At 47.2% G+C, this 239210-nt stretch overlaps 2 protein-coding genes and 1 pseudogene across 2 annotated transcripts; 2 read left to right on the top strand and 1 right to left on the bottom strand.

Moving 5' to 3' along the window:
- Window positions 1-1564: 1564 nt before the first annotated feature.
- cct4 (chaperonin containing TCP1, subunit 4 (delta)) lies at window positions 1565-28655 on the bottom strand. Its single transcript, XM_038807912.1, has 14 exons — window positions 28374-28655; window positions 27749-27801; window positions 27558-27647; window positions 26489-26597; window positions 18578-18720; window positions 16601-16722; window positions 10977-11109; window positions 5858-5997; window positions 4685-4781; window positions 4459-4569; window positions 4095-4225; window positions 3532-3766; window positions 3315-3428; window positions 1565-1761 (listed from the first exon to the last, which is right to left on the bottom strand). The coding sequence occupies exons 1-14, from the start codon at window positions 28480-28482 to the stop codon at window positions 1747-1749; spliced, it is 1602 nt and encodes a 533-aa protein (XP_038663840.1). The 5' UTR covers window positions 28483-28655; the 3' UTR covers window positions 1565-1746.
- A 19174-nt stretch (window positions 28656-47829) lies between these two features.
- On the top strand, window positions 47830-192648 carry commd1 (copper metabolism (Murr1) domain containing 1). Its single transcript, XM_038807898.1, has 3 exons — window positions 47830-48058; window positions 95041-95322; window positions 191723-192648. Exons 1-3 carry the CDS (start codon window positions 47888-47890, stop codon window positions 191828-191830), a joined length of 561 nt encoding a protein of 186 aa, XP_038663826.1. The 5' UTR covers window positions 47830-47887; the 3' UTR covers window positions 191831-192648.
- Window positions 192649-212485: 19837 nt separating this feature from the next.
- Window positions 212486-237032, top strand: LOC119963500 (annotated as a pseudogene).
- Window positions 237033-239210: the final 2178 nt, after the last annotated feature.

The following is a 239210-nucleotide window of genomic DNA, read 5'->3' as shown; positions in this document are numbered from 1 at the left end:
TCAAACCGGTGTTTTAGAAATGCAAAATATGATCAGCAAGAGCTAATTAACCTGCAGTGTTAATATACAGGATAAAAATATTTGCTTATGAACATTAACAAACTGTTTTAAATTGAAACTCTATTTCTGTTAATGGGCATGATTCAAAGAAGCAATATTCTTTTCCAAAAGAATGGTTTGAGATCAGTAAGATTACATCACTGAATACAAACACAACAGTACCAATACAATAAACTCTTTCTGAAACCATAATCCAAGGGCGTTTTGGTAAATTTGTTCTTTAAAAGTATCATCCAGAATGTAGATGAGAAGAAAATTAGGAAAGATCTCTGCTAATGGGGTGGCACAGTGGTTAGCACTGCAGCCTCAGGACAAGGACCCAAGTTCGATTCCGACCCCGGGTCACTGTCCATGTGTAGATTGCACATTCCTTTCCTGTCTGTGTGGGTATCGCCCTCACAACACAAAGATGTGGAGGGTAGGTGGATTGGCCACGCTAAATTGCCCCTTAATTGGAAAAAAATAATTGGGTATTCTAAATAACGAGCCAAAATATTTAAAGCAATATTTTGCAATTACAGAACTTAAGAATTAATGAAGTTAAAAAAGCAGCTCATTCTTTTTAAATGTATACACAAATAATTATTTGTTAGTGCTCATACTTTCAATATTAAGCATTAATTATTTAGTGGACTACTGCTGATTCCTTCAAATGTCTCAGAAATCTAATCATTGGATAGCACACAGACATAGGTAGAATGGAAAATATTTACAAATGAAGATCAATGTGAGCTGGCATATCTTGGTCGAAAGAACAGGGAGATCACTGATTAATCAGAAGTGCAAGTCTAGGTGGGGTAGAACAAGATGATCACAGGAGTACAAATACACCAAGAGTTGAGTCACAGGTTAGCAGGGCCATAAAAAAGCAAACCAACCACTAGGTTTTATTTCTGGAGATTGGAATTGAAAAATAATATTAAATGTATACTAAGCCTATATCAACTTTTATGAGAACAAAGTTCTGGTCATATTTAAGGAAGGATATAAATGCACTGGAGGGTACAGAGAGGGGCGATTCCACAAATATATAGGTATACCCATCATGAAGGACAGACAGGCTGGGTTTCTTTCCTCTTGAAAAAAGCTGACGGGTAACCTAATAGAGATGTTCAAAGTTATCAAACATATTGATGAGTGCTTACACATTGTTTCTTCTCATGGGAACAGCATAAATAGTGGTCATCAATATAAGATAGTAACCAGAAAATCCAGCAGGAAATTGAGAAGAAACAAGGTTATCCAGAAAGTAGTAACTACCAAAGGGTGTGGTTGAAGCAATTAGTACAGATGCATTTAAATGGAAGTCAGACAAGCACTTGAGGAGACGGAAATAGAGGGTTATGATGGTAGATTTAAATGACGGAAGATGAGAGGAGACTGGAGTGCAATGCAAATACCCAAGGACTGGATGAGCTGAATGGATACATGACAGAAATATGCAAATATATCCTATGGTATACAACAACATAAATGCTCAAAAGGAAAATGCGAATCAAACAAATTTGAACTTCAAACTTCCAACATTTTATTAAGTTAAAGCATGCTACAGTTAGGAAACACAGATGTGGAGACTGCAGTGATAATATTCTGGAACATTAGAACGGCTGTGCTCAATCACGGGTTAGCACAGAAGACGAGTGCATGTGTAATCAAGACATCTCACTCACTTTCATTGAACACAACTTATCGTGCATTAACCTGGGGAGAAAAAAAGTTACCCAAATTACGAAATATGTCATGCGAAGCCAGAAATAAATTTAAGATTAAATATATTTTGGTCTTACAACAAAACATACATCAAACCTTGAACAGTATTAGTAACTTCCATCATCTAAATCTACCATCATAACTAGTGTATGAAATTAATGAAAATGCCACAATAAATATTTTATTTTGACATCATCAATTTAGATGATTAATGCAGGTAGGGCAGTGGATGTTGTCTATATGGACTGCAGTAAGGCCTTTGACAAGGTCCCTCATGGTGGACTGGTACAAAAGGTGAAGTCACACGGGATCAGGGGTGAGCTGGCACGGTGGATACAGAACTGGCTAGGTCATAGAAGGCAGAGAATAGCAATGGAAGGGTGCTTTTCTAATTGGAGGGCTGCGATTAGTGGTGTTCCGCAGGGATCAATGCTGGGACCTTTGCTGTTCGTAGTATATATAAATGATTTGGAGGAAAATGTAACTGGTCTGATTAGTAAGTTTGCAGACGACACAAAGGTAGGTGGGATTGCGGATAGCGATGAGGACTGTCAGAGGATACAGCAGGATTTAGATCATTGGAGACTTGGGCGGAGAGATGGCAGACGGAGTTTAATCCGGACAAATGTGAGGTAATGCATTTTGGAAGGTCTAATGCAGGTAGGGAATATACAGTGAATGTTACAACCCTCAAGAGTATTGAAAGTCAGAGAGATCTGGTGTACAGGTCCACAGGTCACTGAAAGGGGCAACACAGGTGCATAAGGTAGTCAAGAAGGCATACGGCATACTTGCCTATGTATGTCGGGGAATTGAGTATAAAAACTGCCAAGTTATGCTGCAGCTGTACAGAACCTTAGTTTGGCCACACTTGGGAGTATAGTGCTAAATTCTGGTCGCCACACTACCAGAAGGATGTGGAGGCTTTAGAGAGGGTGCAGAAGAGATTAACCAGGATGTTGCCTGGTATAGAGGGCATTAGCTATCGGGTTGAATAAACTCTGTTTGTTCTCACTGGAACGATGGAGCTCGAGGGGCGACCTGATAGAGGTCTACAAAATTATGAGGGGCATAGACAGAGTGGATAGTCAGAGGCTTTTCCCCAGGGTAAAGGGGTCAATTACCAGGGGGCATAGGTTTAAGGTGCAAGGGGCAAGTTTTAGAGGAGATGTACGAGGCAAGTTTATTTTACACCGAGGGTAGTGGGTGCCTGGAACTCGCTGCCGGAGGAGGTGGTGGAAGCAGGGATGATAGTGACATTTAAGGGGCATCTTCACAAATAATGAATATGATGAGAATAGAGGGATACGGACCCAGGAAGTGTAGTAGATTTTAGTTTAGACAGGGAGCATGGTCGGCACGGGCTTGGAGGGCCGAAGGGCCTGTTCCTATGCTGTACGTTTCTTTGCTCGTATCATCAATATTAGTTCATTTGCCTGTCATTTTATCTTCAAGAAAAGTTTGCTTTCAGGAGCACTACAACAGAGCACAAGGTCCTCTCTCAATACTCCCACCCACCCCGATACATAATTTAACCAAATTACCACATCATCGATTTTCAAGATACTACGAACTGTTTCTGTAGCTAGTGTCAGGGCACTGAGGGAGACCAGCAATGGCTGCACAACCAGCTCCTCCAGAATGTTAGAAATACCACCCTGGAAAAAAACAAAAAACAATGCAGAGTCAGCTGGCAAACATTTTTCTTCAATGTGGACAAGCAATAATTACTAATAAAAAAACTAGGAATGCAAATCTCACCTTTCTGACATTAATCCCTGCAGTTTTTTCCCCTTGTGCATGTCTATTTCTCAGCTCTGTGACAGTGGAAATGGGATTAAGACCTGCATTTTCAGCCAAAGTAGATGGGATAACTTCTAGCGCATCAGCATACGCACGTATACAGTATGCCTCCATGCCACTAAGAGTACGGGAATATTCAGTTAAACGTAGTGCCAGCTCAATCTCAGGAGCTCCACCTCCAGCAATCAAAGCCCTGTTAAAAGATATTCATTGACTGGATTATAGAATTATTTTATTTTAGAAAGTCTTGATCCTAGCATTATTCTCCTTTAATAATGTTGAATAAAATCAATACTAAATGCCTGAGATAATTGGCTTCAATGAGCCAGACAGCTTTTTCTTAATTCATACTATTAAAAAAAACACTATGTAGTACCAATTCAGAATTCTCAGGATTTCATTGTGTGATTTCCCATGAATATGAAAATCTCCGCAAAATCAAAATGAATGTATTCCGTGAGTTGAAGGTAAAAATCCCAATTAATCTTCACTGGACTAAAGAGTAATGTGGAAAAAATTACCTTTTCTTTACCAAGCAACGAATGACACAGAGGGCATCATGAATAGAACGCTCAGCCTCTGCCATTACCAATTTATTGGACCCACGTACAATAATGGATACTGTTTTTCCTGGATTTGCACAGCCAGTAATCTGCAATAGAAAATGATAATTTGAATATAATTAAGTGATTCCAATTATATCCAATATTAAATCTTCAGAGCAGCTTATATACTGCAAAGGAACCTGAATTATATCTGCTGCTTACTACCAAATGCATTGTTCATTATTACATATGACATAGTGCATAAGGAGGCCATACGGCCCATCGACCCACTTAAGCCCTCACTTCCACCCTATCCCTTAACCCAATAACCCCTCCTTACCTTGATCAGTTTCCCAGAACCATTCAAACGGATTTCTTCTGCCAGCTCTGCAGTGCCCAACATATCTGGCACAAACTGATCAACATGGGCAACTGGTTTTATGCCAAGAGTCTAGAAATAAAATTAATATTTAATAGCTTTCAAATCATGAGACTAGAAATGCAAACTGATAGCACGTCAATTTTTCAAAATTTCATCACATAGCTATCTCAAAAGCATCTTGTACCTTACAGATGAACTCAATATCTTCCCTCTCAATATCTTTGATCACCATAATCTTCATCTTATTGAGGAAGTGCAGGGCCAGGTCACTAAGTGCATCCCTGTAACAAGCATTAATAGTGTTAATCCTGACTGGGATGGTCCAAACTGAAGGAAGAAAACATCTCAAAGCTTTGTAAATAAATGGTTAGAGGATTAGAAATGATACAAAAAGTTACATGACATTTGGTGCCTTTTTATACTCTCAAAAATCTTGCTTAAGAACAGAGCACGGATGTTTTTGACACCCAGCATCATTATTTTTTTAAATAAATGTAGAGTACACAATTCATTTTTTCCAATTCAGGGGCAAATTAGCGTGGCCAATTCACCGACCCTACACATCTTTGGGTTGTGGGGGCGAAACCCATGCAAACACGGGGAGAATGTGCAAAGTCCACATGGACAGTGACCCAGAGCCAGGATTGAACCTGGGACCTCGGCGCCGTGAGGCAACAGGGCCCCCAGCATCACTATTAACCACTGCCATGCAAATACAGACTGCTTCCAGCATACATTTCTTTACACCAGAAACCCTTATGATCTTTGTGAAATACTCAAATCTAAGAATAGCTTGCACTTCAAACTTGCTTCAACTGGGAGCTCGGTTGAAACTGAATAAAATTATTCTGCTGACATTTAAGACATGGATCTTCCATGCTGATCTTAAAATTCTCATCAAACAGCGTGAGAAGTCATTTTGCTAATTAACTGCCCAACTTAGGCTCTAATTAACGTTCAATTTGAAAAGCAACTTGCCAAACTCCAATTTCAAATATGCCAAACTGCATTTTACTCTACTTGCACATTCTCCAAGACATCCATAAATGGTGTCTATGTGATCCGAACAATCTACTATTGTGTTTTAATTTGTATGAAAAAGTAGTGTGGCCACTTGTGTAAATATGTAATGCACCACAAATGTCCTACTACCAAAAAAATAGTTAGCCAAAAAGATAAGGTACAGCATGAGTACATACTATGTTCTTCCATAGCAAAATACCATTCGAGACCAGCACATCACATCATGGCATGGACAAGATGGGCCAAATGGCTTCCTTCTGTGCTCTTAACTTTTATACAATCATCAGACAATCATTTGCACAGCATAAGTTCATGCCTGACTCAAAAGAATTACCTTAGAATTGATTTTTGAATAAGCAGAACATTGCATCCAGATTTTTTGATCTGTTTCACCATGTTCAAAATGTAGGCTCTCTCTTCACGCAATACACGGTCCATCTGAGCATAGTCAGAAACTACAACCTGACTTTCCATCTATGAAATAAAGTAAAAATTACAAGAAGCTCCTGCTCTCATACAGTGACTGTTGCCCAAGTCGGACTGTACTAGTTAAAATATTTACTAAGCAGCAGTAAAGCTTATTGGGCATAGTACGATTTATTATAAATTAAAGAAAAATAATAAATTAACCCAATACATTTGACAGGACTGGTGATGTGTTTCAACTGCAGAATGAGGGAGATGCTTGGCATGAGAGATCCAGGGTAAACAACTTTGCATTAAGTGTCTGCGGCTTAAGGAACTTCAGCTCAACCATTAAGCCGGATGCCGAGCTGAGGACACTACGCCGCATCAGGGAAGTGGAAAGCTACCTGGACACTTTATTCTAAAAGGCAGTCACACTTTTTTTTAAAAAATAATTTTGTTTTATTCTCCTCCTTTTTCACATTTTCTCCAAAATTTACACCCAACAATAAACAATAATCAGTAACGAATGTAATGTCAAGCCCCATATCAATAACAACGGTCTCATCCTCCCACCAAACCCCCAAACACTAGCCCGCATGTTAACATAAACACATGACAAAAAGGAATCAGATATCACCCATAGAACATACAGTGCAGGAGGCCATTTGGCCCAACGAGTCTGCACAGACCCACCTAAGCGCTCACTTTCACCCTGTCCCCGTAACCCAATAGCCCCTCCTAACCTTTTTGGTCACTAAGGGTAATTTATCATGGCCAATCCACCTAACCTGCACGTCTTTGGACTGTGGGAGGAAACCGGAGCACCCGGAGGAAATGCAGACACGAGGAAATGCACCCATGCAGACACGAGGAAAATGTGCAGACCCCGCACAGACAGTGACCCAGCAGGGAATCAAACCTGGGACCCTGGCGCTGTGAAGCCACAGTGCTATCCACTTGTGCAACCATGCTTCCCTTAGTCATAGAATTTACAGTGCAGAAGGAGGCCACTCGGCCCATGGAGTCTGCACCGGCTCTTGGAAAGAGCACCCTACCAGAGCGACACACACACACACACACACACACAGAGCGACACACACACACACACACACACACACAGAGCGACACACACACACATACACACACACACACACACACAGAGCGACACACACACACACACACACAGAGCGACACACACACACACAGAGCGACACACACACACACAGAGCGACACACACACACACAGAGCGACACACACACACACAGAGCGACACACACACACAGAGCGACACACACACACAGAGCGACACACACACACAGAGCGACACACACACACAGAGCGACACACACACACAGAGCGACACACACACACAGAGCGACACACACACACAGAGCGACACACACACACAGACAGAGCGACACACACACACAGACAGAGCGACACACACACACAGACAGAGCGACACACACACACACAGAGCGACACACACACACACAGAGCGACACACACACACACAGAGCGACACACACACACACAGAGCGACACACACACACAGAGCGACACACACACACAGAGCGACACACACACACACAGAGCGACACACACACACACAGCGACACACACACACACAGCGACACACACACACACAGCGACACACACACACACACAGCGACACACACACACAGCGACACACACACACAGCGACACACACACACAGAGCGACACACACACACAGAGCGACACACACACACACAGCGACACACACACACAGCGACACACACACACACAGCGACACACACACACAGAGCGACACACACACACAGAGCGACACACACACACAGAGCGACACACACACACAGAGCGACACACACACACAGAGCGACACACACACACAGAGCGACACACACACACAGAGCGACACACACACACAGAGCGACACACACACACAGAGCGACACACACACACAGAGCGACACACACACACAGCGACACACACACACAGCGACACACACACACAGAGCGACACACACACACAGCGACACACACACACACAGCGACACACACACACAGAGCGACACACACACAGAGCGACACGCACACAGAGCGACACGCACACAGAGCGACACGCACACAGAGCGACACACACACACACAGAGCGACACACACACACAGAGCGACACGCACACACAGAGCGACACACACACACAGAGCGACACACACACACAGAGCGACACGCACACAGAGCGACACGCACACAGAGCGACACACACACACACAGAGCGACACACACACACAGAGCGACACACACACACAGAGCGACACACACACACAGAGCGACACACACACACAGAGCGACACACACACACAGAGCGACACACACACACAGAGCGACACACACACACAGAGCGACACACACACACAGAGCGACACACACACACAGAGCGACACACACACACAGAGCGACACACACACACACACACACACACACACAGAGCGACACACACACACAGAGCGACACACACACACAGAGCGACACACACACACAGAGCGACACACACACACAGAGCGACACACACACACAGAGCGACACACACACACAGCGACACACACACACACAGCGACACACACACACACAGCGACACACACACACAGAGCGACACACACACACAGAGCGACACACACATACACACACACAGAGCGACACACACACATACACACACAGAGCGACACACACACACACACACACAGAGCGCTACACACACATTTAGAAATCTCTGTGCATTCAGGCAGAGTCAACACGATTTTGAGAAAGGGAATCTGTTTTGACTAATTTGAGTGCTTTGAAGAACTAACTGGAAACGTGGACAAAAGGGAGCCTGTAGATGTGGTGTACTTAGATTTCCAGAAGGTATTTGACAAGGTGCCACATCAAAGGTTACTACAAAAAGAGCTCATGGTGTATGGAGTATTGGTAGAGGACTGGTCATCTAACAGGAAATAAAAGTAAGCATAAATGGGTCATTTTTGGGTTGACAAGTTATAACAAGTAGAGTGCCACAGAGATCGGTGCTGGGGTTTCAACTATTTCCAATCTATAGCAATGATTTGAATTAAGGGACCAAATGTGTAGTTGCTAAATTTGCCGATTACACATAGATATGTAAGAAAGTACGGTGTGAAGAGGACATACGGGGTCTGTAAAGGTCCATAGATGAGCAAATATTTGGCAAATGGAGTTGAATGTGGGAAAAATGTGAACTCGTCCACTGTGGCAGAGGAACAGAAAAAACGGCACATTATCTAAATGGAGATATTTCAGAATTCTGCAGTACAAAAGGAACCGAGTGCCCCACACACTCGTCACAAAAAGTTGAAATGCAGGTAAAGCAAGTCATTAGGAAAGCAAATGGAATGCTGTAGTTTAGTGCAGGGGAATGGAACATGAAATTAGAAATATTTTGTTTGTTATGCAGGGTATTGGTGAGACCACGTCTGGAGTAGTGTGTACATTTTGGTCTCTTTATGCAACAAAGCACATAACTGCATTAGCAGTTTAGACAAGGTTTACTCCACTGATTCCTGGGATGATGGGATTATTTTATGACGAAAGGTTGGGCAGGATGGGCCTGTATCCATTGGAGTTCAAATTAACAGGAGATCTTATTGAAAGATGCAAGATTCTGAGAGGGCTCAAGAGTGTGGATGCTAAATGATGTTTCTCCTTATGGGAGAGACTAGAACTAGGGTACATAGTTTAAAAATAAGCCCGTCTTCCACTTAAGATGGAAGCAAAGATAACTTGCTTCTCTTTTTAAAAAATAAATTTAAGAGTACCCAATTTATTTTTTCCAATTAAGGGGCAATTTAGCGTTGCCAATCCACCTAGTTTGCAATTTTTTTTGGTTGTGGGGGCGAAACCCGCCCAAACACGGGGAGAATGTGCAAACTCCACACGGACAGTGCCCCAGAGCCGGAATCGAACCTGGGACCTCGGCGCCGTGAGGCAGCAGGGCTAACCCACTGTGCCACCATGCTGCCCTAACTTGCTTCTCTTGAGGGTTTGTGTGTCTATGGAACTCGCTTCCCCAAATAGTGATAGATGCAGGGTCTTGAACATTTTTATGGCGGGGTAAGTAGATTCTTAACAAGAATATCAAAGAATATTTGGGGTAGGTAAGATAGAAACATGGAGACCACAATCAGATCAGCTACAATCTTAGTGAGTAGAAGAGCAGGTTTCAGGGCCTACACTTGTTCCTAATTTATGCATTAGTTTGTATGGTTCAAATCCCACTTCAAAAACCTGAACACAAAATATCAACTGACACCCCAGAGCAGTACTACGAAACATGTTTCAATAAAATGCATCTGCCACATACCAAATTTAATACTTAATAGGTGCTTACTGGATAAAACCTTAACCGAGTATACCAACTATTTTATTGTCAGAAGTTTTGGCAGTATCAATTCTTTTTTTTAAATTTTCAGAGTATCCAATTATTTTTTCCAATTAAGGGGCAATTTAGCAATCTATGTGCCTTGATGTGAAATTGTGTTCCAGGACGTTCCTGTGCATCACCCTTGGATACGGTTCGAGACTCTTATAAGTTGTACGGCAGGGAGTACTGGAGAGAAAGGCAATCAGAAGTTGTAGTTCAAGGAGCTTGCAGGGAGTGTTGTATTAGTATTTAAAGCTGCAGACAACAATCAGTTCATAAAGGACAAAACCAGTTCACATTCATGAGTTATAATTAATATATGTAACTGCAGCTGCATGTAAGGAAACTCTTAAGTGCAGCTGCAGTTTCAAATATATCAAGTGCATAGCAGAAATATGCAAGAAGTAGGTTTGGTGTCTTTCCATCAAAGGCACATTTCTTGTGGAAGCCGAAAAAGGTTTTTTGCGAGAGCCATGGTACGGTGCAAAGCGTGAACCCATGGCAATGCCTTGACCAGAGTCTACTTGCCTGGTTTGATTAACCGTATAATATCTGACAATGCAGCTGCATGTAAGAGTTTCCCTGCATGCAACAAGAAGTACTTACATCAGTCTTTGGAGCAGACAAACAGAACTGGATGAGTCCAATCTTAACCTTTTCCACTCGGCTTACACCTGCATTAACCACTTTCTGAGTCAGAACCAGACCATTCACTAATTCACAGTCATCAATGGTTCCACTGCAAAACAGATTTAGATTACTTACATTAAAATTCATTTTTTATAAAAAGTTATGAAAATATCTTACAAGACTGATATATCACACAAGACTGATATCCTGTTAATTGTTGTCTGCTGACTAATGCAAATCCATACTCACCAGAGTTTTAATGTACAACTTTCTGATTGCAGGTCAAAAAACAATCTTTGGGATCAAGGTGATTCCCGCAACATATTCAATGACAAAATCCAAAACAAGTAAACCACTATGGCAATTCAGTAATCACTAATGAAGCTAGACTGGACTAGTGTTCAAAGGAACTGTTGTTCATTGACTAGCTGATGAAAAATGCCTCGCGGTTTCAGCTGGCTAATCTCTAGTACTCCAATGGGTGGCTTGAAGCATGAACGTTCCAATCACACAGTCCATAGACAATTGAAACATCTGTTATAGAAAGATGGGGAGGGGGGGTTTAAACTTCAAAAACACTTGATTTTTCCTCTCACCACCTGTCTGTAAACAGAAAAGTGTTGCAATTAGTTTCCCTCTTTGTAAGCAATATTGTAATTCCCAACCCCTCATTTTAGGTGCAACGGAATTTGCCATCAATAATCCCACAGCAAATTTGAGATAGGATGAACTCAAAGGGTTCGTTTGTTTGCACAATCATGAAAATAGAGTTTGTAATGCCCCCTTGCATGGATAATAAAGAATGAGAAAAGATTTACAGCAGACCACAGAGAAAAGGAATATTGTTTCACATGGGTTCCAGAGTTCAGAATCAAGTCCTATGAGGTATTCCTTCATGGAGGTTGGTGGGTTGAAGAACAATGCTAGATAATTCACTTTTCCTGTGGTGTTGGCATCATACGATGAGCGATTACATGCAGAGATGAATCAGCCTTGTACATAAAGAAGAATTTTCAGCAGAAACAGTGTAGATTGGGCCAGATGTCAACCTGGGCTGAACTCACCTGTGAAGCTACGAGTTTGATGATAAACAGCAGATTGAGCTGTACAGTTTGGCACGGCAATATTGCTTGTTCCACAAGCCAGGGAGGCCTGAGTCACACGATTTCAACCACTATACCTCGTCTTCGGCAAAGGATGTGTAACCATGGTCTGCATTCCAAAGACTGTTAAATGTCTCGGCCATTAGGATTTGAAACGGTGATAAGATCTTTCTTCAGTTTTTATATTTTAGAAATTGCGATGAGCTTATCTGTAGAGATGTCACAAAAGTATACAGTGTGGGATTTTAGTCCCTCACTGTCCTCGGAGAAAAAGTTACTTATTTTTTTTTAAATCCATGTCTTCTCATGAAGACAGGAATTAAGAAAGTATGCATTTATTCTCTCATTTACACTGCCATGTCAAACACAAAACTAGCAAAGGCAATGGCAGCACCCTGCTGCAATTTGTGGGTTGAAATCAGAGTTAGTGCATCAGCAAGGATCTTGTCCTGCCTGGAATGGGGAACGAATAGGTGGCAAGAGTTCTGAATTTTCCTCTGCTGCAGATCAGGCATAAGCAAAGCCAGTGGTTTTAGAACACTGCCTGCCCAACTCTTGATTATGTGTACTCTAAAGGGTCTGGGGTTTTGATAGTGTGCTTAGCACACAAGGACGAGTAATGGCCCTGCTGCCCAGGCTATCTGTAGGGAATGCCAATTATCTCACAGCGAGCATCTGGTCTTTTGATCTTGGGGCTAAGTGGCTCTGATTCAGCAGAGTTCCTCCCTGTCCACCTTGGTAATCTGGGGTTCAAATGTTCAAACTCAGGGACTGTGGTTAGGCTGAATGTCAGAAAATTGGGGTGTTTTAATAGGACATGGCCTGTGTCAGGGATTCTGGTTTAGTGTCTGGCTCGGGCACGAGCATCACCGGGATTCTCCAGTTACTGTTACTGGCTGCGATGGATTTGCATAACAACAGGCAGGCAATCTACTCTGAACCTGCACCAACTTTTCCAGGACCGGCTGATAGGAAGACTGATTTCTGTAAGGGGCTCCACCTGCATTCAGACTGGGTAGGGCTACAATTCTGTTGCCAAGAACAGATTTGTCAAATTGTGAGTTGCAACCCATGGTGTTATGGGGTGGTCAGTCCCAGCGTTCCAGGTTACAGGAGAAGCGCCAACAGCCGCGACCAGCGTTCAAGTCAAAATCCCAGCTGCGACTGGGTTTTAAATGTGAATAACGCAATAGTCCTGCCAGAAGCGGTAGCAGAGAGCAGTGTCATGCTCCCGGCACATATATTGATGTCACGCGCCCTGTAAGTCCATGCTTCTGGTGCAAAATCACAGGGGAGAGATAGATGGATCATTTTGTTATAAGGAAGAGTGGACTAGAGACACAAACAGCATGGACTTACAGGGCGCGTGACATCAATATATGTGCCGGGAGCATGACCTGCTCTCTGCTGCCACTTCTGGCAGGACGATTGCGTTATTCACATTTAAAACCCAGTTGCAGCTGAGATTTTGACTTGAACGCTGGTCGCAGCTGTTGGCGCTTATCCTGTGATCTGGAACGCTGGGACTGACCGCCCCTCAACACAGCATCTCACAACTGAATAAGGAGAGCTGCACAGGAGAGTCATTAGCAGGACAAAGAAGTGCTAGAGTGAGCTATGTACATAACTCCAGGCCTCTGGTGAACAAACTACCAAGAAAGTGAAATCGGGAACAAAGTAGTATAAAGATGATTCCTTCAGTATGGCTTTGTTAATTATGCCAATGGAAATCAGGATGCAACTCCCTTCTGTGTTGTATGTGGTGAAGTACTGACAAATGAGAGCTGGATGCTAACTATTACCTTCCAAACATCTTTGCAATTCTAAACAAACTGAAGCTTAAATTGCAAGGGAAGGATGATGATTGCTTTCGGCACTTTGAAGAATAGATGCTTTCCAAAAGTCATTGAAAGTTTGGCAAGTGTGAGTATCAAACTACAACTACTACATGCTCTCCACACTGCTACGACACATTGAAAACAGTGTTACTAAGTCTCAATAGACAGGCAAGCCTTATTCAGTCGCATCTGGCTGCGCTGATCAACAGCTTTTGTTGCTATTTTTCAGAGAAGTTTCAGACTTAAAAAAAATAAATTTAGAGTACACAATTTTTTTCCTACAATTAAGAGGCAATTTACCGTGTCCAATTCACCTACCAGGCACAACTTTGGGTCATGGGGGTGAGACCGACGCAGACACGGGGAGAATGTGCAAACCCCACATGGACAGTGACCCAGGGCTGCAATTGAACCCAGGTTCTCGCCACTGTGAGGCAGCAGTGCTAACTGCTGTGCTGCCCTCAACTTTCAGATTTTGAGTGAAAAATCCCTTTGAGTCAATTATTAACATACAGCTGACTACAAATGAAAAGACTTAATTTCTGCGCCTCACTTGTGACACCACATTAGAAACACACAAGTCCATGAGGCTGTCAGCATTCTGGAGTAGCGTCTCAGGGGAGTGCCAGCGCTGAGTAAAACAAGCATTTTTTTGCTATTGCTCTTCACAACCTACATGTGCGAGGTTGGATTTTCAGTCCTCATAAAGATGAAGACAGCATGAAGAAACCGGCTGAACTCTGCACTTGATATGCGCATTGTCCTTTCTGCCTGTGAACCTGATTGGAGTGAGACTGTGAGGACAAAGCAGGCTCACCTGTCACATTAAAGGTATGCAAAAAGGTCAGACGGCGTGGGTTACCAAGGAGAACACTGACCTAGTGGGTTGTTATAAATCATTTAAAATATCGTGAGCAGCTCAGTCTGGTTACCATGCGATTCTACACTAAAGTGGGAGAGTACGTGATCCAGTTTGGTTGGAATTTCTCTGCTGGTCAGTTAAATTGTAGGTACCTTGTCTTTCACAACACAATTGCCCTCTAGTGGCCAGTGAGCTCTCACTACACCACCCTGTGGCGTTTCAAGTAACTAAGGCATCACCCCCATTCTTTCTGGGCCAATTTGGGAACATTCCTGGTCCCTACTTAAACGTGCCATAAGCTTTCCAGCGAGACCAATCAATTGCTTCTTAGCCAGTGCGTTTATCTCCCTGTCCCCTGGAACACCGCTGCCCTCAAGTGGAGATACAGCTTCAGTTCCACTTCTTTGTGGCATTTCATCTCACTCGCTATCTCACAGTTTGGGGGTCACCCTTGATCAACATTTAAATTTGGAAAGGCTTCTGCCAGCCATATGCCAGTCAATTCCTTAACCTTGTTTAATAACTTGGCTTCCTTCAGGCATTTCAACTTAATTGGGGCATCTCCCTTACTCTTTCCCTGCTCTGGTATATCTTGAGTTTATTTTAAACTATATTGTTCCTTCCTGGACCTCTTGACCTAATTTTGGAATTCACCCATCTATTGCTCAATGGTTATAGACTTTATTTCACCCTTTTGGGCCTCGAAACATTCCCCAGTCTTCTGCACTGCAGATTTTGCTGGCTGACATTGGCTTCATTTTGGTTGCTGCCGATCACTTTGCTGCCAGTCAAATCTTTTGGGGAGGAAACAGATTCCTGCTATTGCTAGTTCAGGGACAATTCTTACCATGACTGGGCCTGAAATAAGGTCACACTCTAGGTGGACACTGTGGAGGGGTGAAAACACGGATCCACCTCCCACTCTACTGATCAGGAAGTACTAGAGGGGTTGGTTTAGGTTTTCCTCCAACATTAAGGACTGAGTGGCCCACGTACCAGAGCAGTACAACAGACTTGCTCACATTTTGGGACAAATAGGGAGTCACGGTTCCCAAAAGGAGAAAACTCTGGAAGCTCTCTGGACATCTGTCCAGCTCAGACACACACTCAGAAAGGGTAGGTTTCTGTCGCACCATTCTATGCCTGCTCTGCCTTTGGGGCACCCTTCGGGAGGCTACTCATATGGAGCCCTATTAGACCTACAGGCTTTCCCCAATTTCCTGCAGACAGGTCTGGAACGACCTATTTTGTTACAATGGGAATACATTGGTGCGCAGGAGTTCTTCTTTTGGCTGCAGGAGGACTTCTCGCATCCTCCATTCTGCCTGCTTTTCTGGGCGGGTGAACCTTTTCTATCTACAGACGTTCCAAAGTTCATGGGAATGGTTTGGAATGCATCCATTCCCCAGGTTTCAATGTATAAATGAACAATACTTCGAATTTAACCCAAAAGAGAGTTCGCTGTGAGTCACTTTTAAAAATTGATCTCACAGAACAGAGGGCTTGGGGAAACATGCCTCAGCCTATTTCAAAATTAAAACACCTCTGCTAATGGACAGACGGTGAGAAAAATAAAGTAGTTCGGTCCCCCCCACCCCCCCACCGGTCGGTAACAGTATCCATTCTCAAACAAACTGGATGGAGTCAATCAAAATCACAACAATCAATGAAGCTGCTCAATGAAATCATGATTGAAAACAGATTTCCTTATTATGTACACCAAATACATGCGATAATTTTAAAGTTATGAGAATCAAGATATGAATTATTAACACATCCATGGATATTCATTCTTACCCTAGTTTCTTGACAATTTTGATATCTCGGAGATCCACACTAGTGGCAGTTGCAGGATCAATTACATTCATGACTGCATTAACACTCATTGGAGCAAGGAGACTGGCATACTGAGAAACAACCTACAAAATAAAAGCACAGATTAATTTTGAGTCAGTGCTTTGTGATAGCAGTATTTGTCTAGAGTAGAAAAGACTGATCAAGTTTATCAGTGCTGGAAAATAGGGATAGCATTTTATTAACATTGATGTTTTCCCTCAGTACTTTCACATGCCTGGGAATCCTATCCTTTATAGCTTCCTTTTTGGAAACATGCGTATTACGTGTTATTTTTTTAATTTCCCTCTCTATCTGTCTAACTTTGTCGCTGAACTATAACCTGGCTCTCTAGTCTGTCTCTCCTTTATCACACACCTGAAATCTTCACTGTCGGATTGAAAAATATCTTAAATTCAGACACACGTCTCAGCAACAAAGCATTGTAGCAAAGCAATACTTACATACCTCTAGTCCAGTCAAGCTCTGCCAAATGCTCTTCTCTAACATTTAATCATTGGTTCCCAGGTTCTTTTAGGAATGTCCTCAAGACTGGTCAAACAACAGCTTGACAAATAGGAGATTCTTCAGTATGGCTATTAATATTCCATATTCACCGTTACCAACCTTGGGTGTACTCTCCACCAGCAGTGGGACAGACCCACCAGAGATGGGCACACTGATATACAATCAGATGGGGCCTACTCTCGGAACCCTCAACTGCAAAGTCTCACAGTATAATAAACAATCCCAAGGAAACCTTCTACTGATCACTATTTACTTTGCCAACTGTCAGAGATCAGCAAACTTCCATGTTAAGGAATAAACCTGGAGAGAAGCAGGGATGTAAAAGATATTCTGAATGGAGGGAATAAGATTCCACAGTGGCCCAGGAGGTTCACCACAAATGAATGTGGCGCTCTTTGGCAGCACCTCTGCCATTCTCGCCAGCCAGGTACTCCACGAGCCCAGCGGTAGCGTGGCCCGGAGGTTGTGGGGACAATGACGGCAGCATCTGAGATTGAAGGGTGCCTTGGTCTGGACACCGATTTGTGGGAATCATAGATTTGCTTCCGGGGGTGGGGCACTGAAAACAGGGGTAGGCGAAGGTAAGGTGTCGGAGAGCTATATGGAGTTAATGGATTGGGAGGGAGCCCCGATAGAAGAGGGAGAAGCAGCTGGGGAGGGAAATGGAGGCTGGGGTGTGGGAGGAGGTTCTGACGAGAGTGAATGCATTCTCCTCGTGTGCTAGGCTTAGCCTTATTCAATTCAAAGTAGTCCATTGGGCGCATATGACGGTGGCCAGAATGAGCAAGTTCATTGAGGGGGAGGACGACAAGTGTGGACAGTGCACGGGGGCGAACTATGTTTTGGGCTTGTCCGAAGCAGAGGGGGTTCTGGCGGGGGTGCACAGATGTAATGTCCAAGGTGCTGACGGCGAAGGTGGTCTCAAATCCAGAAGTTGCGCTTTTCGGAGTGCCAGAAGACCCGAGTGTCCATGGGGCAAAAGAGGCCAATGTTTTGGCCCCCCTGGTAGCCATCATGTCGGTCTCCGATTGTGAATTGCCGTTGCAACTGTTGACGCCCAGACGCCGGGGCCTCAAACCAGCTACAAATATTTAGGAGCCCAATGGCTCATTTGAATACGATTCTCTGGATCATGCCCAGCAAGGGCGTGATCCTGATCACGCCAGTTGCTGCAGGTCAGGTGACTCGACGCGAAACCCATTTTGGCCCTCTCCTGTGATGCTCTCAGCACAGCAGGATTGGTGTCAGACACAAAGCGATGGAAAAAATCGCTCCCATGCTTTAAGTGCAACGAAACGTTACGGAAATGGTGTAATGGCCTGTGATATATACAATATTATTATACTATATAGCTACACCCATTAATAATGTAGAAGTGAACAATATGAATTACACAATTGAAAGAACCCTTACTTTGGAGCTGAGAGCAGTGGTAGCACTATTCAGGAGAGATTCCCGGTCACTTAGTTCCACAGGCTGGGCAATGCCAGTCAAAACCTCAATTCCCTTTTCTACTGCCTTTTGGAAAGACTCAGATATGATTGTGGGATGGATTCCTTTAACAAATAATTGATCGATTAATATTGCAAAAATGAAACAACAATTCATTAAAACTTCTTGCAGAACAATTGTTTTTTAAATGTAATTAATCAATATCAACAATGATATACAGAAAACGCAGGAAATAAACAGGGCAGCATTTCAAACTAGAAATGCAAAGTAATCCAGAGACCCAGGGTAATGCTCCAGACAGAGCACAGGTTTGAAACCCACCACAAAAAAAATAGGGGAATGGGGAATTTGATTTGAATTTTTTAAAAATCTGGAATTAAAAGCCAATGGTGACAATGAAGCTAATGTCGATTTACGTAAAAAACCCATCTGGTTCGCCAATGTCCTTTGGGGAAGAAAACCACTGTGCCTGTTAGCGCTGCTGCCTCAGTGTCAGGGACCCAGGTTAAATTCAGGCCCTGGGTGACTGTGTGGCGTTTGCACTTTCTCTCCGTGTCTGCGTGGGTTTCCTCCGGGCGCTCCCACAATCCAAAGATGTGCAGGTTAGGTGGATTGGCCATGATAATGTTGCCCCTTAATGTCCAGGGATGTCAGGTTAGGTGGGGTTACGGGGATAGGGTGGGGAGTGGCAGTACTCTTTCAGAGGGTCAGTGCAGATTCCTTCTGCACTGTTGGGATTCTAAAAAAATCTGCCACCCTTACCTGGTTTGGCATACATGTGACTCCAGCCCCACTGGAAAGGGGCTGGCTCTTGCATCTCCTCTGAAATAGTCTAGGGATGAGCAACAAATGCTGGCCTTGCCAGCGACGCCCACATCCCATGAAGGAAGAAAAGTATTCTCTTAAAACATGAAAACTAAAGGGCACGCAACATTTAATAGTGAAAGAAACAAAAAGGATGTGGAGGTAGCAGATACTCTTTTCACAGAGAAAGAAATATTTGCTGGACTACCCATGAGCTGCTAAATAAAATATTGTTGTGGCTATATAAAGGGTCGACAATGCGGTGGAGACACTAGAGAACGTGCAAAAAGGCCCACATAGACAGAGTCAGAAAACAGAGTCTGGTTTTATTATTTTGGACAAAAGGTAGAAACAGTCTTGTTAAGTTAGGGAAGAAGGGACAGCAGGGTGGCGCAGTGGTTAATACTGCTGCTTCATGGCGCCGAGGACCCGGATTCAATACCAGCCCTGGGTCACTGTCTGTGTGGCATGGCATAAGAGTTCAGTAACATGTTGAGTTTGCACAGGGTTTATTCCCGCATTGATTTCTTTGTTTTGAGTAGCGGACTGGTCCCGAGGGTGGAGGAGGTCGAGTATTCGGCTATTGCGATTTTGGACCATGCTCCGCATTGGGTGGATCTGGAGATGGGGGAGGTGCGGGACCAGCGCCCGCTTTGGCATCTGGTCGTGGGGTTGTTGGCTGAGGAGAAGGTGTGTAGGAGGGTTCGGGGATGCATCGAGAGGTACCTCGAGGTCAATGATACTGGGGAGGTCCAGGTGGGGATGGTGTGGGAGGCTCTGAAGGCAGTGATTAGGGGGGAGCTGATCTCCATTCGAGCCCATAGGGAGAGGGGGGAGAGGAGGGAGAGACTGGTGGGGGAGCTGTTGAGTGTGGATAGGAGGTACGCGGAGGCCCCGGAGGAGGGATTGCTGGGGGAGCGGCGTAGCTTGCAGGCCAAGTTTGATTTATTGACCACCAGAAAGGCGGAGACACAGTGGAGGAAGGCGCAGGGAGCAGTCTATGAGTATGGAGAGAAGGCGAGCAGGATGCTGGCGCATCAGCTTCGTAAGCGGGATGCGGCTAGGGAGATTGGTGGAGTGAAGGATAGGGGTGGGAATGTGGTGCAGCAGGGGGCAGAGGTCAATGAGGTCTTTAGGGACTTTTACAGGGAACTGTACCGGTCGGAGCCGCCGGCGGTGGGAGGGGGAATGGAGAGTTTTTTCAAGAGCGATTTCCAAGGGTGCAGGAGGAGCAGGTGGAGGGACTGGGGGCGCCGATCGAGCTGGAGGAGCTGGTCAGTGGGATTGGCCACATGCAGTCGGGGAAGGCGTCGGGACCGGATGGGTTCCCGGATGAATTTTATAAGAAATACGCGGACCTGTTGGGCCCCCTGTTGGTTAGGACCTTCAACGAGGCATGGGAGGGGGGTGTTTTGCCCCCGACGATGTCTCGGGAGCTAATTTCCCTGATCCTAAAGCGTGATAAGGACCCCTTGCAGTGCGGATCATACAGGCCGATTTCACTGCTGAATGTAGACACCAAGTTACTGGCGAAGATCTTGGCCACTAGAATAGAGGACTGGGTGCCGGGGGGTGGTACATGAAGATCAGGCGGGTTTTGTGAAGGGGAGGCAGCTGAACACTAACGTGCGAAGGCTGCTAAATGTGATAATGATGCCGGCAGCAGAAGGAGAGGCGGAGATTGTGGTGGCATTGGATGCGGAGAAGACCGTTGACAGGGTTGAGTGGGGGTACTTGTGGGAGGTGTTGGAGAGGTCCGGGTTTGGGGTGGGGTTTATTAAATGGGCGAGGTTGCTGTACGAGGCCCCGATGGCGAGTGTAGCGACAAATGGGAGGAGGTCCAAGTACTTCAGGCTCCACCGTGGGACGAGGCAGGGGTGCCCCCTGCCCCCCTTGCTTTTTGCGTTGGCAATTGAGCCTCTTGCCATGGCTCTCAGGGAGTCGGGGAGGTGGAGGGGTTTGGTGCGAGGTGGGGAGGAGCACCGAGTGTCGCTGTATGCGGACGACTTGCTGCTGCATATAGCAGACCCGGTGGGGGGAATGCCGGAGGTGATGGAGATTCTTGCTGAGTTTGGGAGTTTCTCGGGCTATTAATTGAACCTGGGCAAGAGTGACCTGTTTGTTGTACACCCGGGAGATCAGGAGGAGGGGATTGGTAGGCTCCCGCTAAAGAGGGCAGTGAGGAGTTTTAGGTACCTGGGGGTTCAGGTGGCTAGGAGCTGGGGGACTCTGCACAAGCTCAAGTTTACTAGGTTGGTGGAGCAGATGGAGGAGGAATTTAAACGGTGGGACATGCTGCCGTTGTCGTTCTTGTTTTTGTTTCAGTGCCTCCCCATTTTCATTCCGAGGGCCTTTTTTAGGAGGGTGAACATTCTGGGATTTGTTTGGGCGAACGGGACTCCGAGGGTAAGGTAAGGAGTGTCTTTTTGGAGCGGGGCAGGGATAGAGGGGGGTTGGTGCTGCCCAACCTCTCTGGGTACTATTGGGCGGCTAACGTCTCGATGGTACGTAAGTGGGTAATGGATGGGGAGGGGGCAGCATGGAAACGGATGGAGATGGCGTCCTGTGGAGGCACGAGCCTGAAGGCACTGGTAACGGCGCCGCTGCCGCTCCCTCCAACAAGGTACACTACGAGCCCGGTGGTGGCAGCTACCCTCAAAATTTAGGGGCAGTGGAGGCGACACGGGGGGGGGAAGTGGGGGGCTCGGTGGAGGCCCCGCTGTGGGGGAACGACTGGTTTGTCCCAGGGAACATGGATGGCGGGTTCCTGGGGTGGCACAGGGCGGGCATTAGGAAGTTGGGGGACCTGTTCATTGACAGGAGGTTTGCGAGCCTTGGTGAACTGGAGAAGTTTGAGCTCCCCCGGGAATATGTTCAGGTACCTTCAGGTCAAGGCGTTTGCTAGGCGGCAGGTGGAGGGATTCCCTTTGCTGCCCCTGCGGGGGGTAAGGGATAGGGTACTTTCGGGGGTATGGGTCGGGGATGGGAAGGTGTCTGACATCTACCAGGTGATGCAGGAGGTGGAGGAGGCGTCGGTAGAGGAGCTGAAGGCTAAGTGGGAGGTGGAGCTGGGGGAGCAGATTGAGGAGGGGACATGGGCGAACTCCTCCTCTTCATGTGCGAGGCTTAGCCTTATCCAGTTTAAGGTGCTGCACCGGGCCCACATGTCCGGGTCTAGGATGAGTAGGTTCTTTGGAGGCGAAGACAGGTGTGTCAGGTGTTCGGGGAGTCCAGCGAACCATGCCCATATGTTCTGGGCATGCACGGCACTGGAGGAGTTCTGGAAGGGGGTGGCGAGGACGGTGTCGAGGGTGGTAGGATCCAGGGTCAAGCCAGGCTGGGGACCCTCGATATTTGGGGTTGGGGTGGAGTCGGGAGTGCAGGAGGCAAAAGAGGCCGATGTTTTGGCCTTTGCGTCCCTAGTAGCCCGGCGGAGGATCTTGCTGCAGTGGAAAGATGCGAGACCTCAGAGTGTGGAGACCTGGATTAATGACATGGTGGGATTCATTAAGCTGGAGAGGGTCAAGTTCGCCCTGCGGGGGTCGATACAAGGGTTCTTTAGGAGGTGGCAGCCTCTCCTCGACTTTCTGCCTCAACAATAAGGAACTAGGTCAGCAGCAGCAGCAACCCGGGGGGGGGGGGGGGGGGGGGGGGGGGGAAGGGTTTTAGGGGGATAGTGTTTAAGTTAATTTGGCTATTGTTAATTTATTTTGTTGTCTATTGGGCTTGGGGGGGGGGGGGGGGGGGGGGGGGGGGGGGGGGTTGTTATATGCATTGTTACGTGTGCCGGGGAGTGTTTATTATTGTTATTGCTATTATTGTTCTGTTGATATTCATTTTTCAAAAATTCCAATAAAAATTATTTACAAAAAAAAAAACATGTTGAGTTTGGAACACACCATGGTTGGGCTAAGGAGGGAATGAGACCAAGGCTTTGCTGGTAAAGAAGCACAGCTAGGATTGATCAGTCAGTTGAAAGAACACTTCCCTGGACCAGTAAAGCCAGGATAAAGACTGAGTCAATGCTGTTAGGGAGAGGCTGTGAACATGCAAGAAGTCCAAGTGGATCCAAAGGTGGAAGAGTAAAATTTAATCCAGATAGAGTGAAGTTGATCTCAAGGCAAGTGCTCAGAAAAGATATGGCTGTAAAACCAGATCTTGCCTCAATAAGAATAGCAATGACTACAGAAGTCTCAATCTTTCTCTATAAAAAGGATCATGAATGTTAAACCTGCCTCAATTGTTAGTTGGACCAAACCGAGTGCTCCGTGGAGCTCTGGTTACCATTTTATAAAAGAAATGCAGGAGGCATACATATCAGGATAGGGTTTACAGGCAGGGTCTCTTGTAACTCAAAAAAAAGGAAGCTAAGAGGCAACATAAGACGTCTTCAAAATCCCAACTCCAGGTCACTGTGTGGAGTTTGCACATTCTCCCAACAAAAAGGAAGGACGGAAGAAAGAGGGAAAATCGACCGTGGATATCTAAGGAAATAAGGGAGAGTATCAAATTGAAGGAAAAAGCATATAAAGTGGCAAAGATTGCTGGGAGATTAGAGGACTGGGAAATCTTTAGGGGGCAACAGAAAGCTACTAAAAAAGCTATAAAGAAGAGTAAGATAGAGTATGAGAGTAAACTTGCTCAGAATATAAAAACAGACAGTAAAAGTTTTTACAAATATATAAGACAAAAAAGAGTGGCTAAGGTAAATATTGGTCCTTTAGAGGATGAGAAGGGAGTTTTAATAATGGGAAATGAGGAAATGGCTGAGGAACTGAACAGGTTTTTTGGGTCGGTCTTCACAGTGGAAGACACAAATAACATGCCAATGACTGTTAGAAATGAGGCTATGACAGGTGAGGACCTTGAGACGATTGTTATCACTAAGGAGGGAGTGATGGGCAAGCTAATGGGGCTAAAGGTAGACAAGTCTCCTGGCCCTGATGGAATGCATCCCAGAGTGCTAAAAGAGATGGCTAGGGAAATTGCAGATGCACTAGTGATAATTTACCGAAATTCACTAGACTCTGGGGTGGTCCCGGTGGATTGGAAATTAGCAAACGTGACGCCACTGTTTAAAAAAGGAGGTAGGCAGAAAGCAGGAAATTATAGGCCAGTGAGTTTAACTTCGGTAATAGGGAAGATGCTGGAATCTATCATCAAGGAAGAAATTGCGAGGCATCTGGATAGAAATTGTCCCATTGGGCAGACGCAGCATGGGTTCGTAAAAGGCAGGTCGTGCCTAACTAATTTAGTGGAATTTTTTGAGGACATTACCAGTGCAGTAGATAACGGGGAGCCGATGGATGTGGTATATCTGGATTTCCAGAAAGCCTTTGACAAGGTGCCACACAAAAGGTTGCTGCATAAGATAAAGATGCATGGCATTAAGGGTAAAGTAGTAGCATGGATAGAGGATTGGTTAATTAATAGAAAGCAAAGAGTTGGGATAAATGGGTGTTTCTCTGGTTGGCAATCAGTAGCTAGTGGTGTCCCTCAGGGATCCGTGTTGGGCCCACAATTGTTCACAATTTACATTGATGATTTGGAGTTGGGGACCAAGGGCAATGTGTCCAAGTTTGCAGATGACACTAAGATGAGTGGTAAAGCAAAAAGTGCAGAGGATACTGGAAGTCTGCAGAGGGATTTGGATAGGTTAAGTGAATGGGCTCGGGTCTGGCAGATGGAATACAATGTTGACAAATGTGAGGTTATCCATTTTGGTAGGAATAACAGCAAACGGGATTATTATTTAAACGATAAAATATTAAAGCATGCCGCTGTTCAGAGAGACTTGGGTGTGCTAGTGCATGAGTCACAGAAGGTTGGTTTACAAGTGCAACAGGTGATTAAGAAGGCAAATGGAATTTTGTCCTTCATTGCTAGAGGGATGGAGTTTAAGACTAGGGAGGTTATGTTGCAATTGTATAAGGTGTTAGTGCGGCCACACCTGGAGTATTGTGTTCAGTTTTGGTCTCCTTACTTGAGAAAGGACGTACTGGCGCTGGAGGGTGTGCAGAGGAGATTCACTAGGTTAATCCCAGAGCTGAAGGGGTTGGATTATGAGGAGAGGTTGAGTAGACTGGGACTGTACTCATTGGAATTTAGAAGGATGAGGGGGGATCTTATAGAAACATTTAAAATTATGAAGGGAATAGATAGGATAGATGCGGGCAGGTTGTTTCCACTGGCGGGTGACAGCAGAACTAGGGGGCATAGCCTCAAAATAAGGGGAAGTAGATTTAGAACTGAGTTTAGGAGGAACTTCTTCACCCAAAGGGTTGTGAATCTATGGAATTCCTTGCCCAGTGAAGCAGTTGAGGCTCCTTCATTACATGTTTTTAAGGTAAAGATAGATAGTTTTTTGAAGAATAAAGGGATTAAGGGTTATGGTGTTCGGGCCGGAAAGTGGAGCTGAGTCCACAAAAGATCAGCCATGATCTCATTGAATGGCGGAGCAGGCTCGAGGGGCCAGATGGCCTACTCCTGCTCCTAGTTCTTATGTTCTTATGTTCCCCGTGTCTGCGTGGGTCTCACCCCCAAAACCCAAAGATGTGCAGGTTAGGTGGATTTCCACGCTAAATTGCCCCTTAATTGGAAAAAAAAATAATTGGTTACTCTAAATTTTTATAAAGCAGTCTTCAAAATTGTAAAAGATTTTGAAAAGAGGATAGAGAGAGAATATTTTTATTTCCTCTTGTGCTCTTGTTGGAGCATAATAAATCAATTCAAGATAGTCACCACCAACGGAAATTCAGAAGAAACTTCTTTATCCAAAAAGTGGCAAGTGCATGGAACGAGATACCGAAGAATGGTTCAAGCAAATATTACAGATGCATTTAAGGGGGCACTAGACAAAGGAGAAGAGAAGAGGATTAAGATGGTAGGATTTAGAAGCGGAAAGATGGGAGGAGATACAAGTGGACCATAAACACCATTATGAACTGGTTGCGTCAATGGCCTGTTCTTGTGCCATATAGCCCATGCGTTAAATCTAAGTGAACACTTCACCTCAACATTTAAGTCCATATTAAAAGTCAGTTCTGATGTATTAATTGTAGTACAAACCTTTTTGAAGCAGTTTAGCACAGTTGTCGAGCAAAGCTCCTGCAATTACCACAACAGAAGTGGTCCCATCACCAGCTTCCACGTCCTGAGCCTTTGACAACTCCACCAACTTAAGTCAAATAAAAGAAATTGCCTTTAGATTACAAGCATGGAATTGCCACAAGTTTGGAATGGCAACTATTTATTGAAGGCGAGGCAAATTCATATTTAAGATCAAATTGATGAAAAATCAAACATTGGAGCTGCTATTGGATTATAAAAATGCTTTCCAGTTAAATTTTTTTTTTTATAAATGTTTTTATTCAGTTTTCGTATTTTATATTGAACAAATTACAAATTGTTAGGAGAGAGAAACAAAAAAAAAACAAACAAAAACAAACACGCAAAAATTAACATACATATTTACAGGTAAGCATCTTCGTAGTAGTAACTGCGCCCCCCCCCCCCCCCCAACATGTTTATTTAGCTTGGTTTTGGGCCTTAGCTAGCCATCGAACCCCCGTAACGAACCTGTAGCCCCCCCCCCCCCTCCCGCTACCTTCCCCCGACTATTCTTCCTCTTGTACATTGGCCACAAATAGGTCCCGGAACAGTTGCATGAATGGCTCCCACGTTCTGTGGAAGCCGTCGTCCGACCCTCGGATGGCAAATTTGATTTTCTCCATTTGGAGAGATTCCGAGAGGTCGGACAGCCAGTCCGCAGCTCTGGGCGGTGCTGCTGACCGCCAGCCAAACAGGATTCTACGGCGGGCGATCAGGGAGGCAAAGGCAAGGGCGTCCGCCCTCCTCCCCAGGAATAGATCTGGCTGGTCTGAAACCCCGAAGACCGCCACTATCGGGCATGGCTCCACCCTCACCCCCACCACTTTGGACATAGCCTCGAAGAAGGCTGTCCAGTACTCCACAAGTCTGGGGCAAGACCAGAACATGTGGGCGTGGTTGGCCGGGCCTCTTTGGCACCGCTCACATCTGTCTTCCACCTCCGGGAGCTTTCCAGTTAATTGATCCAATTTACAAAAATCGAGTAAATCTTATACTGTAACATAGTAAGTAGCTTAACAACATTTACCATTTTTGCTGCTGGGTGCAAAACCTGCATTTGCTTCAAAATAGTTGCTCCATCATTGGTAATCGTCACATCACCTTTTCCATCCTGGATCTATGGGGGAAAAGTGTGCTTTGTGTCAGTTAATTTTAAGTGAAAATGGCATAGTGTATGACAACGTACAAGTTTCAATTATAAATACACCAAAACTGTACCATTTTATCCATGCCCTTTGGGCCAAGACTTGTCCTTATGGCATCTGCAACAGCTGAAAAAGAAACATGTTTCGTAAAACTTAATAGCTTATCCCTCTTGACAATATTCAACCCCACCCCCAACATTCCCACCGTTACCACCCCACCCCCAACATTCCCACCGTTACCACCCGACCCCCCCCAACATTCCCACCCCCCCCAACATTCCCACCCGACCCCCCCCAAACATTCCCACCCGATCCCCCCCCCCAACATTCCCACCCGATCCCCCCCCCAACATTCCCACCCGATCCCCCCCCCCCAACATTCCCACCCGACCCCCCCCCCAACATTCCCACCCGACCCCCCCCCCCAACATTCCCACCCGACCCCCCCCCCAACATTCCCACCCGACCCCCCCCCCAACATTCCCACCCGACCCCCCCCCCCCCAACATTCCCACCCGATCCCCCCCCCCAACATTCCCACCCGACCCCCCCCAACATTCCCACCCGACCCCCCCCAACATTCCCACCGTTACCACCCCACCCCCAACATTCCCACCGTTACCACCCCACCCCCAACGTTACCACCCCACCCCCAACATTCCTACCCCACCCCCAACATTCCTACCCCACCCCCATACCTTTAGCGGCCGAGATGTTACTGAAGCGAATCTGAGCCGGTTTGTCCCGGTCCTGGTAAACGCCCTTGCCCCCGGTATTCGGGCCTTTACTGGAGCCTTTCTCGGGCATCGCGCCGGAACGGTGGGCTGGGAGGATGGCGGATGAGAGTGTGGAAGGTTAGGGAGGGCCGATGGCGGTGGATCGCGGGCCGATGGCGGTGGATCTCCCCCTGGGCCTCGGAACCGGTGCTTCTGAGGCGCAGAAGCTTCCAGAAAGCGTCAGGACCCGGCCTGCCCCTGTGACGTCAGCGGCTGTCCAAACAGAAGCCGGCGGGAATTCTCAAAGATTATTTTGATTAATTTTGAATCCAAACTAATAGTTCAGAAACTAAAGCGAAAGGAAAATGATGTGAATCCGAAATAAAAATCAGGAAAACTCGGCAGGTCTTGCATCAGCTATGGAGAGAGAAACAGAGTTGCAGTTAATAGTGTCTCATTCAGAGTTGAAGAGGTAGAAATGGGATGTGTTGGATTCTTGTTGAAAAGGGGGAGGCTCAGGTGGAGCAAAAGGCAAACCCGCTGCCAAGAGGGGTGCTGTTATCTGGTGCTCTGAGCCTAATTTTCAAACACTTCTTGTCCCCTGAACAAGGACTGTCACTAATATTGTTTCAAACCACTCGCTTTCAGAACACAGTTCCTTCATCGGGTGTTGTAAGACTTCTTACTGTGCCCACCCTAGTAAACCGGCATCGCCACATCATGACTAATATAGTTATAACCCCCCACCCCTACAGAAGACCACAGGCGGTACCATTCGTTTCCACCTCCAATAAATACTAACTCCCCTGGTAATGGGGCGGGGCTTCCCCTTTAACAAAGGGAAACCTCACAGAGAAAAACCAGACCGGAGATTCTTGGTGGGAGGTGATTTGTGTATTATAATAAATGAGTATAGGTTTGCAGCCCACTTAGGGGAGGTGCGTATTCACTTGGTGTGAAAAGTACACTGGTGACGAGGGTAAAGTGGAGGTGCCATCGGCACCGAGTGCTGCGAAGCCAGACCACCTCATTTAGGCCTCCAACCCGCCTGCAGCAATGCCCCACATTGGGATGCTTGAACCATTCGAGGCTGGTACGGTTAACAGAACAGTACATTGAATGGATGCAATACTTTTTTCGGACGAACGTGATCATATGGGACGAACGACAGCCAGTGGTCTTGCTCACGGCTTGTGACGGTCTGACATTTGGCACAATTAAGAGTCTGACTCACCCAGATGCGCCTGATACCTGGTCTTTTGACAGCTTGGTAGCCTTCATGGGGAATCATTTCCACCTGAAACCCCTGCTCATCGTTCGCCATTTTCACTTCCATGCTGCCACCCAAGCTCAGGGCTAGTCAGTCAGCGATTTCCTGGCCCGCTTGCGGAAACTGGCAGGAATCTGCAAGTTCAGCGCCATCTTGAACGAGACTCTGTGAGACGATTTTGGCTGCGGCCTTCGGGACCCGGTGACCAAGCGCAACCACTTGGTAGAGATTCACTGGACCTACACTGAGTGATTGAAATCGCCATCTCACGTGGGAGCACTGAGCATGGCGTCCAGGAACTACAGAGCCTGGCTATGATGAATTTTGGTTGCCTATCTGACCGCCATTGTGGTGGCCCAAGGCTGGAAGAAATGACCCCCTGACGGTGGGGCCGATCCTATAGGGAAGCTGCCCACTGGCAAAGAGGCCCTGACAGTTGCCATGAGTTCTCCCCAGAGACTTGTAATTATATGTACATTGACCAGGATGTAAAGAGTGAACAAGTTAAAGATAATGCTTCTTACGGGTAGAGATCGAGAGATTTGGGGATCTCTTTATTGATGAGGGTTTCCCGGGCCTGGAGGAGCTGTAGGAGGAGTTTGAGTTGCCAGGGGGGAATGGGTACCAGTATCTGCAGGTGAGGGATTTTGTGCGGAGGCAGGTTTCGATTTTCCAGCACTTGCTGCCCTGGGGCTACAGGATATGGTAGTGTTGAGAACAAGGGTAGGAGAGGGGAAGGTCTCAGAGATCTATAAGGAGCTGATGGAGTGGGAGGGTGCCCCGATATGGGAGGTGATGAGAAAGTGGGAAGAAGAGTTGGGTGGGGAGTTACATAGATTAACATAGAATTTACAGTGCAGAAGGAGGCCATTCGGCCCATCGAGTCTGCACCGGCTCTTGGAAAGAGCACCCTAACCAAGGTCAACACCTCCACCCTAACCCCATAACCCAGTAACCCCACTTAACACTAAGGGCAATTTTGGACACTAAGGGCAATTTATCATGGCCAATGCACCTAACCTACACATCTTTGGACTGTGGGAGGAAACCGGAGCACCCGGAGGAAACCCACGCACACACGGGGTGGATGTGCAGACTCCGCACAGACAGTGACCCAAGCCGGAATCGAACCTGGGACCCTGGAGCTGTGAAGCAATTATGCTATCCACAATGCTACCGTGCTGCCTAACCCAGTTGGAGGCTGGGTTATGGGAGGAGGCCCTGAGGAGAGTTAATGCATCCTCGTTGTGTGCCAGGCTCAGCCTGATGCAGTTTAAGGTGGTCCACAGGGCACACATGACTGTGGCCCAGATGAGCAGGTTCTTTGAGGGGGTGGAGGATAGGTGCGGGCGCTATGCGGGGGGCCCTGTGAACCATGTCCATATGTTTTGGGCATGTCCAAGGCTGAGAGGTTTCTGGCAGGGATTTACTGACGCCATGACAGAGGTTTTAAAAGTGACGGTGGTGCCAAGTCCAGAGGTGCTGATCTTTGGTGTGTCGGAAGAGCCCAGGAGGTGTGAGAGGCCGATGTCCTGGCCTTTGCCTCCCTGGTGGCCCGGAGACCGACCCTACTAGGTTGGAGGGACTCGGAACCCCCGAAGTCGGGGGTGTGAGTTAGCGACATGGTTGGGTTTCTCAGACTCAAAAAAATTAAATTCACCTTGAGAGGTTCGTTGGAGATGCTCGCATTTTAAGCATTGTCTGGCATCTTTGAATCTTTGAATTTGTCTATATATATGTTTCTGGAACATACCTCTTCATTCACCTGAGGAAGGAGCAGTGCTCCGAAAGCTAGTATTTGAAACAAACATGTTGGACTTTAACCTGGTGTTGTAGGACTTCTTACTGTGCTCACCCTAATCCAACGCCGGCATCTCCACATCATGGCTGGAACTACAATCTGAGTCGGAGTCCGACATTTCAGTGTACAGCATGCCAGTCAGGGCCTGTTTCTTATACTCTGCGTGCACAGAGCCAGGAATCCAACTGGCACATGGAACACCTCTGCGATCGTGCCCATGCCGTGCCAAATCAACTCAAGGTAAAAAAAATCAAATCCAAAAGGCAAAGAAAGGGGGGATAAGATAGGGGGGAAAAGTGTGTGGGAGGAAGTATATATAAATAAAGACAAGAAAGAGGTAAAAGACAGTTAAAATGAAATGGAATGAAAACAAGGGGGTCGAGGTGGGGTAGAGCTAATCATCTGAAGTTGTTGAATTTGATGTTGAGACCGGAAGGCTGTAGCGTGCCTAACCGGAAGATGAGATGCTGTTCCTCCAGTTTATAGAACAGTACAGCACAGAACAGGCTCTTCGGCCCTCGATGTTGTGCCGAGCAATGATCACCCTACTCAAACCCACAAATCCACCCTATACCCCCCCCCCCCCCCCCCTTAACCTTACTTTTAGGACACTACGGGCAATTTATCATGGCCAATCCACCTAACCCGCACATCTTTGGACTGTGGGAGGAAACCGGAGCACCCGGAGGAAACCCACGCACACACGGGGATGACGTGTAGACTCCGCACGTGTGTTGAGCTTCACTGGAACATTGCAGCAGGCTAAGGACAGACATGTGGGCATAAGGCCTTACTTTCCTTACCTTTTCCCCCCTATGCTTCCCCCTTACCCCCCCCTTTTTCTCATTTTACTTTTCTCCACCCATGTCCTGTTCTCCCCCCCCCACCCCCACCCCCACCCCCCCCCCACACACACACACACACACACACATATACATCTCTCACAGCTTACCCTCTGATTTTAGTTTCTGTGGCTATGACTCATCTTTAATTTCCTCACCCCACAGTATAAATATCTCCCACTTTCTATGCCTTTTAGCTTTGACAAAGGGTCATCTGGACTTGAAACATTAGCTCTTTTCTCTCCTTACAGATGCTGCCAGACAGACTGAGATTTTTCAGCATTTTCTCTTTTGGTTTCAGATTCCAACATCCGCAGTAATTTGCTTTTAACGAGGATCCATAAACTTGCTGCCACCCAGAAAAAGTTGACCCAGCAACAGGCATATCGTCACCAGGCCATTCACAGGCTGATAGCTGGAACAAAGATAGCCAATGCAAAAATTGGGGTAGAACTGGCCACGCACTGGAGTAAAACTGTTTCTCTAGCGAAGACCATTCAAGGAAAAACACAGAACACTTCTAAAAGAAGAAACAACATAAATTCAATTAAGAAAATTTACAATGTGGAAGAAAATAAGAATAAAAACAATGAAAATACAGCAGATGGTTTTGATGAGGAACCAAAGTTGAATGTACTATCTGGACAAGCTGAATCACATCGGTTCTGGGTAATTCCAACCTGTAAAAATGGAGGTCAATACGGGAGCTGCTGCCTCCTTAATTCGTGAAACCAAGTATTTTTATTCCAAAAAAATTTCAAATTACAAAACAATCCAATAGAATACAAATAATTTGTTATTTATTGTAAAATAATAACAATAACCGTAAACTTGCCCCCACCCCTCCTAACCAACCCTCCTCCCCAGTTGTTGGCCAGGAACAAGCCCTTAAAGAAGGTGACGAACGGCTTCCACCTGGAATTGAACCCTTCCTCCGACATTCTAATGACAAACGTAATCTTTTCCAGTCTCAGAAATTTAAAAAAAACATTTAGAGTACACAATTTTTTTCCAATTTAGGGGCAATTTAGCGTGGCCTACCCTGCACATCTCTTTTTTGGGGGTTGTGGAGGTGAAACCCACACAAACACGGGGAAAATGTGCAGAGCCGAGATCAAACCTGGGACCTCGGTGCTGTGAGGCCGCAGTGCTAACCACTGCGCCGCCGTTCTGCCCTCTCAGGAACTCTAACAAGTCCCCAACCACACCGAGACCTAGCCGGTGCCAACGATCTCCACCCAAGTAGGACTCGTCTCTGTGCTTTCAGAGAGGCAAAGGCCAGGACATCAGCCTTCTTTCCTACCAGGAGCGCCGGCGAGTCCGACACCTCAAAGATCGCCACCGATGGACACAGCTCCAGCCTGACCTCCACAATCTCCGGGATAGTCTCAAAAAAGGAGACCAAAACTCAAACAACTTAGGGCACGGCCAGAACATGTGTGAATGGTTCACCAACCCCCTCAGGCAACGTTCACACCTGTCGTCTATTCCAGGGAAGAGCCCACTCTAGCCAAGTGCGCTCTGTGAAATCCTTTAAATTGTATCAGGCTCAGCCTGGCACATGACAAGGTGGAATTCACCCTGTACACCCCTCACTCCATACCCCTTCATTCAGCCCCAGGCCCAGTTCGTCCTCCCATTTCCCCTTTACTTCCTCCAACGGTGCTCTCCTTGTCTCCAACAACCATCCATTTATATTGGATATCTTCCCTTCCCCATCTCGAGACAGCATCCTGTCCATAAATGTATCTCCGGTGACTGAGGGAATGAAGACAGTTCCTTATGAACAACGTTTTGCACCTACATATACCTAAACAAACTCCCCCTCAGGAGTTGAAATTTTTCCACTACCTTCTCCAATCCGCAAAACTGCACTCCACAAACAAATCTCGCATCCTCTTGACCCCCTCCCTCCTCCAAATCCACATTGCATTCATCTCGGGCAGCTCAAACCTACGGTTTCCACAGATTGGTGCCAATAGTGACATTGCTCCAAATTTAAAATGCTGCCTAAATTGGTTCCAAATTCTTAAAGACGCCACCGCTACCGGGCACATAGAGAACCTAGCCAGAGAGAACAGAAGAGATGCCGTAACCAACACCCTTAGACACAAACCTACACAGGAAGCCTCTTCCATCCACCCCCATCTCGGACCCAGCTCCTTCATCCACCCTTGCACTTTCTCGATGTTCGCCACCCAGTAATAGTACATTAAATTTGGTGGCACCAGCCCTTCAGATTGCCACTCAATCAGCAGGAAAGCTCTTTGAGTCCTGGGAGTGTTGCCTGCGCAGATAAAGGCAGAGATTAATTTATCAACACTAATGAGAAATGATTTGGGGAAGAAGATCGAGAGACACTGGAACACAAATAAGAACCTCGGTAGAATGTTCATTTTGACCCTCTGCACTCTCCTCGTCAAGGACAAGACAGCGGACATCCTTGCCTTGTGTCCTTGTAAAACCGGAAACACCCTGAACTCACCATTTTGGTATGGCACTGGGGGCACTGTACAGGAGTCTCACCCAGGAGATAAAAATTGTCCCAAACCCAAACCGCCTCAAAGTCTCAAAAAACCTCTACTCCACCCGATCAAATGCCTTCTCCACGTCCATGGAGATGACTACCTCCGAAACACTGCCCAAGGAGGGCAACAGGACCACATTTAAATGTCTCCTGATGTTGGCCAACAACTGTTGGCCCTTAACAAATCCTGTCTGGTCCTCAGAGATGAACCTAGGCAAGCACCCCCCCCAGGCGCGTCACCACCACCTTTGGATCGGTATTCAACAGTGAAAAAGGCTTGTAAGACCCACACACCACAGGATCCTTGACCTTCTTCAGGATCAAAGAGATTGATGCATTCGCCAGAGTGGCCGGCAGAGACCTAGACAAAGTCATTAAACATCCTCAATAAGTATGATGCCAACAAGGCCGCAACTGTTTATAAAACCGGGAAATCATCTGGCCCTATGCCTTCCCTGAATGCATGGAATAAATACAATCCATAATCTTCTCCAATCCCTGCCTCTTCTCCTCTTTCACTACCGGGATGTCCAACCCATCCAAGAACTGCTCCATCCCCAAGTCATCCTCCGGAGGCTCAGGGGCGGCATGGTAGCACAGTGGTTAGCACTGTTGCTTCACAGCACCAGGGTCCCAGGTTCAATTCCTGGCTTGGGTCACTGTCTGCGCAGAGTCTGCACGTTCTCTCTGAGCCTGCGTGGGTTTCCTCCAGGTGCTCCAGTTTCCTCCCACAAGTTCCGAAAGATGTGCTGTCAAGTGAAGTGGACATTCTGAACTACCCTCCATGTATCCGAACAGGCGTTGGAATGTGGCGACTATGGGCTTCTCACAGTAACTTCATTGCAGTGTTAATGTAAGCCCTACTTGTGACAATAAAGATTATTATTATTATATTATACAGCCCCCAGTAGAAAGCCTCAAGTGCCCCATTAATCTATGTAAAACAGTAGCCAACCTTCTTCCCTCGTCCTTAACCTGGGCTATCTGCCGCATGGCCTGCCACCTCAGCTGGTAAGCCAATAAACAGCTGGCCTTCCCACCATGCTCATAAAACACCCCAAGCAAACGGCAAAGCTGGCTCACCACCTTACCCGCTGATTGAAGCTCGAGCTCCACATGTAGCCTTTTCTCTCCGCTAACAACTCCACAATCAGAGCCATGAAGTATTGTCGGTCCACTTCCAGAATGGAGTCAACCAATCTCTGCTTTTCCACCCTTCCAACCTTATCCCTGTGAGCCTTATAAAAAATGATCTCACCAGACCCCTGCCTTCAGTACCTCCCAGAGCATGGAGGGTGAGACCTCCCCATTCTTGTTAAAACTCACATAGTTCCCAATGGCAGAAGCCACCTTTTCACAAACTCTTCATCTGCAAGGAGCGTGTCCCACGTCCACGGGGGGCACTGTGCTCTGTTGGTCTCCAACCGCATATCCACACAATGTGGAGTGTGGTCCGATATTACAATCGTAGAGTACCCAGCCGCCACAATCCCGGGGAGTAACAATTTCCCTACCACAAAGAATTCTATTTGCGAGTAGTGTTATGGGCCAGGGCTTAGAAACTCCAAAGTGTATTGTGGAGTTCACGTGACTTACAACCTTTATGTTGAAATGAAAGGGAAAATGCTGGAAAATCTCAGCAAGTCTGGCAGCATCTGTAGGGAGAGAAAAGAGCTAACGTTTCGAGTCCGATGACTCTTTGTCAAAGCAGTGACAAAGCTGAGTTATCGGACTCGAAACGTAGCTCTTTTCTCTCCCTACAGATGCTGCCAGACTTGCTGAGATTTTCCAGCATTTTCCCTTTCGTTTCAGATTCCAGTATCCGCAATAATTTGCTTTTAAACCTTTATGTTGAATTTGGTTAGGATGAGTACAAGAGCCTTCCCTTCAGGTGCAATTCATCAGTCTTCCCAGACACTTTAATCAAAACAAGGTTTATTCCTGGAAATTAGTCAGCATTTATACAAACACACAGCAAGAATTTTTATCAGTTACAAACATAAAGACACCACCCAGTAACAGCAATCTATGTATAACACTTAATGAATTCTCCCTTAACTGTTCCAATTCAAAACCAAAATCCACTAAACCAAAAACCCCTATTCAAGGCCATTCTCATTTGAATGAGACTGGCTTTCCCTGAATATCTCTTATAAGTTACCAAAGCCGGTCGCCACAACCTATTTACTTCTGGAACATGAAAATAGAGAGAGAGACAGACCAAAACACTTATTTCTCCTTTCTGTATCCACAACAGTCAAAACCTGAAAGCAAAACTAAAAACCTCACACAGCCACAGCCCAACTCCACCCACAAAATGACATCACTGAAGCTATGTGATAAGATAAAAACCTTTCTAAAAGGGACACTTCCATGACAGCAGTCCCAGTGCACCTCCATGGATCCCCCCCCCCCCCCCATCTGCTCTATGAACTGCCAGCTCCTTTGCTATCCCCGAAGTTACAAAAGACTTAGGACTCGACCTATCCATCCATGGGTCATATACACAATTGAAATCTCCCCCCATGATCAATTGTCCCAACGTCCATACCTTCCTTAGCCTCATCTGATCCCTCATCCTCAAATGCGTGTCCTGCGAGAAGACTACATCTGTCTTCAAATGGGCCAACACCCAGGATCTTTTAACTGGACTGTTTAACCCACTCACATTCCACGTAACCATCCTACTAGAATCAGCCATACTCCACCCATGAGGAAATCCAGTAGGGCCCAAACCTACTCCAAATCCAGGCCCACCAAAATGGCCGCTGTCACTACCCTCACGCAAACCCATAAACAAATAAACCTTCATCACCAGCACTCTACCCTCCCTCCCACCCCACACCCCCTCGACATCCTATCCAAGAACCCTCCTCCGTCCCCACCCCTCCCTCTCCCCTTCAAATATTCATCTAACCAACCCACCCAGCTCCAAAAAGCATCCCTCTCCACCCTCTCTCGGTTTAACCTTACAACCCTGTTAGTTACGCATGCAAAAACACACTTCCGAATTATGACTATTGATTTGAACTCCTTGAACACTTGTGGTTTTTCCTTTGCCCAATTGGATTTCCAATTCAAATTTCTGGGTTCTCTCGGAGTGGGGGGGGCCACTTCTAATCGAGTCCCGGCGGAGTCTGCCACTAAATGTTGGTCGTTCTGGGTGAGCGTGCTTAACACTCAATTTGGCTCTGTTTCTTTACTTAGCTCTGGAGTCGCCAGGTGTCGTTAAGACACCGCCACAAGGTCAAGGTGAAGTTCAAAGCAATAAAATCATACACCAATTAGTAAGTCCAAACAACTGAGTTTAGTATAATACAATTATAATAACTACCCATGCACACGCTAAAAGGATTAAACTTATTCCTACCGCTAAATAAACTAATACTTATCTCGAAGGAACTGCTGGGTCAGGGAACAAGGCCTCTTGCTCTGCTCTGGTCTGCAGACTTCAGGTTGGTATAAGTTAAAAGGGGTCAGGAGTGCCTATCTCTGGTAGCGATCGTTGTGAGGCACTTACTTGTTGGCGGCTGCTGTCCGAACCCTCTCCTCTCTCTTGTTCAAGATCTTCTTGGCAAAAGCTGGTTGATGTGCTGGTCCACGGAGGAGTGTTGGTCAAAGAGAGAGAAGGGCTGGAGGGCTGGATCAGAAGACTGAACCATGTGTGAGACCTGTCTTTTATAGGTCCCAGGGGATCTGCGCCCCTTTGGGCGGACTCCCTTACCTGCTTGCAATCGATTGGGTCTCTTCCCCCAATAATGGGGCAGTTTCTCGGTCACTGGGGCGGTTCTTGGGACTTATTGTTTTGGGCTTCTCTGGCGCCGAAAGGTCTGGCCTTCCATTCAATGTACCGATCTGTGTTTAACTTGTTTCCATTGTATCTGGGGATCGCCCGGTATCGCCTCATTAGTATGTTAACTGGTTTCTTTTCACAGTGCTGTCTGGTTCCTGCAGCAGTCAAAACTGGTTCCTGCAGCAGTCCAAATATACAAGCGCTTTGCAAGCTGCTTGCTTTACAGCATGTCCATTTTCCCTGCATTCCTTGCAATCTTCCATTTTGTGTTGGGCAGTGGCCACCCCAGGTGGCTACACTCCCTCCTTGTGATCCTCATGAGAAATCATGAAGGATCACCTAAGTACGGTGTCTTTGTGTTCCCTGACCTCAGCGAGTTCCATGGCTTCTATTCTTTCCTCAACTATGGCAAAAAAATTTAACTACCAGTTTCTGATTGGCACTATAGTCAAAGGGGCATGCATTACCAATTCGAATCGGGAACCTCTAACTATCTCAATAAACTATTCTCATCTCACATTTAAAACATCCTATAACATTCTAAACCCTTACTCATTCATACAACAGTATCTTTACATATCGTTTTCTGGCTCGGCAGTCGAGCGCAGAACATTATAATACATCCGCAATAATCTTTATTTACAGATCGTATCAAATCTAATTAAATCCTTTATTACACATCAAGGGATTGGGGGGATTGGTGGAATCCGAAAATAGGGGATTGTACTCTATAAATGGTTGAGGCGCAAGAGCGGGAGGCTCTCCTTCTCCATTTTCTTAACCGGAGGGTCTGCACTATGATGCAGAGAACTGCAATCACCAAAAGTGATTCAATGACGTACGAAAGTGAGTACCAGTTCATGAATTTTGTGCACCAGGTCTGGTCCTTGCTGTTCATTACTGGGCTTTGAGAAGTCGGTGTGTGGGAAACATTAACGGCGGGGGTCATAGAGGAAAAATAGTTTGCGTCCGCGCGCAAAAATACAAAAACAGTAACTAAAAGCATGTAGTTCTTCATCGTGGTCTTCTTCCTTCTCTTCCTTCTGTCCTTTTGTATTGCTGATCTTGCTCTGATCCTTCCTTCGAACGTTCGAAAGCTATGGGATCAAGCACAGTATCTGTCAATAATTCGTTTAATACCTGTAATGTTAGTGTATCTGTCCTCTCATTCCAATTGTCCCTTAAATGAATGGCCAAGTCACACCCTGTGACTCCCCTCATTTTTTTTTCAAAAGCGAATTTAGGACCAGACATACACCTAACAACTGTGCCACTGCGAGCCGTCTCGCAGGTTTTGCGATTTACCATCCGAATGTTCCTGGATGTAAATAGCATATAGAATGGCAGCCGAAGGGCTACCTTAAACAAAAATGAAACCAAAGTTTAGAAACGAAAAGGTCGAATGAGTTGCGTATGGGCCGCGACGGGTAAGAGTTGTATGGGATCCCCGGGTAGGGCGTGCTGTGCTGTACCCGAGCTTAGCTGACCAAAGGGGGGTCCTCAGACAGGGCGGATCCTCAATGCCGTTTCTCCACTGTCTGAGCAACCTGAAGTGAACGGGCAGGAATGTAGTCATATGGAATTGAAGCCTCTATTCCCAGAATAGAGGGGCACCTTAAAAAAAGGGGAGGAGCCAAGATGCTCCTTGTGAAAAGTTGAGCTGGGCTCCAGACATTTCAGATGTGTCAAGTTCTCATAAATATCTGCAGATAAACTAACATGCATGTGAGTTGGTCACAAGTTTTCCGGCTGAAAAGCAAGTGGCCGATCTCCAAATCAAACATTTAACATACAAACAAACATACATACGTGCAGGTTCCATCAGTGGTGGCATGGGGCTGTGAAAAGTTGTTTAAATGTAAACACTGAACATTTAACAAACACATACAAACAAACATGCAACAAATATCGTACAGGTTCCATCAGAACGAAGGATACTGTAAATCACATTTGGCTGGGGGTGTAACTAGCATATGGAGTCAGTGCAGTGTAACCGAAGAAGAGGGGAAGGAGAGAAACAAAAATTAATTGGCATTGCTGAGGTACTCCTGCCATGAGAAGTGGTGGGCAAGCGCTGATAGTTTGCATGGGGCAGCTGGGACCTTGTAGCTGCTGTGGGTGGTGTTCTCTTTCATATCTGGGGGCGGGTCTAGCTGGTGCTGGGGATCTCCTGCAATCTCGGATGAAGTGTCCTGGCTGCCTACAGTTGTAACATGACCCCTGAGGCACATAAGGTGGAACAGGCACTCTGGTGCATTGTTCCCTTGGGTATTGTTCCCTGAGTGGGGGGGTCGAGGCTGTTGGTTTCGTTGCTGTTTCGGGGGGCATTGGTGGGCTGATTCTGTTGCTGTTTCGGGGGGGGGGCTTGACATTCTCGAGCGTAATGTCCTAACTGTCCACAGTTAAAACATTCCTGTGACTTGGTCTGTTGTGGGCTGTTCCTTCCCTCATTTACACATGTGGGGTTTTGATGTGTTTTAACTGGATGCATGTCTGCATCTGCCTGCTCTTCCTCGGGATTTATAAATGCTGTTTTATTGTGGACGGATTGCTGCCAAGCGCGGGACAATCTTTTCAAGACCCATTTTTCATTATGGGCCTCTTCTGAGGGGTCATAATTGCTGCAGACATTCTGTCCTGCATCTGTGGCATGGGAGATTATGGTGCGGGTCCATTTAACCATATTATCTCGGGTTAAATGTGCGCGGTCTAAATCACCAAAAACGGCAGTGAAATGAATCCACAGCATTCCTGCGAATGCTGTGGGATGCTCTATCCTTTTCTGCCTACACTTATTTAGGCCTTCGACTGGGTCTCCTCTATTGTACCCTATCACGTCTAAAATAGATGTATGCATCTCCTCTAGTGTGCCTTCTCCAACGTTCTGTGGGTCGGGGAGGGCTGCTACAACCGATGAGTCTAAACTCAAAACTGTGAGCTTCACTTGCTCTCGCTCATCCAGGCCGTGCATGGTCGCCTGCTGTTTTACTTTTGAGAAAAATTGGTGGGGGTCTGCAGTGGGGAGGAACGGGGTGATTTTCTCACACGCGTCCCTTAGTTGTGTTACAGTTAAGGGGGTGGTGTAGGTGATGTCGGGTGCGCCTTCTGTGGTTGCCTTTCTTTGGGTTCATAGGTGCGGGTGCTATCTGATCTGTGGGGGGTTGGGGTGCTTTCCTTTTCTGTTGCGCTGCTGGTGCACATGTTCCCTGAACATAGCGCTGCGCTGTCTCGCTCAATTCTTGCCAATCTGGGGCATTTTCCTCATCTAACTGTGTTCCAAAGGTGCTTTGGAACCCATGCTGTACAGAAAGCAGAGATTGCAGCTGCGCAATCTGCTTCCTACACTTTGCGTGATCCACTGTGCTTTGCCTTTGCTCAGTGGTGGCAGCATGGAGTGCTCTTAAAGCTGCCTTTAGGTCAGAGCATTGCCTTTGCAGTGTCTCTACCTGCTTCTCTGAATGTTCCCTTATCAGAACTGCGCCCTGCACATCCTGATAGGCTTTCTCATACTGGGATTGGGAACTGCTCAGATGGGCTAGACAAGACTGATGTGCCCTCTTGGCATCATCCACCTCTCTATCCTTCTCTGCCAGCTTCCTTCTTAACTCTAGGTTTTCCTTTTCGATGTCCCTGACATCCACTTTGCTCATCCTATTCCTTTCCTCTAATTCTTTGCGGAGCGTCCGAATGACCTCCTCTGTGCCTCGCAATTGTGCCAAGCAGGACACAATTGCCATCGGCTTGCGTGCTTTTCCTAAACTTTTCTTGTGAATTTGAGAAAGGTTCTCCCACCAAGTATGTCCCATACTCCCGGGACCTGTCTCCTCATTCAAACAAAACTCACTCCAAAGGGACTATTCTTTCCCTTTGGGATATTTCCTGAGTTCCAGCTCCCACACGGGACACTGACCTACTCTGCTACTGTTGGTCGCTGCGACCACGAACTGCTCTGGGTTCATGAGGCGTTCCATTGCCTGCATGGCCATTTCCTCTTTCTCTCTTTAATTTGGAACAAGGGATGATAAGGTAATGCTTTTAAAATACGGGTACGGCTTTCGCTATGTACCGATTATAAAACTCCCGACAGTTTGACGCAACAAAATTCTCTCGGTTTAACCTTACAACCCTGTTAGTTACGCATGCAAAAACACACTTCCGAATTATGATTATTGATTTGAACTCCTTGAACACTTGTGGTTTTTCCTTTGCCCAATTGGATTTCCAATTCAAATTTCTGGGTTCTCTCGGAGTGGGGGGGCCACTTCTAATCGAGTCCCGGCGGAGTCTGCCACTAAATGTTGGTCGTTCTGGGTGAGCGTGCTTAACACTCAATTTGGCTCTGTTTCTTTACTTAGCTCTGGAGTCGCCAGGTGTCGTTAAGACACCGCCACAAGGTCAAGGTGAAGTTCAAAGCAATAAAATCATACACCAATTAGTAAGTCCAAACAACTGAGTTTAGTATAATACAATTATAATAACTACCCATGCACACGCTAAAAGGATTAAACTTATTCCTACCGCTAAATAAACTAATACTTATCTCGAAGGAACTGCTGGGTCAGGGAACAAGGCCTCTTGCTCTGCTCTGGTCTGCAGACTTCAGGTTGGTATAAGTTAAAAGGGGTCAGGAGTGCCTATCTCTGGTAGCGATCGTTGTGAGGCACTTACTTGTTGGCGGCTGCTGTCCGAACCCTCTCCTCTCTCTTGTTCAAGATCTTCTTGGCAAAAGCTGGTCGATGTGCTGGTCCACGGAGGAGTGTTGGTCAAAGAGAGAGAAGGGCTGGAGGGCTGGATCAGAAGACTGAACCATGTGTGGGACCTGTCTTTTATAGGTCCCAGGGGATCCGCGCCCCTTTGGGCGGACTCCCTTACCTGCTTGGAATCGATTGGGTCTCTTCCCAATCGATTATGTTTGAATCCCCCAATAATGGGGCAGTTCCTCGGTCACTGGGGCGGTTCTTGGGACTTATTGTTTTGGGCTTCTCTGGCGCCGAAAGGTCTGGCCTTCCATTCAAAGTATTGATCTGTGTTTAACGTGTTTCCATTGTATCTGGGGATCGCCCGGTATCGCCTCATTAGTATTTTAACTGGTTTCTTTTCACAGTGCTGTCTGGTTTCTGCAGCAGTCAAAACTGGTTCCTGCAGCAGTCCAAATATACAAGCGCTTTGCAAGCTGCTTGCTTTACAACATGTCCATTTTCCCTGCATTCCTTGCAATCTTCCATTTTGTGTTGGGCAGTGGCCACCCCAGGTGGCTACACCCCATAACTCCACCTAACTTGCACAACCTTGGACACCAAGGGGAAATTTAGGATGGCCAATCCATCTAACCTGCACATCTTTGGACTGTGGGAGGAAACCGGAGCACCCGGAGGAAACCCACACAGACATGGGGAGAACATGCAAACTCCACACAGTCACCCAAGGTCAAAATTGAACCCAGGTCCGTAGCTTTGTGAGGCAGCACTGCTAACTACTGTCTCACCATTCCACACCTACCATTGAAGCCAGCAAATGTCATGCTGAGGACCTACACTGAGGAAATAGTGCCTCTATGAGGATGCATCACAGCCAAGATGCATCAAGTCAACTGTGGAGAGCTGCCATTTCATGTGGTCCAAGTTTGTTTTCTAACTCTCTTTAGCAGCTCTTTGCTGGAAAAGATCAAATTAAACTGGAATGCAGTAAATAGCTTAGTTTATTCAAAGACTGATTCACAGACCATCCTAGAAAATATATCAGAGTAATTAAGGACACAGTCCATGAAAGGAGTACAAGTGTCATTAAAGATCAAGCAAAACAGTCAGCCGAAGTGTCTCAAGGCTAGAACAGTACCCTACACTATATGTCCAAAAGTAGAATCTAAACTAATGAGACTCATGGATACAGGAGTCTTAGAACCCGTCACTACCAGTGACTGGGAAATCCCTACTGTGCCTGCAATGAAGCAAGATGGGACAATTTGCATCTGCTGAGATTTTTTAAAAAATGTAAACGCTAGCATGGACTGGTGGGGCTGAATGGTCTGTTCCTGTCCTGTATGTCCCATCTAATTGATCCCGACAGAATTTGAAGTTTAAAAAAAATAAATTTTGAGTATACCCAATTCTTTTTTTCCAATTAAGATCCTGCTTCCACAGTTGTGTTAGACACTGCATTCCAGGGGTTGGATTCTCCGTTTGGGAGACTAAGTGTTCCCGCCAGGACTGAATGGCGCATAAATTGCGATTTGTGCCTGAGAGGAAGTGGCAGAGACAGTCAGTGCTGCCAGCCTCACCAGGAGGAGACTGTTGTGTTCCCGACTTTGCTTTACCTGGATGGGTTGGAAGCGTAGTGTTGAATAAAGAACACAAAGCTTTGTTAACAAACAGAACTATAAATGTATTTACACTACTAACTAAGAAAGTTTCGATATTAAACTATGCTATCTCTAACTACAGAACTCTCAAGTCCAACTGCTCCAACGCTTCACCATCTTCTACTACTTTCTAACTCCCAGAATCTCCAAAGCCACATGATATATACATGACTGTTCAGTGGTCTCTCTACTGGTAAGAAGCATTATCATTAACTTGTTAACTCTTTACATCCCAGTCAATATACATATCATTGCAGAGACAGCTTGTGATCCTAAGGGGTGGGTGTCACAGGTGAAACCTCTGTTCTGAGAGGGGCACAGTACCAGGGAGGGTTCCAAAGGCTGAGGTGCAGGTGTCCTTTGTTTGGGGTGAGGTTCGCTAATCCCCTGTTTCCTCTGCAGTGCGGCAGCATTTCTAAGGAGTGCAAAAACCTGGTGGGCCCCTGTTTAAGTTTGGCCATGCCCACTTCCCTGTTGATATTGCTGGGGTATAGGGGTTTCTAGAGGGGTGGCCTGGGTGGGCTCCCACATCACCAGAGGCTCTCTGAACATTTACAGGACACAGTGAGCAGTCAGGAACCTGTAAATAGCACCAAAGTGGTGCATATAAATCAACATACTGCAGCAATGGCGGTCTGAGCTAGTCCATCCTGATCCTGAGGAGGACACCTGAAGTCCATGGACTTAGCAGAAAGTTTGCCCTGCTGCTGTCCCTGGCCCTGGCAGCCTGACAATTTTTGAGGTTTTTTAGCCTCCTGTTCCCCCTCAACAGCCCAGGCTTGCCTTGTAAATACTTACACCAATTGTATATATTGTGTTGCCCTATTATGTATTCTCATGTATTTTCTTGAATTCTGTTTAATTCCCTTTTCTTCCCATGTACTGAATGATCTGTTGAGCTGCTTGCAGAAAAATACTTTTCACTGTACCTCGGTACACGTGACAATAAACAAATCCAATCCAATCCAATCCAATTCGCGCCAGCAAAACTTCTGCTTAAGAGCATTGCAGAGGTGTCCAGCCCGTTAATGATATTTAAATCCATGTAAATGACGGTTTTGCATGGACCTGCCAGCGCGGATTCAAACTTCGATCATGCTGCCAGTGAGGGACTGGAGCATGGTGATGGAATGGGCGCTGGACGCAAATCAAAATTTTTTCCTCGTGCGCTATTCTCTGCCCAATTGCGATTCTCGCTGTCAGAGGTGGGACATGGCAAATTCAGGCCCAGATCAACTCATGTTATGGGCCAGGGTTTATAGAACCCCAAAGTGTATCATGGAGTTCACCTGACCCACAACTTTTGCTAGATTGTTGTATGGGGAGCACACGGCCCACTCTACAGGTGTGGTACAGCAGAAATGGAAAAGTATTTTTAAAACAAAACAATGTTTATTCTATGAACTGAAGTTAACCTTTTTAAAACATACAGTGAACATCTTAGCAACCATCAATTCAAATACAAACCCCAAAGAATACAACATTAAATCATTCTTAATAACTTCCCAAACAACATCCAGAAGACTAAAGAAATACCTTTTAACAGAAGCACATCAGGTTTACATTCACTGCTGAAAACATTCATAATTCTGAATTCACCAAATGATCAAGAGATAGTCTTTTCATGGCAGAGAGGTCAACAGAACCTGCTTTGTCTGGCTTCAGCTCCAACACTGAAAAATGAAACTAAAACACACCCTGCAGCAAACAGCTAAAACGAAAGTAAAAAGCTGACAGACAGCCCGGCTCCACTCCTACTCTGACAACACTGCAGTAATAAACACCCATTTCTTAATGGTACCCTCACTACAGATATTTATACACACACCCATTTATAAACACCCATTTCTTAAAGGTACTCTCACATGACACTTGCTGCTTAAAAAATGCTAACATGAAGGGCGGGATTCTCTAATCCCGTGGCAGAGTGTCCACGACGGTGTGAACAGGCTGACCCGATGACTATTTGTGGCCCGCAAAAGGGGCCAGCAAGGCACTGGAGCGGTTCACGCCGCTCCAGCTGCTAATCCCGGCATGAACTGGGCGCAGTGGGATCCGCGCATGTGCAGTGGCACCAGCGCCAACACGCACATGCACAGTGGCACAGGTGCCAATGGGCGCATGTGCAGTGGCTTCATTCAACAGGCCGGCCAAGATGCAACATGGCGCAGGACTACAGGGGCCAGCGCGGAAGAAACAAAGCCCCCAGCCAGGGAGGCCGGCCTGCCGACCAGTGGGCTCCGATTGCGGACCAGGCCACATCGGAGGCCCCCCCCCCCCCCCCCCCCCGGGGTCAGACCCCCCTCCCCCCCACAGGCTACCCCCGATTCTTCCATGCTGAGGTCCCTCCAGCTGAGAGCAGGTGTGGACGGCGCCGGTGGGACCCGGCATTTTCACGATGCCCGCTTGGCCCATCCCAGGCCGAGAATCGGCAGCCTGGCCGCGTAGAGTGGGCCCTGACTGGCGCTGTGCCAACCACGCCGGCGCCATTGGCCAATGGCACTGCGGAGAATTGTGTCGGGGCAGCGTGGTGCAATTCGCGCCCGTCGCGGGGATTCTTTGCGCGTGTCGTGGGATTCTCCGGCCTGGCCCTGGGCTGAGACAATCCCGCCCGAAAGTTTCAGCATTACTAAGGGAGGTCAGCTAGTTCATATGTAAGAGGTTGGACCGAATTTATTTATATGTGATATTTTTTTAAGAAAAAAATGTGATCCCTGAGTCACAAAAGGGAGCATCAGGAATAAGAACATGTTTTGGGAAGTGTTTTGCCCATTTTACTGTTGACTGAGTCTCTGCAGTTCCAGCTCTGAACTGGAGGGGGGAGCTGCAGGCAGCTTGCCGCAGGACACACGTGACCAGCAGGGGTGAAAGGTCGGCGGGTCAGTACGGATCAGGCTGGGATGTCATGGCGGAGCAGTGTTCCAAATCTCTCAATGGCCTGTTGGGCGGCTTGGCCCAGATCACATACTATCAGAGCCCGGGCATCACCGAACAAATGCTCAAAGAGCAGCTCTACCCTGACTTGCCGCAACAAGACTTTAAAATCCTGCACGAGAAAATGGTCGGAATCCTGCGGGTAGGTACGGAAGCGTCGCGATTCCCCGTCCACTCTGGGCTGCTAACCACCCCCCCGGGGTGCTAACCACCCCTCCCCCCTGGGCTGCTACCCCCCCCCCCACCCCCTGGGCTGCTAACCCCCCCACCCCCACCCCCTGGGCTGCTAACCCCCCCACCCCCAGGGCTGCTAACCCCCCCACCCCCTGGGCTGCTAACCCCCCCACCCCCACCCCCTGGGCTGCTACCCCCCCACCCCCACCCCCTGGGCTGCTAACCCCCCCCACCCCCCACCCCTGGGCTGCTAACCCCCCCACCCCCACCCCCTGGGCTGCTAACCCCCCCACCCCCACCCCCTGGGCTGCTAACCCCCCCCCCCCCCTCTGGGCTACTAACCCCCCCCCCCCCACCTGGGCTGCTAACCCCACTCCCTCTCTGGGCTGCTAAACCCCCCCCCCCCAACCCTCTGGGCTGCTAACCACCCCCCACCCTCTGGGCTGCTAACCACCCCCCCCCCCCACCCTCGGGGCTGCTAACCACCTCCCCCCCCCCCCCCCCCCCCCCCCCCCCCCTCTGGGCTGCTAAACCCCCCACCACCACTGGGCTGCTAACCTGCCCCTTCCGTCCCCTCTGGGCTGCTAACCTGCCCCTTCCGTCCCCTCTGGGCTGCTGACCTCCCCCTTCCGTCCCCTCTGGGCTGCTGACCTGCCCCTTCCGTCCCCTCTGGGCTGCTGACCTGCCCCTTCCGTCCCCTCTGGGCTGCTGACCTGCCCCTTCCGTCCCCTCTGGGCTGCTGACCTGCCCCTTCCGTCCCCTCTGGGCTGCTGACCTGCCCCTTCCGTCCCCTCTGGGCTGCTGACCTGCCCCTTCCGTCCCCTCTGGGCTGCTGACCTGCCCCTTCCGTCCCCTCTGGGCTGCTGACCTGCCCCTTCCGTCCCCTCTGGGCTGCTGACCTGCCCCTTCCGTCCCCTCTGGGCTGCTGACCTGCCCCTTCCGTCCCCTCTGGGCTGCTGGCCTGCCCCTTCCGTCCCCTCTGGGCTGCTGGCCTGCCCCTTCCGTCCCCTCTGGGCTGCTGGCCTGCCCCTTCCGTCCCCTCTGGGCTGCTGGCCTGCCCCTTCCGTCCCCTCTGGGCTGCTGGCCTGCCCCTTCCGTCCCCTCTGGGCTGCTGGCCTGCCCCTTCCGTCCCCTCTGGGCTGCTGGCCTGCCCCTTCCGTCCCCTCTGGGCTGCTAACCTGCCCCTTCCGTCCCCTCTGGGCTGCTAACCTGCCCCTTCCGTCCCCTCTGGGCTGCTACCCCCCCCCCCCCCCCCCCCCCCCCCCCCCCCAATTCTCTGGTCTGTTTTTGTTGCTGCTAAAGAAGGATAAGAATCTTGTGGAGTGTGGGTCGTAGAGACTGATGTCCCGACTGAATGTAGATGCCAAGATATTGGCAAGTAACCCTACTCAACCAGATCAAAAGACCTCTTTGCATCCAGTGCCACCACCACCTCTGTCTCCTTCTCCATTGGAGACAGGATCACATTCAGCAACCTCCTCACAATTGAGAACATTGACGCCGGCACCTAGGCCTCTATATCTCTATATGAGGCAAAGGAGGAGTTTGCAGGGGCTCTGATACCTGTACCAAGTTAGACTCACCTGCAATTGCTTTTTCCCTGCTTCCCTTCTGGAATAATGGTACCACTCTAGCTATCCTCCAGTCTGCTGGCACCTTGTCTCAGCGGATTTGAAAGTTATTATCAGCGCCCCTGCAAACTCCTCCCTTGCCTGATATCGAGGCCTAGGTACCAGGGTCAAGGTTGGAGGGATGTCTTCCAAAGGAACTTGGGGAGGATCAGATTGGGATTGTGAAGGGAAGGCAGCTGTTCTCGAATGTAAAGAGGTTGCTGATTGTGATCCTGTCTCCAACGGGGTAGAAGGCGCTGGTGGCGCTGGACGCAGAGAGGGCTTTTGATTGGCTTGAGTCGGGTTACTTGATGGTGGTATTGGAAAGATTTGGAATTGGGCCGAAGTTTGTGGTGTGGGTGCAGCTGTTATATAAGGAGATGATGGTGAAAGGAAATTGCTGGAGTGAGAGACAAGAGTGGGAATGTGGTGCGGAAGGGGGTAGAGGTGAATGAGGTCTTCAAGGAGTTTTACGGGGAACTGTACCGGTCGGAGCCAACGGTGGAGAGGAGGGGAATGGAGAGGTTTCTCGACGGGCTATCTTTCCCGAAGGTGCAGGAGGAGCAGGTGGAGGGGTTGGGTGCGCCGATTGAGCTGGAGGAGCTAGTTAAGGGGATCGGGCAGATGCAGTCAGGGAAGGCACCGGGGCCGGATGGGTTCCCGGTGGAATTTTATAAAAAGTTTGTGGACCTAGTGGGCCCCTTGCTGGTGCGGACACTTAATGAAGCGTGGGAAGGGGGGACTTTGCCCCCGACGATGTCGCGGGCGCTGATATCGTTAATCTTAAAGAGGGACAAGGACCCCCAGCAGTGTGGTTCATACAGGCCCATATCTCTCCTCAACGTAGATGCCAAGGTGCTGGCAAAAATCCTGGCCACCAGGATAGAGGACTGTGTGCCAGGGTTGTACACGAGGACCAGACAGGGTTTGTGAAGGGAAGGCAGCTGAACACGAATGTGTGGAGATTGTTGAATGTCATCATGATGCCGGCGATTGAGGGGGAGGCAGAGATAGTGGTGGCGCTGGATGCGGAGAAGGCCTTTGATAGAGTGGAGTGGGGGTACTTATGGGAGGTGTTGGGGAGGTTTGGATTTGGTGAAGGGTTTATTAGATGGGTGAGGCTGCTATATGAGGCCCCGATGGCGTGCGTGGCCATGAATGGGAGGAGGTCGGAGTACTTCCGGCTTTACCGAGGGACCAGGCAGGGTTGCCCCGTCCCCCTTGTTGTTTGCATTGGCAATCGAGCCGCTGGCGATGGCGTTGAGGGATTCAGAGAGGTGGAGAGGTTGGGTGCGAGGTGGGGAGGAACATAGGGTGTCGTTGTATGCCGATGACCTGTTACTGTATGTGGCGGACCCGGTGGGAGGGATGCCGGGGGTGATGGAGCTGCTAGCTGAGTTTGGGACCTTTTCAGGTTATAAACTAAATTTAGCCAAGGGTGAGGTGTTTGTGGTGCTCCCTGGAGACCAGGAGGAAGGAATTGGTAGGCTCCCGCTTAGGCAGGCAGTGGAGAGTTTTAGGTACCTGGGGGTGCAGGTGGCCAGGGACTGGGGGACTCTTCACAAACATAATTTCACCAGGCTTGTAGATCAGATGGAGGAGGAGTTCAAGAGGTGGGACATGCTGCCATTGTCGTTGGCGGGGAGGGTGCAGTCCATCAAAATGACGGTGCTTCCGAGGTTCTTGTTCCTCTTTCAGTGCCTGCCCATCTTCACCCCCAGGGCCTTCTTTAGGAGAGTGACTAGCAGTATCTTGAGCTTTGTGTGGGCACATGGGACTCCGAGAGTGAATAGGGTTTTCCTGGAGCGAGGGAGGGATAGAGGCGGGCTGGTGCTGCCCAATCTTTTGGGGAACTATTGGGCGGCCAATGTGTCAATGGTGCGTAAATGGGTGATGGAGGGGCGGCGTGGAAAAGAATGGAGATGGCGTCATGTAGAGGTACGAGCCTGGGTGCCATGGTAACGGCGCCGTTGCCGCTCTCCCCTAAGAGGTATACCACGAGCCCGGTGGTGGCAGCGACCCTAAGAATCTGGGGACAGTGGAGACGGCATCGGGGGGGGAAACGGGGCTCGATGGAGGCTCCATTGGGTGGCAATCATCGGTTCATTCCGGGGAGCAAGGATGGGGGATTTAGGGGGTGGCAAAGGGTGGGCATCAGTAAATTGAGGGACCTGTTTATTGGCGGGAGATTTGCGGGCCTGGGGGAACTGGAAGATAAATTTGGGCTTCCCCAAGGGAACATGTTCAGATACTTGCAGGTAAAGGCATTTGCTAGGCGACAGGTAGAGGGATTCCCTTTGCTGCCCTCGCGGGGGACGATGGACAGAGTGCTTTCGGGGGTGTGTGTCGGAGAGGGGAAGGTGTCTGACATCTATAAGGTAATGCAGGAGGTGGAGGAGTCGTCAGTGGAGGAACTGAAGGCTAAATGGGAGGGGGAACTTGGGGAGCAGATAGAGGACGGGACTTGGGCGGATGCCTTGGAAAGAGTCAACTCTTCCTCTTCATGTGCGAGGCTTAGTCTCATCCAATTTAAGGTGCTGCACCGGGCCCACGTGTCCGGGACTAGGATGAGTAGGTTCTTTGGGGGTGAGGACAGGTGCACCAGATGTTGGGGGGAGTCCAGCGAATCATGCCCATATGTTCTGTGCATGCCCATATGTTCTGTGCATGCCCAGCACTGGAAGAATTCTGGAAGGGGGTGGCGGGGACACTGTTGAGGGTGGTTGGATCCAGGGTCAAACCAGGGTGGGGACTCGCGATTTTCGGAGTTGCGGTGGAGCCGGGAGTGCAGGAGGCGAAAGAGGCCAGTGTCCTGGCCTTTGCGTCCCTAGTAGCCCGGCGGAGGATTTTGCTGCAGTGGAAGGATGCGAGGCCCCCAAGTGTGGAGACCTGGGTCAATGACATGGCGGGATTTATAAAGTTGGAAAGGGTCAAATTTGCCCTGAGAGGATCAGTACAAGGGTTCTATAAACGGTGGCAGCCTTTTCTGGACTTCCTGGCTCAAAGATGGGTATCTTGGTCAATAGCAGCAGGAACCCGGGGGGGGGGGGGGGGGGGGGGGCAAGGGGGGCTGTTCCTTACTATAGTTTCTATTTTTTTTTCTCGCTACGGTTATGTAACTTAACATTGTGTTAATTTAAGCTGTTGTTAATATGTTGGGTTGTTCATTGAGGAGGGGCGGAGGTTCATGATTGTTGTCATTATTATTGTTGGTATTTTAGTATGGTTTGATGTTGTATAAATTCAAAATTTTTCAATAAAAATTATTTAAACAAAAAAGGAGACGATGGTGAGTGTTCGCACTAACAACATGAACTGTGGGTACTTTGCACTGCACCGGGGCATGAGACAGGGGTCCCTATTTCCCCCTCTTGTTGTTTGCATTGGTTAGAGAGCCCATGGCCATCGCGCTAAGGAACTCGGCGTTGTGAAACGGGAGTGGGGTTGAGCATAGTGTGTCTTTATATGCTGATGATCTGTTACTGTATATCCTGGAAATGAGCCAGGTGGTGGGAGCTCTTTTGGAGCTGCTCCAAAGATTTGGGACATACTCTGCGAATGAATTGAATTTAGGCAAGAGCGAGTATTTCATGGTGCGGTAAATAGCGAGGAGGAAAGCCAGATTACAGAACAATATAGGTGGGCTGGTCAGATAGGCAGAACAATGGCAAATGGATTTAACCCTGAAAAGTGTGAGGTAATGCATTTTAGGAGGACTAACTAGGCAAGGGAATACACAATGAACGGTCAGATGCTCGGAAGTGCAGAGTGATGTTGCGATGCATGTCCAAAGATCTCTGAAGGTAGCAGGACAGATAGATAAGGTGATCAAGAAGGTAAATGGGATACTTTTGTTAACCGAGGCATAGAATATAAGAGCAGGGAAGCTGTGATGGAGCTGTACAAAGCGTTCATTAGGCCACAGCTAGAGTACTGTGTGCAGTTCTGGTCTCCAAACGAGGAAGGCTGTGATTGCACGAGAAAGGGTGCAGAGGAGATTCATCAGGATGTTGCCTGGGTTCGCGCATTTCAGCTATGAGAAGAATCTAGTTAGGCTAGGGCTGGTTTCCTCAGAACAGAGATTGCTGAGGGGGGGGGGGGGGGATTTGATTGAGATGTTCAGAGAGCAGGTAGTAAGAAATCTTTCCCCTTACTGTGGCCAATAAATAGGTGGCATAAATTTAAGGTACGGAAAAGAAGATTCAGAGGGGATTTGAGGAAGCGTTTTCCCACCCAGAGAGTGGTGGGAAACTGGAACTCACTGCTTGAAAGGGTGATAGAGGTGGGAACCCTCACAATATTTAAGAAACATTTGGATGAGCACTTGAAACACCTTAGTATATAAGGCTGCGGACCGAGTGCTGGAAAATGTGGTCAGAATAGATAGGTGCTTGATGGCCGGTGCAGACACAATGGGCCAAAGGACCTCTTTCTGTACTGTAAAACTCTGACTCCACGTGGCAAAGATAGTTGAAATGATTCTTCCTGAATGTTTTGTCTCAAAGGGAAAATGTGCCCCTGCTCCTCCAACAAAACAAGTGAATAAATTAACATTTTGAGAGGCACTGGGGCTGTTCAGCGATGCAATTTGTGTTGCAGATGGCTTGTTGAAAGAAAAAGTATTAATAGCAGAGCGTTGTAAAATTTATGAACTTGCTCCCTTAGGTAAAGTCAATTTACAAAGTGACAAAGTAGGCAGGATTGTTCAGTGGGAATTTTTCCTAATTTACCTATGGAAAGGATGTTGTACTTGGCAATGATTTGGCAGGTTTGAAATTTTTACCATCCTGAGAGTTTCGAGAGAGCCAGTTGAGGGGAGAGAAACAGTGATTCCGCAGGAGGAATATCATGGGACAATTTGCCAATTGTACAGTAGCTAGAGCCTGAGTTTGTAAGGTTAAACAGGGTAAAGCCTAGAACCAAGAAAAGTTAGTAACAGAAATCCAAGAATGTCAAAACTTGCATGAAGAATTAGGCACTGTTCAGGAAAAACTAGTTGGTGTAGAGAACCAACTTTCACAAATGGAAGATCAGTTTGTGGATGAGTTTGTGAATAAAAAAATGAGATCTGGTGAGAACACCAGTTTCGGTCAAAGGAGGTAGAACACTTGAATAAGGACTTGAAACGTCTAAATGATAAACGTTGAAGAAAATTCAATAAAGGTAGATCTTCACTTAAAACTTTATCAATTTCAAGTGTCAGTGTTGTGAAAAATGCCTGGAAGAGGGAAATAAATTGCTGATGAATAAAAAGAGTTGGTTCAATGCAGAATTAAGAAACAAAACTGATTAACTGCTGAAAGTTCATCATGAAAAGAGTTATGGTGTTCTTGTTGATGCAATCTGGAGAACTTGATAGGTGAGATGTATGGTATGGAAGGGCAAATCCAGACTTTCAAAGCATTTAAGGTGAATCTCAAATAACAGATTGAGATTCTAACAAGTGAATTAGAAAAGTCTAATGAGAGTCAGTGGCCATGAATGAAATATTCTGAAATGAACTGAATGCCATATGGGGTTTATAAATTTGTATAAGGGTTCCAAAGATGGCTCTGATACAAAGCCAACTGAAGTCGTACTGAGTAGTTGCTAAGACAGAGATGGATAGGTTCTTGATTTAATAAAGAGATCATGGATTATGGGGATAAGAGAGGAGAATGGGGATGGGAAACATATCAGCCATGATTGAATTGTGGAGCAGACTCAATAGGCTGAATGACCTAATTTTGCTCCTGTCTTGGGGCTCAAAGCTGAATGAAAAGATTAATAAAGCTTGAAAAAAAATTGGAAAAGAAGAGAGTAAACAAGTTATTGGGTAAAATTGTGAAAGAAATGAAGATGAAGTTGCTTTTTTTCCAGTTGTCAACTCGAAGAATATGAACACGTGCAGAAGACCAGTATATCTCGTCGATAAACTTTTGAGTGTTGATCAAAACAATGGAAATTGAATGAAGAACATACTGTTGAAGCTGATTGTCAATCAGGCATGCATGGTTTCTGTAGCAAACTTAAAAGGAGCCAGAGAAGGCATGTTAACAGGAGAAGAGTAAGAAATAAAAAACATGTCCTTCTGCAGTTAAGTTGACACATACTGGCTTTTGTTTTGTTCAATCTTTGTAACTTTATAATACAATGTGTAATTGTGGAGCAATAGAGAAAAATGAAGAGGTTACCTGTATAGTATGTAATAAGCTATTTTTTGAAGGTTATGATAGCTTCTTGTAAAAAGCCATTGTAAAGAAACCTTCACTGTAGTAAAGTTCTCCCTTCCAAGGGGCCAAGTGTTATGAAAATCAAACTTACCCAAACGTTAGGAACCTCCAGTCCCGACAGGTCTTGGAATTTTTGCACATCTGCAGACCAGGAGTGAATAACACATGGGGAGTTTGTATTTGGCCCAGTATGCCTGTGCACGCTAAAACCCGGGTCAGATGATTGGAAATGGTGCACCACCGAGAAGAAGAGTCCCAGGCAGGGACAGAGAGGAGGGCAGGAAGAGATTGTAAAGGGGAGAGCAGTCCATGACAATGGAAGAAGCATTACAAAATGAACCGAATGCCCATATGACGTTGTTTAACTTGTATAAGGCTACTGAAGACAAAGATCCCTAAGGGGAGGGAACAGGGAGAGGTTGTGATTGTTTGAAATTTGGCTTTTGCCCGTTAAACATTGTGAAATGAACTGAATGCCCATATGTATAAAGCTTCTGAAGACAAATATCAAAAAGGGGAGGGGAGAAGGAGAGGTCTCAAAAGAAAAATCCCAGAGAGAGGGACAAGGGCAGGAAGAGGTCACCAGTCAGTTAAAAAGAGGAGCACTGAAAAGAGGTTCCAAATAGGAAAAGGGCTGTGGATTGCAGACTTCACGTGAAGAACTGAAGTTGTACTTGCAAGTTGGTGCATGGGTGCAGACTTGGGAATCCAGTTGAACAGAATATTGGGAGATGCAATTGAAACCCTGCAAGGTGGACCATTTTTGATGTCGTCGGAGTTGGAATGACTTGGCAAATTCCAAGCCAAGATCTTTGAAGTGAATATTGGAATTCCTCACGAGACTTATTGACTCTCCGTGTTCCTGATGTCTGGGTTGAGAAATCCATGGACTCTATCTTGTCGCATTTGCCATTTACTTGTGGTGTGTTCGACCACACTTGGCTTGTTAATTCACATGTACCTCACACTTGAATGTTAGAATCTAAGATAGATGTTATAAATTCTTTTATCTGTCTGATCTTGCATAATAAAGTTTATTTTTGTTTGTTCAAAACCTGTGGATCTTGTGGCTTTATTGAGCAAGTGTTTTATAAGCCCCTAATAGGATCTTACCAACAGCTTGGGGGTCTGGTTTAAAACCATAACAAGTCAAATTGTTATCCAATCCACACCTTTCCCTCCATCAGTAAGAATTGTTTTGATTGTTTGAAATGTGGCTTTTGTCCTCGAGTGCAAGACAAAAAGCTTCAACAACATTTCAACAATGTCTTTATGGTGTTAAAATGTGAGGCATTCTGGACCTGAGGAAGACCAGTCAGAATACCTTCTTGTATGAAGCTCAATAATCTGGAGGAGCAAAGGGATTTGGGTGTCCCTGAACACAAATCACTAAAAGCTGTGTCCAGGTATAAAAAGTAATGCAATTTGGCCTTTGTTTCAAATGATTGGGATTCAAAAGTGAGCTGATTGTTCAGTTGTGCAAAGTCTTGTTTAGACTCCATCTTGTGTACTGTGTTCAGTTTAGGTACTGAAATGCAGGAACACGTGCATTGATCTTGGAGGCGATAAGTGCAGGCTCGCAATGTGATGCTAGCATTGAAGGGCTTAATTGTCAGAACAGATTTCATAAATATGGCCTTTAGTTTGGGAAGTTGAGAGGTGATGATTAAAAGTTTTAAATGATAGATGTATATGAGAGGGTAGGTGGGGAGAAATTATTTTCTCTGCTTGGTGTATTAGACAAGGTGTCAATTAGTGAGGCTATTTTATTTAATTGTCTTATAAATGTAAAGTAGCCAATTATTTTTTCCAATGAAGGGGCAATTTAGCATGGCCGATCTACCTAGACTGCACGACGTTTGGGTTGTGGGGGTGAGACCCACACGAATATGGGGAGAATGTGCAAACTCCACATGGACACTAACCCGTGGCTGAGATTGAACCCGGGTCCTCGGTGCTATGAGACTGCAATGCTAACCATTGCGCCACCATGCAAGGTGAGGCCATTTCAGAGTGAAATCAGGAATTATCTTTTCACACAAGGGGAAGTGGAAATCTGGATCCTATTCTGCAAAAGGCTGTGAATATTGGGCCTACATTTTGAAGACTGCAATTATTAGTGTTATTTTGAATTAAGGTATCAAAGGATTTGAACGAAAAGCAGAAAATGAAACTGAGAATGATTTGTTAAGTCTTGAATTCCAGAGCTTTTGTGGATTTTGCAAGGGCAAATCCAGATTTTAGCAGGTTTAGCAAGAGATCCTCACCAAAGTTGTAAGGACATGCTGAAAACTGTGCTATGATCTGCTTTCAACTGTTTGAAGCACGGTGGCACAGTGGTTAGCACTGCTGCCTCACAGCGTCAGGATCTTGGTTGTGATTCTGACCTTGAGTGACTGTGTGGAGTCTGCACGTTCTCCCCATGTCTGCTTGAGATTTCTCCGGGTGCTCTGGTTTCCCCTCTCAGTCCAAATATGTATAGGTTAGGTGGATTGGTCATGCTAAATTACCCCTGATGGTTCGGTTGCAGGAATAGGGATTGGGCCTGGGTAGGGTGGTCTTTCGAAGGGTGGTGCAGATGCAATGGGCAGAATGGCACTGTAGGGATTCTCTGATTTGCAGTAACGTGAGCATGTGTACACCATAAAATCTGAAAGGTAAAGCAAAGTCGCCACAAGGAATTCAGTAAATTGTTTTTCGGAAACATTCTGAAGTGTAAGCTAACAGTTAGACTTGTGGAACGTGGAATGTAAGTGATGAAGGTTTTGAGAGGATTGATCCTGAGACAATTTGAGTGTTTTTTTCTGCACCGGTGCAGTGTATACAAGTGGATTAATTCTAATTTATTGCAGGCATCAAGAACAAATAATTCTCTGCCGGATTTGTTAAGGGTCAGGATTTTAATTGTGATGGGGATAAATTTATCAAATTCAAGTAAAAATTATACACGCATAGGTACTTATCTCTGCAGCAGCACTTGATATTCATAAAACATTATATTTATTTAGGTTTAAATTCACAGCTCTTATTTGGAATTTTTTCCAAATGTAAGGAATAGACTTTTCAAAAAAAATATTTTTATTATTCTTTTTCACATTTTCATCAAATTGCACCCACCAACAAACAATCAACAATAACAAATACAATGACAATCCCCTGGCCAACGACAATCCCCTGGTCAACATTTCCCTTCATCCCACCCACCCCAAGCATCCCCCAACATTTTAAATGCAAAACACCAAAGAAAAAGAATCTGGAATCCACTATCAACCCTGACATCATCAATAACTTATACATTCCAAAACGGCCCCCTAATGTTCGATGTCATCCAATTCTTTAAAATGCATGATAAAGCCGATGATTTGTAGAACCATTCCATCCTTCTCAACCGAATTTCACTTTTTCGAGCGTTAAGTACTCCAGCAGGTTCCCCCGCCACGCCGAGGCATAGGCGGAGAAGCCGACCTCCACACCAACAGGACCCTCTGGCTAATCAGCGAGGTGAAGGCTAAGACATCTGCCACCGCACCCGTTTCTAACCCCAGCTGATCCGACACCCTGAATATGGCTTCTAGGGGACCTGGTTCAAGTTTCACATGCACCACATTTGAGATTACCCTGAAGACCACCCTCCAGTTTTGGACAAGACCAAAACATATGAACGTGATTTGCGGGACCCCCCCACAGCATTCACAAACATCCTCTACCCCCTCAGAGTCGGCTCATCTACGTCCATGTGACTTGTGCCCTATACGCCACCTTCAACTGGATCAGCCCCAACCTCTCGCACAGGATTGAGGCATTCACCCTCCGGAGCACCTCACCACAACCCATCCTCCATACCCTTCCCCAACTCTTACTCCCACTTTGCCTTAATCTCCTCCAGTGATACATTATCTTTCCCCAGAATTACCCTATAAATCGCCAACACCACCCCTTTCTCCATTTTCCCCCTGTCGTCAGTACCTCTTCCAACAGTGTGGGGGCCGGCACACTGGAAAGCTCTGTACCTCCTTCCTAGCAAAATCTCGGACCTGCATTTTTCTAAACATCTCCTCCTGACAGAACCCATATTTCTCCCCCAGCTCCTCCAGCCTCGCAAACTGGTCCCCCAGAAACAAATCATTTAATAACTCCCTAACTCCCCTCTCCTCCCATCTCTGAAAACTCTTATCCCACTTTCCTGGCTCAAACCTATGGCATCTCCTTTGACCCCGCCCACAACCTAAAGTGCTGGCGCAACTGCATTCAGATCGTCAACACCGCCACCGGGAGTGGCGCTGTTGCCAACGCCCTCAACCCCGACCCCCTGCACAGACTCCTCTCCATTCTAACCTACTGGGATTTCCCCTTCTAACCCAGCTCCTCACCTTCTCCGCATTCGCCGCCCAGTAATAATACAGTACATTTGGGAGAACCAACCCCTCCCTGACTGCTACCTTCTCTGCAACAGCAAATCCTCGCCACATATCCCCACCCCCCAATAAATAAGGTAATCATCTTTTCTACTTCCTTAAAAAAAGGTTTGGGCAAAAAGATCCGCAGGCACTGAAAAATGAACAAAAAACCACGGCAACACATTAATCTTAATTGCCTGTACCCGACCAGCCAGTGACAGAGGAAGACCATCCCACCTTGTCAAATACGCTTTCACCCTTCCCACCAAACTAGTAATATTATACCAATGGAGCACCCCCCCCCCCCATCCCTTGCTGCCTGCACGCCCATGTATCTAAAGTGGGTTGCCACCCTATGGAATGGCAGACCCCCATCCCTGGTCAGGACACCACAAAATTAACCACATTCAATACCCTCCTAATGTTCGAAAAGATCGGCTCCCCTTCACAAACCCTGTCTGATCTTTGCCTATCACCTTCGGGAGGCACTCCTCCAACCTACCCGCCAATATCTTCGCCAAACCCTTTGCGTCCACATTCAAGAGTGATATGGACCTATACATCCTACATTCTGTCGGATCCTTATCCTTCTTGAGCAACAGGGAGATCATGCCTACCTCAAAGTCTGTGGCAACACCCCCTTCCCTATCACCTCCTCAAACATCCCCACCATCAGTTGCGCCAACCTATCCCTAAATTTCTTATAGTTCTTAACTTGCTTATAGAAACCCATCTGGCCCTGCTACCTTCTCTGACTACATCCTCCCAATCGCACTCTTTATCTCGTGCTCCCATATCGCCCCCTCCAATGTGACCCTATCCTCCTCCCCCATCCTCAGACATTCCAGGCATTCCTACATTCCCCCGATGGTTCTGACCTATACAACCTCTCATAAAATTCCTTAAACACCCTATAGATCTGGTCCGGCGCCACCACCAACTTCCTGCCCTATCCAGCACCTGAACAATTTCCCTCGCCGCTGCCTCCCTCCGATGTTGGCCTGCCAACATGCGTCCTCCCGTCTCTCCATACTCGTAGACTGCTCCCCTCGCCCGCCTCAATTGGCGCACTGCCTTCCTGTGGACAGCCAATCAAAGCTCGCCTGCAACTCCTTACTCTTTCCCACCAGTGCCAAATCCACATCCTCTGCATACCCCCTGACTACCTCCAACATCTTGTCTTTTAACCTTTGCCACTCCACCCTCATCTCCTTACATCTTTGCCTTAAACGATATCACCTCCTCCCTCACCACCGCCTTCAAAGCTTCCCATACCACTGCCTGCGAAACCTGCTCTGTACAATTAAACCCCATGTATTCTTCAATTACTTTCCCAATCTTATCACAAAACCCTTGGTACCCCAACAGCCCCACATTCAATTTCCAACCCCGCCTCTGCACTGCCTTCTTCTCCAACACCATGTCCACCCAGTGCAGTGCATGGTCCGATATCTCAATTGCCGAATATTCCGACCCCTTGACCCCGACACAATCAGCGTCTACCCACGAATAGACCTTATGAACCAAAGAGAAAAACAAGCACTCCCACTCCCCCGGGTGCAAAAACCTCCCAAGGATCCACTCCTCCCATTTCCACCATTCGTCCAGCCAACGCCTTCGACACCCCTGACTGGGCAAACGTATCGCGGTCGTGACTTGTCCGATTTTAGCTCCTGCATCAAGTTTCAGTCTCTACCCACTATCAATTCATGTGAATCCAAATCAGGGATGGCCCCACACACCTTCTTTGCAAACCCTACATCATCCCAGTTGGGGCTGGCTTAGCACTGGGCTAAACAGCTGGCTTGTAATACAGGACAAGGCCAGCAGCGCGGGTTCAATTCCCGAACTGGCCTCCCTGAACAGGTGCTGAAATGTGGCGACTAGGGGCTTTTCACAGTAACTTCATTGAAGCCGTCTTGTGACAAGCTATTATTATTATTATTACCAACGCCACCAGCCTCCCCTCCAATGCCCCTGTCGCTATCTCATATCTACCCCCCTGATCCGACACTATTTTCTCCATTTGGAACCGCACTCTTACAAACCAGGACTGCAACCCCTGCCCTTGCCATCAAAACCCGAGTGAAACACCTGACTAACCCAGCCCTTCCTCAGCCTCACCTGATCCTTCACCCTCGAGTGGGTCTCCTGCAGCATCGCCACATTGCCACATCAGCCTTCAAACTTTTCAGGTGCGCTCGCATCCTCAACCTCTTCACTGGGCCTCCCAACCCCCTCACGTTCCACGTAACTATCCTTTTAAAAAATAAATTCAGAGTACCAAATTATTATAACTTTTCTCCAAGTAAGGGGCAATTTAGTGTGGCCAATCCACCTAACCTGCACATCTTTGGGTTGTCGGTGTGAAACCCATGCAGACACTGGGAGAATGTGCAAACTCCACACGGACAGTGAACCAGGGCTGGGATTCAAACCCATGTTCCCCTCACCGTAGTCCCAATGCTAACCACTGCGCCACATGCCACCCTTGGGTAACTATCCAAACGGGATCTCTCATCCCCAACCCCCATCCACTATCATCATAACTCCTGCCAAAGGCCCTGCCCAATGACCCTGACCCGTCCCTATCTATTGTTATCAAACCCCATCCCCTATCCCAGAATCCCCCCCACACTTCCTCGAAAAGCCTCACCCAGTATCGATTCCCCCCCCCCCCCCCCACCCATTCACACCTCCTAAGCCCATTGAAACCTGCTCGTTCAAATGTTCCAATGTCCATAGCCCCTCCCCCCACCACACCTCCGTTCACTAGCCAACTTAAGTTCGCTAGTGTGGGGGCCCCTGCCCAGGCCTTCCCTCCTCTCCCAACCAGTCTCAGGAAAAACAATCAAACATACCCATCTCAGGAAAAAAAATGTTTCTACAAAGAACAACAATAAAACAACCTCTATGACAGCACGAAGTAAGTCAGAACAACATATATATACATATATGTATATAGTACGGGTTCCTCTCCCTCCCCCAACAACTCTGCCAACGTCAAGACAAAGTACGGAAATAAAATACCTGCACCTACTACAACCACTCGCAGAATTACAAATTGTGAAGACTCCGGTTGAGTTGATTGTGCCTAAAGTGTTTCTCTCTTCTCGGTTCTCGGTGACTGTAATTGTGGAAGACCGACTCATATACAGCACATAGGTTTGTGGTTTCAAAGTAACCACTGGTGAAATATTGAATTCGGGCTCTTTCCTTGCGTTGCTACAACCAGTTTGGAAATGGCGTTCCCAAAATAATGATGGAGAATTTCAGAGACTGAAACACTGGTCATCAATGCTCAATTCAACTTGATGGGAAATGTGGAGGTGATGGTGTTTCCTGTTATTACTGTATTTTGTTTGGTGGTAGAGGTGTTAAAGTAAACTTCAAGACCTTTGGTGGCGCAGGGGTTATGAAAACTATGTTCTTGGTGCTCTGTGAATGGTCAATCTTGCTGTTAGTCAAGGCATCAAGGCAATGTCTAAACATTATGACCCAAGGTTGTGCAAGCTGATGCATCAAGTAAGCAGTGTACTACCCTCTGAGGGCTAACAGAAAGGCTAATAGAATGCTAGCCTTTATAACTAGAGGATTGGAATATAAAGACACAGGTTTATATTAGGGGCAGCAGGGTATCATAGTGGTTAGCATAAATGCTTCACAGCTCCAGGGTCCCAGGTTCGATTCCCGGCTGGGTCACTGTCTGTGTGGAGTCTGCACGTTCCCCCTGTGTGCGTGGGTTTCCTCCGGGTGCTCCGGTTTCCTCCCACAGTCCAAAGACGTGCGGGTTAGGTGGATTGGACATGCTAAATTGCCCGTAGTGTCCTAATAAAAGTAAGGTTAGGGGGGGTTGTTGGGTTACGGGTATAGGGTGGATACGTGGGTTTGAGTAGGGTGATCATGGCTCGGCACAACATTGAGGGCCGAAGGGCCTGTTCTGTGCTGTACTGTTCTATGAGTTATGCTGCAGCTGTACAAAACCCTGGTTAGAGTGCACTTGAAGTAATGTGAGCAGTTCTGGGCACCACTTGAGGAAGGATATTTTAGAGCAGCACGGTGGAGCAGTGGTTAGCACTGCTGCCTCATGGCCCAGCCGTGGGTCACTATTCGTTTGGAATTTGCACGTTCTCTCCTTGTCTGTGGGTCTCAACCCCACAGCCCAAAAAGATGTGCAGCATGGGGTGAATTGGCCGCGCTAAATATTCCCTTTAATTGGAAAAAAACGAATTGGGTATGCAAAATTTATATTTAAAAAAAAAAGGATATTTCGGCCTTGGAGGGAGTGCAACTTATGTTTCCAAAATGATACTGGATTACAGGGGTTGAGTTACGAGGAGAGATTACTCAAATTAGACCCGCTTTCACTAGAATTTAGAAGGCTAAGGGGTGATCTGATCGAACTATTCAAGACATTAGCAGGGAAAGCCAGGGGAGATAAAGATAAACTTTTTCTACTGGCTGGAGATTCTAAAACATAGTCTAAATATTAGGGCTAGAACCGTTCAGGAGTGATGTTAGGAAACACTTTCTCACTCAAAGGGTGGTAGAGGTTTGGAACTCTCTCCCACCAACAGCAATTGAAGCTCAAACAGTTGTTAAATTAAATCAGAAATAGAGTTTTGTTCAGCAAAATATTGAGGGATGTGGACCAAAAGCAGGTAAATGGAGTTATCACAGGTGAGCCATGAACTCATTAAATGGTGGGACAGCTCAAGGGGCTGAATGTGGGCCTATTGCTGTTCCAATAGGAAACAATCAAAATCTAAGGCTCAGACATTCTTCACGAACAGATTTTCTATGGAAAATATTCCACAAGCAGCTCAGCCACAAAAGTCGCAGTTAAAAGTACAACTGACAAAACTCTTTTTGAGCATTTTTAAATTGTTTTAATAATTTTGAACCTTATTTCCAAAAGCTGTTTCTCAGCTTAGTGGAGAAGTATAAAGACTGGGGAAAACAATGCAGAAAATAAGTTGTTCCTTCTGTTGTTTTCTTGTCTCCTTAATAGTTTCTCATCTTGTTCTTGTGTCTCAGTGGTATGCTATTGGCCAGTTTGGTTGTGACCAGCTGATATATGAGAATCAGTTTTGAGTAATCAAAATGCAAATTTGACAATATTTGCTGATATACAGACCAGTCAGACAGAAGCATACTTGTTGCTAAGTTTATCGTAGAATGAAAACAACACAGAAGGAGACCATTTGACCCATTGTGCCTGGGCTGGCTTTTTGATGCATTAATTTTCTGTTCAGTTAAAGGAGGAGCTGTATAATATATATGTTATTGGGGCCTCTGATTTATGACAATAGGGATATCTTGATTGTGTTTTTATAAAAAAGGATTGTTAAATTTGTAATGAACCTGATTCTTTGACCATTTCTAGCTCTTCCTATTCTCTCCACCAAACAACTTCTTGTCTGTCCTCGTCCTCTGACCACCTTTCTGTCTGTCCTCGTCAAGTCGCTCGTCAACTCTGACCGCAGCAGAATGATATTGAGAAACAGTGGCGAGGCTGGTGGCAAGCTGGCTTGTTGAGAAGCGTGTCTCATAGATCATAGAACATACAGTGCAGATGGAGGCCATTCGGCCCATCAAGACTGCACCAACCCACTTAAGTCCTCACTTCCACCCTATTCCCGTAACCAATAACCCCATCTAACCTTTTTGGACACTAAGGGCAATTTAGCATGGCCAAACTACCTAACCTGCACATCTTTGAACTGTGGGAGGAAACCGGAGCACCCAGAGGAAACCCACACAGACACGGGGAGAACGTACATCTCCGCACAGACAGTGACCCAGCGGGGAAGCGAACCTGGGACCCTGGCACTGTGAAACCACAGAGCTATCCACTTGTGCTACCGTGCTGCCCGGTTACTGTAATTTCATGAGGTACTTTGTGCAATCTATCTTATTGCCACCAGAGGTTCTCTGTGTTTTGAAAATTGTGGAGCAGCATAAAAAACAGGGCTGGCCCATTGAAGCTTGACATTCATGAACATGATCTTATTACTGTATTTTAGAAATCCTAAATGTTTTGGCTGAGAATTTATTAAAACAAAATCTTTTTCTTGATTATTTTAGATTTACTTTTCATTCATTTTCGGAACTGCTGTAGTCCTAGTTTGTTTAGAACTTTGAAACAATAATCTAGGATGCCCATAATATCTTTTATACTTAAGAATGTAAAGTTTTTTGAGGACCAATAATTTTTTTTTTCCCAATTAAGGAGCAATTTAGTGTGGCCAATCCATCCTAACCTGCACATCTTTGGGTTGTGGGGGTGAAACCCATGCAGACACTGGGAGAATGTGCAAACTCCACACGGACAGTGACCTAGGGCAGGGATTTGAACCCGGGTCCTCAGCGCCGTAGTCCCAGTGCTGACCACTGCGCCACGTCCGCCCTCTTAAGTATGTAAATTGCTTCCCTTTTCCAGATTTTCTAAAATCACGTCTATTGCTCATCTTACAAAAGTCATGGCAGTTGTCATTTTATTGTTTTCTGAAATCTTCAATCTTGGTGGAGTCATGCCCAGAATTCGGTTGGGTATGTTTTTCTCAGCTGCGTGTAAAAATATGTCATGGGGTTTGTTAGGATCCCAAATGTGAACCCAATTTTTCTCAATTTGTAAGTCTGTGAGGAAATGTTACTGCACCATAGGAATGGTCTCCCTGACCAACAGGTATCTTTTATGTCAAAACAAATTTTAATTAATCACATAATTAACCACGTGACAACAAGAAATAGCTTTACGATTAACAGTTACAACGGTCCTTAAGTAAAAGAAGAAACCTTGGGCTGGATTCTCAGTTTCAGTAGTGAAGTGCTGACGCCAGCATAGGACCCGTGGTGTTTCACGACCGGCAAATCGGCATGTGAAACGCCTGCGGATCGCGCTGAAAAAGGCCGGAGAATGGCCTGATCCCGGGCCGCACATGCGCACAGTTGCTACGACCTGCAACGGTCACGCCGTACAACATGGCTCCGGCCATGTGTAACCGCAACCCGCCGACCATGACCCCACAGCCCACCCCCTGGCCACCCTCACCAGTCTTCCCCCGGCCAGCGGCTCGGATCCTGGCCGAGTGGGGCGGCACCGGACACAGTCCGCAGCCATCATGTCGGGTTCCTGCACGACTGATACCACACGTGTCCTGCGCCGTTGGGAACTCAGCCCACCTGAGTGGAGCATCCCGGGTGGACTGGCCGATGATGACGTCATGATGGCGGTAGTTTGGAGGGGGCGGAGCATGTCAAACCATTGCCGGCCCTGATTTTGGCGTGAAAATCCATTCTCCGCCCGATGGGGCGAAACACGATTTCTGTGTCGGGCCACGGAGAACCCAGCCCTTATCTTGCTTTCTAAACCTGGCCACTATATTCCAATTAAGCAAACTCAATATATATATTAAATACCACTGATGAATAAGTTAAAAACTATGGTTTTACTTGCTTTGCTCTGTGCAGAGTCTTTGGAGATTGAGAACCCTTTTCAGGAACAAAAATGAAAGTCTCTGCTCAGCATTAAATATCTAGGAAGTACTAATCTTTTCAGGACAAACCAGTCTGCACACTGTGGGTGGTGCTGCTGATCGCCAGCCGCCAGCCAGATTCCCAGTGGGCGATTAGGAAAGCAAATGCAAGGGTTGTGGCCCTCTTCCCCATATTGAAAGTTCTGGCTGGTCCGATACCTCGGGAATGGCTCCCAACCTCACCCCACAAACGCTGAAGAAGGATGTCCAGAACCCGAATAAGTCTGAGGACAGCCCAGATGATTTGTGACATGGTGTGGCTGGGTTCCCTGGCACTGTTCACATTTGCCTTCCACCTCTGGGAAGAACCTGCTCATTCAGGTTCTTGTCAGGTGTGCTCTGTGCACCACTTTTAGCTGCCTGAGGTTTAGCCTTGTGCAGGAGGAGGTGGATTTGGCCCTGTTCAGTGCTTGCTCCAGAGTCCCCACCCTACCTTCATCCCAAATTCTTTCTCCCATTTAGACATAGAGCAGTACAGCACAGTACAGACCCTTCGGCCACGATGTTGTGCCGACCACGTATCCTAATCCCTTGTTGTGTCCAGTGGAGCGTGTCCTTTCTAAAAGTCGTCCATATATGTCCCCATAGTTTACTTTTTCCAGACTGTCCGCATCCAGTAACTCTTCCAACATGTGGTCTCTCGGGACCCTCTGGTACCTTGTCATCTCCTTACGGAAAAGTTTTTGATTTGTAAATGTCGTGTCAGTTCGGTAATTCCAGTCTGTCCGTCAGCTTTTCGAAGGTCGCGAGTCTGTCCCCATGTAAAAGTCCCTAACCGCTATTGTCCCCCTGTCCTGTCTCCACCTCTTAAGGTGGCGTTTTAGCATGGTTGGTGGAAATCTGTGGTTGCTGCAGGTAGGGACCATGGTGGACACCTCGGTTAAACTGAAGTTCTGTTCTCATCTGGATTCCAGGTTCTCAGTGTTGCTACTACCACTGGGCTGGTTGAGTGTTTTGCTGGCAGGGATGGGGGCGCTGTCATGGCGTGGGCCCGGAGGGTCATTCCTTGGGCAGAACGACTACTCCATCCTCGCCCATTCCATGTTTGGTTTCTTCACCCATCTCCTCAGTCTCTTGGCAGTGACTGTCCAGTGGTAGTATTGCAAGTTCGGGAGGGCCAGGCCTCCCATGTTTCATTCCTTCGCAGTGTTGTCTTGGGGGTTCCTGGATACTTCTCCCTGGCTTCTTGATCATCTGTATCCTTCCTGCCAGGGAAAGTGAGTGTGTCCCATCTCTGTCGGTCGTTTTTAACTTCCTCCGCCAGACTGGTCAGATTCCACTGTGGATCGGTGTCCATCTGTGGGCCAGGCTATTTTAAATTGAAGACCTTCCAGCTTTGCCTATCCCCTGTTCGGTTCACGGGCAAACCTTACTTTTGCCCAGGTTGAGTTTGTAGCGCAAGAAGGCCCCAAACTCTTCCAGAAAGCTTGTGTGATTTTGTTTATGCGGTTTGCAGGTCCGAGATGTAGAGGAGCAGATCATCTGCACAGAGTGAGACTCTGTGCTCTCTGCCTCTTCTTTGGATACCCTTCCCACTTCTCGTCTCGCAGGGCCATCGCCTGGGGTTCAATTGCCAGGGCGAACAGCTGAGCGGGGACAGCGGGCATCCTGCTTGGTGCCTCTGTGCAACTGGAAGTATTCTGAGCTGGTGGTGTTGGTTCGAACGCTCACCTTGGGGGCATTGTACAGGAGGGGCAATTTGGTGTTTGCCCACTCCACCTACCCTGCTTATCTTTTTTGTTGTGGGGGCAAAACCCACGCAAATACAGGGAGAATGGCAAACTCCACACGGACAGTGACCCTGAGCTGGGATTTAACCTGGGACCTCGGTGCCATGAGGCAGCAGTGCTATCCACTGCGCCACCGTGAGCCATTCTCTTCCTTTTCTATTTAGGCATGATGTGGAGATGCCAGTGTTGGACTGGGGTGAGCACAGAAAGAAGTCTTACAATACCAGGTTAAAGTCCAACATGTTTCAAACACTAGCTTTTGGAGCACTGCTCCTTCCTCGGGTGAATGAAGAGGTCTAAAAGATAAAAGGGGAATGCGAGGCGAAATACCATTCCTAAATGTTCTTTTCTCTAGTTTGTGTGGCTGTGGTTCACGTATGAATTCCAATAAATGATTGGCACTGGGCTGCTCCCCACATCCTGTGTTATCAATCTTAACAACAACAGCTGTGTCTTGTGGTCAAAGTTAAATGAAGAAAGTGGAACATGTTTTCATAATTGCTCATTCAAGCAACTTTTTCAACCGTTTTCTCCCCAGCTATTGCTGTGCTTTTGTTGCATCATATTCAGGGTAATGAATTTAACACATTGGGTGGGAATCCAGGCTGCATTCACCCGAGGTCAATGGATTTTTCCATTGTCGCCATCCCGCCACCGGCATCTTGCTATTATCCAGCCTATATTAATCAGAACACAATTTTTATGACTAATTCTAGAAGTCTGTCCTACATCTGGATTAGTTTGCCCTATTGTTGTAATTTCTCTATTGAATGGGTATAGATTGCTTTTCGTGTGGTAGAATGTTGAATGCCAGGAGTGCAGATTGGGCTTTACCCATAATTATATACATTTGTATGTGCGTGGAATGTTGATAAATTTGAGTGTCTCACTTAACATGCGACCCTTGAGCGTTTGCTATATTGCTAGAATCAATGACAATTCTTTGGCTTCAGTACTCTCATCCTGCTCTAACCTCTTGGTGCTCTCTTCAAAAAAAACAGATGCTGGCATTATATAACATCTGTCACATAGAACATCCCAAGCACTTCAGGAAGATTTCATCAAAATACAGTACGCCAAATTGAAGGGGCGATGAAGTGGGTGATCAAAAGGTTGGTCTGAGAGTTGGGGGTGAAGGGGGGCCTTGAAAAGAGTGGGAAGTAGAGAAGTGAGGTGGGTACAGGATTTCCCAAGATTCCCAGGGCTACAGAGCGGGGTTAGGAAAAAAATTTGTTCATGCCGAAGGCTGTGGGGGCATTGCCAGAAGGAACCACTTGTAATGTATGAGGGAGTGGAAATACACAATAAATGGAGTCAGCAGAATGAAGCATTGAGGTGGGGTGGAAAGCTGGAGGAGGTTCCAGAGAAATGGAAGACAGTGCTATGAAGGGACTCCACATGAAGATTTGAATTTTAGTGACAAACTGTACTGGGCTGCAAGAAATATGTTCCTTTACTTACAAATTGAACGATGTAGCTTCTTTTGCAATGTATATTACTACATACTTTTATAACATGGTGACTAATTGATTGAAGAAGCTGCAAATGATTTAACTCAGGTTGCCAGTGCCTAATGCAATATTTTAGTATTGCTAACTTGCACATATCTTGCTTACAAATTAATTTTAATGAACCTGTTCTGACTGCTTTTTGCATATTACTTTATCTCTGCTGAGGGCCGCATGAGCACCAATGCTTTTCCAGCCACTGCTCCCTAGGATCTGAATGCATTGAAGGGAAAATAATTGCAGCACTATGAGGAAAGAGTGGAGGTGATTGGGGGGTGGGGGGGGGGGGGTCGTGGAACTAATTTCATTGATTTTGTAACACGTTTGGCCCAGGCCTTGCTCCGCCCATCTTTGCCTCCTTCTGTGCACCCTTGAAAAAATTTATTAAGGCATTTATAATACAACATCAAATAAAACAACAACCAAGATAAAAAAGATAACCAACTGAAATCAACAGGAGCTCACAGCATAACTCAATAATAGTCAACAACTTGCTGCTCGCCCTCCCTACCATACCCCGACCCTCTGCCTCCACTTTTGCTTGTTAACCCTGAACCCCTCTCCCTGCTGACAGAACTGACCTGGAAGGAGTCAATGAACGTTTTCCATCTCTGCGCCAACTCTTCCATCGACCCCCTTCAGGCGAACTTCATTTTCTCCAACCTAAGGAAATTCACGAGTTTGCTCACCAATACCCCCCCCCCCCACCCCCCGCCGCCCGCCTGGCTTCGGAGACTGTGTCCCTCCACTGGATCCGACTCCAGGCTACCAGAGAGGAAAGGCCAGACTCGGCCTCTCTCATCCCTGGACTCCCAGGTCTTCTGATACTCCAAACACTGCCAATTCTGGACTTGGGACCACCTTCACAACCCCCAGTACCTCCGACATCACATCAGCAAACACCCGCAAAATTCCTGCAACTTCAGGCGGGCCCAAAACATGTGGACATGGTTTGCGGGCCCCACGCATCATCCACACCTATCCTGCACCCCCTCAATGAACCTACACATGTAACCACCGTCACATGTGCCCTATGGACTACCTTAAATTGACGGTCCCAAACTAGTGCCCTTACAAGAGGCTGCCTCCATCCGCTCTGTGCTATACTGTGAGAAAGTAATGACAATTATTTTCCAAAATCCTCAGAGTAGAAATTAGCCCAGAAGATTGTTAGTAGATTTCTTTGGCATGTAGTGTCTGACAGAAGTGATGGCACAAAGGAGCTATTTTCAACCTTGGATCAGATTTTAGATACATTTCCAATTCTGTACTGTAGGGGCAGCAGGGTAGCATGGTGGTTAGCATAAATGCTTCACAGCTCCAGGGTCCCAGGTTCGATTCCCGGCTGGGTCACTGTCTGTGTGGAGTCTGCACGTCCTCCCCCTGTGTGCGTGGGTTTCCTCCGGGTGCTCCGGTTTCCTCCCACAGTCCAAAGATGTGCGGGTTAGGTGGATTGGCCATGCTAAATTGCCCGTAGTGTCCTAATAAAAGTAAGGTTAGGGGAGGTTGTTGGGTTACGGGGATAGGGTGGATACGTGGGTTTGAGTAGGGTGATCATGGCTCGGCACAACATTGCGGGCCGAAGGGCCTGTTTCTGTGCTGTACTGTTCTCATGTTCTATGTACTCTCTTGTTGATATTTTTCCTTTCCAAACACTTGAGTATCACATCCGTTCTAATCATGTGATAATTTCTGCTTTATAGCCATTTCAGTAAAGAATCCCATCTTCTAATAAACGTATATGGAAAAACAAATATCACTGCATCTGCCTCTGACCTCGTCAAGTCCGACAATTCTCCAAATATCCACACTCCTTCAATTCTGGCCTTGCCTTCCGCTGCATCAACCCGAAGTGATCAAATTCCCCTTCCTAAATCTCTACCTGCTATGCGTTTCGATGTCAAATATCTTTGATAATGATTTAGTGAAGCACTGGCGGGGGGGTTTTGCCACCTTAAAGGTGCTATGTTAATGCAAGTTGTTGAAGTTAAAAAAAAAGTCTGTTGAAGACCTGTTCACTTCATCCTTTAAAATGTGTCTCCATCAAAATGTTCCCAAAGCACAACTTGGAACTGAGCCTAGAAATGAAAGTTGATTTGAAAGAAGATTTATCACCTCTCCAAATATTCGGGGCTGTGTAATATATGAGAATAAGCCAATGAGCGCTGCAAATGGTGAGAAGTTATAAACAGTAGTGGGCCAAAGAGAATGGGGACGCAGGTGCATGGATCCCTAAAATGTCATGAACAGGTTTAAAAATAAAAAATAACTGAAATGCAGGCCTTTATATCTGAAGGAAAAGAATACAATGCAGCAGAAGTCATACTTCACTATGCCAACTACAACGAACACTGGTTTAGACCGCACCTGGAGTCGCTCAGAACAGTTCTGGGCACCACACTTGTATTGACCTCGGAGTTCAGGTCTCATTCTGGTAAATCTACGCTACATTCCCTTCAAGCGTTAATATGCAGGGTTGTATACTCTGGTTTTAGAAGCTTAATTGGTAACTTGATTTTCAGGGACTTGAAGGGAAACAGGTTGAGGAGTCGAGGACAAGGGGTATAGTCTAAATATTAGAGCCAGTCCCTTTGGGAGTAAAATTAGGAAATCTTTCTACACTAAGGATAGTAGGCATTTGGAACTCTTCCACAAATGGCGATTGTTCAGTTTAAAACTGAGTTGACGAAAGGCATTAATGGATACTGGGCAACGATGGGTGCCTCCATAAATTTGAATTATAATGAATCTAGTTTTATTTTTATGGCTTGAGTTGACGGCGCCAACCTCATGGTCCGGCAAGTAAACTTGCCATATTACAGTGGGGAAGGTAACATTTTTTGAAATGGCTAAATGGCCTCTTTCTGTGCTGTACATCCAGTACGACTTAGCTCGTTTATCTATAAAGATGCTGAATGGTGCCAGATGTTACCAATTCTCCCCTCTAGATAGGGTAAGGTTATCAATTACAGTCAAGGCCGAGATGAAGAAGCTAGTGGGAACATATTCCGAGGCAGTGACCTATTGCATTGGGACACATCTGCAGATATTGAAGGCCTCAAGTTGTTGAGTTCATTCTTCCCCTTCCCCATGGAGACGTGCCATAGCTTTGATATCAGGACAATCGTCCTGTGTGGACATCAGTCAGTGATTGATAACCAAAGACATCAACCAAAGAAGGTTCTTTGTTTGTGAACACTGTTACTTGAATGTGGGTGAAAACCTGCGTCATCCATTGAGACTAGAAAAGTAGGAAGATCTGATTAAACAACTCTGCACAATGGGAGGAAAAAAATGAAACTAGTCATTTTCCCCACCCTCCTAAAAGTATGCTTAGAAACATCTGATTTGGGTGAGACAGTTGTTTGGAAGTTGGTCAATCTGCAGATTGTCTGATTGCTTACTGGGGAGTGTCTGGATTTCTCAAAAAGGCTATGTGAAACTGTGACCCAACTCAACTAGTTTACAAATTTTGAGTATTTGCTCATCAGAAGGCATACATGTTCTGGATGAAGCCACTGTCCTCACTCGTGAACTTTGGTGAAAGTTTGCTAAGTTGTTACATCTCCTTATTCAATCTATGTATCTCCTAATAAGAGGACCATTATGAACATATCAAGTTCTAAGTAAAAGTGTGGCGTGCATTTTTAAAAGGAAGTCCTTTTTTCTGACTAATGAATTTTAGTGCTATTACTGTAAAAAAAAAAAAAATCTTTTTATCCAATGCTTACAACACAATATAAATATACAGACTATCAGAAGAACATCACATCAACCCCCGAGTATTTCCACACACCAAATATCGCCATCTCCAGACTCGGGCCACCCTTACCCCCAGAACCTCGGACATAACATCTTAAGCATCCCTGCCAGTACTTCCTCAGTCTTGAACACACCCAGAACATGTGGACATGATTTGCAGGTCCCCCCATGTACCACCCACACCTGTCTTCCACCCATGAAAAGAACCTACACATCCTCATCACCGTCATGTGGGCCTGATGCCCCACTGTAAACTGGATAAGGCTTAAGCTTATCCTGCAGGAGCTTATCCTGCAGCACTAAGGTGGCAGCCCCGAGAAGGATGGCACCTGTCTCCTCACAAAACCTCAAACTGCAGGTGCCTACAACCATTCCCTTTTTGCAACTTGTACAATTTCTCGAAATCCTCCAGCCTCACAAATTTGCCCCCTATAAACAAGTCCCTTAATACTCAATTCCCACTTGCCGCCACCCCCAAACCTCGCATCCAGTCTCGCCGGCACAAAACCTATGGTTACCGCAAATAGGTGCACATAACGACATTCCCTCTAACCCCAAGTGCTGCCTACTGCCCCCACACCATTAAAGCCGACACCACCACTGGGCTTACGGAGTACCTGGCTGGTGAGAATGGCAAAGGTGTCAACAACAAAGTTATCAAACTCATTCCCCTACCCGATGTTCCACCGATCCCCATACCGACCTCCAATCTCTCCTCACGGGGCATTCCTCACCATCACAAAGTTTGAAGTCCAATAATAATCAAATTTGGCAATGCCAGCCCTGAGATCAGCCCATTGATTTTCCATGAAAACGGCTTGGGGACAAAGATAGGGAGATTCTGAAATACGAACAAAACCTCGGCAGCACGATCATTTTTACTGTCTGCACCCGCTCCACCACTGACAACAGCAAAACGTTCCACCTCTTAAAATCCACTTTTATCCCTCCCAATCTGGCCAGGTTCAGCCTGTGCAGCTGGGTCCAGCTCTGCGCCACCTGCATACCAAGGTATCTATATCTCGTCCATGGCACCCTAAATGGCAACTCCCCTAACCTCCTTTCCTGCCCTCTAGCATTGATCGGGAACACCTCACTCTTTCCCATGTTTAATGTAGATCCTGAAAACTGGCCGAATTCCCCTAAAATCGGCATAATCCCCCCAATGCAGCTCCAAAATATACAATAACAGGTCATCCATGTACAACATAACTCTATGCTTGGCAAACCACCCCCCGCCCCCGCTCAATCCCTAAATGCCCTAAGCGCCATTGCCAATGGCTTAATCACCAAGGCGAAAAGCAACAGGAAGAGTGGACACCCTGTCTTGTCCCATGGTGTAGTCTACAGCACCCCAAACTCACTTAGTTAATCCGCACACTCACCACTGGTGCCTTACAGCAGCCGGAGCCAATCCATAAGCCCCTGTCTGAACCCTAACTGTCCCAGTACCCCAAACAAATACTCCCACTCCACCACCCCATCCCCCCCGGTCCACCAATGAACAAAGAAGAACAAAAGGCACACTCGCCATCATCACTCCCTTGTTGAAATCCATGAAGTCCACTCCGAACTACCCATTCCAAACATTCTACCAAGTACTACACAGCTCCTCTCAAGTTCAGTGTCCTCACACTTCTCCCAGTCCATGGTCCCTCATAAAATCCATTGCCTCCTCTGGCGAGTCAAAATAAAACTCCTTCTGGTGGGTCACCCAAAGCGGGCAGGATGCAAAACCCCAAAGTTCACTCCATTCTTGTAGAGGGCAGCCTTTGCCCAGTTGAACCCGACTCTCCTTTTTGCCAGTCCGCACCCAGTTCTTGGAACACCCGCAGCTCATTCCCTTCCCAGGTGCACCTCCTGGTCTGCCTCGCACACGTCAAAATCTTTTCCTTGTTCAAGAAACAGTGCAGGTACACCACCATTACTCTCGGCGGCTGACCCACCTGCGGCATCTTCTCAGGGCCCTGTTTGCCCAATCCACCTCTCCTTCCCAATCGACTACTCCAGCATACTCACCACACACATACTTGGCGGCCTCCACTCCCTCGATGCCCTTGGGCATCCCCACAATCCTCAAATTCTGTCACCTGGAAAGATTCTCCAGGTCCTCCAATTTCTTTCTCAACCTCTTCTAGCTGACCACGGCCACCCCCAACTCCACCTTTAGTGAGGCCATCCGTTCTTCATGCTCCCACATCCCATTCACCACCTTCCGAAACGCCAGCCTCTGTCCCACTTTCTCAATTGTTGCTCTGCGCGGCTCCACCAACTTAGCCAGGTCTTCCAAGGCTCCTTCCTCTGCTGCTGGAATTTGTTATTTAAAAACTCCTCCAGCTACCATATCAACCACTGGGTGGGCAGCGATGCCCGCTTGCCCTCTGCCATCTCAATCGTGTAGCGTACCACGAAACTGTCCTTCTCCAGCTGCTCTCTCTTTTCCTTGGTACTACTTGTCCTCTGATCATACACTGATCTCACCAGAGGAGTATTACCTTCCCTTGGCACTCGCACACCTTTTGTACTCAAAAAGCCTCCCAAACGGGTGGAGAAGGACGAACAAAATACACCTCGAGAGTGGGAGCCAGCAAATGTCGACCACTACCGGATGTCCAAGTTTACTGGCTTCCTAACAACATCAGCACTTCTGAGGGAAGGGTTAATTAGCTCTAATATGAAATAAAAACAGAAAATATTGGAAAAAATCAGCATGTCTGGCAGCATCTGTGGAGAGATGTTAACGGTTCAACAGTGGGGAAGTAAAGGAGCAGGTGTTGCACCTTCTGTGTTTGCTTGGGAAGGGGATTAGGAGTTGGCGATAATGGAAGAGTAGACCAGGGTGCCACGGAGGGCACAGTCTGTATGGAATGCTGACAGAGTGGGGTGAGGGAAGATTGTTTCATGATGGTGTTCACCAAGTCTCTTCAGCTAGTTTCTCATAGCTTGCATCTATCCTAGACCTGTTGATTTGCTCCATCCCTTCCTAAACAGTATAAAATCCATCACATTTCACCCTTTATTCAACTTACAGAGGCAAAACATTAACACTGGGCTGGATTCTCTGTTCAGGAGACTAAGTTCTCTCACCAGCGTAGATTAACTACTGGTCTCTGCTGCCGTTAGGAATGGTGCCCAGGGGTCGATTTTACCATATTAATTTATGCATGGAGGAGAACTCGCCAGATTCCCTTGGAATTCTGGTAACTGGCCGCTGAGGACCGGCAGCAATCACCCCTCCCCTTGCTGCTGATGGGTAGGGGGCATCCTTTTCCTCCTCCCCACCACCACGGGAATAACAGGTCACCCCCCCCCCCCCCCCCAGCATGCACACATGAGGGTGACCTGAAAGCTGAAGAGCAGTCCAAGCAGTAGAGTGCCAAATAAAACCTGATCTAAGGTACAATTTTGCATGCCAGTCCACCTAGCCGGCCCATCTTTGGGATGTAGGATGAGATCCACATGGATGGGGAAAATATGCAACTCCACATGAACAGTGTCCCGGGGCTGGGATCAAACCTGGGTCCTCAGCGAAGTGAGACAGTAGTGCTAACCACTGTGCCATCGTGCTGCCCTATGTTGCTATATTTATCTGGTTCTAAATACAGCGGTCGATATGGTTGCCTTCCTTAATCCTAATTATGTTTGCTCTAGAGTCGCCAGGCATCTTTCGATACCGCCACAAGGTTCAAACCCGAATACTGATCAAAGAGCCAATACACCAGTTAGCTAGTTCAAAGTTAATCCTATTTATTTACACACACAGTAATATCTACTCATGCACAAAATACTGCAAACTAACTATCTCTAACGCTAACGCCTATACTTAACTTCGGGTGCCCACTCAGTCAGAGGAACAATGGCCGTTGTTTGGATCTGAGGCTGTTGGGTTCGAAGAGGTACAGGAGAACAGCTAAGGTCGTCTGTCTGATGGCGAGTGTTGACCTTGGACCTTACTTGCTTCTGGTGCAGCTGGTGGACGGGTCTCTCCGCTTCGAGAGCCGAGTCCGAGAGAGCGATTCTCTCGTGGAACCTTCTTCTTATACCTGAAGGGGCTTCGCGCATTTTTGGGCGGGCCTTGAACTTGGTCCCGATTAATTGGGCCGTATCTTGATCACTCATATTAATCTTGAACAATAAAGGGGTCGGTGCCCTGATGGCTGGGCGTGTTTCTAGGTGGCCGTTGGCCTTGCTTTGTTTGTGTCTTTCTGGCGCCGGGTGTCTGCAATAGTATCGGTTACTTGAGTGTCCTTTCCTTTGTCCCGGAGATGGGCCATCAATATGTTAATTGTCCAACAGTTTCAGTCTCGTCTGGGTGTTGCCTTTTCATACGCATACAGGCTCTGTGCCTGCTTGCTTCCTAACATTGTCCATATTTCCCTACAATCATTGCGATCATCCATTTTGTATTCTGGAAGTGGCCATCCCAGATGGCTACACTCCCTCCTTGTGATCCTCAACGCGAAGCGTGAAGGATCAAATTATTGCATCTTCTTCGTTCTCCTCGTAAGTTGGGCACCCATAAGTAAGGACAGGCCCGACACTACTCTGTTCTATGAATTAAAAACTTTTACCTAAATTACTTTATGTACATACGTCATTATAAAATTCTACAGGGCGCTGTGACATTCAGGCATGCATTACAAAATAAAAAACTGGAACCTCTAAATATCCTTAACTAAACTACACTCAATCAATGAAAAGAATTTCCAACATTTTAAACTGCACAATAGCAGCAACACATGTCTCTCTGGCTTGGCAGTCAAGCACAGAGTTTTAAATTTTTTAAATTACAGCAACAAACACGAAAAAAAAAAACCGGATGCACTTTAATTCACTTAAAGGGGTTGGGGTTTGTTGAAGTCCGAAATAGGGAATCTGAATGTGTATATCGGAGTGTGGGAGGCTTTCCTCCGCCATATCCTGAGTCTTAGGGTCTGAACGACATGCAGAGTATCGCAAGTACTAATAGTGCTTCTACAACATAGGACAGGGAATACCAAGTTATGAACTTGTCACACCAGATCGTGTATCGGTTACTATCTCGGGGTCAATGTATGGCAGGGGTGGGAAACATTCACGGCCTGCGTGGTGGGGGTCACGGGGTAGCGTCCGCGCGCAACTGGAGGGATCCCGCTAAGATCCAACTGTAGAGCATGATGGTTGTCTTCATCTTTTCTTCTTTCTTCCTCTTGAGGCTTCTGTGGTTCCGGAGATCTATGGACACAAGCATAATTTCTGTTATTATCTTATTTAAGATCTCGTATGTCTCTCTGTCTGTCCTTTTATTGCCAATTACCCATTATAATTGGTCATCATCTGTGACTCCCTCATTTTTAAAAAACCAAATCTTGGGACAAGACATCCAAGAAAAAACTGACAGTGCGAGCCGTCTCACAGCCTGTGCGATGTACCATCCCAGTATTTGAGGATGTAAATAGCATTTGGAAGCAACCTAAGGGTCACCATAAACAACATAAGAGTTTTGAACTAAAAGTGCCAAAATGGGGTGCGTATGGGCCGTGGCAGGTAAGAATGGGTGGAATCCCCGGGTAGGACGGTGACCAGTGCTGTATGTGCTCTACCCAAGTGTAGCTGACTAGGGGGTCCTCAGGCAGGGCGGGGACCAGTGCCGTTACTCCACTGCCTGAGTGACCGGACAAGAACGGTAAGAGTGTGGTCGTCGTGGGGTTGCAGTTATGCTATCTCCTGCCTTCGAAGCAGAAGAGCAGTTATGAACGGTTGTCGACGGACAAAATTGTTCCTTTAACTGTCAGTGGGCGTTAAAGGAGTGGTGGCATGGGGCCATGAAAACATTAAGTGAACAAACAACATTCAACATTGATAGTAACAAACATTTAAAACAACCAATTAACATAACAAAATCGTGCAGGTCCATCAGAAAGAAGGATACCGTGAATCACATTTGGCTTGGGGTGTAACTAGCATATGGAGTTAGTGTAGTGTGACCAAAGAAGTGAGGAATGAAGAGTGAAACAAAATTTAAGTGGCATTGCTGAGGTTTCCCTGCCATGAAAAGTGGCGGGTAAGCACTCACAGTTTTCATGGGGCAGCTGGGACCTTGTAGCTGCTGTGGGTGATGTTCTCTTTCATATCTGGGGGCGAGTCTAGCTGGTGGTGGGGGTCTCCTGCAATCTCGGGCGAAGTGTCCTGGCTGCCCACAGTTGAAACATGACCCCTGGGGCACATGAGGTAGAGCAGGCTCTCTGGTGTATTGCTCCCTTGGGTATAGTTTCCCTAGATGGGGGGTTGGGGCTGTTGGTGTCGTTGCTGGTTCGGGGGGCATTGGTGGGCTGATTCCGTTGCTGTTTCAGGGGGGCTTGACATTCTCGTGCATAATGTCCTATCTGTCCACAATTGTAGCATTCCTGGGATTTAGGCTGCTGTGGGCTGTTTCTTCCCTCGTTTACCCATGTGGGGTTTTGATGTGGCCTGACTGGATGCATGTTAGCATCTGCCTGCTCTTCATCTGCTTTTCCGTATTCTGACTTTCCCTGAAGGGACTGTTCCCAAGCTCGGGATAATCTCTTTCGTACCCATTTCTCATTGTGGGATTCGTCTGAGGGGTCATAATTTGCGCAAGCTCTCTGTCCTGCTTCTGTCGCATGAGAGACTAGGATTCGAGTCCATTTGGCCATATTGTCTGGGGTCAAATGGGCGCGTGGCTAACTCTCCGAACACCGCAGTAAAATGTATCCACAAGCGTCCAGTAACGCTGTGGGGTGCTCTGTCTTTGCCTACACTTGTTCAGGCCTTCTACGGAGTCTCCTTTGTTATAGCCGATCGCGTCCAGGATTCGCTGTGTGCATTTCCTGGAGTGTGCCTCCTACATTTTGTGGGTCGGGAAGGGCTGCCATGACTGAAGGGTCGAGGGTAAAACTGTGAGCTTCACTTGCTCTCTTTCATCCAGGTCGTACATGGTCGCCTGCTGTTTACTCTTGCAAAGAACTGGTGGGCGTCCGATGTGGGTAGGAATGGTGTAATCTTCTCGCGTGCGTCCCTTAATTGAGTAACGGTCAATGGGGTGGTGTATAAGAAATCTGGTCTCCGTCTGTTGTAGCCCTGCGCTGTGTTGTTACAGGGTTCATAGGGGTGTGTTCTGTCGCTTCTCGGCCTTTTGGCTAAGATCAAATCTCGGCCTTTTGGCTAAGATTGTGCGTAGATTGAGCCTTTTGGCTCAGATCTGGTATGTCTTTATGGAGACCATGAATTTGATTCAATTTGAATAGGTTTTTGGAGCAGGCAAGGAGCTGGATTAGGGGTTCGCCTCTGTCCACACTCTGAGCCCTGGCTGTGTAACTAAGATAAAGTAATAAAAAAATAGGGGTGTGTTCTGCCTGTGCAGTCGGGGGTTGGGGCACTTTTCGTTTCTGGGGTTTGTCCTGTGTACATGTGCCATGTACATATCTGTGGGCAGTCTCGTTTAACTCCTGCCAGTCGGGGGCCATTTTCATGGTCTAATTGGGGTCCAAACGTGCTCTGGAACCCATTCTGAACAGAAAGCAGGGATTGCAGTTCTGCAATTTGCTTCTGGCACTTTGCATGATCTACCGAGCTCTGCCGTTGTTCCGTCGTGGAAGTGTGGAGTGCTCGTAGGGCTGTTTTTAAGACGTTACAACTGTTTTGTAACTGCTCAACTTGTTCTGTGTCCTGTCTTACCAAGACCGCGCTTTGCATGTCTTGGTAGGCTTTGTCATATTGGGACTGAAAACTACTCAAATGGGTGAGACAAGATTGGTGTGCCCGCTGGGCATCAGCCACCTCTTTGTCCCTCACTGCTAACTGCTCTCAGTTCCCTGTTCTCTCTCTCATATTCACTCACATCTCCTTCACTATTCCTGTCTCTCTCCTCGATCTCTCTATGGAGCGTCCGAACGACCTCCTCTGTGCCTCGCAATTGTGCCAAGCAGGACACGATTGCCATCGACTTGCGAGCTTTCCCTAAGCTCTTCTTATGAATCTCTGTCTGGTTCTCCCACCAAGTATGCCCTATACTTCCGGGACCTGTTTCATCATTCGTGCAGAATTCACTCCAAAGGGGCCATCCTTTTGCTTTGAGGTATTTTCTGATTTCCTCTTCCCATACGGGACACTGTCCTGCTCTACTGGTCGCTGCAACCTCGAATTCTTGGGGGTTCATAAGTCATTCCATTGCCTTCATTGTCATTTTTCTCGCTATCTCTGGGGTCTACTGAATTTGGAACAGGGTGATAAAGTGGTGATGTAAACACAGGTATGGCTTATGCTAATTCCCGACAGTTTTATGCAACTAAATCTCTCAGGTTTACCTTATATCCCTGTTAGTACGCATGCAAATAACACACTTCCGAATCTTGATGGTTTGATCAGTATTGGTCTTACGCTTGTGGTTTTTCTTTTCCAATTGGACTCTAATTCAAATTTGGGTTCTCTCGGAGTGACTAGGCCACTTCTAGGTTGAGTCCCACCAGAGTCGCCAGTAAATGTTACGATATTTATCTGGTTATAAACACAGCGGTCGATATGGTCGTCTTCCTTAATCCTAATTATGTTTGCTCTAGAGTCGCCAGGTATCTTTCGATACCACCACAAGGTTCAAACCCGAATACTGATCAAAGAACCAATGCACCAGTTAGTTAGTTCAAAGTCAATCCTATTTATTTACACACACAGTAATATCTACTCATGCACAAAATACCACAACTAAACTATCTCTAACGCTAACGCCTATACTTTGGGTGCCCACTCAGTCAGAGGAACAATGGCCGTTGTTTGGATCTGGACTTACTTGCTTCTGGTGAAGCTGGTGGACGGGTCTCTCCGCTTCGAGATCCGAGTCCAAGAGAGCGATTCTCTCTCCGGGTCTCCTCCTTATACCTGAAGGGGCTTTGCGTGCTTTTGGGCGGGCCTTGAACTTGGCCCCGATTAATTGGGCCCTATCTTGATCACTCGTATTGATCTTTACCAATAAAGGAGTGGGTGCCCTGATGGCTGGGCATGTTCTAGGTGGCCGTTGGCCTTGCTTTGTTTGTGTCTTTCTGGCGCCGGGATGTCTGCAATAGTATCGATTACTTGAGTGTCATTCCTTTGTTCCCGGAGATGGGCCATCAATATGTTAATTGACCAACAGTTTCAGTCTCATCTGGAAGTTGCCTTCTCAATACGCATACAGGCTCTGTGCCTGCTTGCTTTCCTGACATTGTTCATATTTCCCTACAGCATTGTGATCATCCATTTTGTTTTCTGGAAGTGGCTATCCCAGATAGCTACACCTATCACTGTATTTTCGCTTACCCTTCCCTAACATCTGATGCCTCAGACAAAAGTATTTAAAGCAGCATCTGTTACAAGTGTCAGAGGCTTCCTCCAAAGCCAAGTATACTTCAAAGGACTTCAAATCCCTTGACAGCCTTTGAACTGCAAATCTTCCATTTCACACAGCAATACATTGCTTTAGCCAGTGAGTAGCAGTTTTATTACTCCAGAGACGGATGCTGGATCTGTCTTTCCATTCACACTTCAAGGCATCCAATATCCTGCTTTGATAACTACAATGTTTATAAACACTCTTGCTGTGATAGACAGTTCCATACCGCATTGAAAGCAACTAAGTGCTTTAACGTCCTCTGTTTCACAGCAGAAAGATCCCATTTTTCGGTCGACGCTCCATCCTCCGCTGGATCGGGAAACCCACTACTGGCTTCGGGCAATGGAGAATCCACCCCAATCTTTCTTAGTGTCACAAGTAGGCTTAGATTAATACTGCAATGAAGTTCTGTGAAAGCCCCTAGTCACCACACTGTGGCACCTGTTCGGGTACACAGAGGGAGAATTCAGAATGTCCAATTCACCTCACAGCATATCTTTCGGGACTTGTGGGAGGAAACCAGAGTTCTCTGAGGAAATCCACGCAAACACGGGGAAAATGTGCAGAGTCCGTACAGACAGTGACCCCAAACCGGGAGTTGAACCCGGGTCCCTGGCGCTGTTAAGAAACAGTGCTAACCACTATGCTACCATGCCGCTCATGTTTTTCTCGCCACAGATGCTGCCAGATCTACTGAGACATTTTCAGCATTTTCTGTTTTTTATTTTAGATTTCCAAAGTATTTTGCTTTTATTTAATTAGTTCTATTATGCTCCATAATATGACTCCAGGGAAGTCAAATTAAATTGTTGCCTTTGAGCTGACATTTTCTTTTAATGATTTAAATTTTGCTCTCTTCAAGCCACAGATACTTTAGTAATATAGAATGGCTCATTGGTGTTTTGGGGGCTCTCTGGCGCCCAGTTTCTGTTTTTAACTACTTGACTTTTAAATGTAGAATTATTTTTGATACGTTTTGGATAAAAGATAAAAGCATAATTAAAAAATTTTTTTTTGTGTAACCAATTATTTTTTTCCAATTAAGGGGCAATTTAGCGTGTTCAATCCACCTAGCCTGCACATCTTTTGGGTTGTGGGGGCAAAACCCACGCAAATACAGGGAGAATGTCCAAACTCCCCACAGACAGTGACCCAGAGGTGGGACCTCGGCACTGTGAAGCAGCAGTGCTAACCACTGTGCCACCGTGCTGCCCTAAAAGCATTAATTTTAACATCATATCGTCACTTGTGCCAAAATACTTTGTACATTATCATTAGATTTATATTTCATTGTAACATTTGTAGCTTTAGAAAAGGTGTACAATTGAGGAAACCATGGCAGATTATGTTGTCATTGGTATGTTTTTATGATAAAGTAGATCCTCTGACCTTTAGCTTTGTTTCTTTTTGGTAAAAAAATTTAGTGAGTATGTAAATCAGATATTGTGGGAAGTTTGATTCATCCCTTGATGATTTCCTGGAATTGCGTGCCGTGTGCAGTGACGCCTATTCGATATGCATTTCTGAGAACTCCCAATGTTTCACAGAATAGATTTGCAATTCTGAAAGTGTTTTGGTATGATTCCTAGAGACCACATCTGTTGAACTGTGTGTATGATCTTGCTTAAATATATATTTTATTACCTGTGGTGGTGGGGCGGGGTTGCGGGTTAGTAACTGTCTGCATTTTTGTCAGTAAACCACTTTTTGCTGTGTCATTGAACAGAGTGTGTCAATTCCATTTGTTCCTGCCTTTGGTGGGATCATATTTCCAGTTACCCTAGGTATGGAAAACCTCCAAATCAACCAATTGAGAAAGGAAAAAGTTGCAAGAAAAAGATTACTTTGATCAGGAAACGTTGCTGAGTTTCATGTGCTTGCATTCAGAGGTTCCTTTGCGTTATATACTTCCTGTCTTTAACTGTCTGTAACTGGTGTCACGAGTCGATAGCAATATTATAATGAGAAAAGAGCTGTAGATTTTAGTGCTAGCTCTTGCACTTTTTTGATGAGTGCGAGAGGTTCTGCAAATACAAGACAAATTGCGAAAGACAAGCAAGTTTTTGCAGAAAGTTGCTTTCTTTAGGTTTACAATTTTTACAATCACTACTTTTGGGAAATGACCTACCCCTGGTACAGTAGAGCAGATGGCCTGGGTGTGACAGGAAAACCAAGCCTCAGACTTGTGGTTTCAATGTGTGATTTTTGGAGGTAATTATAGGTGCACTACAATTGTATGTAAACTTCATTCAAATGGTGTATTTAAACAAATTGGATCCGAAGTGGCACGATACAGGAACAGATGTGGTTTGCGTGCTTGTTTGAGTGCTTGTTGCTGATGTCTTGCTGAATGTTGGATGCAGCAAAATGCTTTTTGAAAATATATTTCTCGCTTGATTTTATTGATCAGCAGAAAGTCAAAAAAAGGTTTTCCATATTCCTTGAACCATTTTCCTGGAATCTTGGAAATCACTAATAGATATGTGTTTCGCTATTCCCAGGATACTGCATGAATTATATGGAGAGGCCCAACAATGCGGCACCTTTAGATCCGGTTATTATTTGTGGGAGGGGTACTTCCACTGTCATCAGCACTCTAGGAGAAAGGGCCCATCTTCTTGCCTGACATGCCTCTTCTGCCATTCTGCTTTATTATTGATACACTGAGTAGGCAACACCATTTGCTGCAGGCCGATTTACACACACTTTCTTTCAGACCATCCATACTTAACCTGCCAGTTAAGCCTTTCTGCAATTCTTGAATAAAATAAGTGGTCGATGTCCTTTTCGTCAGGAATAATGACCAACTGAAGAGACAGAATTTTAGCCCACTGTCATGTTTCCCAATAAACCAACATGTTAAAGAAACCATTAGATCTCCATACATCCAAAAGAAGGGGTAGAGCACCAGAAATGTGCTGATGGTTTCAGACCACAATTGAGATCCTACATATTAATCGCCATTATTCATAGAATCATAGCAGTTACAGTGCAGAAGGAGGCCGTTCGGCCCATCGAGTCTGCACCGGCTCTTGGAAGAGCACCCTACTTAAGCCCACAACCCCACCTAACCTTTTTTTTGGACACTAAGGACAATTTAGCATGGCCAATCCACCGAACCTACACATCTTTGGACTGTGGGAGGAAACCGGAGCACCCGGAGGAAACCCATGCAGCTATGGAGAATGTGCAGACTCCGCACAGACAGTGACCCAAGCTGGGAATTGAACCTGGGACCCTGGAGCTGTGAAGCAGCCGTGCTAATCACTGTGCTACTTTGCTCCCCTCAGACAAAGAGTTTGATGCTTTCAGTTTACGTCATTCTTGATACCTATATCATTCGGCATTCTAAGAGAGAACAAACTGTTGGCAGATCAAGGCTATCCTTTGGACTCCTGACTGGTTGCCCCAATTAGACATATCCACACAGCAACAGAATGCAGATAAGAGTGCGGCCTTTGCCATCACCTGAGTAACTATGGGGCATACCAAAGGGAGGCTGAAGGCTCATTGTTTAGACCGTTCAACTGAGATGTCTCTCAGCACCCTGGCCGAAATCTTTCAAATTGTCACCATCCACTGCATGATGCACACTTAATTGCTCAAAGGTGACTTGAGTATACAACAGGGTGATGACTATTCCCGTGACTGCGTGGGTTTCCTCCGGGTACTCCGGTTTCCTCCCACAGTCCAAAGATGTGCAGGTTGGGTGGATTGGCCATGAAAAATTGTCCAAAATTCTTTGATTAACCTAGGAAAAAAGTTCGGCGCAACATCGTGGGATGAGGAAGAACTTGCATTTCTGTAGTACTTTTCACAGCCTCAGGATGTCCCTGTTGGAATTTGGGAAATGCGGCAGCTAATCTGAACACAGATTACCCAGATAATTGTTTTTTTGGGAAATTATTTCTATTAAATGTTAACATTTCGTACAAAAGAATATAAAAGATATGAATCATAATATACATTTTTTAACCAAATTCCATGAACAAACGCTTTTTTACAAAGACTATAAACCCTCCTCCTTGTTGCAATGATGTTGGTCAGGATACTGGAGGGAACTCATCTGCTGTTCTTCAATAGTGCCAACGGATCTTATAAATCCACTTGGGAGAGTTTATCATCTCATCTGAAATATGCCATCTTTCAGAAAATGCAGCGCTCCTTCATTATAATTTAAAAAAGAATTTAGAGTACCCAATTCATTTTTTCCAATTAAGGGGCAATTTAGTGTGGCCAATCCACCTACCCTGCACATCTTTGGGTTGTGGGGGCCAAACACACGCAAACACGGGGAGAAAGTGCAAACTCCGCACGGACAGTGACCCAGAGCCAGGATCGAACCTGGGACCTCGGCGCCGTGAGGCAGCAGGGCTAACCCACTGCGCCACCGTGCTGCCTGCTCCTTCATAATAATAATTGTATTAATAATCTTTATTGTACAAGAAGGCTTACATTAACACTGTAATGAAGTTACTGTGAAAGGCTCCTTGTCGCCACATTCCAGCGCCAGTTTGGGTAGACAGAGGGAGAATTCAGAATGTCCAATTCGCCTAACAGCACGCCTTTCGGGACTTGTGGGAGGAAACTGAAGCACCCAGAGGAAACCCATGCAGACACCGGGAGAACGTGCAGACTCCGCACAGTTGGTGACCCAATCCGGGAATCGAACCTGGGACCCTAGCACTGTGAAGCAACCGTACTAACTACTGTGCTACTGTGCCGCCCAGTACTACACTTCATGTCAGCCCGGATTCTGTGAAAAACGAAAGATGAAAATCGCTTATTGTCACGAGTAGACTTCAATGAAGTTACTGTGAAAAGCCCCTAGTCGCCACATTCCGGCGCCTGTCCAGCATGGTACGGGAATCGAACCGTGCTGCTGGCCTGCTTGAAAAGCCAGCGATTTAGCTGAGTGAGCTAAACCAGCCCCTTGTGCCCGAATCTCTGGAGTGGAACTCAAACCCGTAATCTCCTGACTGTGAAATGAGTGTGCCATTGACTGAGGAATTAGTAAAAACCATTCACTGATAGGGCAGCATGGTGGTGCAGTGGTTAGCACTGCGACCTCATGGCAGTGAGGACCTGGATTCAATCCCGGCCCGGGTCACTGTCCTTGTGGAGTCTGCACATTCTCCCCATGTTTGCATGGGTCTCACCCCCACAACCTAAACATGTGCAGAGTAGGTGAATTGGCCACGCTAAATTGCCCCTTAGTTGGAAAAAAAGAATTGGGTACTGTTAAATTTATTGTTTTAAAAAAGAAACCATTCACTGATAGCTTGATTGGTACTGAACTATGAGCATTGCTATTAGTAGTGGACATATACTACTGGCTAACTTTGTTTTTCAAAGAATTCTCACACATTATCAAACCAAAAATCTGCAGTATATTGTCTCCATTGAAGTTGAATTATCACCTTTCTTCTTTCTCCCAGCATTAACTATGTATTTAAACTCTTCATGGATAAATATTGCCTGCACAAAGAGAATAAAGCTGCAATTATTTTGTGGTTGTTGTTTCTTATGCCTTAATAATCGTGTAAAGTTGCTTGTCCCATTTAAAAAAAATTAAATTAAGCTATGACCATGATTTTCACACCGTGTTGCGCCCTATGCTGAACTGGGCACGCGGGGAGCCCCAAATCAGGCTTTGTGTCTGGCGCAAAACTGCACGTGAGTCGCACAACCTGCGGGGGCTGGCACGATCTGAATCAAGCCCTCATTGGGCATGACCCAGATAATATTTAAATATGTGTAGCCCATTTGAGGCTGCATTCTCTCGCTGCCCGGGAGTCACTGGCTGCACCCGCGCGGCCTCAACCAGACGCCGATTAGTACTGGTCTCCACAAGCAAAGACCACGGGCTTCATAAATTTGGGGGAATCCCGAAAGGGAGTAGGGGGGTGGTCCTGAAAGGGAGTAGAGGGGTGGTCCTGAGAGGGAGTAGGGGGGTGGTCCTGAAAGGGAGTAGAGGGGAGGTCCTGAGAGGGAGTAGGGGGGGTGGTCCTGAGAGGGAGTAGGGGGGGTGGTCCTGAGAGGGAGTTGGGGGGGGCGGGGTCCTGAGAGGGAGTAGGGGGCTGGTCCTGAGAGGGAGTAGGGGGGTGGTCCTGAAAGGGGGTAGGGGGGCGGTCCTGAGAGGGAGTTGGGGGGGGCGGTCCTGAGAGGGAGTGGGGGGGGGGGGGGGGGGTCCTGAGGGAGTGGGGGGGCATTCCTGAGAGGGAGTAGGGGGGCGGTCCTGAGAGGGAGTGGGGGGGGGGGGGAGTGGGGGGCGGTCCTGAGAGGGAGTGGGGATGGTCCTGAGAGGGGTTTTGGGGCATCCCTCAGTGATCCCATAGCAGGGTATTCTCACTTTGGGGACGGAGATGGGGCGTTGGTTTGCATTGTTCGTGGATGTGGGAGGCCCTAAAGCTCACTTGGAGATCAGGCACCCTTTCAAAAAGGTGCCCCAATTTCGGAGATGCCAGTCTCGCCGACGACTTCAGCTCTCCAGTGCTGAAAACATTTTCTAAAGTGTGGGTTAGACCAGGGAGAAACTCCCCAAGGCCCAAAAGACAACTAAGTGTGTGTGAAACCAGGTCTGGATTTCACCCAAAACGTCTGTGGGAAATACCCTGCCAAATTCACCCAAAATGACACTTAGGCATTTTTGGGGGGTATCGTGCCACGTATCTTTATGCTGCCTGAATGAAAGAGCAACTGTAACAATATGTTGAAGTTGGGTGGTCAAGCACTTGATCTCGAGTTGTGGCCTTGAACCCTTGGGTGTAGGGCCATGTTGTCTGTGCAATGGCTGTCCTCAACTGCTTGTTCTGCAACACCTTTTCAGTTGTTTTGAGGGTCCTGGCTGGAATGGGAAGTCATTGAACCATCTTCAGCTATCCCTCTGGGACCGGGCGCCTCAATTTGATAACAAGTAGACTTTGTGAGAGCAGCATTAGGATGTCTGTGATTTGGGGGAAGTCTATCCATTCTTTCCAAATAATTGACTGAATGCATGTTCCCCTGAACCATGACCCATTACTGAACATCAGGCCATTGTTTTCAGGACAGTTGCAAAATCTGTTATCTCCAGTGTTCTTCCCATCTCACAGTTTCCCCAATCCTGTACAGCTTGCTTTGACCTCCTTCCCAAGATCCATAAACCAGGACCGCCCTGGTAGATCCATCATTTCAGCCTGATCCTATCCCGTTAAACCGATTTCTTCCTACCTTGACCTTATTTTGTTTCTCTCTTTGTCCAGTCTCTCCGCAACTACAGCTGTGCCTTCCATCACTTTAAAAGGTTCCAATTTCCTGACCCTAAGTGTTCCCTCTTCACCAAGGACGTCCAATCTGTCCACACCTCCATCCCCTATCAGGACAGTCTGAGGGCTCTCCACTTCTTCCTTCAAAGGAGGTCCAACCAGTTTCCACCCTCTTCCGCCAGGCTGAACTTGTCCCATTGAACAATATCCTCTTCAACTCATCTCACCTTCTCCCAAATAAAATGTGCTGCAATTGGTACCTATAGATGTGGAACATTTCTTCCAATGGCGGCAGGAGCTCGGGTACTTGGGTACACCTTTTGTTTCTTTTCTTGCTGCACCACCAATCCGTTTGGTCCTGAAGGACTAATGCTTCTGTCATCCAATCTCTCCCATCTTCCAGCCTTTCACAGACCTTTATTTTGTCCTTGTTCTACCCACCCTTGCTCAAAGCCGATTATATCTCTAACTTTTCCCAGTTCTGACGAAAGGCCATTCATTGACTTAGACATAAACTCTGCTTCTCTCTTCAGAGATGCTTTTTGAATTAATTATTTTCACCATTTTCTGTTTGTATCCACAGTATTCTTCTTTACGATTAAGCCTACTTCCACATTGTAGAACATTGTCAGCACATGGATTGCAACCTGTAGGGTCATCCTGCATAGCCTAAGTGGAATGAAGCGTTCTGTCTGAAAACTATTTCTGTTGGAGGAATTGCAGAATGTAGTTATTTAAGCATTCCTGTTATAAATGTCTGGTGATAACTGTGTTGCAGATAATTCATTCGTTTGGAATGTATACATGTGATAAACTTCTAATTTATAAATAGAAATAATTTGCTCACACTTCAAATTTCACTTAATTCGATTTGTTTGGTTTTATTTCGTAAAATAACATTCTGTTTGTTTTTTCCCTCTTCCACACTATCTTTTTACTAAATCATAGAATTTACAGTGCAGAAGGAGGCCATTTGGTCCATCAAGTCTGCACTAGCTCCGAGAAAGAGCACCCTAACCAAGGTCAACACCTCCACCCTATCCCCATAACCCAGTAACCCCACCCAACACTAAGGGCAATTTTGGACACCAAGGGCAATTTATCATGGCCAATCCACCTAACCACATCTTTGGACTGTGGGAGGAAACCGGAGCACCCGGAGGAAACCCATGCACACACGGGGAGAATGTGCAGACTCCGCACAGACAGTGACCCAAGCCGGAATCGAACCTGGGACCCTGGAGCTGTGAAGCAATTGTGCTAGCCACAATGCTACCATGCTGCCCTAAAGCCAACATCATTCCCATCACCATGTGATGATTCAGAAGCTTGAACATTGTGATCACATTATGATTGCTGTTTTCTGGAATGTGCCATGATACTTTGTAAATTACATCTTCAATCATTTTTCCATTTGAATAATTCCCATTATTGATGTTAGTCACTTAGGCTGCTATGGGCTAGTTGGAAAATTCCTAACAATCAGTTCTTCAGTTACTTATGATTGTGGCATGGGTGCTTTAATGCATTTCTATTGTCTGATGCTAGATTGCTCAACATTATTTCTGCTGTACATTATGGTGATCATTGAATCCCCAAAACACACAGGGTAGGGTTCGCCATTGGCTGACGCCGAAATCACAAAATGCAATTGGGTGGAGAATAGGTTCCAAAGCTAAAATCGCGGCGGGCGCCGATTTGACGCCAAATCGCAATTCTCCGTCACCTCGACAGCAGCGTCAATGCGGTCTGGAATGCACGTACAGTAAACACATTTTGCATATCATTAGCGGGCCTGACCCAGTATTCTCCGGGGTATCCGTGGTGCTCTGCCTCTGATAGGCCAAGTTCCTGACGGCGCGGTTCACTTGTGCCTTTAAAAATCGTGAAACCGGTGTCATGGCTGCTGAAGGAGAGCGTACGGAAAGAGTACATCATCGCCCTAGTTTGCTGGCAGTTGTGTTGCTGGGTGGGGCTGGGGGTGGGGAGGGGGAAAGAAGAGTAGCGGGGGGTGGCCAGAAGGTGGGCTATGGGGTTGAGGTGGATGGGCACGGAACGCCATTGACTCAGTCGGCAAGGCAGCCATGCAGCTGCACACGCTGCTAACAGCCCACTATGAACCTAGGGCCACGGGTCATATCGGTGTCCCCAAAAGCCCCCCCCCCCCCCAGATGTCCACTGCCCCAGCTGACCCATCAGTTGCATGGGCATGCTCTAGCGCAACCAATGCCATCTTGTTGGCTGGGATGAGTGTGTGTGGAGATTGTAATGTGCATAAGCGGCTGCAGCTTGTTGGCCTTCTGAGTGTTGATCACTGACCCGGTGAATCCCGCACCGTTTTTCATTGGAATCAATTGTGTTCCACATGGTGCCGGTGCTAGCCCCTCCGCAGTTGCTGAACCGATCCTGGTTCTGCACCTGTTTTGTGTCATGAAAGTCAAAGAATTCTGCGACGGTGTCAACACATAGTCTCAGAAATGGAGAATCTCGCCCATAATTTGAGAAATTAATAACTGAATTGGTAGCAGCGAAACATTCCCTGCCCTTTAATTTGATGATTGTTTGCTTCTGTGTTGAAAATTGTAAAACTATTTTGTAATTTAATATAATCACAATTAACATACTGTACACTGTATCTTTCCAAAGTAAGTTTACCCATCACTTGTAATCCAGATCTCTTGGAATCTCCCTGGGCATTCACCTGTTGCAGACCACAGATTCTGTCTGTATGTAGGCGAGCTTCAGAAGTGAAAACTAGCTGCTCTGTGTGTGTATTGGTCCCGTCTGCTACCATCAGCAACGGGTATTCCTACCTACACAATCAACTGAGGTTAATATGGTGTTCAGTGTCAGTGTATTTACAGCATGATGCTACACTACAAGCTTGCTGAACAGCCTCAAATTCATGTACAAGGCTGATGTTGAGCCGCACAACAAAGTAATTCTCTCCTCAGCTGAACTGGAGTCTTTAGTTATAGTTGTCCGTGCTGACAACTGCACAAGAATCCCCTATCGGTAATTGTCAGGAACATTAGAAGCCGTAATATTGTCCCAGCATATAGCAAAGTGGCTCAAAAGTGTTGCTTTCCTGAATTTATTTTAAAATTGGACCACTGAATTGTGTATAAATTGAGCAGCAAAGAGAAAGCACATGCTTGCCTTGCTGTCAGCACAATGGAAAAGATTGACTAAAAACAATTAAATATCTAATTGGAATGGCTTGTTCACATTGTGATTTCAAGAAAGCTACGGTGAGTCCCATACATCAGAGAGCAGAACTTCTAACAGTTCCTTCGATATTGCACTGGAGTGTTTGCCTTGATGTTTTTGCTCCAGTCCTGGAGTGGGACTCCGAGGTGGGAGTACGACCCATTGAGACATGGCTAATCCTGTACAAAGTTACAGTGGGTTTCAGTTGAGTAAAAGATATCAAATACCTTGATGTGATGATCAGCATATCTTTGAAGAATGTGCTCTCCATTCTGTCTGGTCAGAAGATGATTTGTGCTGAATTTATTGAACAAATGAATTTGGTACTCAATGGCTAACACTTTTGATCTGATATGAGTTTCATCTCAACAGTCGATAGCGTCTGCAGACATGGACTTCAACCAACTGGAAGCCTTCTTGACAGCACAGACCAAGAAACAAAAAGGAATTACCCTGGAGCAGGCGGAAGTTTTAACAAAATTTTGGAAAACTCATAAAGTTAAAATCCGAGAAAGTCTTATTAATCAGAGCAAGTGGGAGAACTGCCTGAGGAACATAAGTTGGAGAGTTGACCTGAAATCTCAATCCAGACACTTGGATCAAATAAACACGCCTGTTGCTATTATGGAGTTTGAACTTGGAAAGAATGATCAGGTAAGAACCAAATGGCACAAAATAATAATCGCTTATTGTCACAAGTAGGCTTCAATGAAGTTACTGTAGGTAGTAGATAAATAATCTTAGCCTATATTTCTTAGAATATTCATGGCAGAAATCACTATCTCTGTCAATATTCAATGCTCCCATTGACCACAAGCAAAATCCAGAGGTGTGATGAGAGGTCATTGTGAAAAGTACAAAAATGTGGATCTTGAAGTTCACTCTTTTAAAACAAATTGTTCTCCAATTCTGCTGCCCCCTCCCCACTTCCCCAAAGGCATTGACCCCCTTCTGATACAGTTCCATTTCATTGTGTAACTTTTGATATCTGATTTAAATGAATGTGTACTGTGTAATCCTTATTATGAAGTACTACAAAGCTATCAGACTGAGAGGAAGAGAGAGACATGGGCGTTTCAGCTGATTCTAATTATTTTCACTCGACAATTGCATACATGCACTTCCAGCAGGAATTGGTAGATGGCGATGAGATGGTTTTCATATTTTTCCCCACACTCCTGAATGCATGGATGCTAAGTATTATCCTGACCATTGCTCACAATGGGCTGAATGGTCTCCTGTGCTGTGCTAATCTACGATTTTTGAAATGGTAAGCAGTTTTTTTCCAAATGGTAAATTCAAACTATTGTAACTATACCTCCGAGTTAATGACAGATTAGATATTAGAATTTAAATTTCCTGGGGAATGAATTATATATTTTCAAAATATTTTTTACACCTATCTGTAGGTTAACATTCTGAATAGAAATCAACTGGGGAACAATAAAGGAGCTTTTCTGAGAGCATGAGCATGTTGAATCAGTTTAAACTTCCCAAAAAAAACAGGATATGTTGACGATCATCTTTTACTGTCACCTTCAAGATTGCTGGTCTGGCAACGGGTTACAATGGCCCATTGATACCTTTACTATCAAAATATATGAGCCTGGATACTGAGTGTTAGCATGTTGTTCAAATGTGGGCCTGTTCTGCCCAACACTGACTCGATACTCTGACACTTCCGGCAGGCCCACTGCTATCTCACTTTGTTTTACATAGAAACATACATAAAAAATATAAGCAGGAGCAGACCATTTGCCTCCCTCCATATCCCTTGATCCCTCTAGCCCCCAGAGCTGTATCTAATTCCTTCTGGGAATCATACATTTTGACCTCAATTCTTTCTATGGTAGTGAATTTCATATCTACCACTCTCTGGGTGACGAAATTTCTCCTCATCTCAACCCTAAAAGGTTTACCCCTTAACCCCAAACTATGACCCCTACAGGCAGCATGGTGGTGCAGTGGTTAGCACTGTTGCCTCACTGCACTGAGGTCTCAGGTTCGATCTCGGCTCTGGGTTACTGTCCATGTGGAGTTTGCACATTCTCCCCACGTGGCCACACGAAATTACCCCTTAATTGGAAAAAATTAATTGGGTACTCTAAACAATGACCCCTCGTTCTGGACTCCCCTATCCCCTCACTTTTCGAAACTCCAATTAATAAAATCTTAACCGTCTTGGCCTCTCCACATATGACAGTCCCAGCATCCCAGGAATCAGCCTGGTAAGCTTTCACTGCACTCCCTCCACAGCAAAACCATCCTTCCTCAGATAAGGACACCAAAACTGCACACATTACTCCAGGTGTGGCCTCACCAAGGCTCTATACAATTTTGTTAAAACATCCCTATTCCTATACTCAAACCCCCTTGCTATGAAGGCCAGCATACCATTTGCTTTCTTTACTGCCTGCTGTATCTGCGCGCTTATTTTCAGCGACTTCTTGGGCCATTCTCTGCTTTACCCTCTCCCTCTGCTTTACCCTCTCCTTCCTGTCATCCACTCAAACCACCCCTGTTTGTTAGTCCTTTACTCTACTAATTGTAACCCATCACTCCTCCTTTGTTGTTTCAACTCTTCTGTCACTTTCACAGGCTTGAATTTCCTGAAGATAATTCTACAGTTATACACTGTCTTTCAACATTTTCCAAAGAGCCACCAAGGCATTTATTGCTGCCTCCTTTCAAGCAGCACCACCAATTGCAATATCATCATAAGACCATAATATAGGAGCAGAATTAGGCCATTCAGCCAATCAAGTCTGCTCCACCATTCAATCATGGCTGATGTGTCTCTCATCCCCATTCTCCTGCTTTCTCCTCATAACCCCATACCCCCTTATTAATCAAGAACTTATCTATCTCTGTCTTAAAGACACCGTGATTTGGCCGCCACAGCTTTTTGCAGCAAATAGTCCAAAAGATTCACCACCCTCTGGCTGAAGAAATTCCTCCTCATCTCTGTTTTAAAGGATCGTCTCTTCAGTCTGAGATTCAGCCCTCTGGTTCTAATTTTACCTACTAGTGGAAACATTCTCTCCACGTCCACTCTATCCAGGCCTCGCAGTATGCTGTAAATTTCAATAAGATTCCCCCCTCATACTTCTAAACTCTCGAGTACAGATCCCGAGTCCTCAACCACTTCTCATATGGCAAGCACTTCATTCCAGGGAGCATTCTTGTGAACCTCCTCTGGACCATTTCCAAGGCCAGCATATCCTTCCTTAGATATGGGGTCCAAAAAAGCTCACAATATTCCAAATGGGGTCTGACCAGAGCCGTATACAGCCTCACTAGGCATACTGCCCCCTAATTCCACTAATTTACTTGCCTCCCAGTTCACCCGCCTAACATGAACCCTTTGGAATGTGCTAGTCAGCTAGTGTACCAGCGGTCACTGTCCCTGTCATTCCCTCAATCCAGTAAGACACTTTAAATTTATATAGTTATATGACTATATGACGGCAGCGAAGGGTATGGATTTTGCACATGTTGTAAATATCATTGTGGCTTCGTACTTTGGACAACTTTTATATAATCCAATTATAGATATATTTTGCATTCACTTGCCTCTTCCTGTAGCACTCATGAAATGCATAATTTATAATTCTCCTATAAACCAATCTATTGCTGGAAACCATTTCTGTCTCTAAGCCCATATAAATTTATAAAGTGCTTCATAACCTGCTGTCTGGCAGAACCCCTGTCGTCGCCACAAACCATGGAGCCCACGTGCCTTTGGGTTGTAAATGCCAAAAGTGTTTTTTCTTCCCAGCTCTTGATCTGTATTCTGCAAGAACAAATTTGTGTTCCTTAAGAGCTCCTCAAATGAACAAAGGACAAATGATCAAAGGACATTAGACTTTGAATAGTGTCAGCAAGTTTAAATATTAACACTTTCCCAAAAGAATGTTTTAATCCTTTTTACCTTCTCAACCTTGAAACATTTCATAGCAAATCTGTCCAGAGGCAATTCCCCCACCCACCTCTGCCAGCCCAAATCCAAACCTACAATTTTTAAAAATATGATTAAAACATTGAAGTAGGTTTAAAGAAAACCTGTTCCATGTGATGGTGGCACAACTATCTCTGCTATAATGGGAACATATGTCACAGGCAGGAGGACAGGGAGGGGTTGTTAATCTAAATAGCACAAATTTCTCCTCTTACTGTCTGCTCGTTAACAGAAATGTATTTTGTTCCCTCTTAATAAGCGATGGCATATTTCCCAACCCCTCTATTTTGGTGGAATACAAATTTCTATTAACAACTCCACAGCAAACTTGAGATAGGATGAACTCAGATAGTTAGCATATTTGCACACACTCAAAATGCTTAAAGAGGATTCACACCATTGTGGAGCACGGGCAGCGAGGGACACGTCTTGAAAAGAAAATTGCTTATTGTCACAAGTAGGCTTCAAATGAAGTTATTGTGAAAAACCCCTAGTCGCCACATTCCGGTGCCTGTTCGGGGAGGCTGGTACGGGAATTGAACCCGCGCGCTGGGATAGATAGGTGTTTCTGTGGACACAAACAAGATTCCAGGATGGTATGTTACCTCCCTGGTGCTAGGCCAAGGAGTGGCTACAGGACATTCTGGAGGGGGAGGGTGAACAGACATTGGTTGTGGTACACATAGGCACAAACGACATAGATTTTTAAAAAAGGGATGAGGTCCTAAAAGCAGAACATAAGTTGGGAAGTAAGTTGAAAAATAGGACCTCAAATCTTAGGATTGCTACCAGTGCCCTGTGCTAGTCAGAGCAGAAATAGCAGGATATGTCAAATAAATACATGGCTGAAGAGATGGTGCGAGGGGTGGGTTTCAGATTCCTGGGACATTGGGACTGGTTCTGGGGGAGGTGGGACCAGTACAAACTGGGTGGGTTACACCTGGGCAGGATCGGGGCTGATGTCCGAGGGGGAGTATTAGCTGGAGTGGCTGTGGAGGGTTTAAACTAAAATGGCAGGGGGGTGGTAACCTATACAAGGAGTCAGAGGAGGAGGAAACACTGACTGGAACAAAAGACTAGAAAGGGGAATACGAAAAGTGATAGGCAGAGAAATCAAGGTCCAGAATAAAACAGGGCCACAGTGGGAGAACAAAAGTGGAGATGTTAAAAAGACGAGCCTTAAGACTTTGTGCCTTAATGCATGGAACATTCACAATAAAGTAGATGAATTAATGGCGCAAATAGATGTAAGCAGGTATGATGTGGTCGAGATTACAGAGACATGGCTGCAGTGTGACCAGGGATGGTAATTAAACAGCCAGGGATATTCTGTACTTAGGAAGGGCAGGCGTAAAGGAAAAGGGGATAGGGTTGTAATTAGTGGGCAGCACAGTAGCATCGTGGATAGCACAATCGCTTCACAGCTCCAGGGTCCCAGGTTCGATTCCGGCTTGGGTCACTGTCTGTGCGGAGTCTGCACATCCTCCCCGTGTGTGCGTGGATTTCCTCCAGGTGCTCCGGTTTCCTCCCACAGTCACAAAGGTGTGCAGGTTATGTGGATTGGCCATGATAAATTGCCCTTAGTGTCCAAAATTGCCCTTAGTGTTGGGTGGGGTTACTGGGTTATGGGGATAAGGTGGAGGTGTTGACCTTGGGTAGGGTGCTCTTTCCAAGAGCCGGTGCAGACTCGATGGGCCGAATGGCCTCCTTCTGCACTGTAAATTCTATGAAATTCAAATTCTATGAAATTGCTGCTTGAAGAGGAAATTAACACAATAGTGAGGAACTATATTAGCTCTGACGATGTGGAATCTGTATGAGTAGAGCTGAGAAATATCATGGGGCAAAAAAATGTTAGTGGGGGTTGTATGTAGAACTCCAAACTGTAATGGTGATGTTGGGAATGGCATTAAACAGGAAATTAGAGCCACATACGATAAAGGAACATCTCTAGTTATGGGTGACTTTAATCTATGTATAGATTGGGCAAATCAACAGTAACAATACCATAGAGGAGAAATTCCTGGAGAACAGGTATTCCTCGACTGGGTATTAAGTAATGAGAAAGGAATAATTGGCAATCCAGTTGTGGGAGTCCCAATGTTAGAACTTTTCCTCAAGATGAAGAGTGATGTAGTTGATTCTGGGACGAGGGTCCTGAATCTAAATTAAGGAAACTACAATGGTATGAGGCGCGGGTTGGCTATGATGGATTGGAGAACTTTATTTAAAGAGATGACCGTGCAGAGACAATGGCAAACGTTCAAAGAGCACCCGGGTGAAGTGCAACAATTGTTCATTCCTGTCTGGCATAAAAATGAAATGGGAAATGTGGCCAAACCATAGCTTACAAGGGAACTTAGAGATAAGATTAGATCCAAGAAGAGGCATATAACTTGGCCAGAAAACCTGAGAATTGGGAACAGTTTAGAATTCAACAGAGGAGGACCAAGGGATTGATTAAAGAAGGGGAAATAGAGCACGAGAGTAAGCTTGCGGGAAACATAAAAATGTAAAAGCTTCTATAGGTATGTGAAGAGCAAAAGATTGGTGAAGAGAAAGTTCTCTTGCTGTCAGAAACGTTTCTAATGGGGAACAAAAAAACTGCTGACCAACAAAATACATAAAATAAAAGCAAATTACTGCGGATGTTGGAATTTGAACTAAATATATACTTTGGTTCTGTCTTCACAAAGGACGACATAAATAATGTGCCAGAAATGTTTGAGAACAAAGGGTTTAGTGAGAGGGAGGAACAGATGGAAGTTAGTAGGGAAATGGTGTTGGAGAAATTGATGGGTTTGAAAGCTGCTGAATCCCCAGGACCTGATAATCTACATCCCAGAGTACTTAAGGAAGTGGTTTTAGAAATAGTGACATTCATGACAGCCTCAATCATTCGGAATTGAAAGGAAAGTTTGGGGGGGGGGGGGGGGGGGGGGGGGGCTTTATCTTGGCAGACAATCCATCTCCTTCTGGCCAACCTGGGTTATTAAATACAGATAGCCTTTGTATAGCACTCTTGTAGTTGGAAATGACAGTGTTGAATAAAGATGGCATTACAAGAGAGAATGATTCAGAGCAGCCCAGGACTGAATATCCCCTGTTCTCGGTAAGGAATGAAAGAGGTGCAATAAAATTGATTGGTGTAGTCCGTAGACCACCAACTAGTGGAAGGGATGTAGAGAAGCAAATTTGCAAAGAAATTTCAGAGAGGTGCAAGAATTATAGAATAATTATAATGGGGGACTTCAATTATCTAAATATAAGCTGGGGTTAGAATAGTGCAAAGGATCAAGAGTTCCTGGAATGTGTTCAGGATAATTTTCTGCAGCATTATGTTTTAGGTCCAACGAGAAGGCAGCACTGTTGGACCTAGCTCTGGGGAATGAGTCGGTCCAAGTGATCAAATATTAGCGAGAGAGCATTTAGGAGACGGTGTCCTTTTAAAAAAAAAAAAATCCAATTAAGGGGCAATTTAACGTGGCCAATCCACCTAACCTGCAGATCTTTGGATTGTGGGAGTGAGACCCACGCATACACGGAGAGAATAGGCAAACTCCACTTGTACAGTGACACAGAGCTGGTCATCGAACCCGGGTCCTAGGCACTGTGAGGCAGCCGTGCTAACCACTGTGCCACCATGCCGCCCCTGACCACTAGATCATAAGGTTTAAGTTGGGCCTTGGAAAGGCGAAGAACAATCCAGAGCAGGGCTAATTAATTGGGGAAAGCCAACTTCAATGGGTTGAGAATACACCCGAGTCGAATGAGTTAGTAACAAACGTTGGCAGAAAAGACCGTGGATGAATAATGAGATACATTCAAAGAAAAGGTATTGCACATAATGGCAGGTTAAAGGTAGGACAAATAACTCCAGAGAACTCTGGATGATGAGAGTGACAGAGGTGTAAATGAAAAGGAAGAAGTGCACATACGACATGTCAGGTAGAAAATACAATAGAGAATATGGAAGGGCCAGAGGGAAAGTGAAAAAACTGATGAGAAAAGCCAAGAGAAGGCATGAGAAGAGACTGGCAACTAACATAAAAGGGAATCCCAATGTTTTCTATCGGCATATAAATTACAAAAGGGTGGTAAAAGAAAAAGTAGAGCTGGTTAGGATTAAAAAAGGGGACTTTCATGTGGAGCCAGGAGAAGTAGTGGGGTGTTAAAAGTGTACTTTGCATCTGTCTTTACAAAGGAAGGGGGTACAATCCAGGCCAAAGTCAGACAGGAGGCAACTGGTAAGGAATTTACAATTGAGTAGAAGGAAGCATTAGAAAGGTTATTTTTACTTAGAATTGCTGAGGTAGCAGGACCAGATGAGATACATCCAAGGGCACTGAGAGAGGTGAGAGCGGAATTTGCAAGAGCACAAGTGATAATTTCCAGTTAGGACACCGCGGTGGTGCCAGACGACTGGAGAATTTTGTTATACCCTGTTCAAAAAAGGGTGCAAGCATAACACCACAAACAAGAGACCAGTCAGTTTGACTCCAGTGATGGAGAAACTTCTGGAGACTGTGTTCAGGACAAAATCATTAGTCACTTGGACAAATACAGGATAATTAAGGAAAGCCAGCATGGAGTCATTAAGGGAAAATAATGTTTAACTAACTTGAAGTTTTTTGAGGAGCTAACCGAGAAGGTTCACAAGGGCAATGCTGTTGTTGACATTTGATAGTGTCACATGACAAACTTGTGAGCAGAATTATAGCTCCTGGAATTAAAGAGAAAGTAGGCACTGGGACAAGAAATTGGCTCAGTGACAAGATACAGAGAGTAGTGATAAATGGTTATATTTCAGATTGTAAGAAGGTTTGTAGTGGAATTGCCCAGGGATCAGTGTAGGGGGGCCCTTGCTCTTCCTAATATATATGAATGACCTATACTATGGTGAGTAAGACATGATTTCATAATTTGCAGATGATACGAAGATTGGAAACATTGTCAACTGTGATGAGGACAATCTTGAGTCTCAAAGCGATATGCTATATTGGTGGATTGGGCAGAGACGTAACAGACAAAGTTGAATGCACAAGTGTGGGGTGATTCATTTTGGCAGGATGAATGTGGAGTGACAGCATAAAATAAAGGGAGAGACTCTAAATGAGGTGCAGGAACAAAAGGACCTTGGCGTATTTTATATAAGTCACTGGACGTGGCAGGGTATGTTGAGAGAACAATTAATAAAGCACATGGTATTCAAGGTTTTATTAATAGAGATGTTGAGTACAAGAATAACGAGGTCATCTTGAACTTGCATAAGACACTAGTTTTAAAAAAAATTTAGAGTACCCAATTATTTTTTCTAATTAAGGGGCAATTTAGCATGGCCAATCCACCTACCCTGCACATCTTTGGGTTGTGGGGGTGAAACCCACGCAGACACGGGGAGAATGTGCAAACTCCACACGGACAGTGATCCAGGGTCGGGATTCGAACCCGGGTTCTCAGCGCTGTAGGCAGCAATGCTAACCACTGTGCCACCGTGCTGCCCTATAAGACACTAGTTAGGCCTCATCTGGAGACTGCATCGAGTTCTGGGCACCACACTTGAGGAAGATGTGAAAACATTGGAGAGAGAACAGAGGGGATTCACACTAATGATTCCAGGGATGTAGAACTGCAGCTATGTGGAGAGATTGGAGAGGCTGGGACTGTTTTTTTGGAGAAAAGAAGACTTGATAGAGATATTAAAGATCCTGAGGGATATGGACAGGGTAGATAATGATAAACTGTTTCTACTCAAGAAAACATCAAGAATTAGTTGGCACAGATTAAAAATAATTGACTAAAGGAGTAATGGTGATGTGAAGAAAGAGTTTATTTTTCACCCAGAAGGTGGTTGGAGTCTGGGAGAACTTCTGAGAGAGTGGCAGAGGAAGGTTTGATCAAGGTATTCAAAAGTGAATAGGATTGCTATCTCTGAAAAGAAATAATGTGTAAGGTTACCGGGATAAGGCAGGGGAGTGGGAGACTTGATGGTCCGATGCAGACTCAATGTTTGAATTGCCAGCACCTGCGCTATAAACATTCTGTGATTTACAGACAGTTCCAGCCATTTTAAAGTTCTTTGTTCAATTTTTAATATGTTAGAAATAGCGACGAGCATATTCATAAAACAGCTACTGATCTTCAATCACTTTGACCATATCTTGTATTCCTTTACTTGTTGCTTTACATAGTCTTCACTCCTGAAGTACCTTCTATCTTGTAGTGTTTTCTCTGAGCTCATTATTTCCTCACAAAGTCAGCTAAAATTCTGTTTGCTTCAAGGTCACCCATAATGGTTTAAAGCAGCAAAATATGTGTAATTCACATTTCTTACACTTCCTATTGTACCATTCTTTATGACAGTTGTTCTTGGCCTCCTTCGGTATACATTTGTCAGTTCTATTGTCTATGTAGAGTGTTCCTACTAGAACTTTTTCTCCTTTCACCCGGAGGGTAAATAATTTGCTATTTTTTCTCCAGTCCTCGAGGTTTATTCCAGGATCGATTTTTTTTATTATTTATTATTTTTTTTATTTTTTTTTACTGGTGGGTAGGCCTTCTCCCTTGGGTGAGGAGGGCAAAGTATTTGGCCATTGTCATCTCGGATCATGCCCCGCATCTGGTGAATTTGGCTTTTGAGTCAGGCCCCACTCACCATCAACCATGGCTGACCTGTATGTAGTGTTATTGGCGGGTATGGGGTTCTGTGGGCACTGTCTAAGGCCATGTTGAATTTAACCGGAATGAGTCTGTCTCGCCGTTTGGGAGGCTTTGAAAGCAGTTATTAGAGGAGAGATCGTAATACATAAGGCGCATGAGGATAGGGAGCTAAAGGTGGAACGGCAGAGATTGGTGAATGATATTTTGAGATAGACAACAAGTATTCATGTGACCCTCCTTCGGAGCTTCTGGTGAGCAGGAAGAAGTTTCAGGCGCAGTTCGATCTGTTGTCCATGGGAAAGACGGTGAGCCAGTTGCAGCAGTCGAGGGGGGTCTTTTATTTTTTTAATATAAATTTAGAGTACCCAATTATTTTTTCCAATTAAGGGGCAATTTGGTGTGGACAATCCAGCTACTCTGCACGTTTTTGGGTTGTGGTGGCGAAACCCATGCAAACACGGGGAGAATGTGCAAACTCCACATGGACAGTGACCCAGAGCCGGAATCGAACCTGGGACCTCGGCGCCGTGAGGCAGCTGTACTAACCACTAGGCCACCGTGCTGCCCTGAGGGCGGTCTTTTATGGGCTTGGGGAGAACCCCGGCTGTCAGCTGAGGCGACAGGAAGCCTCCCGGGAGATTTTTCAGGTTAGGGACTTTTGTGGCATCTTGGTTTAAACCCCGGAAAAAGTTTTTAAAAGTGTTTTTATTCCACAAACTTTCAACGTTTTTACAATTTGCAAAAAACCCCCCCAGAGCAGATTTCACTTTTTCCACGATCAAGAACTCCAGCAGATCCCCATCCAGGCCGAGGCACAGGGTGGGGAAGCTGACCTCCACCCCACCAAGACACATCTGAAAGCAATTAGCGAGGTGAAGGCTAAAACATCTGTCCATGCACTTGCCTGCACCGTTGGCCAGTCCAACACCCCAAATATGGCTTCTCGGGGACTGGGCTCAACCTCCACATGTAGAACCCCCAAAAAGCTATTGAACACCACCCTCCAAAACCTTTCCAGTTTTGGGCAGGCCCAAAACATATGTGCATGGTTCGCCGGGCCCCTCCTACATTGCTCACTGACATCTTCCACCCTTTGAACAGCTGGCTCACCCCAGACTTGGTATGGTGCGGCCTGTACTACCTTCAGCTGTATTAGCCCCAGCCTCGCACACGTGGTCGAGGCGTTTACCCTCCACAGCACCTCACCACAGTCCCTCGCCCAGCGCTTTTCCCAGCGCTGCCCCCAACTCTGCCCCCAACTCTGCCCCCAACTCTGCCCCCAACTCTGCCCCCAACTCTGCCCCCAACTCTGCCCCCAACTCTGCCCCCAACTCTGCCCCCAACTCTGCCCCCAACTCTGCCCCCAACTCTGCCCCCAACTCTGCCCCCAACTCTGCCCCCAACTCTGCCCCCAACTCTGCCCCCAACTCTGCCCCCAACTCTGCCCCAACTCTGCCCCCAACTCTGCCCCCAACTCTGCCCCCAACTCTGCCCCCAACTCTGCCCCCAACTCTGCCCCCAACTCTGCCCCCAACTCTGCCCCCAACTCTGCCCCCAACTCTGCCCCCCAACTCTGCCCCCAACTCTGCCCCCAACTCTGCCCCCAACTCTGCCCCCAACTCTGCCCCCAACTCTGCCCCCAACTCTGCCCCCAACTCTTCCTCCCACTTCACCTTAACCCCCTCCATGGACACCCCATCCTCTTCCACAAATCTTCCCATAATCGCTGAGACGTCCCCTCTCTCCAACCCCTCTGCTGACAGCACCGCCTCCAACAACGATGAGACAGATGCTTTCGGGAACGTCGGGAAGACCTTCGTCATAAAGCCCCGCACGCCAGCCCAAACATCTTGCTCCGCTCCTCCAAACTCTCAAATCGGCCTCCTAGAAACAGGTCCTTCAATAATAATCTTTATTGTCGTAAGTAGGCATACATTAACACTGCAATGAAGTTGCTGTGAAAAGCCCCTAGTCGCAACATTCTGGTGCCTGTTCGGGTACACAGAGGGAGAATTCGGAATGTCCAAATTACCTAACAGCACGCCTTTCGGGACTTGTGGGAGGAAACCAGAGCACCCGGAGAAAACCCACGCAGACATGGGGAAAACGTGCAGACTGTGGTCAGACAGTGACCCAAGCCGGGAATCGAACCTGGGACCCTGGTGCTGTAAAGCCATAGTGCTAACCACTGTGCTACCGTGCTGCCCACTACCATTTCCTTGATCCCATCTCTTCCCATTCCCGGAACTTTGCATCCATCCTCCCTGGCTCAAACCCATGATTTCCCCCGAATCGGCATCCAGCCCCCCTGTGCAATTGAACCCCACATACTGCTCAATCACCTTCCCAATCTTGTCACAGATGCTCCAGATTGGCAACAACCCCACATCCATTCTCCTCCCCGGCCTCTGGTCTGCACCATTCTCCAACACCATGTCCATCCAATGCGAACATGATCTGAAATCACAATTGCCGAATACTCTGCCTTGTTAACTCCAGTCAACAGCGCCTTTCCCACAAAAATGTCACTCCTTGAGAACACCTCGTGCACCGGGGAGAAAAGCGAATACTCCCGCTCCCTCGGGTGTAAAAACCTCTCGAGTCCAACACCCCCTGAGACCAGCATTCTGTTCAGAAAACTCACATCATCGCAATTGGGAGCTTGTATACACCCACCAGCCTCCCCTCCAACGTGCCCGTAACGATCACGTACCTGCACCCTTGATCCGTCACCACCGTCTCCATCTGAAACCTCACCCACTTACCACCAAGATCGCCACCCCATGAGCCCTACTATTAGACTTGAATGAAACATCTGGCTCACCCAGTACTTCCTAAGCCTCCCCGGATAAAATAAACGCTGCGTTTTGAGTTTTTTTTTAAACAAGAATCCTTATCGGTCACAACCTTCGTTGGGGGGGCTGGACATGTCAACATTTTTCAATGGATTGGAGTTTCCAGTGGTGATGGACAAATGATGAGGGAAGTTGGAGGCCCCGTTTGGCCTGAGAAGAGTTTGATAAGTATTGGTATGCTGCAAATGGTCAAAGCTCCCGAGTCTGATGGGTTTCCTGTGGAATTCTACAAGAAGTTTGCGGATCATTTGGTCCTGTTGTTGGTAGAAAGGTTTAATGATTCTTTGTCCTGGGGATCCCTGCCTGCTACGCTCTCACAGGCTTCAACTTCGCTTTTGTATAAGGAGGATAAGGACCCCACAGGGTGTGGGTCATACTAGCCTATTTCACTGTTAAATGTGGACATAAAGATACTGGCTAAGGCGTTGGTGGTCAGGCTGGAGCCCTGTCTCCTTGAGGTAATTGCATAGGATCAGACAGGCTTCACTAAGGGCCGGCAGTTGACAGCCAACATTCGGAGGCTGTTGAATGTAGTTCTCTCCCTGTCCGTTGCGCCCGAGCCTGATGTCATTGTGCCTTTTAATGCCGCAAAGCCATTTGAGAGAGTGGAGTGGAGGTACCTATTTGAAGTTCTTGAAAGGTTAGGTTTAGGGACAAAATTGATTTCCTGAGTACGGTTATTGTACGGGGATCCTCTTGCCTAGTGTTTGTATCAATGCCTTGTCAATTGAATAGAGGGGCAAGACAGATGTCATAGAATATCATAGAATTTACAGTGCAGAAGAAGGCCATTCGGCCCATCGAGTCTGCACCGGCTCTTGGAAAGAGCACCCTACCCAAGGTCAACACCTCCACCCTATCCCCATAACCCAGTAACCCCACCCAACACTAAGGGCAATTTTGGACACTAAGGGCAATTTATCATGGCCAATCCACCTAACCTGCACATCTTTGTGACTGTGGGAGGAAACCGGAGCACCCGGAGGAAACCCACGCACACACGGGGAGGATGTGCAGACTCCGCACAGACAGTGACCTAAGCCGGAATCGAACCTGGGACCCTGGAGCTGTGAAGCGATTGTGCTATCCACAATGCTACCGTGCTGTCCTCCCTCATATTTGCGATAGTAATTGAACTCTTAGCTATTGCTTTCAGAGCTTTAGGTAAGTGGAAGGGCATAAAGAGGGGAGGAGTGAAGCACAGGATAGCCCTATATACTGATGATTTGCTACTTTATGTTACAGACCCCACTATGGATGAAATAATGAAACTACTGAGGAGCTTTGGTTCTTTTTTGGGTTACAAGTTGAATCTGGAAAAGAGCAAGTACTTACTGGTTAATCCCCCAGGCAGGGGAATCTACTTGGGAGTGCTCCCTCTTTGCCTGGTCAGCTCTAGCTTCAGATATCTGGGTGTTTGAGTGGCCCATGATTGGGCCTGCCTCCATAAATTGAATTACGCAAGTCTGGTGAGTAAGGTTATATCCGATTTGCAAAACTCCTGCCCTTGGCGGGTGGAGTCCAGTTTATTAAAATGAATGTTCTCCCAAGCTTTTGGTTTATTTTTCAATATTGTTCTGTTTTTCTCCACAAATTTTTTTTGTGAGGGTTAATAGGTTGCTCTCATCCTTTATTTTGTTTTTATAAATTTAGAGTACCCAATTGTTTTTTATTCCAATTAAGGGGCAATTTAGCATGGCCAATCTACCTAACCTGCACATCTTTGGGTTGTGGGGGTGAAACCCACGCAGACACGGGGAGAATGTGCAAACTCCACACGGACAGTGACTCAGAACCGGGATTCAAACCCTAGTCCTCAGCGCCTTTGTCCCAGTGCTAACCATTGCACCACGTGACGCCCGCACTCAACCTTTATATGGGCAGGCAGGAGCCCGAGGATTCCCAGGGCAGTTCTTCATAGGAATAGATGGGGGCCTATCGAATTTGCTTTTTTATTATTGGGCGGCCAATGCTGAGAAGGTGCTGGGGTGATGCAGTGACCTGGGTTCTATATGGGGATAGATAAAGGAGAGGTCATGTCGGGATCTAGCCTTGTTGCACTGGTGAAGGCCTCGCTTCCGTTTTCTCCAGCAAGATACTCCTCAAACCGGGTGGTCGTGTTCACTTTAAGAATATGGAGACAATTCAGGCAGCACTTGAAGCTTGGATCCGTATCGAGGATGGCCCCTATTTGTGTCAATCATTTATTTGAGCCAGTGAGATTAGACGACACGTGGGGTGTGGGGAGGGAATGGGTTTAAGAGATTTGGGGATTTGTTTGTGGAGAAACAGTTTGCCAGCTTGCAGGAATTGTTGACGAAGTGTGGGCTTTCGGGGCAGAACTCGTTCAGATAGCTTCAGATAAGGAATTTTGCACAAGGGGCCTTCCCCACATTTTCCGTGGCATTGATGACGTCCCTGATGGAGAGGGTTCTTTCCTTGGCAGGGTGCTAGGAGACTGGCAGTCCTGGCACTTACGGGCGGATTCTTGGCGGCCAACCATGCGCACATGTTCTGGTCTTGTCCCAAACTGGCAAGCTTTTGGGTCTCCTTCTTATACCACCATGTCAGCGATTCAGAATATTGATCTAGAGCCTCGTCATCTGGTGGCCATTTTGGGGTGTGGGATTCACTGAGCCTGCAAGCAGGGGCAAAGGCAGATATCTTTGCCTTCACCTCGGAGGTGAGTTCTGCTGGGGTGGAGGTTTTCTACTCTGCCCAGTGCCTCGGTTTGTTTGGGATGACTTAATGGGATTCTTGTGTCTGGAGAAAGTCTAGTACAGTGTTAGGGGTCGGTTGAGGGATTCTACTAGAAATAGCAGCCACTCATTGCGTACTTTAAGGAATTAGTCACCGTCAGTTGCTGGAGAGAGGGTTTGAGGTTTGTCTTTTCTCTCTCTTTGCAGATGAGGTATGTACGGTTGATGAGTTTTTGTTATGCTGGTTTTGTGTAGCATCTGCTGTGGGTAATGTGGGGTTGGTTCTGGAATTTATTGTAAATGGAAAATCTTTGACAAAATTATTTAGAAAAACAGAAAATGATGGAAATATTATAAATCGATGGCCTTTCATTAGAACTGTAAAAAGTTATTAATGTCAGTTTTGCAAAAAAGAGGGTGGGTGGGACAAGAGTGAAAGGAAGGTCTATGATCGGGTGGAAGACAGGAGAACGAACTCTGAAAAGATATGCCTTTCAGTTAATTTGTAAGATGGCATTTGTACATGTTGGATGAAAGCTGCTGCTGTCCCGTTTTGTTGATCCATGTATGTGATTCCATACTAAACAGTGTGATGTTTACAATAAACCAGTCATAGTTTCCTAGTGATTTCACACCGGCTGTGTTTCCAACAGTTGAGATGTTTTGAGCACTAATACTAATATTGCAGCACTCTTCAAAAGCCTTCTTACACTACCTCATGTGTAATTATTTTTGTGTTTAGGGTTAGTATGTGCCTATGACAACATGCCCCGCAGGCATCTTCTGTCGACAAATCAGAATTGATTTACTCAAATAGTTTCAATCTGTTTGTTAGCTGTGCTGTTGGGTATTCAATGGATCAGATATTTAGGACAATCCAGAAACAGGTCAGACAAACAGTTGGCAGCACGGTAGCATTGTGGATAGCACAATCGCTTCACAGCTCCAGGGTCCCAGGTTCGATTCCGGCTTGGGTCGCTGTCTGTGTGGAGTCTGCACATCCTCCCCGTGTGCGCGTGGGTTTCCTCCGGGTACTCCGGTTTCCTCCCACAGTCCAAAGATGTGCAGGTTAGGTGGATTGGCCATGGTAAATTGCCCTTAGTGTTGGGTGGGGTACTGGGTTATGGGGACAGGGTGGAGGTGTTAACCTTGGGTAGGGTGCTCTTTCCAAGAGCCGGTGCAGACTCGATGGGTCGAATGGCCTCCTTCTGCACTGTAAATTCTATGTAAAAAAAAAAACAAGCTAACACTCGAGCAAATGGCCTGCCTAGATCAAGCTATCAAATCTCAATTTTACTATCACTTTTTTCAGACCTGTTGATTTTGAGTAACTAACCATGGCTAAAATTTTCGGATTTAAAATGTTCCGCCTGTAAAGTGAATAAGTAATGTATTATAAGCTTTCGAGCACAGGAAATCCTGACAGGCATATCTAAAAATGACATTCCTAATATGAATACACAGTTCTCAAAGAAATGCCCAAAAACCTGCATATTTTATCCAGCAGAATTCTTCACTTTGCACTGGTTTTCCCCAATGGCTGGACCTGTGGCTGCGATTAAATTAGGGCAATATCATGTCCCAAAATGACTGGGGAAAACCATGATACTTTTCTTTCATTCATGAGATGTGGGCATCACTGACTAGACCAGCATTTATTGCACATCCCTATTGCCCTTGAGAAAATGAGGGTGAGCTGTCAAGGGCAGACACTCTCACCTCAGCTCGAGAGTTCAGCCCTTTTGTCCATGTTTGAACCAAGACTGTAATGAGGTCAGGAGCTGAGGTCAAGACCTGAGTGAGCCTGGCTGAACCCAAACTGATTACCAAGTAGGTGCTGCTTGATAGCACTGTTCATGACCTCTTCCATCACTTTAGTGATGATCGAGAGTAAACTGATGGGATGGTAAATTGGCCTGGTTGGATTTGTCCTGCTTTGTGCACAGGACATACCTGGGCAATTTTCCACATTGGCAGATGTGATAAATATAATAAATTGTCATACTTTATAGTTTGTATTTTTGTAGTAGTCTTATTAAAACTTAGGTTTAAAGTACTTACAGACTCTATGTCTCCTAGAGCTGTGATTAAAAGTGAAGTCGTCAGTAATTTTTGTAGAGGAAGTGTTTTGCTAATACTTAGGAAAAGCCATTTTACCTGTTAGCAGATACAGAGCTAATGTAATAGCAGGGCAGTTTGAGTCTGGCTAAATAAATCAAGGCACTAATTGTAACTTGAGACAAACAAATGTTGTGTGCCTTTGAGTGCAGTTGGTATAGCTAATGGGAGGGGCCAGGTCTATCTGGAAAAGGGATTTGCTTCCAGGACTCTAAGATGAACAGAAGGTATTCAGCTTGATCCTAAAAAATAGGGTTCTCCAAGGACTCTGCACCAAGATAAGTAAAACCTTGTTGCTAATTATAGTAAGTAAAATCGCCATAGTCCCAAAGGACCATAGGCTTCTTTCTCCTTTGAAGGGGAGAATTGACTGATGGTGGTTTAATCTGAGGATCACCACACCTCAGACGAGGGGAAAGGTTGAGAACGTAGAACATAGAACAGTACAGCACCGAACAGGCCCTTCATCCCTCGGTGTTGTGAAGTCAGGACCTTCATGAATAACCTCAGCTGGTACAGGAATTGAATCCGTGCTGTTGGCCTCGCTCTGCATCACAAACCAGCTGTTCAGCCAACTGAGCGAAACCAGCCTGGGAAATATATGGGTTTACTTAATTGGAATGTAGAGGGAGGTTTCAAGAAGCAAGTTAAGATATTGTAACTTTAAAGCTGTTTCTTTGTTGCTAAAGTTTAAAGTTTGTTTAACATAAGAGCTGTCTACTGGTCAGTGTTGTCACTCCTGTGGCGCAGTAACATTTCCTCACAGTTTTACCAAATACAAATAGTTGGTTCTAGTCCAGGATCTTAACCAAAATTGGATTTTTGGTCCGAACTCAATACACGGACAAGAAGTCTCTCACCCAGTGAAACGGTCTTATGCCCTTTCCACCCTCCGTGCTTTCTTCAGCTGGTGTTGGTGTTGAATGTGGAGGAGTGCTAATTCATCAGGTGGGGGGAGGCATGGGATGTGGTAATTAGCAGATGTTTCCTTGCCCATGTTTGCCTTATGCTACTTACGCTATGAGACTTTAGGAGATCTGGAGTTGATGGTGAGGACTGTTGCTTGATTAGTCTGTGGGACAGCTCGCCCTGTTTTGGCACAATCCCCCAGATGTCGACAGGGCTGAGTTTATCAATGCTTTTTCCGGTGCCTAAGTTGATGCTGGGTGGTCGGTCTAGTTTTATTTCTTATAGACTTTTAAACAGTTTGATATAACTGAGTGGCTTGCTGGAGGGTGTTTAAGAATCATCCACATTGCTGTAGGTCTAGAGTCACATGTAAACCAGGTAAGGACAGCAGATTTCCTTCCCTAAAGGACATAAGTGAATCAGATGGAGTTTTTATGACGATCCATACTGGTTTCATGATTATCAGTAGACTTTCAATTTTTAATTGATTGAATTCAAATTCCACCACCTGCCATGTGAGATTTGAACCCGAGTCCTCCGAGCATAACTCTGGGTCTCCGGATTACTAGTCCAGTGACAATGTCACTATGTCACGGCCTCCACTTGCATAATACACCAGTTCTTGCAAAGGCAAGTGCACAATAGCAAGTGTGCACACGCAAAGGCAAGCGCACAATAGCAAACCTGCGCATACAAAGGTAAGTACACAATAGCAAACTTGCGTATCAAAGGCAAGCGCACAATAGCAAGCATGTGCAACAAAGGCAAGCGCACAATAGCAAACCTGCGCATACAAAGGTAAGTACACAATAGCAAACTTGCGTATCAAAGGCAAGTGCACAATAGCAAGCATGTGCACACACAAAGGCAAGCGCACAATAGCAAACCTGCGCATACAAAGGTAAGTGACAATAGCAAACGCGTATCAAAGGCAAGCGCACAATAGCAAGCATGTGCACACACAAAGGCAAGCGCACAATAGCAAGCATGCGCATACACATAGGCAAGCGCACAATAGCAAGCATGCGCATACAAAGGTAAGTGACAATAGCAAACTTGCATATCAACGGCAAGCGCACAATAGCAAGCATGCACATACACATAGGCAAGCGCACAATAGCAAGCATGCGCATACAAAGGTAAGTGCACAATAGCAAGCATGCGAACAAAGGCAACGAGCACACAAAGACGAGCACAGGTGCACAAAAGTGACCTGTTTTCGGCAAACTAATGGAATGTGTTCAAGCCGTTCACCTTTTTTGAATTATCCAGGAGCCTGGAGAGCCGATAGTTCTCTGTAGTTTTCAGAGTTTCCTTGTCAACCAATCAGCACCTTTTTCTGCTGGAGTATAAATTGTTGACATCGTTTGAAATTTGGCATTCTTGCATTTATCCTGATCAGTGCAAGGCAAAAAGCTTCTGCAACAGATTTCACTTTTCAGCCATTATCGGCATGGTAAAATAACCAGAGCCAGAAAGACCAGTCGGATTCCCAAAGCTCTGACGCTTTCAAGCATAACATGAAGGTCCTAAACATTGTTCGTACGTGGGAGACTAGCTATTGACAGGAAAATAGCAACGTCATCTGTGAGCTGGTGTGTACCACTATGTGTACAGTGGCTTAGCAACAGGTGCCAACACAGAAAACAACAGCTTGCAATGACTCACTTGTGGCAGAATCTATCTTTCCTCGATTGGTGTCTTCAGCCATCAGTAAAAGTGGACTCTATGAAGCTATCCCATTCATAACAGATTTGATTTATTTGTGACCATCATCTTGCATGGAGATACCAACGACGACTGTGAAGTTTAGATGATTGAGGGATGATCTTACTGAGGTGCTTAAAATTATGAAGAGATTTGATGGGGTAGATGCAGAGAAATTGTTTATACAACTGAAGGAAGGGAATAAGGGAGCCTAATGTTGTTTAGGAGTGAAGTCTGGAAAAACGTCTTTCTCACAGAGGGCTAGTGAAATCTGGAAAGTCTGTTGGGGACCAATTGAAATTTCTAAGACTGGGATGTGATCATTAATGTAGGCACGGGAGCGACTTCGTTTTCAGTTCTGACATTACTCATTCAAAAAATGTTTTTATCCTTATGCGTGACCCATAATTATTTGATCCAGATGTGTATGGTCTGTGCTATGTTTCTGGAAGATCCTGGTTAAATCTTTTGGCAACAGGGAGCCGAGTTAAGAAAGTTGAAGAAATCCTGGTTTGTGTGAGACAGTCGGACATGATTAGGGTGGGGCCCTGTTCGCTGGTGATCAGGCCCATGCCTTGGTGGTCCTGTTTGGTGCCGAGATGAAGGACACCTTTGAGTAAAAATGTGGACATCATTTTCGGCTCCCCGGCACAGATTATAAGTGCTCCATGTTGAATTGCCAGATATCCTACAGAGATTGAATGGAATGGAGATGAGAATCCTGCCAGTCGCGAGGGAGGTTTCCTTAGTGAGGGCTCACCTTTGACCCTTGGAAATTCTGTTGTGTGGTGTGCCAAATATCCTGTTTGAGTTGGGGAGCTGGGGCCGGATAGGGGGAGTCTGTGACCTCAGTACCCCAAAAAGAGCTGCAGTGTAATACCTGGCTGATTTTGAGAACTGGCTGCCATGCTTTCACAGTCTTGATCTGACAGCTGGATGCCTTGGAGATCGATGAAGTACATTTCATCTGGTTCAAGGTTTGTGGTCGGTTGGCAACCCCAGCCACTGACCTTGGGTTGTCTTAACCTCTGGTCATCGCGAGGGGTCAAGGCGGCTGGGAGTGACGAGGCTTTGCCACCTGCCGGGGCATGGGTTCCCGCTCACCTGGGCTTCGAGACAAAAGAGTTGACGAAGGTGCTAAGACTTTGGTGAAGCTCTGGATGGACCTTGGATGTCTGTCTATGAGCCAGTCATGTCTTTGGCTTTTTCTAACGCCTTGACTGATTTATCATCCTCAAATTCATCATTAATTCTGAACTTTGTTCCCTTGTGTTTTTACTCCTGATTATGTGATGTTCTTTTTTTATCCTGATAAGGGTAAATGATGACAGAGGTAAATTATTTTTTTGCCTGATTTCCTACGAAGGTCAGGATCACTCTTTGTATCCTTGCTGCTGTTTTTCCACCAGCGGTGGATGGAGGGAGGCCTTCGTTTGTGACTGGGGATCTGCTTTTCTCTATTGGGGAGCATGGAGAGTGGGTTGTATGTCTTTTTTAAAAAATAATTTTTATTGGAATTTTTTACAGAAAATATAACAACAAACAATGAAAAGCAACAATATAACCCCATAATAACTGCAACACCCCCAAGACCGTATCAACGCATGTATCACACCCCCCCTTCCAACCCAGTAAACAACAAGAAAACTTAAAAATAAATTAAAATTAAATAAACAAACATAGTCATCGTCTTCCCCCCCATCTTCCCCCCCTCCCCCCGGGTTGCTGCTGCTACTGACCCCGTACCCTATCATTGAGCCAGAAAGTCGAGGAAAGGTTGCCACCGCCTAAAGAACCCTTGTACCGATCCTCTCAGGGCGAATTTGACCTTCTCTAGCTTAATAAAACACTCCATGTCATTGATCCAGGTCTCCACGCTTGGGGGTCTCGCATCCTTCCACTGTAGGAAGATCCTCCGCCGGGCTACTAGGGACGCAAAGGCCAGCACACCTGCCTCTTTTGCCTCCTGCACTCCCGGCTCCACCCCAACCCCAAAAATCGCGAGTCCCCAGCCTGGCTTGACCCTGGATCCTACTACCCTCGACACCGTCCTTGCCACCCCCTTCCAGAACTCCTCCAGTGCCGGGCATGCCCAGAACATATGGGCATGGTTCGCTGGACTCCCCAAACACCTGACACACCTGTCTTTGCCCCCAAAGAACTTGCTCATCCTAGATCCTGACATGTGGGCCCGGTGCAACACCTTGAATTGGATGAGGCTAAGCCGCGCACATGAGGAGGAAGAGTTAACCCCCTCCAGGGCATCAGCCCATGTCCCATCTTCGATCCATTCCCCCAGTTCCCACACAGTGGGTTGTTTGTGTTGAGGGTCATGCAATATTTGTCTAACCTCTCATTTTCATGTGCTGTAATCCTTGCATTTACAGGCAGGAGTACATTTTTATGGTACCTTTTTTTATTTTCAGGGAAGATGCATAGCAGTGGGGTGGTGGATTGATGGGTTAGTGTAGTGGTGGTTGGAAGGGCTTCTGTCCTCAGTATTGATGAGGGGAAACCCCCATTGGAACTAGTGATATCATGTTTTCCGTGATGTGTTTTCCGGGTCCTTAAGGGGGAGGGGGAGCAGCCCCAAGTCGTAGTCCACATTGGCACTAACGACTTAGGTAGGAAAGGGGACAAGGATGTCAGGCAGGCCTTTAGGGAGCTAGGATGGAAGCTCAGAGCGAGAACAAACAGAGTTGTTATCTCTGGGTTGTTGCCCGTGCCACGTGATAGTGAGATGAGGAATAGGGAGAGAGAGCAATTAAACACGTGGCTACAGGGATGGTGCAGACGGGAGGGATTCAGATTTCCGGATAACTGGGGCTCTTTCTGGGGAAGGTGGGACCTCTATAGACAGGATGGTCTACATCTGAACCTGAGGGGCACCAATATCCTGGGGGGGAGATTTGTTAGTGCTCTTTGGGAGGGTTTAAACTAATTCAGCAGGGGCATGGGAACCTGGATTGTAGTTTTGGGGTACGGGAGATTGAGAGTATAGAGGTCAGGAGCACAGATTTGACTTCGCAGGAGGGAGCCAGTGTTCAGGTAGGTGGTTTGAAGTGTGTTTACTTCAGTGCCAGGAGTATACGAAATAAGGTAGGGGAACTGGCAGCATGGGTTGGTACCTGGGACTTCGATGTTGTGGCCATTTCAGAGACATGGATAGAGCAGGGACAGGAATGGTTGTTGCAGGTTCCGGGGTTTAGGTGTTTTAGTAAGCTCAGAGAAGGGGGCAAAAGAGGGGGAGGTGTGGCGCTGCTAGTCAAGGACAGTATTACGGTGGCGGAAAGGATGCTAGATGGGGACTCTTCTTCCGAGGTAGTATGGGCTGAGGTTAGAAACAGGAAAGGAGAGGTCACCCTGTTGGGAGTTTTCTATAGGCCACCTAATAGTTCGAGGGATATAGAGGAAAGGTTGGCGAAGATGATTCTGGAAAAGAGCGAAAGTAACAGGGTAGTTGTTATGGGAGACTTTAACTTTCCAAATATTGACTGGAAAAGATATAGTTCGAGTACATTAGATGGGTCGTTCTTTGTACAATGTGTGCAGGAGGGTTTCCTGACACAATATGTTGACAGGCCAACAAGAGGCGAGGCCACATTGGATTTGGTTTTGGGTAATGAACCAGGCCAGGTGTTAGATCTGGAGGTAGGTGAGCACTTTGGAAATAGTGACCACAATTCGGTGACCTTTACGTTAGTGATGGAAAGGGATAAGTATACCCCGCAGGGCAAGAGTTATAGCCGGGGGAAGGGCAATTATGATGCCATTAGACATGACTTAGGATGTGTAGGTTGGAGAAGTAGGCTGCAAGGGTTGGGCACACTGGATATGTGGAGCTTGTTCAAGGAACAGCTATTGCATGTTCTTGATAAGTACGTACCAGTCAGGCAGGGAAGAAGGGGTCGAGCGAGGGAACCGTGGTTTACCAAAGAAGTGGAATATCTTGTTAAGAGGAAGAAGGAGGCCTATGTGAAGATGAGGCGTGAAGTTTCAGTTGGGGCGCTTGATAGTTACAAAGAAGCGAGGAAGGATCTAAAGAGAGAGCTAAGACGAGCAAGGAGGGGACATGAGAAGTCTTTGGCAGGTAGGATCAAGGAAAACCCAAAAGCTTTCTATAGGTATGTCAGGAATAAAAGAATGACTCGGGTAAGAGTAGGGCCAGTCAAGGACAGTGGTGGGAAGTTGTGTGTGGAGGCTGAGGAGATAAGCGAGATACTAAATGAATACTTTTCGTCAGTATTCACTCAGGAAAAAGATAATATTGTGGAGGAGAATGCTGAGACCCAGGCTATTAGAATAGATGGCATTGAGGTGCGTAGGGAAGAAGTGTTGGCAATTCTGGACAAGGTGAAAATAGATAAGTCCCCGGGGCCTGATGGGATTTATCCTAGGATTCTCTGGGAAGCCAGGGAAGAGATTGCTGAGCCTTTGACTTTGATTTTTAGGTCGTCATTGGCTACAGGAATAGTGCCAGAGGACTGGAGGATAGCAAATGTGGTCCCTTTGTTCAAGAAGGGGAGTAGAGATAACCCCGGTAACTATAGGCAGGTGAGCCTAACGTCTATGGTGGGTAAAGTCTTGGAGAAGATTATAAAAGATACGGTTTATAATCATCTAGATAGGAATAATATGATTAGGGATAGTCAGCATGGTTTTGTGAAGGGTAGGGCATGCCTCACAAACCTTATCGAGTTCTTTGAGAAGGTGACTGAACAGGTAGACGAGGGTAGAGCAGTTGATGTGGTGTATATGGATTTCAGTAAAGCGTTTGATAAGGTTCCCCACGGTCGGCTATTGCAGAAAATACGGAGGCTGGGGATTGAGGGTGATTTAGAGATGTGGATCAGAAATTGGCTAGTTGAAAGAAGACAGAGAGTGGTAGTTGATGGGAAATGTTCAGAATGGAGTTCAGTTACGAGTGGCGTACCACAAGGATCTGTTCTGGGGCCGTTGCTGTTTGTCATTTTTATAAATGACCTAGAGGAGGGCGCAGAAGGATGGGTGAGTAAATTTGCAGACGACACTAAAGTCGGTGGAGTTGTAGACAGTGCGGAAGGATGTTGCAGGTTACAGAGGGACATAGATAAGCTGCAGAGCTGGGCTGAGAGGTGGCAAATGGAGTTTAATGTGGAGAAGTGTGAGGTGATTCACTTTGGAAAGAATAACAGGAATGCGGAATATTTGGCTAATGGTAAAATTCTTAGTAGTGTGGATGAGCAGAGGGATCTCGGTGTCCATGTACATAGATCCCTGAAAGTTGCCACCCAGGTTCATAGGGTTGTGAAGAAGGCCTATGGTGTGTTGGCCTTTATTGGTAGAGGGATTGAGTTCCGGAGCCATGAGGTCATGTTGCAGTTGTACAAAACTCTAGTACGGCCGCATTTGGAGTATTGCGTCCAGTTCTGGTCGCCTCATTATAGGAAGGACGTGGAAGCTTTGGAACGGGTGCAGAGGAGATTTACCAGGATGTTGCCTGGTATGGAGGGAAAATCTTATGAGGAAAGGCTGATGGACTTGAGGTTGTTTTCGTTAGAGAGAAGAAGGTTAAGAGGTGACTTAATAGAGGCATACAAAATGATCAGAGGGTTCGATAGGGTGGACAGCAAGAGCCTTCTCCCGCGGATGGAGGTGGCTAGCACGAGGGGACATAGCCTTAAATTGAGGGGTAATAGATATAGGACAGAGGTCAGAGGTGGGTTTTTTACGCAAAGAGTGGTGAGGCCGTGGAATGCCCTACCTGCAACAGTAGTGAACTCGCCAACATTGAGGGCATTTAAAAGTTTATTGGATAAGCATATGGATGATAAGGGCATAGTGCAGGTTAGATGGCCTTTAGTTTTTTTCCATGTCGGTGCAACATCGAGGGCCGAAGGGCCTGTACTGCGCTGTATCGTTCTATGTTCTATGTTTTATGTTTTATGCTTTCTATTTTTATTTTGGGGTTAAAGAATTTGGTGATTATCCTATGATGGTATAACAGACTGTGGATTCTGCGAGGACTGGTCTCTTTGTTCTTGGTGTCTTTGGTGGTGTGGGAGTGTGGGGGATATGGATTCTATCCTGAGTCATCCCGCTCCTTTGTTATCCTTTCTATATCCAGGTAAAAGGAGGCGTTGACTACAATGGTGAGGTTTTTGATATTTGACAATTTGAATTATTTGTACAAGTATTTGCTAATCTTCTCTGTATGTATATGTGGAATTGTGATAATTCTGTACTGTACTAAACCCTGGGGCATGTTGCACCTTGTACTAAATGTAAAATGAACAAAGCCTTTAATCACAGAATCATAGAATTTACAGTGCAGAAGGACACCATTCGGCCCATCGAGTCTGCACCGGCCCTTGGAAAGAGCACCCTACCTAAGCCCACACCTTCACCCTATCCCCACACTCCACCCTATCCCCGTAATCCCATCTGATAATAATAAATACATTATTTTAAAAAAGTAGTGTCTAAGACTGAGATTGATGGCTTATGATGGACTTTTGAGGGCTAAGGTACAAAGGTGAGGTAAATGGAGTTGAGTCACATAAGCCAGGATTTAATTGAATGGTGGAACAGGATCAAAAGGTTGAATGACCTCCTCCGACTCCTTTATTAAAGCTGTTGTGATAGTTTCCACCACTCTTTCTGGCTGATTATTCTTTGGCCCAACAAACCGCCACATGAAAAAATGCTGACCTTGCTGTTTAACTTTTGGTGAACATATTCACTTTTAAAACCAATGGGGACAGTTTTATCCCCATTTTAACTAACCCAACTCTCTCATAATTATATATCAGAACCCCATTTGACCTCTAGAGAAGACTCCAGGCCAATCCTGGAGGATTGGCAACCCTAAATGTAAAGCAGACATTGAACCAAGTTGCAAAAAGCAGTTTTTGTAACATTATCTTGAGTTGTCACCTTAAATTTTCCCCCAGCTAAATTTTGAAGTAGGAACAACAATTATAAGAAGCCTATAAATAGTGAACTAGTTCTCAATAAAATGCCTATTTTTGCTAACGCTGCTTGCACACTGCTGCAATTTTCTTTAAAATGTTTTCTAAGAGAGGTTTATGGACCTTTTCTGACTTTGTTTTATTCTAGTATTGTTAGTGAAAAGAGCTCCAGTGTCTTTTGTCTCTTTGAAATTAAAACCTCTAATCCCTGATATCATTGTAGTAAATCTCCCCCTTTTCTTATACACAGACATACTGTGCAGAAGGAGACTCGGCCTATCGAGTCTGCACCGACCCACGCAAGCCCTCACCTCCACCCTGTCCCCGTAACCCAATAACCCCCTCCTAACATTTTTGGACACTAAGGGCAATTTAGCATGGCCAATCCACCTAACCTGCTCATCTTTGGACAGTGGAAGGAAACCGGAGCACCCGGAGGAAACCCACGCACAGGGCCGGCTCAAGGTACCGGCAACTCGGGCAGTCGCCCGGGGCGCCATGTGCTAGGGGGCGCCATCAAGGAGTGCGTGACCGGCGTCAGAGACCCGGCGCCGCGTAAAAGACTCAGGTCCCGCGCATGCGCAGTTGGGCCGGTGCCAACCAGCGCATGCGCGGTGGCCGCCCACCCCCAGGCCGCCCCGCACAAACATGGCGGATGGATCCAGGCTCGCCGGTGGAAGAAAGGAGGCCTGCCGACAGAGAGACCGGCCTGCCGATTGGTGGGTCCCGATCATGTACCAGGTCACTCCGGCGCCCCCCCCCCCCCCCCCCCCCCCCAGGTGAACGGAGCCCCCCCCCCCCCCCCCCCCCCCCCCCCCCCCCGAAGGGTGCCGAAGTTCAGCTTGCCCGGGGCGCCAGCAACCCTTGGGCTGGCACTGCCCACGCAGACATGGGGAGAACGTGCAGACTCCACACAGACGGTGACCTAGTGGGGAATTGAACCTGGGACTCTGGCTCTGTGAAGCTACCGTGCTGCCCACATTCTTCTTGATGATCTTGACATAATTCCTAAAATGAGGAGTCTAAAAGTGGACTTGATATTGTAGCTGTGACCTAATCAATGATTTGCACTGGTTTAGCATTACAAACAGCCTGCGTCAATCTTCAGTCTGGGAGACACTCCCAAAGGAATTGTGACATGCTCATGAAAGCGATCTATTGTACTTTAGCCAAAACACACTAGACTAAAGCAAAGTTAGAAAAGCTACATAAACATGAGGTAAACCTCTCTCAGAAAACATTTAATAGAAAATTGCAGCAGTGTGCCAGCAACTCTGAGCAAAAGTAGACATTTTATTGAGAACTAGTTCACTTTTTATAGGCGTCTTAGAATTGTTATTCCTATTTCAAAATTTTTATGTGGGGAAAAGTAAAGATGACAACTCGAGCTGATGTTACAAAAACTGCTTTTTGCAACTTGGTTCAGTATCTGCTTTACATTTAGGGTTGCCAATCCTCTGGGAATGGCCTGGAGTTTTGAGAAATAAAGATCAAATCAATGTCCAGATACTGCTGTGTGCAACCCTGGGGCCAAATCATAGTGGGTGTTTTAAAAAAAAAGTTTAAAAATAATTTCCTTTGAATGTTCAAATTTTAAAAAGTAGTAAAGCCAGAAAGAGATTTTGCAAGATCACAAGTATATCACACCAAGTCTGCACCAACCCTCCGCTCATGACCTAGGCTCCTCACTATCTCCATAATCCCAGCTAACCTTTTTGGATACTATGGGGCAATTTAGCATGGCCAGTCCACCTAACCTGCACATCTTTGGACTGTGGGAAGAAACCAAAACACCCTGAGGAAACCCAGGCAGACACAGGGAGAACATGCAAACTCCACACAGTCACGCGAGGTCAGAATCAAACCCGGGTCCCTGGCGCTGTGAGGCAGCAGTGCTAACCGCTTTTCCACCATGCCACCCTAATAAATCCAGCTCCTCCAGAGCAACAGTAATAAGATACATCACTTCTCAGATTCTCTTGGTAAGATGAGGCCCAGATCAGCATCTGCAACATGAAACCTTTGTGTAAGGGTTTGTCAATTTGTATTCACCTCAACATAAGTAACATTCAGCTGCTGGGGGGGAAATCTACCTCTCATCACATTTAAAGGCCATCCTGGGAGACAGCTGAAAGATTTCCTCCACAGCTGTCTAAATTGAAATAATATTTTTCTGATGTATTTGAGAAATATGGAATATTAGTTTATTCAAATAGGTGGTTTCTTACACGCATAGAATTCCTGCAGTGCAGAAGGAGGCCATTCATCCCATCGAGTCTACACCAACCCTCCGAAAGAGCACCCTACCTGGGCCCTATCCCAGTAACCCCATATCCCTGCCTAACCGTTGGACACCTAAGGGGCAATTTAGCATGGCCAATCCACTTAACCTGCACATCTTTGAACTGGGGGAAGAAACTGGAGCACCGGGAGGAAACCCACGCAGACACTGGGTGAATGTGCAAACTCCACACAGTCACCCGAGGTCGGAATAGAACCCGGGATCCTGGCGCTGTGAGACAGCAGTGCTAACCACTGTGTCACCGTGCCACCCTGAATGTTTAAATGACCTTAATGTTTAAAACTGACTTCAGCTCTCCATTGTTTTTCAGTTTTGTGTAGTTTTATTTATTTGAGGAAATGTATTCTCAAAGCACATGTTTCCTGCACCAGAGCTAACCTAAAATTCCAATTGTTATACTCCCACGAGAGTCATGGGGAAACAATTACTGATCTCGCTGTGGGACTTGTGGAATATGAGCTCCCTAGGTAGGGGGCAGAGGCCAATCACCTGGGGCTCATTAGAAACAAGATCTAAAAGCAGGTCCAACCCAGGGCCTGACTGAACAAATCCTCCCAGCCAGGATTGCACTGGGAATAAGATGCTGCATTAAGCAGACTTGTGTAAATATATATATAAATTTCCTTTTGTTAACAACAGCTTTCTTAGGAATTATTATACTGGCGACGAGGATTTACGGAACCTCCGGACTCGCCCATTGATTCACCTATTCGTATTGAGTGCAGTATGTTGTATCGTTTAAAATGCCGTTCGATAAACTGGATGGCCTCGATGCGGGGCTGGAGGATTGGTATCAGCATGCACAGTGCATGCAATACTTTTTCCAAACAAATCGTATATTGGGGAGGGTGACCAACAAAATGTTGGTCTGCGGGGCCCAGACATTTAGATTCATCAAAAGTTTGACTGACCTGGCGAACTGGATTTCGGGTCGTTCGATGAATTTGTGGCAATGGTTTCGGATCACTATGACCCCAAAACCATCTGATCAAGCAAAGGTACCAGTATAACATGGCAATACACTCCCCTGGTGAATCGGTTACGGACTTTTTAAACTCGTTTGCAGTTCTTTGCTGAGCATGGCGAGTTCCGGCCTTCCCTCTCAGTCAGAAATATTACGGGGCAGACTCGTGTATGGTAGCAATAATTTGGCCACTCAGTGGAAGCTGTAAATGAAGACTACACTGGATTTAAAGAGTGCCATTGAACTTTCCCTCGCTGGTGAACATGCAGAGAATAGTGTACAGGAAGGGGTACAAGGGTCCGCTGATTATGACATAGCTGGGGTCGCCTTTCATTTGGACTCCATATCAGTCACGGGAAGGTGCGGGTCCAGTCAGAGTTCCTCCGGCAGAGCAGCCCCAGAGGCAGGTTCGTGAGAGAGTTTGGTTTGCAGGCGCTGGGATTCCTTACCCGAGGAGAATGGTGAGAGTGGGCCACCATGCTGCAATTGTGGTCAAGGGTCTCGTGAGGGTGCGGTGCAAAGGGCGCCACGTACAACAGCAGCAGTGGTCGCAGTGGTGCTTGACCTGCTCTCTGTCGCTGCTCCAGGCAGAAACGCGCCAACGATTTTTTAAAAAATGATTCTGACGTCATGAAGAGGCGTTCTGCTCCACTGGACTCTGGGCCTGTGCATTGCAGAGGGTGCATGCATGCATGGAAAGCCTGGCATAGCCGGCATTTTTACAAGCCAGTCGTGCCGTTAAGCCCTTCTTCCTGCAATCTGGAACACCATGACGCATGGACCCGCGACCCTGATGACATCTACCCGCATCCCACCTGCAAAGTATTCCGAATTGGTACAACTTTTGGAGTTGGAACACCATTCAGCTGCAATAATCGGTAACAAATACAAAGTCAATCCCCTTATCAACAACAGCGATCCCATCCTCCCACCACCCCAAACAACAGCCCACCTGACCAGATAAGCATCAAATAAAACAAACCCTCCCACGGTGGGAAAAGCAAAGGGAAATGAAAAAGGAATCAGGAATCGCCTATGGTCACCATTGACCTATAGAGCCCGCCCCCCCCTAACATTCAATTCCATCCAATCCCCGAAAGAGTACCGTAAATGACACCCATGAATTGTAACCCCCCCCTTCCCCGACTCCTCTTCTCCACTTCCTCTTACAAAACTCCTCCCCCCAACCTCTCTTCCTTCCCCCCCCCCCAACTTTCCACCCTGGCTAGACTCATCAGAACCTGTTCTGCCAGGTTCCGATGGCCGAAGCCCCTCTTCCCACCTCACTCCCATTCACTGGCCTGCTTAAACTGGCCTGCGTGGAGGCACCCGCCCGGGTCTCCTTCCCCCTTGCCCGGTCCCAGGAAAACCAAGAAATCCCCTTTAGCACACAACCCCAGCATACACACCCAAGCCCCAAAGAACCATCATTGCAAGTGAAAGTCTCATCTCGTCCCTTGTCCAAATATATACTATGTCGGCTCATTTAGCACATGCACCAGCACGCAGTGAAAAACTACAGTTACATGAGGCTACATCGGTACATGACCATTTCTCAATTCAGCCACAGTCCTTCTGCCTTCGCAAACTCCTCCGCTGCTTCCGCCGTCCCAAAATAAAGGTCCTTAGATTTGTAGGTCACCCTCAACTGAGCTGGATATACTATGCCGCACTGCACCTTGCTGATGTACAGTGCCTTCTTCACCCGGCTGAAGGCAGCCTGCCTCCTCGCCAGCTCCACCGTAAAGTCCTGGTATATGTGTATACCAGCTCCAGCCCACTGCACCACCCGCAACTGCCCATCACAGGACCTTCTCTTTCACACTGTACCTACGAAAACACTGCGTCACTACTCTTGGTGGCTCACTCTCCTTTGGTACAGGCCTCCACGACCGATGAACCCGATCCAGTTCATATCGGGAGGGATCATCCCCCTCCCCCAATAGCTTTGCAAACATCATGGCAAAATACTCAGTCGGCCTCGGCCTTCCATTCATTCGGGCAGACCCACAATCCTCAGATTCTGTCGCCTGAATCTGTTTTCCAAGTTGTCCATTTTGGCTCGCAGACCCTTGTTGATCTCCATCACCTTCCGCATCTCCTTCCCCATCGAGGTAAGTTGATCACTGTGCTGCAAAAATGTCTCTTCCACTTCCTTCAGCGCCTCACCTCGCTGCCGCACCTCGGCCACTGCGCTCAATACCGCCTCCTCCACCAGCACTTTCAATACCGCCCCTATCTCCTTCCTCATCGTTTCCATATGTTTTGTGAACTGCCTTTCGAGTTCACGGCCATCACCGTAGTCATTTCTTCAGCCGCGGGCAATGCGGCCTCCCCTGGTGCCCCAGCCTGCACTTTTCTTGCCGTCCCCGTGGTGGCCTTTCCAGTCCCTGACGGACTTTCAGCTGCTTTTTTCACGGCTGTTTTTTAACTTATTTTTGACATTTCCCTTCACTGTGCCTTCTCCCTGCTTTTGCCGCCTTCGTTGCCCCTAGGACCGGGCGTTAAACCCAAAAAATTCTGTTCCCGAACGGGAGCCCTCCAATGTGCGGCTGCCTCCCGCCCGCCGTCACCGGAAGTCCTCTTTTCTGCACTTCCGTGGCATTTGAAATATCTGTGCACCTGAACCCCCAGGTCTCTTTGGACATGCACTGAATTTAGCTTCATACCATCTAGAAAGTATCCTGAAATACCCTTTTTTGGTTAAAACTGGATAACCTCAGACCTTCTGACATTAAAATCCATCTGCCACAGTTTTGCCCATTCACCTAGTAGATCAATATCCATTTATAATTTTATGCTGTCATCTACACTGCCGACAATGCCACCGAACTTTGTGTCATTGGCAAATTTGGATATATGACTTTATATGCCATTATCCATGGTGAGTTTTGTGGTGGGGTTGACTTTGAGTGCAGTGTGTTTTAAATTGGCACAAAACATCACAGCAAATTTATATGAAGTGGACATAATTTATGCTTAAAATTCCGAGATCTTTTGCGTGGATCACGCAAATTGAGTGAGCTGTTCAAAAAAAATAGATGGAGACTTTACTCAATCACAGACTTGTTGCGGTGCAGAAGGAAGCCATTCGGCCCATATGTCTGCACCAGCTCTCCAAATAAGCATTATGACTGAGTACCACTTTCCCCATCTCCCTGCACATTGTTTATATTCAAATAATCATCTAATTCCCTCTTGAATACCTCGGTTGAATCTGCCTTCACCACACTTCCAGGCAGTGCATTCCAGACCCACTCACATTTACTACTTTTACAAATCATTTCAATCTGTGCCCTCTCGTTCTTGATCCTTTTATGAGTGGGAACAGTTTCTCCCTATATCCTCTATCCAGTTCAATCCATTTTGAACATCTCTATCAAATCTTCTCTTGGCCATCTGCTCTCCAAGGAGGACTGTCCCAATGTCTTCAATCTATCCTCATAACTGAAGTTTTTCATCCCTGGAACCATTCTTGTAAACTTCTTCTGCCCTCTCTCCAATGTATTCACATCCTCCTTAAAGTGTGACGCACAGAATTGTACACACTATCTCAGGTCAGTGTCTTGTAAAAGTTCAGCAAAACCTCCTTGCTCTTTGTGCCTATTAATAAAACCTAGGGTACTGTTTGCTTAATTAACTTCTCTCTCTCCTGCCACCTTCAATGATTTATGCACATATACAGCCAGGGCCCTCTGCTCCTGATCCCTTAAGAATTGTACTCCTTATTTTAAATTGTCTGTCCCGTGTTCTTCCTACCAAAATGCATCATCTTGCTCTCCTGCGTATTGAACAGCACTGGGGTGTGATTGAGCTTTAGTGACATTCCTGTGTGTTTTACTGGTGGAATGGATTACAATTTTGTAGCTCAAGTCCTATATTCTGGAGGTGAGCAGCACTGGGTCAGGGATTTGGCAGAACTGTGAGGTGGAATCTGAGGTTTAACTTGTGGATTTTTTTAGGAAGGAGAGAGGACAAAATGGGTTCTGCATCTGTCAGCACAGGTTTGTAAGTAATGAAACTAGAGTATCCTTGCAAATGTATACAGTGACACAGTATTTACATCAGCCGGTTATGGCTGACTTTGCCACCTGTTACTTCATTCTGCCATAAACACTGCTTATTCTAGAGTGGACCGGAGATTTAACACAAGTTTTCCTTCAGTTAATTGTGAAGCTTTCTGCACTTGGTCAGTCCTTTTTCTGTTGTGCCATTCATTGAAGGTTCAAGAAACCCAAGCAGCTGGGAGTTCCGATGGTGGCCATGGAGTGAGTGGTCGCACATTTGGCAGCTCCCACTCGAGGCAGGTTTTTTCGATCCTTTTCCCCGGTTGTCAGGCAGATGTTTTGAAGGAAAAGGGTGCAGGGGTGGTGGAGGAAGACTACACTCCACCATTGAATGGATTTGTGGACCAGAAGTGGGTATAGAAGAAAGGAGCTACAAGAGCAAGAAACTCTTCATGCGACCCCATCCCGCCCGGCCCCTCCAAAACGGTCAGCACCCCCTGCCCGAGATTCAGTCTGACCCTCTGGTCTGACGTCTTGATTGGGCCATGCCTGTGGGGCACCCTCTGACGGTGCGGCACCCCCTCTGTATGGCACCGCAGCTGGAGCCGGGGCGCCGACGTGGGTTTGCGGCATGCGGGTTCGAGTCTCCGGAGAGGGGCTTGCACCAACAACCCTCCAAACCGGGTGCAAATGGTTCCCAAGGCCAAAATGTGGAACGGTGTAGGTAGTCTAATTTCCCTTTCAAAGGGTCAGTGCAGACTCGATACGCCGAATGGCCTCCTTCTACACTGGAGGGATTTATGATTCCATGACACAGGAAAAGATCGAGGAGAGCAAGTGGTCAGCCCTACCAGCCCAATGGTTGATGGAGCAGTTCAGTTAGCAGAGGAGGGAGGCTCTGGAGGCGAGCACGATGTTGGCTCATCAACTGAGGAAGCAGGAGGTGGCAAGGGAGATCAGAAAGGTGAAGGATAAGAGGGGAAAAGTGATCTTAGACCCAGTGGAGTTGAATCAGGCTTTTGAGGACTTGTATAAAAGGCTGGTGTAATGAACTAGAGACCCCGGCGAGGGGGGAGGGAATGAGGCATTTTCTTTTTTTTTTTAATAAACAATTTTATTGAGGTAGTTTTTGGCTTTATAAACAGTTACAGACATCATCAGAAAGGAAGCAAAAAAGGCAAAAATGTGCAACCATCCACGTACTTTCAATACTTCCATCATACCGTATTGCACAAGCCCGCTCCCCTCCCACCCGTACTACCCGCCATATTTTCCCTCCTACTCTACTCTACCCCCCCCCCCCCCCCTCCCCCCACCCCCCTGCTGACGCTCACTCTCCCGCAAAGAAGTCAATAAATGGTTGCCACCTCCGGGTGAACCCCTGCACAGATCCCCTCAAGGCGAACTTAATTTTTTCCATCCCCAGGAAACTTGACATGTCCGCAAGCCACCACTCAGTCTTCGGGGGCTTTGAGTCCCTCCACGCCAATAATATTCGTCGCCGGGCTATCAGGGAAGCAAAGGCCAGCACATCGGCCGCTTTCTCCCCCTGGACGCCCGGGTCTTCCGAAACCCCAAAAATTGCCACCCCTGGACTCATCACCACCCTTGTTTTTAGCACCTGGGACATGACCCCCGCAAATCCCTCCCAGTACCCCCTCAGCTCAGGGCATGCCCAAAACATGTGCACATGGTTCGCTGGTCCTCCCGCGCACCTAGCGCATTTGTCCTCTATCCCGAAAAATTTGCTCATCCGAGCCACCGTCATATGGGCCCGGTGAACGACCTTAAATTGGATCAGCCCGAGCCTTGCACATGTCGCGGTCGAGTTTACCCTACTCAGGGCCTCTGCCCACAGCCCATCCTCCATTTCCCCGCCTAGCTCCTCCTCCCATTTAAGTTTCAGTTCCTCTGTCTGGGACCCTTCCTCCCTCATGAGCACCTTATAAATACCTGAGACTCTACCCTCCCCTTCGTCCCTCCCAGAGACTATTCTGTCTAGGATCCCCATTGGCGGGAGGCGCGGGAAAGATGGGACCTGTCTACGAACAAAGTCCCGCAGCTGTAGGTATCTAAAATCATTTCCCCCTACCAACCCAAATTTCTCCTCCAAGCTCCTCAAACTCGCGAAGCTCCCTTCCAGGAACATATCACCCACCCTTCCCGCCCCTGCTCGCCGCCATACTCGGAACCCCCCATCCATACTGCCGGGGGCAAACCGATGGTTGTCGCAGATTGGCGCCCAGACAGACGCCCCCATCTCCCCCACATGCCTCCTCCACTGGCCCCATATCCGCAGGGTCGCCACCACTACCGGGCTGGTGGTGTACTTGGCCGGCGGCAGCGGTAGAGGAGCCGTGACCAGGGCTTCCAAACTGGAGCCCCTGCACGAAGCCGCCTCCACTCGCTCCCAAATAGACCCCGTACCCACCATCCACTTCCTTATCATAGCGATGTTGGCTGCCCAGTAATAATTGACCAGACTCGGCAACGCCAGCCCTCCCTCGCTGCGGTTCCTCTCCAACATCGCCTTCTTCACCCGCGGAGACTTTCCCGCCCAGACAAAGCTCATGATCAGCCCGTTAACTCTTTTGAAGAAGGACTGTGGGATAAAGATCGGGAGGCACTGAAAAATAAACAAAAATCGAGGGAGGATTGTCATCTTTACAGTCTGCACCCTCCCTGCCAGCGACAGCGGGAGTGCATCCCATCTCCGAAACTCTCCCTTCATTTGCTCCACCACCCTGGCCAAATTTAACTTGTGCAGCCTGCCCCAGTCTCGCGCCACCTGGATTCCCAAATACCGGAAATTTTCCTCAACTAACCTAAACGGTAGCCCTCTCAATCTGTTCTCCTGGCCCCTTGCCTGTACCACAAACATTTCACTCTTGACCGTATTTAATTTGTATCCTGAGAACTGGCCGAACTCCCTCAGCATTCCCAGTATAGTTCCCATCCCGGCCACTGGGTCCGACACGTACAGGAGCAGGTCGTCTGCATAAAGAGAAACCCTATGTTCAACCCCGCCCCTCACCATCCCCTTCCAACCCTCTGCGGCTCTCAGCGCAATCGCCAGCGGCTCTATGGCCAGCGCAAACAGCAGCGGGGAGAGCGGGCAGCCCTGCCTGGTCCCTCGGTACAACCTAAAGTACTCCGACACTTCTCTGTTGGTCCTGACGCTGGCCCTCGGGGCCTGATATAATAATTTGATCCAATCCACCAATCCCTCCCCGAACCCAAACCGTCCGAGCACCTCCCATAGATATTCCCACTCCACCCGGTCAAAGGCCTTCTCGGCGTCCATAGCCACCACTACCTCCACCTCTCTACCCGCCGGGGGCATCATTATCACATTGAGCAATCTCCTCAGATTGGCCGCCAGCTGCCTACCTTTCACGAACCCCGTTTGATCCTCCCCAATCACCTCCGGTACACAGTCCTCCATTCTACCCGCCAGTACCTTTGCCAGGAGCTTGGCATCTACATTAATCAGGGAGATTGGCCTGTAGGACCCGCACACCTCCGGGTCTTTACCCCGCTTTAATATCAGAGATATGGTGGCTTGTGACATCGTCGGCGGCAGGGTCCCTCTGTCCCTTGCCTCATTGAAAACCCTCGCCAAGACCGGGCCCACCAGCTCAGAGAACTTCCTATAAAACTCTACTGGGTATCCATCCGGCCCCGGGGACTTCCCCGACTGCATGGCCTTTAGGCCCCCCAATACCTCCTCTACTCTAATCGGGGCCCCCAGCTCTTCCACTCGCCCCCCCCCCAACTGTTGGGAATGTTAACCCATCCAGAAACCTTTTCATCCCCTCCGGTTCTTCTGGCGGCTCCGAAGTATACAGCTTACGATAGAAGTCCCGGAATACCCTATTCAATTCTGCCGGATCCTCCACTTTGTGCCCCCCCTCGTCCCTCACTCTACCTATTTCCCTGGCCGCCTCCCTCCTCCTAAGTTGCTGCGCTAACAGTCTGCTAGCCTTTTCCCCATACTCGTACACCACTCCCCTCGCCTTCCTAAGCTGTTCCACGGCCCTGCTCGTGGATAGTGCCCCCAGTTCCGCCTGTAGCCTCTGCCTTTCCCTGAGCAAAACCTCCCCCGGGGACTCCGCGTGCTCTTCATCTATCCGGCCCATTTCCCTGACCAATCTATCCATCTCTGCCCGGTCTGCCTTGGCTCTATGGGCCCCAATTGAAATCAGCTCCCCCCGCACTACTGCCTTTAGCGCCTCCCACACGGTCGCCGCTGAGACCTCCCCAGTGTCATTCACCTGCAGGTAATTTTTTATACATTTCCGAAGCCTCTCGCAGATCCCCTCCTCCGACAGCAGTCCCACATCTAGCCTCCATTGCGGGCGTTGATACCTCGCTCCCCCGAACTGCAGGTCCACCCAATGCGGGGCATGGTCTGAAATGGTAATTGCTGAGTATTCCGTGTTCTTTACCTCCCCCCTACAGTCCCTGCTTAGCACAAAGAAATCTATCCTGGAATATACTTTGTGGACGTGCGAGTAGAACGAGTAGCCCCTTCCTGTTGGCTGTCCCTCCCTCCAGGGGTCCACTGCCCCCATTTGCTCCATAAACCCTTTCAGCTCCCTTGCCATTGCTGAGAGCCTACCCGTTCTGGGACACGACCGATCCAAAGTCGGGTCAAGGACCATGTTAAAGTCCCCTCCCATTATTAGCCTGCGAGAATCCAAGTCCGGGATCTTCCCCAGCACTCTTTTAATGAAGTCCACGTCATCCCAGTTCGGGGCATATATATTCACCAGCACCACTCTTCTCCCCTCCAGCCTGCCCCGTACCATCAGGTATCTGCCCCCCCTGTCTGCGGATATGCCCTCTGCCTCAAATTGCACACGCTTGTTGATCATGATTGCCACCCCTCTGGACTTCGAGTCCAAGTCCGAGTGGAAGACCTGGCTAATCCAGCCCTTCCTTAGCCTGGTCTGGTCTGACACTTTCAGATGTGTCTCCTGCAACATAATTACGTCCGCCCTCAGGGCCCGCAAGTGCGCGAACACCCGCGCCCTCTTAACCGGCCCATTCAGTCCCTTGACGTTCCAGGTGATCAGCCTGGTCGGGGGGCACATCCCACCCCCCCCACCCCGCCGGTCAGCCATAGCCTTTCTCGGGCCGGCCCCTGACCCGTGCGTCGCGCCCTTCCTGGCCCGCCCTATAGCTGCCTCCACCCTCGACCTCCTTTCCAGTGCCTATTTCAAGTCCCTCTCCCGTCAGCAGAACAACCCCCCCCTCCCCTAACCCCATCCCCCGATACCCCCACCCCTGCCATCTACTGGCTATAGCTTTCCCCCCCATCTGACTTCCTTGACTAGCCAATCTGCTAGCCCGGTGACTCAACACTCCGGCGCCTTCCTGTCCCATTCCCCTTGTTTCCCCGCCCTCCTCCCCACCCACTGGGGCAAGCCGGCTCCAGTGTCTTCCGCGAGCTGCACAAAAAGCCCAAACAGGAAAAAAAAAAGGGAAAAAACATAGAAAAAAGAGAAAAAGCACATAAATGTCCATGAACAAAGGAAAGAGTCTCAAATGTTCCGTTTGGCCCCATTGGCCCAGCAAACCGTTGAGCAGCAGTCCAGGCACATTCGGCGTTCCTCCCCACAGAAATCCTCGGGCCCTAACTCGTGTCCTTAGGGCCTCCTTTCGGGACCATCCCCAGGTCCCTCACAAAATCCATCGCTTCTTCGGGCTCGGAAAAGTAGTGGTGTTGACCCTGGTGCGTGACCCATAGCCGAGCTGGGAACAGCAGACCAAACTTCACGTGCTTCCTGAACAGCACCTCCTTGACATTCTTAAAGGCTGCTCGCCGCCGAGCCACCTCCTGGCTTAGGTCCTGATAGATGCGGAGCACACTGTTATTCCACGTGCTGCTCCTGGCGCTCTTTGCCCACTGCAGCACCCGCTCCTTGTCCACGAACCTGTGGAACCTAATCACCATCGGGCGGGGGGGTCCGCCCAGCCGCCCCTGCCTTGCCTGCACCCTGTGTGCCCCCTCCAGCTCCAGCGGTCGCGGAAAGGCTTCAGCCCCCATCAGCTGCTTCAGCAGGTCTGCTACAAACGCTGCAGCATCAGCTCCCTCCGCCCCCTCCGGGAGGCCGACCATCCTCAGATTGTTCCTGCGGACTCTATTCTCCAGCTCCTCTACTCTGTCCAGCAGTCTTCTCTGCCGCTCTTTCAGGCCGTCCACTTCTAGCGCTGCAACCGTTTGCGCATCCGCCTGCTCCTCCACCGCTTCTCCCAGCTCCTTAACTTTAACATCCTGGGCGTCCATCCTCTGGTTCAGCTGATCCACCGCTTTCTGGATTGGGTCCAAGCTGTCCCGCTTCAGCGCTTCAAAACTGGACTTCATTACCTGGAGCATGTTATCCAGCGCCAGCTGGGAATGAGGCATTTTCTGAATGGTTTGGAGTTCCCCAAGGTGGCGGAAAACCTGGTAGAGGGGCTGGGGGCATGCATTGGACTGGTGCAGGTGATGGAGGGTATGGGGGCTATTTCATAGATTTCATAGAATTTACGGTGCAGAAGGAGCCCATTCGGCCCATTAAGTCTGCACCAGCCCACTTCCTACATAAACAGGTGCCAACCTTCCTGCTCCTACCGCTAAGGGGGTTCAGGACAGGGTAGTTTCCAGAGGGTGGGTAGGAGAAGGGAGCGTCTCTGACATTTACAAGGAAGTTATGGGGGTCAGAGGAGACGCAGACCGAGGAGCTGAAGCGCAAGTGGGAGGAGGAGCTGGGAGGAGAGATAGAGGATGGTCTATGGGCGGACGCGTTGAGTAGAGTCAGCGCGTCTGCAACATGTGCCAGGCTCAGCCTGATACGATTTAAGGTCGTTCATTGGACTCGCATGAGTGTGGCCCGGATGAGCAGATTCTTTGGGGTGGAGGACAGGTGCGCAAAATGTGCGAGAGGACCAGCGAGCCATGTCCACATGTTCTGGACATGTCCGAAGCTGAGGGGACTTTGGTAGGGGTTTGCGGACGTCAAGGGTGGAGCTGAGTCCAGTGGTGGCGATTTTCGGGGTGTCAGAAGACCCGGGAATCCAGGAGGAGAAAGAGGCAGACGTTCTGGCCTTTGCTTCGTGGTAGCCCGGAGACGGATACTATTAGCTTGGAGGGACTCAAAGCCCCCGAAGTCGGAGACCTGGCTATCGGACATGGCTAGCTTTCTCTGTTGGAGAAAATAAAGTTCACCTTGCGAGGGTCACTGTTGGGGTTTACCCGGAGGTGGCAACCGTTCGTCGACTTCTTCACGGAAAATTAAGCGTCAGCAGAAAGTGGGGGAGGTTAGTTTAGCTTAGAGTAGGGGGTCAATAATGGTGGGACCTGTAAGGAAGGGAGACAGCTTTTGCACTATGTTTATAGTTTTATGTACATTGTTTATTTAGTTGTTGTTACAATACCAAACATGCCTCAATAAAATGTTTATTTGAAAAAAAAGTCTGCATTGGCCCTTGGAAAGAGAACCGTACTTAAGCCCACATCTCCACCCCATCCCAGTAACCCCACCTAACCTTTTCGACACGAAGGGGCAATTTATCATGGCTAATCCACCTGACCTGCACATCTTTGGACTGTGGGAGGAGCACCTGGAGACCTACGCAGACACGGGGAGGAAGTGCAAGCTCCACACAGACGGTCACCCAAAGCAGGAATTGAACCCGGGATCCTTGAGCTGTGAGGCAGCCATGCTAACCACTCTGCCACCGTACAGACAGGGAAGGCCCTGGGCGATGGCTTCCTGGTAGAATTCTATAAAAGGTTTTCGGGAGACCTGGGGCCCCTGCTGGTAAGGGCATTTAATGAGGTGAGGGGGAAGGGGTAGCTTCCCCCGCCCCTCACGTTATCGCAGGCTTTGATCTCTTTAATTTTGAAGAAGGATAAGGAACCGGAGCAGTGTGGGTCCTACCACCCAATATCACTGCTGAATGTAGACGGCAAGTTGTTGACAAAGATCTTGGCCTCGCGGATTGAGGACTGTGTGCCGGGGGTGATAGGGGAAGGCCAGACGGGGTTTGTAAAGGAGAAATATCTGTCGTCTAACGTTGGGCGTTTGTTGAACATTATAATGATGCCCTCAGAGGGACGGAATGGAGGTGGCGGTCGCTATGACGTGGAGAAGGCCTTTGATCGGGCAGAATGGAAATGTTTGTGGGAGGTACTGGGGCGGTTTGGGTTCGGGCAGAGGTTTGTGGATTGGGTCCAGTTGTTGTATCAGGCACTGGCAGCAAGTGTAAGGACGAATCGGGTGAGTTTGGGGTATTTGAGGCTGCATCGTGGGACGAGGCAGGGATGCCCACTCTCCCCATTGCTCTTTGCCTTGGCGACAGAGCCACTGGCCCTGAGATTCAAGGGGTTGGCAGGGGATAGTGCGGGGGGGGGGGGGGGGGGGGGGGGGGGGGGTGTGGAACACAGGATCTCGCTATATGTGGACGATCTGTTGCTCTACATATCAGACCCATTGGAAGGTATTGGGGGATCATGGACATTTTGGAGGAATTTGGCTGGTTCTCTGGGTCTAAGTTAAACATGGGAAAGAGTCAGGTCTTCCAGATGCAGGCGAGGAGGCAGGAGAGAAGGTTGGGAGAGCTGCCGTTTAAGGTGGTGGGCATCCAGGTAGCGCAGGGATGGGAGCAGCTACATAAATTGAATCTGACATGGTTGGTGGCGCAGATGAAGGGAGGGTTTTAAGAGGTACAACGTGCTCCCACTGTCGTTGGCAGGGCGCGTACAATCTGAGAAGATGACAGTACTCCCGAGTTTTTATTCGTGTTCCAGAACCTTCTGATTTTTATTCCTAAGGCCTTCTTTAGGAAAATTAATGCATTGATCTCGGGGTTTATGTGGGTGGGGGAAGCCCCAGGGGTGAAGAAGGTGCTGTTAGAGCGGGGACATGGGGGGTGCGGGCTGGCATTCCCAAATTTGATTAACTACCACTGGGCAGCAAATATAGACCTGGTCAGGAAGTGGGTAGTGGGGGAGGGGTCGGTGTGGGAGCATATGCAGGCAACCTCTTATAAGGACACTAGCTAAGGGCATTGTTGAAGGCACTTCTGCTGTTCTCGCTGGCCAGGTACTCCAAGAGTTGGTTAGTGGTGGCTGGGGGGACAGTGACGGCAGCACCTGAGACTGGAGGCTGCCTCGGTTTGGGCACCGATTTGCAGGAATCACAGGTTGGCCCCGGGGGATCTGGACACACAGTTCGTGGGGGTGGCGGCTGGCGGAGATTGAGGGACCTGTTTTGGGGGGCAGCTTTTTGAGCTTGGAGGGATTGGTAGAGGAGTATGAGCTGCCCAGCGGGAATGGGTTCCGGTACTTACAGGTGTGGGACTATGTGAAGAAACTGGTGCCGTCCTTTCTGGCACTGGGGCCCCCGCGGTTGCAGGACAAGGTGGTGTCGGAAACAGGGGTTGGCGAGGGTCGGGTGTCAGGGATCTTCAAGGAATTATTGGACTGGGAGGGAGCCCCAATAGGTAAGCTAAGCGGAAGTGGGAGGAGGAGCTGAGGAGGGAGTTGAAGACTGGGATGTGGGAGGAGGCTTTGAGGAGAGTGAAGGCATCCTTTTTGTGTGCTAGGCTTAGCCTTATTCAATTCAAAGTCCACAAAGTGCATATGACGGTGGCTAAAATGAATAGGTTTTTTGAAGGGTGGAGGATAGCTGTGGTCGGTGAGCGGGGGGGGGGTTCGTGAACCATGTCCACATGTTTTGGGCCTGTCCGAAAATGGAGGGATTCTGGCGGGGGGTTGTTGATGTTATGTCTGAGGTGCTGAGGATGAAGAATGTCCCGAGTCCAGAAGTGGTGATTTTTGGAGTGGAGGGGAGTACAGGGGGCGAGAGAGGCCGACGTCTTGGCCTTTGCCTCCCTGGTAGCCTGGAGACGTATATTGTTGGAATTTTGTGTGTGTGTGGGGGAGGGGGGGGGGGGGGGGGGGGGAGAAACGGGGAGCGTGGGTGAGCAACCTCATGGAATTCCTAAGACTGGGGAGGGTAGGGGGAGGACCCTGAGGTTAATAAAAGGAGGCAGGGTGGGTGGAGGGTAGCAACAGGGAGTGTGGGGCAGTGAACTGTTAGTTATTCATTTATTATGTGATTTTCTGTTTGTTCTCTTTTTGGTTTTGTTTATGTTTGATGTGTGTATATATCTGAATAAAAATATTTATTAAAAAAAATTCAAGCAGCCGGAGAGAAAGTTAAAACTCCAAGTCACCTACCTCTGTTGTGTTTGGTCCCTTGTACTTTATGAAGAACTCAACAAACTCTTTGATCTGTCAAAACCAAGATCCTTTTATTGTGTAAAAAAATTACTGCGGATGCTGAAATCAGAAACGAAAGAGAAACTGCTGGTAGAGAGGTGGCAGTGAGTTAAACACTGGAAAAAAGCAAATTACCTCTCTACCAGGAATGCCTGCCCTGAAGAAGTACTGTTCTTCTCTCCGACAGGATTTCCGTATGTCCTTCCCCCACTATCCACCTTCACTGCTTTCCCACTTTCTCTGTCTGTTAGCTTTGATGTGGAGATGCCGGCGTTGGACTGGGGTGAGCACAGTAAGAAGTCTTACAACACCAGGTTAAAGTCCAACAGGTTTGTTTCAAACACGAGCTTTCGGAGCACGGCTCCTTCACCTGATTCACCTGAAGAAGGAGCCGTGCTCCGAAAGCTCGTGTTTGAAACAAACCTGTTGGACTTTAACCTGGTGTTGTAAGACTTCTTACTGTTAGCTTTGACAAAGAGTCATCGGACTCGAAACATTAGCTCTTTTCTCTCCCTACAGATGCTGCCAGACCTGCTGAGATTTTCCAGCATTTTCTCTTTCTTTTTATTGTGTCTTGTGCAGTAGGATGGCAATCTGATACAGGGAACGTTATCATGGAGTCTTGCTACTCCTCTGTAACATACATCTTCTGCTGCCCAATTACATGTACGTTTCACTACCCCCTCGATCTTGTTCTGGAGATGGCGGGATGAGCCTCTCTTTATATCCAGGTCACATGACCTTAGTCTGGAGACCGCATGGCGTGTCTGTACTGCCACCTACTGGTTGGAGGTCTCACACCATCCAACTATGATATAGCTTATTGGCATATCACCACAACCTCCACTGACCATGAAATTATATTTTGAAAGTGCTATACCTCAGGTGGGTAGAAAACTTTGAGCCACCTTTCTTAACAAATTAAGTTAAAAGCAAGAACAAGATATTTTGCCAGATTACAATGAAAGTTATCTTGATTTTCACTGGTGTGTTCAACCCATTTTAAAATAACTTTTAGTATTTTTTGCTTAATGGCTCGATACAAAATGCATTGTTAGATGTGGCGCTGAGGAACAGACGAGCACAGCCTCAAGTTCAACCTTGGTTTGTCTTTCTTTATCACACTCGTCCCCACACTAGGTTTTAGCTCTACATTGGCTGTCTTTCATCATGATCTGCCTCATGATGTCGACGGCAGGCATTTGATACAGTGCCACGTAACAAACATAAGCAAAATGAAAGAAAGGGAAAGCAGACACCTGGGGAAGAAATTCACTTGAGTTACAGAAAGCAGAGAGTCGTGATAAATAATTGTTTTTCAGATTAGAGGAAGATTTGTAATGAAGTTCCCTAGGGGTCAGTGTTGGGACCCTTGCGCTTGGCGATTATTTTTTGTAATGACCTAGACTGATGTGCAAGACTAGATTTAAAAATTTTCAGATGATACGAAGTTTGGAAATGTTGTCAACTGTGTTGAGGGTAGTCTTGAACTTCAAAAGGATATAGACATGTTGGTGGATTGGACAGGCAAGTGGCAGATGAGGTTCAATGCAGCGAAGTGTGAGGTGATTCATTTTGGTAGGATGAATGTGGAAAGATTGTGGAAAATAAAGGTGGAAACTCTAAAGGAGGTTCCGAAACCGAGGGACCTAATTGTATATGTACATAAATAATTGAAGATGGCAGGACATGTTGAAAGAACAGTTAATAAAGCACATGGTATCTTGGGTTTTATTAATTGGGACAAAAACAGAAAATGCTGGACAATCTCAGCAGGTCTGAGAGCATCTGTGGGGAAAGAACAGAGCTAACGTTTCGAGCCTGGATGATATTTAGTCAAAGCTAGAGAGAATTGGAAATGGGAGAGAAATTTATACTCTTGTGGGGAGTGGGAGTGTGGAGCAGTGAGGCTGGATAGAGGGCCAGCGATAGGTGGAGATTGACAAAGATGTCATGGACAATAAGACAAAGAGAATGTAAATGGTGGTGATCAAGGTTAAGAAGGGTGCCGATTCAGGGGGCATATTACGATATCAGAATGTGTTAATGGCAGAACAAAGGTAAGCAGTGTATCAAAGGGCAACTAGACACAGGGTACAGATGGCCCTTGTGGGGTTCGGTGGAAGGGAGACAATAGTGAGAGAAAAACTCGCCAGAGTTGAAAGAAATGAAAATAAATTGATAGAAATAAAAATGGGGTGAAGGCGGAGGAGAGAGGTCACAGCCTGAAGTTGTTGAGCTCCATGTTAAGTCCGGACAGTGAGGTGCTATTTCTCCAGTTTGCATTGGCTTCACTGGAACTTTGCAGTAGGCCAAGGACAGACATGTGGATGTGAGAGCAGGACAGTGAGTTGAAATGGCAAGCTACAGGAAGGTCTGGGTCCTGCTTGTGGACAAACCAAAGGTTTTCTGCAAAACGGCCACCCAGTTTGCATTTAGTCTCTCCAATGTAGAGTGAATCAAGTTGGGAGCAGCGGATGAAATAGACTGGATTGAAGGAGGTACACGTGAAGCGCTGCCTCACCTGAAAGTTAACAGGGGCATTGGGGACAAGAGTAAGGAGTTCATGTTGAATTTGTACAAGATGTTAATTAGGCCTCATCTGGAGCACTGCATTCAGTTCTGGGCATCATACTTGAGGAAGGATGCGAAGGCATTGGAGAGAGTACAGAGGAGATTCACAAGAATGATTCCAGGGATAAAGAACTGTAACTGTGAGGATCGATTGGAGAGATTGGGCATATGGTATACCTTTATTAGCTGAAGCATGGAGATTAAGAGCAGGCAGGTTATGCTGGAACTATTGATTAGGCTGTGGTTAGAGTATTGTGTGCAGTTCTGGAATCCAGATTATAGGAGGGATGTTCTAACACTGGAAAGGGTTCAGAGGAGATTTACCAGGATGTTGCCGAGCTGGAGGATGTTAGTTATGACGATTGGCTAGACTTAGATTGTTTTCCTTGGAGCAGAGGAGCTGAGAGGGCGGTCATGATTGAAATGTATAAAATTATGAGGAGCATAGATGTAGACAGGAAGAAACTTTTCCCCTTGGTGAAGGGATCAGTGACCATCTACAAGTTTGCTGACGATACGACCATAGTGGGCTGGATCTCGAATAACGACGAGTCAGAATACAGGAGGGAGATAGAGAACCTAGTGGAGTGTGTAGCCACCGAAGTTGGCCATTCCCTCAATACAAAATGGAGGAACGCAAAGCTTGCAGGGTAAAATGGCCAAAGTTTGCAGCACAAGCAGCTGCAACAAGCTACTGTGCTAAGAGAGCAGACAGCACCGAAACGAACATTCCGCATACTAATGAGGCAATCTCAGGGACAGTTAACATAGTAATGGAACGATCCCAGGGACAATGGACACAGATAGGGAAGTGATTGCAACATTGTATAGGATACCAGACACCCCGGCACTGGCGGGGTTCGAAGACAAAGCACCTGAAGGCCCGCCCAGTAGACGAGGGACAGCCTCAGTATTGGGAGGGATTCAAACAAATCGATTGGGAAGAGACCCAATCGATCCCCAGCAGATAGAGGGTCCGCCCAAAAGGGCGCGAAGCCCTAGGACCTATAAAAGACAGGTCCCAAACTTAGTTCGTTCTTCTTGACCAGCCCTCTCGACCAGCTTTTACCGAAGAAGACCTTGACCGAGAGAGGGGAGAGGTTCGGACAGCAGCCACCAGCAAGTAAGTGGCTCACAATGATCGCTACCAGAGATAGACACTCCTGACCCCTTTTAACTCGTACCAACGTGAAGTCTGTGGACCCAGTTGCAGAGCAAGAGGCCTTGTCCCCTGATCCGGCAGTTCCCTTTAAGATAAGTATTGGTTTATTTAGTGGTAGGAATAGTTTAGTCATCTTAGCGTGTGCATGAGTAGTTTATAATTGTATTATAATAAACTCACTTGTTTAAACTTACTAATTGGTGTATGGTTTTATTGCTTTGAACTTGACCTTGAAACTTGTGGCGGTATCTTAACGATACCTGGCGACTCCAGAGCTAAGTAACGAAACAGAGCCAAATTGAGTGTTAAGCACACTCACCCAGAACGAGCAACAAGTGGTGTAACGACAACAATCTCTCCCTCAATGCCAGCAAAACTAAAGAGCTGGTCATTGACTTCAGGAAGCAAAGTACTGTACACACCCCTGGCAGCATCAACGGGGCCAAGGTGGAGATGGTTAGCAGTTTCAAATTCCATGGGGTGCACATCACTAAAAATCTGTCCTGGTCCACTCACGTCGATGCTATCACCAAGAAAGCACAACAGCGCCTATACTTCCTCAGGAAACTAAGGAAATTCGGCATGTCCACATTACCCCTTACCAACTTTTACAGATGCACTATAGAAAGCATCCTATCGGGCTGCATCACAGCCTGGTATGGCAACTGCTCGGCCCAGGACTGCAAGGAACTTCAGAGAGTCGTGAATACCGCCCAGTCCATCTCACGAACTTGCCTCCCATCCATTGATTCCATCTACACCTCCCGCTGCCGGGGGAAAGCAGGCAGCATAATCAAGGATCCCTCCCACCCGGCTTACTCACTTTTCCAACTTCGTCCATCGGGCAGGAGATACAGAAGTCTGAGAACACGCACGAACAGACTCAAAAACAGCTTCTTCCCCACTGCCACCAGACTCCTAAATGACCCTCTTATTGACTGACCTCATTAACACTACACCCTGTATGCTTCAACCGATGCCAATGCTTATGTAGTTACATTGTATATCTTGTGTTGCCCTATTATGTATTTTCTTGTATTTTGTTTAATTCCCTTTTCTTCCCATGTACTGAATAATCTGTTGAGCTGCTTGCAGAAAAATACTTTTCACTGTACCTTGGTACACGTGACAATAAACAAATCCAATCCAATGTGATGAAAACCCTTTTTATCCAGCGGGTGATAGGAGTTTGGAACTTGCTAACCGGAAGGATGGAGAAGGCAGACATCTCATGTGATGCAAATGCATACAATGCTATGGACCAAGTGCTGGAAAATAGGATTAATAATAATAATTATTAGAATAGTGAGGTTGTTAGATTAGATTTGGTAGTCAGGATGGGAATAGAGGGATATGGACCCCGGAAGTGTAGAAGATTTTAGTTTAGATGGGCAGCATGGTCGGCGCAGGCTTGGAGGGCCGAAGGGCCTGTTGCTGTGCTGTACTTTTCTTTGTTCTTTGTTCTTAGATTAGAATAGCTAGGTGGTTAGATTAGATTTGGTAGTTAGATTAGAATAAGTTGTTTTTAACCGGCGCAGAAACCATCAGTCGAAGGACCTTTTCTGTGCTTTGGAGAAAAGAAGGCTGAGAGGAGACTTGATAGAAGTATTAATGATCCTGAAGGAAAATGACAGGGTAAATAGTGGGAAACGCTCTACTAAAGGGCACAGATTCAAAATAATGGGCCAAAGGAGTAGAAGTGATGCAAGGAAAATTATTTTCACCCAGAGTGGTTGGAGTAGAGTGAACTTCCTGAGAGAGTGGTGGAGGCACATTTGATAGAGATAATTCTAAAGGGAATTGAATTGCTCTCTGAAAAGGAAAAAATGCGCAAGGTTATGTGGTAAGGCAGGGGATGTGGGATTTGGTGGAATGTTCTTTTTGATGAGTCCGTGCAGAGTTGATGGGCCAAATGGACTCCTTCTGCACTGTGCAAGTCTGTGACAAGGTTGGCTTTCAGTCTGGCAGGGAGCATCGGAGGAGGAAGCAGAACCAGATAGTCCTGATCTCCCACAGCAGTACTGGTGGTCTGAAGTGCATTTGCTTCAACTTGAGAAGTAGAACAGGTAAGGAACATGAATTTAGAGCTTGGATTAGTACTTGGAACTATACTGTTGCTACAGTATTACAGAGATTTAGTTGAGGGAGGGACAGGATTGATAGCTAAACGTTCCAGGATTTAGATGCTTCAGGCGAGTTCGTGAGGGAAGTAAAGTGTGAGGCAGTTGTATTACTGGTTAAGAAGAATATCACAGCTGTACTGAGGGAGGACACCGTGGAGGGCTCATGAAGCAAGTCATTATGGGTAGAGCTAAAATACACCTAAGTGGCCTTCTGGAAAGTCTATAATAATAGCTTCTAACATTTTCTCTCTGACGGATGTTGTTTTTCGAACAGTAATATGTTTGTTTTTGCAGCGCCAGCCTGTAAGTTAGAAGGGTGCAAGATGGTTATTATTGCAAATAGATCTGTGCCCCCTCTTTATGAATAGTGGGTTTCACTATCGTACATGTAGGATCTCAGGTTTGGGATTGTCAAACTATTGGAGTCAATGTATACTTACCAAATATTAATCTAAAAGCTGTTTCAGGTCTGGTTCACCACCTGTTTCTGATGGAAGATTTTATGTCTGAGCTTGCCTTTGTGTATCGTACTTTGGCTTTGATCTTCATTTATAATAATAATCTTTTATTGTCACAAATATGAAGTAACCGTGAAAAGCCGCTAGTCGCCACATTCCGGCGCCTGTTCGGGTAAGCCGGTACAGGAATTGAACCCGCGCTGCTGGCCTTGTTCTGCATTACAAACCAGCTGTTTAGCCCTCTGAGCTTTATGCTTCCTGATTACTGACTTGCTGACCAGTAGAAATAGTTTTCCCAGTTTACCTATCAAAAGCACTCTTAATTGCACTCTGAATGAGGATAGTTCAAGAGTAATTAGGATGGGGCAATTAATGCTGGTCCATCCAATGATGCCCAGATCCCAGGAATGAATATTTTAAAAAATGGTAGTTGTAATGATGGAGTTAGCAAGCCAGAGGCTTCAAACTGCATCAGGACAAGTTGTGAAAATCTGGCAATTGTAAAAACATAATAGTTCACTGAAGTCATGAACTACAGGTAAGGGAAACCAAACATCAAGGCACAATGTACAACTTCCTCATAACATTTTAAAAGCATTTAGATGAGCACTTGAAACGCTATGGCATACAAGTCTACGGATCAAGGGCTGCAAAATGGGATTCGAATAACTAGATGCTTTATGGCCGGCGCAGCCATGATTGTCCAAAGGGTTTTTTTCTGTGCTGTAAAACTCATGATTCAGTGCTCTGGCTGTTCCTCCAGCTGTACAGGAATAATGTACTGTGAACGTCCCAACAGTCAGTGACGTGGAAGTATTTTAAAACTCTTAATTTGGAAAACAAACGTGACAATTAAAATAACAAATTTAGCATATTGATATGTTTTCAATTCTATCCCTTGCCTCCTTAACTTACTGCTTCGCTGCTCACGAGTTCAGGGAGAGGTCACATCACAGTTGGCATTTCAACAGGGCTCACTCAATAGAAAAATACACTTCAACCCATGGCTACTTCCTCTCTTCTCCCTCCCACCTAATATAACCTGAGGCATTGAAGCTAATTGGAGTACATCTAACAGCATTGTGGGTGTACCTACACCTCGGGGACTGCAGTGGCTCAAGAAGGCAGCTCATCACCACCTTCTGGAGGGCATCTAGGCATGGGGAATAAATGCTGGCCTAAACAGCGATGCCCACATCCCATAAATGAATTTTTCACAGTTGACCCACTGACTTCTGATCACTCTTCGCAGACCTTCACAGCTAGAATGTCTTTGGTTGTTCTCACTTAATCACAGGTGGCTGGTGCACTGTGCCAGCCTGCTAGGTGAGCTGTTGCCACTTGCCATGCTGCCAGGTGAGCTGATGACCTTGAACTTCTGATAGTTTCAGGTGTCATTTACTGAAAATGAAAAGAGGGAGTCTTTTGCTTTAACTGGTTTTCAGGACTGAAAACAGCCAACAACCATCTTTATCTTGGTTGAAGACATTGATGTGGGTGCTCTTTGATAAATTTCCAAATTGGCATTTATTGTAGCCACTACCTCTTTCCTCCTCCAACCTTCAAAACGCAACCCATTTTTACCCATATATAATAATAATCTTTATTAGTGTGACAAGTAGGCTCACATTAACACTGCTGTAAATTAACGTTGTGGAAATCCACCAGTCCCCACATATTCGGTGCCTGTTCGGGTACACTAAGGGAGAATTCCGAATGTCCAATACACCTAACAGCACGTCTTTCGGGACTTAAAATAAGTCTAACTTCTCTGCATTCATTGTTATTTATTGTGCTCTCCACTTGGCGCTGAAATGTGGAAATGAACGGGAATAGCGAACTTGACAGCCAATTTCGTACACAGCATGTTCCCGCAAACAGAAATATGACAATGACCAGCTAATCTTTTTTTTATAAATTTAGAGTACCCAATTCATTTTTTCCAATTAAGGGGCAATTTAGAGTGGCCAATCCACCTAGCTTGCACGTCTTTGGGTTGTGGGGGTCAAACCCACGCAAACACGTGGAGAATGTGCAAACTCCGCATGGACAGTGATCCAGTGCCGGGATCGAACCTGGTGCCGTGAGGCAACAGGGCTAACCCACTGCGCCACCGTGCTGCCCTATGGCCAGCTAATCTGTTTTATGATTTTTTTAAAATTTAGAGTACCCAATTATTTTTTTTCAATTTAGGGGCAATTTAGCGTGGCCAATCCACCTAGCTTGCACATTTTTTTTGGGTTGTTGGGGTGAGACCCACGCAAACACAGGGAACTTTGTGCAAACTCCGCACGAACAGTGACCTGGGGCCGGGATCGAACCTAGGTCCTCAGCATCGTGAGGCAGCAGTTTTAACACTGCGCCACTGTGCCGCTCTGTTTTGTTATGATGTTAGTGACGATTAAATATTGGCCTGGATGCCATATATTACAGTGGTCTCTGTAATGTTCTTGTCAGATGGCCTGATTTATATTACAAGAACACTTGTAGCTAAAACTATAAACTATTTATTAACATTAATCGTGGGTCAAATATATCCAAAACAACAGATGAGTAACAGTGAGAACATGCACAAACCACTGTCTTTCTCCCAACTCCCCAGTCAGTCTGAGGGCACCTCACTCTAACATTCACTTATTTTCTAATGAGATTCCTCATGGTCAGTCAGTGAATCACAACACAACCATGATATCACTACAGTCTCCATTGAAATATTGCATGGGATCTTTTACATAGAGCGAAGAGGGCAGGCATCTCATCCAAGAGACAGTGCAGCACTTCCTTAGTGTACTGCACTGCAATGTCGGTCTTGATTTACATACTCTGGAATAGGACTTGAAACTAAAGCCTTGTTACTCGGAGGTGAGAGTGCTACCCACTGAGCTACTGTGGACAGACACGCAGCTGCCTCCTGTAAATGCTCCCAACAATTCTCAAAAAAAGACTAGAAATGTAGAGATTTTTTGACATATATTTTAGAGGACAATTTTTTTAACTTCAATCAATGATGCATCCTTCTAGAAAAAAAACCTGCACTCCAAAGAGATCATTTACAGGCTGCCATTCCCCAATCCAACCTGACCATGGAAAATTAAGCAGTTGGGTTTCATATTTTAATGAGAGGAGAGGAAGCATTGTGGAAATCTTTTGACCCCAATTAGCTGCTTAACAAATGGTCCATTGTATTGTTCCAGTGCACTCAATGCCGGGCAATCTCACTATTGTGTTCACTTAAAGAATCTTTGACACGTGATGCCTTTGCTAATTAGACTTGCAGTAAATCTGAAAGTTAGATGCAAAAGCTATTTGTTGTCTTTGTGGATGTGACAACCTAGAGAGAACAAGAGTTGCAGGATGACAGATGAAGCAGTTTGTGATCTGTTTAACTTGTGTAAACAGTGTGGTATTATTTGCAATATAGACTTCCACATTAATGCTTTCACACTCAACCTCCTCATATTATTATTAAAAAGTGTAATATTTCGGCTTGTATTTGCACCTGGTCATGACTTAGTGAGGATTGAAATGACTGGAAAAGCACAGCCTATCATTTAGAATCTGTTCCTTCAGCTTCATTCCTATCTTGATAACTGCTGTTTACCAAATATGATTTCAAGTTTAAATTTTAATTTCTGCATTTTCACAACACACTGGCACCAAAACATAGCAAAATATAAGAAACTAAAATAGTAAACGACAGTGGAAATTGTAAGGATGCTGGCCATAATCTTTCAGTCTTCCCTAGACGTAGAGGTGCCAGAGGACTGGAAAATTGCCGACATTATCCTTGTTCAAAAAAGGTGGTTAGGATAAGCCCAACAATTACAGACCAGTCAGTTTAATTTTGGTGTAGGCAAGCTTGGAAAATAGGAGCAGGAATAGGCCATTCAACCTTTCAAGCCTGCCCCGCCATTCAATATGATCAGGCTGATCCTCTATCTCAAAACCATACTCCCGCCCACTCCCAGAACCCCTTGACACCTTTGGAGCCTAGAAATTTATCTAATTCCTTCTTTAAATATATTAAGTGACTTGGCCTCCACCACCTTCGGTGGTCGAGAATTCCGTAGGTTCAGTACCTTTTGAGTGAAGAGGTTTCTCCTCATCTCAGTCCTAAATGGCCTATCCCGTATCCTGAGACTGTGACCCCTTGTTCTCGACCCCCAAGCCAGAGGAAACAACACCCCTGCATCTATTTAGTCCAGCCCTGTCAGAATTTTATACGCTTCAATTAGATCCCCCCTCATTCTTCTAAATTCCAGTGAATACAGGCTCAGTCAACCCCAATCTCTCTTCATACAACCAATCCTGCCAGCCTAGGAATCAGACTGGCGAACCTTCACTGCACTCCCTCTGTGGCAAGTATATCCTTTCATAGATAAGGAGAGCAAAACTGCACACAATACTGCAGGAGGGGCCTCTCCAAAGCCCTGTATAGTTGCAGTAAGACGCCCTTGCTGCTGTACTCGAGTTCTTTTATAATGAAGGCCACCAAACCATTTGCTGTCCTAACTGCTTGCCATACCTGCATGCTTGATTTCAGTGACTGGTGTACTAGGACACCCAGGTCTCTTTGTACATCAACATTTCCCAGTATTTCACCATTTAAATAATACTCTGCCTTTCTTTTTTTTCAAATCTTTTTATTGGCATTTCCCATATTTATAAACAGTTGTGTGTATATATATATATATATATATACACATCACATTTTTCTTGCCTGCGCTAATTTCCTTTATTTATACAGAGATACTCTGCCTTTATGTTTCTCCACGTGAAGAGGATAACTTCACATTTATCCACATTATACTGCATCTCCCACGTATTCGTCCATTCACTTAACTTGTCTAAATCGCCTTGAAGTCTTTTAACATCTTCCTCACGACTCACATTCCAACTAGGTTTCATGTTGTCAGCAAACTTGGAAATATTACTTTAGTTCCCTCATACAAATCATTGATGTCTATTATGAATAGGTGCGGCCCAAGCAGCTGCACAAACCCACGGTTCACCGCCTGTCACTTTGAAAACGACCCATTTATTCCTACACTCTGTTTCCTGTCTGCTAACCAATTTTCAGTCCATGCCAATATATTACCCCCAATCTCATGTATTTCAATTTTGCACACTAACCACTTATATGGGACTTTATCAAAAGCTTTCTGAAAATCCAAATACACCACACCCTTTGCTTCACCCTTATCTTGTGATTTAGCACCAGAAAAGAATGTATTACTGTTGTAATGCATACACTTGTTCCTTAAATATTAACCATTGCCAATCCACCGTCATGACTTTTAACGAAGTTCCCCAATCTATCAAGGCCAACTCGTGCCTCATAGCTTTTTAGTTTCCTTTGTTTAGATTTAAGGTCAGACTTCTACCCTTTCCATCCTAATGAAGAATTTTGTCATGTTATGGTCACTGTTCCGTAAAGGACCCTGCACAAGCGACTGGGGCTTTTCACAGTAACTTCATTGCAGTGTTAATGTAAGCCTACTTGTGACAATAAAGATTATTATTATTATTACAAGAATATTATTAATTAATCCCGTCTCATTGTACAATACCAAATCTAGGATAGCATGTTCTCTAGTTGGTTCCTCAACATACTGGTCTCAAAAAACATCCTGTACACATAGCGGTAATTCATCTGCCGCAGTATTGTTGCTAATTTAGTTCGCCCAATGTATATGTGAATTAAAGTTACATATGATTGCTGTAGCACTCTTGTTACATGTGTCTCTAATTTCCTGTTTAATGCCACCCGCTATCTTATCACAACTGTTTGGAGGACTATAGACAACTCCCATTAATGTTATCCACCACTTCATGCATCTTAGCTCCTCCCAGACTGATTCAACATCTAGATTTTCTGAGCCAATAACCTCTCTCGCTATCGCATTGATTTCATCTTTAACTAACAACGTCACACCACCTCCTTTCACTTTTTGCCTGTCTTTCCTAGATATCGAGTACCCTTGGATATTCAGTTCCCAGCCTTGGTCAATAATCTCAATCATATCGTACCCGTGTGTATCAATTTGCGCTGTTACAAATGCTCTGTCCATTCAGATATAGTGTCTTTATACTTGTCGTTTTACCATTTTTACACTTTTTCTTGTATTATGGCCTTATTTGCTGTTAGCCCTTGTTTCTTCTGCCTTTCACTTTTGTTTTCTACTTTTCTGTCCTTCATTTCTATCTTTGTTTTTCTCTCTTGTGTCTCCCGTTTGAGTTCCTACAATCTCCACCACTCTAGTTTAAATCCTACCCAACAAAACAAGAAAATACACCTGCAAGAATATTGTTCCCAATCCTGCTGAGATACAAATCATCCAGCTTATACAAGTCCTATTTCCCAAGAATCAGTCCCAATGCCTCCGACGCCAGAGACCCAGGTTCGATTCCCGGCTTGGGTCACTGTCTGTGCGGAGTCTGCACATTCTCCCCGTGTCTGTGTGGGATTCCTCCGGGTGTTCCAGATTCCCCCACAAGTTCTGAAAGACATGCTTGTTGGGTGAATTGGACATTCTGAATTCTCCCTCAGTGTACCCGAACAGGCGCTGGAGTGCGGCAACTCTGGAATTTTCACAGCAGCTTCATTGCAGTGTTAATGTAAGCCTACTTGTGACACTAGTAAAGATTATTATTATTACTATTATTATTAAATCCCTCCCTCCCAAACCATCTCTCCAGCCATGCATTTATCTGGTCTATTCTCCTATTCTGCTCTTGTTAGTGTCATAATATACACACCAGTATATAATGGTGCAGACACACACTGACTGACACACTGCAAGACCAATCAACACACACAACACAGCAGCCAATCACCAGTTAGGGCACGCTCACTATAAAGCCAGAGGGCACTAGTTTTCCCGCTCATTCGGGATGCAGCCCCTGAGAAGGACAGAGCTCGCAGCTTGTAGCACAGATCTTCACCATGTGCTAACAGTTTAGACTGGTCAGGAAAGGCATAAGTCTTCAGTTTAATCTAACATAATGTCGACCCACAGTTAAAGTATGTTCAACAGTTCCTAGCTTAATAAAATAGTGTTGTACTATTTCAAATGTTGGTAGCCTGTATATGTTACTGCTAAGGTAAACACAGTCTCCACAGATCCAGAGTATCCAACACATCATGGTACCAGTACGTGATGTTAGAATTTATTAGACCTACCTTCAAGTGATCTGCCTTCGACCAGCAATCAGCCATCCTGCAATATGGACAGCATCCGCCCCCCACGGCCGCCCCGCATCACCGGCAATCTCGGTGCCAACTGGAATACAACGATTCCAGCTTTACCTTGAAGCCACAGACCTGGAAGCTGCTTCAGATGCCAGGACGATTGCTCTCTTCCTCTCCATGGCCGGGGACCACGCCATCCACATCTTCAACTCTCTCACTTTTGCTGATGGTGAAGACGAGTCAAAATTCAAGATGGTCCTCCTCAAATTTGACAGTCACTGCGACATCGAGGTAAATTAAAGTTTTGACCGCTATGTCTTCCAACAGCGTTTGCAGGGTAAGGATGAACCTTTTCAATCCTTTCTCACCCACCTTCACATCCTTGCGCAGTCCTGTAATTACGGGTCCACCTCCGACTCCATGATACGCGACCAGATCGTTTTTGGCGTTCAGTCGGACCCCTTATGCCAGCAGCTCCTCAAGGTTAAACAGCTCACCCTTGCGATTGCCATCGAGACCTGCGTTCTGCATGAACACGACACTAACCGATACTCGCACATTCAAGCGGCTGAAACGGCGCGGCAAGGTCCCCACGAGGCAGAACGGGTGCAAGCAATCAAGCAACTCCAGGGCCTCAGCCTGAATGAGGGCGGCCATTTCACGTGCTTTTCACGGCCTCCCGCGCATGCGCGCACTGAACACGGAACGGCGACGGAAGATCGCATTGTGCAGGCATGCACCACGTACGACCGCACCGCGCATGCGCGGTGGCGCAATGAGCGTTCTGACGTCACCATGTGTGGCAACTGTGTCTCCGCCCACTTAAAGTGCCAGTGTCCTGCAAAATCCCGACGCTGCCTACAATGTGGCAAACTTGGCCACTATGCTGCTTTATGCAGGTCTGCTCAGCCTGCCACCTCTCGTCACTCCAACCAGTTACGCAGGGATGTCCGCGCCATCCAACCCACCGTCGCCGAATCCGATTCTGACCTGCTGCCTGACCTTAACGCAGAGGACCCTAAAGCACCTTTTCGGGTCGGTATCATTACCAAACACAGGGTGCCCCCGAAGCCAAAAGTCCAACCTCTCCCGATATACAGCATTTATCCAGACGACGAGTGGTGTGCCACCCTCGCGGTCAACCGATCCCGAATCCGATTCCGCCTGGACACCGGCGCTTCAGCCAATCTCATTGCGCGGTCTGACCTCGAAAGTCTCCGTGTCAAGCCAACCATCCTGCCATCAGCCTGCCAGCTGTTAGACTATAATGGTAATGCCATTACTGCCAGTGGCTCGTGCCAACTTGAAGTGGCGCACAGGTCACTAAAAGCCAACCTGCCATTTGAAATAGTGGGATCCTCCAAAGCCTCCCTGCTTGGTGCGCAAGCATGCAAACTTCTGAACCTTGTCCAGAGGGTTCACTCCCTGTCACCTGCTGACGCGTCTGCCTCTCAGGACACTGACTTTAGGACGCAGCTGGACACCATCATTAACCAATACCACAGTGTTTTCGAGGGCATGGGCACACTCCCATACACCTACAAGATCTTGTTGAAACCAAATGCCACGCCTGTGGTGCACGCACCTCGCAGGGTTCAAGCACCCCTCAAGGACCGCCTCAAGCAGCAGCTGCAGGACCTCCAGGACCAAGGAGTGATTTAAAAAGTTACGGAACCGACTGACTGTGTCAGCTCCATGGTATGCGTGAAAAAAACCTTCCGGCGAATTGAGAATATGTATTGATCCCAAGGACTTCAACCGCAATATTATGAGAGAGCACTATCCCACTCCAAATCGCGAAGAACTCACCTGTGAGGTGGCTTGCGCCAAGTTCTTTACCAAGCTAGACGCATCCAAGGGGTTCTGGCAGATCCAGCTCGACGCATCCAGCAGGAAGCTCTGCACTTTTAATACACCCTTTGGCAGGTGTTGCTACAACAGGATGCCGTTTGGAATCATCTCTGCATCAGAAGTGTTCCACAGGATTATGGAACAGATGATGGAAGGCATTGAAGACATAATCGTCTGGTCCACCACCCCGCGCCTCCAGCGCGTCTTCTGATGGATACATGAGCATGGCCTCCGTCTCAACAGGGCCAAATGCTCCTTTGGTCAAACAGAAATTAAGTCCTTGGAGACCATATTTCACAGTTCGGCGTGCAGCCAGATGCGGACAAGGTAGCTGCCATTAAGGCCATGAAGACACCGGAGGACAAGAAGGCGATCCTCCGCTTCCTGGGCATGGCCAACTTTTTGGGGAAATTCATCCCTAACCTCGCCTCTCACACCACAGCTCTCAGGAACCTGGTCAAGAAGACAACAGAGTTCCAATGGCTCCTGCCCACGAACACGAATGGCGGGAACTCAGGGCGAAGCTGACCACGGCCCCGGTCTTGGCATTTTTTGACCCAGCCAAAGAAACCAAAATTTCTACGGATGTCAGTCAATCCAGCATTGGAGCAGTGCTCCTTCAATGTGATGAGGCCTCATCATGGGCCCCCATTGCATACGCGTCGCGTGCGATAACCCCCACCGAACAGCGCTATGCGCAAATTGAAAAGGAGTGCCTGGGCTTTCTTACCGGAGTCGTTAAATTCCATGACTATGTCTACGGACTCCCAAAGTTCACAGTCGAAACAGATCGCAGATCGCTGGTCAATATCATTCAAAAAGACCTTAACGACATGACGCCTCGCCTGCAGTGCATTCTTCTCAAGCTCAGGCGCTACGACTTCCAGCTTGTCTACATCCCGGGCAAGGTGCTCATCGTCGCTGATGCCCTCTCCCGGTCTGTCACCACGCCATGTGACCCAGTGGGATTTGTTTGTCAGGTTGATGCCCATGTGGCATTTGCTGCCTCCAATCTGCCTGGCACGGATGAATGCCTCGTCCAGATTTGTCGCGAGACGGCTGCCGACCCCCTGCTCCAGCGTGTCATGCGCCACCTAACAGACGGGTGGCTCAAGGGCCAATGCCCTCAATTCTATAATGTTAAAGATGACCTGGCAGTAGTAGACGGGATTCTTCTCAAACTGGACCGCATTGTCATCCTGCACAGAATGCGCCAGCTTGTCCTCGAACAGCTCCATGAGGGCCGCCTGGGAGTGGAGAAGTGCCGCCGACAGGCCCGTCAGGCAGTGTACTGGCCTGGGATTAATGAGGACATAGCTAACACCGTGCTCAACTGCCCAACATGTCAGTGATTCCAGCCTTCGCAACCACGGGAAACCTTGCAACCCCATGAGTTGGTCACGTCGCCCTGGACCAAGGTGGGCATCGACCTGTTCCATGCGCTTGGCCAGGACTATGTCCTCATTGTGGACTATTTCTCGAACTACCCGGAGGTGGTAAGGTTGCACGACCTCACCTCAGCTGCTGTTATCGGTGCGTGTAAGGAAACCTTCGCTCGACACGGCATCCCGCTCACGGTCATGTCCGACAATGGCCCCAGTTTCGCCAGTCAAGAGTGGTCCAACTTTGTCAGAAGGTACAACTTTGCACATGTCACGTCCAGTCCCCTGTACCCCCAATCCAATGGTAAAGCTCCTCTGCAAGGCGGCCGATGCTGGTTCTGATTTTTACCTTGCCTTGCTTGCCTACTGCTCCGCCCCCTTGTCCACCGGCCTGTCACCGGCTCAACTACTCATGAATCGCATGCTGCGGACGATGGTGCCGTCCATCCATGTCCCGGACCTTGACCACGTTCCGGTCCTTCGCTGGATGCAGCTAACTCGGGCCCAGCACAAAGCGTCCGACGACTCCCGTGCCAATGATCTCCCTGCTCTGGCTCCCGATGACCACGTCCGCCTCCAACTTCCAGATGGTGGCTGGTCCGCCACCTCTGTCGTACTCAGACAAGTGGCCCCCCGTTCGTTCCTGGTTCGTCTACCGGACGGCTCTCTTCTGCGACGCTATCAGCGTGCACTGCGACTCATCCTGCGCTCGCCACGTGATCTTTATGTCCTGCCTCGCCATCATGACGACCCCACCATGGACTTTGCAGAGCTCCCTGTCGCTCTGCCACCCTCTGACTCTGACACAGTCCAGCCCGTTCCAGAACCGGCGGCTCTTGACCCACCCTTGAGGCGGTCAACCAGAATTCGTCGCCCACCTCAGAGACTAAATTTATGAACTTTTTCAATTCATGGACTCTGAATTGTTTTGTTGCTTTGTTTAATCGACTCACTGGTTTGTATATAATGTTGCTGCAGTTACTCTTTTGTTGCATACTGTCCATCTGCACTAGACACCTTCCAATGTAAATAGCTTAGTGTTTATGTACATAGTCTTGTAAATATGCCTTCACATACCACACATAGTTAGGAACATTCTCACCACACATTATTTATTACCACAAACACATTTTTTTTATAAAAGGGGGATGTCATAATATACACATCAGTTTATAATGGTGCAGACACACACTGACTGACACACTGCAAGACCAATCAACACACACAACACAGCAGCCAATCACCAGTTAGGGCACGGTCACTGTAAAGCCAGAGGGCGCTAGTTTTCCCTCTCATTCGGGATGCAGCCTCTGAGAAGGACAGAGTTCGCAGCTTGTAGCACAGATCTTCACCATGTGCTAACAGTTTAGACTGGTCAGGATAGGCATAAATCTTCAGTTTAATCTAACATAGTGTCGACCCACAGTGCAAGTATGTTCAACAGTTCCTAGCTTAATAAAATAGTGTCTTGAAATAGTGTACTATTTCAAGTGTTGGTAGCCTGTATATGTTACTGCTAAGCTAAACGCAGTCTCCACAGATCCAGAGTACCCAACACATCAACTGGAGCATGGCACTGGCAGGTATCCTAGGATTACTGCCTTTGAGGTCCTGCTTTCTAATTTATTTCCTGGCTCCCTTTTATTCGACTTTCAGCACCTCCCTCTTATCTACATTGTAGGTACCAATATAGACCACGACCTCTGACTGTTCACCATCCCCCTTCAGAATGTCCTGCAGCCACTCAGTGACAATATATCATCCTGGTGTCACTTCTGGAGCCACCGAAACGCCTATTACATCCCCTTCTGATCGAATTCACTGTTACTATTGCCCTTCTCCACTTTTTTTTCTCCACACCTCTGTGCAACTGAGCCACTCCATTCCCCTGAGAAACCGCCTCCCCCAACAGTATCCAAAACTGATACGGCCACCCATTCCCTTTCATGTGCACTCTTTACCTTCAATGTGACCACTTTACGGTATGTACTATCCACTAAGATCTCATCCTTGTGGATGCTCCACAAAGACTCCAGTTGCAGCTCCGAAATGTGGATTCTAAGTAGTTGCAGCCGGAGACACTTCCTGCACATATAGCCACCCTAGACACAGCAAGATTTCCCATATCGAACAAGCGGTGCATTTCACGTGGCCAAATACCCTGCCATGACTTACTCTTAAATTACTCCCTTTAATTCCTCCAGTTCAGGGTATGTTAAAGGCAGTAGAAATACTCACCAGGTCCCAGTTACCAAAATTACCGCTCTTCTTTCTGAGTAAAGGTAGAAAAGGAAAGGATCACCTGGCTCCCTCATCACCGACCTCCCTCAGTCACCAAACCCCAACTGTCACACCCAACCTGCGGTCAGATCCCCACCCTAGCCCAGTAATGCAACAACCCCACTTGACTTTTTGGACACCAGGGGCCAATTTAGCATGGCTAGTCCACCTAATCTGCTCATCTTTGGACTGTGGGTGGAAACCAGAGCACCCGAAGGAAACCCACACAGACAGTCATCCAAGGCCGAATTGAACCCAAGTCCCTGGTGCTGTGAGGCTGCAGAGCTGGCCACTGTGCCGTTGTGCCGTCCAAATGCTAAAAACAAATGTTGTCATATTCAACTCGTCCATGGCGATGTTATGCTATTTGCAGCTACAGGCAGCTGACAATGAGGTGTTTTAAAAACATTTTGGTTTCCAGCTTAAAAATGTGGCAGGTAAAACTGAATGATGAGGTAATACCAAGATTTAGTTCTGTGGAGGAACTATAGCACGCTATATACAGTAGTAGATATAACTTCATCTGAGTTCTAATGAGGTTTGAGGCATTTGATTGGTAGGTAATTGGGAATGCATACTTTTTTCCCTGTTTAAAGCAAAATGATTTATGTCTCAGCATCACCAGACTAGACGGCACTTGATTGATGACCATCCAAAAGTACTTTTCCAAAGGCCTACCAAACATCCTATCAGTAAAAAGGTGCAGCTACTTTCGTGACTCAAAACTAGTGCTGTCGCTTTTTGGACATAGGGTTAAAAACAATCACTATTAGCTGGTGACTTCAAGGCCTGAATTTTTCAGAAGGCGGGAACTGCTTTTTAAGCTCAAATGAGCGGTGAATGGCAGCAGACGGGACTTCTGTGAGCACTTGTAAGGAAATCCTGCCTTTGAGAGCTGTTGTCCAATATGATTGATCAAAAGCTCTCCAATCCATCCAGGCACATCGCTACTCTGGTCGAAAAGGCACTGCAGTGCTAAGCCTGAGCTCAGTACAGGGAGCCGGTGTGAGGTAAGTGCCAGAGGTCCGAGGGAGGGGAGAGTAGGGGGTGGTGTGGGAAGGTGGGGGGAGGTCCAGAGGTATCTGGTCCATGAGGGGAGGGTACCCCTTTCAAAAGGAGGCTTCTGATACAGGCCCCCAACCCCTTTCGCCCTTCCTACCCAAGATTGAGACTGGTGATTTTATTCTATTTCCTGCCCTCAGCTATCCGGTGCCTGCCAGCCTGAAAATTGACAACTAATAGTTGATGTAGCACACATGGACTTTCAGAAGGCATTCAATACAGTGCCATGCAGAAGACTTGTGGGAAAAGTTATATAGCTGATGGAATTAAAGGGACAATGACAATGTGGATACAAAATTGGCTGAGTAATGGTCAATGGATATTTATCAAGCTGGAGCAAGGTTTGTCGTGGAGTTACCAGGATTCTGTATAGGGATTCTTGCTTTTCCTGATGTAGATTAAGGATCTAGATCTTGGTGTGCAGGGGGCAATTTCAAAGCTTGTAGGTGACATGATATTTGAAAGTGTTGTAACTGTGAGGACAGTGTACACTTCGGAAGGTCAGAGACAAGATGGTGGCGTGGGAAAATCTCCGGGAGATGACGATTAGTATGGTGAAGTGTTAGGTGATGCATTTTGGAAGGAGAAATATGGAGAATCAACATAAAATAAAGGGTATATAGTTGATGTAGCACACATGGACTTTCAGAAGGCATTCAATACAGTGCCATGCAGAAGACTTGTGGGAAAAGTTATATAGCTGATGGAATTAAAGGGACAATGACAATGTGGATACAAAATTGGCTGAGTAATGGTCAATGGATATTTATCAAGCTGGAGCAAGGTTTGTCGTGGAGTTACCAGGATTCTGTAACTCGATAGGCCGAATGGCCTCCTTCTGCACTGTAAATTCTATGATAATCTATGGTACAATTCTTTGGTTTGTGGGGGTGAGACCCACTCAGACACGGGGAGAATGTGCAAACTCCACACGGAAGTGACCCAGGGCTGGGGTTGAACCCAAGTCCTCGGCGCCGTGAGGCAGCAGTGCTAACCACTGAGCCACCATGCCGCCCTGGCACATTCTCAAATAGCTTTTATGGCACAGAAATACTTCAGATTTGTTAAGTTTATGCAGCATGAAATAATGTAGTTTGATATCCAGAGTTTCCTCCTACAAGTAGAGCTCAAGTTATCTTAGTTATTATACGGTCATTCTTCTCTGGATTCAATTTAAGTTGAATCATCTGGACTCCATTATGTAGGCCATTGGGAATAATTTTAATCCAGCCATGTTTCAATACATGATTGTGCTAAAATGAAACCTGACATTTCATTTTTATTTTTTTTTAAAAATAATTTTTATTGGAATTTTTTACAGAAAATATAAAATATAACAACAAACAATGAACTGCAACAAAATAACCCATAACAACTGTAACACCACCCCAGACCGTATCAACGCATGTATCATATCCCCCCCACCCCCCCAACCCCAACAAGAGAACTTAAAAATAAATTAAAATTAAATACACAAACATAGTCATCGTCCCCCTCCCGGGTTGCTGCTGCTACTGTCCCAGTACCCTATCGTTGAGCCAGAAAGTCGAGGAAAGGTTGCCACTGCCTAAAGAACCCTTGTACCGATCCTCTCAGGGCGAATTTGACCTTCCCTAGCTTAATAAAACCCGTCATGTTATTGATCCAGGTCTCCACGCTTGGGGGCCTCGCATCCTTCCATTGCAGCAAATCCTTCGCCGGGCTACTAGGGACGCAAAGGCCAGCACACCGGCCTCTTTCGCCTCCTGCACTCCCGGCTCCACCCCAACCCCAAAAATCGCGAGTCCCCATCCTGGATCCCACCACCCTTGACACCGTCCTTGCCACCCCCTTCCAGAACTCCTCCAGTGCCGGGCATGCCCAGAACATATGGGCATGGTTCGCTGGACACCCCGAGCACCTGACACACCTGTCTTCACCCCCAAAAAACCTACTCATCCTCGTCCCAGTCATGTGGGCCCGGTGCAGCACCTTGAATTGGATGAGGCTAAGCCGCGCACACGAGGAGGAAGAATTAACCCTCTCCAGGGCATCAGTCCATGTCCCGTCCTCGATCTGTTCCCCCAGTTCCCCCTCCCACTTAGTTTTCAGCTCCTCGACTGACGCCTCCTCCACCTCCTGCATAACCTTGTAGATATCAGATATCTTCCCCTCTCCGACCCAGACCCCCGAAAGCACCCTGTCACTCACCCCGCTCGTGGGAAGCGAAAGGAATCCCTCCACCTGCCGTCTAGCAAATGCCTTTACCTGCGGATACCTGAACATGTTTCCCGGGGGAGCCCAGATTTCTCCTCCAACTCCCCCAGGCTCGCAAACCTCCCATCAATAAACAGGTCCCTCAGCTGTCTGATGCCTGCTCTGTGCCAACCCTGAAATCCCCCATCAATGTTCCTCGGGACGAACCTATGGTTCCACCTTAACGGAGCCTCCATCGAGCCCCCCACTTCTCCCCTATGTCGCCTCCACTGCCCCCAAATCTTGAGGGTAGCCGCCACTACCGGACTCGTGGTATACCTCGTAGGAGGGAGCGGCCACGGCGCCGTTACCAGGCTTGTATCGCCACAGGACGCCCTCTCCATCCGTTTCCATGCTGCCCCCTCCCCCTCCATCACCCACTTGCGCACCATCGACACATTGGCCGCCCAGTAGTACCCCGAGAGGTTGGGCAACGCCAGCCCTCCCCCATCTCTACCCCGCTCCAAGAAGACCCTCTTCACCCTCGGGGTCCCATGCGCCCAAACAAAGCTCATGATGCTGCTGGTCACCTTTCTAAAAAAGGCCCTAGGGATAAAGATGGGCAAACACTGGAAGAGGAACAAGAACCTCGGGAGAACCGTCATTTTGACGGACTGCACTCTACCCGCCAACGATAGCGGCACCATGTCCCACCTTTTAAATTCCTCCTCCATCTGCTCCACCAGCCTGGTAAAATTAAACTTATGGAGGGTCCCCCAACTCCTGGCCACCTGCACCCCCAGATATCTGAAAATCTTCACTGCCCTCTTAAACGGGAGCCTCCCAATTCCCTCCTCCTGATCTCCCGGGTGTACTACAAATACCTCGCTCTTGCCTAAATTTAACTTGTAGCCCGAGAAGCCCCCAAATTCCGCTAACAGCTCCATCACCCCCGGCATTCCCCCTTCTGGATCCGCCACATACAACAGCAGGTCGTCCGCATACAGCGATACCCGATGTTCCTCCCCACCCCGCACCAGACCCTTCCACCTCCCTGACTCCCTCAACGCCATAGCCAGAGGTTCAATCGCTAGTGCAAAGAGCAAGGGGGACAGGGGGCACCCCTGCCTGGTCCCACGGTAGAGCCTAAAGTACTCTGATCTCCTTCCATTTGTAACTACACTCGCCATCGGAGCCACGTAGAGCAGCCTCACCCATTTGATGAATCCCTCCCCAAATCCGAACCGCTCCAGCACCTCCCACAGGTACCCCCACTCAACTCTATCAAATGCTTTCTCTGCATCCAGCGCCACCAGTATCTCCGCCTCCCCCTCCACTGCCGGCATCATGATAACATTTAGCAGTCTCCGCACGTTCGTGTTGAGCTGCCGTCCCTTGACAAATCCTGTTTGATCTTTGTGTATCACCCCTGGCACACAGTCCTCTATCCTGGTGGCCAGGATCTTCGCCAGCAACTTAGCATCAACATTGAGGAGCGAGATAGGCCTCTATGATCCACACTGCAAGGGGTCCTTATCCCGCTTCAGGATCAGAGAGATCAGTGCCCGCGACATCGTCGGGGGCAAAGCCCCCCTCCTCCCATGCCTCATTGAAGGCCGCACCAACAGGGGGCCCACCAGGTCCGCATACTTTTTATAAAATTCCACCGGGAACCCGTCCGGCCCCGGGGCCTTACCTGACTGCATTTGTCCAATCCCCCTGACTAGCTCCTCCAATTCTATCGGTGCCCCCAGCCCCTCTACCAGCTCCTCTTGAACCCTTGGGAAACATAGCCTGTTCATGAAGCTCTCCATCCCCCCCTCTCCCCATCGGAGGTTCCGACCGGTACAGTTCCTCGTAGAAGTTCCTAAAGACCCCATTTACTTCTGTCCCCTTCTGCACTACATTCCCACCCCCATTCGTCACTCCACCAATTTCCCTAGCCGCATCTCGCCTATGGAGCTGATGCGCCAACATCCTGCTCGCCTTCTCCCCATACTCGTATACCGCGCCCTGCGCCCTCCTCCACTGTGTCTCCGCCTTTCTGGTGGTCAACAAGTCAAATTTGGCCTGCAAACTACGCCGTTCCCCCAGTAACCCCTCCTCCGGTGCCTCCGCGTATCTCCTGTCCACATCCAGGAGCTCCCCCACCAGTCTCTCCCTCTCCTTCCTCTCCCTCCTTTCCCTATGGGCCCGGATGGAGATCAGCTCCCCCCGGATCACTGCTTTCAGAGCCTCCCAGACCATCCCACCCGAACCTCCCCCGTGTCATTGGTATCAAGATACCCCTCAATACTTCTCCACACCTCCTCATCAGCCAGCATCCCCACATCCAGGCGCCAGAGCGGGCGCTGGTCCCGCGCCTCCCCCATCTCCAGATCAACCCAGTGCGGAGCATGGTCTGAAATCGCTATGGCCGAATACTCGGCATCCTGCACCCTCGGGATCAATCCCCTGCTCAGGACGAAAAATCTATTTGGGAATAAACCCTATGGACATGAGAGAAAAAGGAATACTCCCGCGCTCTCGGCCTCCCAAACCTCCAGGGATCCACCCCTCCCATCTGGTCCATGAATCCCCTCAGTACTTTGGCCGCCGCCGGTCTCCTACCCGTCCTTGAACTGGACCGGTCCAGTGTGGGATCCAGCACTGTGTTAAAGTCTCCCCCCATGATCAGGCCTCCTGCCTCCAGGTCCGGAATGCGGCCCAACAAGCGCCCCATGAAGCCAGCATCATCCCAATTCGGGGCATATACATTAACCAGCACCACCTTCTCTCCCTGCAGCCTACCCTTCACCATAATATATTTGCCCTCCTTGTCCGACACCACCTCAGCCGCCTCGAACGCCAACCTCTTCCCCACCAGAATCGCCACACCCCCCCCCCCGGTTCTTTGCGTCCAATCCTGAGTGAAAAACCTGCTCCACCCTCCCCTTCCTCAGACGAACCTGGTCTGCCACCTTCAAGTGGGTCCCCTGGAGCATAGCCACATCTCCCTTCAAACCCTTCAGATGAGAAAATACCCTAGTTCTCTTAACCGGCCCATTCAGCCCCCTCACGTTCCAGGTAATCAGCCGGATCAGAGGGCAACCCGCCCCCTCCCCCGCCGGCTAGTTCCCCATGGCGATAACGCCTCTCCTCTACCCCCCCCCGGCCCACACCAGCTCCTTCCTGGCCATTCCAGCAGCAACCCGGTATCCCCCCCCCCACCCCCCCTCACCCCCCTCCCCCCCCCAGGCTAGGACCCCTCCTAGCCGCGACGCACCCTCCATGGTACTTCAGTGAGTCAGCTCACTTCTGCTGACCCCGGCAGCTCCCGCCAAAACCCATCCCCTCCCGGCATGGGGTCATCCCCCTCTTGCTACACCTCCTTGGCACCGCTCCAGCGCGGGAAAGAAAACCAGTAGAGGCCACGCCCCCACTGCCAGCTCCGCCCCCCCTGTCCCGCGGCACGGGAAACCAGAGGAACGCCTGCGCTTTCACACTGCCACACCCCACCCTTCTGACGCAGCTCCCCAAAATCCAGTTTCACCCCAACCCCCAGCCCTGTACAGAAGAGAACATATAAAATACAAACCCCCAACATTCCCTACATACCCCACACCCATACCCAACAGACAGACCCACAACAGACAGAGCAAAAAGAAAACCAGCATAAAAAACACACATGTCAAAGTTAAAAAACAGCAACGGCCATAGTGTGTCCCCAGGCCCTAGTTCGAGTCCAGCCTCTCTGCCTGTACAAAGGCCCACGCCTCCTCCGGGGACTCGAAGTAGTGGTGCCGGTCCTTGTATGTCACCCACAGGCGCGCAGGCTGCAGCATTCCAAATCTGACCTGCTTGGCATGCAGCACCGCCTTCGTCCGGTTGAACCCGGCCCGCCGCTTAGCCACCTCCGCACTCCAGTCCTGGTAGATTCTCACTACCGAATTCTCCCACTTGCTGCTCCTCTCTTTCTTGGCCCAGCGCAGCACACACTCCCGGTCACTGAATCGATGGAACCGCACCAGCACCGCCCTCAGGGGCTCATTTGCCTTAGGCCTCCTGGCCAGCACTCTGTGAGCTCCCTCAAGCTCCAGGGGCAAATGGAAGGACCCCGCCCCCATCAACGAGCTCAACATCGTGGCCACATACGCCGGGAGATCCGACCCCTCCAGCCCCTCCGCCAGGCCCAGGATCCTCAAATTCTTTCGCCTCGTGCGGACGTCCAGCTCCTCCAAGCGGTCTTGCCACTTTTTGTGAAGTGCCTCGTGCAACTCCACTTTCCCCACGAGGATCACGGCCTCCTCCCGCTCAGCGGCCTGGTGCTGCAACACCCGAATGGACGCCTCCTGGGCCGCCTGGGTCCCAAGCAGCTTGTTGGTAGTCGCATTCAGGGAGTCCAGCATCTCAGCCTTCAGCTCCGCAAAACAGCGCAGAAGAGAGGCTTGCTGCTCCTGCGCCCACTTCCACCAGTCCTCGGGTGTTCCTCCGGCCGCCATTTTGTCCTTCTTCCCCCGCTTTTCTTGGGGAGCTGCTACAGCTTTTTCCTTTGCCCCACTCCGGGTGAGCACCATAAATTATGGGGAATGCTCCTCTAGACACCTTCCCGCACCGGGATTCGTCGAAACAGCGCCGTTTGGGGCCCTCAAATCGGCCCAAAAGTCCTTAAGTAGCGGGAGCTGCCGAATGTGCGGCTTAGCTGTGCATAGCCGCAACCGGAAGTCCCCCTGACATTTCATTTTAATACACAAACTACTGACTTGTTATATATTCATGATGTGCGTATATGTGATGGTATCACAAAAATACAGTACTGTTAATGTGTAAAACAAAACCTGAATATTTATGTTACAGAAGATAGGTAAATGTCGACCTTCAATATGCATGGTAGGGGTGGCACGGTGGAGCAGTGGCTGGCATTGCTGCCTCACGGCGCCAAGGACCCAGGTTTGATCCCGGCCCCGGGTCACTGTCTATGTAGAGTTTGCACATTCTCCCCGTGTCTGCGTGGGCCTCACCCTCACAAGCCAAAAAGATGCGCTGGGTAGGTGGATTGGCCACACTAAATTGCCTCTTAATTGGGGAAAAAAAAGAATTTGGTGCTCTTTAAAAACAATATGTAATGAATGCAGAATTTTTAAGAGGAAAGAACCTGTCCAACTGCTAATTGATACAAAAGTCTTAGAACACCAACTCACAGATTCAAAAACAGCTTATTACCCGCTGTCACCAGACTCCTGAATGACCCTCTTATGCACCGAACGGATCTCTCTACCCATCTTCTCTACGTTGTAACACTATACTCTGTATGCTTCACCTGATGTCTATGTCTGTGTATTTACATTGTGTATTTATTGTATGTCCTATGTTTTTCATGTATGGAACAATCTGCCTGGACTGTACGCAGAACAGTACTTTTCACTGGACCTCAGTACACGTGACAATAAATCTAAATCTAATTGATTTGAAAATCTTCTGAGCAATCAACTTTGTCCTGAATGGGACAAAGCACATAAAATGACAACTTCATTTATATAATCTGTACCTGAATGAAACATCCCAAGGCCGCTTCACAGGAGCATTAGAAAACAAAGTATGACCGTGAGCCATACGAGGAGCTATTTGAACAAGTGACCCAAAGTTTGGCCAAGGAGATCGGTTTTAACATGTGTTGTAAAGGAGGAATGATGTGGAGATGCCGGCGTTGGACTGGGGTGAGCACAGTAAGAAGTCTTCCAACACCAGGTTAAAGTCCAACAGGTTTGATTCAAACACGAGCTTTCGGAGCGCAGCCTGAGGAAGGAGCTGCGCTCCGAAAGCTCGTGTTTGAATCAAACCTGTTGGACTTTAACCTGGTGTTGTAAGACTTCTTAAAGGAGGAAAGTGAGGTAGGGAGGGAATTCCAAAGTTTGGCAACTGAAGGCACAGCCACCAAAGGTGAGCAGAATTAGCGAAGTTGAATATTTCTGGGGGTTGTGGTGTTGGAGGAGATTGAGAGGGGCACACCGCTGGAGAGATTTGAAAATGATATTTTAAACTCAGGACATTGCTTGACTGTGGAAGCTGATGTAGGTCACCAAACACAAAGGTGATAGGGGAACGGGACTTGCTGCCAGATAAGACGAGAGCAGCAGAGTTTGGACCACCTCGCCTTTATGGAAGGTAGAGTGTGGGTGACCAGCCAGGAGTGGGTTGCAGTACTCTGATATAGAGGCAACAAATTGCTGTCTTTTACCAAACTGCCCACTATTCCAGAAAAGCCCTGAAGAGCAAATATAAACCCATGAATTGCTTTTCTTCATTCTGAATTTTCTAATCCAGAAAGCCAGTTGGAGAAGGATAGTACTACACTCAATCTTTACTCCGTCTTATATTTATTGCAAAATGAGCTATTAAAGCTTACACCTTTGAACTCAGCCACACCATAGTTTCAGTAAGTATTTCTTTATATATAATCAAGTGAAACCCCATTGATGCCGCTCTCCTGCATATAATTATCCAGTTAAAACCTAGGTCGTCTTAAACACGTCTGCCTGTGCCTTCCATTCTCACCTCCAACAAATCGTAAAAGAAGCTTATGAATATCTTTGATAATCACAATCAAATCCATCAGTTCAATGCCTCTGTTGTTTCTTTCTTCTTCTTATCTATCCCAAGGTTTCCCCTACCCTGACACAATTCTTCTCCCTGTCGTCATCAACCTCACTCTCGGCCCCTCTTCTGCAATCTTGTCCCCCAAAGTTCTTGAATGTGTTCTCACCTCCGAGATCTGTGCCTAAATTTCCTGCAGCTCCAAATCTTTCTAATTGGGTTTCTACCTCCCCTTTTGTATGAAACTCTCTTCACTGTCAGACCAGCCTCTTCTGTGCTTTCCCCATTACCTTCTTTCTCATGTCAAGAGCTGGAAAAATAGGATGGGCAAAAATGAAATAATACTAGCAATGAAAAAAATAAAACAATAACTTGAATAGTGAGAAAAGGAAAATGATTCAAGTGTATTTCAGGACCAGGATGAAATTGCGCATGGAATCCACAGACGTAAACCTTGATCATAAATGTAGTTAACTTTGTTTTCTTAAGTTTCTGTCCTCCTGTCGCAGTTCGCTAATGAATGCTGAGAGATGGTTCCACAGAATATATTCCTGATGCATGAGTCATTGACTCAGGAAAGGTATTACAGCTAAATTTAGCCTGGTCTCGCCTCACACACATTGATACTTTGCAGGAAGAACTTTTGGTTTAATTATCTGAAATCTTGTCTGCAGTTTCTGAATGTTGAGGCCAGTTATGATGTTTTCATCACCTTGGATGTGAACAGCTACCTCAGCACAGATCAGGAACCAAAACGCTTAATACAAATGCAAAATGCTGCAAACGATGACCATCTGAAATGGGAACAGAAATTTCAGTATATACTCAGCAGCTTCTATAGAGAGAAAAACAAATCTAAGGGTCAAGATGACGTCATAGAGGTCTACACCACATAAAAGGCCCTGTCATGGCCGTGCTGTTCAAAAACAACCACCTAACTATTCTATATCATTGGACGATTGATCCAGAGTCCCAGGCTAATGCTCTGGAGACCTGGGTTCAAATCCCACTGTGGCAGTTGGTGGAATTCAAATTTAAATAATAAAATGTAGAGTTTAAAGTAAGTCTCAGAATTGAAGTCCCATAAAGCTATCATTGATTGTTGTAAAAACCAATCTGGTTCACTAATGTCCTTTAGGGAAGGAAATCTACCATCCTTACCATGAGACAGGAAATAGGAATGGAGTAGGCTGTTTGACCCCTCGAGCCTGCTCCATTATTCAGTAAGATCATGGCTGATCTGATATTCCTCACATCCACTTTCCTGCCCTTCCACTGTAACCCTTGCTTCCCATACAGTGACTCCAGATCCACAACAATGTGCTTAACTCAGTTCAAGGGCAATTAGCAATCTGTAAAAAAAACACTGGCCTTGCTAGCGATGCCCATGTCCCTGATAATTACATTTTTTCCCCCATAAATTGAGAGTACCCAATTATTTTTTTCCATTAAGCGACAATTTAATGTGCCCAACCCACCTAACCGGCACATCTTTGGGTTGTGAGGATGAAACTCACGCAGACAGAGGGAGTAGAGTAAAGAAAATAATAACATTTAAGGTTGATGATCTTTCATCAGAATAAGTAAAACATTTAGATTGTGTTTTTAAATAGTTTGCTAATGTTTTTACATATAAATCTGGTGTCTGCATCTCATTGCAGCAGTCTAGAGCTCAATAAGTTAATTCGAATTATTTGTTAATTCACTCATGTTGCGACATCGGGTCGAGGGGGTTGGAACTGACCTCGTGCTCGCCCAGGGTGTTGTGACAGTAGACTCCATGGACCACGGAGAAGATAAATAACTCTTCCCTTTGGTGTGTGAACGTCAATGGGTCCACTGCCCCCATCTGCTCCTGAAAGGCATTTAGTTCCCTCACCATGCTTGACTGTTTCGCCGATTTGGGGCTGGATCTGCCTGTCCGTGAGTCCTGTGCACAATTAAAGTCTCCCCCAGCTCCCCCGAAATGGTGGTAGTCTATATCAGGTATTTCTGCCATGGTTTTCTTTATAGAGTCAGCGTCATCCCAGTTGGAAGCATACACATTTACAAACACCAATGGTCCCCCTTCCAGGACACCACTAACCATGACATACTGCCCCTTGGGTCCGTAACTGTCTTTGTTGTCGTCTTATTTTTTAAAATAAATTTAGAGTACCCAATTAATTTTTTCCAATTAAGGGGCAATTTAGCGTGGCCAATCCACCTAGCTTGCAAGTCTTTGGGTTGTGGGGGCGAAACCCACGCAAACACAGGGAGAATGTGCAAACTCCACATGGACAGTGACACAGAGCCGGGATCGAACCTGGGACCTCGGCGCCGTGAGGCACCAGGGCTAACCCACTGCGCCACCGTGCTGCCCATGGTCCTCTTATTGAGCAGTATGACCACGCCTGTATGCCTCCTCCCGTAAAACAATTGGTATGTCCCCCACCTAGCTCTTTCTTACCCTTAGTTGGTCCTTCTCCCTCAGGTATGTTTCTTGGAGGAAGATTACATCAGCCTTCAAGGCTTTTCAGATAGGACAAGAGTCTGGATTATTTCATCGGGCTGTTAAGTCCCCTGACGTTCAGGTTCCTGTCCACCGCCCCCTTCCTGCAGGATCAACCATACTTACCTCGTGGGTAAATATTTGTTTGACAGCCGTCCAAGAAGGCCGTTTCGATGCCCTTGTTCCTGCTGTTGTCTTGTGAGACCTGTTGTAACCAACATTCTGCCCTTATTGTGCCCCCCCCCCCCCGGCTCCCCAGCCTACAGCCAAGAGTTTTACTCCAAACCCCTTCTGCAGGCACTCCTCATGCTAGTGTGGTTCCCCCCTCCCCTCGTTTCCGCATCTTTCTGCCCGTCCCCCTCCTTCCTGGGGCTGACATTAAAATTTATTCTCATTATTGTTACTGTTGCTTTCCCAGTCCATGCATATGCAGGAACTCATCTGCTTCGGCTGGTGCGGTACGGCAATGCTCCTTGCCCTGGAAGGTTAATCACAGCTTAGCTGGGTAGAGCATCCCAAACTCCTATGCTCTTGTACAAGACTGCATTACATTTGGCTTGGTATTTGGCCAGGTCTTGCCCCATGTCCTGATACACGCGGATCGAGTGCCCTTCGCAGTTCCAGAACCGCAGGTGTCCTATACCAGTTCAGGATCCGCTCTCTGCCTTGAAACCTGTGTAGCTTGGCAACGATGGCCCATGGTTGCTCCCCTGATTTTGGTGTCGGTCAGACCCCCGCCAACAAGCTTGCCCAGCATCTGAGCCATGTACTCCATAGGGTTTCTACCTTCAATGCCCTCCGTCAGGGCCACAATGCGGAGGTTCTGGCGGCACGATCGGTTGACCGTACCCTGGGTCGCCATCAACGATGCCACCTCCGCTTCTACTGATGCGATTTGGTCCCCTTGGTCGCTCATTGCCTTTTTGAGTTCCCGCAATGTTGCTTCCTGCGCTTCCAAACGCCGCTCCGTTTTTTCCAGTGGCTCCTTGAAGGGGGTGAGGTTAGCTGCGACCGCTGCTTTCACCGTCGCCATCAGTTTCAGCTTGACCACGTGCCTGTGCTTCAGGAGCTCCTGCGTTAGGAGCTCCATTCACCAACTTATTGGTAGGTAATCCAGCGTGAGAGTCGGCAATCCAGCTCGAACAGCTATGTGCAGCTCCATCTCGCTCTGTGTGTCTGCTGCCCTGGCTTTCCTCTCCTGGCTTCTGCTAGTTTTACCATCTCTTCTGCCCCATGGATGGTTTGAGGCCAACTCTGTACATCTATGATGATCTTGGAGGAGGGTGGGGGAGTGGGCAGCGTTTTGTTAGCTTAGTGACCTATTTTCAGGTTAAATGTACCAAATTTCCAGAAGGAGAGCCACCTTTCTTTGACACTGGGTCATCTGCGATCCCCTTCTCAGGTGTGTGAGCGAACTGACTTCTCCCAGAATCCTCCTCCTCCATATTCATTTAAAATGTGGACCTGACCAAAGAGCTTTCGGCTGCAGTTTGTCACAGCGCACTTGCCAAATCATTTTTTTATTATCCCCTCTTCTAAAAATTCATGTGACAACTTTGCAAACTGAGTTAATAACCCCAGATGGCTGAATGTCATCTCCCCACATGTTCTCATACAATGTATTGCAATTTAGTTAAGAGGAAAATCGCTCTAAACACTTGCAGGAAAACACTATTCTAAGCTATAATTAAATTGATTTTTTTTAAAGGCTGCAAAGTGGGCAAGAAAATGTAAATGTAAAAAGCTCTTAAGATCATCAGAAATAATGAGTGGTTTATTCAAATAAATTAAGTAATTTCTCCATAGTCCCACATGACCATAGGCACGACCAGGATGTTGCCTGGTCTGGAGGGCGTTATCTATGAGGAGAGGTTGAATAAACGCGGATTGTTTTCATTGGAAAGACGGAGGCTGAGGAGAGACCTGGTTGAGGTCTACAAATGTACGAGAGGTATAGACAGGGTGAATAGTCAGAAACTTTTTCCCAGGGTGGAAGACTCCATTACAAGGGGGCACAGGTTCAATGTGAGAGGGGGGAAAGCTTAAGGGAAATGTGCGGGGGAAGTTTTTCATGCAGAGGGTGGCGGGTGCCTGGAATGAGTTGCAGTGGAAGTGGAGGAGGTAGGCATGATAGGAATGTTTAAGATGTATCTTGCTGGAGAATGGAGAGGTACAGGTTGATTGGGCGATAATTAATAGGACTAAATAAGGAATCTGGATCAGCGCAGACTTGGTGGGCCGAAGGGCCTGTTCTTTGTTTGGGAGAAGATTCCATGTGTGTTCTTCAAGAGTGGAGTTTGGAAATGCTCGTGTGAAAGTCGAAGTTCCAGTGAGACAGGTTGGACTCACAGTGGGACACACATCTGGGGAATTTGATGAGAAATGCACAGAAATTGTATTGAGGAGCATCTGTCACTTGGTTTCAGTGGCATTGATTATCACTGATTAATTCAGTGCCTTGGCTACTATCACTGACTGCTGTTTCTAGAGCAGGGAAGTTGCCTTTTGTGTATTCGGGTTGGTCAGGTAAGGATGCAGCCACTTTTATTTGGTTGGAGTCTAAAGACATGTCCATTCTCGTACACCGCTGAAGTCCTTCAGATGTGACTAAATATCTTTCAGGTGATTATCCTTCTGGAATCCACCTTCAGTTACCAGCCCCCTTCGCGGACGAGGTGGGTGATTGGTGAGGTTAAACAATGTTACTATGGGGGACCTGCAGTGACAGCTAGAAGAATTAATTGGCAACTTAAGCGGCTTAATTGGTTTCTGAAGGAAATAGTCCTTCACCTACCTTTGAAATTTTACAGGCCCTCTCGCTTCCTAGCCTGTCCTCCAAGGGCTGGTTAAATCCAGCTCAATATTCCGTCCCAGGCAATATTAACCTTTCAGTCACAATTCTGAAATGCAGATATGAATTGAAACTGAATGCTAATCAATATTTGGAATGAACTTAAGGCTGACTAAACTGCTGATCTGTTGGAGACTTGTCAAAAAGAAGTATATTCGGTCAGTTAGAGGTTTTAACATTTCAATTAAGATGGTTGTCTTGGCTCATCTCTCATCCCTCATCCTGGCACCCCAGCCTATGATATTCTGCTTTAACAGCCTTGAGCCCAAATTGAAAATGTTCACAATTTCTGGTTACAGAAGAGTATACTAATGGGGAAATATTCCAAGACAGGAAATGTTGGCATCAGGTAAATACAGCAGTACACAACTGGTATTAACATTTATTGGCTTGGGAGCCGAGCCGTACCAAAGTGTTTACTTCCCCATTAATGAATGCAGCAATTCTGAATTCACTGTGATTTGGCCAAGCTGAGTGAGTGGGCAAATGCATGGCAGATGCAGTATAATGTGGATGAATGTGAGGTTATCCTCTTTGACAGCAAAATCGGGAAGGCAACTTATTATCTTAATGGTTATAGATTGAGGGAGGGGAATGTGCAAAGAGACCAGGGTGTCCTTGTGCACCAATCACTGAATGTAAGCATGCAGGTACAGCAGGCAGTAAAGAAGCGAAATGGTATCTTAGCCTTCATAGTGAGAGGTTTTGAGTACAGACGCAGGACGTCTTGCTGCAATTATACAGGACCTTGGTGAGACCACACGTGGAATATTGTGTCTGGTTTTGGTGTCCTTATCTGAGGAAGGATGTCCTTGCTACAGAGGGAATGCAGCGAAGGTTTACCAGACTGATTCCTGGGATGGTGGGACTGGCGTATGAGGAGAGATTGAATCGGTTAGTATTATATTCGCAGGACTTTAGACGAAAGAGGGGGGATCTCATAGAAAACTATAAAATTCTAACAGGGCTAGATGGGTAGATGCAGGAAGGATGTTCCTAATGGCAGGGAGTCCAGAACCGGAGGTCACTTTTTAAAAAAAATAATTTTTATTGGAATTTTTTGAAAAATATATATCAACAAAACAATAATAACAATAATAATAAACACCCCCCGGCACCTGTAACAACGCATATAACAAACCCCCCCCCCACCCCCCACCCCCCAACCCCAATAAACAACAAAATAAATTAACAATAAGCAAATTAACTTAAACACTATCCCCCTAAACCCCCCCCTTTCCTTCCCCCCCCCCCCCGGGTTGCTGCTGCTGCTGACCTAGTACCTTATCGTTGAGCCAGAAAGTCGAGGAAAGGCTGCCACCGCCTAAAGAACCCTTGTACCGACCCCCTCAGGGCGAACTTGACCCTCTCCAGCTGAATGAATCCCGCCATGTCATTAATCCAGGTCTCCACACTCGGAGGTCTTGCATCTTTCCACTGCAGCAAGATCCTCCGCCGGGCTACCAGGGACGCAAAGGCCAAGACATCGGCCTCTTTCGCCTCCTGCACTCCCGGCTCCACCCCAACCCCAAGTATCGCGAGTCCCCAGCCTGGCTTGACCCTGGATCCCACCATCCTCGACACCATCCTCGCCACCCCCTTCCAGAACTCCTCCAGTGCCGGGCATGCCCAGAACATATGGGCATGGTTCGCTGGACTCCCCGAACACCTGACGCACCTGTCTTCGCCCCCAAAGAACCTGCTCATCCTAGATCCTGACACGTGGGCCCGGTGCAGCACCTTGAACTGGATGAGACTAAGCCTCGCACATGAAGAGGAGGAGTTCACCCTCTCCAGGGCGTCCGCCCGTGTCCCCTCCTCAATCTGCTTCCCCAGGTCCACCTCCCACTTAGCCTTCAGCTCCTCTACTGATGCCTCCCCCACCTCCTGCATTACCTGGTAGATGTCAGACACCTTCCCATCCCCGACCACACCCCCGAAAGCACCCTATCCCTTACCCCCCATGGGGGCAGCAAAAGGAACCCCTCCACCTGCCGCCTAGCAAACGCCTTGACCTGAAGGTACCTGAACATATTCCCCGGGGGGAGCTCAAACTTCTCCTCCAGTTCACCAAGGCTCGCGAACCTCCCGTCAATAAACAGGTCTCCCAACTTCCTAATGCCCGCCCTGTGCCACCCCAGGAACCCGCCATCCATGTTCCCTGGGACAAACCGGTGGTTCCCACGCAGCGGGGCCTCCACCGAGCCCCCCACTTCCCCCCCTGTGTCGCCTCCACTGCCCCCAAATTTTGAGGGTAGCCGCCACCACCGGGCTCGTAGTGTACCTCGTTGGAGGGAGCGGCAGCGGAGCCGTTACCAGTGCCTTCAGGCTCGTGCCTCCACAGAATGCCATCTCCATCAGTTTCCATGCTGCCCCCTCCCCATCCATTACCCACTTACGTACCATCGAGATGTTAGCCGCCCAATAGTACCCAGAGAGGTTGGGCAGCGCCAACCCCCCTCTATCCCTGCCCCGCTCCAAAAAGACCCTCGGCGTCCCGTGCGCCCAAACAAATCCCAGAATGCTGCTGTTCACCCTCCTAAAAAAAGGCCCTCGGAACGAAAATGGGGAGGCACTGAAACAAAAACAAAAACCTCGGGAGCACCATCATTTTAACGGACTGTACTCTACCCGCCAACGACAGCGGCAGCATGTCCCACCTTTTAAACTCCTCCTCCATCTGCTCCACCAACCTAGTAAAATTAAGCTTATGCAAAGTCCCCCAACTCCTAGCCACCTGAACCCCCAGGTACCTAAAACTCCTCACTGCCCTTTTTAGCGGGAGCCCACCAATCCCCTCCTCCTGATCTCGTGGGTGTACGACAAACAGCTCACTCTTGCCCAGGTTCAATTTATATCCCGTGACACTCCCGAAGTCAGCAAGAATCTCCATCACCTCCAGCATTCCCCCCACCGGGTCCGCTACATACAACAGCAAGTCGTCTGCATACAGCGACACTCGGTGCTCCTCCCCACCTCGCACCAAACCCCTCCACCTCCTCGACTCCCTGAGAGCCATGGCAAGAGGCTCTATTGCCAGCGCAAAAAGCATGGGGAACAGGGGGCACCCCTGCCTCGTCCCACGGTGGAGCCTGAAGTACTCGGACCTCCTCTCATCGCTACACTCGCCATCGGGGCCTCGTACAGCAACCTCACCCATTTAATAAACCCCACCCCAAACCCGAACCTCTCCAACACCTCCCACAAGTACCCCCACTCAACCCTGTCAAAGGCCTTCTCCGCATCCAATGCCACCACAATCTCCGTCTCTCCTTCTGCTGCCGGCATCATTATCACATTTAGCAGCCTTCGCATGTTAGTGTTCAGCTGCCTCCCCTTCACAAAACCCGTCTGATCTTCATGTACCACCCCCCGGCACCCAGTCCTCTATTCTAGTGGCCAAGATCTTCGCCAGCAACTTGGCGTCTACATTCAGCAGTGAAATCGGCCTGTATGATCCGCACTGCAAGGGGTCCTTATCACGCTTCAGGATCAGGGAGATTAGCGCCCGAGACATCGTCGGGGGCAGAACACCCCCCCCCTCCCATGCCTCGTTGAAGGTCCTAACCAACAGGGGGCCCAGCAGGTCCGCACATTTTTTATAAAATTCAACCGGGAACCCATCTGGTCCCGGCGCCTTCCCCGACTGCATGTGGCCAATCCCACTGACCAGCTCCTCCAACTCGATCAGCGTCCTCAGTCCCTCCACCTGCTCCTCCTGCACCCTTGGAAATTGGAGCCTGTCCAAAACACTCTCCATTCCTCCTCCCACCGCCGGCGGCTCTGACTGGTATAGTTTCCTATAGAAGTCCCTAAAGACCTCATTGACCTCTGCCCCCTGCCGCACCACATCCCCATCTCTATCCTTCACTCCACCAATCTCCCTAGCTGTGTCCCGCTTACGAAGCTGGTGCGCCAGCATCCTGCTCACCTTCTCTCCATATATGATCAACCCCTCACCCCCCCCCCCCCCCCCCCCACCCCCCCCCCCCCCCCCATGATCAACCCCTCACCTCCAGGCCAGGAATGTGGCCCAACATACGCCTCATGAAACCAGCATTATCCCAATTTGGGGCGTACACATTAACCAACACCACCCTCTCCCCCTGCAGCTTACCGCTCACCATCACATATCTGCCGCCACAATCAGCCACAACCTCAGACGCCTTAAACGCCACCCTCTTCCCCACCAGGATCGCCACCCCCAGTTCTTCGAGTCGAACCCTGAGTGGAAAACCTGCCCCACCCACCCCTTCCTCAGACGGACCTGGTCCGCCACCTTCAGGTGGGTCTCCTGGAGCATGGCCACGTCCGCCTTCAGCCCCTTCAGATGCGAAAACACCCGGGCCCGCTTAACCGGCCCATTCAACCTCCTCACGTTCCACGTAATCAGCTGGATCAGGGGGCACCCTGCCCCCCACCCCCGTCGACTAGCCATAGCCCATCGACTGCTCGGAGGTCACTGTCTTAAGATACAGACTGAGATGAGGAGAAATCTCTTCGCCAAGAGAGTGGTGAGCCTGTGGAATTCACTACCACAGAAAATAGTCCAGGCCAAAACATTGCACCTTTTCAAGAAGGAATTAGATAAAGCTCTTGAGGCTAAAGGGATCTTCGCATAAGGGGGAGAAAGTGAGAACAGGTTACTCAGTTGGATGATCAGTTAAGAATGAGGTTCGAAGGGCTGAATAGCCTACCCCTATTTTCTATGAATCTTGTGGACTTTCTTGAAAGCACTAACATCAAACAAGAAAAGGCAATAGACATCTCCATAGGGGTAGCATTTTAGTGAAGTTACTCCCATCTACCTTTCAAGATACTTCATTCAATAATGTGGGGAAAATACTGTACCTTAAGTACAAGGTATGCCATTAATGTATGAATGTTCACACCATTAATAGGATTGTTATAGCACAGATGGAGGCCATTTTGCTTATCATACCTGTCGGCTTCCTGTAGGAGCAATTTACCTGGTGCTACTTCCCGCCGTCTCCCAGTAGTCCGTAACATTCTTCCTTTTCAGATAATGCAATTCCTTCTAGAATGCCTCAATTGATTCTTCCTCCGCCATATTCTCAGGTATTTCAGATCTTAACCATTCGCTGTGTGAAAATCTTTCTCCTCGTGTCCATTTCTTCTTTTGACAATTATCTTAAACAATAATTTTCTTTTTAATTATAAATTTAGTGTACCCAATTCATTTTTCCAATTAAGGAGCAATTTAGCATGGCCAATCCACCTACCCTGCACGGGGAGAATGTGCAAATTCCACATGGACAGTGACCCAGAGCCGGGATCAAACCTGCACCACCATGCTGGCCATCTTAAATAATAATAATCTTTATTAGTTTCACAAGTAGGCTTACATTAACATTGCAATGAAGGTACTGTGAAAAGCCCCTAGTCGCCACATTCCGGCACCTGTTCGGGTACACACAGGGAGAAGTCAGAATGTCCAAATTACCTAGTAGCATGTCTTTCGGGACTTGTGGGAGGAAACCGGAGCACCCGGAGGAAATCCCACACAGACACAGGGAGAACGTGCAAACTCCGCACAGACAGTGACCCAAGCTGTGAAGTGACTGTGCTAACCACTGTGCTACTGTGCTGCCCAAATCTGTGTCCTCCAATATGTTCTCAATCTACTCGAGACCCCTCATGATTTTGAATACCTCCATCAAATCTCTTCTCAACCTTCTCTTCTCCAATCTACCCACAGTTCCTCATCCCTGGCACCATTGTCATGAATCGTTTTTTGCGCTCTAACCCTTCCAAAAAAGTAGCATCCAGAACTGAATGCAATGCTCCAGTTGAGGCTGAACCATAATCTCCTTGTTTTTGCACTCTACATCCCTATTAAGGAAACCTAGGGTACTGCATGCACTATTAAACATGCCCTCGTACTGTCCTGTCACCTAGGTCACTCTGCTTCTGCACCCACTTTAGAATTGTACCATTTATTTTATATTGTTTCTCTGCATTCTTCCTACCTATAAATTAATCACTTCACACTTCTATGCATTGAGTTTCACATGCCACTTGTACGCACATTCTGCCAACCTATTTAGAGTCATAGAATTCTACAGCACAAGAAAAAGGCCCTTTGACCCATCGCGTCTGTGCCGGTCAACAACAACCACCTGACTATTCTAATCCCATTTTCCAGCACTTGGCCCATAGTGGTGTATGCCTTGACATCGCAAGTGCACACATCCCAAGTGCACATCTAAATTCTTCTTAAATGTTATGAGGGTCTTTGCCTCCACCACCCTTTCGGGTAATGAGTTCCAGAGTCCCACCACTCTAGGTGAAAAAGCTATTCCTCACGTCACCTCTAAACCTCCTGCGCTCACCGTAAATCTGTGCCCTTGGTCATTGATCCCTCCACCAAGGGGAAAGATTTCTTCCTGTTGTTGTGCCTAAACCACAGTGTGTCTTAACCCGTATACGGTGGACAAATGACTACAAGTTTGTTTCATGAAACACTTCAATATTTATTTACTTCCACACAATGTTAAGGTTATTAAATCACACACACACACACATAAGTTAAACTACAAATCTATTACATACAAGACCTTAACTTAACTTTCAAGTGACTGACAAGTACCGGACATATATGGCCTTTATCTGGGATCCGCAGTCTTGATGGTCAGTTACTGGTCGTCGTTGTCCTTGGCTCTGGTCCTTCTATCGGTAACGTGGATGGTCGTCGTCTTCGGTTGGTGAACAGCTGTTGGTTGCTATCGAGAGCGATTGAGGGGTTACACAGCATCTTTTAATCATGGGATTTTCACGTCCTTTTGGGCGGTCCCAGGTCAGCTTCCAATCAATCGATCTGGGTGATTGAGCCCTGATCGTTTAGGTCCAATAGAACACTCCCAGCAAGTGCTCCTTTTTGGTTTTTAAGTTCTACCCATGAGGCTTCATATGAAGAGCCTTCTGAGATGTCTTCCCTCTTTACTGCTGTAATTGATTCCCTAATCAAAATTGCAATACCACCTCCTCTTTTACCTCCTTCCTGTCTCCTGTAAGATCCTATATCCTGGAATATTGAGCTGCCAATGCTGCCCCTCTTTCAACCATGTCTCAAACCTCTCTGCAAGGACCATTTTGGTTCAGGTGCAAATCGCCTGCCTTGAACATGTTCCAGAAATCTAAAGCCCTCCCTCCTACACTGTCTTTCCAGACACGCATTCATCTGGACTAACCTGCTGTTTCTATACTCAATAGCACGTGGCACCGGAAGTAATCTAGAGATTATTACCTTCTAGGTCCTATTTTTTAAAATCTACTTTCTAGCTCCCTAAGTTGTGTTTGCAGGACCTCATCCCCATTTTCTACCTATATCGTTAGTACCAATGTGTACCACGATATTTGTTTGTTTGCCCTCTCCCTTCAGTACGCCCTGCAGCAGGTCAATGACATACCTGACCCTGGCACCAGGGAGGCAACATACCACCCTTTTGTGCCCTCAGAAACACCTGCCTGTTCCTCTTACAATTGAATCCCTTACCACTATAGCCCTGACTTTCTTTCTCCTCTCTTTTATGTTTATTTTATGTTCCTCATAGTTCGCAATACTTCCAAGTTTTGTATCATCTGCAAATTTTGAAGACTTACCCTGTCCATCAAGATCTAGGTAATTAATATATATCAGGAAGAGCAAGGGTCCTAACATCAAATCCTGGGAACAGACCTTACTTCAGCCTGAAAAGCATCCATTAGCCACTACTGTTTCCTGTCACCCAGCCAATGTCATATCCATGTTGCTATCCCTGTTTATTCCACGAGCTCGAATTTTGCTCAGAAGTCCTTTGTGTGTGTGTGTGTGTGTGTGTGGCACCACGGTATTATTTTCATTGTGAATACATTCAGTTCTTTCATTAGAACATAAGCTGGAACAGTATACCATACTGCCCTTTTCCCTTGAGCCTGCTCCACCTTTCAATGCAATCACGGCTGATGATTTGCCCCAATTCCACTTTTCTGTTCTCCCCTCTCTCATCAAGTTCCTGAGAAACCAAAATTCTGTCTATTCCACCTTTAAATGTATTCAACATTGGAGAATGCAAAATTCTGATTCCAATGATTCATAAACCCCTGAGTGAAGACATTTGTCCACATCCCCATTCCGTATTAAAACACCATTAACCCCCCCCCCCCAAAGTTTTAGCTTCTCTAGTCAGTGGATCCAACCTGTTTACCCTGTCAAACCCCTTCAGAATCCTGTTTCAATGCGCTCACCTCCCATTCTTCTCGACTCTACAGCACAGGCCCTATTTATCTTAGAACAACCCTCATCCCAAGAACTAACGAGCATATTTTTCTTCAGCTTTGAAAGAGTTGTTCAAAGCCATGAATTGTTTTGATACGTAGTGAATAACGAGTAACTGTTTCCAGTGGTAGGTGGATCAGTAACACAGGTCAGGACACAAATTCAAGGTGATGGCAAAACAGCCAGAAGCAACATGAGGAAATAAATGTTATAGTGAGTTGTTGGGTTCTGGAATGCACAGTCCAAGAGGGCATCGTAACCTTCAAAAGAGAATTTGGGTAAACTTGAAGGGAAAAAAGCACAAACTACTATATAGCTTGTTGCCTGGCAATGAGAGATTGGGTGAGGTTAGAAAGTTAGTTATTTTTGAACTTTGTTGGAATACATGGCTGGAGATCTCCTTGCATGGCTCCAGTTTGACAAATGATCATATCTATCACTTGTCATCTCACTGCCTGAGTCAGGAAGAGACAAATGATACTCAGTCTAACTTGTCACAGTGCCACCATAGTTTAAAATGCTTCATTCACTGCCATAACCTGATAGCATGGATAATAAATCATTCACTTCTTGTTCATGTGACCATGTACTCAAATCCCAAACCAGCCTGTAACTCCAGCTGTCTTGCCCCTGATGAGAATGCTCTCTCAGTTCTTGACAAAGCTGCTGAATTGGTGGCCTGCCAAAAATAAATATTTCACCTTGAAAATAAAGACGAGGCTTCCTTTCCCTCCCCCCAGGGTTAATGAAGACAAATTGTACACTAGGTGAAGGGTCACATGATGTACATCTGATAATGTACTGCTCATGCATGTCTGAGTGTATGTCCACTGTGCACTAAAGTTGTGCGACTGTCAGCAACGCGGAATATTAGTGTAGATGAAAATGTGTTCATTTCCCTGATTGATAGGTGCCCTGTATAGTTTATAAATATCTCTTTTGCAATGGATATGCTGACGCTTCTGTGACATAAATCCTGCCTTTTATTTACTCATGAGTTTAAACATCATCCTTGCTATGTAGGCTGATGGCTAAGTTTCTAAGCTAACCTGTTTTTGCAATTATTATTCAAGAACCTTTGCCTCAGTGATGGGATCGGAACATTTAGTCTGACTGCCCTGTGTATGAAAATTGATGTTGTGCTGCACTGGCTAAATCAGAATATAAAGCGCTAATGATTCTGTTATTGTTAGCTACTGTTTATTCTGCGCAACCACTGCTAAGAGGAATGTGTTTTGTTTAGCTTGATGGCAAATATCAATCTTCCTGAGATCTTGGCTAAAGCCCCATGGACACTGCTGCGCTGGCAATAGTTACTGTTGCCTGCACTGCAGAATCCACTCCCACCAAAACACAGTTCACAGCACAGGAGCAAAGATTATCACAAAATCATTTTTTTGTATTAAAGTGTTTCAGGAGTGGAGAATAACATCATTTAACTTCCTCGTGACAAGTTTGCTGTACCAACGTGGACCTTGAGGTGAACCTACACATGATGTTTGTTATGCAGAATTGTTTGTTGCAAGCTCACTGGTCAACAGTTAAACCACAGCTAAAATCTCTGATGTTTCTGGTTTGGCACTCTGTGTATCTGTTTTCAATTTATTATGAGACTATTTGTGATCGAGCTACAAGATATTGGCTGTTGCGTTAACTTGCATTGAATTCCAATACAGACCAAGAATTCACAGCTAGTTAAATGGATGCAAAGTATTAGCTTTAATCTTCTGAACGTTTGGTCACTTTTGTTATCAAGCTATTGCGACTCTACTCTGCTTTTGTAGGCCCCACACTTCTAACAATTTAGGGGTTATATTGAGTGAGATCAGGAAAGCGAAACAAAGGCTTCAATATTAAAATCAAAGTAATCAACACTGAGGCCTGGTTTTAACAATTTGCCAGTTTTCATCAGACAAGTGTTGAAAACTATCCAAAGGCACCCCTGTAGCAAGGAAGAGCCTACTGCGATTTTGATTCCAGCCCATTTCAATCATGTCAGTAAACTTCATATTGCCTTGAGAATTGAGTGACAGGAATGAGTAAGTTCAAAAGGCTGCTCACCAAGCCCAGTTAAGCAGGAGAAGGGGGGGAGCAGCCAGTGGGAATTCCCGGGCTTGCATATCATCGGGGGCTGAGGGCAGGGCCCGGGGGGGGGGGGGGGGGGGGGGGCTGCATCATCGGTGGCTGTGAGCAGAGTTCTCTGGGGTGAGGGTTGCAGCATTGGGACGGGGGGGGGGGTTATTTGCGCCATCAGGGTCGTCTGTTGTAATATACCTTTAAGGGATTGCAGCATGGCCACAAAATTGAAGTGTTGTGTGATGCTGTTTTAGTTTCATGTTTGCTTTTAAGCAGAGCACATACAAACAGCTCTGCTGCTGGTAGCTTCAAACTTTCTCTGAAGTGTCTCTGTTCTCATACCTCGTCTTAATAAGTTAACCCACAATTGAGTTAGTGTTTTACAGCACAGAAAGAGACCCTTCAGACCATCATGCCTGTGCTGGCCATCAAGCACCTATCCATTCTAATCCCATTTTCCAGCACTTGTTCAGTAGCCTTGTATGCTATGGTGTTTCAGGTGGTCATCTAAATGCTTCATAAATATTGTGAAGGTTCCTGCCTCTACCACCCTTTCAGGCAGTGAGTTCCAGATTCCCACCATCCACTAGATGAAAGAGCTATTGCTCAAATCCCCTCTAAATCTCCAGCCCCTTGCCTTAAATCTATGGTCCCTGATTATTGACCCCTCTGCTAAAGGGAAATGTTTTTTCCTGTCTACCCTATCATTTTGTACACTTCGATCAGGCCCCCCCTCCACCTTTTCTGCTCCAAGGAAAACAACCCCAGCCTAACCAGCCTCTCTTCAAAGCTGAAACGCTCCAGATCAGCAACATCCTGGTAAATCTCTCATTCAATTACATCCTTTTTATAGTGAGGCAACCAGAACTGCACTCCGTATTCTAGCTGTGGCCTAACAAATGTTTTATACAGCTCCATCATAACCTCCCTGCTCTTCTATTCTCTGATGTGGAGATGCCGGTGTTGGACTAGGGTGGGCATAGTTAGAAGTCTCACAACACCAGGTTAAAAATAAACAGGTTTGTTTGGAATCACAAGCTTTCAGAGCGCAGCTCCTTCATCAGTTGAGTTTTTCATGTATGGAACAATCTGACTGGACGCAGAACAGTACTTTTCACTGTACCTCGGTACACGTGACAATAAATAAAATTCAATTCAACACAATTCACCCAAGTGCTCCTTGAATGTTTTCCAGTGTCTACCCACTATCATCCCTTTAAGTAACATTTCCCAATCCATTATAGCCAACTCGTGCCTCATACCATCTCAGTTTCCTTTATTAAGATTCAGGACCCTAGTCTCAGAATCAACTACGTCACTCTCCATCTTGATGAAGAATTCTATTATATTATGGTTGCTTATCCCCAAGGGGCTTTGCGCAACTAGATTTCCAATTATTCCTTTCTTATTACACAATCCCCAGTCTAGGATGGCCTGTTCTTTAGTTGGGTCCTCAACATATTGGTCCAGAACACCATCCTGCATACACTCCAGCAATTCATCCTTTACAGTATTGCTACTGATTTTATTTTCCCAATTGATATACAGATTAAAGTCACACATAATTACAGAAGTTCCTTTATTGCATATGTATCTAATTTCTGGTTTAATGCAATTCCCAACATCACCACTAGAGTTTGGGAGGTTCTCCACGAATGTCTTTTACCCCTTGGTGTTTCTCAGCTCGACCCATACAGATTTCACAGCTAATATCTTTCCGCGTTATTGTGTTAATTTTGCCGTTAACCATGAATGCAACCTCACCACCTTTTCCTTTTTGACTGTCCTCCCTAAACATTGAATATTCCTGGATGTTCAGTTCCCATCCCTGATCACTCTGCAGTCAAATCAACGAAACCCCAACTATATCATACCTATTTCCATCTGTTTGCATGATTGATTCATCCACTTTATCGTGAATGCTCCACGCGTTACGGCACAAAACCTTAAGAATTGTCTTTTTAAAAATGTTTCCAATTGAGGGTCAATTTAGTGTGGCCAATCAACCTACCCTGCACATCTTTGGGTTTTGGGGTGAGACTCACATGGACATGGGGAGAATGTGCAAACTCCACACGGGCAGTGACCCAGGGCCGTGATGGAACCCAGGTCCTCGGCACTGTGAAGCAGCAGTGCTAACCACTAAGCCACTGTGCCAATCTAAGAATTGTCTTTTTAACATTCCTTGTCCCGTTCCCACTATTTTTCACTGAAGCCCTGTTTGACGCTGGCCCTTGCGTTCCCTGCCTATCACTTTTCTTGTTCCCCTTGTCTTTTATTCTTGTCCTTGATTCCTCTCTCCTCTGACAGCTTGCATAGTTTCCTACCCCTCTGCCAATCTAGTTTGAACCCTCCCCAACCACTCTCGCAAGTACTCCTCTTCAGACATCAGTCCATGTCTGCCCAGGTGTAACCTGTCCAGTTTGTACTGGTCCCGCCTCCCCAGGAAGGTCCCAATGTCCCAGGACTCTGAAACCCTCCCACTCACACCAACTCTTCAGCCACCTATTCACCCGGCTATTTCTGTTCTGACTAGCACGTGACACTGGCAGTAACCCTGAGATCACTACCTTGAGGTCATACTTTTCAAATTCTTAACTCCCTATATTCTGCTTTTTAGATCTTATCCTTTTTATTTTATAAATTAGAGTACCCAATTCATTTTTCCAATTAAGGGGCAATTTAGTGTGGCCAATCCACCTACCCTGCACATCTTTGGGATGTGGGGGCGGAACCCACGCAGACGGGAGAATTTGCAAATTCCACACGGACAGTGACCCAGAGTCGGGATCGAACCTGGGACCTCGGCGCCGTGAGACATCAGTTCTAACCACTGTGCCATTGTGCTGCCCTCATCCCATTTTTTTTAAGCTATGTCATTTAATAATCTTTATTAGTGTCACAAGTAGGCTTACATTAACACTGCAATTAAGTTACTGTGAAAATCCCCTAGTCGTCACACCGCGCACCTGTTCAGGTACACTGAGGGAGAATTCAGAATGCCCAATTCACCTAACGTCTTTCGGGACTTGTGGGAGGAAACTGGAGCACCTGGAGGAAACCCATGCAGATACTGGGAGAAGGTGCAGACTCCACACAGACAGTGACCTAAGCCAGAAATCAAACCTCGGTCCTGGGTGCTATGAAGCAACAGTGCTAACCACTGCGCTGCTGAGCCCCCTGTGTCATTTGTACCAATGTGTACCACGACCACTAGCTGTTCAACCTGGACCTCCAGAATGTCCTGTAGCTGTTCTAAGACACCCTTGACCCTAACACCAGGAGGCGACATACCATCCTGGAGTCTTGTTTTCTTCCACAGAAATACCTATCTATTCCCCTTTTAATTGAACCTTCTATGATTATTGCAATGCCACACTTTCTATTCCTCCCCCCGTGCAGCCGACCCAGCTGTTGTACAACAAAATTGGCTGTTGCGACTTTCCCCTGAGAGGCCATTCCACTCCGAAGTATCCAAAATGGTATATCTGTTTTGTAGGGGAATAGCCACAGGACATTCCTACCACCTGCCTACTTGTCTTGCTCTGCCTGCTGGTCACCTTCCTGCCTATGGCACCTTAGTTCCAATGTGACCGCCTCTCTTTTTGTGCTATCCATGATACTCACCGCCTTGCAGATGCTGCCAGCCGCTGCAGCTTGAGACACTTCCTGCACACATGCGGGCCCCGGGAACTGGAAATTTCCTGACTTCCCACGTAGAGCAGGATGAGCACACCACATCTTTGAGCTCTCCTGTCATGGCTTAACCCTTTACATTAAACCTTTTGGGAGATACTTAATTACAAATAATATCAATTACTTGAGGGCACTTCTCCTCTGATGCTCGTTATTACAGAACATAGCCCTTATAAATGAACAACCAAAAAATAAGACCTTAAAAACTCTAAATGATAAAAGTAGTAAATACTTACCTGGCCATACTCATAAACTCGACTGTACTCACCCAATCAGCTGCTTCCACTTGCCCTGCGCCACTTTTGAATCCTGGCTTCACATTTGAATCCTGATATCGCTTCAGGAGATCCAAATCAGCACTCTGCTCTCCGTCTCGCTCTTTCTTATATTGCTTTATCCACCCAGTTCTGCTCTCAGTATTGCTCTTGCTCCATTATCCTCCCGGTCACACGCTCTGACTTTATTTATTTTGTTTACTTTATTACTTTATTTCACCTTTTAACTTGATTCAGTTTTACTTCCCTATTGTTAGTGTTCCTTGCGGAAGTTCAAAGAGCTACTTCTTTGCGGTTTGTGAAGGAGTTTTTGGGAATGTTTCCGTACACGCATCAGTTGATTACGGGGGTGCGGAGGGTGCTCCTTTGACAACACTTCCCAAAACCACGACCACTACCATCGAGAAGGACAAGAGCAGCAGATACCTGGGAACCCCACCACCAAAAGGTTCCCCTCAAAGTCACTCACCACCCTGACTTGGAAATATATCGCCGTTCCTTTACTGTTGCTGGGCAAAATCCTGGCATTCCCTCCCTAACAAAGTGGGTGCACCTGCACAACAAGGGCTGCAGCGGTTCAAGAATGCAGCCCACCACCTTCTGAAGGGCAACTAGGGATGGGCAATAAATGCTGGCCTAACCAGCAACACCCACATCCCATATATGATTTTTTTTAAATGGAAAAGTGAAAGAAGCAAATTAATAACAGAAAAAGAAGATTTTGGTAAACAAGAGTGGAATTTCTTCTAATTCTTAGTAACTATTAATGGAAAATAGTTACTAAGAATTAGAAGAAACAGAAAACAATAAGGAAAAACTGATGACAATGAAATGATCATGTGTTTTGAGAAATTGAGCCGCTCCCATGCTTAAGATTCTGTCTGATGCATCACACCCCTTGCTTCTGAATTTGCCTTGTAAACAATGCGACTGTTTAATGTAAGCACAAAGGAATATTCTGTGGAGCTGAAACCTTAAAAAGAAACTAGAAACATCTGGAACTACTCAATAGAGCAGATGAAATCACTGCAGAACCCGAGATCAGTCCATGAGCGTGTCAGCTCTAATGGAGTCCTGAATAAGGCACTTTGATCTGAAACTTTGACTGATGTCTGTTGCTCCACAGGTTTTACTTGACCTGCTGAGTGTTTCCACATCTTTTATTTTTAAACTGTATGTTAAGTTATCTGCCTACCAGTTTTTCAATTCCATTGCTTCTGGCCCAGCTTGTGTATCTGACCCCCTCTCCTGCCTGAGCCCTCTGAGATAATTCCAAGGAGGTTAGAATCTTCAGAAAGGAGTTTGAGGCTAAGGATAAAGCAGTGAGTCACAGCTTTATAGAACAAAGAACAAAGAAAAGTACAGCACAGGAACAGGCCCTTCGGCCCTCCAGGCCCGTGCTGACCATTATGCCCGACTAAACTAAAATCTTCTACACTTTCTGGGTCCGTATCCCTCTATTCCCATCCTATTCATATATTTGTGAAGATGCCCCTTAAATGTCACTATCGTCCCTGCTTCCACCACCTCCTCCGGCAGCGAGTTCCAGGCACCCACTACCCTCGGTGTAAAATCACATGGACAGAAATATAGAGATAATCTTGAAAACTTGAAGCACAGAGTTGCAAACAGGAGAAAGAGAGATGGACAGACAGTATTGCAAGAACAAATTGGCCATTCTATTTTCAGTCATGATGTCCTGGGCGATGGATGAATTAAAAAGGCGTGAGCACCATCTTGCATCAGTAGCAGAAACAGTCCTATGGTCACGTTACCTTTCATCCTAGGATCTTTCCATGTGACTAAAACAATCTGTGGAATTCACTACCTCAGAGTGCGATGGATGCAGGGACATTGAGTAAATTTAAGGCGGAGATAAGACAGATATTTAATTAGTAATGAGTTGAAGGGCTATGGAGAACAGGCAAGAGATTGGAGTTGAGGCTGCGATGAAATCAGCCATGATTGCATTGAATGGGGCAGCACGGTGGCGCATTGGGTTAGGTCCCAGGTTCAATCCCGGCTCTGGGTCACTGTCCGTGTGGAATTTGCACATTCTCCCCGTGTTTGCGTGGGTTTCGCCCCACAACCCAAGCAAGCTCGGTGGATTGGCCACGCTAAATTGCCCCTTAATTGGAAACAATTAATTGGGTACTCTAAATTTTTTTTTTAATGGTTGCATTGAATGGTGGAGCAGACATGGGAGGTGAATTGCCTACTCCGGCTCCTAGTTCTTATGTTCTAATATAAACTTCTGTGTAAAATTAATCATAGACCTGTGAACAATATAAGCGACCTTGATGTTGAAAGAAAAATATAAGTGAAGTCCATACGCAAGTCTAATTATAGCAGAAGGCCCTTTGTCCACAGTGATCCCCAAAGACTGATTCTCCAGTTGGTTGCAAATGTGCTAATTACAGCCACAAACAAAATGAAGAGATCAGGTTTAATTTGATACTGTTTTGCTTGAAACACCTCTGGTCACCTTCTTACATTGTAATCACTGAACGATATCACAAGGCCCTAAAACAGTAGATTGGGGCCAAAATGTGGTTCCTCAATTTTGAAGTTTACGAATATCAATATAGTGTTTAATTATTGGTGAAGTTTCTCATGTACTGATTTTAAGTAGAATCTATGAAAACAGGCCATTCGGCTTAAATGGTCTCTGCTGTCTGATCTTTTGATGATCATGTACCAATGGAACACTTTCCTTTTCATTTTGATTTTTTTTCAGTTCATATTTCCTCTTTGATTTTCTCATTTTCTTTAACGTATCATTTGTTCTCTCTGTGTTGGTGTTTTTTCTTGAAATTCAGTTTTACACTCCTTCATCTTTGTTTAGTCACAGCTAGTTAGTTTATTCTTATTGCCCTGGTTCTGAAATCTCTACCGGTGTATGGTTGTGAGGTTGTTGCACTAAATCTCTGTGTCAGTGGGTCTGCTACAAGCTCACCTGGTGTTTACCTGCATTATGACATCAATCGGCAGCATTGTCATCACCTTTTATAAAGCAATATAGACTTCAACATGGTGACAATTTGATTAAAAACTGGTTGAGCTTGTATGAAAAAGCAGTAAATGAGAAAACTAAATAAATAAAATCTCATTGTTTTTATTTGAGTTTGAAGATTTTTTTTTAATCTGTCTTAGGAATCGGAATTTCTCTGCTTGGAGTTGGAAGAGACGAAAGTGAATCAACTCCTGAAAAAATTAACAGAAATTGAAGAGAGCATCAGTGAACTAAGTTACACAAACTGATGCTGATGGAGATGATGAAACTGAACAGATGACGGTGCCAATAACCAACATGACCACTAAATATCCCAGTGAATTATGGAATATATGCATTACCTGCATTGGTTGTAGAATGGTTGGAAGTGCTGTGCAATTCTGAGTTTACTTAGCAACAGCCTTTTAGCTAAATACAGTCCCAAAACTAACAATGTATTTATGCCTCACTAACTCCTTCCTCACCATCTGTTGTTTTTGTATTAAATGGTGTGTTCAGGATGCAGCTTTTAATTTGATATTTTTCAGTTAAACCCTTTAGTAGTTTAGAACATGAGTTTGCATTCTGCTCAGGTTGAAAATGTAATTTTCTTTCTCTTGTCACAAAGAGGCTGAAGAGAAATTAGTTTGGACAGCCTCAACCCATTTGTGTAACCTTGAAGACAAAATTAACATTAATTGGGATAGTTTTATTCAGACGACAGGGTTTTGAGGATTCATGTTGGGGCAGGATTGATTGTGTTAACTGGCCCAAGCTCTGACCAACCAAGGGAAGTTTTATATTTAAGTACAAAAATCACTTTTCTCACTTCCATTCAGTCTCCATAAATACAGTATTGTAGGTTGATGATCCACATGAGGTTTTTGTAGTTTTGATATTATTGGGACAGAAATACAGGACAGCCTTCATTAGAGAGGCATAGCAATGATGGAAAGTTGTTTCACTGTAAAAATAATTAATGTGGTTTTCTTGTTTTCTTCAAAAATAATGTTCAATACTCTCTTTATACTATTTCACTTACTCTGTCAAGGATATAATCTGAATAAATGCATGGAAAATACACAAATCTTTGAATTGTATTACTTATCACTGATCAACACAAATGATCATTTCAGGATTTGGTTAATAACCTACAATTTTATAGTATTTAATTTTATCAAGGAGTCATTTTATATAGAGTCATAATGGGCAGAAGGTTCCAGCTTGAATATGGAATCAAATAGAATTATAAAATGTGAAAAATCCTTTTCCACCCTACCTTGTCTGCTATGTTCTCTTGAATTCAATTCCAAGCCAAAAAGTTTTCAGAAAATCACCCGCCAACATTTATTCCTTGATATGGATGGAAGAGATTTGTAATATTCAAAAGTGCATTAAAATAATAGCCATCTGGGCAGCACGGTGGCACAGTGAGTAGCATTGGTGCCTCACGGCGCTGAGGTCCCAGGTTGGATCCCGCCCCTGGGTCACTGTCCATGTGGAGTTTGCACATTCTCCCCGTGTCTGTGTGGGTTTCACCCCCACAACCCAAAAATGTGCAGGTAGGTGGATTGGCCACATTAAATTGCCCCTTAATTGAAGAAAATGAATTGGGTACCCCAAGTTATGACAGCCATCTGGAGATCTACTGATCTGATATATGTGTTTATGGCAAAGTTATTTAACTGAATAAAAAGCCATTATTTCAGGGCACAATTACAGAATATTTATCTATTCAGATATAGTTTGGGAAGTGCCTACTGTCGCCATCTGGGATGGCCACTTTCGGTATACAAAATGGACGCTCGCAGAGACTGTAGGGAAATGTGGACAATACTAAGCAACAAGCAGGCACAGAGCCTGAATGTATATTTGGAAGGCAGTTTGCAGACAGAATCGAAACTCTGGGTCGATTTACATATTGATGGCCCATCTCCGGGAAACAAAGGACAAGTATTCAGGAAGCCGATACTGTTCCAGACAGCCCTGCGCCACTACCCCAACCGAAAGACACAAACAAAGCAAGGCCAACGGCCACCTATGACACGCCCAGCCATCAGGGCACCCACCCCTTTATCGGTTTAGGTCGATGACAATGATCAAGAAGCTGCCCAATTAATTGGGACCAAGTTTAAGGCCCGCCTAAAAGTGCGCAAAGCCCCCCAAGTATAAGAAGGAACCCCCAACAAAGATTCAGTCTCTTGGATTCGACTTTCAAGTGGAGAGACCCATCCACCAGCATCACCAGAAGCAAGTAAGTTCAAGATCAACGCTCGCTACCAGACGGATGACCTTAGCTGTTCTCCTGTTCCCTCTTCGAACCCAACAGCCTCAGATCCGAACAACGGCCATTGTTCCTGTGACTAATTGGGCACCCGAAGTTAAGTATAGGCGTTAGCGATAGAGATAGTTTAGTTTGTAGTAGTATCGTGCATGAGTAGATCTTACTGTGTGTGTAAATAAATAATATTGACTTTAAACTAACTAACTGGTGTATTGGCTCTTTGATCGGTATTCGGGTTGAACCTTGTGGCGGTATCGAGAGATACCTGGCGACTCTGAAAGTATACACATAATGAGGATTAAGAAAGGCAACCATATTGATTGCTATATTTATAGCAAGTAAACAGAGCAACACTACGAAGCAGCAAATATGACTTTTCCTTCCTCCGATTCTGTCAAATCTATTTTTGGCAGCACGAATTGTATGCTGTGCACAAAGGTTGTTCAAAGCTGCATTTCCCTACAGTAACTGTTACAAGATAACCCATATTAACCTCCATATAATCTTATTATAAATATGTTGTCCAAAAATGAGATCCTCCCATAGTCTGTTGTTTGCACTGGAGGCTGTAAATGAGATAAATTTCTTCAAGCCAGAATGAAGTAAGTCAGAGTGCAGCTGCTATATAAGGTTGAGTCAGAGTGCAAGAAAAATCAGGATTAACGATTTCTCTGTTACCTTTCACTTAGGATTTAGGATTGGAAAACATTTTTGCAGGAATGACCTACTTTTAGAGGTTCAGTTGATTTTAAAAGCACATGTTGCTGGGTTTTGCAGCTTACCATTTAGAGATTCATTTAAATGCACATCCTCCTTTTATAATTTAATGGAGGCATTATTAAGATTAAAATTTGGAATAATTGAGCTGCTCCAAAGGATCAGTGAGTTTATTCAGTGAACAGTTGAGCCTTTCACTTCAGGAGGATCCCAGATTTGATTCCCATCTCTTGGGGCTCTCCTTAGTCAGCTGATTGCAAAAATTAAGGAAATCACAAATGGAAGTCAGCCAGAAACGCTCCTTCTAACTAACATTTTGTTGTTGTCGAGGAAGGACAAGATCAGGTTTTGTTGTGCTTTCCCATGAGTAAATATTCTGCAACACACTTTGTCAAGGCTTTAACAGGGAGTGTAATTCCCACTCACATCTCGACCCCTTCCACCCACTGTTTCCTCTTCAAAACGTTTTGCCAGGTGATTCGTATATCAAACATCTACCTCAATAAGAAGGAGCTGACAAGGTTGCTGAAAAAGCATGACATGATGCCAAGGTCTCCTTGAAATGTTAACTTGCTTTTAGCCGACAGAAGCCAAGCAATCTTATTCGCATTTTAAGGTTTTTTAGTTTTTGTTCCGTTTTTGAGAAAGATTGACCAATGAAATTTATGAACCTTCCATTAATACTTGTGTTCCCAAGGCTCAAAACTAAACTTAACCTTAACTAAAGATGATTGTTAATCCTCCAATAGCAGTCCTCTGGTATGGGTGAAATTATCTATTACGAAGTGTTGTTATTCATTCTTTCATAGGAGCTGGACTCACCAGCATTTATTCCCTATCCCATGATGGCTTTACTTTGAGTTGTTGTGGAGTGATTGTTTTTAGATTTGTGTCCCAATTTTCTTTGCAGAGAGGTACCAATTTGCATTTCGTTATTTAGTCAGACAGACGAGTCATAAAGTAAAATGCTCTACAGGTCATTGTTTTAGGATAAGGGGTAGCAGATTTAAAACCGAGATGAGGAGAAATTACTTCTCTCAAAGGGTCGTGGAATTTACTACCACGGAGTGCAATGGATGCCAGGATTTTGAGTAAATTTGAGGAGGGGGTCTTCCGATGGCGGCATGTAGGTGGAGGACGCATGTGAGGTGGCTACTGCTAGGGTCTCTGGGTTTTGGACCTTTATGCCCGGTTTCAGGGGTAGTTTGTGGATGAGTTGGTGTGGGAAGTCATAGGAGGTCTTGTGGAATGTCGAAGCCCCAGAGCAAAGGGATTGGAAAGAAGGGGTTTGATCCCAGCCTCTGGTCACTGTCCGTATGGAGTTTGCGCATTCTCCCCTATCTGCGTGGGTCTCACCCCCACAACCCAAAAAGATGTGCAGGGTAGGTAAATTGGCCAGGCTAAATTCCCCTTAATTGGAAAGAAAAAGAATTGGGTACACTAAATTTATATTTTTTAAAACGAGCGGGTGGAGGAGGCAATTGCCCTGGTAACGGTGGCAGTGATGAAGATGTCGGTCGGGGAGGGGGGGGGGGGGGGGGGGGGGGGGGGGGGGGGCATTTGCGAAGGTGTTGACATGACATGAGATGGGAGGGGTGGGTGGGGTGGGGGAGGGGGGGGTTGGACCCATGGAGATTTTAAAACCCAAGGGATCAGGAATATTCATTTTCTTTTCCTGGTGCACAAGATGTTTTTGAGTATTGACTTTTCTGTGGTGTGAAAGGCGCTGTTGGTCAGAGTACTTGGCAATTGTAATCTCTGATTACACTCCTCATTGGATGGATGTGGTATTGGAGAAGGGGGCAGGCCAGAAGCCGACGTGGAGAATGGATGTGGGGTTATTGGCAAATTGGAGCTCCTGTGACATGATAGGGAAGGTGATTGAGGAATATGTAGGGTTTAATTGCACGGGAAGGTTTCATGGTCAGTGGTCTGGGAGGCTCTGAAGGCGATGATGAGGGGGGAGTTGATGTCATTTAAGGCCAAGGTGGGCAGGAAGGAGAAGGAGGAACGCCAACGACTAATCAAAGAGATTTTGGAGATGGACGGGAGGTATGTGGGGGAGCCGGATCCAGGGCTCCTGGCAAAGAGGAAAGAGTTGCAGGCAAAGTTTGACTTATTGTCCAAGGAGAAAGCAGTGCCTCAGTTGAGAAGGGCGAGGGGGGCTGTTTATGAGTACAGAGAGACGGTAGGGTATGTATGTTGGCAGGTTAGCTCTGTAGGAGGCCATGGCAAGGGAGATAGCTCGGATGCGGAACAGGACGGGGCAGTTGGTGATGGCTCCGGAACAGATTAACGCACAAATAGTATTTTGCATTGCACCTTGATACAAGGCAGGGATGCCCCATGTCCTCTCTTCTGTTTGGCTATAGAGCCCCTTGCCTTTATGCTGAGGAGCTTGGGGTTGTGGAAGAGGATAGTGGAGAGGAGTGGAACATAGGGTGTCCTTACATGCAGATGACTTTCTGTATATTTTGGAGTTGAGCTCTTAGGTGGGGAGCATAATGGGGGTGCTTCAGAGATTTGGGATGTTTTCAGGGTACAAATTGAATCTAGGGAAAAGTGAGTACTTTATGGTCTCCTCTCTGGGAGCAGGAGTGGAGGAGGTGACATTTTGTCTGGCAGGGTCTCATTTTAGGTGTCTGGGGGTGCAGGTGGCCTGTGATTCGGCCCAGGGCTTCGGAAGTTTAATTTCACTAACCAGATGGGAAAGGTGAAGGCTGACGTGCTGAGGTGGGACAATCTCCCACTGTCATTGGTGGGATGATACAGGCAGTAAAGATGGAATGTTTTGCCGCAATCCTTGTTGTGTTTCAGTGTCTGCCGATCTTTTTGCACAAGACATTTTTAGGGGGGTGGACAGGTTGATCCCCTCGTTTGTTTGGGCGGGGAAAGTGGCTGGGATTAGGACGGTGATACTGAAGAGGGGACGGCAGGCGGGGGGGCTCGGCCTCCCATATTTGGTGTACAAATGCAGACAAGATTCGGGGATGAAGTTGTGGGGGGAGTGGTGGGTGAGGCTTTGTGCATGAAGATGGAGGTGGGGTCATGTAGGGCGTCAGGTTTGCGGGAGCTGGCAATGGTGCCGCTCCCGATAGTCCCAGGGGAGTACTCAGTGAGTCCAGTGGTGGTGGACGCCCTGAAGATCTGGAGGTAATTTCGGCAGCATTTTAGGTTGGGAGATGGGTCGGGGGAATCACCGATTATGGATAATCATGGGTTTGAGCTGGGGAGGATCGATGCAAGGGGTAATTAAGGAAATGAAGGATTTGTTTTTGGGAGGGTGATTTGCAAGTTTGGTTGAGTTGGGAAAGAGGTTTAGGCTAGTGTGGGGCAAAAGCTTTAGGTATGAGCAGGTGCTGGACTTTGCAAGGAAGGTCTTTCTGACCTTGCCGATAGCACCTGCCCCCTCGTTGCTGGAGGCGGTGCTGTCAGCAGGGGGATTGGAGAGGGGGGGTCGTTTCAGCGATTTACAGGAGGAATTTGGGAGGAGGATGGATGCCCATGGAGGGGGTTAAGGCGAAGTGGGGGGAAGAATTGGGGTTGGCGCTGGAGATGGGACTGTGGTATGAGTTGCTGCGGAGGGTAAATGCCTTAACTTTGTGCGCGAGTCTGGGGCTGATACAGCTGAAGGTAGTGTACAGGGCACACATTACAAATTCTAGGATGTGCTGGCTGGTTGAGGGGGCGGAAGATGTCTGTGAATGTGGGAGGGGGCCACGTGAAGCTGTATTTGCGTTGTCGGACCGACTGGAGCTGCTGGCTGGGTAACAGATGTTTTAGTCTTCGCCTCGCCGATTGCTCGCAGGTGGGTCTTGGCGTGGAGGTCAGCGTCTCCACCCTATGCCTCAGCATAGTTTTGACCCATTTACTGTGGGGCTGGGGGGGCGAGTGATGGATTCTACCATTGTTAGGGTTTGATTATCATGCATTTTATGGGAGTTGGTTACCGTTTGCTGTTGGGGGGGGGGGGTCGTCTGGTGGATTGGGTGGGGTGTTTGTGGGGTTGTAAATTGTAATTATGTTAAATTTATGGAATAAAAATAATTTTTTTTTAAATTGAAGTAGACATACTTTTAATATTAATGGGTTGAAGGAATACCAAATACTATCAGGAAAGTGGAATTGAGGCTGAGATGAGATCAGCCCTGATTGTATAGAATGGCAGAGCAGGCTCAAGAAGCCAAATTGCCTCCTCCTCCTTGTTCTTATGTTCTCTTTAATAATTGAACAAGTTCCAAAAATTACAGGTATAATCAAATGTTATCCTGAAAACAAAAAAATGAGCAATGTATGGGATAATTATTTGCCAATTAACCAACCTTCTTTGTAGGTGCTTGAAACCACTTTACAGGATTCCATGTGTTCTCATTGAAAAAGCACAGAATGCGTAAACAGAGTGGTCAGACTGACTATAAACGCAATAGATTACGCTTCACAAATCTACTGGAATTCTCTGGAGAGGTATCAAAAAATGTGTCCACTAGATTAAAATGTGGTAATGTATTGTCGGAAGACATTTGATACATGGCTTTCTGGACTTATGGAAGTAATAGTAAATCCTGTTCTCTACTGATTGACAACTACACACTTTCTAAACCTATCTTTCAAATCCTTGTTCAGAAATAGATATAACTGTCTGTTGAACCTTTTAAAAAATTGTTCGCTAATATTTGTCGCACAAACCTGTTAGTGCAAGAAAACGTTTCATCTGATTTCCCTTCTTGACTCTAAGTTACCAATTTTTAACTTGTGGGTCCTGATATTTAAATCTTCCACAAACTTGAATCATCTTGTTAATTTTCATCACAATTGCATTTGGTTTGGATCTTCAGCCACCATTTACACTGGAAGACTTTCCAGCAGAGGTCATTGGATATGGTTCTGAGGCGTGAGTTGTAATTTTATTTTTCCTTATCAGTGGTGCTGAGTTTCTTTACTGGGGCTTTAGACCATTAATCACCATTGAATATCACACTTCTACAGCTCAACAGCACTGAAATTGGTCGCACAGTTCCAGGATCAATTCTGTTTCTTGATTAATGCTATTTCGCTCCATAAAATAATTTCTAGGGCAGCACAGGTGGTGCAGTGGTTAGCACTGCCGCCTCACACCACCGAGGTCCCAGGTTCGATCCTAGCTCTGGGTCACTGTCCGTGTGGAGTTTGCACATTCTCCCCGTGTTTGCGTGGGTTTCACCCCCACAACACAAAGATGTGCAGGTTAGGTGGATTGGCCACGCTAAATTGCCCCTTCATTGGAAAAAATGAATTGGGTAGACTAAATTTAAATATATAAATAAATAAAGTAGTTTCTATTTTTGATAGGGGAGGTTGATGTTTCTTTTAGAAGTAACAGTGGATTTCCGACTTGCAATCAAATTTGAAATGTTTTATGATGCTTGAGTTTATTAATATCCATTAACACAGTAGTCATCAAACATTTTTGTCCATGGCCCACTTGCAGACGACCTACCAGTCCTATCCCCACAGTCACCACCACAAAAAGATATAATAATCATCTTTATTGTCACAAGTAGGCTTACATTAATACTGCAATGAAGTTACTGTGAAAAGCCCCTAGTCGCCACATTCCGGCGCCTGTTCGGGTACACAGAGGGAGAATTCAGAATGTCCAAATGACCTAGCCGCACATCTTTTGGCATTTGAAGGAGGAAACCGGGCACCCAGAGGAAACCCACGGGGAGAGCGTGCAGAGGCCGCAAAGACAGTGACCCAAGCCGGGAATCAAACCTGGGACCCTGGCGCTGTGAAGTAACAGTCTAACGAACCACCGTGCAACCGTTCATCAGAATTGATGAGAACTTGTGGAAATATTATTTTTCTGCTTTCTCACTCGGTGTGATAAATTTGTGTTTATTTTTAATTAAGTAACATAAGTAAATTATTTAATGTGCAGGTTGGGTGGATTGGCCATGCTAAATTGCCCCTTAATTGGAAAAAATTAATTGGGTACTCGAAATTTATATATTAAAAAAAAGACTTATCTGGATAGACACATGAACAGACAGGGTATGGAAGGCGGTTGGTCTCGATAGGGCACGTGATCGGCTCAGGCTTGGAGGGCCGAAGGGCCTGTTTCTGTGCTGTAATGTTATTTGTTCTTTGTTCTTTAATAACACAATTAAGGGGCAAGACGTTTAAGCTTTATTGAAAACTAGTATTCAGAATTGAGTTCACTTTTTGTGCAACAACGTGAGCCATCTAATCAAAAGGTATCAGCTTTCCAACTATTATACCCCAGTTCTTGCACGGTGTAATGCCATTATTTGAATAGTTTGATTTCCTAAAGCAAAACTGTACACTGGAACAATTACTTCACACTAGCTTTTCCATACAGCACGCAATCGAGTCATAGATTTTTACAGCACAGAAAGACGCCCGTCAGCCCATCGGTTCTGCACTAGCCTTCAAGCACCTATCTATTCAAATCTAATTTCCAGCACTTGGTCTGTAGCCTTGTGTGCTACACCATTTCACATGCTCATCTAAATGCTTTTTAAATGTTGAGGTTTCCTGCTGCTACCACCCTTTCAGGCATAAAGTTCCTGATTCCCACAACCCCTCGATGAAAACGTTTTTCCTCAAATCCTCTCTCAAATCTGCCCATTACCTTACAGCTATGACTCTTGACTATTGAGGGGCTATGTTCCTTCCTTTCTATCCTATCTGCCCCTCAATTTTATACCTCAATCAGGTCCCCATTCAGCTTTCTCTGTTCCAAGAAACAACCCCAGCCTATCCAGTCTCTTTTGATAGCTGAAATGCTGCAGCCCAGGCCAACATCCTAGGCAATCTCCTCTGCACCCTCTCTAGTGCACACAGTACTCTAGCAGCGACCTAACCAGCGTTTTATACACCTCCATCATAAGTATCCCTCATGCCTTCTTCACCACCTTATCTACCTGTCCTGCTGCCTTCAGAAACCTACGGACATGCACCCACTCTGGCTCCCTGTGCTTCCTAGCATCCTCCCATTCATGGTCTATTCCCTTGCCTTGTTAGTCCTCCCAAAATCTATCACCTCACACTTTTCTGGGTTCAATTCCATTTGCCACTGTTCTGCCCATCTGACTGACGATATCGTCCTGTAATCTAAGACTTTCCTCCTTGCTATTTACCACACCATTGATTTTCGTGTCATCTGCGAACTTGCTGATCATGCCACCCTCGCATTCCCATCCAGATTATTAACGTACACTACAAACTGCAAGGACCCAGCACTAATCCCTACAGTACACCACTGGACATGCGTTTCCAGTCATAAAACCAACCTTCAACCATCACCTCCTGCCACCAAGCCAATTTTGGATCCAATTTACAAAATTACTTTGAATCCCATGGACCAGTCACCTACGTGGGAAGTAAATGGATCAAATCCCACAAAATGCTAAATTACATTCCAAAGCATAGCTTTTTGCCACGCCTGAGGCTTATCAAAGGTCAAATACATTCCAGTTTAATCTCACAGTGCAGCCAGAAGTACTTTACATGAACACCAGGTGTTAAGGCCCAAAATTAATGATATTTGCTTTTGCTTTGTTCCATCATCAAGTTGCACTCTGGTACTGGATTCAAACGTGCTTACTCATACTCTGATATCAGAGTTTAGTAAATAATGCAGCCTGAGTTCAGTGAGAGGGTTGGATTTGACACCAGAAGGAAATGAGGCTTGCTCCAACCCACCAGCTCTTCTCCAAAAATCAAGCTGTTTGTTTTTAACTTTGATGTGGAGATGCCGGCGTTGGACTGGGGTGAGCACAGTAAGAAGTCTTACAACACCAGGTTAAAGTCCAACAGGTTTGTTTCAAACACGAGCTTTCGGAGCACGGCTCCTTCTTCAGGTGAATGGAAAGGCTTGTTCCAGAAATGTTTATATAGACACAGTCAGAGATGCCCCGGAATGCGAGCACCTGCAGGCAATCAAATCATCAAAGATGCAGAGAGAGAGGTAACTCCAGGTTAAAGAGGTGTGAATTGTCCCAAGCCAGTTCAGTCGGTAGGCCTCTGCAAGTCCAGGCTTGTTGGTGGGGGCCGAATGTAATGCGACATGAATCCCAGATCCCGGTTGAGTCCGCATTCATGCGTGCGGAACTTAGCTATAAGTTTTTGCTCAGCAATTTTGCGTTGTCGCGTCTCCTGAAGGCCTCCTTGTAGAATGCTGACCCGGAGATCAGAGGCTGAATGTCCTTGACTGCTGAAGTGTTCCCCAACTGGAAGGGAACAGTCCTGCCTGTTGATAGTCGCTCGATGCCCGTTTATTCGTTGTCGCAGTGTCTGCATGGTCTCGCCAATGTACCACGCTTCGGGACATCCTTTCCTGCAGCGTATGAGGTAGACTACATTGGTCGAGTCGCACGAGTATGCGCCGCGTACCTGGTGGGTGGTGTTTCCACGTGTAATGGTGGTGTCCATGTCGATGATCTGGCATGTCTTGCAGAGATTACCCTGGCAGGGTTTTGTGGTGTTGTGGTTGCTGTTCTGAAGGCTGGGTAATTTGCTGCAAACAATGGTTTGTTTGAGATTGCGCGGTTGTTGAAGGCCAGTAGTGGGGGTGTGGGGATGACCTTGGCAAGATGTCCATCCTCGCTGATGATGTGTTGGAGGCTGCGAAGAAGATGTCGTAGTTTCTCCGCCCCAGGAAAGTACTGGACGACGAAGGGTACTCTGTCAGTGGTGTCCCGTGTTTGTCCTCAGAAGACAAACACGGGACACCACTGACAGAGTACCCTTCGTCGTCCAGTACTTTCCTGGGGCGGAGAAACTACGACATCTTCTTCGCAGCCTCCAACACATCATCAGCGAGGATGGACATCTTGCCAAGGTCATCCCCACACCCCCACTACTGGCCTTCAAACAACCGCGCAACCTCAAACAAACCATTGTTTGCAGCAAATTACCCAGCCTTCAGAACAGCAACCACAACACCACAAAACCCTGCCAGGGTAATCTCTGCAAGACATGCCAGATCATCGACATGGACACCACCATTACACGTGGAAACACCACCCACCAGGTACGCGGCGCATACTCGTGCGACTCGACCAATGTAGTCTACCTCATACGCTGCAGGAAAGGATGTCCCGAAGCGTGGTACATTGGCGAGACCATGCAGACACTGCGACAACGAATAAACGGGCATCGTGCGACTATCAACAGGCAGGACTGTTCCCTTCCAGTTGGGGAACACTTCAGCAGTCAAGGACATTCAGCCTCTGATCTCCGGGTCAGCATTCTACAAGGAGGCCTTCAGGAGACGCGACAACGCAAAATTGCTGAGCAAAAACTTATAGCTAAGTTCCGCACGCATGAATGCGGACTCAACCGGGATCTGGGATTCATGTCGCATTACATTCGGCCCCCACCAACAAGCCTGGACTTGCAGAGGCCTACCGACTGAACTGGCTTGGGACAATTCACACCTCTTTAACCTGGAGTTACCTCTCTCTCTGCATCTTTGATGATTTGATTGCCTGCAGGTGCTCGCATTCCGGGGCATCTCTGACTGTGTCTATATAAACATTTCTGGAACAAGCCTTTCCATTCACCTGAAGAAGGAGCCGTGCTCCGAAAGCTCGTGTTTGAAACAAACCTGTTGGACTTTAACCTGGTGTTGTAAGACTTCTTACTGTTTTTAACTTGGCATTGAGCATCTAGTCCTGGTAAATTAACTCCAGTGTCTGGAGTACTCCAGCACGAAATAATTCAATATCGGATTAATCCTCCACAGCTTTTACAAGGCATTGCTTTGTCTACAAATTAAATGACATGGATAAAAGAGTAGACTATTCAGTTGAAACGAAAGCTAGGCATTGGACACAACGCGGCATTGCCAAGGCAGTGCTTCATGTACTTTAAAAAATTTTTTACATCATTTAAAGTGGAGGAAGATGAGTGAAAAGTGAAATTACTATCAGTCTGAGGAGATTGCTTGACAGACAATTTAAAAATCTACAGTCATTAAGTACCCAAGATGACAGCCCTTACCTGAAAATTAAAAAGGGAAAGAGACAAGGTACTGTTTTTGAGTTTTGGCTATATGTTTTCAGCGGTGCCTAAGAAATACAGATCATCAAAGAGCTATAGAAAAATGTAGAGGATGTTTAAGGAATCATTATACTCTGTGGCAACATGTGTAGGAAATGATGATACTTTGTGATTTCCAGACTGTAATCTGATGTTTTGAACTGGTTTGACATTACAAACAACAAGAAGGAAACTGGTATTGTCAGTTTGCTCCAACACCCAAGAGTTCACACCAGAGGATTATTCATTCTTGTTCAGGAAGAGCCTGTGTTGTCCTCCCAAGTGCAACTGTCTCTCATTGCGGGAACCATTTTGATATAAACTGGTTTTGCATGTAGAACGTTACAGATTAGAAGAAAGATAAAAATGATTTGTGTAAAGCTTGGGAATACATCATTATTTAATTGAGTTTCAAATATTCAGAAATAAATTGCAAATGCTGGGAATCTGAAATAGGTCAGACAATCTAGGAGATCTGATGAAAAGATGCAGCCCCCACCTCCGTCACCAAATATTAACCTGTCTTCATAAGAAATAGGAGCAGGAGAACGCCATTTGGCCCATTGATGTCTTATTTTCTTCACATCCACTTGTGTAATTGTTAAATTGACTGCATACAGTTTCTTTTTACTGTTTTTAAATTTGATTAATGATCGGTGTAGTGATGTTTAAAATAATAATAATGTGAGGTGACTGTTAATAGTATTTTGTAGCTTTGGCAAAGGGTCACCTGGACTCGAAACATTAGCTCTTTTCTCTCCCTACAGATGCTGCCAGACGTGCTGAGATTTTCCAGAATTTTCTCTTTGGTATTTTGTAGCTGCTGCCCAATGTCAGTCATGGCTCAATTGGTGGTACTCTCACCTCTGAGTCACAATGTTCCAACTCCTGGGCTTGAGCACAAAAACCAAGGCTAACATTCCAGTGCAGTACTGTTGGAGGTGTTGTCTCTCAGGTGAGGCGTTACACCAAAGTCCCATTTGCCTGCTTTGGTGAATGCAAAAGATCCCTTAGCACTATTTCGGAGAAGAGTAGGGAAGTTATTCTGGTGCTCTGGCCAATATTTATCCCTCAATCAACTTCACACCAACCGATTAAGCCATAACTTCCAACTTCCCAGCATTTGATTTGAATGGGAATCCCTCTCTGAACTGCCTGGGTAAGGGTTTGCAGAGTAATTTCCAGCAGTGCAAACTTCCCCTGGACAATTGCCCTGCGCTGGGAACGATCCGAAAATACAATTTAACTCACAAACTTTATATGGTTTCAGCTGTGTTGCACAAATAGTTGCCTATATTACGATGCCAGACCAGACCCCAACAGTTCATAGAATTATCATAGAATTTACAGTGCAGAAGGAGGCCATTCAGCCCATCGAGTCTGCACCGGCTCTTGGAAAGAGCATCCTACCCAAGGTCAACAACTCCACCCTATCCCCATAACCCAGTAACCCCACCCAACACTAAGGGCAATTTTGGACTCTAAGGGCAATTTATCATGGCCAATCCACCTAACCTGCACATCTTTGGACTGTGGGAGGAAACCGAAGCACCCGGAGGAAACCCACACACACACGGGGAGGATGTGCAGACTCCGCACAGACAGTGACCCAACCTGGAATCGAACCTGGGACCCTGGAGCTGTGAAGCGATTGTGCTATCCACAATACTACCGTGCTGCCCGTAATGCTATGATATCAGACAGAAACCCCAATATTTTAAATTCAATGTTGTAGAATGTGCACGCACAGCTTCAAGGGAAGATTGAATATCCGTCAAAAAACTGTCAGATGGATCATTGTAAAAACTCATCTGGTTCACCAATGTGTTTCAGGGAAGGCAATCTGCCCTCCTTTCCTGGTCTGGCCTACATGTGACTCCAGATCCATAATAATGTTCTTGACTCAACTGCACTCTGAAGTGGCCTAAAAATATTATTATATCACTACCTTCTGAGGGCAATAATAAGTGGACAGTAAATGCCAGCTTTGCATAGTTCATGTCATAAGAATGAATAAAATCCGGATTGGGGCAAGTTGTAAGGAAAGGTGTAGGTGCAATCTCACTGACTTGACAAGGGAGGAAATCCCCGAGATGGTGTTGTGTTCTGTTTTACCGACTGCAGCGAAGTGGAGGAAGACATGGGTAAGATTAAATCCAGAGATAATAAAAGCATTGATTTAGGTTATAGTGGCAGGATTTTAAGCTAGGAGCAGAGGTGGTGTGGATGTGGCAGTAAGAGTGGGGATAAAGGGGTCTTTTTCAGGATGGCAGCCGGTGACTAGTGGTGTGCCTCAGGGGTCGGTGCTGGGAACCACAACTTTTCACAATATACATTAATGATCTGGAAGAAGGAACTGAAGGCACTGTTGCTACGTTTGCAGATGATACAAAGATCTGTAGTGAGACAGGTAGTACAGTAGTCCCCCGTTATACCGCGCTCCGCAATACCGCGGTTCGCGATATACCGCGGGGGGGCTTATGGACCCCAACTGTCAGTTGTCAATTTCAGCGACCGGCTCACTTTGATCCGGAGAGGGAAGCTGCTCTCTCACTGAAACAATCAGCCCACCGCTGAAATTGACACTGCCGGCTGCTCTCTCCCTCCAATCAGAAACATTAAAACTTAAAAGTTGGATTGGAGGGAGAGAGCAGCGGGCAGTGTCAATTTCAGCGGCCGGCTGATTGTTTCAGTGAGAGAGCAGCTTCCCTCTCCGGATCAAAGTGAGCCGGCCGCTGAAATTGACACTGCCCGCTGCTCTCTCCCTCCAATCCAACTTTTAAGTTTTAATGTTTCTGATTGGAGGGAGAGAGCAGCCGGCAGTGTCAATTTCAGCGGCCGGCTCACTTTGATCCGGAGAGGGAAGCTGCTCTCTCACTGAAGCAATCAGCCGGCCGCTGAAATTGACACTGCCCGCTGCTCTCTCCCTCCAATCCAACTTTTAAGTTTTAATGTTTCTGATTGGAGGGAGAGAGCAGCCGGCAGTGTCAATTTCAGCGGCCAGCTCACTTTGATCCGGAGAGGGAAGCTGCTCTCTCACTGAAGCAATCAGCCGGCCGCTGAAATTGACACTGCCCGCTGCTCTCTCCCTCCAATCAGTACCCCAGCAGCCACAGCCTGTACCTCAGCAGCCACGGCCTGCACCCCAGCAGCCACAGCCTGAACCCCAGCAGCCACAGCCTGAACCCCAGCAGCCACAGCCTGAACCCCAGCAGCCACAGTACCCCAGCAGCCACAGCCTGAAGCCCAGCAGCCACGGCCTGTACCCCAGCAGCCACAGTACCCCACCAGCCACAGCCTGAAGCCCAGCAGCCACAGCCTGTACCCCAGCAGCCACAACCTGTACCCCAGCAGCCACAGCCTGAACCCCAGCTACAGAGGGGAGGGGCGATGTGAGACCATGCTGGTCTTGCAGAGGCCCGTATGACCTCCTCCTGTGTTCTCTGCTCTCTCCCTCCAATCAGCCGGCAGTGTCAATTTCAGCGGCCGGCTCACTTTGATCCGGAGAGGGAAGCTGCTCTCTCACTGAAACAATCAGCCCGCCGCTGAAATTGACACTGCCGGCTGCTCTCTCCCTCCAATCAGAAACATTAAAACTTAAAAGTTGGATTGGAGGGAGAGAGCAGCGGGCAGTGTTAATTTCAGCGGCCGGCTGATTGTTTCAGTGAGAGAGCAGCTTCCCTCTCCGGATCAAAGTGAGTCGGCCGCTGAAATTGACACTGTTTTAATTAGATCCACGATGGGGGTTTTAAATTTATTTAAAAATCTATGCTAGCGCTTCCCATTGTGAGTCTACGGGGGTCTGACCTCTCCCCCCGCCCCCCGTAGACTCTCAATGGGAAGCGCTAGCATAGATTTTTAAATAAATTTAAAACCCCCATCGTGGATATCCGCGGCTCGGTTGCAACGCGGGTGGCTGTCTTGGACCCCAACACCCGCGTTATAAAGGGGGACTACTGTATTGAGGAAGCAGGCGGGCTGCAGGAGGATTTGGACAGGCTAGGAGAATGCGCAAAGAAGTGACAGATGGAATAAAATTTGGAAAAGTGTGAGGTTATGCACTTTTGGAACGAGGAATGGAGGCATAGACTATTTTCTAAATCGGGAAATGCTTAGGAAATCAGAAACACATAGAGACTTGGGAGTCCTTGTTCAAGATTCTCTTGAGGTTAACATGCAGGTTCAGTCGGCTTATAGGAAAGCAAATGCAATGTTAGTATTCATGTCAAGAGGGTTAGAATATAAGACCAGGGATGTACTTCTGAGGCTCTGGTCAGACCCCATTTGGACTATTGTGAGCAGTTTTGTACTCATTGGAGTTTAGAAGGATGAGGGGGGATCTCATTGAAACTTACAGGATACTGTGTGGCCTGGATATTGTGGACGTGGCGAGGATGTTTCCACTTGTAGGAAATACTAGAAGCAGAGGACACAATCTCAGACTAAAGAGACGATCCTTTAAAACAGAGATGAGGAGGAATTTCTTCAGCCAGAGGGTGGTGAATCTGTGGAACTCTTTTCCGCAGAAGGCTATGGAGCCAATTCAGAGTGTCTTTAAGACAGAGATAGATAGGTTCTTGTTTAATAAGGGGATTAGGGGTTATGGGGAGAAGGCAGGAGAATGGGGATGAGAAAATATCAGCCATGATTGAATGGCGGAGAAGACTCGATGGACCGAGTGGCCTAATTCTGCTCCTATGTCTTACGGTCTTATGGTTCAGGTATCTTCAGATGCGCAGCTGGTTTAGAAAATACTTTTCAGCCTTTCCAGTGAAGCAGCCTTCTACCTCGCTCAAGAGGATCTTATCCTGCTGTACGTAATCCTTACTGTACGTAAGAGATGGTGGAAAGTCAGTAGTTTGTGAAATCACCAGCTCTTTTGAGAAATAAACTTTTAGAAGCCGTTCTTGCTTTCTCAAATGAATTTCCTGATTAGTTACAGAGTAGAATTTACAATTCCATCCTCCAGCTGAACAAAAGAAATATGTAAAAAGGGTGAAAGGGGATGATACTGGAAAAGGGATTAGGTGCTTTTTAAAAAAAAAACATGATTGGGGCTGGTTTAGCTCACTGAGCCAAATCGCTGGCTTTGAAAGCAGACCAAGGCAGGCCAGCAGCGCGGGTTCGATTCCCGTACCAGCCTCCCCGAACAGGCGCCGGAATGTGGCGACTAGGGGCGTTTCACAGTAACTTCATTGAAGCCTACCTGTGACAATAAGCGATTTTCATTTCATTTCATTATTGATTTTTATGCTACTCTTTAACATTGTTCAAAGCTCAAAGCATTTGAACTTCCTTTGGCTGTTGCTCTAACTGACTGTCATGAATTTTTTCACAAGGCAATGACACCATTCTCCAAAGTATTAGCAGCTCTGTTACATGAAAGCTGAAATCAAACAAAGACATTTAACAAAAAGCATTTAAAACCTTTTCACAATGCAGCAACTTAAATACTAACGGTAGAATTAACAGAAGAACGCAAAGATGATAGTAAGTGAGTCTGCACAGAAATATTTTGAGTGTAATGCAGACAAAATATTTATCTCCCAGAAAGGAAAATTTCATCTTGTGCCAAAAACACCACTCATTCGTTTTAAGTAAAGCAGAACTTGGCAAATACAAAACATTCCATTCATTGACTCACCAAAGCTCTAAATTTAGTATTTTTCCCGCTGGATCTATGTACTGCAAATGGTCAAATAAAAATAGAATTGTTTTGGTCACTGGTCATTACCAGTAAATGAGAAAATAATTTAGCTTGTGGCTTGGAGTATATTCTGTGTTCATTTAATAGTTCAAGCACACATCATTTATTTTTTCTAACAGTGGATATATAAAGAGCAGCAACCAACATCTGGTACAGTGTAAGAATGTGTTTATAAGATAGTGATATGGAGAGTTTAGGGAGGAAATTCCTTTGGTTTTCTCAATGTTTAACTAAGGGAGATTGTGGCCCATCCAAGAACGGATATTGGACAACCATTTATAATATCAGCTAACAGGAGGGCCCAGGAAGGGTGATCAGCAGTTCTATGGGAATAGGGTTGAGAGAGGAGGAGACAGATCCCATGGACCAGATGAACTCAGAGAGGGCATTTGGGTGTGTGAGTGAAGCGAGAAAAAGATGTGTGGCAGAATTCTTCATTTCAGAAACTAAAGGCGCGATTCTCCCCATAAATGTCTAAGTTCATTTGTGGCGGGTTTGTAAGGGAGTTTCCCAGGGCAGCATGGTGGCACAGTGGTTAGCACTGCTGCCTACGGTGCTGAGGTCCCAGGCTCAAACCTGGCCCCAGGTCACTGTCTGTTTCACCCCACAACCCAAAGATGTGCTGGTTAGGTGGATTGGCCACGCTAAATTGCCCCTTAATTGGAAAATAATTAATTGGGTAATTTAAATTTATATTTTTTTTAAATCAGGGAGTTTCCCACCGCCGAGTTTCCCACCGCCAGCCAATGACACTTTTTTGGGCCCTGTGGAGTATCTCACCGGCTTAGCCCACACTGAGGGAGCGATTCTCCGGAAAGATTTCGAAGTGCGGTAGCGAGCAGGAACTGCCACGAGTTTCCCGGCGCTCGGCCCAACGAGGCCGGCAACACTATTCAACATTAATTGGTCCACTTAAAGGGCAGCACGGTGGCCTAGTGGTTAGCACAACGGCCTCACGACGCTGAGGTCCCAGGTTCGATCCCGGCTCTGGGTCACTGTCCGTGTGGAGTTTGAACATTTTCCCCGTGTCTGCGTGGGATTCGCCCCCACAACCCAAAAATGTGCAGAGTAGGTGGATTGGCCACGCTAAATTGCCCCTTAATAGAAAAAATAATTGGGTAATCTAAATTTATAAAAAAAAAATTGGTCCACTTAACGAGGCCCCATGGGCTTCTTGCTGCAAATGAAGGCTAGCCAGCCAATTCACCGGCACCGCGCTCGCCGGTTCCCCGCTAACAAGATCGAGATCGAATAACAGCCAACCCCAGCCAGCTCATAACAATGGCACCCAGGAGATTGGCCCCAAGGTTCGAGGATGCAGATCTGGGAAGGCTCCTATACGCAGTGGAGGCCAGGAGAGATGTCCTATTTCCCCGAAGGTCCCGGAGAGTCAGCCACAGGGCAGCTCGTGATGCCTGGGATGAGGTGGCAGCGGCTGTGAGCGCTGGTTGTGTGACCAGGAGGACAGACCTGCAGTGCGAAAAAAAGGTCAACAACAACCTACACCGGGCAGCGTGAGTGAGTAGACACCTATACCCCCACGTGAGCATCCACCCCCCAACTCTCCAGGTGACCACCAACCCTCCCTCAATCCCACTCTCCCTTCAACCACCCCAACCCTTCCTTCACACACCCCCTCTCACACTGTGAACCAAGTATGTGCCTACTGATGCCCTCTCTGTATCTCCTCAGGAAAAGCTCTCCCATAACTGTCGGGAGAGGGCGCCGACTGGCGGTGGTGTGCTGGACATATGAATCCTCACCACCTTCGAGGATCGTGCCCTTCAGGTGACTGGGGTGGCCAAGGACAGAGGGGTCACCAACACGGAAGCTGACTGACACTGCAGAGGCGAGGAACCACTTACCTTACCTGCACACCCCACTCTTCAAACACCCCCTCCACCTTCCTTTCATAGGCCTCACCCCCTGGCCTTGCCAGTGTCACCTGGCAGCTAGGCACCCTTGCACTGCCTACCTGGCACCTGGACAATGCTCCTGCCAACTTGGCAGTACTACTTGGGCATGTTAGTGCCAAAGTGGCCATGCCATGTGCCAGCTAGGCAGTGCCAAGGTTCCAGGGGGAGGGCCATAGGCCACCCTGCACTGACCCTGACCACCCAGGGGTCTCCGATGGCCCTCAAGGTGCTGTTCTGCCTGGTCCAAGTTACTATGGACCAGTACCGAACGGCGCCCGGCTGTGGTCTCACTGGGGAGGCCGGTGGATACTGGGTAAGTTCGCTGAAATTGCTTTTAAACCGTCTTCAGGGCACACCATTTGGACTTGCCCCTATTGGATGGGATTCTGACTCCGATGCGAGGCGGGGACTCGGATGGATCCCACGAGCCTTGAAAACTTCTGGGAAGTCCGCGAGTGGGTTCTCCTGCCATTCAAGGGAGAGTGCAACACGGCTGGTGGACCACAGTCTAAGTGTTGACACCGGGACTGTGGTGTACTACAACAGGCAAATTGTCGCTGTTCCCAGAGCAATTCATCAACCGTTAAAGGCCTAGCACCAACTCCATGTGGAACACGACCAATTCCAATGAAAAACGGTATCCGATTTGCCAGAGTCGGGATTGACACTCGAGAGGCTGACCAGCTGCAGTCGCATAAAGGCACTCCATTCCCCACAAACACCATCCCAGATAACAAGATAGCAGCAAGAAGAGCGGCATCCCATTTCACCAATGCTGAACTGGGCACACTGCTAGACATCGAGGAGGTGAGGCGGGCTACCCTGTACCCCGGAGTGGGGAGGAGGTTGCCACTCGCTGCCGTGCACCAGGCCTGGGCACAGGTGGGACAGGCCCTGAGTGATGTGGCTGGAGGGGGACTGCCGGACCTGCGCCCCCTCATCTCAACAGAGCAGTGGGCACTGGACCTAATCGGTGGGCCAAGGGAGAGGGCAGTCACTGAGGCGGAGGTCGGCATTGTGCAAGCAAGTGAGACCCCGCTGATTTGCACTTGTGTTGTCGCGACCACCTCAACAGCACCCACTCTACCACCCCCACACCACCTCCCTCTGCCACCCCATCCCCATTCACCACCCCCACCCGCGATTCAATCATGTGTCTTGTCTTACAGGATCTCCTGGCGATGAGACGGGCCCTCCTGGTGCCCCCTGCTCCCGACTCCAACCACAACCCCAGGAGGAGAGCAGTGTGGAGGAAGAGGATACGGACAGCAACGGTAGCCCTTGACCCGCAGCCCAAGATATCCCGGAGCTCCAGTCTGGGGGTGACACTGACTTTCCGTCACAGCTATCTCCAACACCCAGCACCATCCCAGAAGACACTCACCTCAGTTGAGCATGTTAGTGAAGAAGCTTCTTGGTCACTATCTGGTGCTCACCACACACACTGGCCTCTCTCGCCTCCTGCACTCCCGGCTCCGATGCTACCCCAAAGATCGCGAGCCCCCAGCCCGGTTCCACCCTGGAGCCGACCACCTTGGACAGGATCCCCGCTACCACCTTCCAGAACCCATCCAACGCCGGACATGCCCAGAACATGTGGGTATGGTTCGCCGGGCCCCACATCTGTCCTCTCCCCCAAAGAACCGGCCCATCCTGGCCCCAGTCATGTGCGCCCTATGCAGCACTTTCAGCTGAATCAAGCTGAGCCGTGCGCAAGAAGAGGACGAATTCACCCTCCCAGGGCATCCGCCCACGTCCCCTCGTCGATCTCCTCCCCGAGCTCCACCTCCCACTTCGCTTTCAGCTCTTCCACCGAGGCCTCCTCCTCGGGAATGGGACAGTTCAGCGCCGCCGTTTCAGCGCCAGGACCTTTCAGCGCCAAATATTTCAGCGCCAGGACGTTTCAGCGCTCATTCATTCAGAAATCATTCTTGAGTATGGTCACAGGTATGACACAGGTATACCAGCTTTTACACTTAGTTATTTGGTCGTTTCATCGTTCTAACTGTCTTTAGATTTTGTTGGAGTTTTATTATGATTACTGTTTAGATAAAGTTAGAGTTTTGTTAACAAGTTTTTATACTTACTTAGTTATTTGGTAAATTTCTTTTGGTAAATTTGGTAAGTTCCATATCTTTAAACCCATGGCTGAATCAGTGAAAAGCAAGCGAGGCAGAGAGAAGTTCTGTCATGAAGGTTTTATATATCGTTTCGACAAAGAAAGCAAGAAACAAAAGCAAGTTAAGTTTTGGCGATGCCATGAGGATGGTAGGTGCAAGGCCCGCATTCACACGTTAGAAAGAGAGGTGATCGAAAAGATCAACGAACATACTCATCCCCCATCTGCAGTTGCTATCGAAGTGGAAAAGGTCATAACTGATGCGAGAGACCGGCCTGAAAAGACTTGTGAGCCTCCAAGTACGATTATCAACAAATGCATTGAAAAAATGTTCGTGGCAGGTATTGCACAGTTACCAAACAGGCAGGCAATGCGAAAAATTATTCGTAGAAAATGAGACGAAGTTAATCAGGTCCCCGATAATCCAAGATCGATTCAAGAGCTTCAGTTACCTCATGAATACATGATGTATAAACCCACCCCAGAAACCGAGGAAAATTTCTGTTTAAAGGATAGTGGTACGAACAACGAACGGATTATTATATTTGGGAGAGAGAGTTGGTTAGAACACATGGCAACTTCCACGACTTGGTATGCTGACGAAACATTTGCGGTAGCACCACACCTATTTTATCAAGTTTATATCATCATGGTTAGGAAAAATAACAGAGTTCACCCTGTATTGTACGCGCTTTTACAAAACAAACAGTATGCGACCTATATGATGTTGTTTGCGACGGTAAAAGAGATGATTACAAACGCAGGACCTGCCATTATCAATTGTGATTTTGAACGCGCTGCTTTTACCGCCATGAAAGACTCCTTCCCCAATATAGAAGTAAGAGGCTGTTTTTTTCATCTGTCTCAAAATATACTTAGGCAGATAAGTGGTTTTGGTCTCATGCGTTTATATAAGAGCAATCCCGATTTTGCATTACATTCGAAAATGATAACTGCCCTATGTTTTGTGCCAGTTGACGACCTTGACAGTCACGTGGATTCTTTAGCAGGTAATTTACCGGAGGAGTTAATTCCGGTTTTAAACTATTTCGAAGACAATTATATCGGCCGTCCTAATCGCCGAGGAGCAGGCAGACGAAGTCCTTTATTTCCTACTGAGATGTGGAATATGTATCAAAGAACATTAGATGGGGATGACAGAACAAATAACTATGCTGAGGCGGCCAACAGGAAATTGAAAAGTGAACTGTTAATGTCACACCCAACTATCTGGAAGTTCATTGATGTCCTTAAGCATGTTCAAAAGGGAAGAGACGAGCACTTCGAGAAACTTTTAGCTGGCAATGAACCTCAATTAAAATTACTTAAATATAGAAAAGCTGATGAGAGGATATTGAAAATTGTTTCCGAATATGGCAGCAGGAATGAAATTGACTACCTTTGTTCAATAGGGCACAATTTAACTAACTAAATGCGTTTTTTCCAATGAATGTCCAATGAACTTTCTTTTTAATGATTGATTTTATGAACTTACAGATTTGTAAATTGTTTTAATGTACTGTTTTTGGATCTTTATAAGTGGATCTTTTACACTAAAAACATTTTGTTAACACTTGAGTTTTATTTCATTTTATGAACTTACAGATTTGTAAATTGCTTAGTGCCAAAAAAAATTCTGTCATAACTTTATGACAACATTGGAGAATTTTTTTTTTCTGGCGCTGAAAAGTCCTGGCGCTGAAAAATCCTGGCGCTGAAACAGCTGCGCTGAAACGGCCTACTCCTGCATCACCTGATAAATGGCCGAGATCCTACCCTCACCGACCCACGTCCCCGAGAGCACCCTATCCTGCACCCCCCTAGGCGGCAGTAGCGGATACTCCGCCACCTGCCGCTTAACAAACGCCCTAATCTGCATATACCTGAAAGCATTCCCAGAGGGGAGGCCCCACTTCCCCTCCAACTCCTCTAAAGTCGCAAACTTCCCATCGAGGAAAAGGTCCCCCATCCGCCTGATGCCTGCCCTATGCCAAATCAAAAACCCACCATCTATTCTCCCTGGTGCAAACCGGTGATTTCCCCGTATCGGGGCCCACACTGAGGCATTCACTATGCCGCCTCCACTGTCCCCAAAATTTGAGGGAAGCCACCACGACTGGACTCTTAGAATACCTTGCCGGGGGGAGTGGGAGCGGGAGTGGGAGTCATCAGCGCCTCCAAAGTCGTGCCCACACAGGACGCCGCCTCCATCCTCTTCCATGCGGCACCCTCCCCTTCCATCACCCACCTGCGAATCATTGCCACATTCGCAGCCCAGGAATACCCACACAGGTTGGGCAGCGCCAAACCGCCTGCCTCCCTTCTTCGCTCCAGGAATACCCTCCTCACTCTCGGGGCTTGCGCGCCCACACGAACCCCCGAATACTCCTGTTAACCCTCCTAAAAACAGCCTTCGGGATCAATCTGGGGAGGCACTGGAAGAGAAACAAGAACCTCGGGAGCACCGTCATCTTAACTGACTGGACCCTGCCCGCCAAAGAGAGTGGCAGCGCATCCCACCTCCTGAACTCCTCCTCCATCTGTTCCACCAACCTCGAAAAATTTAGCCTATGCATACCTCCCAGCTCCGAGCTATCTGGACCCCAAGATATCGAAAGCTCCTCTCCGCCCTCTTCAATGGGAGCTCTCCTATCTCCCTCTCCTGGTCCCCCAGGTGCAGCACAAGCAGCTCCCTCTTCCCCACGTTGAGCTTATAGCCCACAAAATCCCCAAACTCCCCAAGTATCTTCAGCACCTCTGGCATCCCCCCCCCCCCCTCCCTCCCGCCGGATCCGCAATGTACAGCAGTAAATCATCCGCGTACAGTGACAATCGGTGCTCCCCCCCCCCCCCCCCCCCCCCCCCCCCCCCCCCCCCCCCCGGCACAATCTCCTCCAGTTCTTCAAGTCCCTCAGTGCCATGGCCAAGGGCTCAATCGCTAACGCGAAGAGCACAGGAGACAAGGGGCACCCCTGCCTCGTCCCCCGGGACAGCCGAAAGTCTTCCCACCTCCTCCCATTCGTCACCATGCTCGCTACCGGGGAACTATACAGCAGCCTCACCCAGCTAATGAATCCCTCACCAAACCCAAATCTCCTCAACACCTCCCACAGGTAGCTCCACTCCACCCTATCGAAGGCTTTCTCCGCATCCATCGATGCCACTATTTCCGCCTCCCCATTCGCCGACGCCATCATCATAACATTGAGCAGCCGCCGCACATTAACATTCAGCTGCCTCCCCTTCACAAACCCCGTTTGGTCCTCGTGGATAACCATCGGGACCACATCTTCCACCCTCCTGGACAGTATCTTAGCCAACAACTTTGCATCCACGTTGAGGAGCGAGATCGGCCTATAAGACCCACATTGGAGGGGGTCCTTATCCCGCTTCAGGATCAGTGAGATTATTGCCCTAGACATCGTCGGGGGCAAAGCCCCCCCCTCCCTCGCCTCATTCAGGGTCCTCACATGCAGTGGGCCCAGCAGATCTGAGAATTTCTTGTAAAACTCCACCGGGAACCCGTCAGGTCCCGGTGCTTTCCCTGTCTGCATGCTTCCCAACGCCTCCACCAGCTCCTCCAACTCGATTTGGGCCCTCAGGCCCTCCACCCGCTCATCCTCCACTCTTGGGAACTCCAGTTTATCCAGAAAGCGGTCCCTCCCGCCCACCTCCCTGGGGGGGGGGGGGGGGCACCGACCGGTACAGCCCCTCATAAAGGATCTGAACACCCCTTTAATGTCCCTGCCACCCCGCACCAAGTTCCCTCCTGCTTCTGTGACTCCCCCTATCTCTCTTGCTGCCTCCCGCTTCCGGAGCTGGTGGGCCAGCATCCGACTTGCCTTTTCCCCATACTCGTATACCGCCCCCTGCACCCTCCTCCACTGCGCCTCCGCCTTCCGGGTGGTCAGTATATCAAACTCCGCTTGGAGACTGCGAAGCCTCCTCAAAAGCCCCTCCTCCGGGACATCCGCATACCTCCTGTCCACCCTTACCATTTCTTCCACCAACCTCTCCCCCTCAACCCTCTCCGCCCTCTCCCTGTGCGCCCGAATAGATATCAGCTCCCCTCTAACCACCGCCTTCAGCGCTTCCCAGACCACCCCAACTTGCACCTCCCCATTGTCATTAGCTTCCAAATACCCCTCTATACCCCTATGGACCCGCCCACATACTTACTCCTCTGCCAGAAGCCCCACATCTAACCTCCACAGCGGGCGCTGATCCTTCCCCTCCCCCAGCTCCAGGTCCACCGAGTGCGGGGCATGGTCAGATATAACTATCGCCGAATACTCCGCCCCCACCATCTCGGGATTAGTGCCCTGCTGAGAACAAAAAAGTCAGTCCGGGAATAGGCCTTGTGGACATGGGAGAAAAAGGAAAACTCCCTACCTCCCGGCCTCAAAATCCTCCAAAGGTCTACCCCTCCCATCTGATCCATGAACCCCCTCAGCACTGAGGCCGCCGCCGACCTCTTGCCCGTCCTTGACCTCGAGCGATCCAGAGCTGGATCCAACACAGTATTGAAATCCCCTCCCATGATCAAGCTCCCAGTCTCCAGGTCCGGGATCCGGCTCAACATTCACCGCATGAAGCCCGCATCGTCCCAGTTGGGGGCGTACACATTGACCAGAACCACCTGCTCCCCTTGAAACCTACCACTCACCATTACGTATCTGCCTCCACTGTCCGCCACCACACTCGACGCCACAAACGACAAGCTCTTGCCAACTAAGATCGCCACCCCTCGATTCTTCGCATCTAGCCCCGAGTGAAATACCTGCCCAACACAGCCTCTTCTCAGCCTCACCTGATCTGCCACCTTAAGGTGCGTCTCCTGGAGCATAGCAACGTCCGCTCCCAGCCCCTTCAGATGCGCCAAGACCCGGGACCGCTTCACCGGTCCATTCAGCCCCCTTACGTTCCATGTGACCAGCCGAATCTGGGGGGTCTTCCCCCTCCCTCTGCGCCGGTCAGCCATAGCTCTCCCTCGGCTCACCACGTGCCCGCAGAACCCCCCAGGCCCGTTCCCCATGGTGGCAGACCCCCCTCCCAACCCTCCCTATCACCAGCAGTTCCCCTTCGGCCCCTGCAGCAGCAACCCAGAACACCCCCCCCATTCCCCTCCCCCCCCCCCCAAGCTAGCCCCCCCCCCCCCCCCCTAGCTGCGTAACCCCTTCCATTGTACTTCCGTAAGTCAGCCGACTCCTGCTGACCCCGGCTGCTCCCGCCATCCCAACGACCCCCCCCCCCCCCCCCCCCCCCGTGCAACACAACCACCGTGCCCTCCCCACCCGGTGCCGGCCCCGCCCACTGCTCCTCCAGCGTGGGAGGAAAGCCCATGCCTCCATCCGGAGCCCCGCCCCCCCCCGACCCAACATCGGGAAAAGACGGGCACATGACCCAACAGGACCGCAAACCGCTCCCCAACCCTCCACCAGTGAAAAAAAATGAAAAAGCATCCAAGTAAACAAATAACAGTCCCAAAAAGCGAAAAATCAGAACAGCAAAAAGGCATAATCAAATACAACCAATAAAAGCGGGAGGATACCAAGGAGGACAAAGCCTCCGGACTGTGTACATCATTCCCCAGCCCCCAGTCCTCAGTTCGAGTCCAGCTTCTCTGCCTGGACAAAAGCCCAGGCCTCCTCTGTAGAGTCAAAGTAGAGCTGGCGGTCTTTATACGTGACCCAGAGGCGTGCCGGCTGTAACAGGCCAAACTTCACTCCCTTCTTGTGGAGCACTGCCTTCGTCCGATTAAAACCAGCCCTTCTCTTTGCCACCTCCGCACTCCTGATAGATCCTGATCTCCGCGTTCTCCCACTTACTACTCCTCTCCTTACTTCGCCCATCTCAGCACACACACACGGTCGACGAAGCGGTGGAAACGGACCAGCACCGCCCGAGGCGGCTCATTTGGCTTGGGTTTCCTCAACAGCACCCGATGGGCACCTTCCAGCTCCAAGGGTCCCTGGAACGACACCGCGCCCATTAGCGAGTTCAACATCATAGCCACATAGGCCCCCAAATCCGAACCTTCCAGCCACTCCGGGAGGCCCAGAATCCGCAGGTTTTTCCAACGGGAGCGGTTTTCCATCTCTTCCATCCTTGCTAACCACTTCTTGTGGAGCGCCTCGTGCGACTCCACCTTCACTGCCAGGCCCAGGAGTTCGTCCTCGCTCTCCGAGGCCTTTTGCCGTAGCTCTCGGATCTCCGCACCTTGAGCCGTCTGAGTCGCCGTGAGCTTGTCCAGCAAGGCCTTAAACGGTTCCAGGATCTCGGCCTTCAGCTCTCTGAAGCAATGCTAAAGCAGCTCCTGCTGCTCCCGCGCCCACTGCTGCCACGCTGCTGCTTCCCCGTCCGCCGCCATCTTGCTTTTCCTGCCTCGCACCTTTCTCTGCTCCAAAGCCGATTTTTTGACCGCCCCGCTCCTGGTCCAGTCCATCCACCAGCAGATAATCTTAGTGGAAGTGTTCCCACATGGGGAAAAGTCCAACCAGCACTGCTACGGGCCCTTAAAAAAGCCTAAAAGACCAAAAATAGCGGGAGCTACTGAACGTGCGGCTTAGCTCCGCATCACCGCAACCGGAAGTCACATTTAAATATGTTGGACTGGAAATCGGACAGATGAAGTTAGGGGCAACTTTACATCAGCAATCTTATTTGGAGAGGAGCAGCCCAATAGCAATTAGTCGTGATCAGGTTTCACAAAAAGATGCAATGGTTTCAAAGATGGAAAAAGAGCAACTGCAAAGTTTAATTGAGCAACTGAATTGGTTAGGTAGATAAACTAGACTGGACGTTAGTTTTGATGTCTTAGAGTTGAGTACAAAAATGAATGATCCTAAAGTGGAAGACCTAATGAGGGCAAATAAAGCTGGTCAAACTAAAAATGCAGGAGTGTGTTTTGAGGTTCCCAGCTTTAGGTGATCTTCGGCACTTGAAAATCATAGTTTATAGTGATGTGCCCTATGCATATTTATGTGATGGGGTTTCAAGTGCAGGAAGTTTTATAACTTTCCTTATGGGACAATGGTAAGTGTTGCCCTCTTGTGTGGGAAACAAGGAAAATAAGGAGAGTGGTCAAAAACACTTGGCTGCTGAGACTTTAAGCCATGTAGAGGCGGTGGATATGGCCTTTTATATATCTCAGATATTGACAGACATTTTGGGATTAGGGAATTTGGGTAACATGCCCATTGAGTGTCACATTGACAATAAATCCCTGTGGGAAAATGTGCACTCTACAAAAGGTGTCAATGAGAAAAGGCTAAGGATAGACATCGCAAGTTTGAAGCAGATGTTGGACAGAGGGGAGATAGCAAAAATTAAATGGGTCGACAGTAGCTATCAATTATCTGACTGTTTAACAAAAAGAGGGGCTAGTTCACAGAAACTTTCGGATATTGTGAATGAAGGGTGCCTGTTTCTGTGACTGTTTAGTTTTTTTCCTTTTTTCCTTTCGAAAACAAAGAGGGGGGGGGGGGGGGAAATTGCGTGTGTTTTTGAGTTTCTTGAAATTTTGTTTTCACCAAATTTTTCTCCAAGGAAGGGGAGACTGTTAAGGAATGGGTTAAGAAACATTCCAATTAGATGTCTCATTCCAATTAGATGTCTCGCAGGGGCTGTTTAGCACAGGGCTAAATCGCTGGCTTTGAAAGCAGACCAGGGCAGGCCAGCAGCACGGTTCGATTCCCGTACCAGCCTCCCCGAACAGGCGTCGGAATGTGGCGACTAGGGGATTTTCACAGTAACTTCATTGAAGCCTACTCGTGACAATAAGCGATTTTCATTTCATTTTCATTTTCATTTCATTTTCTCATTGATTCAATAATTGACACTGATGTATAAAGAGGCTACAGGTGGTCTTTGGGGCATGTGATGCGGTGATGGAGTTTGGTGCAGAGTGTGTTCAAAGAAAAATAAAGGTGTTTGGGGCAACAGCAGCCAGAGGCTTCCAGGGGATGGCACAATATTGATTACTGCAATAAGGAAGGACGATATCTTGGAAAATTCCTCATATGGGGCTGCATTGGTAGAACTCAGAAACAAAAAGGGCACGATCAGATTTCTGTCAGTGCACTGTCAGCCCTCAAACAGTCAGGGGTCAGGGAAAAATAGAAGAGCAGATATGTAGGCAAATCTCAAAGAAATGTAAAAATAAAAGGGTAATAATAATAGGATGTTCAACTTCAGCAATAATAACTGGGATAGTCAAAATGTGAAAAGTTTAGAGGGGGCAGATTTATAAAATGAACCCGGGAGAGCTTTTTATGCCAGTACTTAGAAAGTCCTCCAAGAGAGGGCGCGGTGCTGAATCTAGTTTTCAAAATCACATAATACTACAGTGCAGAAGAAGTCTTTCAGCCCATCGAGCCGGCACCGATGCATGAAAGGCCCTGACCTACCCGCCTAATCCCATTTGCCAGCACTTGGCCCATACCCTTGAATGTTATAGCATGCCAAGCACTGATCCAGGTACTTTTTAAAGGATGTGAGGTATCCTGTCTCAGCCACCCTCCTCGGCAGTGCATTCCAGACCATCACCACTCTTTGGGTAAAAACATTTTCCTCAAATCCCCCCTGTAATGAACTCCAATTGGCTTTATTGGTTGGCCAATTGGAGTATGAGCTCCCTCAATGATAACTCATTGAGGGGGCCCATATAATCACCTGTGTAGGCTTTGTGAGTCAGTCTTAAGTCGACTGGACTGCTAGCAGCACTGTTTGTAGCTGCCCCTGTAATATCGTTATTGTAAATAAATATTGGTGTGGTGACGGAACTCCTGCCTCCCGTGGATTACTACAGTGGCGACGAGGTAAACTACGAATTTTGCGGAGACCAGCTGCCGCACTCGGAGGGTAAGCCTTGCCATTTAAAAAATGCCGTCTTTTGGGAGGTTAGAGGCATTCGACCCGGCTATTGAGGACTGGTCCCAGTATGTGGAGAGAATGTGTTACTTCTTCCGGGCAAATGATATACTGACGGACGAAAGGAGACGGCTTATCCTGCTGTCGGCGTGCGGACCCTCCGCTTTCGCCATTATACGTAGTCTGACTTATCCCGATGCGCCGGACACGAAAACTTTCCAAGAAGTAACAGAATTAGTGAAAGAGCACTACGACCCAAAACCACCCCTCATTTTGCGTAGGTACAGATTCTACACAGAGTCAGTCACGAATTTCTTGGCCCGCCTGAGAAGGCTGGCGGAAAAATGTGAGTTCGGCCCGACGCTAAATGGAATGCTTCGGGACCAGTTAGTGTGTGGTATAAACGACCTCACAATACAGAAACGCCTGTTGGCGGAAACAGAGCGAGACTGCAGGCAGGCGTTACAGCTCGCACTGTCCCTAGAAAAGGCAGCAAGTGGGGCGCAGGAACTACAGGGCACGCCAATGGAGGTAGATACCTGTGAGCGGGACTACCACAACGGGTCCTGCTACCAGATAGCCGCTCTCAGGAAAAACCTGAGGAATAGAGAGAAAAAGGAAAACCCCAGAACTGCCCCCAAGTCTGCCAGGACTAACTGGAGACAGAGGGAAGTACCGGCTGAGGCTCCCCCAACAGAGAAGGACCGTTTCTGGCACCAGACAGAGTGGGGTAACAACGACAGAAACCCTAGAAGGAGGTGGCAAAAGAGGAATAGCAGGTGGGGACGCAGGGAAGTACACAACCTAGACGCCCCATCCTCTTCCGAAGGGGAACAATTATATAATATTACAACGAAGAAAGCAGAACCTATTAGGATTACCCCACGGGTGAACGGGCGGCCGACAATAATGGAAATAGACACGGGTGCGGCCGTATCAGTAATGGGAGTGGCAGCATTTAGAAAAATCAAAGATGGACTCCAGCCACTAACCCTAACAAAAACATCGACGAAACTTAAAACCTACACGGGGAACCCCTGGAAGTTCTAGGCACGACTCATGTACCTGTGGAATATGAGAAACAATTGCTCAGATTACCGTTGACGATAGTAGAGGGCTCCGGACCGACCTTAATTGGACGGAACTGGCTGAAAGACCTAAAATTAGATTGGATGAAAATTTTCCAGAGTGGAAGCGGGCAGTTGAGTGGAGTACTCCAAAAATACCCGGAGGTCTTCCAGGAAGGTTTGGGGGAAATCATAGGCGCCAAAGCAACTTTGCACGTGGACCCAGAAGCCCTTCCGAAATTTTGTAAGGCCAGGCCGGTACCTTTTGCATTAAGGAAGAAAGTAGATGACGAAATAGAAAGGTTACGGCGCGACGGCATTATCAGACCAGTACAGTTTTTGGAATGGGCAGCGCTGGTGGTACCAATTTTGAAGGCAGACGGCTCGATACGTCTCTGTGGAGATTTCAAACAGACAGTAAACAAATACACACTGCTGGACAAATACCCAATCCCTAAAATAGACGACCTATATGCCAAATTGGCAGGTGGGCTTTTGTTCACGAAACTAGACATGAGCCACGCCTACCTGCAGTTAAAACTGGACAAGGGCTCCCAGAAGTTTGCTACGATTAACACCCTGAAGGGCCTTTTTCGTTATACTAGGCTACCTTTTGGAGTGTCATCAGCCTGCGCTATATTCCAGCGTACGATGGAAAATATTCTGCAGGGACTACCGCAGGTGGCGATTTATTTGGACGATGTCTTAATCATGGGTAGGACAAACAGGGAACACTTAAGGAACCTGGAGGAAGTGCTCAGGCATTTCGCAAAGGCAGGCGTACGGCTAAAAAGGGAAAAATGTGTTTTTCTGGCCCCACAAGTGACGTACCTGGGATATAAAGTAGACGAGTCAGGCTTACATCCATTAGAAGACAGAGTAAGGGCAATAAAAGAAGCCCCAGCTCCTACCACGGTCCAGGAGTTACGATCATTTCTAGGGTTGGTAACCTATTATGGAAAATTTATTGAAAATAGGGCATCCATCCTAGAACCCCTCCACCAGCTACTAAAAACGGGGCAAGAATGGAAATGGTCCACCTGCCAAAACTGAGCATTTAGGGACATTAGGGAACAGTTGTCATCCGAAAATGTCCTAGAGCATTATGACCCAAGGAAGGAGTTGGTGGTCACTTGTGATGCATCCCCCTACGGGGTAGGAGCCGTCTTAGCCCATAGAGGAAGGAATAGGGAAGAACGGCCAATAGCCTATGCTTCGAGGACCTTGCCGATGGCTGAGAGGAAGTACGCCCAAATCGAGAAGGAAGGACTGGCGGTGATATTCGCAGTAAACAAATTTCACCAGTATCTGTACGGGCGGAAATTCACCATAGTGACGGACCATAAGCTGTTATTAGGGTTATTAAAAGAAGACAAGTCAATACCCCCGATTGCATCAGCTAGAATCCAACGCTGGGCGTTGCTACTGGTGGCATATAGATACGTTCTGGAGCACAGACCGGGAACGCGAGTAGCACATGCAGATGCTTTGAGCAGACTTCCCCTCCCGCAAATACCAAAAGTAGAGGCGACAGTAATGACTCTAAATTTTTTGGACACCCTACCAGTAGACGCACAACATATTCGGTTGTGGACGCAAAAAGACCCAGTTTTAGCCAAGATGAAGCATTTACTGCTAACAGGGGAACTGGAAAGACCAGTGGAGCCCCAGATGGCCCCATACTGGAGCAGAAGGGACCAAATAACCGTAGAAGACGGTATCCTATTATGGGGAGCCCGGGTAATCGTCCCAGCTCAGGGCCGTCAGGCAATCTTAACTGAGTTACATCACGGACACCCAGGGATGTCAAAAAGGAATATGCTAGCTCGAAGCTACGTTTGGTGGCCAGGTTTGGACACAGACATAGCAGCCTTGGTACGTCGGTGCCAGGAGTGCCAACAGGGGCAAAGAGTGCCACCAGCGGCGCCATTGCACCCGTGGGAATGGCCAGGCAGACCGTGGACCCGCCTGCATATTGACCACGCCGGCCCTTTCATGGGCTCAATGTTTTTGGTGATAGTGGACGCCCACTCCAAATGGTTGGACGTCCATCGGGTAAACACGGCAAGCACAGCATCGACAATTCAAAAGCTCAGGGCCTCGTTTGCAACACATGGACTTCCGGAGGTATTGGTGTCGGACAACGGAACGGCATTCACAAGTGGGGAATTTGGAAAATTCCTGAAGGAAAACGGAGTCCGTCACATCAAAACGGCCCCTTACCATCCAGCGACCAACGGCCTGGCAGAGAGAGCGGTCCAGACACTTAAAGCAGGACTCAAGAAGCAGCCGGCAGCGTCAATGGACACAAAGCTCTCCCGCTGGCTGTTTGATTACAGGACCACACCGCATTCCACAACGGGCATACCGCCAGCTGAACTCTTAATGGGAAAGCGGCTGCGAACGAGGCTGAGTCTCCTTTTCCCAAATTTAACGGGGAAAGTGGAGAAACAACAGGAGGCCCAACGCAGGGGGCATGATAATAGTCGGCAGCAGAGACATTTCCAGGTGGGAGCACCGGTTTGGGTCAAGAATTATGGGAATGGACCAACGTGGGTCAAAGACACGGTAGAGTCTCAAACAGGGCCCATATCCTATGAGGTTTCAATAGGAGGTAAGGTGCTGAAGAAACACCTAGACCAAATAAGGGCAGCGGAACCACACCTGGAGGCAGGCGAAGCAGTACCGCCTCAAGCTGGGATAGCCCAGGCGGAAAGGATACCCACACCCCAGCCCCGAGCAATTTCTCCAGACCCCGTCATCCAATCATCAGAGTTGGAGATGGACACACTCGACGAGGCCGCCGCGACACCTCTCCCCGAGGAGGAGGAAGAACAACTTCCAAGGAGGTCGTCAAGGAAAAGACGGGCACCTATAAGGTACACCCCGCCCACTTCAGAGAACGACCCGGCGGACGATAGAGGTGGCAGACCCAGACATGAGGAGCAGGAAGAAGCTCAGAGGAATGCCAGCTAGCAGGAATTCCTCGGACCTTGGGGGGGAGGGGTGTAATGAACTCCAATTGGCTTTATTGGTTGGCCAATTGGAGTATGAGCTCCCTCAATGATAGCTCATTGAGGGGGCCCATATAATCACCTGTGTAGGCTTTGTGAGCAGTCTTAAGTTGACTGGACTGCTAGCAGCACTGTTTGTAGCTGCTCCTGTAATATCGTTATTGTAAATAAATATTGGTGTGGTGACGGAACTGCTGCCTCCCGTGGATTACTACACCCCCTAAACCTCCCACCCCTCACATTGAATTTGTGTCCCCCCATAACTGACCCTTCAACTAAGGGGAACAGCTGCTCCCTATCCACCCTGTCCATGCCCCTCATAATCTTGTACACCTCAATCAGGTCACCCCTCAGTCTTTGCTCCAGACAAGGCAATCCAAGCCCATCCAACCTCTCTTCATGACTTAAATGTTCCATCGCAGGCAACATTCTGGTGAATCTCCTCTGCACCCCCTCCAGAGCAATCACGTCCTTCCTATAATGTGGTGACTAGAATAGCACACGGTACTCCAACTGTGACCTCACCAAAGTTTTATAAAGTTCCATCATGACTTCCCTGCTTTTGTAATCTATGTCCCCAATTGATAAAAGCTAGTGTCCCATATGCCCTTTTCACTTCTGCTTTCAGATATTTATGGACAAACACGCCAAGGTCCCTTTGTTCTTCGGAACTTCCCGGTGTCAGAGTTTCATGATGTACTTCCTTGTTAAATTACTCCTTCCATCTCACACTTTTCAGGGTTAAATTCCATCTGCCACTTATCCACACATTTGACCATCCCTTCCATATCTTCCTGTAACCCAAGACACTCAACCTCATTGTTGACCACCCAGCCAATCTATGATTCATCCGCAAACTTACTGATCCTACCCTAGAGGATGAATACCGGGCAAGTAATAGAAGTTTCAGTGGGTGAGCATTTTGGTAACAGTGACCATAACTCAGAAGGATTTAAAGTAATTATGGAAAGGGACAACGATGGACTGGAAATTAAGCTTCTGAATTGGCGGGAGGCCAATTTTAATAGGATAAGACAGGTTCTGTCCAAAAATGACTGGGTGCAAGTACTTGTCGGAAAGTCTACATCAGAGCAGTGGGACTCATTCAAAAAGGAAATAGAGAGAGCACAGGGCCAATGTGCTCCTGTAAAAGTAAAGGGTGGGAGCAACAAGTCCAGAGAACCCTGAATGCCAAGGGATATCCAGGGTTGGAGTAGGGAAATAAAGAGAGGCTTATGGCAGATATCGAGGGCTGAAAACAACGGAAGTTCTCGAGGAATATAGAAAGCGCAGGGAGGGTACTTAAAAAATAAATGAGGAGAACAAAGAAGTGGCATGAAAAAACACTGGCAGGTAAAATAAAGGAAAACCCAACGGTGTTTTATAAGTATATTAAGGGCAGGAGGGTGACCAGGGATAGAGTAGGGCCCATTAGGGACCAATGTGGCAACCTGCGTGGAAACCTGTGTGGAGCCAGAAGACATGGGTGAGATTTTAAATGAGTACTATGTTGTTCATTATGGAGAAAGACAATGTAGATAATTAAATAAATCAGGGAGGGGGACTGTGATGTACTTGAATTAGCATTGAGAAAGAGGAGATATGGTTTTAGTGGGCTTAAAATTCTCTGGCCACAGGAGAGGTGCCAGAGGACTAGAGGACAGTTAATGTCCCATTATTCAAGAAGGGTGCTAGGAATAAACCAGGAAATTGCAGACTAATGGGTCTAACCTCAGTGATAGGGAAACTATTAGAATAAATTCTGAGGGACAGAATGAATTTTCACTTGAGGAGGCAAGGATTAATCAAGGACAATCAGCATGGCTTTGTCAAAGGGAGATCATGTATTAAAACATTTTATTGAATATTTCGAGGAGGTGACTAGGTTTGTTGATGAGGGTTGATTTGATTTGATTTATTATTGTCACAATGAAAAGTATTGTTTCTTGCATGCTGTACAAACAATGCATACCGTATATAAGAAAGGAAGGAGAGACTGCAGAATATAATGTTACAGTTATAGCAAGGTGTAGAGAAAAGATCAGCTTAATACAAGGTAGGTCCATTCAAAAGTCTGATGGCAGTCGGGAAGAAGCTGTTCTTGAGTCGGTTGGTACATGACCTCAAACTTTGGTATCTTTTTCCTGACGGAAGAAGGTGGAAGAGAGTATGTCTGGGGTGCATGGGGTCCTTAATTATGCTGGTTGCCTTTCTGAGGCAGCGGGAATATAGATAAAGTCAATGGATGGGAGGCTGGTTTGCGTGATGGATTGGGCTACATTCACGAACTTTCGTAGTTTCCTGCGGTCTTGGGTAGAGCAGGCTCCATACCAAGCTGTGATACAACCAGAAAGAATGCTTTCTATGGTGCATCTGGAAAAGTTGGTGAGGGTCGTAGTAGACATGCCAAATTTCCTCAGTCTTCTGAGAAAGTAGAGTCATTGGTGGGCTTTCTTAACTATAGTGCCGGCATGGGGGGGACCAGGACAGGCTGTTGGTGATCTGTACACCTAAAAACTTGAAGCTCTCGACCCTTCGTTCCCATTGATGTAGACAGGGGCATGTTGTCCACTAGGCTTCCTGAAGTCAATGACAATCTCCTTCGTTTTGTTGACATTGAGGGAGAGATTATTGTCATCGCACCAGTTCACCAGATTCTCTATCTCATTCCTATACTCTGTCTCGTCATTGTTTGAAATCCGACCCACTACGGTGGTGTCATCAGCAAATTGTGCAGTTGATGTAGTCTAAATGGACTTCAATAAGGCCTCACTTTCAAAAATGCCTCACTTTCAAAACTGGCCAATAAGGTAAGAGTCCATGGGATCCAGGGCAATTTGGCAAATTGGATCCCAAATTGGCTTAGTGGCAGAAGGCAATAGTCAAAGGTCGTTTTTGTGACTGGAAGCCTTTGTCCAGTAGTGTTCCGCAGGGAACGCCACTGGGTGCCTTGCTGTTTATAGTGTACGTTAATTATCTGGATGTGAGTATAGGAGGTATGATCCGTAACTTTACAGATGACACAAAAAATTGGTGGTTTGGTAATTGTGAGGAGGAAAGCCTTAGATAACAGGACGATATAGATGGACTGATTGGATGGGTAGAACAGTAGCGGGAGCAGCAGACGTTTCTCAGAAGGTGCTTCACCGAGTTAAAGGCCCCTATGAAGGCCCCTATGAAGGCTTCTATTGAAAGGTTGGTGGAGACCCACAAGGTGCAGGGGACGGCGATCAAGGAGGTGCAGAAAAGGCCTCTGATAACGAGGATGTAATTTTGGGCCTAGCGGTTAGAGTGGAGGCGCACGAGGCTCTGCACAAAAGATGGCAGGAGAGGCTGGAAGACCTTGAAAACAGGTCAAGGAGGCAGAACCTGCGGATTCTGGGTCTCCCTGTAGGCGTGGAGGGGTCAGTTGCTGGCGCGGATGTGACCATGATGCTGAGAACGCTGAATCCTGGGAAGAAGGCCTAGAGCGAACGAGCCGCCGAGAGCTGTGGTGGCAAGATTCCACAGCTTTAGCGATAAGGAGTGTGTCCTGCGATGGGTGAAGAAGGAGCGAAGCAGTAAGTGGGAGAACTGCCAGATCCGTATTTACCAGGACTAGGGTGCAGAGCTGGCTCAGAGGCGTGCGGGATTCAACCGGGCCAAAGCGGTCCTCCACAGCAAAGGGGTGAAGTTCGGGCTGTTACAACCAATGAGGATGTGGGTTACATAACAGGACCGGCACCACTATTTCGATACGCCGGATGAGGCATGGACTTTTATAAAGAACGAGAAGCTGGACTCGAACTAATGGACTGCATTATGTTGTTGGGGCATGGTGGTGGGGGCTTTGGGGGGGGGGGGGGTGTTATGTTGGGTTTTCTCCCCGTGTTCTCTTTTGTTTTTGTTGCGCCCTGTGCCCTCGGGGTTCTGGGCTGGGTCGCGGTTGAGAGGGGCTGCATCACGGGTGGTGGGTTTGGGCCGGACAGTGAGAGCAGTTTGTTTGCTCGGCGTTGGGGGTGGCACCCGGGGTTTGTTTGTTTGAGAAGGTTGTGTTTTTTTCTCTGTGCACGCGGGATGTGGGGGAGGACTCTCTCTGCCTCGCTTGGTTGAGGGGGGGGAGGTTGGAGACCCGTAGAGGGAGTCAACAGGGGCATTGGAGGTTGAGGCGGGAGCGGCCAGGGTCAGCATGAGTCACCTGACTTGTGGGAGTGCAATGGGGGGGGGGGTTAAGCGAACGCTTGACTAAGGTGGCGGGGGTTGAGGGGGGGAGGGCTGGGATGCTGCTTTGCTCACTGGAGGGGAATCAATTTTCGGAGTAAAGGGGAGAGTCGGGACGGGGAGAGTCGGGACGGGGAGAGTCGGGACGGGGAGCCTCCGGCTGGGGGGCTGGAGTGTGCAGGAGGCGCGGGCACGTGGCTGGCCGAAAAAAGGAGATGGCTAGTTGGCAAGGGGTGGGGGGGGGGGGGGGGGGGGGGGGGGGTAATTAACCCCCCGACCAGGCTGATCACGTGGAACGTTTGGGCCGGTCAAGAGGGCCTGTGTGTTTTCGCACTTAAGGGGGTTAAAGGCAGACGTAGCCATTCTACAAGAAACGCATCTGAAGGTCACGGATCAAACCAGGCTGAGGAAGGGATGGGTGGGGCAGGTTTTCCACTCAGGGCTGGATGCGAAGACCAGGGGGGTTGCAATCTTGGTGAGCAAGTGGGTGGCATTTGGGCGGGGGGGGGGGGGGGGGGGGGGGGGGGGTATTGTGGCGGATAAAGGGGGTCGATATATTATGGTGAGTGGTAGGCTGCAGGGGGCCCGGGTGGTGTTAGTGAATGTGTATGCTCCAAACTGGGACGATGCAGGGTTCATGAAGTGGATGTTGAGTAGGATTCCGATTTGGAGTCAAGCAGTCTGGTAATGGGGGGGACTTCAATATGGCCCTGGACCCGGCACTGGATCGGTCATGGACCAAATGGGGGGAGAGAACCCGTGGAGATTCGCTAGGCCAAGGGCGAAGGAGTTTTCTTTCTTCTCCCATGTTCACAAGGCGTACTCGCGGATTGACTTTTTCGTGGTGAGCAGGGCGCAAATCCTGAGAGTGGAGGGGGTAGAGTACTCAGTCATTGCGATTTCGGACCGTGCTCCGCACTGGGTGGAGTTGGGGCTGGGGGAGGAGAGAGGCCAACGCCCTCTGTGGAGACTGGACGTAGGACTATTGGTAGATGAGGAGGTCTGTGGGCGGATTTGGAGGAGTATCCAAAACTATGTGGTGACCAATGATACAGGGGAGGTTTCAGGGAGTATGGTCTGGGAGGCGCTGAAGGCAGTCATCAGGGAGGAGCTAATTTCAGTCAGGGTACACAGGGAGAAGAGGGATAGGATGGAGAGGGAGAGGTTGGTGGGGGAGATACTCAGGATGGGCAGGAGGTATGCAGAGTCCCCTGAGGAGGGGCTGTTAAAAGAGCGCCGGAGTCTGCAGGCGGAGTTTGACTTGCTTACCACAGGGAAGGCAGAGGCTCAGTTGAGGAAGTTACAAGGAGTGGTGTACGAGTATGTGGAGAAGGCAAGTAGGATGCTGGCGCACCAACTACGGAAGAGAAAGGCGGCCAGGGAAATTGGGGGAATTAGGGATGGGGGGGTAACATGGTGCCGAGTTCGGCAAGGATCAATGAGGTCTTCAAGGACTTTGGGTGGGGGGGGATGAAGCGATTCTTGGACCAACTGAGGTTCCTAAGGTGGAGGAGGGGCGGGTAGAGGGATTGGGGGCCCCGATTGAGATGGAGGAATTGGTTAAAGGTTTGGAGGGTATGCAGTCGGGCAAGACCCTGGGACCGGACGGATATCCCGTAGAATTTTACAGGAAATTCTCAGAGCTGTTGGGCCCGTTATTGTTGAGAACCTTCAACGAGGCTAAGGAAAGGGGAACCCTTCCCCCGACGATGTCGCAGGCCTTGATCACGTTCACCCTTAAGCGAGATAAGGACCCGTTGCAATGTGGCTCCTACAGGCCGATATCGCTCCTTAATGTAGACGCCAAACTGTTGGCCAAGACCCTGGCCACTAGAATTGAGGACTGTGTCCCGGGGTAATTAATGAGGACCAGATGGGGTTTGTCAAGGGCAGGCAGCTGAACACGAATGTGCAGAGGCTCTTGAACGTGATCATTTTTTTTTTTTTTTTTCTTTTTTTTATAAATTTAGAGTACCCAATTATTTTTTCCAATTAAGGGGCAATTTAGCGTAGCCAATCCACCTATCCTGCACATCTTTGGGTTGTGGGGGTGAAACCCACGCAGACACGGGGAGAATGTGCAAACTCCTCACGGACAGTGACCCAGGGCCGGGATTCGAACCCGGGTCCTCAGCGCCGTAGGCAGCAATGCTAACCACTGTGCCACCGTGCCGCCCTTTGAACGTGATCATGATGCCCTCGGATGGAGGGGGTGGCTGCAATGGACGCGGAACAAGCCTTCGATCGGGTGGAGTGGGAATACCTGTGGAAAGGGTTAGGCAGATTTGGATTTGGCGAGGAATTTATATGGTGGGTTAAATTGTTGTATCAGGCCCCTGTAGCGAGCGTGTCGACGAACTGGCTGTGGTCGGAGTACTTTAGGCTACATCGAGGGACGAGGCAGGGGTTCCCCCTGTCCCCCCTGTTGTTTGCCCTGGCAATCGAGCTGTTGGCCATGGCGCTGAGGGAATCTAGAAACTGGAGGGGGCTGGTTCAGAGGGGGGAGGAGCATCGTGTTTCACTGTATGCAGATGACCTGCTCCTGTAGATTTCAGATCCGGTGGAGGGGATGGGGGAGGTCATGCAGATCCTTAAAGATTTTGGGGACTTTTCAGGGTATAAGTTGAATGTCGGGAAAAGCGAGCTTTTTGTGATCCATGCGAGGGGCCAGGAAAAGAGACTGGGAAAGCTCCAGCTCAAGGTGGTGGAGAGGATCTTTCGCTATTTGGGTATACGGGTGGCTAAGAACTGGGATGTCCTGCACAAGCTCAATCAAGCGTGGCTGGTGGATCAGATGGAGGAGGACTTTAAGAGGTGGGACATGCTACCGCTCTCCCTGGCGGGCAGGGTGCAATCCGTGAAGATGACGGTCCTCCCCAGGTTCTTATTCGTCTTCCAGTGCCTTCTTATCCTCATCCCCAAGTCCTCCTTCAAGAGGGTGAACAGGATTATTATGGGATTTGTGTGGGCAAACAAGACCCCGCGTATTAAGAGACTGTTCTTAGAGCGCAGTCAAGGGGGGTGAGGGTGGGCTGGAGCTGCCGAACTTCTGCAGCTATTGCTGGGCAGCGAATATATCCATGATTCGGAAATGGGTAGTAGAGGGAGGAGGGGCGGCGTGGAAGCGGTTGGAGGAGGCGTCTTGCAGGGATAATAGCCTGGGGCATTGATAACGGCACCGCTGCCGCTCCCGCCGACACGGTACACCACGAGCCCAGTGGTGATGGCGACATTGAGGATCTGGCGTCAGTGGAGACGGCACAGGAGGGAGGTAAGGGCCTCAGTCTGGACTCCGATACGGAACAATCACAGGTTCGTTCCAGGTAGAATAGACGGTGGGTTCCTAAGCTGGCACAGAGCGGGTATCGAAAGGATGGGGGACTTGTTTATTGACGGGACTTTTGCTAGCCTGAGGGTGCTGGAAGAGAAATTTGGGTTGTCCCCAGGGAATACCTTTAGGTACCCGCAGGTCCGGGCTTTTGTGAGGAAGCAGGTGGGGGAATTTGAGCTGCTACCGGCCCGGAGGATACAGGACAGGGTGGTCTCGGGCGTGTGGGTAGGGGACGGAAAGGTATCGGACATATACCAGGAGCTGCAGGAGGCGGAGGAGGCCTCTGTGGAAGAGCTGAAGGGCAAGTGGGAGGAGGAGCTGGGTGAGGAGCTGGATGAGGGCCTGTGGGCGGACGCCCTGGGCAGGGTCATTTCCTCCTCATCTTGTGCCAGGCTTAGCCTGGTTCAGTTTAAGGTGGTCCACCGGGCGCATATGACAGTGGCGAGAATGAGCAAGTTCTTTGGAGTGGAGGACAGGTGTGCGAGGTGTTCAGGGAGCCCAGCAAACCATGTCCATATGTTTTGGGCATGCCCGGCACTTACAGAATTTTGGAGAGGCTTTGCAAAGGCTATGTCCAAGGTCTTGGACACTCGTTAAAGCCGAATCTGGGGATAGCGATATTTGGGGTGTCAGAAGATCCGGGAGTGCAGGACCCGAAAGAGGCCAGAGTTCTGGCCTTTGCCTTCTTGGTAGCCCGGAGACTGATCTTGTTAATGTGGAGGGATGCGAAACCCCCAAGTGTGGTGACTTGGGTCAGTGACATGGCTGGGTTTCTAAGTTTGGAGAGGATAAAGTTTGCCTTGAGAGGGTCCTTGCTGGGGTTCTCCAGGTGGTGGTAACTGTTCCTGGACTTTCTCGCGGAACATTAAGTGGAGGTCAGCGGCAGCAAACCAGAGGGGGGTGGGGGGGGGGGGTGGAGGAGGTGGGGGGGGGTTGGAGGAGGTGGGGGGGGGGTGGAGGAGGTGGGGGGGGGGTGGAGGAGGGGGGGGGGGGGTGGAGGAGGTGGGGGGGAGAGGGGGGGTGGAGGAGAGGGGGGGTGGAGGAGGTGGGGGGGGGAGAGGGGGGGGCGGTATGGGTGGTGGATTGATTTTACTTGTAAAGGGCAGATACCCCACCTTGCTTTGTTAAATTGTTAATTCGTTTTTCTTTATTATTACTATTATGTTTTTTGGTGTTTTCTTTCTGTAGTGGTTTGTAAAATTTTGTAAAAATTTTGAATAAAAACAAATTTAAAGCAGGACAAGTAGATAAGGTGGTGAAGAAGGCATTTCGGATACTTGTGTATATTAGTCGAAGCATACAATACAATGGAGGTGTATAGAATGCTGGTTAGGCCACAGCTAGAGTAATGTGTGATCTGGTTGCCCCACTATAGGAAGGAAGTGATTGCACCAGAGACGGTGCAGAGGAGATTCAACAGGATGTTGTCTGGGCTGGACCATTTTAACTATGAAGAGAGACTGGTTCGGCTGAGGTTGTTTTCCTCGAAGCAGAGGAGGCTGAGGGGCCGGGGGGGGGGTTGCTGATTGAGATGCATAAAACGATGAGGGGCATAGATAGGGTCGATAGGAAGGAGCCTCTCCCTTAGCAGAGAGGTCAATAACCGACGAGGAATGAATTTTAGGTAAGTGACAGGAGGTTTACAGGAGATGTGGGGAGAGACCTTTTTACCCAGAGGGTGATGGAATCTGGAACTCACTGCCTGAAAGGGTGGTAAAGGCAGAAACCCTCACAACATTTCAAAAATATTTTGATGAGCACTTGAAATGCCATAGCATTCAAGGAAAATGGGATTACAGTAAATAGGTGTTTGATGGCCGTCGCTGACACGATGGGCCGAAGGGTCTCTTTCTGTGCTGTAAAACTCTATGACTTTCTGAGTGGTAAAAACAAAGTGGACCTGAATTACCATTACTCTGGGTGGAAACACGATCTCCACATAACTACTGCTTAGACGAGCCAGTCAATGGGACACAGCCTGGCTTTCCCAAGCTCTGCCATCTATCAGCTCATTAACATTCCAGCATTGGTGCTGGGCCAAAACAAGAAAAACATAGTGGCCAGGCTTCTGAGATCCTGCTGAGGAGTTTAGATCCTACTTCCCACATAGCGAGTTGTCTGTTTTCACACTCTGTTAGATTTTGTTGAGATTCACTTTCTGACCTTTTTGTTACTTTTACACCTTTCAGGTCAATTAAGCATTCAGCCAATTAAAGTCCAAACCACAGTTTACCATATGTCACCTTTCAAATGCCTTTATTCAGAGGGCATCACAAGCAGGTTTAAAAATATATATAAAAACATAATCAATCACTCCCAGCAAAATCTCTAATTTACAATCAGTCAATCATGGTATTTTAGTTATTATTCAGGAATTCATAAGAAAACCTCAGATTGGGATTTCTCAAGATTCTCACACCAGAAACCAGTCAAATGAATCTTCATTGCAGTCCCTCTCGGGCGAATATTTTCTTCCTTCGGTAAGCATACCATGATTTACTGTTGGAATGTGTAGTTGTGTTCATATCCAGTAAGAATGTGATTGCCCTCTGTGATTAAATACTCTGACAACAATTGCTGCGTAGATTTTCACATAAAGAATGGCCTCTTGGCCAAGAGAAATGCAAGTGGAACAACACCCCTGAATGAGTTTGCTCCTGCAGGAATGTCAGGAATACAACTGGAAGAAAATAATGATTCGTAATTTCTATTGATTCTGTGATTAAATATTACGCTGGATCCCAGACTTTCCATTATTCAGTGTCTATGGAGTAGCGATTCAGTTGGTCTGAGCTTTTGGCTTCTACAGTTTATATAATTTTATGGGCTCAGCTTTCACTATGTGCGTTACTGGAGCAGCTCGTCCAGGATAAAGACCATCTCAATGGTTTCCAAACAAACAATAAATTGATATTTTTGCAAAATCGGCAAGAAAATTCAGAGGTTATTTTTTTCCTATTAAAAAAATCTTAAGTACGTTGAACATGCTGTTATCCCTAAACTTTGCCTCTCTCTTAACTAGAAATATGCAACTTGTGTGGGTGTCATTAGTTGAATTGCAAAGAAAATGTTTAGCTATGATACCATGAACAAATCATTAAACATTGTACTAAAGTATTAATCATTGCACCATCCCCGCCAATATTCCACCTCTCACAAGAAACTCCCACTAGTTTGTGCATTTTTTGGATTACTACCTTTACCTTTCAAAAGCACAAGTGTAAAATTTGAAATTATTCATAATAGTGTCTTAACAGGAATCAGATTTATGAGCTATGGGTGAAGCAAAACATAAACTGTGTTTGTCTTGCAGGTAATGAAGTGATCAAATCACCGCGGAGATTTAATTGAATTGAATATATAAATCAAAACTTCAGTCATGCTATCAGAGAGGATGTGGAAGATATTTACTAGAACAACAGCAGGAATAAGGAAATCATAGAATTTATCATAGAATTTACAGTGCAGAAGGAGGCCACTCGGCCCATCGAGTCTGCACCGGCTCCCGGAAAGAGCACCCTACCCAAGGTCAACACATCCACTCCATCCCCACAACCCAGCAACCCCATCCAACACCAAGGGCAATCCTGGACACTAAGGGCAATTTAGCATGGCCAATACACCTAACCTGCACATCTTTGGACTATGGGAGGAAACCAGAGCGCCCGGAGGAAACCCACGCACACACGGGGAGGATGTGCAGACTCCGCACAGAATAAGGGACATTACTTCTGTGGAAAGACTGGAGAAGCTGACCTTGTTCTTTGTAGAGCCAAGGAAGTTAAGAAGAAATTTGACAGAGGTGTTTAAAATCAGAAAGGGTTTTGTTAAAGTAGATGAGAGGAAACTGTTTCCAGTGGCAGAGACAGGAAATAGATTTCAGATGAATACCAGAAGCACGATAGGGCAGCACGGCAGCAATGCTGCCTCACAGCGTCAGGGACCTGGGTTCAATTCCGGCCTTGGGTGACTGTATGTGTGGTGTTTGCACTTTCTCCCTGTGTTTGTGGGGTTGTCCTCCGAATGATCCAGTTTCCTCCAACAGTTCAAAAATGTGCAGGTTAGGTGGATTGGCCATGCTAAATTGCCCCTTAGTGTCCAAATATGTGCAGGTTTGGTGGGGTTACAGCGATAGGGCGGGGGAGTGTACCTAAGTAGCGTGCTCTTTCAGAGGGTTTGTGCCGCCTTGGTGTGCTGAATGGTCTCCGACTGCACTGTAGGGGTACCATGGATTCTGTGATGTGCATTTGTTTTTTTACACATTGAGTTGCTTCAATGCCCTTCCTGAAAGAGTTGTGGAAGCAGATTCAGTGTTTATTTATATATTTATTTTTAAATTGATAGTACCCAATTGTTTTTTTCAATTTAAGGGCAAT

Source organism: Scyliorhinus canicula, chromosome 1 (genome assembly GCF_902713615.1).
Source record: "Scyliorhinus canicula chromosome 1, sScyCan1.1, whole genome shotgun sequence".
NCBI classification, from domain to species: domain Eukaryota; kingdom Metazoa; phylum Chordata; class Chondrichthyes; order Carcharhiniformes; family Scyliorhinidae; genus Scyliorhinus; species Scyliorhinus canicula.
This window is presented reverse-complemented; position numbering and strand designations above follow the sequence as displayed.

Bases quoted from the DNA above. Each gene is read 5' to 3' on its own strand.
- cct4 (XM_038807912.1), bottom strand. From the start codon at position 28,482: ATGCCCGAGAAAGGCTCCAGTAAAGGCCCGAATACCGGGGGCAAGGGC. The intron at 5,998-10,976 runs GTAAGTACTTCT...TTTATTTCATAG, and splicing joins TGTCTGCTCCAAAGACTGAT to ATGGAAAGTCAGGTTGTAGT. The intron at 4,570-4,684 runs GTACAAGATGCT...TTTTATTTCTAG, and splicing joins ATATTGAGTTCATCTGTAAG to ACTCTTGGCATAAAACCAGT.
- commd1 (XM_038807898.1), top strand. From the start codon at position 47,888: ATGGCGGAGCAGTGTTCCAAATCTCTCAATGGCCTGTTGGGCGGCTTG. The intron at 48,059-95,040 runs GTAGGTACGGAA...TCATCTCAACAG, and splicing joins AAATGGTCGGAATCCTGCGG to TCGATAGCGTCTGCAGACAT. The intron at 95,323-191,722 runs GTAAGAACCAAA...AATCTGTCTTAG, and splicing joins AACTTGGAAAGAATGATCAG to GAATCGGAATTTCTCTGCTT.